At 37.2% G+C, this 214,699-nt stretch overlaps 1 protein-coding gene across 11 annotated transcripts; it reads right to left on the bottom strand.

The window, feature by feature from the left end:
• Positions 1–7,201: 7,201 nt before the first annotated feature.
• On the bottom strand, positions 7,202–212,013 carry NCOA1 (nuclear receptor coactivator 1). Of its 11 annotated transcripts, XM_043917315.1 has the most exons (24): positions 211,673–212,013; positions 163,170–163,314; positions 142,789–142,872; positions 129,785–129,839; positions 109,223–109,384; positions 99,721–99,826; positions 92,883–93,049; positions 86,643–86,740; positions 78,645–78,822; positions 76,561–76,740; positions 75,074–75,169; positions 70,693–70,833; positions 61,998–62,145; positions 59,373–60,693; positions 55,524–55,704; positions 44,261–44,378; positions 42,822–42,990; positions 41,505–41,819; positions 35,545–35,646; positions 33,209–33,611; positions 23,668–23,839; positions 17,976–18,159; positions 13,326–13,415; positions 7,202–9,573 (listed from the first exon to the last, which is right to left on the bottom strand). In XM_043917315.1, the coding sequence occupies exons 6-24, from the start codon at positions 99,807–99,809 to the stop codon at positions 9,403–9,405; spliced, it is 4,323 nt and encodes a 1,440-aa protein (XP_043773250.1). In that variant the 5' UTR covers positions 99,810–99,826; positions 109,223–109,384; positions 129,785–129,839; positions 142,789–142,872; positions 163,170–163,314; positions 211,673–212,013; the 3' UTR covers positions 7,202–9,402. The 11 variants fall into 11 exon arrangements, with proteins under 11 accessions (XP_043773250.1, XP_043773252.1, XP_043773246.1 ...); XM_043917317.1 differs by lacking the exon at positions 129,785–129,839; XM_043917311.1 differs by lacking the exon at positions 142,789–142,872.
• Between the last annotated feature and the right edge of the window lie 2,686 nt (positions 212,014–214,699).

Below are 214,699 nucleotides of genomic sequence, written 5' to 3'. Positions count from 1 at the left end.
GTCTCATGGCTTTAAAAACTAATCATTTGATGACTTCCAAATTTGTATCTTCAGCCCCAGCTACTCCCTTGAATTTCAGCGCCCTCTATATCCTATAGGTTTCACAGCTCCTCTGGGATGTCTAATAGGAATCTCAAACTTATCATGATAGAAAATAAACTTGCCTCTTTTCCCCCATCCCTGTTAATGGAAATTCCATCCTTCCAGTTGCTCAGGCCAGAAACCCTGGAGTTGTTTTTGATTCTTCTGTCATTTCACATCTGATATGTTGGCAAATACTGGTTCTCTACATCCAGAACCTGACCACTTCTCACAATTTCCACTGCTACGATTCATCTTAGCAGATGGAGAAAATGGTCCAAGCCATCTTCTCTCACCTGTACTATTGCAGTAGGCTCCTACAGGTCTACCTGCTTCTGCATTTACCTTCACCACTACTATTCTCAACACAAAATCCCGAGTGATCCTTCCAAGACCCAAGTAAGATCATGTCATTCCCCTGCTTACGATCCTCCAATGGCTGGTCATCTCAGAGTAAAAGCCAAAGTTCTTCTATTGGTCTTCAAGGCTCTACCTCCTGGCCCTCATTACTTCTTTGACTTCATCTCCTACTATTCCCCACATTCACTCTGCTCCTGCCTCAAGACTTTTGCACCTCTGCCCAGAAAGCTTTCTCCATACCATCACACAAATGCCCCCTTCTCTGAAGACCTGACTTTCCTGTTTTAAACTGCAAATGCTTTCCTCCAGGAGTATTCTCTATCCTTCCTTTACTACTTAATTTTTCTTCACAGCACTTATCACCTGGCACACCATGTATTTTGTTAATTTGTCAAATCAACCTTCATTAGAAGACAAGCTCTGAGAAGGCAGCAGGGATTTTCATTTTCTTCATGGATGTAGCCCCAGTGCCTGGAATAGTATCTGGGAAATGAATAGTAGGTACTAAATGAATGCCTGTTAGCTGAAAATATATATTATCATCATTAAGAATATTCATTCTTTAAAACAGTTATTGTGCAATGTTTCAAAAGACAAACCCTAAAAATTCCCAAGACTAACTACAACCTGCTTTTTAAAATTGACAGTGACTCTTTATTTGGGGTTATAAAAATTACATATCAAAGACTGACTTAAAAACCTAGAACCAGCCCATTATACTAACCTTTCTACTTTCATATAAACATGAAAAGTTCTTAATAAAAAGCTTTAATAAAGCTTTCAAGAGATGGTAGGATGAAATTTTAAACCTTAGGCTTAGATGTACATAAGTCTTTAAATAGAGTACTTTCTATGTAAAGTCTTTTCCCCAGTTGGTTTTGGGTGAACTTTGAAAGTCTAGCTTACTAATTATCATTTAAAACACAATTGCCAACATCAGAATAATATTAAAAATAAAAGCTAATTAAAAATTAATGCCTATTTTATAAAAGTTTGCAAGTTAAAAAAAATGAACAGGAAATATGCAGCCTAAAATTTAGTACAGGCAGGTGTATAATAGATTACTATAGATTTGAAAACAAACAAAGCAGAACTAAGCAGGGCTGGCTCTTCAGGTATGAGGAAAATTCCAGGTAAGACATTTGTTCTGTTACAGGGAGCTCTTGCTGTTCATTACCTGTCCCATCTGTCCACTTTCCAAGTTGATTAAGTCACTCAGCTTCCAGAGGCACTGGTTTTAAAGGCCAATCTAATTTCTCATAAAAATTTCACAAAAAGCCATCTTACTCTTGTTCAATTTCATCATGAATCACTTCTCAGTGGTATTATCTTGTAGGTGAACAACTTGTAGGGCACTCTATATACTCACTTTGGGAGAGAAAACCAGAAGGGATTCTCTCTCCTGATCTGCCTTTTTCTATTTTCTCATTAAGTGTAGTCAGTCATATCAGCTGATCTTCAGTGGGGAAGTAATTTCTGAGAAAAGTAAAGGATGTAATAGTAGCATGTGTCATCAATAAATATAAAGCTTGATCAGTCAGTAATGAAGTACTACTTTTGAGTAACTTATATGTGCATTAATTTTTTTTAGACACCACCTTTACAAAAATGGAAGTATTAAAGATATCTGCTGGGATTTCCCTGGTTGGTCCAGTGGATAAGAGTCTGCTTTGCAATGCAGGGGACATGTGTTTGATCCCTGGTCACGGAACTAAAACCCCACACTGCAACTCCTGAGCCCACGTGCTGCAAACCACGGAGCCTGTGCCCCACAATGAAAGACCCTGCATGTGACAACAGAGATCCCTTGTGCCACAACTGAGACCCAGTATATATAAAACTGCTAATGTTCCGTAAATTCTCCAGATGTGTGGAGGCTCACATTTCATGAAAAAAGGGAACAATCAACAGGATAGAATCATGATCTTTTCTTGAACTCTTGGACACTCTGCAATCTTCCATTAGCTTAACAACCCAGACTCTAGGCAGAAAACTCAGCCCCTGGTCTATCAGCTTGTTTCCCTTATTTAAAACACTACTTCTGAATCTTTTTCTTCAATTGGCAGTTGGATCAATTAGCTGACTATGTAGAAGGCAGTGAGTGGGGGGTAAAGGAGAGATGTGAACCTCTTTAATAAGCTTACAATTTGGTGGAGGAGAGAAACACATATCTATACCCAAGTGCCAAATGGAGGCCCCAACACTGCACAAGGCAGTACAGAATCTAATCTAAGTGTAGGGTCCAAGGAGGGCTTCATGGAGAGGGCATCTAAATTGAAGCCATGAAGGATGAGCAGTAGGGAGAAAGGAGGAACATTACAGGCTGGGGAAAGAGAATGAATATGGCAGTGGACGTGGGAACACAGCAAATCCAAGAATAAAGGCCAGATCAGTGTGGCAGGATCATTTGCTTCGGGACAGTGTAGAGGGTCATCAAGCTTAAATGGCAGATTTCAGATCAGTTATAGGCAAGAATTAGTCACTAACAGATTTTGAAGATTGTGTTAAAAGAGACTTCTGTGATGACTGTGAAGGATGACTGTCAAAGGCATGAAGGTAGTTACTACGGTCACCCCCACCAAAAACAGTCCAGAATTCAACCTCTGACCAATAGGCTTAGAAAGAAGATAGCTATGAGGCATTACAAGACAACTTTTTTACAATTCAGTTAATATGAGTAGGATGAAGTTGTTGAAAATGACCACTAACAGAATGATGATGCAATTAACTGAGGTAGGGGATAAAGAAGCTATTTATCAGGAGATAAGTTATTTGGTTTAGGGCTTAAGTTTGAAGTGCGGGTGGGGGCGGGGGTGGAGGGGAGGCAAAGTTGAGGTGGGATCCATCTACATGGTCATGTTCACCAGTTGGAAATTAGGGACTGAATCTTAAAGAGAGATCTTGGCTAGAAAAGTGGACTTAAGATGCACTTTAATGTAAGCAGCACAGTGTTCAAGAGAAAAGATGAAATTGTTCAGAGAATACAGGGACTTGCTTGAGAACTATTTCCCTTGCACAAATTTAAAATACAAAAAATCAAAGACCAGTATTTTAACACATTCAAAATTAGTGCCCAGATTTTATTTTCAAAACAGAAACTCCAGCAAGCTTTGAAGGAACTTGAGTTCCTGAGAAAAACTTCTAATTCATCAGGATTCTCTGTCTTTATATGTCAGTCTAAAGATGCTTTTAATAGTTGAATTGGGCAGTGGAAACAATGGCTGGTTTCATCACAAAGCCCAAGGATGGACTCTTGGGTCTAGCACTTATCAGCCACCTGACCATTTATCTGAGATTCAGTTTCACCATTTGTAAGATGGTACTATGACCTACTCTCATTGCTTTGTAGGATTTTGAAGATCAAATGACATATTGTATGTGAATGTGCTATACAAAGAAATTGTTAGCACAAGAGTATTAGCGTAGCATATTGCCTGGCAGAGCAGAAGTGAAAGTATTTAACTCATTATAATCATCTCCATTACTAGGAAGGAGGGAACTTCAGGCAAATGTCTGTGCTTCCCACACTTCCTATCAGAGTGTCTGTACTGCAGCTGCTGCTGCTAAGTCACTTCAGTCGTGTCCGACTCTGTGCGACCCCAAGCTCATATAAAATGGTATTAATCCTAAAAACTCCTTCCAAGGTTTGTTTTATTCTGTACCTTAGGACCTCCGGGCACTGGAGTGGGAGGAAAACCTGATGGAATATGGAAATTATTCCTTTAGCATTTTAAGTCTTCTTTCCTCAAGCCAATGTCTCAGGTTGGCCACAGATACCTCTAGGCGTTGCTTAGTTCTGCTGGTGGCACAAACGACCAAAGTTCTAAGATAAGCGCCAATGATGAGACCAGAGCTGTCCTCCAGCATAGAAAGATTGGTTGTCTGCAGAAGGATCAAGAGTGAAGAAAAAGTGAATGCTCCGTGATCTGCTCCAAGAAGCCAAATTTCTTGGCTCACAAAAGGGATCTTCTGGCCAGTCCTTTTTACACCTGCCCCACAAGGGACCCACATTTTCCCAAGTTCTCTCACACTAAGGGAATGACACTGCCATTTCATGGAGCCTTCACTTCCTGTTAAGATACACAGGGACAGAATGCCTCTCCCAAACTGTGTCGGGACTCCTGCTGACTTCATGCTAAAGCTCACCCCCATTCAGACTTCCAAAGGGCAGGCTCTCTGCCTGCCTCCAGAGAAGGGGCCTTATTTGCAAAGCCTGTTTTTAAAAGTCATAAAGTCTGCAGACTCCATATGAAGTCCTAAATCATATAGTCCAGAACAGTTCATCCAGAACTTGGAATTAAGAGTTGGTTTCAAGTCCCAGTTCCAGTGTGTGTGTGTCTGTGTGTTAGTTGTTGACTCTTTGTGACCCCATGGACTGAAGCCTGCCAGGCTCCTGTGTCCACCATCCAGAACTTAGAATTAAAAGAGTTGATTTCAAGTCCCAGTTCCAGTGTGTGTGTTACTCAGTTGTGTCCAACTCTGCAATCCCAGGCACTGAAGCCTGCTAGGCTTCTCTGTCCATGGAATCTCCAGGCAAGAATACTGGAGTGGGTTACCATGTTCTTCTCAGGGCATCTTCCCAACCCAGGGATCAAACCCACGTCTCCTGTATTGCAGTCAGATTCTTTTATGACCTTTCTCTTTACAACTTTCTCAGAGGACTGCAGAGGTTTAAATGAGATAATGTACCTATAAAGTGCCTTAGAAATTGTTGCAATGCAAATTTATTTTCCCTAAAATTTTAGAATTATCATCAGCTCCAAAAGATGGTGTAAAAGCTATAAAAGCCTTAACTTCTGGCAGGATAGGGCTGTTATGGAAGAGACCTCAGCTACTGGCTGGCAGAGTTTCCAAGAGAGGATCCCAAAGCCTAGTTCATATTCCTCCTGGAGCCAAAGGCTGATTTAAATTACTTTTCATTCCACTGGCTGACATAACTCTAATAACATGTTTGAGAACTCAGAACACTGGTTACCAATTGAAAAGAGCAGCTCTCTGGGGTTCTTTCCTGCCTCCAGGCCTTCCTTCACATACGCTATTTCTCAGAACTCTCAGGGTGCTCTGCACTGAGCTTCTTCCTCTGCATCCTGCAAACCTCACTTCAAATACAATTTCTTCCTCAAGGAAACCTTCTTTGCGTCACCAGACAAGGTCTCACGCACAGAGCAACTTCTAACTCTCCTTTACGCCATGTGTGCTCAGTTGCTCCAGTCATGCCCGACTCTTTGCGACCCCGTCGACTGTAGCCTGCCAGAATTCTCTGTCCAGGGGATTCTCCAGGCAAGGATACTGGAGTGGGTTGCCATGCTCTCCAGGGGACTCTTCCTGACCCAGGGATTGAACCTGTGTCTCTTATGTCTCATGCATTAGGAGGTGCGTTCTTTACCACTGGTGCCATCTGGGAAGCCCTTCCTTTATACCACTTTATCCAATTGTGATTGTAACTATGCAAGTCCTGCAATGTGTATATATGGTCTGAGAGGGCAAGGTTCACATCTCTCTGACTCCTTCCATATCCTGTGCCCTGGATAAAGACAGTAAAATGTGCTGAATGAGGACAGAGCTTTGTGCTTCTTCAATCTTGTTAAGAGCTCTTGTGGCAATGAACATAAAGCATATAAAGAAAACTAATTTAGTGCTGCAGAAAGGGTTCTGGATGGAGGAATGCTTCCTTTGGCAGATTTCTCCAATAAAAAAGAATTTATGGGCTTAATTAAATCATCAAGATTCTTTTCAGAGGAGCAGGAATGGTCAAGGATTGAGCTTGCCCTGAATTATTCACTGTATTCAAGTGGAGCAGCTCTTCTGGGAAGAGCAGTTAACATCAACAAGGAAATCAGCACAACTTCCTATGTAAACGGACAACGGTCCTTTCTTTCTCTTTGATTGGGAAGGCCCAGGAGACAGCTTCCAAGTGTGGAAACTACCTTAGGCAAAACCATACTTTGCTTAGGCAAGACGAAATTCTATATCAACCGTACTTTTTCCTCAGTTGTTACTATTTGCTTTTCCAATGCCTTCCCACCCCTACCTTAAGATAAATTTAAATCAATGTTCAGCTTCATCTAAGAGAAATATCCTTTTTTCCCCCCCACCTTATCCTGACTTTTGGAAAAAAGGCTTTGCTCCCCCAAAAGTATGACTTCAGACAACAGCTACAAAATCGGTGTGTGGTTATGTCTGAGAGTATGTGTGTGACAGACCCCCTCTCTTCCCTCTAAAATCACATTTGCTCACCCTCCTTACCCCACTGGCTCTGGGTGGCCAAGTGCTGGTAGATCTGGTTGCCTTAAAAACACACAAACAAGAAATAGGGCCTGATTTTCATAAAATGCATTGCCAAGAAGGAGCCTCAAGTAAGCTTCAACATCTGTGTAATAAAAAATGTCTGTCTGTAAACACCAATGACTGTGAGAAGGAGATTATCTCGTGGCCAAGCAGTGCTGCCTGGACCTGATTTCCTGGGTCAAGAAACAGCAGGACCACAGCGTTTAATCATCAGACAAGTGGCCAGAGTTAGAACTTCCTCACAGCCTCCTATCACTGAGACCTTCTCAAATTTCCTTGGGCTGGTTCGTATTAGGGTGACTCTGAGGAGCTTTGGCTTCAGGGATCCTTTGTTATTATCCTTTAATTATCATTAGTCATTTGGGTTTTGACAATTTCTGCACGATGTAGGCTTCTTTTCCTCCCTGTAAAAGAAGAGGCAACTCATCGATTCAGTACCTGGAAAAGTGAATTTCCTGTGGAATGACAGGAATTACATAGAAGCAAGCAATTTTATTTTCCTCAAATGTAGCAATAATTTTAATCTGTACATACATAAAACAAACAGTGCAATTATAAAACCTTGAAGGTGACATGCATACTTTAAGGTGCAGTTGGGATGGGGGAGGATGTTAGCATCTCCAATTTTCCTTACCGTTTTTTTTTTTTTAAAGTTCCTTATGCAAAAAGCACTGAGTCAGGAAACTTCATCTGGAATGCTGAAGTTAAAGGTGAACTTCCTGAAGTCTGCACGTCTAAGTATCACAAACAAAACAGAAATGACCTCCTAGAACAGTTTGAGAGGGAATAGAGTAATATGGCTGGGCTTTCAAGCTGGGAATGAATGAAATCAGGGATGCATTTTTCTGAAAAACTAAAAGAATGTTTGTAACTGAGTGTCCTGTTTCTGTTTCACAGTTGCTACCCACTTGAGCCCTTCCATCAATCTTTTTATTCGGTATAGGTTCTAAATAGATGCTGTTCAATGTTACTTGTAACTAAGGGTGATGAGATGCAGAAAAGAGGACCTGGGAAAATGGCTTCTTCCTTGATGTCTGAGTCCGTGCTCCTCTTCCATTGTTAGTTCTTATGGCCTTTTCTCTGCCATGGAAGCAGAGGTAGCTGGTGCACAATGTCAGATGTTGTCATCGTTCACAGGCCCGGGGCGGGCAGTAAAGGCGAGGGACAGGGGGTCTACCTTTGCTTCTTCCACAATCCCTTTCTCAGGCTTTCCTGGCCTTTCAGTTGGAACTTCGAGAACTAGAAAGTCAGTTCACTGGGTCCTTGACTCTGAGGCCAGGATGAGACAAGACATGGTAGAGTGACAAGACACAAAGGGAAGATGTGGTACCAATTAGCCTCGGAGCAGGATAGAGAGATTTATATTTGCACTGATGAGAATTCAAATTCCCAAAGTCAATCTAAAAAAAAAAAAAAGAAGATTTTTCCTTTGAGTATTACTTTTTTCTCTGTACAAGTGGTCTGTGCACTTCTGGTGAGAATTCCTTGCACCACTCTCAAGTCAGCTGATCCCAGGGACACGCCGGGGCAGGAGGCGCTAGTCTCGTCTGGAACAGCTCTTTCTGGCAGTGACATTTTGATTTGAAACCCAAAGTAAATCCATACGTGGTGTCATGGTTATTAAAATAATGAAATATTACTAGCCAAAGGTAACTGCAAGTCAATCAATGTTATATTTCCACACACAGAAGTTTAGAAAAATCAAGAGTATGATAATAAAAACCATAAAATTAAACAGAAGAAAATCAATTTCTACAGGAAATCAAATATATTTACAGTGAGATTTAAAGGGAAAAATAAGCTACTTGAATCATAAATTTAATTTTATTTTAAATAACTTTAGCTAACCTCAGCTGTTAATACAATAAAAGCAGAAAGAACAGGCTGCCTTTTTTTTCTTCCAGATTTAAATCAGAGAATTGTATCTACAATAACTGACATAACTCACTTCTTGTCCTTCACCCATCTCATCAAAAAATTATTGCATTTTCCCCCAAAATTGTATTTTTTTTTTTTTTTGGATTCCTCTGTGAATACACTCATTTCGTCCTCATTCCTGGAGGCATCTTGGTTTAAATCCATCTTTAAAAAAAGGAGAAGGGGTACATATGTGGAGGCAAAATATTCTCTCGAAGCCAACAGATACAGAGTTGCTAGAAGAAGCTGATTGTACACACAAGCTGCCTGGTTGGGAAGGGTAGGGCTGTTGATTCAGAGACGTGTGACAGCCTTTGGTGGACGGACGCAGGCCAAGCCCCACTGGGCCCTTCTTCCCTGGCAGGGTTGGGACTGAGCCAGCTGAAGTGGAGCTGCATCTTCCCCTTAGAACTCGTCCTTCTGGTTCTCCTCCAAAAGTCTTCATCCAGATAAGAAGCCAATGACTGATTACAAAAATAAGAATAATTAAATTTGGCTCAAGAGAGAGATTGTCCAACTGTTCTGCCTTGTTATTTTATCAATATCCAAGGCCTTTACAAAAAAGAAACAAAAACATCTCTCAATCTCCCAACAAAAGTGAACTTTTTTCTTTTTTTTCTTTTTTTTTTTTGCTCCAAATGCTAGGACCTGAAGAATGGCTGCAGATTGAGATATCAAAAATCTCAGAAAAATATATAATATATTTGTATATCTCTGTAGGTCTATTATTTAAATTTCACATTCCTTTAAAAGTGGTTATTCAGTCAGTAGCTGCTGAAGGAGGCTCTTCTGCTGGGCCTGGGGGGTCTGTGGTCCTGCCGTGGGTTTTTGAGTTCCCAGTGGACCAGGCTGGTTCAGGTAAGGGTCCCCGCCTACCAGATTCACTGTACACTGGACGTCAGCAAACACCTGAACCTGTTGCACCTGCTGGAACACAAATAAAAGATGTGTTTAGACAGAAGGGTCTGCCCCCCCGGCTTATGAGTGGGTACTACTTGAAGTGGAAACTCACTAGAGCATTCCTCTAGTCTGTAGTCACCACAGAGAAGAACTCTTCTGTCTTCTTGTCCTACAAAAAGAAAATCGCTGCACTCATTTTGCTCAGGGTTCTGGAAAGTTCACACTTTAAAGATAAAATCAAAATTGGAATGGTCAAGCCTCCTACAGGGTTGCCATCAATACTGAAAATGAGCATCATTGCTAATATTGCCAAGATTGGGAAAAGCCCAGTTTCAGTCTGGGTATCCAGTGGTGGGTTTAAAAAACAGGTATATTATTTGGAAAACTGGTTATAAAAGTATTCTATGGATGACTTTAGGAGGGTAAAAAAAATCTTTATGATGTTAGAAAATTAAAGGCTTTAACTCAGTATTAGCAAAATAAAAACCACCACAACTCAGTAACAGGACATGAGTATTACTAAAATTAATGTCCAGAGGATTTGTGTAGTATCTAATATACTATTACATAGCTCCTTTACATATTACCTTTAGAATTACAGCAAAATATTAGTAGAACAATTTTATACTTAACTTATTTTTTCCTGATAGTCCATCCAAACGCATGAGCTGAAAATAACACTAAACTACTAGCTGAGAACAGTGTGAATTTTCCCTTTAACTATCAGGTTGGCCAAAAAGTTCATTCCGGTTTTTCCATAAGCGCTTAGTACTTTCAGTAATAATGCATGTATTCCTTTAAAAAGTCTAAGGTTACACAGTTTTAACATTTTCTATCAGAGAAACAAAGCCAGAGTTAGTCTTTACCAACCAGCCTTATTATTAGAAAGTCGTTTGTAGAACTGATGAGGCCAGTATCACACTTGTGAATGTTCTAGACCAACAGTGGGGATGGCTTCTAAGGCATCCAATGCATCTATCTGTCTCCGCAGTTGGCAAACTTGTGTGTATTTAATAGGTTCAGGGAGTATTTTAGATTAGTGATAGATTTTTTGGAGGTCTTTCATCACTAACTTCATGCCAATCATACTTAGCATTTTTGAAAACTTTTCTATCCTAATTGAATAAAAGCTGCTTTCTATCAACCTTAACAGACCAACTGTCAAATCTCCCGACTATCCAATGTCTTCATCAGCCTAATGCCTGCTGTTTTCTCCTCTCGATTCACTTGAGTCACTTTCACCTCTCCTCCACTCTCCCGGATAACGCTGATGATTCCTGAGCCGAGTGTCTTTAGTGTCTGATGAATTAAATCTCTATTTACATTAGTGTCGTTTCTCTCCTCATCCTCCTCTTTCCCCCAGTTTCCCAAACTTCGCTTCTTGTTCCCACAGGTTCCCATTTGGCTCTTCTTTTTCGGGGCTCTCCCTTGCGTACCTAACATACACCAGCTCTCTGTCTGAGTCTATTCTGTGGCTGCCTCTGTGCCCTCCACCCACCTTTGTTCTCTGTAGAACTTCTCATTCCTACTCTTTTCCCTCTAAAGCTCCAGCCTTGGCCTTCATCTCTCTCTGTGTTAACAATTCCCCTGTGTTCCCGTTCTCTCCTTTTCCCCATCCCAGCTCTCCGAATGCAGAGAGCCTTGAATCCTCCCCTAGTCCTTCTCTCCTTTCTCCTTTTGTGTACAACTACCTTTATACTTCTACCTAACTCACTCCCCAGCTTTCATCTGGCAAGTACAAAAACATTAGAGCAAAGAGATTTCACGATGAGCCACTATAGAAAGATGATTTTGCTACTGAGACTCAACATAAACACAAACTACAGTGCGTTTAGGCAATGGCTGGTTTAAAAATAAAATAACACAGAATCTTGTTTATGTTTCAACGTATGAAATACATAAGGTGTTTGTGCCTCTAAACTCAAAAAAAAATTACTAATAAGGGCATGATAAAGCAAAGGTGAGAAAATTCTGCTCCTTTAAAAAGAATGCTATATTAAAAAAAGATCACCTATTTAGAACTTTTAAAAATTGAAAAGATTAAACCAAACTCCCAGAAGACTTCTGATACTGCTATACCTTCACAGACAGGCAAGGCAATACGAAAACAAAGCTTATGATTTGCCAGGTGAGAGGGGTAATGTGAGAGCTGAGTCCCAACCTCTTGAGATCTTCTGATGCAGTTTCTACTTCAATTCAAATACTGTCCCAGGACTTAGGAACTTTGAAACTCAGTTGTTTTGTCTTAAGTAATTTGTTGAGTTACTCCAGTATATGTCTCTGTAAGTATGAGACTTTTAAAAAACTTCTAGTGAATGAAGACCTCAATTCCCCCAGCACAAAAGCCTCTCTTCACACAGCACACAGGACTCAGATCCTATTTCCTGAGGCTCCAACTATGAACACAGTTCCCTAACTGGTTTTCCTCTTTCAGAGCTGGTTGCCCAGTGCTCTTCCTCTCTCCTTCTCCCCCTTAAGATGAAGTCTAAACTAGGTCTTCCATCACTGTTCCCCTTCAGGAATGAAGCTCCATTCGCAGGACTGAATTTGAATCCCTTAGAGTTTAGCATTCAAGGCCCTTGGAAATTTGCCCCAACCTACTTTCCCACTTTCAGTTCCTATGAATTCTTGTCACAAACCCTTTCTTCTCAGTGGATGTGGGTTCCCAGGACTATGCTGATATCGCTGTTTCCCTGTCTCTGTGCCCTCTAACTTCCAATCCCCTGGACTTTCACGCTCAAGCTTTCCTTCCCCAGCCTCCAAAACCCACAATACCTTTCTATTCACTAGCCCTGCTGACTGTCCTTCAAGGCCCAGTTCAGTCCCATCTCCTATATAAATGCTCTTCTGACCATCTCCACAATGTCTCCTTTCTTTGAATGCTTATGGGTTTTGTTACTTGTAACCAATTTGTGTTCGCCTTCTTTGGTTATGTAATAATTCATGTGCATATGTCTGTATGTTTTATCAGGCCCTAAGTGGTATGGCAGAAAGAGCACGAACTTTGGTGTTAGAAAGACCTGGGTTTGAACCTCAGCTCTGCCACTTTCTTTTCTGTAAATTACACAGTCAAATCTCCTCAGGTTCTGTTTCTTCATCTGTGTGAGAAAAAAGGGAAACTGACCCCTTCATAGGGTTATAGTGATGCTTACATGAGATGAAGCACACAGTGCCTAACACAATGCCTGGCAAATCATAAGCTTTCTTTCCTCACGTCTTACCACAGTTCACCTAAAGAGCAAACATGTCTCATGTTTCTTTGTTCATGTTTCCTCCACCTTCGCATAAGGCCTATATACTTTTTAAAAATCTTAATTTATGTTAATATAGGAAAGTGGCCACCCCTGTTATTTGTATTGTTCTGAAACAAACTTCTAAGAGGAGGCAGAGTACACAATATGCATTTCGTTTTGTCTGAATTTATTGAGCTCTTTTGAGGTATTTTGATTACACACAAGTTTTAGCACTGTGTTTACTTACAAATAGCAATTAGTGGTCACCATTTGTGATCCCTTATCCTGACATTTAATGTTGATTAAACATTCTGAAAGCTTAACTCATTTAACCCTCTCATAATCCTATGAGCAGGTTAGTTCTGCTGGTTACACAGCAACTCAGGCAAGTTCCCTAACCCGCCCAGGATGACATGACTAAGAGCAGAGCCAGGACTCACAGCCAGCTCTGACTCTCAAGGTCATGCTCTCAACCATGATGCTATACAGTTCCCTGTGTATCTAGACAAAATTTGACAGCTGTGGGCTTAGAACTGTCTTACTGACCTGGGTTCCATCTGCTTCTGTTTTGAGAAGGTCAGTGGATGAGAGCTGGTTGCAGTAGAGGCCTGTGTGTCTCAGTGCTGGATCATTTATCTATTAAAGAAAGTACAAGACCAAATTACAATCTAGTTGTTTAAGTTGAAGACCAAATTCCTCAATGAGGAACAATCCCCCTACAGAAAAGTAATGGGAAGAGAGCAGGAATAACAAGCTTTGCAATTTACTGTGCAGTAAGAAGTCAGGACAGTGGTTCCCTTCGTAGGAGTAGAGAGAGATGTAAGGGAGTGTGTAAGGGGAGAACCTGTGGGGTGCTGCTGGTAATGTTCTGCTTCTTGATGTAGGTGATAGTTATAAAGGTGTGTTCAGTGTATGAAAATTCATCTAGTTGTATACTCTTCTTTATATTCTTATATATGATAACTTTAATAAAAAGTTAATTCAACACTCACAAAAGTTAATTAGCAAAACACTTCCATTGCCAGGCAAGATTCAGTAACAGGGATCAGATTTATCCTCTGCCTGAATTGACTAAAAAATTGGACAAAAATGTATGAAATGAACACATTTAAGACCTTGGACAAAGGCAATGAAGGAAAGTTGCTCCTAAGGATTGGGAAACAATTGAGGTGAGTCCTACCACGACCCTTGCCTACTGCCTAAAGAGAATTTGAAGACAGTATGAGAACAAAGAACCAGACAATGCCTGGCAGTCTCACTGAGATGAGAAGATATAGCTAGAATTCATAGGGCAGAATGTCAGATGAGAGAGAACTACACAGAGAGAAAACCCCAAAGATCTGCAGAGAGTCCCCTCAAGTCTGCAGCTTAGTACTGATCAGTTGATTAATGGATCCATTAATGATTAATGGATCTTAGGGAACTACCCAAAGCAGAGGAAAGATTCATCTGAAAAGATGTACATGGAATAATTCTCAAAGATCACACAGAGTCGGGAACAGGTCCAGATCCCACCAGTTAGAGTGAAAAACATCATAATTCAGGTAGTATCAGGTAGTTTACTAGAATGGTTTTGCTGCAGTGGTAGGGTAAAATTAACCCTATACTAAATATTGTTCTAGTTCTACTAAACAAAAGAGCAAGACCTGAAAAAATTCAAACTGTTTATTTCCAGGTAATTTAACCACTTTCCAAAACAAATCTCAATATTTATAGAAACATAAACAAGGTAAAATTCGCATGTCTGGCATCCAATAAAAAATTACCAGGTGTGCAAAGTAGCAGACTCTGACATAATCATATCAATGTTTTCTTAGGTCAGTCTTCCAAGGTAATAGAAATAAAAGCAAAAATAAACAAACAGGAGTTAATCAAATTATAAGCTTTTGTACAGTAAAGGAAACTATAAACAAAATTAAAAGACAATCTATAGACTGGAAGAAAAATGTCTGCCAATGATGTAACTGATAAAGTCTTAATTTCCAGAATATACAAACAGCTTATACAAGTCAATAACAAAAAACCAAACAACCAAATCGAAAAATGGGCAGAAGACCTAAACAGACATTTCTCCAAAGAAGACATACAGATGGTCAACAGCTACATGAAAAGATGTTCATCAATACTGATGATTAGAAAAATGCAAATCAAAACTACAATGAGCGGACTTCCCTGGCAGTCCAGTGGTTAAGATTCTGTTCTTCCACTGCAGAGGGCACAAGTTTGATTCCTGATCAGGGAACTAAGATTCTACATGCCACATACCACAGCCAAACCCCCCCCAAAAAACAACAAAAAAAACACAACTACAACGAAGTACCATCTCACACTGGTCCGAATGGCCATCATTAAGAAGTCTACAGATAATAAATGATGAAGAGGGTGTGCACAGGAAAGAGAACCCTCTTGCACTGTTGGTGGGAACATAAATTGGTAGAGAATAGATTTGTGGTTGCTAAGGGGGTGAGGGGGTAGGGGAGAGAAGGAATGGGAGTTTGGGATTAGCAGATGCAAATTATTATACATAGGATGGATAGACAACAAGGTCTTACTGTATAGCATAGGAAATTATATTAAATAAACTGTGATAAACCATAATGGAAAAAAAAAAAGAAAGTAGCAAGAAAATGATCCACAATTTAGCGGAAAAAAATCAGTCAGCTGAAATCAACTCCCAAATAATGTAGATGCTAGAAATGACAAGCAAGACTATTAACAGTTATAATAACCATATTCCACATATTCAAGAAAACAGCAGAAAGACTGAACATGTTAGAGATATGGAAGATATGAAAGGGGTTCAAAGTGAACTTCCAGAGAGGAAAATAGCAATGTCTGAGATAAAAAATACACTAGATACAATTGACAGATCAGGTATTGCAAAAGAAAAAAATAGTTAATCTGACATTACAGCAATACAAATTATCCAAAATGAAACACATAGAAAAAAAAAATGACTGGTCTCATACTCCCTTAAAATCTCCAAAGCCAGAGAATCAGTGAGCTGTGGGGTAACTTCAGATGGCCTACAATATGTGTAATTAAAGTCTCTGAAGGAGAGGAGGGGGGTGGTGACAGAAAAAAAAAATAGCTGAAGAAATAATGGCCAATACTTTTCCAGATTTAATGAAAATTATATACCTGTGAATCAAGAAGATTACTGAACCCCAACCCAAGCATAGAACTATGACTAAAATCACACTAAGGCATATCATAATCCAATTATCTAAAACCAGTGATGAAGAGAGTAACTCTTAGAAGCACCTAGAAAGGGAAAAACATCAATCATGTCCAAAGGAACAAAGATAAAAGTGATAGCAGATACCTCATCAGAAATAAAGTAGAGCAATGTCTTTAAAGTATTGAAAACTACCAACCTAGAATTCAGGGAAAAGAATTTTCAAAGATGAAGGTGAAACAACATCTTTTCAGACACATGAAAGCTGAAAGAATTCTCCACCAGCAGACCTGTACTATAAAAAATGTTAAATGAAGATCTTCTGGTAGAAGGAAAACAATACCAGATGGAAATTTGGATCTACAGCAAGAAATGAAGAACACTGGAAATAACCACATGAGGAAATATAAAAATTACCTACTTAAACCTTAAAAAATATAATTGTTTAAAAGTTTTTAAGTAAAAAAGTACTAACAACATATTGTGGGGTATATAACATATATATGGTAATGTTCTGACATGACAGACACGATATGTATGACAACAATAGCATAGGAAGGGAGAAATGGAAATAAACTGTTGTGAGATTTTTGTATTTATATGAGGTGATACAACTGCATTTGAAGGCAGATGATGACAAAGATGTACACTATAAACTCTAAAGCAACTACTAAAACAACAGGAATTATTTATAGCAATAAAGCAACAAAGGAGTTACACTAAAAAAGGCAAGATGGGAGAAAGAAAACAAATAAGATGAGAAATTTAAATCTTCAATATCAACATCAATAATCACATTAAATATAAATGGTCTAGCTACTCCAGTTAAAAGGCAAAGATTGTCAAAATGAATAAAAAAGCAAGACCCAACTATACAAGAAATACATTTTATTTTTTACCAGGGTAGTCTAAGAAATACATTTTAAATGTAATATTCCTTTCCCTAATTCATTATATTTTTTATTACTTTGTCTTAATATACGAGAGACAATAAATAATTCTAAAAACCAAACTACAACAACATAACAAGGACAAGAAACAATACTATTTAATTCTTATATTCTGTTACAACATCACTAGGTTGTTGGGTTTTTTTTCCCTGCTAACTTCTCTGGACAATGGGAACTTTTTTAAAAAAAATTCAAATCAAAAAGGAATTCTAAAGAAAAGGTAATTAGTGTTTACATGTTTTTATGACTTGCTATAAATTATGGCTATATGATTACAGCATAGTCACCATAGTCTACTTTGTGGTTGCTGATAGAATAGTAATTACAGAGAGTTACCCAAAGATCTTCTTAAATATCACTTTGCATTTAGTCATTCACTCCTTAAAAATCTTTAGGAGGCTCCAAGATTAACTGGACGTTTAGATGGCTTGCAACACCTCCTAAAAAGTTTACTACATAAATCTGCTCTAAATATAATATAAACATCCCCTTAACATTCATTAGATTTTTCATCTTGAATATTCTTTTCTATTTCTTCCTTTAGGCAAATTTTCCATGAAGACTTTCCTAACCAGACCCTTTTTCTTTTAAACCCTCTGTGGTTAATTGTATATACTCCTAATCTGACAAAAATAAATCTCCTACAAAACTGTTTTATCCTATTATTCAACTAACCTTTCGCTCAGGTTGTACCTTCCCAACTTGTTAATACTGTCTTCCCACAGAGCTAACTTTGTATATAGTAAGTACAGAGTTTGTTGAATTGAAAGGCAAAAATGAAGAAAATATGTTCAGAATAGAAAGGATAAGTTCCGATCAATGTATTATACATATATTATTTTATAATAAACCTAAAACAATAAAATCTCATGAGACTTGAATTTTACATGACCTGTCAAAATTATCTTAATAAATAGTAATTATCAAAAGATAGGGAAAGAAAAAGAAGTTTGGTTACTTTGGGCAAGTATGAACATACCTGATTTTCTCTGGAATAATGAATTGCAGGGTGGTGTGATACAGAGCTGGGTGTGTGTGGGTAGCAAGTGTGCCAGCTGTGCCACTTACCTGCTCAGGGCACACGGTGTTCATTCCTGGCATCTGCAAAGAGCTCATCTGCATCTGACCCATCATTGGGCTCATGTTCTGAACATTTGCGTTTCCACCTGCCATGGACACGGTGATGCTCATATTGTTGTACACTCCTGGCTGTGCAGGCGTGGGCTGGTTCTGTATAGCTTGACTGAATACACTGTTAACTCAAAAAGAATCTCAATTACATCCACCGATCATGAAGATGGGGATAATATGACTGGACTCTATCTAAATTATCAGATACAGGATTCCAAAGGAAATATTTTACATTCTTAACTTATATGTAAGACTTTATATTATTACAATATATAAAAACTAAGAACCATTCAGATGCACTCTGAACTCTACCCAAGGGGTTTAATAACTAAAAAGACCTCATTTTGATACAATTATCTGGCCCAGTATCAAAGCTGTTAAGCTTCAATTATCTGAATAACCAAGAGAGTTTTCCACTTAAGTAAATCTTGAGGATAATTGAAGTTTACCAATTTAATCATCAAAATCATTCTAAAATTTATTACATTATTTTATCTTCTTAAACAGAGAACATCCTTTTTCAGCAAAGTCCCTTGCATATGTATTAATCTTCAATAACTATTCACTGAATAAATTAACAAAGGAATGAATGATTCAAAGGTAGCATTCTTATACTGTGATTGGGTATATATCCTTAGACTTAAAACTTGAGGGGAGTAATGGTATTTTGTTTCATTTATTCCTTGTCTCTAGTTAACAAGTGACACACAGCAGCAGGCACTCAGTAAATATCTCATGAATGAATAATTGGGGACATGGGCTATTAGTGCTGTCAACTGGTAAAAGTTCAGATTGCTTTTATTGGTAGATTTTACTGTATTTATGGGGCTTCCCAGGTGACACCAGTGGTAAAGGGCCTGTCAATGCAGGAGACAGAGAGACAAGGGTTTGATCCCTGGGTCAGGAAGAGTCCCTGGAGAAGGCCACGGCAACCTATTCTGGTATTCTTGCCTGAGAATCCCACAGACAGAGGAGACTGGCAGGCTACAGTCCATAGGGTTGCAAAGAGTCAGATGTGACTGAAGCGACTTGACACGCACGCATTCCGTCTATACCAATGTTTTTTGAAGTGTAGTCCAGAGACCATCTGCAAGAGAATTCCCTGGTCTTCATTGAAAATTGAGACTCTCAGGCCTTACCCCATCCTAGTGAATTATATTTTCTGGGGGTAGGTATGGAAAAGCATTTCTAACAACTTAAATGCACATTAAAATTCGAAAGCCTTTATTCAGTGTCCTACTGCTTACTGTCACTTCTCAAGGTTTCAGCTTCTGGCCTCTTTCAATATGCTATAAACTAAGAGGAAATCAGAAGTGTATAACCAGATATTTTTATTTGGAAAACAAAATGCTTTTGAAGACTTCAATGGTCTTCTCAGGTCTGAAGATAGCTTCATGTCTTTTCTAGGAAACAAGATACAAGGGCAATAATTATGGTTTTCAGAGTGCCTGTTTTACAGACTTCCTTCTTTACCACCAAGGTCTGGACTGTTGTTACAACAAGGATCTCAATGTTAAACTAGTTTCTGTTAGTAGGCATAAGAGTACGGAATAAACTCCAAGTAAGCAGAATTTGAAACTTTATATCTGAATGATATAGTGATACAGATAAACACATCTAAAGGAAAATAATATGAATTTGCATTTTTATGTGTGTCTTTGCTAAGTTCTACAAAACACCAAATGTTTTATGATTATCTATCAATTTTTAAACAATAAGCTGCTTGCAAAATTCCACCTGTTGTAACGTTAATTCTAAAGAATTTGATTTCAAAAATTATTGATTCCATCAATGGCTTTTCTATTCCTTGCTAGCTCTTTGGAGGAAAGCAGGATGTACTGACATTTATAGCTTCCGGTAAATTAAGGTAATCATACTGAAATTCACAGGCTGAGAAACAGCCTATTCATCATGTCTGAAGAAAAGAAGTGAATTTTCCCTAAGTAATTATAAAACACAAATGCTCAAAGAAAATTATATGCCTAGGAAATGGTCAATAATGCATCTGTGGACCATTAGTGTCTGCAGTGTGTATGCTTGTCAGACAGTGTCCCCACAGCTAAAGGTGAGAAAAAAAAAACCTATTAGTCTACTGCCCATTTTCTAATGAGAACATTTCTGCCTTAGACAGTGCTCATTTGTCAACTGATACATAAATCACCACTGTGGAGGCGCAGAGCTATGTAAGTTAATGCATGCAGAAGCTTCAAGGACTGCAATGATGTCATACTTAGTGAAAAAGGTTTAGGACTTAATTTCTTTTCAAATTTCTATTTGGGACTATATATTAGCTTAAGTTCTTTCAAACCAAGCCTGCTAATAGTTCCATTTTGGGTTCTTCCCTCATAGAAAGAAGACCAAGCCCTTTCGCAGCATTAATCACTGTTACATGGCCTGGAATGGATTGTGGGGTTCACTGGCATCTTAGGCCCAATGCATGGAGGACCCCTTCCCCTCACCTAATCCCTGACTGGCCTCATGGCAGTTACCACAGTTTCCTTAAGCTAGCACCAGGTATTTGGTAGCCCCTAAATCGTGGGGGGCGGGGGGGGGGGTGGCGGTGAGGGGAGAGATGACAAAGTCAGGCTAAAGTAAGTGCCATAGATATTACAGGTGTTAACAAACAGGGAGGAGTGTTCCGGGTCAAATAAGTTTGAGAAACAAAGGGTTAAACCACAGGCCTTTGCCTTTAAAATGCTAATAAGGCCTGAGACTCTCCTTTATAACTAGAGTTACAGGGAAACACTGCCCTAGTGCCTGGACAAATAGGTTTGTTTAACCCTTTGTTTCTCTTGACACCAGAGATAAAAAGACTCATGTTAGTTATACTCTCTCCAAACTGTATCACATCATTCTGCTTAGTGAGTTTTTGTTTCATGTTTTATTTCTCTCTGACCTACTCCCGTTACTACACTCTAGGTAAACTGACAACAAGGGCAGTTTTCCCCAGTTTCTTGTGGTATCTTGTACTATGCAAAAGAGACAGTGAGTGATCACAAACTATATGCTGCCTGTGTTGACTAATAAGCTTTTATACATGAACTAAATAAGCAAGTATGAATGTTTGAAAAGTGTTAACTATTTTCTTTCTCAAATGATTTGAGAAAGTCAAAGTTCACAGAAACAGCTAAAGTACAACAAAAACTCAAGTCTGTATTTGAATGTGAACCCAAAATATGATTGAGGAACAGGGAATCTCTGCACTCATTTCTTCAATGGATGTATATTAAGTGCTCATGTGTCTTAAAGGATGGGCATACAGAAGTAAACAGAAACAAAGTCCTTGCTCTTCTGAGATTTATAGTTCAGTTGGAGGAGACATACCATAAAGAGACTAATACACAATATGTCAGATGTTAAGCATAATAAAGAGATATAAAGAAGGAAATGGAGGGACCAAAGAGTGGGAAATGGCGTTTAGAAATGATGGTAAGGGAAGTCTAAAATGGTGACATTCAGTATCTATGTCTAATAAGGTGAGACTTGAAGCACGAGAGAGAAAACCATGTGGCTACTGAGAGAAGAAGATTCCAGCAGAGGGATTTAAAAATGCAAAGGCCTGAGTATGCAATGTACTTGGCATATCTGAGGAACAGAAGAATAAATAGAAGCCACTACAGCAGAGTAATGATGAGAATACAGATGAGGCCAGAGAGGTACCCAGGAGCAAGATTATGCAGGGTGTCACAGGCCCTGTGTTGTATTTTGAATAAGCTGGCATGTTTTGAGTAAAGGACTCTTATCTTGCCTCATGTTTTAAAAGCATCACAATGTGCAGACGAAACTGTAGTGGAGCAAGGGTGGAAGCAGGAAGACAGGAGGTCACTGCACTGGTCCAGAAAAAGGATGATGCTGGCTTGCGCTAAAGTGTACAAGTGGGACAGGTAAAGAGTGAGAGCTGCTAAGAAGCTGATGTGATTTGCTGATGGATGTGGAATGTGAGAGAAAGAAAAAAGGTTATCTTCTAAATATCTGGAAGAATGGAGCTGTTTACTGAGATGTGAAAAAAGTATGAGTCGAGCAGGTTTGGAGAAGAATATTACTTTAGTTATTGTCACATTAAGTTTGAGATGTCTATTAGACTTGTAAGTGGAGCTGTCCATTAGGCTGCTGTATATATGGTATGGTGTTTAGGACAGAAATCTGGGCTAGAGTCCTAAATCTTGGAATCATAAACATAGAGATAGGTATGCATTATCAGTAAGATTGGAAGATATAATCAAGGGAGGAAGTAGATATGAGGAAGAGGTCCTAGAATGAGCTCTGAAGCCCTAAAACGGAGGTCCGAGAGATGAGGAAGAGCCAGCAGAAGAGACTGAGAGTTAGGAGGAGAGTCACCTTTCTCAAGAGAGAAAGCTGTTTCACAAACCAAATGAAGAAAGAGCTTCAAGATAAAGTAAGTGTGTGAATATGTCAAGTGCTATCAATGCTCATTGCATTTGGCACTGTAAAGGACAGTAGGGACTTTGATAAGAATACTTTGGGTGGAATGATTGGGATGAAAGCCTGACAGATTCAATAAGGAATTTAACTGCGAAGGTGAGCAGATCTGTCACCATTACTGCATTTTTTTTCCTCAAGGCACATTTAAACAATCAGGCGTAGGTATGGAGCAAGCGTTTAGTTAGATTCCGTTAGGGAACATTTTGCTAGGCATAACTGCAACGGAGGGAGAGCTGGGCAAGAGGGCTGAGAATGCCTGTTAGGGAGTAATTATAATGATGGGCCATGGAACCTAAAGTGAGTTCAAGAAGCTGGGATTAGAATACCCTAGGAGACTAAGTTCTTGCACATCACACAGACAGTTCTATTTCTACCTAGCTGACACCAGTCCTCACCGAGAGCTACACAGTTCTCTAACAGGAAGTTTCCTCCCTCACCTTTTAATGAACTTTGAGAGAATATGGTCTTAAGTTTTCAACATTAATTACCTTACTTATTATGTTGTCAGATCAAACAGCTTCCCTGTCATTTAGAACCAAGACACACCCAAATTAAAACCCTTATAAAACTCAAGTGATGTGTGAAAAGTTTAGCAGACACAATTTGGGAGGAAAATGACTTTAGTAAGATAATTCTAAGTAAAATGGGTAAAATGAGGCCACTGAAAATCTAGAGATTCAAAAAGCCAGATAAGGCAGAATGACCTTAGAAGACTTAAAACCTTTGCTGTTGCTATGAAATCTTTCAAACATACCAAGAGTGAAACTCACGTGCCCACTATTCAGCTCTAGTGAACTCTAACATCTTGCCATTCTTGCTTTAGATTTTAAGGGTTTTTACAAAGACTGATTTTTTAAAAAGTACTCACTCCTACCTCTGTCCCAGGGAAGCTCTGTTTCTCACAGGAGTTGAGTGCATTCTTTAGATGCACTGGAAAGTGGGACAAAAAGGTCTGGGGCCACTACAGTAGTTTTCTGTACTAAAAACATACGTATTTGCTTAAAATTTACTTTAAACTTAAAGGACTTAAAAGATGCTATTTTTCAACATAAAATTCAGTTCTTTGAAACTGCAAATGGAAAGAAACTTATTAGCTTATTATATCTTCTATTTGGATTTTGAAGGCGTATCTGTTCTTACGTGCTGTGAGTATCAGGATGCTCATATACAAAAGCTGCCCCCTTACTTGTTTCCCATTGCTCCTTGCTGCCAGGCCTTCATGTCTGGTGACTGGTAGCCAGAAGTGGGCGGAGTCTGCTGAAGCAGGGAGCTCTGAGGAGGAGGGATTGGCATCGGCACCATGGAGCTCCCAGGGCTTAGAGATGGAGCAAAGTTGGCCTCACCTTGGGGAACCATTCCTACAAATTGACACAAATTAATTTACGTGAATACACTATACATTTATCAACATCATAAAAAACAATCCAGAAGGATCTGTCATAACATAGGTAGAAACAGCCTGTTCAACAAAGTATGGGAAAGATTTTAGTCTCTCAAGAACAAAACAGGAAATTTTAGCACAAATAAGATAAATACACACGTAAAAGAGACTTGGAAGAACATTTCCATTCACTAAGATATTGATCTGGGTACCATGATTACACATGATTTTCTTTTCTGTTCTTTTCTGACTACATGAATTTTTAAGTATCAGAAACAAATCTGAGCACACATAAAAGATTTCTTTTGTAATAAAAAGTAAGTAGAAAGGCTATGGCAGATGTTCACTAAATTTTGATAAACATCTCATGACATATGTAAGTCAAATCATTACGCTGTACACCTTAAACTCACAGTGTTCTGTTATCACTTATATCTCGAACTGGAAGAAAAAAATGACTAAGTCCTGGGGATGTAACGTATAGTATAGTGACTATAGTTAATAATACTGTAATGTATATCTGAAAGTAGCTAGGAGAGTGGATCTTGGAAGTTTTCATCATGAGAAAAAAATCTGTAACTATGTACAGTAATGGATGTTAACTGGACTTAGTGTGGTGATCATTTTGCAACACACATAAATATCAAATCATCATGTTGTACACCTGAAACTAATACAATGCTATGTCAATTATATATCAATAAAAAATATTTTAAAAGCTTAAAAAATAAGTTGAAGAGGAAAAAGGTAAGAAAAACCCATGTATGAAATGAAAAGTGAGAAAGTTTTGTTATCTCCTTCTCCTCAGTTGTCTTTATGGGCTCTTCTTCCCTTCCCTCTTTTTGTTTTTCCCCAAGCTTTACTGAGATGTAATCTATTTAGTGGGCTTTCCTGGTAGCTCAGCTGGTAAAGAATCTGCCTGCAATGCAGGAGACCCCGGTTCGATTCCTGGGTTGGGATGATCCCCTGGAGAAGGGATAGGCTACCCACTCCAGTCTTCTTGGGCCTCCCTGGTGGCTCAGTTGGTAAAGAATCCACCTGCAATGTGGGAGACCTGGGTTCGATCCCTGGGTTGGGAAGATCCCCTGAAGGAAGGCATGGCAACCCATTCTAGTATTCTTGCTTAGAGAATCCCCATAGACAGAGGAGCCTGGCAGGTTACAGTCCATGGGGTTGCAAAGAGTTGGACAAGACTGAGCGGCTAAGCACACACATACACAATCTATATAGCATCAAATTCACCTATTGAATTGCATAAGTCAATGAGTTTTAGTAAAATTATAGAGTTGTACAACTATCACCACCATCCAGCTTAGACATTTTTATCACATCTTAAGTTTCCCTGTGCTTGTTTGTGGTGAATGCCCATACCCACCTCTAGCCTCAGGCAACTACTGATCTGCTTTCTGTCCCTACAGATTTGCCTTTCACTGGAAACCATTCATATACCTGAGGTCTTTTATACCTGGCATCTTTCACTCAGTATTAATGTTTCTGAGGTTCAACCATTCTGTGGCATCAAGCAGTAGTTTGTTCCTTTTTATTCAGGATAGTGTTCATTAGCAGCCATTGATATAACTGTTGAAAATCAACTGACCATAAAAGTAAAGGTTTATAACTGGACTTTTTATTCTGTTATAGTAATCTATATGTTTCTTGTTGTTCAGTCGCTAAGTCGTGTACAGCTCTTTGTGACCCCATGGACTGCAGCACACCAGGCTTCCCTGTCCTTCACTAACTCCTGAAGTGTTCTCAAATTCATGTCCATTGAGTCAGTAATGTGATCTAACCATCTCACCCTCTGCAGCCCTCTTCTTCTTCTGATCTGTATGTCTATACTCGTTCTAATACTACACTGTCTTGATTGTTGTATCTTTATAATAACTTTTGAAACTGGTAGTCATCCAACTTTGTTCTGAATTTGCAAAACTGTCTTGGCTACTCTAGGTCCTTTACATTTCCACATAAATTTTAGCAGAAGCTTGTCAGTTTCTCAAAAAAACATGTTGATATTCAGATAAAGACAGTGTAATTATAAGATCAATTTAGAGCAAATTATTATCTTTTCAATTTTTTTTCCTCTCTGATTTCACTATGTATAGTTTTCCATTGTTATACCTTCAAGTTCACTAACTTTTTCTTTTATAATGTCTATCTGCTGCTATCCTGTCCAGTATATTTTTCATCTCACACACTGTAGTTTTTATCTCTAGAAGTTTGATTTTGGTTTTAATTATATGTTTCATACCTTTAGTTAACACGTTTAAGACTTCCTCTAGATTCATGAACATACAGAATGTATAATTTATAACTTTTAATTCTGTCACCTGTGTAATTTCTGGGTTGGTTTTGATGACTAATTTTTCTTCTTGTTATTGGTTTTATTTTCCTGTATCTTTGCACGCCTGATAATTTAAAAAAAAATCAGCTTCCAGGGTTTGTGAATTTTGCCTTGTTAGGTGCTAGATTTAAAAAAATCCTTTAAACTTAAATTTTTTAACTTTGTCTGGGCCATGGGTAGGTTACATGGTAACAGTTTTAATTCTTTTGGGTACTGGGCCTAAAGCGATAAGAGCAAAGTTTAGTCTGGTGCTTATTTTGCCCTGCTACTGAGGTACAAACATTTCTGAGCATTTTATTTGACAGTCATGAATTTTGAGGTTTTCTATTCTGGTTGGTGGAAAGAGGAACTGGCCCTGTGTGAACTCTGAAGATGTTCCTTCAGTTCTTTTTGGGTGGTCTTCCCTGGCCTTGATTTGTGTACACACACACCAACACTGATCAGTTCTCAACTTAAGACCTGAGCAGGATCATCTGTACATCCCCATGGTTCTCTCTCTTTGTGGCTCTCTTCTCTGGGGTACTGTTTTACTCTAGCTGCCTTGGCTTTCCCAGACTCTAAATGCCACTACCTCAACTATGGGAAACGACTGGCTTCTGTTGGATCTCCCCTTCCTACAGCAGAGCCTGGACAATTTCTACAACTATTGTTAAATTTTTGGTTTGTTTCAGAGGGAAGAGTAAATCTCGTCCCTATTACTCCATGACCAAAAGTGGAAGCTGACAACAATTTAAAAAAGAAAAAACGAGCTGCTTCTTATGTTTTCTGTTACATTAGCACTTTGTGCTTTTTTCTTTTTTTCCTGACCAAATATTTCATAGTTAAATACTAATGAGGTAGAGAAAGTTATAAAGGTGCAGGAAAAAAGAATATCATAATGTGATTACCCATAATTTAGTATAATTCAATCAAATCTTCCTCTATGAAGTCTTGCATAACTTTGTGGACTGCTTCTTTCCCTTATCATTATACCATAAGTATGTTTCTATGCCCTTAAATGTCTCCTTGTAAACATAATTATAGGTTCCTGTATAATATTTTGTGTTCTGTCATTATTAATACAAAGACTTCTCTCTTTGTTTGGTTAATCTGGCCAGAGATGTAGTTACTTTATTCACTGTTGCTTTTTAGAGGCTACAATTAAAAAAAAGTTTTAAATTTTCTGTGAAAGTTTAGTCAACTTTGGACTTTCTGAATTTTTTCTTTCACTAAATGTTTAGCTACTTGTCTTCTTGGTAAAATTTATATAAATAAAGCTACATATTTTTTCCTTGTTGCTTCTTCTAGATATAATTTAATCTCTGGTAAATAATTCTTGACTTAGAATATATAGAGAATTATTCTTTTCATTTATGACTCTAGAGGGTGGGTTTTTCACACCCATCATCTTCATCTTTATATTGACTGTCTGATTAATTCTACATTTTAAATTTTAACTATTCTAGTTATGATCCTTAAAAAATATTTATCTGTTCCTGATGCATTTTTAATTTTATTTATGATAAAATAATTTCAGGAAAAATATATATGTGAGGGGAGAGATGCTTAACATATTGTGAATATTATTCTGTGGGATCAAAGATAAACAATAAATAAGACTAAGTACATTAGCAAGCTTTTTGACATTTTTTTTTTTTCTGGCCTCATTTCACATTCTAACTGCCCATGTTTTCCTTATCAGATGACCTAGTTTTAGTAGAAAGAACCAGTCCAGTGAATAATAAAATTGGAGGGGTAGAGTTCTGGTCCCAGTTCTGTTACTACACTGGACTGTGGATTTCCTGGACCAGACATCTTGTTCCTTCTAGTTTAAAAATTCTACAATTCTATCTTTGATTGTGTTAAGTCTCCCTGCTGGAGCGTAAACAGCACCACAGCCATCTGGCAGCAGCAACTAGAATTAGGATTTATTTTTCCCTTGAAAGACTCACTGAGCATCTGCTTTCCCTACCAGACCACTGTGCTAAGCACCTGAGAAACCAAGATTTCAAAGGTCACACTTAGCTCACTCAAGGAAGTGTGAGCTGTTTAAAAACAAAGGCAGCTGATAAACAAGTGGCTATAAGACAGGGTGGTGAAAGCTTATGATTGGGAGTGTCAGGGAGGGTTTCCTAGAGGAGATACCTCTGAGGGGAGGGAGGAACAGGAGTGAGCCAGGTGAGGGAAGGATGTTTTACAGAGAGGATACACAAAAGTCTAGAAGAGAGAGCAAGGTATGTATTCTTTCTTGAAACTTGAGAGGTTTGTTAAGGTGGAACATGGGGACATGGAGTGAAGGGGAAATGGAGCTGATGCATCTAGCTCTGGTCAAGTTTGGGTCCTGGTGGAAATTTCAAGTATGTCTGTCCAGCAGGCAGCAGTACACATGAGCTGAGGGATTTGGTTTAGAGATACAGTCATTGGCATAAAGAAGTCACTGAAGTCACAGGAGTAGATGAGGTCACTAGGAGTGAGTGCAAGTAGCACGTTTACTATAGTTCACAGAAAAGGGAGCTCTGGATTGGCTCTAAAGAATCCATGAAATAGGTACAAAAGTTTCTTTTTAAATTTCCCTTATATTCCCTTTGGATATTACCACAGTAGATAATAAATTTTAAATTTCTAATCCTGTTCTTATGTACTCATCCTTATGGCACAATAGTCTAGAAAAATTTTCTGTTTTCAGAAATAAAAGAAAGTATGCTCTGTCATTATTATCACCTGCGTTCCTTCATTTACGCTGGGCCTATATTAGGCTATGGGATTCCCTTGTGGCTCAGTTGTAAAGAACGTGCCTGTCAATGCAGGAGACATGGGTTTGTCCCTGGGTCAGGAAGATTCCCTGGAGAAGGAAACGGCAACCCATTCTTGCCTGGGAAATCCCATGGACGGAGGAGCCTGGCAGGCTACAATTCATGGGGTCGCAAAAGAGTCAGGCATGACTTAGCAACTAAACAACAATAAACATTAAGTTGAAAGATGCCAAGACAAAGGACTAAAGCAAAACTAATTTATTCATCCTTTGGTTTTACTATCATTGATTAACACAGGGGTCTGCAAACTTTTTCTGCAAAGGGCTCAGATAGTAAAGATTTTCAGTTTTGCAGGTCATAACATTTCTGTAAGAACTACTTAACTCTAATGTGTGAAGTCAGCTACAGACAATATGTAAACTAATGAGCATGGCTGTGTTCCAATAAAACTTTATTTAGAAAAACGTGGTTTTTGTTTTTCTGTTTTTGGAGAAGGCTTGATTTGAAAGGGTTAAAATTTCTCCAGAACTTGAACTTATACCAACATAAAACCTGGTCTTGAAGCTTTCTACCAGCTTGCTAATCACCTTAGAGAAAGTTTATAACTTAGAGCAATAGAAAATATTTAAAATATTGTACCTTTAAATGTTTTTATGCTCTCCAGAAAAATAAAAAAACTTTTCCTCTGTGCTTTTGTTTTTTCTATGGAAGACCTGAAAGCTCTGCCATTTCATTTCAAAATGCAAATGGATCAAACAAACTGTTCCTCTCTCCACTGTACCTAGCTTCTGGGGTTTGTTTGTAGTACAAATACTAACTATTTTTGTTTTAAATCTTATTTTGTGAAAAGCATTTTTTGTCAATCAAAAGTCGACTGGAAGAAAAATCCAGGTACCAGATAGAGCACTTACAATGGGTAGACCACCTCTGGTTACACTGCCTGGAGAAGAAGGAAGTTCACCCACTCATTATCTCGATCACTGTGTTCTATATACAATTTGCAAGAGATCAAAGACACAATCCACAACCCTGAGGGAAATCGTGTCAGCTTCAAAGGAAAAGGGGTTTTGGATCACCACCTTTCCAGGTGGCTTTGTCAAGAAATAGGAGCAGGGGACTTCCCTGGTGGCCCGGCAGCTAAGACTCTGTGCACCCACTTCAGGGGCCCTGGGTTTGATCCCTGGCCAGGGAACTAGATCCTGCATGCTGTAACTAAGACCCAGTGCAGCCAAATAAATATTTAAAAAAAAAAAGAAACAGGAGCAGGATAGAAGTCCTCCTTTCTTGGCTTTCCAGAGATGAAGCATTAAAGAGCATAACTGAAAATTTACAGAACTACTGTTTTGTTTAATTAGTTAATTTTTAATTGAAGTATAGTTGTATAATACTACATAAGTTTCAGGTGTACAACACAGGATTCACAATTTTAAAAGGTTATATATTTATAATCATGATAAAATATTGACTAAATTCCCTGTGATGTACAAGATGTCCTTGTCTTATTTTATACATAGTAGCTTTTGCCTTGCCCCTAACTTGCCCCTTCCTCCTTCCTTCTCCCCACTGGTAACCACTAATGGTTTCTACATATATATCTGGTTTTGTCATTGTTGTTCTTATTATATTCACTAATTTGTTTTATTTTTTTAGATTCCACATGTAATTGATATATCACACAATATTTGTCTTTCTCTGTCTGACTTACTTCACTTAGCAAAATATCCTCCCAAACCCATTCATGTTGCAAATGGTAAAATTTCATTATATTTTTTATGGCCTAGTAGTATTCCACTGTATACATATACCATGTCCTCTTCATCCATTCATTTATTGATGGAAATTTAGGTTGTTTCAATATCTTGGCTATTGAAAATAAAGTTGCTATGAACATTGGAGTGCATGTATCTTTTCAAATTAGTGTTTTCTTTTTTTCCAGATAATAGATACCCAGTAGTGGAACTGCTGGGTCACATGGTATTTTTATTTTTAGTTTCTTGAGAAGTACAGTTAAATACCTTATTTTTTAAAAAGAGTTTACTGGGGAATTTATTAATGTTTGGCTTATCTGTAGTTATTTTTTCCCCAATGAATAAAATACATCTTTTAATTTAAAGCTCTACAATCAGTATCAAAAATGCTACTAAGAATCTATTTGCTGTTTTGGCTAAGTTGTCATTTTGGAAGAGCAATGGGGAAACTACATAAGACTTAACTACATAAGACTTCTAATGCTGGAGGAAGTACTTCTGTAGGCTAGAATTAGGTGAAGGATCCGCGTCAAATTCTTTGCATAGAGAAATCAAAAGATACAAGAAAAGAAAAAAAAAGACACAGGAAAATACAACTCTTCTGAAAGCCACTCCTGTTCAGACAGACAATCTTATAATTAAGATACAGATTTATAATCCTTTTCTTGCCCACACATATAGTGTAAGTGATATAAACCAGCCAAAGATGACTTCATTGTCTTGAGGACAAAGAAACTGATGTAGCTTAATTTTGATTAAAACGTCTTAAGAGAATTCTGATGCTCTTTGACACATGTCTCCCCAGATACTTAATTTAACAGTCAAAAGAATTTCAGCACTTGTTGCCACCAGAATAAAAAGTCTAAATTGATTTGGCTGTCAAAGTTGATAAGCATATTGCCATGTGAAAAAAATCTCTATATAGCTTCAACATTTTATTCAAGTCAAATAGCAGACTTCTCACTGAAATTCATTTTGAAGCAGGATGAAAATTTACTTTTTCTTTCATCTTTAAAATATATGGATTTATTTCAACTTATATCTTTTACAGAAACTTGCCATTAATTTAGCATCAAAGTTTAGTTAAACCTGATCGATTAATCAAATGTGTTTTAATGGCACTACTTATTAGAATCTCCAAGTGATAGAAAAATCAAAAAAGATATCACAACCTAGGACAAAGGAGTGCTTTTGAATTGTGGTGTTGGAGAAGAGTCTTGAGAGTCCCCTGGACTGAAAGGAGAGCAAATTAAGTCAATCCTAAAGAAAATCAATCCTGAATATTCACTGGAAGGACTGATTCTGAAGCTGAAACTCCAGTACTTTGGCCACTGATGCGAAGAGCTGACTCGTTTGAAAAGACCCTGATGCTGGGAAAGATTGAAGGCAGGAGGAGAAGGGGATGACAGAGGATGAGATGGTTAGATGGCATCTCCGACTCAATGGACATAAGTCTGAGTAGGCTCTGGGAGATGAAGGACAGGGAGACCTGGCATGCTGCAGTCCATGAGTCGCAAAGAGTCGGACACGACTGAGCAACTGAACAACAACAGGACAAAGGAAACAGGAGAGAGACAGTGCAAATAAAAAAATTAAAAAAAGAACAAAGCTTTTGGAAGCCAAAAAGTTGCTTGATATTTCAGAGGAATAGCTTACAACCTAAGCAGCTAAAAGTGGCGACACCAATGAGAGGTCTGAGATAATCTGTGAAGACTGACAATCCCTATGTAAACTATCAAAAACAAAATTCCAAGATAATAAAAAATCTGTATGTAAATTTTGAGCCTATGTATTTACACCCACTGTCTGACATGGACTTTCCTTACATTCTTACAGGGATCCATGAGAGAAAGTAAGACAGTAAAAATGTGCTTTGCAGACAAAATGTTAAAAATTTTAGTGTCAGACAGTCCTTAGTTATGGAAGAGAGAAGCCTCAAACCACTCAACCACTCTTAGCAAGGGCTAAGCCTAGAGCTTGGATTTCCTGACCTCTGTGTCAGTGCCTTGTGGGATCTCAGGTCATCCAGGCCATGCCAGTGAAAGCCCCAATCCTAACCTCTAGGCCACCAGGGAACTCCCTCAGCATCTTTCCTCTTCAGCACTGCCTCAATGTCAGTGAACTGAAAACACATGTGAAGAGAGAGACCTGAGTCTGATGTGGTACAGTCTTCCTTTCATATCCCTGGGGGATTGGTTCCAGGACCCTCATAGATACCAAAATCCATGGACGCTCAAGTACCTTAGATAAAATGGGGAAATAGAACCCATGCACATCCCTCCATAAATCATCTCTAGATCACTTTTGATACCTAATAAAATGTAAATGCTATGTAAATATGATGTAAGTAGTTCCTGGGGTGCAGGGAATTCAAGTTTTGCTTTGAGGAGCTTTCTGCAATTTTTTTTTTTTGGTGGGGGTGGATATTTTCTGCTGGGGTTGGTTGAATCCACAGATACGAAATCCATGGCTACCGAGGGCCAACTGTATGTACAAAAACAACATAAAGGTGTAAATCCTCATACCTGATCCTGGGTACTGGAAGACGTTCTGCTGCATCTGAGGATTGATTCCAGTGCCAAACTGCCCACCCATGTTTCCTGTCATGCCTCTGTTCACCATGCTGCTGCGGTTGGCCAAGGGCGCCTCGGGATTTGCTGCCAGTTGTGAAAAAGGGCTGGTAGAGGCAGGTGGGGTTCCTGGATTTGTACCATAGTTTGGTGGGTAGGGGAATTGCTGCGGAGCACCCTGAGGAAGACGGGGGTTCCCCATTTGAACTGGCAGTCCAGATGAGGGAGGGAGGTTGTTCCCAAAGCTTTGTTGCCTCATGAGCATGGCTCTTTGCTGCTGTATTAGCTGCCTCTGTCGGTGCTGTTGACTATACAACTCCCGCTGGCGCTGTGCCAACATCTGGGCATTCAGGGGTGGCTAAAGAAGAGAGAAAAAAAAATCTTCCCGTATTAGTATTAGTATTATTACTCCTGCCTTGGAAAGCTTACAGGATAAAGCCTACTAGCTTGGAGCAACAGGATTGTAGCAATTATCAGTGTACAAGGCAAACTAAAACAGAAAAGGAAGAAAACCTCTTAAATAACATCCACAGGACAGAAAATGAATTAAGTACATTTTACATATTAAAGTCAAACAGGACTGAGAAAAGTCAAAGAAAACATATATTGATTAGTACTATAATATAGGCCATGAAACCTGTTAAGAGAAACATGAAAACCATAAAGGAGAGAAAATGTGCTTGATGATTTATATCTTATCTGGCATTAGGTTACTAGGGTACTTCTTTTCATTTCCACAAAATTCACCACATCTCAAGTATGGAGAATATTAGTTTTCTCTTTTCTCATGGAGATCATTTATTCCACTTTACTTAAGTGAATAAAATGTGATTATAGGTGATTTCAATTTTCTTCATTATACTTTTATGTATTTTCCAAATTATCCATAATGAATGTACATTATCTTTACAATTAGACAAACCTACAAGTACCATTAGAAAAGGAAGAATCTGAAATCTAGGCTCCAAGGCCAAACAAATGATCACTTAAAAGAAAATCATTAATTAGAAACAAAATAATACACAGAAATAAATGAACCCTGGTATTTTATAGCATTGTTGTAGTATGAGACTGCTCCAGGCATTAGAGTAAGTGTTTTAATAGCTATAATACTATGAATGATGAAAGAAGTGGTAAAATTAGTTTGAAGTCTCCTTTTCGGCTAACTTGCAAAGCAACATGGCACATCAACAAAGCCTTCCTCAGAAAATGTCCATTCAGGTCGAGGAGCTGATTAAAGCATACTGCTTCATAAAAATGAAACTTGCCAACCAGAAGTAGCCCAATATGGAAGAAACTGACATATGACTTCTTAACAGAAGTTGTCTTTATGTGAATTACAACAGTGGGGTCTTGTTTCCTTATAACCGATTTCCCCTTGCATGAACTAACCACTGAGACTTTTAAGGCAGAGAAACCCAAGTCTGGATCCATGGAGATGCCAATATCTGCTGCTTAACAGGAGCTTCTATCAATATTTATCCTTTTGGTTAGTATTTGCCCTCAATCCAACTAGGTCCATTTTATGGAGAAAAGTTTGTCTGAATCCTTTCTAAAATACCTCATTTCCCCAATTTTTGCATTGTTGGTTGGGGGAAAAAAAAAAGTGGTTGAGGGAATTCCCTGGTGGTCCAGTGGCTGGGACTAAGTGTTTTCACTACTGTGGGCCCAAGTTCAATCCCTAGAGAACTAAGATCTCACAAGCCGCATGGTGCAGCCAAAAAAAAAAAAAAAAAAAAATAAGTGGTTGAAGCAAAAATATTAAAGTATGTGCAGAAGTAAGAATGAAAGTCTGTATCACACTTAGAAGGCTACCTGGTTCTTTTTATGTTTACTTTCAATGGCTATGAGCTCAAACACAGGATTGTTAAAACAAAAATTGGAAAATGCTGATGCTCAGACTGAACAGAGAACACAAGGCAGTTAAGATAACTAAGCAATGTGACTGGGTTTTGATCAGGTTTCAGGTACTGCGCACACAGTTTCATATCCTTGGCTTCTTATTACTGATACGATTCAGGACAGCAATAAGAGTTTTCTACTTAGTCACCTGATACCTAATAGCAATGACAACAATAACAATAAAATGAAACAAAGAACCCTCAGCTTTAGATCAAATATCAGTAGGGGGTATCACAAGCTGATTATAAATTCATTCTAAAAGAAAGCTACAGTACAAACATCATTAAGAGATGAGTTCACAGACCATTTCAAAAACACCTAAGTCAACACTCTAAGAAACACAACTTGGGTTAGAGAAGTACTAACAATGCCTGGTTTTCTCACATTACCTGAGGTGTAATTTGCTGCTGCATGCCTGATCTCATATTGATGCCAACAGGAGCATTTGCTGCAAATTGGTTCAAGATAGCTTGCCGATTTTGGTGTATCAACTAGAGAAAAATAGAACAATGAGATAAACTTCTACACACAAACATATAGCATGGCCCTTTAGGGAAACATAAACTTCTTATTGATTATTAAGAGGTTTTAGTATTGCAGATTTAGTAAGATTATTTCCCACGTTTATTTGCCAAAAGGTGGCAATTCCTAACATTTATCAAATACTTTCTGCCTACAGAACTCTAAATATGGCAGAGCATTTAAAAGTAGAATACACACACAATGTAAATATATATACAAGTACATACATGTATGTACATGCACACATGCCTATATGCATTTATTACAGGTGCATGTATTCTATTTTTATGCTCTGCCATATTTAGTGTTCTGCAGTGTTATATACATATATATGCACACAAATATGTTTATCATGCTTTTTGTAATTTTTAAAACTCTTTATCTTATATTGGGGTATAGTCAATTTTGGGGGGGCTCCAAAATCACTGCAGATGGTGACTGGAGTCATGAAATTAAAAGACACTCGCTCCTTGGAAGAAAAGCTATGACCAACCTAGACACCATAGTAAAAAGCAGAGACATTACTTTACCAAAAAAGGTCCATCTAGTCAAAGCTATGGTTTTTCCAGTAGTCAAGCATGGATGTGACAGCTGGACTTATAAAAGAAAGCAGAGCACAGAAGAATTGATGCTTTTGAACTGTGGTGTTGGAGAAGACTCTTGAGAGTCCCTTGGACTAAAAGGAGATCCAACCAGTCCATCCTAAAGGAAATCAGTCCTAAATATTCATTGGTAGGACTGATGCTGAAGCTGAAACTCCAATACTTTGGTCACCTGATGTGAAGAACCGACTCACTGGAAAACACCCTTATGCTGGGAAAGATTGAAGGTGGGAGGAGAAGGGGACAACAGAGGATGTGATGGTTGGATGGCATCACCAACACGGTGGACATGAGTTTGAGTAGGCTCCGGGAGTTGGCGATGGACAAGAAGGCCTGGCGTGCTGCAGTCCATGGGATTGCAAAGAGTCAGACACGACTGAGTGACCAAACTGAACTGACAGTCAATTAACAATGCTGTGATAGTTTTACGTGAACAGTAAAGGGATTCAGCCATACCAATATATCCCCCAAACTCCCCTCACATCCAGGCTGCCACATAACAAGTTCCATGTGCTATACACTAGGTCCTTGTTGGTTATCTATTTTATATCATGCTTTTAAAAACTCATTAATATTTAATTATTTCAGACACGTGCAATAATGGAGAAAAAAGAAACATCAGCCTTGGTCTTAAAGGGTTGTGAGTAAAAAAAGTACATATACATAGGGAACACTCTGTAAAGGTCTGGAAGATGAATGGAAAAGTTGAGGTACTTCTGACTTGGAGGGTACCTGTCTGATGGGCACGTATTTGGGAAAAATCCAATGTGATTTCATTAGCTGGAGAGAATTATGTAAGAAACAAATGGTCTGAGAAAATGGACTATTTATTTAACTAGAAGAAGTAATTATACTTTAGACCAGCATTTCCCAAATTGGTGTTCTAAAGAACATTGTTCTGCAGGATATTAATAGATGTGCCAGGAAAATAGCATGCTGTGCTGTATTAAGCATTGGAAATAATGGGTTACACAAGGTGAAACAGATTTCTTTAGTGTAGTAATTCTATGAGCCTTCAATTGGCTAAAGCACATTGTGGAGCTCCAAGAAGGGGATAAACTATGCAATTCATTTATCGTGAACCTTTTTTTCTGACATAAAGCCATTTATTATTATTTCCTAGAACAATCTTCTATGGTACACTAGTTTGAAAGACACTGTCTATATCAGGCTCAGGATTCCGTATCAGAGGTATGCCTTAACTTTAGCAGGTAACAAAACAAGAATCCTTAGAAAGGGTATTTCCTGATAAACAATCTACTGCTTCAAGGATTACTTGCTCAATAATTTGATATGAATAAACTGGTTAGGGAGATAACAGTAACAATAATATCAACCTTGTTTTGTGTTGAAATAGTACTTTATGATTTATAAATTTCTTATAAAATAGTCAACCTATCAATATATTTTAATATCTTCATATTTAATACATTTAATAAATTTTAATATACTATTTATAAACTAGAAAGTCTCTCAAAGTTTTATAAGAGAATCCAAAGAGTTGTGAATAGTGATTAAATCTCTCATCTCTAACAAGCTCAATTCTTAACTCTAGTTTCATTCATTTTTTGATTCCAATTAGATTAGAAAACAAAATGACTTGGAGGGAGAAGCCCGATATAATATAAATATTACAATTATAACTTTCAGGCACTGTGGAATAGGATAAAACATTCAGAATCACGTCAAAAATAAAGATAACCAATATTATGGCTCTAAAAGTCAAAGAGGCTCTTAAAAGTATGACAATCTACATACTTCTTAAACTCAAACTTATGTCAGATCTTGGACATAAGTTTAAATTAACCATTAGTTTTACAAAGATTTGTCATAAAACTTGGTAAATGCAAGATACTAAATAAAGTTTGAAGCCTACAAAAGTGAGTAAATTTCTATTTTCTTGGAATTCTCTGTTGAGTGGCAGAGGTCAATACAGAACAGTGCAATGCACAAGTTATAGCCTGAATATATAAAGAGATGTAAGCAGCATGGGGCAGCAACTAACTTAGCCTAGGACATGAAGGCAGGGACCAAGAGCATGAGTGAGCTCAATGGGACCTTGAAAGATGAGAATGCCAGGTGGCAAAGAGGGTAGTAAACTCAAGGCAGAAGGAACAGCAAGTCTAAAAACAGAAGACGCAGGGAATGAAAACAGGTGAAGAAAAGGAACACTGCCAGGAATGTGGGAGTTGGGATTCCAACCTGACAGCTTTATATATTCTGGGCATTGTGAGATAATGTGCAAATGAAAATGAGAAGTGACAAAAATGAAAAAACAACCTTAGAAAAATAAATCAAAATCCTATAAAATAAACAGGTAATTTTTAGAAGTAGAAGAAATTGTTCTAAAAGCAGCAATCTACGAGCACTTTCTGTTAAAGAAAAATGATGTATTCCTACCCTCAGAAATACTGTTATTCCCCACCCCCCTTGACTATCTGTGTGTACAACCTAACGCTGTGTACGACAATTTCACTCTAATCTGCCTCTTCTTTCTGATTACTAAAATTTTACCCATTTTCCAGCAACTTCCTCCAAAGAAGTTCTCCTAAAAGGATCACCTTAATCTCTTCTGAAATCTTAATTTTTGTTAGTTAGGGAGTTGGGAGGAGAGAGGTTGATAATCGTTAGAGCTGGTAACACAACTTCAAAAGCCTATAAAGGTCTCGTTGACAGGCTTGTTGTATTACTAAAGGAGATGTATGTGGGGCTTGTGGCCACTGAAAAAGCACAAACCCAGCCTATGGGTATAAAATGCACACATGTACATGCATACACACACAATTCAGGCTTGCTTTCACTTTGTCTGAATGGAGTTTTTTTTCCAACGCCTCAGTAAGAAGTCCTCCTACAGTAAACCTAAAAGATGATTATCTTGTCAAGAGGTTCTCAACTGGGGGTTTTCTGCCTCGTAAAGGAGAGTTGGCAATACATGAAGACATTTTCAGTTATCACAACTTGGGGAGGGGCTGCTCTTAGTATCTGGTGGGTACAGGCAAGGGATGCTGCTAAATATCCCCCAGAGCACCAGAAGCACCCCCTTAACAAGAATTATCCAGTTTCAAAACACTAACAATGATGAGGCTGAGAATCCTGATTCAGTCACCATGTAAATTATTGACAAAACAAAGATTTCCTTAAGGAAGCTTATTCTTTTATCAAGCAGTTTTTATTGCCACAAAGTTTTGCTTCTCATCTAGAATTAAAACAAAAACAAAAACAAAAAACCTCTTTCTGAACCACAGTTGGTTTAATCTGCAGATGCGGAACCTGAAGATACAGAGGGCTGACTAAATTTTGAATACCCCAGGCTGACGATAAGCTCTGAAAATTGCCTCTATCTCTTTATTCTTTGCATTTCTCTCAGAACCTGGTACAGTCATCATAAACATGTTCTGTGAAAAATTAAATACAGGGGAGCTAGTAAGTATTTCTTATTCTTGTGCTGTCTAATGATGATTGACAAGTTGTAACAAGAAGCAGTTTATTTTAAAATAATATTCAGAACATATTATTAATACTATACCCTCGCTTTGTTTCTCTTTTTTTCCTTCTCTTCCCTTAATTTCCCTTTGTGTCTTTTACTTCACACTAGCATTTAAAAATTACTCCTTATTAGTCTACCATTAAAAGTTTTTCACTTTTATGCCATCTCTTTCTCCCTTTCATCATCTTCCTCTTTTTAAGTGGCATGGAAGCACATTTTATATTATTTGTTATATTTATTGGATATAAATTCATAATAATAGTGAGTAGGTACTAAATGGGACTACATTAAATTAAATGTGCACTATTTTTTTAAACACCATCCTTGTAGAGAAGGGGGACAAAAAGAAGCAAATGTAGCAAAATATGGGAAACCTACTGAAAATGTGTTCATTTCCCCAGTACCCCTCGACTCCCCCATTCTGCAGCACAAAATTAGTGCAGCTCACGTTTTCATCAAAATTCCACTGTAACTCAAAAAGTAATATGGCTGGAAGTCTCCTGGCCCCTACATGGGAGTGTAGTTTTTATAGATATTAAACAAAAATCTCTAAAAATTAAATTTGCCTTTATATATTCTTTTAATATATCAGGCACTCTGTTAAGAGCTTTATATCCAAGCTCTACATCTATTAATGGCTTCCCTGGTGGCTCAGAGATAAAGAATCCACCTGCTGCCTGTGATGCAGGGGACGTGAGTTCGACCCTTGGGTTGGGAAAGATACCCTGGAGGAGGAAATGGCAACCCACTCCAGTATTCTTGCCTGGAAAATCCCAAGGACAGAGGAGCCTGGCGGGCTATGATCCATGGGGTCGCAAAAGAGTGGGACATGACTTACGAGAATAAACAGCATCTATTAATGTTATCTCATTTAATCCACAAACTAAGAGGTAAAGGAATTAGATTCTTTTTAAAGAGAAGTCATAGGCTTTAATAGGGTAAATAATTTTACTACTGACCCACCTCACGTAAGGTTAGAACTAGGACTTGAAACCAAGGCTAACTCTATCAGGCTGCCTAATAAATTTACCTACCTCCTTCTTCCTCTTCCTTCCTCTATTAGTAAGGCTCCAGAGACCTTTTTTAAATGCTTTTTTAAAAATCCAAAGCAAAACAGACATATGGATAAAGAAATACAAAACAGTAATAACAACAAAAGCAACAACCTACATTCCTGGTCCCATTTCCCAGAGGATAGTTTTAACCATTTGGGTTTCTAATTCTTAATGATTACCCCTGTAACTGCTGCTTAAACAGTCCTAAATATTTATGTCATTACACCTGCATATTATTTGTCATGAGAGAAAATATTTATCAGCAGTATCTCTTTATGCTCTACTTTAGAAATTAAGCTGTGCTTCAATTTTATTAATTTAATAATTATATGGGATGTTCATCCTAAATATTTTTTATCTTAAAAAATGTAAGTAAATTGTTTTTAAAGTCTTGGTGTTAAAGGACTTTGTTATGAGCCAGCAGTCTTTAATTGAATGAGTCTCCCTTATTCTTATCAGAGCAGACTAAGGATGACTTTTTGTGTCATAAAGGGTCTGGGAGTAGACTTAACACCTTTAGTGCACTGGGTTGGCCAAAAAGTTCATTTGAGTTTTTCTAAAACATCCCATGGAAAACCCACACCAACCTTTTGGTCAATCCAATAGCATTTTGGCTGTCTTGTTACATAGAGCTATTAGCACATACCTTTAAAAAGGATCACCAGTTGAACAAGGGTACTCACCTGCTGTTGTCCTTGCAATCGTTGTTGAAGTTGAAGTCTAAGTTGGTTGGGTGCAGCTGGAGGTCTGTTTAGTGTTTGCCTGGGCTGCATGCCCATGCCAGGTGAAAAAGCACCTCGAGGAGGTGTTACTTGAACAGGCATAGTCCCCAGTGAAGGTTTTTGCCTGACCATGCCCTGGAAAGGACTAGAGAGATTGGCAGTAGGCGAAGGAGAAGAGTAAGGCTGGGAATAAAGGTTGGGTCTTTCTTCCATCATCAGTGGTGGTGTTGCTTGCTGTGGTGGAAATCTCTCTGATAATACATCTAATCCACCTCCCTGTTGGAAAATAAGCCAAAACATTTTACAAATACATTTCTGCCAATGAATGACATGCTTCTCTATACAATTTTGGATATGAGATCATACAAAGAACTCCAGAAGTTTGCTATTAATACTTAAAGGAATCACTTATGAAAGTTGCTTCTGAAATGGAGTAATAGATTAACTGGGATGTTTAAAATCTCAGTAAAGAGATGAAAATATGGTTAAAATGAAGACCCTAAATCAATGAAATAGAGCTAAATAGTTTGAAAAGAACCTCACTGCAAAGCCTAATAATCAACAAATGTTAAATTTAATAATTATCATGAGAAGTAGATTCCTAAAGGAGAGATTAATTTTTCTATGTCAAATATAGAATTCATGCTTTTATCTTGTTTGAAAAAAAAATTCATAGCTGACCTAACAGAATGCCATAGAGCTATGGCTTTCAAACTTTTTGATTGCTACTTATTGAAAGAAATACAATTTAAATTGTGACCTACTGTTTGTTTATGTAACTGCAAACAGAGTTTCATAAAACATAAAACATGAAACTTTCCCTTTTTCTGCATTCTGACAGTCTTTATTCTACATTATTCTATCCATTAAAAAAAAAGCTGGTCATGATGCACTAAATTGATTTTTCAACTCCAAAGTCTCAAAAATACTAACCTGGAAGTTGGAATGTCATGGAACATATAGGCTGAAGTCTAGCATGAATGAAGGATAAATTAAGTCCTAAAATAAGAAGTAATAATATAAAATCTGGATTCTATTCTAGGGAGAGCTTCTAAGATTATGTTCCATAGTAAAAGGCTACAACTTGGTAATTATTATGACAGGCTTTTTGTTTAAAAAGCCCATTATTTAACTATTATATATTTGGATAACTTTCACAAGGGTAAATTATAAAATAGCTACCATACAGTGAGAGTCATACGGAAAAGTCTTGCTTAAAAATAATTTTCTAGCTTTTTAGGGCTGCATCATCTAAAAAGTGCCAACTATAGTAAATACCTGAACAAGTTTGTCAATTCCCAAAGCTCTGTCTAGTTCAGCTAGCTCAGTTTCATCTTTTCCACTGAGGAAGGATACCAGCTGTTCAAGAAGGGCCTTCTCATCATTTCTTCCTTCGACTGTTGTTGGTGGACAGAGAAGTTCATCTAATTGTGAACTAATACACTGGCTGACGAATCAAAAGATAAGAAAGATAAAGACTGATATAGCAAGTAAGTATTCAACCTTAAGAATACAAATATACATACACATATATGCAAATCTAGTTCTAGGAAATTGCCAAGATTTTTTTAAAACCAATTCTTATGCAATGAAATTTTCTATACTTAATGTGCAGAAATTTATGAACATTCGGTATGCAGCTTGAATATATTTTTCATTATTTTGTCAATCACTGAACTTTGTTCCCACATTCTTCATGTTAGCTTACAGAAATACCCTGAAAAATTAACCAAACATAGTTAAGAGAAAATAATTTTTAACACAAGTAGAAAATAAAAATTAACCAAAAACTAAAAAAAGAAAAAAATCATTTAATCTAAATCAAAATTTATACCACTTATTGTTTATATTCTATACGTGCAATTAATTATTGATAATTGAACCATAATGAAAACAGTAAATATTATATATATTACTTAACTTTCAAAGATGATCAAATCATGCTGATAACATGACAAAAGAAATCAAACCAGAAAAATGCTCAGTGTTAACCAACGCTCAGTGTTAACCAACAAATTGTTGATTACATGTAGGAAATACATAGTCTAATCCAATTGCTATCAGTTGATGCATAAAACTTAAAGATATATAGAAAATTACACTAGTAATAATACTACTTCTATAAGGATTCTTTGGGGAAGGTAAACGAGGCTAGAGGTCATAATTAAGGCTTCACACTCAATGCTACCTAGTCATCCTTTGGTTGCTATATATGAGATGCACTATATGTGTTGAAATAGAGCTACCTGTGTGGATTAAGAAATCAAATTCTACTCAAGTGGGGATACTAAGCAGATGCAGAAAGTACCTTCTCTTCTTATGCATTCTTGCTCCAAACGAAGAGAAAAGCTGGACAAAATAATTATACAACTAAGAACTCAAGAGCAATAGAGTTGTTGTGCTGAGGCCAATTCATCTACCAGTCCCAGAAATTTTATGGCAATCAATCAATGCAAAGTAAGAGATGAAAAATAAAGCTGCATACTATATCAATCTCTTGGTAATTAAAATATACACTAGTCTTGCAGTCATGCAGTAAATAAATCTGTTTGATTTGGTGTCCTCCCCCATCCTTTTCTTTTCATTAAACCGTCACCTTCTATTAATATCTACAAAACAAAACACCAACACAAACTGGAATCTAGTTTGGGAAAAGCAGTTCTTTGCTGTAGAAGATAGTATCTGTTACTTGATAATATACAAAAGGTACTACTCACTCTTCTGGCTTATTCTGATTTACCGCTGTCACTGTATTATTTGCCCATGGAATCTGATCACCAGTTCCTGGTTGTCCAAACTGGTTATCAATTGCTTCTAATTCCAGTTCAGGTAATCCTGGTTAAAGAAGGAAAGATAAGAAGTCAGGATATATTAAAACAGAAGGTAAGATGATAATATTTTTCAGAAGTAATATATTATATAGTAGAGTGAGATTTCCCCTATAAAATAATACCTCAATGTTACAAAGGTCACTTATTCAGAAACTTATACTATCTAGAATGTGACCACATAATAACAAGTAAATGGGAAAGTGAGAAAAGTTCTTTGAGTCAAAGAGAATCTGGACTTCCCTGGTTGTCCAGTGGCTAAGACTCCATGCTCCTAATGTGGGGAGCCCAAGTTCGATCCCTGGTTGAGGAACTAGATCCCACATGCCACAACTAAGACCCAGCACAACCAAATAAATAAATAAGTCAATAAAATAAATACAAAGAAAATGTGATGTTAAAGGTTTTTATACATTACCATAAGAGAATCACTTAGAACTCCTTCAGAAATTACTAATTTTAAAGATAATCATAACAATTTCAGTTAACTGCTTTTTCAGTCTATATGCTATTACAATATGCTGTAAGTAGGGACAGTTGCTACTGTCATGAAATGTTTGAGAGACGCAAGTAAAAGACAAAATATGTTCTATAAAAGGCAGAATCAGAAGCTAAAGTGCACTGCAAACTGGGGCCATTTAGTAAATGGACAAAACTCTACAGTGGTTAACTGAGAATATAGCTGTACAATAATGGTATGATAACTGTTGTCTATAATGATGACAAATGAAAAAAAGAGGATGAATTATGCTTTATGGTGTAGTGGTAAAGTATTCGCCTGCCAACATAAGAGACACAGGAGATGCAGGTTTGATCCTTGGGGTGGGAAGATCTTCTGGAGTAGAAATGGCAACCCACTTTAGTATTCTTGCCTGGAGAATGCCATGGACAGAAGGGCCTGGTGGGCTACAGTCCCTGCGGTTGCGGAGAGTCGGGCACAATTGAGCAGAGCACTACAGTACAATGGAAGGTGGTAGGATGCACAGTTTTTTTGAAGGCTTTGATTATTTCTGTACTACTTATATTAGGGAAAAAACTGTAAAGAACCTAAATTCCAGAAATTTATTGATTAATGGATTATGGTACAGATATTTATAACATGCTGATAAATGAAAAAGGAAAAAAGTATAATCCAAGACATTATATTCAGGATGAGTCTATTCTTATAACAGAATATTATAAAATTTCTATATATTAATCAAAAAAATCTGGTAAGCTATATATTCTTGGTAGATTTTAGGTTGTGAGACTAAGGATTACTTTATTTTCTTTTAGTGTTTCTGATGGCTATTTGTAATCTTGAAAAGGAATAAAATTTATATGTTGAAACCCTAACCTCTAGTATGTCAGAATGTCATTATATTTGGGGACAAGGCTTTGAGTGAAATAAGAGTTGTCAGGGTGGCTCCACTTCAAACACTTCAATATAACTGGTGTTATAAGAAGAGGTGATTAGGACACAGATGGCGCAGAGAGATGACCATGAGGACACAGCAAGAAGGAAGCCATCTGCAAGCTAGTGAGAGAGGCAGCAGAAGACAGCAAACCTGCTGACCCTCCTCAACCTGAACTTCCAGCCTTCAGCTTCTGAGAAAATAAATGTCTATTGTTTAAGTCACTGGTCTGTGGTATTTTTTTATTATGGCAGCCCTAGCAAACTAACAAAAACTAAAAATGCCTTAGTGGCTTAAGAAAATATACAATTAGGTAGAATTCCTCATTTTAATGAATGGAGATAAATAGATTTAAGGATGCCCCTCAAACTTATTTAATGCTACATACTGATCATTATTAACTGCATAAAACATGTTAGGCTCACTTAATCTAACTTGACTACATATTGAAATATACTCAATATTTAGTATGAATGAAATACAGGAGTGCACATAAAAGTACATTCACTTCTAAATACAAAAAATTATAGCTTGTAATTAAACTTGTCTTCTTTAGCATGACAAATGATATAGAAATCAAATTCTGTATGATTTGGGGGGGAAAAAAAAGCAAAAAAACACCAAACAACAACCATAAAAGGTGAAGGGAAAGTAATCACTTAATTCTTCTCATTATTTCAATCAGAAAGTTGGTCAGAGAAGATTATCTCAAGTTGTCCCTTTGCTCTGCTCCATACAATAATTCCTGTCTTATTCCATTTTAGAAACCTAACATAAACAAAATCATTATATTTAAAAGCCAAAGAAAATTTACATGGCTGTCTATTATCAAGACTTAGTATCACAGAATAGCTTATTTGACTCAGTAACAGGACATAGTATCTCACAGCAGTCTTGATGGGAAAAAAGGTTAAGAAAACAAGCTGGATAAAATATTTTCAAAATAAAGTAAGATTATTGTGCTAAATTTGGTGACTAGGAGAAAAAACCCAATCAATCACTGATTTAATTAAAAGTTTTGTTTGCATAGGCTATATACTTAAAAGAAGCTGGTTTTTATTCTAAAAGTCACTTTAACATTTTAGGACTTCCTTTAGAAACTGACTTCTTTTAAAAAAAATTCGATTTGCTGGAATGTTTTACAAAATACACAATTTATCTCTCTTTATCCAGGGAATAAACCTACTACTTTTGGTCATGTTTGTGTCTCTGTTACAAACATGAGTAAGTATGTATATATGTTACACAAGATAGGCATAGTGATTTTTAAAGGGACACATTACTGTGTTTACTAGTCTCTGCTGGAGAGAGGCAGCTGACATGGGGGTAGAAAAAAAGCTATTAGGGACTCCTGATCAAGCTATTAATTTTTTAAATAATCTGTGCAAAGGGCTCAGCATTTTATTTTCTCCATTTTAAATATGGTTAAAAGAAAATCTTATATCCTCATTAGCCACAGTGATTTCATGTAAAAAAAAAAACTGAATAACCCAGTAGATAACAGGTCACAAAAAAGCACTGAAAAGTGATCATCCTAATTTCACAATAAAAGAAATACATATTAAAACTACATTGAGATACTTAAAAAACTCATCAGATTGGCAAAGATGAGAAAGTGCATAATTCACTATTAGAAAGGATGTATAGAAAGAAGAACATTATCACGGTGTAAACTGGCATAAGAAAGGCCATTTGGCAAAATCCATCTATGCTTTGACCCAGCAATTCCATTCAGAATTTACAGTTCAGATATACTCTTAGATGTGGTCAACTATCTGTACTATGTAAGATTAATTATAGTCCCACAGTAGCAAAACATGCCTACCAATAGTCACAACACACTAAACACAACCTCAAAAACAGGGAACTAAAAATGGATTTTTAAAAATACTGAAAATGTTTTATGTGAAACATTTATTTTTAGAGTTATGCAACACTCAGTGTATCACAGATTAATAAAATTTTAAAAATAATCACCTCAGAATGTGTATGTTCACAGAACAAAAAAATGAGCAGGAGGTCATTCATTTACTTCAGTAGTGTTGCCAGTGTTCAAATATTTTTGGAATTCTAGAACTGTCTTCTCTAGTATACAAGCCCTTCAAAAAAATACTTCTAATTATATCTAACTTTGATTCTGATTTTTTAAAAAGTATTATTCTTTTTGGATCAACAAATTTGGCTCCAAATTATTTCACAAAACTTTAAAAGTCAAATCCACCTTTAAAATATAGGAATTTGAAGACGGACAAAAAAGACATGGCAGAGGTTTTGAAGGTACTGGTAAGAGAGCACATTATACATGTTTTGATCAAGATCTTCCTAAATTCTTTTAATGTGCTCTTACAGTACATTTCTAACAAAATTATTTAAGTCACGCAGTCACACTGCATGGGAGTTTGTGTGTGCCTATAAACAACATGTTTTGAAACCAGGCATGCTGAAATTTAAATTCTGGTTCTACGTACGTTAACTGGATGACTTTGGGCAAGTTTTTGTCTGTGTGTGTGTGTTTTCTTTCTTTGGACCTCAGTTTTCTTGTACGTAAGTAGATCTACAGAAAATTTTTGGTTCAATGTGACAGATTTACCATCTCTATTTTATTCTACACCCAAAGTTTTCATGGAAATAAAGGAAATTAAAAGTGGACAATAAATCTACAGCTGAAGGAGAGGTAAAAGAAGTAACATGGCAGCTGACTAGAACAATGAAAACAAAACAGAATGAAAAATAAAACTGATGGAGAAGTTCACCTAAACTAAAAAACTTACATTAGGACAAAAGTGGAGATTTTCCAAAAGAGGGAGTTCACTCAGAGGGACACCAGAACAACTCCAGGCTCAGTGGTCATTTGAGCAAGTAAAGGAACAGGCCACGGGTGATTGCCGGGATAATTAAAGGACAACTGAACAGCTGTCACCAGGCCCTGCTCTGAGTGCAGCTGACTCTGGCGTCTGCCCATGGGATTAAAGTGGTGAGGACATGACTCAGTGTGGGAGTTCTGCCCAGGGAATCTCCCAAAGTGGGTGCGAGGGCTGCCACGAGGGATTTCCCTCTCACCAGCCCCCACTCCTTCACAACAACAACTGAGCATCAGGGCTTCTATAATCAGAAGCTACATTCACTGCCAGAGCAAAAGGGCCTCTCACTTTAGCTGAAGAGTCACTCTAGCTACCACGGCGTTTCATTCTAGGTCTTTTTCAGTCAGTATATGTGCACAGACAGACCTGGTTCACCAAAACATTCAAGAAAAGTCAACAGCAGGAAGGAAAGATGGCAAATTTAACAAAGAAACAAACTTTGAAGAAAAAAGGATTGTTATAGAAAATGGACAAACCCTAAAGGACGCCAAATTTATCAATACACAGATTTAAAGTCTATCATATATATAAAAGGCAATAGACTTCTATGAAAAAAATTTCCACACACATGATCGCTACAATTTAAAGAACTCAACAGATTGACTGAGGAGCAGAATGGATATGGTTGAAGATTCAGTTTTGATCTGGAAAATCTAGCACAGAGACACTCTCAGAATACAGTGCAAATGGGCAAGGGCAAGGAGAGTGTGACAGAAAAGATAAGTGACATGGCAGATAGATCCAGGAGTTCTAATAGGTGGTGAATAGTTCAACTGTCCTATGAGAGAGCTTTGGGCACAAAGTTAAGATGTGGAATCAGCCATTTGATAATGGAGCCTGGCTCGGGTGAAAGGTAGTGGTGGACGGTGCAGAGGCTAGAGGTGGCAGAGTCTCAGAGGCTATTCTCTTCCCTTTATGAGTTATTATATTTTTGTCCTCTTCTTTTTTCTTTCTTCAGTTCTTTGTCCTCTTTTCCTTTTTCTTCCCCATGTTTCTTTCTTGTTTGTATGGAAACAAGTTCTGCAGCGATCACCCTCTCTTCATTTACCTCATTACACCCCTCTATTTCTGGTTTCCAGCAACTACAGCACAAGGTTTAACAGATTCTGGCCTCAGTTCAGTCAGTTCAGTCGCTCAGTCTGAACCGACTGACAATCTACTCAGTTCAGTTCAGTTGCTCAGTCTTGTCTTACTCTGCAACACACCAGGCTTTCCTGTCCATCACAACTTCCCAGAGCTTACTCAAACTCATGTCCATCAAGTCGGTGATGCCATTCAACCATCTCATCCTCTGTTGTCCCCTTCTCCTCCTGCCTTCAATCTTTCCCAGCATCAGGGTCTTTTCCAATGAGTCAGTTCTTCACATCAGGTGGCCAAACTATTGGAGCTTCAGCTTCAGCATCAGTCCTTCAAATGAATATTCAGGACTGATTTCCTTTAGGATGGACTGGTTGGATCTCCTCGCAGTCCAAGAGACTCTCAAGGGTCTTCTCCAACACCAGAGTTCAAAAGCATCAATTCTTCAGAGCTCAGCTTTCTTTATAGTCCAACTCTCACATCCATACATGACTACTGGAAAAACCATGGCTTTGACTAGACAGACCTTTGTTGGCAAAGTAATGTCTCTGCCTTTTAATATGCTATTTAGGTTTGTCATAGCTTTTCTTCCAAGAGCAAGTGTCTGGCCTATTTACAAACTTTTCCAGGTGGTGCTAGTGGTAAAGAATCTGCCTAACAATGCAGGAGAGGCAAGAGACGCAGGTTCAATCCCTGGGTTGAGAAGATCCCCTAGAGGAGAAAATGACAACCTACTCCAGTATCTTGCCCAGAAAATCCCATAGACAGAGGAGCCTGGTGGGCCACAGTTCATGGGGTCTCAAAGAGTTGGACATGACTGACTGACTGAGCACATGTACATAAAGCTGTATTCAGGCGAGGAAATCTCAAGAGAGAAAAAAGAGCTATTTGAGTCAAGAGGGATTATGAATGAAAAACATTCTACTTTCAGAGACTGGAGAGCAAGAAGACACGTTCTATTTTTATTAACTTTAATTTTCATCAAATTAACACATATACAAAACTTTAAAAGTCAGAACCAAAAGGTCTATGAATAAGAGTAGTTTTCTGTCTTGCCCCTTCTGACCCTTTGATTACTCCCCTTTCAACAGAGACAACCATTCACAACTTGTTTGTTTTCTTTGGCATCTGCCTCATTATTTCTAAAATATCTCCATTTTAAGTTTCTGATGCCCCATCATGATAGATGGGGTTTCAGTTCTCTCACATCTACCACTCTTACTACCTCCTATGCTCCCAATTCCCTAACAGAGATCACTGCTTTTTTTAAAAAAAAAAAAACAAAATGTTAATATTTAGATTCTTCAGTTCAGTTTAGATTCTTAGGACTATGCAAATATTACTTACTGCTAAGTCATATTGTGTACAAACATCACTCTTTATATCATGCTTTCATTTTTCTTAACAATTAGTTTATTTTTTTCATTTTCCTGCTTTTCTAAGAGACTTTTTCAGATGCTTCAACATTTTTGACATAAATCTATCAATAATCTTTTCTATAAACTCAGACAGAGAGTTCATTTCTTCCCTGGAGGCTATCTTTTCAGAAGACTTGGGCCTGCTACTCCAATTTACATGTGTTGTTCTCTAATCTGGCTGATCACCTATCATTCCTGGACTTCTTTTCAGATTCTCTGTTTCCCTGGACCCTGTAAGCCTCTCTTTTTTGGTTTTCTCCCTGTTTGCTGAAGTATGGGTTGGCAAAAAAGTTTGTCAGAAAATCCGAATGAACTTTTTGCCAACCCAATATATCCTCAAGGGCCTTAACTAGAGAAGGTAAACATACTATGCAAGTATTTGTGCCCTTTTATATCCAAAAATGTCTTTATTTCACCTTCACAACTACTGGAAGTTGAATGCCTGATTACAGGTCAGAAATCATTCTAACCTCTGGTATTTCTAAAGTAAATTTTATTAATATAGAGTTTGTATAAAACAATATGCACTGATTTTCAGTGTACAGTTTAATAAATTTGGCCAAAGTATAAACCCATATATAATCTTCCATCTCAATCAGGAATACAGAATATTTCTATCACCTTTAAAAATTTTCTCAAGCTCTTTGGCTGTCAATCTTCCCTACTTTTAACCCACCACTGGCAACCAATGATCTTTACTTTTTTCACTCATCATATTTTTGAGACTAATTCATGCCCCGTACTAACAGTCCCTTCCTTTTCACTGCTGAGCAGTACTTCATTTTATAAATAAGCCATTTCCTTGTTGATGAACATTCAAATTGTTTCCAGTTTGAGACTATCATGAATAAAGCTCTGTGAATTTTTGTGGTCAAGTTTTTGATGAACATATGCTTTCATCTGGCTCTGTCTCCAGTAACTAACAGTTGAATTGTTGGGTCACATGGTAAAAGCGTGTTTAAGAGAAATGGTTGAACAATTTTGCAAATCTGTTTTACCCTTTTACATTGCTACCAGCAACACCAAAGTTCAAGTTGCCCCACATCTTTGCCATCATTTTGTCAGTTTTTAAAATGTTGGATACTTCAATGAGTATGTAGCAGTACTGCATTATAGTTTTAATTCACACTTCCTTGATGGTTAAAAACACTGGCCATCTTCTTATGTGCTTACTTGCAACTTTCATATTTTTTTTAGAAGTATATTTTAAAATTCTTTGCCCATTTTTTAGATTGGGCTATTTCCCCTATTATTAACATCTTACATTAGTGTGGTATATTTGTTAGAATTGATGAATACTGGCACATTTTCATTAAATAAAGCCCACAGTTTACATTAGGGTTCATGCTTTGTGTTGCTCATTCTAGCAGTTTTGATAAATGTAAAATAACATGTATCCACCATTACAGTATCACACAGAATAGTTTCACTGCTCTAAAAATTACCCATGTTCCACCAATTTATCCCTTTCCCTGGCAATCACTAATCTTTTTACTGTCTCTAGTTTTGCCTTTTTCAAAATGCCATATAATTGGAATCATAAAGTACGTAACCTTTTCAGGTTGGCCTCTTTCACTCAACAATATTCATTTAAGGTTTCTCCATGTCTTTCTGTGGCTTGATAGCTTCCAAGTTTTGGTCATTACAATTCATTGTATACAATTCACATCTCTCTGCAAGCTTTTAGAATCTTTATCTCTGATGTTTTAAAATTACATGATAATAAGTTTTGGTAGAGGTCTTTTGTGTGTGTGTGTGTGTGTTGAACACTTGTTGAATCATTTCACTCTGAAGAATTATGTCCTTCAGTTCTAGAAAATTCTTTTTTTTTTTTTTTTGGTTTGAAAATATCTTCTTTTCCATTCCCCCCCTTATACATGCTGGATGCTAAGTCACTTCAGTCGTGTCTGACTCTGTGCAACCCTATGGTCTACAGCCCTTCAGGCTCCTCTGTCCGTGGGATTCTCCAGGGATTGAACCCGCGTCTCTTGTGTCTCCTGCACTAGCAGGCAGGTTCTTTACCATTAGTGCCACCTGGAAAGCTCTTTCCCCCCGCTCACTGTTTCTGAAATTTTTATCAATCGCTATTGGCCCTCGTAGGTCAACCTAACTTTTTCTTGCCTACTTTCTATTTGTCTTTTGCTTTCTCTGAAAGATTTTCTCAGCCTTATTTTCTAATATTTCTCTTGAAATTTAAAAATTTTAGATATCTAATTTCCAAAAGTCCTTTCTTGCTTTTGTCCTTTTTTTCTTCTGATGCTACTCATGGATGATGTATCTTTTCAAAAATTGTTAGTCTATACACTCATTATATATTTCCACTGTATACTCTTTTTGTCTGGTTAGTTTGCTCTCTTTTATGTTACAGGCTTCAAGTCTTGATGGTCTTTGGCTGTGTTTGTTCTGAACAGATACACTGTTCTAAAACATTGACTGGTTGGGTTCTCTGTAAGGCTTGTGCCTGCTTATTACTTATTACTTATTCACCGTTGGACGCTTATTACTGTTATATTTATTTATTTTTATTTTTTCGTCATGTCATTTGGCATGTGGGATCTTAGTTCTCTGAGCAGGGGTCAAACCTGTGCCCCCTGCATTGGAGGCATGGAGTCTTAACTATGGGACCACCAGATAAGTCCCACTATTGGATATTTAAGATGGCAGCATGACCTTTGCACTTTAGGGATTTCCCCATAAATACCCACATCCCAACATCTTCTTTTGGCCATGTGGTATCTCTCAAGATAACTCCTCCAGTTTCCCACATCAGAAGGGGAAGGACCAGGATCGAACCAATCAGTTCACAAACTCTTATTTTATCTCCTTTTAGCCTTATACCTCACTGTTTCCCCACCTGTCCCTGATATCCCAGGGTCTGGAGTCTAATTTCAATTAAAAGACTTCTGAAATCATTTCATCTAATTCTTATTTTATAATAATAAAAGAGCTGACTCATTGGAAAAGACCCCGATGCTAGGAAAAATTGAAGGCAGGAGGTGAAGAGGATGACAGAGGACGAGACAGTTGGATGGCATCACTGACTCAACGGACATGAGTTTGAGCAAGCTCCAGGAGATAGTGAAGGACAGGGAAGCCTGGCATGCTGCAGTTTGTGGGGTCACAAAGAGTCGGGCACGACTTAAGCAACTGAACAACAACAAATCCTTGTTTTGTAGATAAAGAGAATGAGGCTCAGAAAATTCATTTGCTGAAGGTGTAACTGTTATTAATAATAAATGGAAAATGTGAGACTTGAACCTAGGCTCCTGCTCTCATCTAGTGTTCTGCTCAGCTGAAAAACTGCTTCCCAAAATGTCAGAGATGATTTGAGATTTTTCTTTCCAAATGCCTAGCTTTCCAAAGCTTTCAGGAATTGTGTCATGATAGCTAAAAGCTGAAGTATGATTGAAATAAACAAGCCCCACATCTGGTCCCATGAGATGAGGGATAGGCAAAATTTGAAAGTGAGCTGGTTCGTTTCCCTTACTTTCAAGGTCACACAATGGAATTATCACGACTGTTTTTTTCAACTTCAAATCTGACAGGTGAAAATAATCTGATAGCTCTATCTTCATGAACTAGAAATATACTATTCAAAGTGTCTCTTAAGTAGGAAAGTAACATGGGCGAGAGCAGTCATGACCTATTTCAACACAGTTGTCTCCATGAAAAACTCATTCTGTGGGGTAACACATACTACTTACAAAAGGAATTCCATAATCAAGAAAAGTTTGGTAAATGTTGGGTTAAAGAAATATTTAATTTAAATTTAAATCGTAAGATAGGCAACAAGGATGTATTATACACCATGGGGAATATAGCCAATATTCTATAATAATTGCAAATGGAATGTAAACTTTAAAAAATGTGTAATTTTTTAAGAATTAAAAAAGAAACTGGCATGAAGACAAAGCAAAAAAATTAAAAAGCTAAACTGGTTTCTCTAACACAGGACTTCATAAAACCTCTAATATACACTAAGGAATGGTATATGTGTCATGAAGCATTTGCCCAGTGTATGTCAGCACAAAATCCTTTTCTTCACAATTTATGGAACTAGTGTTCAAGAAAGACACTCTGGAAACATAATCTGACCCAACATTATACTTCTGAAAGTCCTACTATGGAAGGGTTGGGTAAGAACATAAAATTACTCTTCTTAATATCAACTGCTCACCTTAAGATTACCTATCAGAAAGTAGAAGCTATACTGTAACTTAAAATACACAAGATGAGTGACATTCATATATATAAAATCAACTATATACTCCTAACTGTGGTATTAATGAAAAGATACTTCAATCCCAATAAACAAAAGGTCTGTGCAATAATTAGGAGAGACAAAGCTCTAATCCACATCATCACTAAACATTTAAAATGAAGTTCTGTCCCCAACACATACTGTTCAGCCTGGAAGTGGGCCTGGCAGTGGTGGACTGAAGTGCAGATGGCAGGGTCTCCGATTTGATGGCCACACTGGTGACTGCACCATCCACCCTCTCCGTCTCGCATAAGCCTGGCAACTGCGGTGCCTTCTCCAGTGTGGGCAGTAACTGATCAAACTGGTCAAGGTCAGCTGTAAACTAAGAACGGAAACCAAAGTTAGAGGAAACACAGTCTACACTTTCACCTGAAAGAAAGTAGAAAACAAGTTGTTCCTTTAGAATACATGAATTGAGTGTGACTATGAGAGAATGAAGAAAGAAGAAATCATTAGAAAGACTGGGGCCTCAATGAAATAGCATGACCTAACACTGGAACAAAATGTGGAAGTTTATGGTACTGATATACTGCAAGATGTAAGACAACACACATATGGGGCTTATCTATTATATTTGGTATAAAATGTACACACTGGAAAAAGATTTAACTGGAAAGAGATATCCAGAGTACTGTGTTATGACAATAACATCATGAGTGATTTTTACCGGTCATATTTTTCAAAATTTTATAAAATGGCTTACTTTATGAAGGAGCAAAAATATATTTACATTGACATACTTTTTAAAAATAATTTCTTAAAGTTTGTGAAATTTTTTTTTAATGAATATTAGCTTCAAATACGGAGAAGGCAATGGCACCCCACTCCAGTACTCTTGCCTGGAAAATCCCATGGATGGAGGAGCCTGGTAGGCTGTGGTCCATGGGGTTGCTAAGAGTAGGACACGACTAAGGCGACTTCACTTTCACTTTTCACTTTCATGCATTGGAGAAGGAAATGGCAACCCACTCCAGTATTCTTGCCTGCAGAATCCCAGGGATTGGGGAGCCTGGTGGGCTGCCGTCTATGGGGTCTCACAGAGTCGGACATGACTGAAGCGACTTAGCAGCAGCAGCTTCAAATATCCCAGAAAGGTCACTTTCCATTTAAAGACTTAACAGAGTAGGAAACGTATTTTCTGTCATAAGTAGGGAGTTCCTACATCTGTCTGTGGCTAGGCACAGGAGAAAACTGACCTTTATTTCACAACATTATTCCACGACGGTTACCTTAAGATAATTCATAAACATAAAATGTCTAGCTGTTTGGGTTTTATTACTTAATTCAACTAAAATTTCTTCCTAGACTGTAGAATTATATGTGCATATTTTTTTAAATGTCTGGCTTCTTTCACATTACATTTCTGAAGTTTAGACATGCCGTTCCAGGTAGTAATAGTGCATTTTGTTTCTGTTGCTGAATAGCATCCCATTATATGAATATGCTACAATATATATTTACCAATTCTAGTGATGGATTTGGGAATTTTTCTGGTTTGGGACTAATATAAATAAAACTACTATGACTATTTTTAAACACATCTTTTGTGGCATGTGCAAAAAGTACTAATCAAAAAGGAAAAAACTGACAGTTTGGAGTCTACATTAAAATGGAGAACTTCACTTCATCAAAAAGCACCACTAACAGAGAGAAAAGGCAAGGCACAGTATAGAGAAGACATCTGTAAATATATAACCAATAAATTACTCACCCAAAATGTGTAAAGAACTCTCACACGTCAATAGGAAAAGTACAACATATTGGGAAAATGGGCAAGACACTTCGACAAACTATTTACAAAAGAAAACATCCAAATGACCAAGAAATATTTATAGTGTGCTAAGTCGCTTCAATAGTGTACAACCCTTTGCAACCCCATGGACTGTAGCCGACCAGGCTCCACTGTCCATGGGATTCTCCAGGCAAGAATACTGGAGTGGGTTGCTATGCCCTCCTCCAGGGGATCTTCCCGACCCAGGGATTGAACCTGCATCTCTATGTCTCCTGCATTGGCAAGAGGGTTCTTTACTACTAGCACCACCTGGGAAGCCCAGATATTTATTAGGGAAAGGCAGATTAAAACTATGAAATATCACTACACAGATCCCAGAATGGCTAGAAGTTAAAAAGATACACAACACCAAGTATTAATAAGGACATGGAACAACTAGAAGGAATTCTCATACCCTGGAAAAACTGGCATTATCTGCTAAAGATGAACACACACATATTTTATGATCTTGTAATTCCATCCCCAGGTATAAACTCAGCAGAAGTGCATGTATGTAAACCAAAACAGATGTGCCAAGAGAGTATACAATGGCATTTTCTTATAAAGCTGTTATTTGTGAAGTCAATTTTAAAGACTGAGAATTTTAATGTAGTTATTTAAAGCTATTATTCAGCTTAGAAACACGACATTAGTTTAGCTGTACCGAGAAACATAGGACAACCTTCTCAAAGAGTACATGTGTAAAGAAATAACCAAAACAGCGTTATTACAAACAGTAAATAGAGACAATACAGAGACTCTGAGCATTCGAGGAAAAGAATGTCTAACTAGAGTGGCTGGGGGAAGCTTTACAGAAATGATTGTGTATTGTGTGTGAACGACTGTGAACTGTGTTTAAAGGATGAGTAGAAGTTCAGCAGACATAGAAAGGAGAGCAAGGCAGAAGATGCTTAGAAGAGACATGGCTTATCCCAAGAATAGGAAGGGCTTCCATGTACCTAGAATGTAGTATGCCTGAGAGAAGAGAGAGGCTTCTGGGAGATGAGGGCAGAAAATAAAGCTCACTTAAGAAACTCTAGGATCTATACATACTAAGTGTGAATTTGGTTTCATAAGGAAGAATCTTATTTTTTTTTTTTTTTAGGAAGAATCTTATTAATAAACTGCTTTGTAAATACATATTCAGCTATTTCATGGATGTCTATATTCTGTCTAAATAATGCATAAGCTTCTAGTGGGGAGGAATCACATTTTCTGCTTTTCTTAAATTCCTTCAGAATCCACAGCAATTATTTAATAAATGAAGCTGCCTATTATTTTTCACCACCTGCTACCCCAGCCTAAACACAGAGGTTCCTGATCCATAACAATTTACACAAAGGTTTATTTGTATTTACTTCTGTTTCAGAGCATGTTATATACCCTACTATCCGGAATACTCCAAGTCGCTATCTGATGGGGGCTGGGGGTTGAGAGTGGTTAGAGTGAGAAGGAAAATGACTTTAGAAAATGTTTCAAAGAAAATTAAATAGCAAAGCAAGCCAGAGTAGGCAGCCGTGTCCACCTCCTCACATTTCTCTCTCATTTCATTTACATTGGAGGTTCCCAAACTTAGTTACCTATCAGAGTTCTCCGGGAAGTCTTTAAAATACCAGTTTCTGGGCTTTATTCTGAAAGAGCCGGATTTAATAGGTGGAGAGATGAGAGGAGGGGGCAGGGAGGGTATTTTTTCTAAAATCTTCAAAGACGTGAACTCTGACTTTATCGAAAGAAACATCTACTTTCTTAGAATGCCACACTAAATACTGCAGCCCTCCAAGGTCCCAAAGAGAATTTTTGAGGGCATCCTGTGGGTTTTCAACCATTGATACTAATCTTTTAATATGTGCCCAGTGGATAGGGCAAAACATACTGCTACTGCCAAGTCACTTCAGTCGTGTCCGACTCTGCGCGACCCCATCCCTGGGATTCTCCAGGCAAGGACACTAGAGTGGGTTGACATTTCCTTCTCCAATGCATAAAAGTGAAAAGTGAAAGTGAAGTCGCTCAGTCATGTCTGACTCTTCTCGACCCCATGGACTGCAGCATACCAGGCTCCTCCATCCATGGGATTTTCCAGGCAAGAGTACTGGAGTGGGGTGCCATTGCCTTCTCCAAGGGCAAAACATAGCCTGAATCCAAATATAGTCTATGCATGGAACAAAACAAAAGAAAAAATAACTAGGAATGTTCATTCTATGAAGTAAAGCATTACCTACCTGGCTTTGTGACTCCAGTTTAATTTCCTCAGGAGCAGGTTTGGTCATGGGGGCTGGGTTTGTGTTACAAGGATCCATCTGTTCTTTCTTTTCCACCTTCACCTTTACATCATCCAGGCTCAGGTTCGGAGTGGATCTTAAATCTTTCTCATCTTTATCTAAAAGGTAGCGTAGGAGCTGATGGTCTTTTGATTCTTTTTTCTTGGAAGTATCCAGTTCCAGTTTTACACTGGAATTTCCCTGGACCTGTCCAGTCACTGACACAGATGTAGATGCACTGTCCTTCTTATCAGGCTCCACCGACAAAGTTGTGATATCCGAGGGGCTACCCTCCTGTAACAGACGGTGTAGGATTTTGTGCCGCTCGGTCAGTGAGCTATGAGAGGAGGGGCAAGAACCGCTTGAAGAGTTAGTAGAGGCAGAGGTGGAAGTGCCTGTGCAAGACAGTACCTCTTTGCAACTTGTGTCTATATCAGCATGCCGTAACTGCTGCTCTGCAGTCGTTGTCAAAAGCTGCACTAGTTTGTGACTGGTTTGAGAGTATTTATTGTCTCCATCTGAGAGTCTGTCATTGTTATGTAGAAGCCCAGAATCCAGAGGTTTGCTGTCATTAGAGCTATTGTCAGACTGAATCATTTCATTTAAAATGGATGCAATCTCTTTATTATCTTTGGATTCAGCTTTTGCTGGTTGTATATTTAATCTGCTAGGTGAATTCTGTGAGCTCATCTGCCTGAGGACTGGAGAACTGGCAGAGAAGCCAACAGAGTTATTGGGTCCTTCATTCATACTCTGTAAAGGTGTTACTGGGATGTTTGAATAGGATCGGTTACTATTATTACAGGCAGTATTTGTCATGCTAACCGGGGAGCTTAATGTTGGAATATTAGGAGGAAATGAATTGTTTGGCATCCTGGGCCTTGTTGCCAATCCAGAACTAACTTGTCTCCTTGGAGACATGAACTGTGCAAGGGATATTCCTGTACCTTCCATAGGGGAATTATTGAGGTTTAAAGGGGGATTAGTGCTCTGGGAACTGGCCTGTCCCTGGTTTAAGGCAACACTGGCTACAATCTGATTTCCAGGTGAGCATCCAAAACTCCCTTGGCTGTTGCTAGAATTGCTATGACTGCTGCTATGAAGGTCTGAGCTCTGTTGGCGATTTACTCTGGTGGGTACCATGTTGCTGTTGGATGGTGGCAATGTAGATGAACGGGCCACACCGTGAGCTGGAGAGATACTGGGATTGACGGAAGGGTTTACCCGGGACACTGACATTCCAGGATTAGTGTCATCTTGAGGAGAAAGACCACTGTGTTCCCTAGAGAGGGGAAAAGACATTCAGACATCTTCATTAGTTTCCGTTATAATATTTTATGAAGCATATTATAAAACAAGACCATTAACCTCAATAATGTTGCAAACTATCATGTAAAAAGCTTTTGTATTACTTTAAACTAAAGAAAACAGTGGACTGTTAGTACCACAGTGAAATGTTAGAACATAGAACACTTCATGGGAAAATAGTGTTTGAGATACTATACATTTGATAATGGTTAAATGCGCAAGAAATCTTTCCTGGCCCTAGAAAACTTCCAATATATATACTTTAAAACTTTACAAAACTTAATCCAAATAATTAACACTACATCAGACTTTTGGTGGAAAGAGAAACTTCCCACACTTCTGGTTACAAAGTATTTACTCATGACTCCCTTCATTATAGCTTTTAAGTATTTCAACTCCAAAGAGGAAGACTGGGTAAGGAAAATACTGTGTCACTGATGTAAAAATTAAAAAGGGTGACATGCAGACATAGCAGATGTTTTGAAAGAGAAATCACAATATGAAAAAAAGAACTGTGCTAATTCCACTCACAAGCATAAATTAAACTAAAATTAGAAAAAGCAGAATACTGAATTCAGATTTTCATCAAGTTCTTTTACTCAAATCCATAATTACGACAACAGATTTGTGACTGGTATTACCATGTTCCAATAAGCAAATATATCAGATGAGGGAAAGATGAAGTGAGGGAAAATGTTTTTGTTTAATGCTAAATTTTAAATAGTTGTAAATGTAGAGTTTTGAATAATTCATAGGATAAAAGAATGGTCTCATGAATTTACCATATATAATAGTGTAAAACACATTTTGAGAGGAGAACAAATTAGAGGCAGTGACATTCAAATATCTCAAGTTGATAGTTAAATAATTTGTAGCTTGAGAAACTGTCAACTTGAACTCAGGAGTCACTGAGTTTTGCCTTAATGAAAATAAAGCACTTTTAAAATTAAAAATAACAATACTGATAAACTTGAATCTTTTATAAGACCATAAGTTTATATACGGAAAGCTGGAAATTTTTAGCCACGTTTTTGGTTTTTACCCCTAAAGCATATATTCAGTCACACCTTTTCTTTCTCCCTTTTTGAACAACAAAGCTATAGTCAGGCAACAAAACTATAAAACTCAGTATGGATATACTGATTATATTCTCATCATGCTAGTTAAATGCCTAATGAAAAACTGGTTTTCTAGCCATCAAGAGTATAAAACTTTCTTCTCTAAGAAGAGATATGTGAACTGACTTATTTCATATGAAACTCTCCAAATAAGTAGTACCTGTCGATGATATGAATTCCCATGATGAAAGGTTGCATGTCTGGACTTTGAGGGTAGCAAAGTTTACACTTGGTGTGGGCGCTAAGCATTGTCCCATCATTCAATATGAATCTATAGGATGGGCTGGAGGCAGTGCCACGAGTCATCACTGTTTCAAACAAAAGAGAAACCTAGTTAAAATGCTGACACTTATACTTTGGGCAGAGGAGAGTTACTAAGCCTTATTTCTACCTAGAACCTCATTTAAACGTCCTTCCAATTGCTACCTGCTCAGACTCAAAGTGTGGTTCAGATAAAGCAGATATCTGAGGGGGAAAAATGATTCAGGGTGAAATATACAGTCTGAGGATAAGTTTTAATTCAGTTCTACTTAAATGGTTGCCTCCTCACAGAAGTTGTGATTATGAAGAAACCACAAACCACAAAAAAGTCAACCTAATCTTTCCCTGTAATGGGGCAGCTCCTTAAATTTATTAAGTGTTCATTAAAAAGACCAAGAAGTAACTTCCTCCCCTCTCCTTTTCAGTATTATCTAACAAGCTTTTCCACCCCTTTAGCTGGCTGATTTTTAAAAACAGCTTTATTGAGATATCAACAAAGCACAAAATTCTCCAAGTTTTGATTAGTTTGCAGAACTCTTTAACTGAAATTCAAATTTAATTTTTCACTCAGGAATGTGAATAAGATCCACCCCGACAAATTATTATAGTCATATATATTATTTTTGATGTTTGAATTTAGTTTACTAATAAGCAAATTAATAATAAAGCCTCTGATTACTAATACAGAATAAAACCTAGGTTGAGGCAATTGAATCACTATATACACAACATGAGTTACTTTTGTCTTAAGCTTTATTAACAACAGATGAAACTCTTAACTCTACTGGTAAATATTTATGAAATATGTAAAGGCTACACCAGACTACTAAATAATAAAATGCCATCAATGTTTAAGTAATACAATAGAATTCTTTTTTAAGGAAGATTTAATAGGTAGATTCAGCTATACTAAGGTTAAAAATCATATCCACTTAAATACAATAATTACTACCACAAATGACTACTATAATTTAGTCCGTAATAAATGTTAGTCCTATTTTTCAAAGACATTTTAGAAAGAGCTTCAATCACACTTTAAAGACATATGAAAAAGACAAAATGACCAATTGGTAATTTTTGAAGCTACATATTACTTTAAGCAACAAGAAGACAGGCTCTATTTTATTGTCTTGGGTACACCATGTAAACCGAAGAGGGCATAATCTGCTAGAAATCTATGCCATGCATAAATCTCCCTCAGTACCAAAACTAGGATATAAACTTAATAGTAAGAATTTCTTACCCATCTGGCAGTTTCAGCTAAATCCTGGCACATTTACCAAATAAAATATGGAAAAATTTAGTATCTAGTGAAATAATAAGTGATACATAAGTCTTTAATGAAAACCAGTAATTTCTGTATAAGGATATAAGTTAAATGTTTGTTATGACAAAACCCTAAAAAATATTAACAATTCCCATATGTCAATATCTTTTGACAATATATTTTGGAAAACATAGTTACAACAAAAAGGTGGTATTTTATGATAAATTATTAGCGTGGGACAATGAGAAAGTTATAAAGGGTGAGAAAAGACACAATATACATTTCATGTTATTTTGCTTATGCCATTCGGTCTATTTCTTCATCAGTATTTATTTCTCATTAGGATCATTCTGCTGAAACATTCATTGGCTCTTCACCATTGAGCTCACTGTAAAATATGGTAGTCGTCAGTCACTATCATAATGTGGAAAATTAAATTTAGAATTAAATAAAATTTAAAATTCAGTCCCTTACTCACACTAGCCACATGTCAGGTACCCAATAAATGCATGTGGCTAGTGACTACAATATTGGACAGTATAGCTCCATACATACATTATTTCCTAAACATCTCTTCTATAGCTCTTTGAGTAGGAGTAGATAACCTTTTATACACTTATTTTTCTTCTTCAGGTAGAATAAACATGAGTTAATACTATGTCCCATTCTTGTTTTCCACTCTCCATTGAAACTGTATGATGCTTTGCATATATAGTCATCTAGTATGTACTTGCTAATTGATCTTCAACTTGAATTTAATCTCAATAGGTTAATATTGATTTGTTAATACTGATCAACTACTACAATTTTTCTTTAAAGGACAGATTTTAAATCTTACCTATCTTCTCAAATGCTTATATTGTATCTTAACTTATATTTTTGCCTGTGTAGAAATCCAGATTTACTTTTACAATGAAAATTATTGGAGAGAAATTTCTTGACTTATTGACATGCCCTGTAAAGTGAGAAAGAACTAGAATCTCAGAGAACATTGACATTAACATGGGAACATTAAGATACTTGGGCTTCCCAGGTGTGCCAGTGGTAAAAAACCTCCTGCCAATGCAGGAGATATAAGAGATGTTGGTTTGACCCCTGGGTCCGGAAGATTCCCTGGTGAAGGTCACAGCAAGCCACTCCATTATTCTTGTCTGGAGAATCCCATGGACAGAGAAGCCTGGTAGACTGCAAAGAGTCACCAGGGTTGCAAAGAGTCAGACATGACCGAACTGACTGAAGCATGCATTAAGATGCTTTATGTGGATGACAAAAACATCAAGAGTCCTTTGGTAATTATGCTGCCTTAATTTGGAAGACGCTAAATTAATGAAAATTCCAAAATTGAGGAATCTCTACTAACTTAATACAGGAAAATTATTACAAGTTTTTTTTTTCTTTTTACAGTTTAAGTTTTGAAGTTAAATGATTTATTTTGGATAATAATGTACAGGATAAGACTCAGCAAAAGGAAAGCAGCACAGATCAATGAAAAGAATAAAAGCCTAGAAATCAGATTTAGGTATGAACTCTGACTCTCTCATTTACAAGTTTAGGACTTAATAATACAAATTAACCTTTGCTCAGTACCACTAAAATGGAGCCAGTTTATTGTGAGATAATACCTAGCATGGAGCCTGATACATAGCAGGTACTGAATGAATACTTCCTGAATAAATACTAAAGAAAAAACAAACAACAAATATGTAGCTTCCAAAGTGCTTGTGTCCTTTGTCACACTCACATTCGACCAATACCAAGATACCTCTTATACTAGTAACTTCAACTCTGCATAACAATCTAAAATTTTGAATTAAGATGTGAGTACTGGAGCTACAGGGCTTCCCTGGTGGCTCACACAGTAACGAATCTCCTGCAGTGCAGGAGACCTGGGCTTGACCCCTGGGTAGGGAAGATCCCCTGGGGAAGGAAGAGATTAAGAAGAGGTGGCAAGAATACACAGAAGAACTATACAAAAAAGGTTTTAATGACCCAGATAACCACGGTGGTGTGGTCACTCACCTAGAGCCAGACATCCTGGAGTGTGACGTCAAGTGGGCCTTAGGAACCATTACCTCAAACAAAGCTAGTGGAGGTGATGGAATTCCAGCTGAGCTATTTCAAACCCTAAAAGTTGGTGCTGTAAAAGTGCTGCACTCAATATGTCAGCAAATTTGGAAAACTCAGCAGTGGCCACCAGGCTGGAAAAGTTTAGTTTTCATTTCAATCCCAAAGAAGGGCAATGCCAAAGAGTGTTCAAACTACCGCACAATTGCACTTATTTCACATGCCAGAGAGGTAATGCTCAAAATCCTTCAAGCTAGACTTCAATAGTACATAAACTAAGAACTTCCAAATGTACAAGCTGGATTTAGAAAAAGCAGAGGAACCAGAGATCAACTTACTAACATTTGCTGGATCATACAGAAAGCAACCAAATTCCAGAAAAACATCTATTTCTGCTTCATTGATGACACCAAACCTCTGACTATGTGTATTACAACAAACTGTGGAAAATTCTTAAAGATATGGGAATACCTGCCTCCTAAGACCTGTATGAAGGTCAAGAAGCAACAGTAAGGACTGGATATGGAACAACAGACTGGTTCAAAATTGAGAAAGGAATTTCCAAGGCTGCATATTGTGACCCCACATATTTAACTTATATGCAGAATATATCATGCAAAATGTTGGGCTGGATGAATCACAAGCAGGAATCAAGATTGCCAGGAGAAATATCAACAACCTCAGATATACCACATATACCTCAGATGATACCACTCATTAGGCAGAAGAGGAACTAAAGAGCCTCTTGATTAGAGTGAAAGAGGAGAATGAAAAAACTGGCTTAAAACTCAACATTCAAAAGAGCATAAGATCACAGCATCCAGTCTCATCACTTCATGGCAAACAGAAGGTGACAAAGTGGAAACAGTGACAGATTTTATTTTCCTGGTTTCCAAAATTACTGCAAATGGTGACTGCACCCATGAAATTAAAAGAGGCTTGCTTCTTGGAAGGAAAGCTATGACCAACATAGAGAGCATATTAAAAAGCAGAGACATCACTTTGCCGACAAAGGTCCATATAAGTCAAAGTTATGGTTTTTCTAGTAGTCATGTACAGATGTGAGCTGAACCATAAAGAAGGCTGAGTGCAGAATAATTGATGCTTTTGAATTGTAGTGCTGGAGAAGAGTCTTGGGAGTCCCTTGGGCAGCAAGGAGATCAAACCAGTCAATCCTAAAGGAAATCAACCCTGAATATGCACTGGAAGGACTAATGCTGAAGCTGAAGCTCCAATAATACTTTGGCCACCTGATGTGAAGAGCCAACTCACTGCAAAAGACTCGGTTTCTGGGAAAGATTGAGGGCAAGAGAAGAAGGGATGACCGAGGATGAGATGGTTGGATGGCATATCGATACAAAGGACATAAGTTTGAGCAAACTCCAGGAAAGAGTGAAGGACTTGGAGTCCTGGTGTTTTGTAGTCCATGGGGTCACAAAGAGTCGAACATGTCTTAGCAGCTGAACAACAATGAGAGCCGTAATTCTTTACAGGACTGATTGTTTAAAGGATTGCTCTACATGCCAAATTTTCTCCATAAGCAAGACTGAGGCATGGACAAAACTATTTGGAATTTCATCTGATCACAGATTCTGAGCTTGTTTTCTGATTTAGCTTTGTCAGGTTTTGATCCTTGACCCCTGCGTCTATTTCTAAAAGTTTTAGAATTCTTAGTGAGGAGGGATGTTACTGATGTGGTTATTACTGACACCCCAGAAACTCTTCAAAGAACCTAGAAATCTGGTTTAACAACTGTCCCAAATGAATGTTATCAGGCACCTTAGGGAAGCATTTAACCTAGACTTTTTTCTAAAAGAATGATTCTGAATTGAACTGAACTTAGGAAGCTTTTCGAAACTATATAGCTATATGAACTTCCTCCCTAATAGGAAGTTCCTCAGGTGATCCTGATACCCACACCGCACCCCCTCACCTCCCAGTCTCAATGGTAAACCGCTCCTTTGATATAGTTTATGCTGCAAGCTCCCACATACTGTTCCGCTGAAATGTGTTTTCAATTTTTGATTCTAGAAAATAAAATGGTCAGCACTCTTTAAAAGCAGTCTGCGAGCTGTCTCTGTCAAAAGCAGCTGAAAAACTAAGGTTTTTAATGCATATTAGGATTTTATACCAGCTGCTGCCTATAAAAATTAAGTTAAAGGCAGGAAAAAAGACAGATGGAGGACAAATTTTCTTGCCTAAATATCAGATATGCAGATGACAGCACCATTATGGCAGAAAGTGAAGAAGAACTAAAGAGCCTCCTGATGAAATTGAAAGAGGAGAGTGAAAAAGCTGACTTAAAGCTCAACATTCAGAAAACTAAGATCATGGCATCCGGTCCCATCACTTCATGGCAAATAGATGGGGAAACAGTGGACACAGTGGTTGACTTTATTTTTTAGGGCTCCAAAATCACTGCAGATGGTGACTGATTGCAGCCATGAAATTAAAAGACACTTACTCCTTGGAAGGAAAGTTATGACCAACCTAGACAGCATATTAGAAAGCAGAGACATTACTTTGTCAACAAAGGTCCATCTAGTCAAGGCTATGGTTTTTCCAGTAGTCATGTATGGATGTGAGAGTTGGACTATAAAGAAAGCTAAGCGCCGAAGAATTGATGCTTTTGAACTGTGGTGTGAAGAAGACTCTTGAGAGTCCCTTGGACTGCAAGGAGATGCAACCAGTGCATCCTAAAGGAAATCAGTCCTGGGTGTTCACTGGAAGGACTGATGCTGAAGCTGAAACTCCAATACCTTGGCCACATGATGCGAAGAACTGACTCATCTGAAAAGACCCTGACGTTGGGAAAGATTGAGGGCAGGAGGAGAAGGGGACAACAGAGGATGAGATGGTTAGATGGCATCACCAACTCAATGGACATGAGTTTGGGTAAACTCCGGGAGTTGGTGATGGACAGGGAGGCCTGGCGTGCTGCGGTTCATGGGGTCGCAAAGAGTCGGACACGACTGGGCAGATGAACTGAACTGATAAGAGGTTTTACATTTTAAAAGTTTTACAGAAAATCAAGAATACAGTGGCATAAATATTATGCCATTAAAGAGCTATTAGTGATAGTTCTTTCCACTATCCCTACTGGAAAGGCAGCAAGGAAACTGCAAAGGCTATTTACATCTCTCTCCATTCTTAGTAGACCAGTAGTTCTCCAACTTGATGTACTTAAGCATCACCTTCAGAGCTTGTTAAAAATACGTGGGCTCTCACCTGAGATTTTAATTCAGTAGGTCAACATCTTTAACAGGTGATTCCCATGTAACTGTTTCATGGACCACATTTTTCTTACCAGGTTAGATACTGCTGAATACAACATATAAGAAAAAGATGCACTCAATTCATAAATGCTATTTGGCAAGTTGTCCAGAATCTCCACAACACTAGAGTCAGAGTCATGTGAATTCTGGGCAATTTAACTTTAAGAAAAGAGTTATTTCTATTGAGAAATCTTTCTTTTCTTAAAAAAGTAGAAGCAAAGGACACTAAGACATGACTAATGGAGAAGAGGTATTGAATTACACTTCTTTACATTTCTCTCTAAATTGCTTCACTTCATATGTTAATGATTAGTTACTTATTACACTTTAATCAGTCTATTTTATAGAGAATTCCAATGGTTTAGAAACACATGCTTTAAACCATGGCTCAATCACATGTATGGGAAGCTTAGATATTTGGACAATGAGACAATAATCTAGACCTGCTTTGCCTTGGTCATAATGTATATAAATTATAGGCAAGTAAAACTAAAAGTCTTTTAAGTAAGGCTTGGAAGGTTTAACTTATAAAGTTAAGGTAAAAATCAAACAGAAGAGAACCATATACCTCAGCACTTGAGGGAGTAAGTGGAGGCAGTGCTCTCAATGTCCTACTTACACAAAAGTCAAGTGCTATAGATAGAGGGAGTCACAAAGTTTGCAATCAGTGGATGGCAATAGTTGCTTTCTGTAATTGTTCCCAAACTTGACTGTACTTTAGGACTGCCTGGAGAACTTCTTGGTCATATCCATTGAAACACTATCTTTGGGGATGGTAAAAGTAAGAGGCCCACTGAAGAACCGTTAGTCTGTACAAAGCTGTTCCAGAAGTAGACAGACTAGTGAGACTCATACAGATGGCTTTCTGAAAAAAAAAAAAAAATCAAGCTGCTTCCTTCATATACCATTAGGAAGCAGCTGACCTAAAATGTAATGAATGAAAAATCATTTGTAAACTGAAGAAACCTAATATAACAGGAAAATGTTAAAATTAAGAAAAGTGATGGAATAATGAAAAATATTTTTTTAATTGTTTTTCAGGAATAGCCATACAAAGAGTTTTTTCCCAGAGAAATTATTTACTTAGAGATTAGAGAATAAATTACAATGGGAAAGGTATATTAGGCTCCCATAATTACATGACAATATTTTAAAATATATCAAAACTCCTTATCTTTGAATCTTTATAAATTTTCTGGCCTTAGCTCTCAGCTAATTTTCCCTATCTTTCCTAAAATACTGTTAAGTTCCTTAAGGGTGGGAATATGCTTATTTCACATTCCCATAGTATTTACTATGACACAGAAGTTGTTCAAATATTAATTAATAATTTCATACAACATAATTTTAACTTGAAACTCCCATGTGAGTCAGGAGATACTGGTACTGTAATGGTCAGGAAGTACAGATCTACATGCATGATATAGATCTGTATTATATAAAAGCCCCTTGACATGCCTGTTCTGCTGGGAGTGATTTTCTAAAAGCCAGACAAAAATAGCACTTCCTCTCTAAAGCCATCCCTGATTCTCAAGTCAGAATTAATTTTTTTCTTCTTTGGTTTTATCCTTATTATTATGGCCCAGGCCACATAGATCTTTAAAACAGTCACATATCCTCCCAATACATAAGATTTTGAGCTCCTGGAAGCCAAAACCCTGCTTTGTTATCCTTGTATCCCTGGCACCTTACATAGTGTTCTATGTATGTGAAGAACTTGATACATGTCTGCTGAATGAATGAATGAATGAATGAATGAGTGACCACCACATGATACCCTGTTCTTTAAAATGTGCATCCCAAAATTCAGTATCCACTCATGAATTACTTTGCTTACCCATTTCTTCCTCTCCTAAAACGGATTACTGCAAAAACTAATTTACAATACTTGATAAGAAAATACTTATCAACCCATAGATTGTATATATGTTATTCAATAGTAATAAAGAGCAAGGTTAATGAAAATAGCTGAGAGAAAAAAACCTTACCTTCTTGAAATAGTTGTCTGGCATAAGATGGCTCTCTGCCTTGAGGTTGGAAAAAAGCATAAATGCACTTTCTCACTAAATCTTCCCATCCAGTTCTGCCAGCAGCTCTCAGGGAACTAGTATCAATAGAGATGATTTTACCTACATAAAGAACGAAAGGTTACATGTATGATAGCCTCCAGATATGTCACTTAACATTTCAAGACTAACAAGTGTATCTAAAATATTCTGCTGCCTCTCAAATGCTTAATGGACAAAAGCACTAAAAAGCACTATTAATTTTTATCACATACAGTAACAGAGTATATCAGTGACATGAAAATACAAAATTGCTTTGGCCTTGGAGTGTGTTGTATCATATCATAAAATTCAATACCAGTCAAGTATTAAAGTCATACCATAAAGACCCAAAGCTATGGATACTAATGTAGGTCAAACTTTTCTGGGCTGCTCTTTGGATTCTGCTATCTATATACTAATGACTTATTGTGGATGGAGAGGCAGAGATGAGCTATATTATTTTGGTTCCAGTAATTAAGTGAAGAGACTATGAGAAAGTAAGCAAGTCCTTCCTTTTCTACCTCCTCTTGAGCTGTAGACGATACTGCACTTAAGAGTAAACAAAGACTGAAGACAAAAAAAGCTAAATCAGAAAAAGATAAGTGAGAACATTAAGATCTGCTAGGCTATCATATGCTTTATAAAATTTAGTGGTGATGTGATACTGTTATCACATTTAAACAAGTTTCCTGAATGATTATGGAAGAATTCAGGCAAATTATTCCTTAATTGGGGGCCATTTAATCCAGTTGGTGATTTTTCATATCAGTTTTATTTTCTATAAATATTATATTCATATAATATAGGGGAGATATACACATATATGTGTATGTGTGTTAGATTATTAAGATGAGACCTAAAAAGCCTCATCCAATTTCAGAACTTGAATATTACCAAGATCATCAATATCATTCCATTAAGTGTGTATTCCACACTTGTCACATCCCTCTGTCTTTGTATTCTCCTGTCAATCTAGGCTGTTTCCAGTTTTTTGTCATTACAATCAATACTGCTATGAATATCTTTCACATTTTCCATAGTGCATGAGGTATATAAGTAGGAATAGAACTGTTGAGTCATAGGTTACATGAATGTTCAATTTTATATTAAACTGTCTCCCAGAAACTTTTTTATAAGAGTTAATCCAACATCCTCTCCATCACTTGGTTTTGTTGGGCTTCTTTTTTATAATTAGCAGGTGAAAAATGGTTATGGTCTAACTTTTGTATTTCCCTGATTAATAAGGTTGAATATTTTTCATGTTTATTCACCTCTCAAGTTTCCTCTTCTGTGAACGCCTTGTTGTCTTCTCTTCATCTTCCCTTTTGTCACACAATCAACTCAAACCTATTGTACTGTTTGTGCCTCTTTAATCCCTTCTTTACATATTTCTCTTGGTTTGTTTAGAAATAAAATATTTATTAGACCTCTATAAAGTAGGGTCTAGAATCTAATATACCCAAGTATGTCAGATCAGGTTGTCACCCAAGTCTTGGCATAAATGTAGAAACAAAATAAATCAAAATTTAAACGAGGGAATTCTTGTTATTTTAGAACAGTTTGGGGACAGCCTGGTGAAGACTGTGATTGAAACTACAGATAATTTTGGACTTCCTAAGAGTTTCAGTCATTCAGTTTTTGTCTCATCACATCAGGGACTAAGAACTGGTTATAGCAGAGAATCCAGGGTTATATAATCTTCAAATGCAATAATGCTCCTCATATGCAGTGACAAAGGGAGGCCTGTGTGTTTGTGCAAGTGTGTACAAGTTCAGTATTAGGCCACATGAGAGCAAGGAAGTCTGTAATTGTGGAACTGGAGGGTAAAAAGTAATTAAATTATCAATAACGGTAACAAATGATTAGTAATGTGATGAGTATCTTAGGAGGGAATCATAAATAGGTTGACTTAGAATACTTCTGCTTGCTAGAGCAAAGTTTAACTAACCAACCAACCAAACCACTGTTCAACATTTCCAGGGAGAAAACTTATTTTTTTTAAGGGACCAGAACCACTTCATGTAGAGTTGGAAGTACTGCTAAAATTTAAGGAATTAAATATCTAAAACTTTTTATAACTAGTTTATGATTTTTTATCTAAATCAATCCCATGATATAATGCTAATTTTATATTTTAATAATACTTCATATTATTTTGGTATCTTTATATTCTCTTTATACTTTATATTTTCTCTGGTATTTTTTGTGTGGTAACTGTGTACAGTACGGTAATGCCCTTTTAATAGTGCATTGGTGGAAGAAAACACAATATAAAGTAAGAATCCTATTTTAGGGTCTAAAGATATCTGTTCTCAATAATTAGTTGCCTGGTTTTAGAAAAGTTACCATTCCCTCATGGGTAAAATGGACAGGCTGGATTCTATAATCTCTGAGGTTTCCTCTAGATTTATAATTACTTCATGATTCAGAGCTTTTAAATTTTTACAGATTTATTCTAAAATCAGGCATATTAGGATTTTAATGCTGGGTCCTTGGTCAGAAACAAAACTACCAGTTATATCATTGTTCCTATGGAAAAATACAGTCTTCTTTAAAACAATCTAATTTAGGATTCAGTTTATAGAAATACAATTGAAGAAAAGCTGAACTATATTGTTCCTAAATTATCCTCATAATTTTTAGGACTCCCTTGTCTTCCACATTTATTCTGTGGACTAACCATCACCCCTTTCCAATAGGTTTTTATTCTGCTAACTCTCAAGCCCTCTTTGGTCTTACTGACACAAAAGACCAGCTATATTTTTTAACAGACCCTATTTTTCCTTCACGCAATATTTTTGGTTTTTCAGTAAGGGTTTATTAAATTTTTCCAGTGTTGTTCACTGGTAGAGTGTAACACATACATGCTAGACTCAAAAAGGGAAAGGAAAGGTATGCAAATTGACCATTACTACACTTAGATGGTGTATATCTGAGCTCCCAGGTGCTCTCTTTGCTGTATTCTATTGTCTGTGCCAATGTATCCCAACCTACTACTCTTTAGTGAGAGCTGTTGGGAGTTTATCTTTAAAATCCAAGAATAAAGCATACAACATAGGAATATTAGATTTCTGGGGCTAAAACATTAATAAATATTGTAAGAGGATCTTATAAACAATGGTAAAGTAAAAAAGTAAACGCTCACAAAGAATAAAATTTAGTAGAAATGATTTTTAAAATCTTGGTCTGCTATAAAAACCTATCTATAGTATCTGTCTCTATTTTAAAACTAGAGTGGTGAGTGATACATATACAATTCTCATTGATGAAAACCTAAGTGAAGATAGGATTAAACAATATAGGGGAATTCCCCGATGGTCCTGTGGTTAAGACTCCATGCTTCCACTGCAGGGGGTGCAGGCTTGATCAGAACTAAGATCCTGAGCATGCCACAGGCACAGCCAAAAAAAATTTTTTAATTAAAAATTTAAAAAAATATATTAAACAACATATGAGAAATTCTTTATATTAAACAACAATAACTATTTGTTTTTGCTAAAAATCAAACCTGAAGTAGGCCTTTAAAAAGAAGGGCTTACTTTCAGGCCCTCACTCACTCTGTGGCTGCCTCCTGTCCTCCTTTCAGTTCTAACAGATGTCTCTGTTAGAACTCTCTGCAGCTCTGTTTCCTCGATCAGGAGCACTCATTCTGCACATGACCCTTCCTCAGCGCACCCTTCCAACACTCTTACTGGCAGAGTTGGCACAATCTCATTCTTTGGGGCTTAATTGTGTGGTATCAGTTTGGCAAGCTTTCTGTTAACCAGCTGATTTTTAAAACAGGACCTCCCTATTAGCTTCTCTTATACCACTTACACCTTTCCATCAAAAAAGTACTAATCTGTAATCATATCATTGCTTTTTGCTCAACCATGTATACCCAGAGCAATCATACATATGACAGGCACTTTCAGGTATTCGATTAGTATGTGCTGAATCCATTTAAAGGAAAAGAATAAAGGATAAAAGAAATAGTCAGATACATTTATGCACAATATTAAAACCACCCTTTTGTATCTACTTGTAAGCAAATATATTAATATCAACACTGCCAATTTCTTTTCATGAATTTGAAGAAATAATTTATAATCAACAAATAGAGATATGTGAATAATTATAAAATAATTTCTTCTCTAGCACCCTCCCAACAATGATGACAGTATCTAAAATGCACAATATCAAGACCACATCTGAAACGTTTTCTGTAGAGGACTAGTGAACAGCAGCTGAACAGCAAGAGAAGAGAGGGACACAATTAGTTTTAAGGGGATAGTCACATTCATTAATGCTGAAAGAACATTCAGAACTTTGCAGCTAGTACCTGTAGTATCTTGCTTGGTCATAAAGGATTCTACACCCGTAATGGCTGGAGGCCGAGGTAACCGCCGTGCAATACAAATCAAACATGACTGGAAATCTGCCCAAAACAAGAAGGGCAAATTGAAGGAAAAGAGGACAGAAAGTGGTTCACATCTATTACCTGCCATTAACAGTTTTTATAAAAACAATACATGTTGTAAGATCTGACACAATGTTGGAGTGACTCTGATCTAACAGTATAACATTAGAATTAAAATTGCTTGCAACCAAACACTAGCAGCTCCAGAAAGAGGTCTAGTTGGGTAAGATCTGACACAATGTTGGAGTGACTCTGATTTAACAGTATAACATTAGAATTAAAATTGCTTGCAACCAAACACTAGCAGCTCCAGAAAGAGGTCTAGTTGGAATCAATTATCCCTTCCCACTGAATGCTCCTACGTAAACTAGAGGAGACCGAAGCATCTCAAGTACTTGGGGGATAACAATCTGAAGAAGTAGTTTGGGCTAGATTCAAGCAACACAGTGGTTTTTAAAATACAGGTTCATAATTTCCTATACTCATTAATGGCTACAAAGATTATTCCTATAACCACTGAGCAGATTACAAACTATCGTATGAAAAAAAAACAACATTTAACTGTTTCTGAAGAAGCATTATTTTGCCCTTGACAGAAGACTTTTATGTTCCTAGGACCTATAATTTTTTTGAATGTCCCATTTCCATTTTTGTGAGAGTCTGCACAGAGTATCATACAGCTAAACATGAATTTGAATCATATAAGACAGGCCTGCATGTATATTCTGTAAGAAGTCCCCAGCTGACTGCTGTACCCTTTCCCTGGTAGGAGCCACTACAGACAAGCCTTTTTGCATCTGACTGACTTCTCCACAGCTTCCTTCCCTGTTCTTTACTCCACCAATTTGTGGTATTCTTAACTTAGTTCAGTTTAAGCATGCATGGAAAACTCATCCACTGAAACGTATTTAACTAATACCATGTTCATAGCCTGTTCCCATTAGAGCTTCAGCTGTGTTTTCATCTGCTCCTAAGCTTTATCCTTATAAATTACCTTGTATGGCCTCAAAAGTGCTAGCTCTATTCTCCAGTGTTCCATACACGCTAAGCTTGAAACTTTCTAAAAATCAGAGCTGTTCAACAGCCTGCTGCATCTGGTACATTTCCAACTGGCAGCAGTGAGTTACAGCTCTTATTTCTAGGCAGCAAGTTGGTTTGAATGTGACATTTTAGTGGGAATGTCAGCTACAACTGAGAATTTGGGGGTATTTTAAAGGGGGGTAGTTCTAGGTGTTAACAATTTTTTTCATAAGTATTAAGAAATATATAGCAAATTGAAGAGCCACTAAGATATACAATATCATAACCAAAAATATTATCCGAAGAAGGCAGTTTACAATCAATTTCCTCTCTGTTTCTAAAACCACGGGAAAAGCGATCGAACACCTTAAAACCACCCTCTGTTTTACCTTCTCCATCCTCCTGAATCGATTTCGGCTGTGACACAGTGAAACACTGCATCACTTCATACCGCTGGCAAGCTTCCTGGTTCTCGGGGCCAGGCTCATCTGGACGGTGAATTAGCATCCTGCAGTTAAAGGTATGGCTGTTTCGGCGTGTTGCCTCTTGAGGCCAAGGAACTCCATTCACTGTGAAAGAAAAATTGATTATATGCCTGTGAAGGAGAGGAAAAGGTACAAACTCTGAAGATACAAATGACACACCTTTACTTATTTGCTTAATTAGATACTCAGATTAAAAGACAGACCCCTTCAGATCTAACACTATCCTGAGGCAAAAAGAGACTTAACTTTCCTTTGCAAATCTAATCCTTTTACCAATTAGAGAAATGTAAAATTTGCAAGAAACTGTATAGGATTTCCTCCCTCAAAGATAAGGCCTTACAAATACCCTAATTCGTTAACAGATAAAGAAAATTAAAAATTAATAGCTTCTTGCTTTTTTGCTCAGAATTTTATAGCAGTTAGTTAATAAGCTTTTCCACTTGCTTCCTGCTATACCCTGGCATTGGAAAAAAAAAAGGATTGATAATCATAGGTCTGTTACTAAGCAAGAATTTTAACCTGGAAGGCAAGGCTGCTTAAGGGATGGCTTGAAAGTATGTTGTATGTTCCTCCTTCTGGTTGGAGGAATCAAAGTTTTTCAAATGAGCCTGTCACTCAAAAAAAAAAAAAAATTTTAGACTAGACAAGAGACCAACCTTGGTTTTTTAAATCATTTTTTCCTGCTCTTTATTTTATTTGCACAATCTGCATGCTACAATGCCTTAAATATAGCAGATAATCATTTTACTTCATTAAAATGATTGCTAAAACACAAATGTTACTGGATTCAGTGTAAGAAAACGGAATTCCATTGTAGAGCAGATATCTATACATGTCAAGTGAAAATCCCTGTGTAGCGAGTCACTACTTCCCAGTTACAATATTATATTCAAGCCATGGTGACAGACAGGGTTTTTCAGGCTGTTCTCTCACCATTCCCAACAGTTTTCTTACCATAGCCTCGCTGTTGAATCTCTTTCCTTTTTATGATCTCATCACTCTACAACAGTTAGAGGAAATCACGGAAACAAACCTATACTGGAGTAAGAAGTCTTGGTTCTTCTAACTAGTTGTGAGGTTTGGGTTAATAACTTAATCTTTGCCTCATCTCTAAAATAAAGGAATCCACTATATTATGTCTCAAGTCACTCACACTCCACATTAAGACCCCTTGATAATTCAAGTGTCAAACTAGTGATTTTAATAGTAACAATCATTTCAGGCTGCCAGTAAACACATATTATCTTTTCAAAGAAGAAATAACACTTCCATTTCATCAAGTGAACAACATAGAAAACAAAGAGCTATGGATAACATTTTATTTTCATGTTTGATTTAGTTATACAGGATTTCTAGCCAAGACTCTCCCCCCAACTTCTGGAGTGCCTACAGGTTAAGGAGCAGGTATATGGCTTAGTGAATAGAACACAGGCTGGAAGTCAGCCCTATCTATCCTCTCGCTAGCCGCCTCTGGCAGTGAACTGCCCATCCAACCACTGGATGGAACTCCAACCATGCTTGGAACTCCTGAGTTGAAACCACTTACATCAAAAAAATGTTCATTTTAATAAGTATGTAATATGAACAGTATTCCTTCCACCCTCCTTCCTTTTTTCTTTTCTCTGAGCAAGGTGGTAGGATAAATTACACACATTTGTCTCTTCCTTAGACATAATTAAAATTCAAAACAAAAGGAATTCCAAGCGGAAGCTTCTTGTGGCAAGACGACTAACTGTTCTGCTTCCTAACTCTGTCACAGAATTATGGCAAAATCTAGAGGAAGAGGATAAAAAGAATGTTCTCTATCAGCTATTTGATGATGTTCCTCCTTCATATTTAATCTCAGGCTGAAATTAAATTTTAAAATATTTTAAATATGTATAACATAGAATAATACCATATATTATAAACATAATAATAATTATACTTTATTGAGGGGAAGTGACAGAGAGCTCATATTCTTTTAAAAAAAAACACATTCCTTTTACCTAGTGATTTTGGTAGCAGATTCTTCACAAATTCTGCATGATCACCCACATGCAGTATGCTGTAGACACTGGTATTCATTAATTCCTCCTGATTATAACCCAAGTAGCTGGTCACATTTTCTGACACAAATACAATCCTCCCTTCACAGTTCACAACAAAGAAAAATCCATCCAAAGCCTGTAAAGAAAAAAAAAAAAGGATGAAGAGGTTATGGGGTTAAAAGAGAGAAGAAAAATACACAAATATGTTTCTCTATTGAAAAAGAGATTGGAAAAAAAGAAAAAGAGATTGGAAATATGTGTCACGTTAAAAAAAAAAGGGTACTGAATAGAAGATTTAATATTGCATGTTCTCTGTGGAGGGAACAGGATTTAAAAACAGACTGTACACTTATGTTTCATGTAGGCATGAATAAATATGCCAAACTTCTTCCTTAGAAGAAATTTTATGGCAGTAATGTGAAGTAAGTGACTGACCGATTCAGTCATAAACATCTCTAAACTGTGGGTTAAGACCTGGTGTCTACCCTCAAGGAACATGTGGTATAGTGGAGAGACATAAGCCTAATAAAATGCCAGTGAGAAACGCAGTATGAAAGACAAACACAGACTATTCTGTGAGTATAAAGAAGGATGCTTATTTGGGGTCAAGGTGGGAGGCAGAAAAAGGATCTTTACAGGCCCTGATCTGAGTTATAAAAGGCACAGTGGAGGAGGGGAAGAGGAATGAGGGAAGAACATTCTAGGCAGAGGAGAGGGCATGGCACATAATGGAACAGAAAAGCAGTCTGGAGCTGCTGGAGCACATGGCACAAGACAGGCAGTGAGTCTGGAGAGGTGGACAGGAGCCAAGTCACACAGGGCTTCTATGCACGGAGATGGAGCCCAGGAGCTCCAAAAGAAGATGTATATGCCCCAAGGGGAACATAATATCCACAGAGGTGCGGCAAAAAAGTCAGAATCTCTACTTATAGTAAAATCTAAAACATAAGGAGGAAATTAAGCTTTATTAACATATCGACACCCTGGTGCCTCACTCAGTCCATATCAGAATCTGAGAGAGGATCCAGAACGGAAAAGATGACAGAGGTACCTTATTTATAATCCTTCTGTTTATTGCAACATGTTTTGCAGTTTACTTGTTATAGAATGTACAAAAGCAACAAAAACAAGTCCTTTAAAAAAGCAGGACATATACAGAATTTTGTAACAAGACGTAACCACCCTTGGTATTACACATGATTTGCTGGTTACTTGTGGCAAAACACTTAACAAAGCTGTCTAACAATGTTGATGAGCTACTCAGGGTAGAGAGGGAGGTGGGAGGGGGGATGGGGATGGGGAATACATGTAAATCCATGGCTGATTCATGTCAATGTATGACAAAAACCACTACAATACTGTAAAGTAATTAGCCTCCAACTAATAAAAATAAATGGGGAAAAAAAAAAAAAAAGGTAAGTGTCCCAAGTTTGCTGACCTTTTCTATGATGATGCATGGTAATGATAATACCCTACCCAGCAGGTATTTTCCAAATAATAGACACACTTAATTTTGTTCCTTCAGGGTAAAGATGAAATTTTAACAATGAAAATAAACTGCTTTCAATAAGACACGTTATAGAGACAGTACGTGAAAATGGATGTTTTGAAATGTTACCACAGTTATCATTTTGTTGCTGAAAATGATGTAAATCACTTATAAAAATTATCTTCTCAGTTTAAACATTTAGAAACAAAACATTTTCACTGCTCAAAAGTCTTCCAGGTTTGGTGGGCTTTAAAAACCCATTTTTAAAAAAAGGAAAATGCAACACCTTCTGATTAATTTGGAGAATCACTATTTGAGATTAAAAAAAAAAAAAGGAATTTAGAGAATTCCTTGCTGGTCCAGAGGTTAGGACTCAGCACTTTCACTGCTGGGGCCTGGGTTCAAGCCTCGATGAAGACGCCTCAAGCTGCACAGTTTGGCCAAAAAAAAAAGGTGAAATTTGAAGAAAAACTTACATAATTGGTAGGTAGGATTTCAAAATGAGTAACGTGACTCAGAAACTCATCCAATGACACATTTTTCCATTTGTATCTACCTTATTTTTATGAGGTGTCTTGAATTTTCAGGTGATTATTTAAGCCAAATATTCAAATAAACTGAACTTGAAACTACATCTTAAAATCACTGCATTCCAAAGCATTCAATCAAGATTTTAAAAAATAAAGAAGTACAGCATAGTTCTCAAGAAAAATACTGCTAATATCTTCTTTAACAAGAACAAAAAGAAATAAAACTATTTTTACGCCACCTGACTGTTGTGACTATTTTTCACTTAGTTCATAATGTGAAGAGGAAAGGGATGTGATTAATAATCTAAAAACCTCAACACTAGACAAACCTTTCACTAATCTATTTTGGATTTAGATGAGCACAAGAAGGTACTCTCATATCCAATTGTTTTCTAAAAGAGTAGCTATAGATTAGATCTATAAATTAAGATGAGAGTAGATCATAACAGGTGATCAATATATGTATTTTTTCTAAAAGTTAATGTGAAAATAGGGATAACTGAAATACAAACATATTATTTTCTTAGAAGATCTAAAAGATTTTTTAAAATGTTCATAGCTATTAACTGAATCAGTATAAATACAATTTAACTTTTTTTTTTTCCTTTTTGGTCTCTTAGAAGAGTTTAATAAAAAACAGTTTGGCCTTCCCAGGATGCACAGTGATAAAGAACCTGCCTGCCAATGCGGGAAGTGCAGAAGTTGCAGGTTTGATACCTGGGTCAAAGGGATCAAAGAAAGATCCTCTGGAGGAGGAAATGCCAACCCACTCCAGAATTCTTGCCTGAAAAATTCCATGAAGAGAGGAGCTTGGCGGCCTATGGTACAAGCGGTCACAAAGAATCTGACACGACTGAGCACACACGCATGCACAAGTACAACAAAGTATCTCAGAGCAAGAAATAGGATTTATATACAAAGCAGGCAAGTAAAAAAAACTTGGCTATTTCATGGTGAATCACTTCCAAGGGGCATACTACCCAGCTTCCAAATCACTACCTTTTTATTTTTCTATCTAGCTTCCAGGGTGTCCTTCTAGGACACTGCCTCCCTAGCGACCCTGTCTAACTTCAAAGTCAGTCAGCTTCTCCCTTGCTTTTTACACTCTCCATATCTGTCTCTAGGTCTGGAAGTTATTACCCTTTGTCTGCAGCAGGGCTGGGAGAGACTGAGACCCACTCCTAGGGTCATCTCTGCCCACTCTGAAGATTGGCCAGTTGTGGGCACAGGGGTGGTGGCAGACAAACCTCAAGCACTAGCAAGGTCCAGAGAGATTCACCTGAACTACACAGTGCAATTATTTTTAAGACATGTGTGAAACCCAAAGGACTTAAAAGCCCTCCTTCCTTGCAATAGGTCTGCAGTCCCTGCAGGCTCCTGTTTTCACACTTTCTGGGACTTCTCCAGGCTCTCCCATTGACTGCACCTGACCTCACTGCCAAGCTGGGAAGTCATTCTAGTAGCTGGCCTCTGGAATATGCAGTTGGTCAGCCTTGCAGAGAATACAGAACTTTCACCAGGTCCCTGCTTGGCCTCAATTACATGGAATCATCATTTCCTCTAAGAAGTCTGGGGCATCATGTTTCTTTTGAGCTTCCCCAGAAAAGACTGGCTTGGAAAACCAGTTGACAAAGGCTACCCCATGGCTGCAGAGATGTTCTGCTGACCTCCTGAGATGCAGACAGCCTATCCTGGGCTGGATATGTGTATTTTTTTCTGTTTTGTTTTCTGAATTAAAATAAAATATGTACTTGAAATTTTAAAAAATATGACAATTAAGTAGATAGTATAAGATCTGCCAAAATCCTATTCCCAAGAGATTGGTAACATTTCAAGGAATCCTTTGAAACTATTCCTCTGAATATATAAACATTTTTAATTTCTAAAAGTGTATCTAATTAATATAACCTGCTAATACTTGTTCTTATTCTACAAGTTTCCCTCATGTGTTGTGCATATAATTAATTTCCAAGTGTGCTGCTGGGAAGGAATCTTCCTATTTCTCCAAGTTCTCACAGCTGGGCTCACTGAGCTACACACAGGAGATGACAACAAATGACAACAACAGTTGGAAGGGTTTTTCTCTCTTCCCAGGATATCAGCCTTTGAAGAGGACCACCCTGGGTCTCAACGCAGGGCTCGCACTGGCCAGGGCTTCTCACAGGGCCCTTGCTTTAAGTGATTACACAAGCTTCCCTGAGTATCACTAAGTGTCAGTCACTAGACAAAGTTCTGGGAATAAAACACACATTCTCAACAATTTTATAGTCTCTGAGGGAAAAAGACAAGTACACATAGTCACAGTGTAGTACAATAGAGGCGTTCACAAAGGTTACACACAGATGCCAAATGGGCAAAGGAATGGCTGTTGTGGGTAAAGTTTCCTGGGAGGAGGCTCAATGACACCAGAGCCGAGGCCTGAAGGACACAGAGCAATAACTCGGGGGGACGAGGGGTGGAAAGAACATTCCAACAGAGGAAACAGCTCAGAGGTTAAAAAAAATCACCTTGTACACACTTGTCACATTTGTTATACTTAACAATAAAAAGTTATTTTTTTTTAAAGCTTCAAAGTAAGGCACCATTACCCCCACCCCCACCCCCAAAAAGCCATGGGGATTATTTTGAAAGTAGTGTTTTTAAGCAGGAGAGTGACATGATCTACTTTAACAAAGATCTTTCTGGCAGTGGGTGTGGCATGTGGACTGGAAGTAGGCAAACAAACTGCAATGCTATTGTGATACTCCAGCTCAAACGTGAGCCTGGATCAAGGCAATGGCAGTGGAAGTGACAGAAGAGAAATCTACAGATGCAGAACAAACAGCATCTGGGGACCTCTAGCAGCCATGGAAACAAGCACAAGGGGTGATCCTTCATTAGTGACTTCAGGGTTCTAGTAGATATGTGCCTTTTCTAGACAAAGGGGACTCAAGCGGGAGAAAAAAACAAGTTTTTAATTTTTTGACTTTTTTTTAAAAATAGGAGATAAGGGGATCAATTATAAATTTAGCTTTAGGAAAGTTATATTTTGAAATGACTGAGGAACTTTCTGATGGAGATGCTGAAAAGGCAATAGGATACAATGAAAGGGAAGCTGTGAAGAGAGATCTGGGCTAATAAAAACATACCTGTGTGACTTACAGGTACATATTGTATCATTTGGTTTTTGCTTATTTGTTTTTAACTATAATTACCTTTTCCCCTTTCAGAGAATATCTGATTTCCTTTGAGGAGTTACTTCTTCCCCATTTAATAAAGTCTCATGGGATTCTTAATCAGGCCACTGGGAAACTTCCTCCCTAAATGTGAACCTTGAGAAGAATTACAATCAGAATGTACATGGCTGGATCAAATTCATTCTGGCAGCAAGGCACTGTCCAGAGGGGTCTTTCAAAGAGACTATTTGTATAGTTTCTGTTTTCTAGCCTCCTTAAGATGCCTTGATGATTTAGTTGCTAGGTTGTGTCCAAATCTTTTGTGAACCCATTAGACTGTAGTTCACCAGGCTCCTCTGACCATGGGATTTTTCCAGGCAAGAATACTGGAGTGGGATGCCATTTCCTTCCCCAGGGGAATCTTCCCAACCCAGGGATTGAACCTGGGTCTCTTGCATGGCATGTGGAATCTTTACCAACTGAGCTACCAAGGAAGACCAAGATGCCTTGGTTTCACCTTATTTCTAAGCATGGTTCTATGTATCGAAATAGCATCCCAATGAATTCATATTTGGTTAAGTGAAAGTGAAAGTTGCTTAGTTGTGTTGGACTCTTTGCAACCCCATGGACTATACAGTCCTTGGAATTCTCCAGGCCAGAATACTGGAGTGGGTAGCCTTTCCCTTCTCAAGGGGATATTCCCAACCTAGGGATCGAACCCGAGGTCTCCCACATTGCAGGCAGATTCTTTACAAGCTGAACTATGAGGAGAGCCCACATTTGCTTAACTTAGTCAGACTTGATGTCTGCTGTTTCAAATCAGAAAGCCCTCATTGGTATTTTAACAGACACACACACATATGAAAACATCATATAGACAAAGATATAGATGTTGATAAAACGGTCCAGGAAATGTGCACAGAATAAAAAACAAAAGGAAAAGAGCCAAAAGAACCTGGGGGAAGCTAACATTGAAGAGGCAGATAAAGAAAGAGTCAAAGCTATGGTTTTTCCAGTAGTCATGCATGGATGTGAGAGTTGGACCATAAAGAAAACTGAGCTTTTGAACAACGGTGTTGGAGAAGACTCTTGAGAGTCCCTTGGACTACAAAGAGATCAAACCAGTCAATCCTAAAGGAAATCAGTCCTGAGTATTCGTTGGAAGGACTGATGCTGAAGCTGAAGCTCCAATACTTTGGCTACCTGATGTGACAAACTGATTCATAAGAAAAGACCTTGATGCTGGGAAAGACTGAAGGCAGGAGAAGAATGGGACAACAGAGGACGAGATGGTTGGATGGCATCACTGACTCAATGGACATGAGTTTGAGCAAGCTCTGGCAGTTGGTAATGGACAGGGAAGCCTGGTGTGCTGCAGTCCATGGGGTCTCAAATAGTCAGACATGACTGAGTGACTGAACTGAACTGAACTACAAGAGAGAGAAACCTGAGAAAATAAGGCTAACGAGCAGCCAGAGAGAAGAATAGATAGTGTCATAAAAGAGGATTATGAAGAAGTTTGACAAAAGAGGGAATGCTGAGAATATGCTCAAATTAGTATTGTTGGTAGAGCGAATTCTATTTAATACAAAAACAGAGGATTAGTTTGGGTAATAGGAAAAAATGTATAAAGGAGTTAGAAAATCAAGAGACCTATATAAGTCTGAGTGTTAGCAAGACTTCACCAGAAAGAAGGACCTTGAGGTGGGACAGGAAAGAAGAATTTATCTTATATATATATATTTTTATATATATATATATATATATATATAAATAAATACATGTATGATTTAAATACACATATTTATAGCTATGTACATGTGTGTATATAATAAATATATATATAAAATAAAATTAGGCCGAGAGATAGAAAAGCCTAATTTGTGGGGAATAAATGTATATATACACACATATGTATGTTTTTAAACATTCATGCATGGTAGGGAGCACTTAAGGTGATGAACCTGCTTGGAAACAAAACATCTGTGTTGAGAACAGAGGGGATAAAGATTAGAAAGGAAAAAACAGGTGAAAATTACACAGTAACTACAAAGTAATTCAAGATTAAAAGTTCTTCATTTTTAAAAGTGTGACAGAGAGTTGTTAAAATAGTAAGTTCCCTTACAATGGTCACATAAATAGTTAAAAATTCTTAGTCAGAAAACACCTACTGTAACAAAGTGAGGCATCCCTTACTCAAAAGTAAAATCCTACAGCAGAACTGGACTTCCCTGGTGGCTCAGGCGGTAAAGAATCTGCCTGCAATCCGGGAGACTTGAGTTCAATTCCTGGGTTGGGAAGACCCCCTGGAAGAGGGCATGGCAACCCACTCCAGTATTCTTGCCTGGAGAATCCCCATGGACAGAGAAGCCTGGCGGGCAACAGTCCATGGAGTTGCAAAGAGTCAGACACAACTGAGCAACTAAGCACACAGCACAGTAGAATTAGCACTAGCTAGCTAAATAATTCCAAAAGTTTTATTTTCTCAACTAGTCCTAACTACCATAAAGAAAGAGCAAGGCCAGACAGTTTTCTTTAGTTTTCCATGTGACCATTAGAATGTCTTTATGAAAATTTCTCACGTCCGTTCCTCGAATTTGATTCTGAAATAATAACAACTGTCAAAATAGTTTCTGAGATAAAATAATCACTAAAAGTTATTTACAATTTTACTTTGTTTTATAATTTATTAACTGGATGTAAAATGTAAGGGGATAAAGAAAAAAATCAGATTGGCTAGAACAAGGATTTGATCACTTTCTGAGTCAATGAGAATACCCACTTCTAAAAGAAGAGGCCCCAGGGATTCCTTTTCTATCACTCCTTGACTGCTCGATGAGATGTCTGACTTCTGTACTTCATCATCAGTTGTTGATTTCTCTGTAACAAAGAAACAAAAAGTCACACATCTGAAAGGAGCTCATTTCCACAATGTCAAGTTTATGAAGACAAAAATTCATCTAGTTTCAGATTCAAGTAACATTTACTCATTATCTAGGCACTTTCACATTTAATTGTAATTATATTCATTTTGTAGATGATAAAATGGAGGTTCACAAAGGTGAAGTAATCTTACAACTAATAAGTGGCAGCAGGAAGATTTGAATTTTCTGTTAGAAAATTTGAATTTTCTAACAAGTACAGTGTTCCAACAAATGGAAAAAAATGATATAAATACATAACCTTTTTTTAAAAAGTCTACACCAAAAGTTTTTTTAAAAATGGGCAAATTGTAAATGAATAATTATTCCTATATTTTTCTTTTTCGTTTTCTGAGCTAATCAATTGCCACTGAAGAGAGAGTGAAGATATGACTCTTGTGAGCCTTCGTGAGCTTTCACCTTCATGTCATGATGATCTGATTGATAAAACAACAGCTGCTAAATAATTTGCAATTCTTTTGTGGGGAGATGTTGAAAAGTCCAACCATTGTCTTAAGTAGCAACAATACTTTATATAAAGGTTTCCAATCTGTCAGACTGGTTAGCTGACAAAAAAACCAAATATGGTATTACTGACTACAGAGATTCATATTTTTCACTTTAAAATATGAAATATTTCAAATACTACAAAAAATACATAAAGTGACATAGCTACATGCACACAGCCATCATTCATTTTTCACAGATGTAAACGTTATCTGCTTCAGGTCTTTCTTTTTTAAATAAATAAAATGCTACAAACAGAACTACAGCTCTGCCACCTTTCCACCTCTGTCCCTTTCCAGAAGTAACCTGTTCTGAAGGTAGTACAACCATTCTAAGCATGTTTGCATATTTCAACTACATATATATGATCTTACAAATGCAGTACTGTTTTGTGTCTAATGTTTACATAAAAACATACAGACTTTTTCAAATTATTTTTCCACTCAATATTATGTTTGAGATTTAACTATACTGATACTTATAAATTTGATATATTCATTTGAACTGCTGCATGAATAACCCACAGTTGACTTCCTTGTCCCCTACTGTCAGGCCTTTTGACTACTATGAACAGTGCTGTAATAAACTATTTTCCGTATTTTCTCTTTGGCATATTTGTGACAGCTTCTTTAGGGTAAATACTAGAAGTGAAATTGCTGGATCACAGGTCCTGTATATTTTCAACATTACCTAAGTTTGACAAATTACTCTCCAAAGAGGCTGTACTACCAGTAACATACAAGTGTTATCGTTTTTCTTTATGTTGATACTTGATACCAACACAGTTTTTAATTTTTGGGAACCTAATGGGTGTAAAACATTATCTCATTTAGTATTTATAATATGTCTTTATTATGCTATGATTCACTCAACACACTACTCAGGCATTTAAAACATACAATTCAATGGTTTTTAGTATATTCACAGAGTTGTGTAACCACCATTACAATAAATTTTAAAACACTTCATCACCTCCAAAAGAAATCCCACACCCTTCAGCAGTTACTCCCCATTTCCCAACATTCCCAAGCCCAAGACATCCACCAATCTACTTTTTATTTCTACAGATTTGCCTAGTTTGGACATTTTATATAAATGGGATCGTATAATATGTAGTCCTTTGTGACTGGCTTCTTTTGCTTAGCATAATGTTTTTAAGATTCATCGATGTTGAAGCATTTGTCAGTACTTCACTCTTTTTACTGCTAAATAATATTCCAATGTATAGGTTACCTTATTTTATTTACCCATTGATCAGCTGATAGATATACAATTTGCTTCCACTTACTGGTTATTTATGAATAATGCTGTTATGAACATTTCTGTGTAAGTTTTCAATTCTCTTTGTTATATACCTACAAGTGGACTTGCTGGGCTATATGAGAAACTACTAGACTGTTTTTCAAAGTAGATGCACAATTTTACACTCTCACCATCACTGTTTGAGGGTTCCAACTTCTCTCATCCTTACCAACACTTGCTGCTATATGTCTTTTTGACTGTAGCCACCCTAGCAATGTAAAGTGGTATTTGTATTGTGGTTTGGATTTGTGTTTTTCTGATGGCTAATAATATTGAGTATGTTTTTCCAGTGCTTACTGGTCATTTGTATGTTTTCTTTAGAGAAATTTCTATCCAGAGCCTTTGCCCATTTATTAATTGGGCTTCCCTGGTGGCTCAGAGCGTAAAGCGTCTGCCTGCAATGCGGGAGACCCGGGTTCGATCCCTCGGTCGGGAAGAATCCCTGGAGAAGGAAATGGCAACCCACTCCAGTATTCTTGCCTGGAGAATCCCATGGACGGAGGAGCCTGGTAGACTACAGTCCAAGGGGTTGCAAAGAGTCAGACACAACTGAGCAACTTCACTTAATTGGGTTATTTATTTTGAAATTATTATAGCATGGGAGTTTCTCACCTAGTTCTAAGATACACTTCCTTCATCATTTTGTCTATTTGTAACCTTAAGACAGGTTTTTGTTGTTTTTTGTTTTTGTAAAAAGAAACAGTTCCAAAAGAACATAAACTTTCAAGGCCAAGTACATTAAGTAACAATGCATGAAAAGTAAAACATAAAATTTTAGGCAAAACTTAAGGCAGGAGTGGCTAGAAGTGGCTATATCGACTAGCCTAAGGCATGTGAAGAGAAGTGACACACAGTTTCTGAGTCTTGTCCTTAAAGAGAAAGAAGCATACCTTCCGGTTTTCTTTTCCCTTCTTGTCGTCTAGGACGTGCACAGGTGAGCCATGTTTGACATGGGTAAGGGCAATACCCTAGGAGTGGCACAGCCCAAGAGATGGAACACACACCTCTGACACACACCTAGACTATCCTGTTAAAGCCACTGTACACTGGGTCTCTTGAAATAATAGCCTTGCCTGTATCCTAATACATTCTTTATTTTTCAATAACATGATTATTTGCTATATCCTGACTGTGTCCACGTTAGACAATCTATTAACATGCTATCATAAAAACCAAGAACTTAATTTACTTACATCAACCATCTAGACACACACTTCCCCTCTTTCCATCCTCCTAGTATAGTTACAATAATTTTTAGAGCAGTCAGTATTTAATATATGTTACTATGGCTACATACAGTCCACAAATGAGTCAAGGTATGTACTATAATTTACAATTCTCATGTTTTATGTTCTAGTTTTTCTGTGAAGTCTGACTCATCTCTAAACTCTCCACCAGACTGAAAAGTCCCTCTCAATCTGCTCAGTCATCATATAATTCTATGAGCCCCATTTTTTTTTCCCAAGGAAACATTCCTCCTGGAATCTTCTATTTGCCTCCTCCAGTCGGGACTGGCTACTTTAGTCTGCTGCTCAACTGTAACCCTTGGTTTCCTTTTACCTTTCTTCTGTTACGATTCCATGGTTTCCCTGGGTTAAGAGCTAATGCCTTTCTTTCTTGGTTTACTACCTTGGTCTTGATAGATATTTCTTTTTAATTTTTATTTTTTGGCTGCACCATGCAGCATGTGGGATCTTAGTTTCCTGACCAGGGATTGAGCCCACACTCCCTGCATTGGAAGTAGAGCCTTAACCACTGAACTGCCAGGGAAGCCCTTGACAGATATTTCTGAAAAAAGTACATAGGAGATAACATTTTTGAGGCTTTAAATATCTGAAAATTGCCTTTATTTTGTACCCATACTTCATTTGGATGAATGCATAATTCTAGGTCCAGGAATCCCATTTCCAGTGTTGTTATTTAGAAGTCTGGATCCTTCTGAAAGTAATCCAGTATATGTCTGTTTTTTTTTTCCTTTCTCTTGTTTTTTCTCTCTGGTGTCTAGAAATTGTGTATTGGTGTGAAGTCTTCTTCTTTCCTTTTTAGTCATTGTGCTGCACATGACATGTATGCTTTCCATCTGGAAACCCATATCCTCTAATTCTGAGAATTTTTTTGGTTTTGTATTACTTCTTATAATTTCTTCCCCTCTAGTTGGCCTGTTTTTTTCTTCCCCTGGGACTAATGATATGTTCTACCTCTTACCTTTCTCTTGCTTTCCTTTGCTTGCCTTTTTATCTTACTTTCTAAGGGATTTCTTCAAATTGTCTTTCAACACTTTATCCTTTTATTCAACAAATACTCACTGAAAGCCCAGTGAGTACCCAGGAACTATGTACCCAGGAACTGCGTTAGGTATTAAGGACACAGTGGTGAACAAACAAAAACCTCTGCTCTCATGAAGCTCCAGTGAGGGTAGGCAGACAATAAACAAACAAAATGTATAATATGTTAGATGTAACAAATACTGTGGGGAAAATAAATCAAGGAAGATGTAAAAAGGTGTTTGTGTGTGTATACACACATGTGTATGTGTGTTAGATAGGTTAGTGAGGGACAAGTTCGCTTAGAAAAAATATTTGAACCATGACATAAAATGGATACGGGAGTAAGCTTTATGAACATCCAGGGAAGAGCATTCCAGACAGAGAGAACAGCAAGTACAAAGACCTGAAGCAAACATGTGCCTGGAATGGCTGCAGGCGACACAATGAGGAGGCAAGAAGTAGAAAACAAGGTAATAGGGTAAAGTTTTTTTTTCAGCAATCCTGATTTTAAGTTCCAAAAGTTATTTGTTTTGAATGTTTCATTTTATAGATGATATATCCTCCTTTTTGTCGGTGAAAGACTGTCGAATGGCTTTACATTTTTCTTTCGCTCCCTGTATCATCTCTGCTTCCTCTGAGTTCCTTTCTTTCCCTTTTGTTTGCTTGATTTATTCTCTTTTATATTACAGACTTTCCTCAAATACCTGGACTTTTATTCATATTAAAGAGTAAGGCACTAAAATCCTGACTGGCAGCTGTGTGAAGGGTGTGGACAAAGCAAGGAGCTGACTTTTTCATTTGGGGACCTATACCAGTGTCAGTGTCTGTGTGTCCTTCCCTTTGGACTACTCCATTTCCCCATCTTCAGAATCCTCCCATCTTCGGCTGAGGGAGGATGAGCAGCCTGTCAGGGTGTCCAGATCCAGCAGGGAAGGGGCCATACAGCCTCTGGGTGGCTCTCCTCTCTGAAGACCTAGAATACCAGTGTCTCTTGTCTGCTGAATCAGTGGTCACTAGACTACCCAGCTCCTAAAATCGTAAAATCCTATCACTTTAACCATTTTAAAACAGACTATTTGTTCAGTCTTTTCACATTGCTGCTGCTAGTGTGAAGTTCTTCAGGGTCTATTGCTTCTGTTTGTTTTTTGTGTTCTTACTCACTGTAGATGATTTCTTGTGTTATATAAGTTTATAGCATACAATCTCCCTCGGGAGCACTTTTTCCTCTGGGGATCTGATGGGGTGCAGTATGGTGATGTTCCTTCAAAACACTTTGCCTTTGTTTCTGGTGAGCAACTCAGGGGTTGTGTGGTATGGGGTCCCCAGTAAATACGAATAGTATAAACATGAGCCATAAAAATAAATCAGGGTTTTCTCAGAGCTTCCCTTGTGGCTCAGACAGTAAAGAGTCTGCCTGCAGTGTGGGAGACCTGGGTTCGATCCCTGGGTTGGGAAGATCCCCTGGAGAAGGAAATGGCAACCCACTCCAGTATTCTTGCCTGGAAAATCCCATGGATGGAGAGTCTGGCAGTCTGCAATCCCTGGGGTTGCAAAGAGTTGGACACGACTGAGCGACTTCACTTCATTTCTTCTTCACTTTCTCAGAGAAGGCTATTCCCCCCAGCCACAGTCCAGGCAGAGATAAGCTTAAATTCAGGTGGAGGGACTCTCCTACCTCTGAGCTGCTGTCTTTCAACGCTATGCAGAGCCTCAGGTCCGACACCACAACGTGTATCTCCTGACTTAATCCTATATGATTGCTATTGTTGATTCGCTAAGTTTTATCTGACTCTACTGGATTTCAAAAGTTTCAAGGCAACCAGTTCTCAAGATAACAAGCCACTTTGTGGTAAAAGAAGGGTCTCAGATTCACATTCTAAAATAAACAGCATCTACCCAAAACTGCTTCTTTAATAAAATTACAAAATTAATTCCATTTCTTAATAATAAAAAGTAAAATCACATATTGTAAATGTCTTAATAACAAAGACCACAGCCAGAGGGATTTTCTGTTTATTTTCCTACCTTGTTCCATTCTCTTCATTAGTTGTATCTGATCGACTGTCTTCTTCAATATCTTGCATTTGTCTGGCTTTACACTTAAGCTGTCAATGTCACTGATGTTGGCAGACAGTAACTCAGCTAGCTCTTCCAAATATTTATTTTCTTGCTCCCTGCGCCTCTTTTCAGTGCTGTTACACAAAGAAAATCCAGTTACTGTACATTTCTACCACCATATTTCCTTCTCTGATCAAGTATTTGATACTTATTTACAGTGATTCCTATTTTCATCTAGAATATAAAGCCAGATTTAGAAAAAATCTAAATTTGTATTTGAAAAACATACTACAAAATACCAAAGAGCAGAAAACAATTCTGGCTAAAATACATAAAGAGAATGACTGCTATCACAGATGTATTCCTCAATGATATATATACACTGAATCTTTCAAATAACCAGTAAATACTAGATAGTAAAAGAAGCAGACAGTATATATACTAGTTGCATTTGAAATTATTAGGCATCCTAAATAATAATTCCCTAAAAATAGAAAATCTGAATTTTTAAATAAGTTTGTTGTAAATTAAGCAGGCTGACTACCCAGATTTCAAAGAAATTATAATTGGAAATCTGATAAAATCTTGATTCCTATAATAATCAGACCATTACTTGGTCCCTATCAAAAGGAAAAAAAAATTTCTTCCAAAAAGTAAAATAAAAAGAATAGTAAATCATTAATTAGAGACAGAGGTGCAAAGAACAATGTATCTCATGTACTGCTTTGTTATAAAGAAATAGAAAAAAAAATTTGCTTATAAGCTCTCATTATACAGTAAATAAAATCAAACTCAATTTATCTTAAAGGAAAATAATGAGAATAAAGATAACAGTGCAAACAACTAGCATTTTACATACACTCAAATGTTGTAACTGAATATTGTTCATTTTTGTTTTCTCGTTCTTACCCCTTGTTTATTTAACCAAATCATCAGACACTTAATTTTATTAAAACATACAAAGACAATAAAGCACTACTTTAAGTGAATTTTTCTATTATCAAACTAATATAGAAATAAAATTTGCTCACAAGTAGCTCTCAGTTTTATAAGCATCAATCAAAATCATTTGACTCCATATAAAAATGGTATTAAAAAAAGAGGTGAAAGAGGGAAAAACCAGTTGCTAAACAATTCTTAACTGGCAACAATTAAACTATCACTTACTTTTCATAATTAAAAAAAAACTATAAAAGCAAATAGCATTTATATAACAGCATGGTTAAGTTGAAAAGAATCAAGTTAACAAAGGTCAAATGTATTTAATCTACATAAGACAAAATACTACAAAATGGTACACATCCCAAAATAAAACCAAATTTTAAAACTATAACAATCACACATTCTATCTTTAACTTTTAAATCTTTCATTAAGGAATTAATCTCATTTTACTCAGTAAGACTTTATCTTACAATGTTCACAGGCAAGTATGTACAGTGAGATATTTTGACAAATTTCACAACAAGGTATTGAAAATGAGGCATGAAGAAAATGCATCACACACACACACACACACACACACACAGGGTTTTAGAGAATCCAGCTCTGTAAACTGATAATATTTTGGAGGACATTTGATTTTACCTTAGAGAAATTAATTGACACTAGGTTTACTTAGTAGACTCAGTCTAAAGTATGACTTGCTTAAATCTCTTGGTCTAAATACTAACTGGAATAAATTGGATTCATTTCGTGGAACTCCTAAATCTGTTTTTAACATTAAGTTTTATGTAAAACTAAAGTTCTGGAAACCACTGTTGAGTAAAGGAAAAATAAAAAGTAATAGAATTGGAGGAGGATCAGACAGAGAGGTGATAAAGGAAGCAAGAAGCTAAAAGTAATGAGATCGTAAGGTGTCTATAAAATGACCTAAGAAAGAGACTAGGAAAATCACCATGAAATGAAATAACTGATAAGCAAGAAGAGAAAATGAGAAAGATTTTTTTCAAATAAAGTTAAAAACTGAAGGAATGGTGGAGATGACAAAAAGAAATTCTACCTTAACAGAAAAGACATCTTCATTACTTTGGGCCATCTACATTTCTCCTCTCACTAACCCACTTTACTTCCACTGATACTATGTACATGATAGTTAATGCTACTACAAGTTAACTTCTCAAGTATCCTATCTTTTTTTTTTTTTTAACCTCATTAGCTTTTTCAACAAATGCTCCCACACTTTTATCATGTGCCAGATAACCAGATACTATGTCCTGACAACCCAGGAGTAAATCAGATGTAGCCTCCAATAAGTGGGAGAACAAAGAAGCTACTATGTGACAAATTTACAATACTATAGAAGCACACAGAGATGGCACCTAGATCTAGAGAATGAGATGTCTAAACCTAATGGTAGGGAGAGACTAGTTTTCTAAAAGGAAAAAAACAGCTTTTTCAAAGGTAAAAGTGAGAGCAAAAATAAGTAGCTCAAGATAGTTGAACTATAGATGATTAGAAACAAAAGGGCAGGAGATGAGGTCCAATCAGATCACCAGGGCTCTTGTATACACCATAATAAAGAGCATAGGAAACTGCTTACAAACACAAGTTCAAACTTCCTCTGTCATTTACTAGCTAAGTAACCCTGGATAGGTTACTTAACAGCAATTTAACTTCTCTAAGCTTCCATTTCTTTATCTGTAAAATAGGGATAATGACATTAATTACCTCCTAGGGATTTGTGAGGATTAATAAAGATGATATTATACATAGAAATGTTTTGCAGAGTTACTGCCACATACCATTAGCTCAACAAATATTATCTATTATCATCCCTTTGATGACGATTACTTATTTTCAGGGCAAAGGAGAGCCCAGAAGGGTTTAAGAAAGAGAATGAATGGCATGACTAGATTTGTAAGCTCCTTGAAGACAGGAAACATATTTCACACTTATATCCTTCAAACATCAAGCATATGGTGCTGGCTGAATAGTAGGTATTTAGTAAAGCACTTGTTGAATTGTTAATGTTAAATAAGCACTGCCCACAGCTACCCACTATTTAAAGACTGGCATTTTAATTCTTATTTCTCCTAGAAGAGTTAAGAAATGGAGAGGTAACAGGAAGGAGATTTGAGATGTCTCACTCCACCAAACAATTACTGAGAAACTGCCCTAGCTAGAACTCCTGTACACAGGGCTGGCTATTCCCTGAGGTCTAACATATGCTCTTTATGATTAATTAGTTTGCAATCTGTTTGGAGTGACAGTGTACAATAACAAAATCAAAAGAAATATTATAAGGTGGTAATCATGTACAAACTCATCAATTTCAAACTCACAAAATTTTAGTAAAATAAATTTTTAAAAAAATTACTCAATTAAAATTGAAGTCCATACTTATAAACCTGACAAAGACTATGTTTTCAAATATTTTTAAAGCAAATGTGCAAGGATAATAATTTTTAAGACAATTAAGAAGAGAAATAAATGCATATATATAAAAATTTTGATATTCATCATGATGTGATTACAGAGACACACACACACACACAAATCAAAGATGATCTGCAGATAAAAGCCATTAAAACAAATAAGAAAGTTGAGAACAATGGATGAATATGTGATCAAAACTCCCAAATCATTAGCATTCCTATACACAAATAACTGCCAAATAGAAAATGCAATACACAAAATTATATTCCTAAAAGCAATAAAAATCCTACGGTACCCTGGAATATATCTAACTAAGATAGGCTAGACATTCAAAAGGGGAAATTATACACTATTATTTAAGAACAATGAAGAACTGAATAAAGGAGAAACCTTTACATTCATAAATAACAACACTCTAGAATTTACAAAATAAAGCTGTCAGTTGTCTCCAATTTAATCTATAAAAGCAAATGGAATTCTAATTAAAACCCAGCAAGAAAAAAAAATCAAGGGAAACAAAAAACTGACTCTAAAATCTGTACAGGAGAGTAAAGGACCAAGAACAGGAACAACAATTTTGAAAAATAACAAGGAAGAGTGACTTGCCCCATCAGAGAGCATGGCAACTATCATATGAAGGCTCAGATCAGATCTTTATCTATGCAGGAACTTGGCTTCTGATGAAGGTAAGAGCTCAAAAGCAGGGAATGGATATGGTTATAGCCCCTGACATTCCATATAGGAAAAAAAATTTAGGTTGTTACATTTTTATCCCACAAAAGTAAATGCTTGTTTACTTAAAATTCTAAATGCATATTAGAAGAAAATGTATAAAAATACATTTTAGGCCTTGAAATAGAGGGAAAATTCTTGACAAGACCCTAAAAATCTTGACATATGAAAATCCTAGGTTCTAAGGGATGTCAACAGTTTGGGAGAAGATATTTGCATCAAATGTAAGCAAAAAAAGAGTAAAAATTTAACTAGAAAATTAAAAATAACTCTTACAAATAAAAAAAGGAAAGCACAAACTACACAGAAGAAATATGGGCAAGAGATACAACCAGGTAATTCACAGAAGGGGAAAATATAAGAAGCAATAAAAACAAAAATCATGATCTACTTATCAGGGAAATGTACTTAAAATGATAATCCCATACCCATCAGGATGGCAAAAACTTAAAGTGAGGGAAAAATAGTGACATAAAGATGCAAGAAAAAAAGGAACTCTCAATGACTGTCATTTGAAGAATAATCTGGTAAGTACACAGCTAACATAAAAATGTACACAGATTCTAATGAAAGTTTTATGTATAGAATAGTAGGTATGTACAAGAATGTTCATGTTTGCTATAGTGCTGGCTCTAAGAATGAAAATTTGTAACAAAAAGGCTATTTACCCATAGGGAATGTCTAGCTATTGGGAAACAGATTCTTCAAATATGGTATTTCATGTAATGTAATATTTATCAAAAGTTAACAGAACTGAATAAATCTATGTATCTTTATGTCTAAAGAAAAATATATACAGTATTATATAATACATAAATTTAACAAATATTCTATATTGTTCATGGATACTTATAAATATACATTATCATTAAAAAACAGACTGAAAGAATTAGAGACCAATCAGTTTAATCATTAACCATTTTACTATTTTTACTTAAAACTGCAAATACAATCATATATTAACAAAATACTAAGAATATGACAAAATATTATCAATTACATGTGGTGGGTAGTTTCCTAGCCTCTAAATTTTTTTATAGATTAAAAATTTCCCCCCAAATAAAAATTTCAAGTAAAACACAAAAGTGTAAGTCACTCAGTCATGTCCGACTCTTTGCGGCCCCATGGACTCGACAGTCCATGGAATTCTCCAAGCTACAATACTGGAGTGGGTAGCCGTTCTCTTCTCCAGGGGAATCTTCCCAACCCAGGGATTGAACCCAGGTCTCCTGCATTGCAGGCAGATTCTTTACCAGCTAAGCCACCAGGGAAGCCCCAAAATACTGGAGTGGGTAGCATATCCCTTCTCCAGGGGATGTTCCCGACCCAGTAATCGAACCAGGGTCTCCTGCATTGCAGGCTGATTCTTTACCAGCTGAGCTACTAGGGAAATCCTAAAACACAATAGTTTTATTTATTTATTCTTAAATTAAGAAGGACTGACTTATAAGAAATAAACAGGAACATTAACTCTGACAACACAGGCTTGATTATGAGTACTGAGGTTACCATCGCTCTGTAACAGTTCTCTGTAATCATTAACATAAGTAGTCACTTTTCTTTCCCCAGCCTGAAACCCTGGCACTCTCCTGTAAAAATTCTTTCTTGGTTGCCCCATGAGAAAAACGCATGTAATCCAATGAGAGAAGAGTCTTCTGCTGCTTTATACTCTGATCAATGATTATCAACTGGGGGCCATATTGCTTTCTCTGTCCCCAGGAGTATTTGAAAATGTTTGGATTATCATTTTTGGTTATCAAAACTGGAAGGACATTTTGGTATCATAACTGATATAAAAATTCTATTGGCATCTAATCGTGTAGAAGCCAGGGATACTGTTAAACACACTACAACATACAGGATAGCTTCCCACAACAAAGAATTATCTTGTCCACAATGTCAATAGTGTGGAGGTTGAGAGACTTTGCTCCAGATCCTTGGAGGTGAGTGGAATAAAATCCCCACTCTTCTCTCTGGTAGGAAGCTGCTGTTTTGATCTGACTGAAGTTCTATCTCTATCTGGCATTTATTAGAGCCTTCTTAGCAATAACTCTCTTTTGCCTATTTCAGATGACCATGTTCTGTTAAAACAGAGATATTTAATTCCAAAAATACTCATTCTTTAAAATCCTGATATTATCAATTTATTTCTTTGTTCCACTAATACCATAATGTACTGAGATGGCAGTTTAAAAATGTACAGTGGATTTATTCATTCCTTTGCCAAATACTTTCTGTGGCCTTACTATATATAAGCTACACATTGTGCTGGGAAGTAGGGATAAAATGGTGAGCGAGGACAAAGTTCTTGCAGCAGCACAGCATGCAGCAGAGAAGCCACGGAACTCATTAAATAAGTATACAAGCGAGTAAAATGCTGAAATTATGGATCATAGCTCTAAAAATACATGTGAAATACATACACGAATAGGGGAGGTCTGACCTAGTAGTTATGGAAGGAAGAGAAGGCTCCCTTTTAAAAAATAATGACTAAACTGATATTTGGAGAACACACAGGTGTTGAATACAGGAAATCTAGAGGGAGCAAACCAGCCCTGGGGAAAGAAGAGGAACACGGTGAGTACGAGCGACTCAGAGAAGGCCGGTAAACTTACAGATGAAGCAAGCTCTAAAGTGACAATGAAAATGGTAAAGCAGCTCTGCCAGAAATAAGACTAAGAAAAAGAGTGTTCCTACCTTGATGCCAGTGTGTCACATGGCGACCCTTTTCTCTTATGTGAGTCTGGGTTAGCAGGGTCAGATGAACTGTCCCCAAGGCCACTCATGTTGACAAACTTCACACCTAAAAAGGAAGGAAAATGATAAGAAATCTGCCCTAATGAACTTTTCAACTGTAAGGGGATAGAAAGCTCCCTTTATGTCAGAATATATCTAAACATTGCACTTTCTCAGTGGATAATTACAGTCACCATAAAAGCATCCACATTTATATAAAAGCACAGGAGCAATCAGCTATTAATGTTTCTGCACTTTCTTCTCCATACCTGTAAAATAAAATTAGTCACCCTTTATAAGACCATAGAGATCAATTAGGATGAAAATATTGCTAGAATAATTAAATAGCCAATGAGATGTTTTTAAGAGAAAAATCACTTCATATGTAAATGCAAAAAAATGACTCTATGAGAATCAGAAATTATTTATTTATTTTAGACTATTTTGAAAAGGACTTAAAGCAACTTTTTACTCATAAGGTTTGAGGTTTTATATTGAGAGAAAAAGAAATAACACATATATAATTAAAAGTTAAAGTGATTAACTAGATTTGGATTTTGAATTGTACTTACCAACTTTGAATTCTATATTTCTAACTTTGTGTTTATGCAGTCAGGCGACAAAGATCAAGTGTTTAGTCTATGTTAGGATCTTGGTATAGATGCCAGAGAACACAGAGACATTTCCCCTAGCATGCCAGCCAGGTCTCTCTCTTACATGCTATGCCGGCTAGTGATTGCACTTAAGATCCCTTCTGATCTGTCCCTATCAACACTATTCTCTATAGAATCTCTAATGAAACTCGGATTCCTGCCTCTGGCCTTATGTTCATCACTGCCCTTAGACTTTACTAGTGCTAAACAATACACTGCTCATTCTTTTCCACTCCATCTACCCTTGAGAAAGGAGAGGAAACTCTTGTTAAATGGGAAAAATCTTTAACTCTTCCTTAAATTCTAAAATTATTAAATAGCTACAGTGCTGTATGTTAGCAGTCATGCTTGTAAAGTTGAGATCCCTAAGAATTTCTCACATGGCTTTAATTAATGTCTGAGTAAATCCTTTTTCCTCTCTCTAGTCCTAAAACTTACTTTGTCTCTAGCTCTTTCTCAACACTAAAGATTTTCATATCCCCTTTTCAGTATAAAAATACCTAGAATTCTAATCATGAATTTATTATTCCATGTAACCAAAGAGACACATTTTTAATTTCTCCATATTAGATGTAAAGGTCATGAAAATCTCCAGCTTCTAGGATTGCAATCTTGTAGTTATTCCTTACTTTTCTTTTTCACTCCTCATTTTGTATCAGTATCAATGTCCTGTCAAGTCTTTATTAACAAAGATCCTACAACATCCCCTCTTTCTTCATTCTCAAATACAGTTTTGATTCTTGCTTAGAAGCTAATACCTCATTCTAAATTCATGCAAGATCCTTCTATCTTATTTCTCATTTCCAGTCATTCTCACTTCTAATGTGTCCTATAAACAGCAGCAAAACCAATCCTACTCAAATGGCACTTTCAAGGTATCACTTCCGTGATGAAGAATCAGCCTGATTCTCCTACTGGAACATGGTAAAAGCATGTGCATTAGGGTCAGAAAGGCCCTGTTTAATCACTACCTGCCTATTTGTGGGCAAAACGCTTAATCTTAAACCTATTTCCTCATCGGTAACTTAAGAATACTAACTATACTTTGTTGCTGTTTGTTCAGTCGCTCAGTTGTGTTAGATTCTTTGAGACCCCATGGACTGCGGCACGCCAGGCTTCCCGGTCCTTCACCATCTCCCGGAGCTTGCTCAAGCTCACATCCATTGAGACAGTGATGCCATCCAACCATCTTGTCCTCTGTCATCCCCTTCTCCTGCCTTCCATCTTTCCCAGCATCAGGATCTTTTCTAAAGATCTGGCTATTTGTATCAGGTGGTCAAAGTACTGAAGCTTCAGCTTCAGCATCAGACCTTCTAATGAATATTCACAGTTGATTTACTTGAGGATTGACTGTTTTGATCTCCTTGCAGTCCAAGGGACTCTCAAGAGTCTTCTCCAACACCACAGTTCAAAAGCATCAGCATTCATCCTTCTTTATGGTCCAACTCTCCCATCCATACATGACTACGGGAAAAACCATAGCTTGGACTATACGGACTTCTGTCGGCAAAGTAATGTCTCTGCTTTTTAATATGCTGTCTAGATTTGTCATAGCTTTTCTTCCAAGGAACAAGTGTCTTTAGATCTGTAGTGAGGGCTGAATGAAAAGTGCATGAAAAGGGTGCACTAAGTAACTCTTGGTTATTGTAATTATCTCCCCTTTAGACCAAGGGCTCCGTGAGGGGTAGTGTTCATTAGTGGATAACTCATTCTATACTTCCTCATTGAAAAATACAATGGACACTTTTCATTTCTTCATTTACTGACACTAACTATTATCACTAATACTTTACTGGGCTGCACTGAGCAGCATCTGAAACTGTTTCCTTCTGGAAACATTGTCACCCATTGACTTCTGTGATCCCACACTTTCATCACTTACTTAATAAATAAATCAAGCATCTATCATATCTCAGGCACTGTGCTAGGAGTTGAGTAAACTGTGGATAGGAAAATAAAGGTTTCTGCCCTCATGAAGTGGGAAACACAAACAAGGAAAACACAAAACAATATGTAATTTTCTACAATGATAAAAGTCATAAAGAAAAAGAATAGGGTTCATAGAGAAAAACAATAGAGGAGAACCTATTTTTAACTGGGTGATCAACTGAGGCTTCTCTGACAAACTTATGTTTAAGCCATGACCTGAGAGATCAACAGAAGTAGTGTGGTTTTCTACTTACCTTATTCTCAGTGCTTTTTGCCCAATTGGATTAGATTGTGTTAGATTTCCTCGAGGCTCTAATGTCCTAGTCCTCTTTTCCCCCATATTATACATTATTTTGGGGGGATATCACTCACTGCATAATGGCTTCAAAAAACATTTCTAAACCAATTATTCCCAAATCTCTATCTCCCAAGCAGATCTCCTGGGTCTCAGACTCACAACCCACTCCTTGCTGGATAACTCTATCCAGATGTCACATAGACACTTCAAACTCAACTTTCCAAAACGAACTTAACATCTCCTCCTCATGTACTTCTTTTCCTCACAGTTGGTACACTGGAGTCATTCCAGTCTCTTCTCTCACCCCACATGCAATCAAACATTAAGGTGTGTCCATTTTTATTTCCATCCTGTACTTACAGTCTCCTCCCACCTCTTGTGGAACTATCAAAATAACTTCCCAGGCGGTCTTCATGAGCCACCAAAGCAGGCTATCAAAAACATAAGTCTGGTCAGGTCAATCTCTTGCTTAAAACTCTTCCCTTAATCTTCACTGTCCACAGGATAACTCTAAAGCCCCAACATAATACACAGAGATTGCACCAGCTCCCATCTATTCTGTGTCCATTATGGAATTTGGTGAATGAGTGATGAAATATTTGTCCAATCAACATTAGCCCAACCAATATAACCCATGTATAAACAGATTATAATATATATAAAATACTACATAGAGTTCCTATAGACACATATATAGATTATATATGCTAATTTTAGTTTCAATGCTAACGAAAGGCTTTAAAATCCTTGGTAATATCCCATCCTCCCTGCAGAGGTAAACATTAGTCAGAAACTTTACAATGACGTCAGTGTGGAGAGCCTAACAACCCAGCAACGAGTATTTATTGAGCTCCTATGCTGTGTAGTAAGTCACTTCAGTCATGTCTGTGTTTGTGACCCTATGGATTATAGCCTGCCAGGCTCCTCTGTCCATGGGATTCTCCAGGCAAGAACACTGTAGTGGGTTGTCATGCCCTCCTCCAGGGGATCTTCCTGACCCAGGGATTGAACCTGCGTCTCCTGCATTGGCACGACATTACCATTACCACGACTCTTTAACATTAGCGTGACCTGGGAAGACCCACTGAGTGCCTACTATTTGCCAGCTTCTGTTCTAGGAGGTGGGAATACAATTGTGCAGGAAACTTATAAAAATTCACTGTCTTCATAAAGTTTCATTCTACTGTGAAGGAGAGAGAGAAAGTGAAAAAGTTAATTACAGAGTATATGAAAAGGTGGTAAAATGGAAAAAAGTAAGGTAAAAACAGAGGTTTAGGTTTATGGAAGGAGAAGGGCAGCAATTTAAAGTACAGTAGTTAGGAAGCGCCTTACTGAGAAAGTATTGAATTGTGTGCGCTCAGTCATGTCCAACTCTGCAACCCCATGGACTGTAGTCTGCCAGGCTCCTTTGTCCCTGGAATTCTCCAGGCAAGAATACTGGAGTGAGTTTCCATTTCCTTCTCCAGAGGATCTTCCCAAACCAGGGATGAAACCTGGGTCTCCTGCACTGCAGACTTTTTTACTGTCTGAGCCACCAGGGAAGCCCTAAGAAGGTGAGATGTGAGCAAAGACTTCAAGGAAGTTTGGAAGAGAGAATGACATCTGGAGGAACAGTGCTCCTGGCAGGGGAAAGGCTGTACAGCCCTAAGGTTGGAATGTAACTATACTTTTTGAAAAATATGAAAGAGATCAGTGTGGGTAAAACTGGGGAGTGAGGAGCAGGAGACAAGGCTGCATCATGTAAGGTCTTGGCTGAAACCATTTTAAAGACTTTAGTTTTACTCTGAGTGAATTAGCCAATCATTGGAGGGTTAAGAATAGAGGAGTAACAAGGTCTGATTTTCATTCTAAGACTTCCTGTACGAAGGGCAAGCATAATCCTCCTGATCTCAGGGATCTGCTATCTAAATAAGTTTCTAGCTGCTAAATGGACATTTCCACTTGGATATTCCACTGTCACCTCAAATTCAACATGTATAAACATAATGGACTTTTAAGTTCCGGGTTTCTATTAACAATAAATAAATGAGATGAACTGCATTATGGATTAATGTCATCAGAGGAAAACGTTTATTAAACCTCCCGTGGTGGGGGAGAGGAAGGATCTATAGGACAAGGAAAATAACTACAATTGAAGGTAGATAACCTCAATGCAAAGATAAATATACCAGACTTGAAACCACAACCACAACAAAAAAAGATGTTGAAAGACCTGACAATGGTTTTGGTAGCATCCATTCTTAAACACAAAACAAGAATAATCAGTTAAGTGACATATTATTATAATGAATAAGATGGCTAACATCTTTTCCTGTGAAAAGTCACAGAAACATTAATGAGGTTAACCAGATATCACAGAAGTAAAGAAGTCACTGAATTTTATTTTTACATAGAAATAAAATATATTTCAAAATTAAAACAAAAAAGAGAAATCATGTGACAAATTAATAATAATGAAGAATTATCAACTCTAAACTTTTCAACAAAATTAGAAATACAAGAGAGAAGACAAAGATGAACAAGAAAGAAAAATGAAAGAATTTAGAGCCGCTAACAATCCCAGAGTTTCCTCACTCTTACTTAAAGCCCAGTTTTACTCAGCTGCTCATCTTCTCTGTTACTTAAGGCATTAGGTTCCACCTGTCTAAGAATCAACCTATCTGAATTCTGCTGGCTCTCAAAATACTCCTGGACATATATTTCTTATGCTTATATGCTGTAAAATTACAATTATCTTGCTTGTCTCCTCTTCTAGATTGTGAACTCAAAAAAAATTACTAGATCTTTTTATTGTATATCCAACATGCAACATAATGTCTAAAAGTTACAGAAGCCAAAACAGGTGATAAATTAAAAGTGAGTTATTTTACTAATATGACATTTAAATTTTTTAAAGAATGTTTAAGGTTTTTTTATAATATTTTCTGAAATCTTTCCTAATGCTTTGGAATTCTTTTCTATAATTGAGAAATTGAGCTTTCTTGAAATCCTCTTTCCCCTGTTTTCAGTGGGGGAAAAAAGAAACTATCTTTTTGATCTAGAAATTTGAGAACATCTTTTCTAATTCTGAAAAGGTTAATAAGGTCTATTTTGAAGAAACCTTCTACAATATTTCACAGTACAATAGAGACACAAAGACATGTTGTATTTACACAAAAGTAAACATAAGCAATACGGTCTCATAGTTTGGACAATTTTGAGCAACAAATAAATCTAGATTTAAAACAAATTTCCCATACCATGCTACTACCGGCTGGAGACTGACATCTGCTAAATTTATCTGAAATTCTGGGGCTGAGGAAACATTAGACAACAATTCAACAGCAATTCAATATCTGGCCTACCAAAATAAGAGCCAACAGTAAGAAGCTATGAGAAAGTCACCAACAATTTGCTGATGATATGATTCTGGTATTAACTACTTTCTATTTACAAAACACAATAAACAGATAGTGGAATGCAAAACCTCTGATGAGTGAAAACTTTTATAGCTGTTCTATTTGTGGAATGGCTTTATATCTGGCAGTAGGGAACTTAAACAAGGTTCATTAAGAAAAGAAATGATGGTTTCAGGAAGCCAATTTACATATCACCTTTTAAAAAAAGAGGTATGGTTTCTAACTAAAAGTACCCTGTTGATTTAAAAAGAGTTGCTAAGTTATACACAATCTCATGCACTTTCTAGAGAGCATTTTTAGAAACCAGAAACCACATCTACCTCTGTTCAAGTAGACCAGACTAAACCAAATAGGTGAGGCTGAAGAAATAGGTCAGTGCTTTATATTTCAGGTGAATTATAGATTTCTACATATGAAATTTGTCACTCATCTCCCAGATGAAGCTGAGGATTACATAATCTGAAAAATAACAATTAATTAATAAACAACGCTAACAATGTACTTTAAAATGCTAGCAAGCAATTAGCACAGAGCACAAACATGAAGGGACACCGAGTTAAACCTCTCCCAGATGTTAAAAATCTGCCTACAACGCAGGGGACCTTCAATTTGGGGTTGGAAAGATCCCCTGTGGAGAAAGGAATGGCTGCCCCCTCCAGTATTCTTGCCTGGAGAATTCCATGGACAGAGGAGCCTGGTGGGCTACAGTTCATGGGGTCGAAGAGTCAAACACAACTGAGCAACTAACGCTTTCATTTTCCTTCAGCTGATAATATCACACAGGAAAAATCATGATAAATAGAGTTCCTGCATTGGGTAACTGCCATAAGGAATGTTTCTCAAACTGCAGTCGTCAAATACCTAAGATTCTCTTGAAAAAAGTTTTCATTTTTGTCTTCTCATTTCAATGACAATTGAATTCTTTCTCATGTGATAAAAAATGGATGGGGACTTCAGGATTTCTATTGCCCTTTTTATGGCTGAGTAATTTCACATGTTTGGATATAGCACATTTTGTGTACCTATTCATCAGATGGTGGCCACTGAGGTTTTCCATTATTGGGGCTATTAAACAACAATGCTACTATGAACATTTATGTGCAAATTTTTATGTGAACATGGTTTCAATTCTCTCAGATATGAAACTACTAGGTCATATTTTATTGATAACTCTAACTTTTTGAGGAACTGTCAAACTGTCTTCCACAGTGGCTGTACCACATTAAATTCTCACCAGCAATGAGCAAGTGTCCAGTTTTTCCACATCCTCACCAAAAATTGTTATTTTCTGTTTTTTAAATTTTATTTTAATTATAGCCACCCTAGTGTGTGTGAAATGGTATTTCAATGTAGTTTTATTTTACATTTCCCTAATTACTAATGGGGGCTTTCCTGGTGGCTAAGTGGTAAAGAATCTACCTGCCAATTTAAGATCCCTGGGTTCGATTCCTGGGTCAATCCCCTGAAGAAGGAAATGGCAACCCACTCCAATATTCTTGCCTAGAAAATTCCACTGATAGAGGAGCCTGGTGGGCTACAGTCCATGGGGCTGAAAAGTCAGACATGTCTTAGCAACTAGACGACAACAACTATTAATGACTAACCATCTCATGTGCTTACTTTCCATCTGCATACCTTTGGAGAAACTTTTATTCAAGTCCTTTGCCTATTTTTAAAATTGGTTGTGTTTTTATTGTTTGTGTTTTTTTTAAGTCATAAGAGTTCTTTATATTCATGTCTAGATCCTAAACTGATATATGATTTGCAAATATTTTCTTCCATCTGTGAATTATCTTTTCATTTTCTTTACAGTAACTTTTTAAAAAATTAAATTTATTTTTAATTGAAGGATAACTGCTTTACAATATTGCACTGGTTTCTGCCAAACTATGGTAACTTTTGATGACCTAAAGTTTTCAGTTTTGATGAAATCTGACTTATCTACTTTTACTTCTTTGTTTAATAAATACAATGTCTGGGCTTCCTCTACTAATGGCTATTTTTCCTGTGTGTAGGTCATACTTTTTTATTTCCTGGTATGTTTACTTTTTTGTTAAAAAAAAAAAAGAAAAGATATTTTAAAGCTAATGACTGGACAGTGATGTCCTGAAACATCTGGAAACAAAAATTCTCTCTGAACCCACAAATCAGGAACCAAAACTCAGATGGTGGTTATCCCTGGCCCAAAAAAGAGTCCTGGCTTCTTAAGCCTCTGCCATAAACAACGTGCCCATATCTTAATCTTTATGGCCAGGAATAAACAGCAAAGGCAAAGAAACAGATTCAAAGAAACAGAGTCTTTGAATCAGACTCATCTTGTTTCATTTATTCTATAAACTATCAGACTTTTTAAATTGCTTTAAAAGAAAATTCTGTACACATTCTTTTCAATTTATTATACTAATAATAAAGACATTACCAAGGACTTGCAACTTAACTTCTAAAAGTATATAATGTTTGAAACAAAGTATTTAACAAATTTATGTTTACCACTAAAAGTTTATTCTACAAATCAAGAAACAATGTTTCCAACCTTTGCATTTTTTTCCTAGATGGAAAAGAGTAAGTTTGGGGAAAGGGTAAAAAAGTATTTTTTTGTTTTCTATTAGCAAATAGATAAGAAGAAAACAAAATAAGTTTTAAACCCAATATTTTAAATTCCTCATACTTAATTTAAAATTTAATTTTTTAACATAAGAAATAAATACAAATGCATTTGCCTTGTGAAAATACTCTAGGAAAAATAGTCAGCACATGAAACACATTTATAGTAGCTATCTTATTAAAACAATTTGGCAAAAATACCCTCAAATACCCTCAACATTTCCTTGTAGATCTGTAAAACTAGATGATTCCAGTTATCTTAAAAGGACATGGGGTAACTGTAGATACACTGTACATGTCTTCCAAAAATCAGTTTCACATTGTTCTAACTTGTGAAAAATACACTGGCACTAAAAAAAATAAAGGTTACAATCAGTCTTGCTGAGGACAGCTGTCCTTAAGCAACAAATAAGCATCTGATATTTACTTGCATGTGCACAGCTTATAGTAAGCTAGCAAAAAGGCAACAGCTTTTAAAAAATTAAGTTATAGTCATACAGACAAAAATTAAGTGACAAAAATGGCAATGTCTGTCTCGTTCCACGAAACAAAGTTCTTTAAAACAGAGTTACAGTTCCTACCTGGGAGACTTCTTTGTTCATAATGAGTCCTCAAAACAGATATGGTCAAATATGGTGCTCCGTGGGGTAGTTTCCAGTGGAATGGGGGAATACTCTTTTCCAGAGATGGCTCTAGGTAAGTCTCTTCACTCTTACCTCATTTAAGGCCAGTTATGCAAACAACTAAAGCAAAGGAGAAGCAAAAAAACAAAAGCAGAAGGGAGGTTAGATCATTATTTTATTTTCTATGAAATAATAAAAGTCAGAATGCAAAGTTGAAAAAAAAAAGACACAACTTTTCAGGCCAAATGGAAAAATACTTCCAAAAGACAATGGATGAATATCTGATTTCACAACTGAAATCCTTCTGGTAACTAAATATATATTCCTATTTAAGACTGCTGCTTAAGTAATACATAATTGCATTCTGCCCTTACTGTTCTGAGAGGCCCATTTATATGTCTTTTAAAAAATTTTTTTCTGGCTGCATTTGCAAGTTTATCTTTCTTTCTACCTATAAATTCTGATTTTTAATGTTTTCAGTTTGCATTTAATTCTTTCATTTCTGTAACACTTCCCATTATATATTAAAGTTACTATGGTATTTTACTTTCAAATTTTTTTATTGAAAAAGTGTACAAACTTTTTATATTCGTAATACCTAAAAATAAATTTCATTGACTTGTTTCCATTAAGGATGAATGATCCTGTATTGGACTAACTTGCCTACAGATAACAATGGACAAAAAACTCTGGACAAAATAAAATTTACTCAAAGACACAGAAAAGTGACCAAAAGCAGGCAGAAATGCAGGAAATCTGATAAGTGAAAGTAAGGAATCGCACTGAATAAGATCTATACTCATAGAGAACTCTTCCCAGTATACCCCTAAGTACTACAGGGAGGCTAGGCCTAAGGGCCACTGTCTCTTGGCTTGAAGCATTGGAGAATGTAGTTCAGAGCTGACAGAATGCAAGATAACAACAGGAGAAAATCATGGTAAGAAGGCAGCAGAGCAAGGGGGCGGGGTACCTTAAATCTGTATACAAATGTTCCTCAAATCCTTGGTTGAGCCTTTGAATTAATTGCTCATGCACAGGGAGACTCCAAGTAGCTCCATATAACCATACCACAACTGAGATTCCCTTTTGCTGTTTATAATCACACACTCCTCACTCCCTTTTTCTTAACTCCTGAGTAACCACTTATCTGCCTCCATTTCTATAATTTTGTCACTTTGAGAATATTACAAAAATTGAATCAAGTATGGAAATATTTTGTAATGCCTTTTTCACTCAGTATAATGCCCTTGAGATCCATCCAACTTGTTGCATATAAAAACTGATTGTTGCTTTTTATTGCTCCATGGTTTGAAGGTACCACAGTTTCTTTTTCACCATTCACTGTTGAGGTACATTTGGACTGTTTTCAATTTGGGGCTGTTATGAATAAAGCTGCTGTAAATATTTGTGTACAGGTTTTTGTGTGAATATAGGTTTTCATTCTTCTAGGATAAACATCCAGAATTGCAACTGGATTGTTCAGTAAGTGTGCATTTACTAGCCAGTAATTTAGTTGTCAACTAGAACAAAAATCAATACTCTTCAGAAAAAAATAACAATCCACAATAGTATCCACAACATCCAGTACAGAATAAAAATTTACTAAACATGCAAAGAAGCTAGAAATTGAAATTCAAAATCAGGGTAACAAAAGGGGGGGATCAATAGAAATCTGTCATAAAATAATCAGTTGAAATTAGCTGATAAGGATGTTAAAGCAGTTATTATGAGTATGTTCAAGATGTTATAATAAGTTAACAGATGGGAAATACTGGAAGCAAATGGAAACTATAAAACAGAAGTAAATGGACATTGAAGAACTAGCTCAACATTGAAAATTTTCAATTCATTGGACAAGCTTAACAGTAGATTTGTGATGGCACAAAAATATGTTGGTGAACTTGAAGTCAAAACAATACCAAATATGAAGACTGGACAACTGAAAAAAATTTAAAACCAAAAGCTGATGTTTTGAAAAGATAAAAAAAATTATTAATACCTGAGGTGAGACTAGAAAGGGAGGCCTGGCATGCTGCGATTCGTGGGGTCGCAAAGAGTCGGACATGACTGAGCGACTGAACTGAACTGAGGTAAAACTGAGTATGTCCTTTTTCGGGGGTTCACTAAGACTCAATAGCATTAAGATGTAAATTCTCCTCCAAATTAATTCATATACTCAAAAATAAAATTAGTTGCTTACTTTTTGCATATCTAGTGCATTTTATGATCAAAGAATATAAATCTATTTTTGTTTTATTATATATTTATAATGTGGGTTTTAAATGCTTGAGGCTTTTGCTCTTTAAATAAAGACTATATTTTCTCTTAATCACGATTTCCCCCAATGATGAATTCCAGATTAAAGTGGAATGTCTATCTAATGTTTGAAAATTGGATGATTCTATGACTGGATCCAAAAGTGCTTACCTCTTATAGTCCCTCTAAATTAAACTAAGTGCTTTTCATATTTTCAAGAATTTTTTCCTTCTTTCCTTGATTTAGACGCACAATTTGAAAATGCAAAGAAACCTGGACTGGCTCTTCACACTGACATAGGTTAAACTATTAAAGAAAGGAATTTATAGTTAGGTTAGTTGAATTTACATTATAGTTAGTTGCATTCTTCTCACTGTATATATCTGGCTTATTTGTAATTGTAATCGGCACTGCTATAAAATATTTCCTGGATGATAAGATTCCTCATGATTACTACTTTGTGTTCTTTCATCTTTGAAGCAATGTATCTTTGAATTTCCCTAGGTAAATCTGCGTAAAGTAGTAATCGAATATAGCAAGACGGCATTTTTTCATCTAGTCAACCACAAACCCAGGTTCTGTCATTTTCTGCCTTTCAAAGAAGAGCACTTCTCAAAAATCATTTGTGTAGTTAACACTGCAGATAAAATCTTTGTGAAATAATGCCACTGTCTTTCATAAAACCTGCGAGTTTTTACAGGTACTTTTTTAAAACCAGGCAGGAACTGAAGCCAGATGGATCCTGCTAATGACTGAGGGTACTGATGACTCATGGCCAAACATGTGAGGGAATACAGAAACAATGCTGAGAAGGGAGGCTGAGCATACTCACTCAGCGACTGCATGAAGACAGAAAAGCACGCGATAAATCCATACTCCAAAAAGATATGTAGACAATGAGAAGCAAAAAATATGAAAACCAAGAGATAGGTAATACACTGAGAACTAAAAAAGACAGGCGGAATATGAATGAATAGGGAGAAAAAGAGTAGTGCTGGTGATCTGATGTTTGTTATTATGAAATTAATAAGCTTACTGTTCTTAAAACATCTCTCTCTAGTATTCATTATGTATTATCTGTGCTATGCAGAGCTCAGTATTTTAAGTCTTTTCTCACCCCCAGGAGCCCAAAACAGGAGATCTGATATAGATGGTACAAATTCCTTATAGACCCTCATGCCTGGAGGCTTCCCATTACTTGTTCCAATTCTCTCCTTACGGGTAAGCCCTTTCTGTCTTCATTATCTGCTTCTGCCACAAGTACTGGCTAGTGCAGCACCACAATTCCTTTAATTTCGTTTAATAAATTATTCAGTTTAACCTGTTAAATTCAATCCGATTTAATAACCACATGAGGAAACAAAGGTGACAGAAAAGTACCTATAATGCACTTAATATATAGAAAGAGTAAAAAAGGAAATCTATAAAACAGCCTTCCTTTGTTACTCTGGAGTTAGGCAGAGGTACAGGGCCAGAATTTTTAAATACAGAGAGAAACAGAACAAAGGAGTATCTATGGATCTACCACCGAGAAGTAATGACAGTAAACATTTTTGATGTATCTTTCTTTTAAAAAAAATGAAGTATTATCAATAAATCAGAAGTCCCCACACTCATACAGACTACTTCCCTTCCTTTTGATAGAGATAATCACTGGCATAAATTTAATATATATGTTCTGGTCAAACTTTTTCTATCCATCCATAAACAATATACACTGATGTTTTATGCTTTAAAATATACATGCTTAAACTGTACACTATATATATTAAAATTACAATGTTTATAAGGTACTTTAAAAAAATTAGTGCAGATTGAAGGTTGTCGTTATCATAAAGTTACTTTTCTTCCTTATGATATACTTTTTGATGAGGAGAGAAAGGGATAATGTTAGCCAAAACTCCCAGTGTACTGGGATTAATAGCTTAGTTTAGCTATGCTGTCATCCAATAATAGGTTGTTATAAATAAACCATTAACATTAGTGGCAATTATAAATTATTTTGGTTACATGTAGTCAAGATTCCAAAGTTACTTCTGTTTTCTTATTAATTCTACCCGGAATAAATTTTAAGAAGTAAAATGGCACCTAAAAAACTGTGTGAAGAAATAAGTTTTTTTCCTTGGGATGGATCTAAAGATTTTTGTGAAAGAATGAAGAAAAAAATGATGCCACCAACTTTCCTATTAGTGATGACACAAAAGTCATACTCTCCAAACCAAAAACAATCTAAATGAAATGTGAAATCAAGTCATCCATAATAGTTTTAAAATGTCTATAAAGTTTATTTATTTGACTTCTCTACAGTATATAGTTGTCATTTCTTATTAACACTGTGAAGAGAAGGTCTAAAAGAAAATCAAGACTTTAAAAATAGAACTGTTCTTCTTAATAGAATGATAATATTTGCTTATTTTTTCTTGTTAATCTTCAATTTTTAGAAGAGTGACTTCATTGTTCTTATGATTACAAAATGCTTTTATGAAAATCTTGCCATTTCTCTCCAGAAAAGTACTTATTTCTTCACACAATTTTTGGGGTGTCTTAAAAATCTGGGTAAATTCATAAGTATTGTTAGAAGATAAAATTGCATTATGTTGGAAAGATAGTTAAAATGTCGTTTTTTGATAAACAAGAGTTCCAAAGGGACAGAGCTGGGAAACAAATCTTGGTAAATGGCAAGTATTCTACAGTGAATCAGCACTACAGAGAATGACCTCAGGGAAATTTTTCATACACATGTGCAACAGAGACGTGAAGAAAAATATTCATGTTAGCAATGTTTATGAGAGCAAAAAATAAGAATAACCCAGGCGCACATAAATAACAGCATGGGTTAGCAAAGCCTAGTATATTGACACACTAAAACCTAACACTAGTGAAATAAATTGACCAAGATCTAGCTATTCACATCTGCCTACAGGCAACCACAGTCCTTTCTGAAAATTCAGGTAGTTCAGTTCAGTCCAGTTCAGTTGCTCAGTCATGTTTGACTCTTTGCAACCCCATGGACTGCAGCACACCAGGCCTCCCTGTCCATCACTAACTCATGGAGTTTACCCAAACTCATGTCCATTGAGTCAGTGATGCCATCCAACCATCTCATCTCTGTCATTCCCTTCTCCTCCCACCCTCAATCTTTCCCAGCATCAGGGTCACTTCCAATGAGTCAGTTCTTCACATCAGGTGGACAAAGTATTGGAGTTTCAGCTTCAACATCAGTCCTTCCAATGAACACTCAGGACTGATTTCCTTTAGGACGGACTGGTTGGATCTTCTTGCAGTCCATGGTACTCTCCAGAGTCTTCTCCAACACCACAGTTCAAAAGCATCAATTCTTCTGCGCTCAGCTTTCTTTATAGTACAACTCTCACATCCATACATGACTACTGGAAACACTATAGCTTTGACCAGCCAGACCTTTGTCGGCAAAGTAATATCTCTACATTTTAATATGCTGTCTAGATTGGTCATAACTTTCCTTCCAAGGAGTAAGCATCTTTAAATTTCATGGCTGAAGTCACCATCTGCAGTGATTTAGGAGCCCCCCAAAAAATAAAGTCTGCCACTGTTTCCCCATCTATTTGCCATGAAGTGATTGGACCAGATGCCATGATCTTAGTTTTCTGAATGTTGAGCTTTAAGCCAACTTTTTCACTCTCCTCTTTCACTTTCATCAAGAGGCTCTTTAGTTCTTCTTCACTTTCTGCCATAAGGGTGGTGTCATCTGGTGTCATTGTCATTTTCCCGGCAATCTTGATTCCAGCTTCTGCTTCCTCCAGCCCAGCGTTTCTCATAATGTACTCTGCATAGAAGTTAAATAAGCAGGGTGACAATATATAGCCTTGACATACTCCTTTTCCTATTTGGAACCAGTCTGATGTTCCATGTCCGGTTCTAACGGTTGCTTCCTGACCTGCATACAGATTTATCAAGAGGCAGGTCAGGTGGTCTGGTATTCCCATCTCTTTAAGAATTTTCTACAGTTTATTTTGATCCACACAATCAAAGGCTTTGGCATAGTCAATAAAGCAGAAGTAGATGTTTTTCTGGAACTCTCTTGCTTTTTCGATGATCCAGCGGATGTTGGCAATTTGATCTCTGGTTCCTCTGCCTTTTGTAAATCCAGCTTGAACATCTGGAAATTCTCAGTTCACATATTGCTGAAGCCTGGCTTAAAGAATTTTGAGCATTACTAATTTACTAGCATGTGAGTTGAGAGCAACTGTGGGATAGTTTGAGCATTCTTTGGCATTCCTTTTCTTATGGACTGGAATGAAAACTGACCTTTTCCAGTCCTGTGGCCACTGCTGAGTTTTCCAAATTTGCTGACATATTGAGTGCAGCACTTTCACAGCATCATCTTTCAGGATTTGAAATAGCTTAACTGGAATTCCATCACCTCCACTAGCTTTGTTTTTAGTGATGCTTCCTAAGGTCCATTTGACTTCACATTCCAGGATGTCTGGCTCTAGGTAAGTGATCACACCATCGTGATTATCTGGATCATGAAGATCTTTTTTGTACAGTTCTTCTGTGTATTCTTGCCACCTCTTCTTAATATCTTCTGCTTCTGTTAGGTCCATACCATTTCTGTCCTTTATTGAGCCCATCTTTGCATGAAATGTTGCCTTGGTATCTCTAATTTTCTAGAAGAGATCTCTAGGCTTTCCTATTCAATTGTTTTCCTCTATTCCTTTGCATTGATCACTGAGGAAGTCTCTTATCTCTCCTTGCTATTCTGTGGAACTCTGCATTCAAATGGGCATATCTTTCCTTTTTGCTTCTCTTCTTTTCTCAGCTTTTTGTAAGGGCTCCTCAGACAACCATTTTGCTTTTTTGCATTTCTTTTTTTGGGGATGGGCTTGCTCCCTGTCTCCTGTACAATGTCACAAACCTCTGTCCATAGTTCATCAGGCACTCTTTCAGATCTAGTCCTTTAAATCTATTTCTCACTTCCAATATATAATCGTAATAGATTTGATTTAGGTCATACCTGGATGGTCGAGTGGTTTTCCCTACTTTGGTCAATTTAAGTCTGAATTTGGCAATAAGGAGTTCATGATCTGAGCCACAGTCAGCTCCCTGTCCTGTTTTTTGCTGACTGTACAGAGCTTCTCCATCTTTGGCTGCAAAGAAGATAATCAATCTGATTTTGGTGTTGATTATCTGGTGATGTCTATGTGTAGAGTCTTCTCTTGTGTTGTTGGAAAAGGGTGTTTGCTATGACCAGTGTGTTCTCTTGGCAAAACTCTATTAGCCTTTGCCCTGCTTCATTCTGTACTCCAAGGCCAAATTTGCCTGTTACACCAGGTATTTCTTGACTTCCTACTTTTGCATTCCAGTCCCCTATGTAATGAAAAGGGCATCTTTTTTAGGTGTTAGTTCTAAAAGGTCTTGTAGGTCTTCATAGAACTGTTCAACTTCAACTTCTTCAGCATTACTGGCTGGGGCATAGACCTGGATTACCGTGATGTTGAATGGTTTGCCTTGGAAACGAACAGTAACAGTGAAGCATCATCACGTATGGGCTCTGGCGCCCACTCCACTGTCACCAGCTTTGAGACCTTGACCTCTCCACGCATCAGTTTCCTCAACTACAGAAACCGGGACGACATCTGTACCTGCTCAACAGTTGTTCGGAGACTAAACATTCAATGTTGCTGTTGTTTAGTCGTTAAGTCTTGTTCAACTCTTTCTGTGATCCCATGGACTGTGGCCCACCAGGCTCTTCTGTCCGTGATCTCCAGGCAATAATACTGGAGTGGCTTGCCATTTCCTTCTCCCCAGGGATCATATCTTAACATATGTTAATTTTGATTACTTGCTCCCCTTAAAAAAGGCCGAAAACACCTTAAAACCAAAACTGTGCATTTAAACAGTCTGCATATCAACTACTAAATCTAAAATATTAACAACTTTTACATCTACTTTTATACTCACATTAAAGAGATAAATACTGAAAAGCCTATACCAGTGGATTTTAATACTAATAATTCTTATAAATACATGTTTTCGATACACGCTATTTTCAAAAGAATTGCTACCAGAATCTCATTTTTCATCCTTGAAATCTTTTTCACTCTCATACCCTATGTATGTTACTCATCAAGCTCCATCTAGTCTATTTCAAAAATAAATCATCAAGCAACAGACATACAAATCTGACACCCTATTCCTGCTTAGACTCTTTCCATGAAGTTTTATCTCACATATGACAAAACCCAAAACTCATAACACATAGCACGCTACACTAGAGCCACACTAATCTGTCCTTCACTTCCTCTCCATTCCCCAGTCTTTTTTCCCCATTCCACGGCCTTTACTACAATACAATCTCTGCTGTGAATAATCCCTCCTGTTTTCTTCACCTGCTCAATTCCTTATGCATTGTTCAAGCTTTAACTCCAATTCATCTTACCCCAGTAATCAAAATCAGCCCTCCATGACAGTTTCAACTTTTTCTTCAAAGAATTAAAAAAATACATTTTTTACATATTTGTTTGTGTAATTATGTATACCATTTACCTTCCTCACTAGACTGTAAAACACCAGGTGTACATTTTTAAACTGGCACAGAGTAGGTATACAACATTTTAGAAGTTTAATTTGTGGAATTAATGAATCTGTTCTAATTCAAGAATGGCAGTGAAGTTGAAAGCTCAAAGAGAATGAGGATCATTAAACTGATCAAAGGACATTACAAATCTTTCTAAACAAATTCAAGAGGAGTATGAATGGCATAAGGGGGACAAACTAGATTATTAACCTAAGGGATTAGGCAAAGGTTTGGTGGTGAGAACACAGGGAGGCAAGAATGATGAAAGTAGTAAAACTGTTAGATTAGTCTCTACTAATTGGAGAATGCCTATTTCCGTGGCATCATTCTGCAACATAATTTGCAACCTCTCTGTTTTGGTCATACTGCAAGAGAAAACACCAGGGTTTGGAGAGAGTCCATATTCAAAGAGCTAAAAATGAAATGTAACACCTAAACTACAACAGTTTAGTTCTTTCCTAAAGAGCAACTCTACTAAAATGGAAGCATTTGGGAGAGAGATCAAGAAGAGAGGAAGATGTAGTAACTTAATGATAAACAGGAAAGTCTGAGAAGGAACAAAGATATTTAAAAACAACTGAGAGGAAGTTAAGTCTCTCTGGATGATAGAGAGTAAACTATCCCTTTCACTCAAATAAAATCTTTAGGAATGGCTTGGTTTTATTCATCACCAAAAAAATAATGTTGGCATTACATTTTTTATGTTTCTTGTTTTCTACTTTGCAAGAACTCTTGAAAAGAGCTCCAAAGACAGAGAATGGTAGTCTAAGGAAGAACAATTTGTTCCCCCACCACACAACAATTATATTATGAAAACATAGGCAGTTAAACTGAATGACAGAGTAATCTATTTCTTATTAAAAAAACAACATATTTCTTCAGGTCATCTAACCAGTTAGCAAACTGGTTAATGTAAGGCCATAATGAAGTCAAGGATTATGGGTCTGGATCCCTACGATCCATCAATATTTCTATTCCAAAATCAAAGGCTATATGCCTAATCTTTGGTAAACTGCCTTTCAAATGAGAGAAGCTAGATAGTACATTAATGGCAGACAAGAGAGTATGAACAGACAAATGAAAGTCATCACTATCATTATTGGCAAAATTTAAGTATATGTCACAAATGACTCCGAATCCAGGGTCATATTAGTTTGTGAAAAAGGTCAAAGAACCTTTGAAAGTTTGGAAAATAATTCTATTTCGGTCTCATGTAAATTCTTTAAAGAAAGTTCACCATGTAATTTTAAGTCTAAAACAAACCCAAGTGAATGCTTTCCAAGAATAAATTAAGGATTACATTCAAAAAGAAATGACTACTTATAATGTAATTATCTCATTTTAATGATGCTTAAATTAATTAAACAATTTAATGAGGGAAAAGAATCTATGAAAGGTCCTGTTAACTGTTGACCACAGTAGAAGAGTTTTTAAAAAAAACACATTTTGTTTAAATTCCTCTCATGTTTAGATCTAACAAAAGCAATAATGCAATATAAGTAGTAAGTAACATCAAATTCCTAATCATAATTGAAAAGACAGTACAAAATGTCTACTCTTTCCTATTTAACCATCTGGAACATGTTAGAGACTCCCTGAAAGCCAGAAAAATCTGCAAGTATAATTACACTCTGGGACTATTAGCATGACATGCTTCAATAAATACTCCTAATAGGATTTGCTGATATAATAATTGGCACTAAAATGGATGGATTTTCTTTATTTGGCTATTTGTTCTTACTGACTAAATACTCAAGAAAACCAATAAATTGTCCCTCCAATAGAAAACAAACAAACAAACAAAAGTCCACCAAGCAAGGAAAAAGTGCGACAGGTTGCAGAGGCAGAACGTAAGGGGTGAGCAAAGAGCAAAGATTTCCAAACACCTGAGTTCAATTTTTATTTTCCCTCCCACTGTTTCCCTTTCTTTCTCTCTTCCTCCAACCCCAATCTGGCATGACTATCTGCTCTCTGGTCAGAAGTGACTTGGTTAGGGTTAAAAGAAAATGTTATATGCCATCTTGGAGTTGGTCAAATTCCAGTAGGCTGAAGGCCTTCAGACAATAACATGGGAAAACATTCAAAACTCACTCTACTCCTGATGGGTTTGGAGATGTAACATTTAGTTACCTAAACTGGAAAGGTTAAGCAAAGGAAGAACCCAACCAACTAAGATGTCCAGGAAGGCAGTTCTGGCAGCTGAGCAACAGAGTGAATGGGGCTGTTGTGATAGACTAGCTCTGATACATTTGAGCAGTTGAACCAATGCAGCAACAGTGGGGTTGAATGAGACATTGGACTAAACCAACAAGAGGAAATGAAAAAGAGAGCCCCAATTGTCAGCATGTACGAATTATGAAAATAATTCATGTTTTCTGTACAAGTCCAGAAAATATAAATAAAAAGAATAAAATAAAAACCACCCACAACTGTTTCATCTAGAATTAATGCAAACATTTGTATATATAGTCTTCTACAAATACAGACTACACATGTAATTCTTTATAGTTTTGTTTTTAATGATCAGTGCACATATTAAGAGCATCTTTATTCACTAAATTGACATAATTTTCTTTATTATTAATTTTATTTATTTTCGGCCGTGCTGGATCTTGGTTACTGCATGCAGGCTTTCTCTAGTTGCAGCAGCAGGGGCTACTCTAGTTGTGGTAATCAGATTTCTCATTGTGATGGCATCTCTTGTTGCAGAGCAAGGACTTATAGACTTCAGTAGTTGAGGCACACAGGCTTAGTTGCCCCATGGCATGTGGAATCTTCCCTGAGCAGGAATCAAACCTGTGCACCCTGTGTTGGCAGGCAGATTCTTAACCACTGGACTAACATGGAAGTCCACTGAATTTTTATACACACAACTTCTCATGTTATTAAATATTCTTCTACACTGTCTGTAAAATATTCTTGTGTGTGTGTGTGTATGTGTGTGAGTTTTTAAGCAGAGGGTGGGACTTTAGATTAGTTCCAACTTTTTGCTATTAAAAACAATGCTATGATGAGGCATCTCTCCGGCTAAAACTTTACTTTCATTCAGGATTATATTCTCTAAATAAGTCCTACAAACACCAAGTGTCCTATAATGGGAGTCTAAGTGTATATTAAAGACATTTAGCCAAGACTGAGTTTACAGGAGATAACAGACGTCTGAGAGAGAAGCTAATGAATTTTCAGTTATGTACACATTAATTATGAATATGACATCCAAGTAGATCTGTCTAGCTGACTTCCAAAGTAGTGGGATATAAAGATCTTCAGAATTAATGACATATTGATAATAATAGAATAGATGAGACAACCAAGAAAAAGTATTAAGAGAAGAGAATGGATTACTCTGGAAACATTCCCATATTTAAAGAAGGGGGCAGTTACAGCCAGAAGATCAAGTAACAGAAAAGGAAAAGAAAGAAAAGAAAGAAAGAAAATGAATAAAGATAAGAGGAAAACCAGAAGTTGAGAGCAGAGAGACCATAATGTCCAGTTTCAAGAATTATTTTGAACCTGACAAAACAATCACAAGCCCTTTGAGGGTAACAGCAACACACATCTGTCAGATATCACATATTGTTTCACAGTTGCAACAGTAAATCACACTGCATTCCTTCTGACGACCTCTTTTTGTTGTGAATCTGAGTTTATGGTACGTGCTGTGATAAAAAGCAAGCACCATGTGGAAATCAACATGGAACAGGAAATGAGGGTCACAGTGCCCAAGCTAAGCCCAAGATGTGAGAAGTTATGCAGTACTCTCAGATGCACACGTCCTATTAGTAAGCAACTGTGGTTATTTAAGGATAAAATTAAAATATTACTTCTTTGAATCATGTGTATTTTCAAACAGCTGCTAAGTTGCTAGCACATACATACTTATTAAGTTTTTTGACCTAACTACTTAATAAATGTAGGTAACAAGTATTCCTTGGATCGAAGGACACTATGAACTCAGAAACAGTCGTTACATCCTTACCAGACCCTTAGTTACAGCCATTATACCCTTACTATGAATATATTCAAACTAAGAATCCAAAAAAACATAGATAGTGAAAGAAAACTTTTATTAACAAATGAATGGAAGATTTATCAATATGAGTTTATGCTAGAAATAGAAGTATGGAATAGGAATATTCCAAAGATATAATAAATATTATTATAAACATTATTCATAAATAATTAATAAATATTATTCACAAAATTAACATATCAAATGAGAAAAGCCAAGTGATGATTCCAAAAGTTATGGGTAAAACACCTAAGTTCAACATTTCTGATAAAATTTTTAGAAAAATCATTAAGATTTTTAAGAAACACTTTATAAAGGGTATCGAGAGAACACAGAAAATACTGTAGATAACTGTGAAATATATGAAGCATACACTTTAAAAATAGAAACAAGTCAAGGACATTCACTAATCACCACCTGTATTCCACTTGTACAGGGAATACTTAGTCTTTCTAGCATAGTATATATAACGGGAGGTTAAAGAATTAGTATGAAAGAAAACTTGGCCAGAAAATGGGAAAGGAGAAACTAGATTATCACATATGGCATAATTTTGAGGACTAAGCCTGAAGGTGACATACATTACTTCTACTCACATTCTAGAGACAAGAACTCATTTAAGTGGACTTTCCTAATGCAAGGGAGGTGGAAAATACAACCTAACTCTGTGCCTAGGAAGAAGAGGGAATTTTTAGTGTACATCTAGCCACCCTGTGCAACAAACCAAGTTGGAAAACAATTTAGCACTAAAACTGAATGTGCACATATATACTCTATGACCTAGCAATTCTATTCCTAGATGGAAATGCCTGTACATGTATATACCACTAGACACTGTAAGAAACTCACTAAAGTATTGTTCATAATAGTAGAAACAAAAACAAGGATAAAACAATTCATCACATATTCATAACTAGCTATGAAAATAAACGTGCTACAGAGCAATGCAAATGAATCTTAAAAGTAGATCTTAAGAAGAACACATAAAATATACTGCTTTTATACTGTTCAAAAATAAATAAATAGAGTATGTGGGTGTGTGTGTTGTCACTTCAGTCATGTTCAACATTTTGCAACCCTGTGGACTATAGCCTGCCAGGTTCCTCTGTCCATAGGATTCTCCAGGCAAGAATACTGGAGTGGGTTACCATGCCCTCCTTCAGATTATCTTCCCAATCCAAGGATCGAACCTGCCTCCCTTATGTCTCCTGCATTGGCAGATGGGTTCTTTACCCCTAGTGCCACCTGGGAAGCCCCAATAGAGTATATTACTTAAGTATAGATATATATGTAAAATGTATTTTAAATTAAAAAATAACAGTCACAAAATTCAGTATAGTGTTTACATTTAGAAGGTGACAAAATGAGGGATGTGCTGAGAAAGGTTTATTTACACTGGGAGTTTCCACTATATTGGTAAAATTTTATTTCTTGGGCTGGTATTTATACCACTGTTTGGTCCATATAACAATATTTTATGTCTACTCTCTAATGGAAGACAATAAATTTTTATTAAATGGATTAAGGAGATTACAGAACAGTATTTTATGGAGAATAACTTCAATGTTTTCAAATATTCAAATAACCCTATTTCTTTCCTTATTTATTAACCAAAATACATTGTCTTGATTACCTAGAGAACTATTCAAGAAACTACTGGTCATCACATAAACATGGTGAAGAATTCAGAGTTTATTTTAAAACTTTTAGCAGTTAACCATCCAATTACTTCCCCAATTATATGACCATTCAGTAAATTCTAACTGACAGCCGCGTGGAAGTCTCAATGCTCTTCCTGAATTGTGATCACAGTGGTTATTTTTTGAAACTACAGAAGTAGTAACAATGAACAATTAAGCGGGGAAGACATATAGCTCTAAGCAAGATTAAAGTACATGCAAAGGAAGAAATACTTGTATTCTGCGCTCCTGAGTAAAAGTGGGAGAAAGGAGGAGTTGTTTTCCACAGAATGATATCCAGAGGAATTCCAATGAATTCTGTCAGGGCAAGAAGTGGGATTAGGATGTTAAGAAGCTATTAAATCCTTTTCTCCCAGCATTGTTTAAAGTGTAGCTTCACTGTCTGATTATAAATCAACAGTATATTTTTTTTAAATATTGATGCTACAGAATTATGGAAAATTTTCCATGTATACTGCACATTTTAAATATTCTATCTCTGACTAACTTTGTGACAAACCTTAACAATATCAGGTATCATTTTTGTACTGCAAGATGATAACTTATACTGAAACCTTGAAAACACTGACTACTTGTAAAGAAAATTCATCTGACTAGATGAAAACTGAGATACCCAATATTAACTGAGGTAATGGAAAACAGTTTTATTTCAGTAATTCAAATTCTATGCATATCATAAAAAATGCTATAAATTCAATCCAAAGAAGAGATTTACCGTGGGAGTAATAACAGTAAGAGGCAATGAGGTTTGGAGAAGAGAAATTAGATGGGGCTTAAGAAGCAGGCACAAGAAGAAATACCATCATTTAAAGAAGCTCCTATCTGGAAAGAAAGCAAGAGAAGATAGGCTCAAGCACAATGATAACAGTAGGAATATTTGGCTCTGGACCAAGAAATATCCCAATTAATGCCACTTGGGACTAGGGGCAAATCAAACTCATGAAAACAAAGGCACGTACAGTGTAACGACAAAATAAAGAATGACCAAAAGGAAATAACAGATAATCTCAATGCTACCTCAAGAAGTGACCAGTATTTTCATGAATTTTTGACACTGACAGATTAAAGTAGAGAATGGGAATTGAGAGGGAAAAAAAGGTAAATTATACAACTGATGATGCTACAGTTGCAGGTCAAATGATTAATCATATATAATAAACAGATAAAAGCTGTGTGTAAGTTACAAGATATACAAATTAACAAAGTCTTATTTAAAATATGTAGTACCTTTTAGTCATCACTAAGCCTCCAACTTGTGGGGCTTTCCATTTGCCCTATTACCCCCACTATGTAAAGCATTTCAAATCTTATATATAAGAGCTTAAATCTGATACCTGCCATAAATTCTTCCCAGACAATAGTCTTAAATACCCTCTCACTTTGAAATTCTACAGTTTTCATTGTCTTTGTTACAATACATACTAACTATACATATGTGATGGTTAGAGATGATTAACCAGTAATTTCATGTCTGATATCTTCAAATATTAAACTTCACACTATAACGTTTATAATAAAAGTATGCTGGTTTCACCAAGTAGAATAAAATTCCTTAATAAGAAAGTACTGTATTTTATGCCTCAGAGTAAAATATTAGAATATTATAGTACAGTATATAGTAACTTTTATCCTATTGAATACCTCTTGAGACTTATCTACATATCATTCATCATATTCTACCTGTCCACTTTCTGTATTTCTACATCACTGTCAAAATTAACAACATTATTCTCATGGCACCAGACTGCCAATTCAGACAAAATTAGTGTATCTCTCTTAAATGTGTCTCCAACATTAAATCACAAAGTTCTGTCAATTCTCTCATCAGTTGCTAAGAGATCTGGGGATTCTCTATGTACAAATCTTTGCCAAAGTTCTCACATAATGTACATGGGCTTATAAACCACTTTAGTCCATTATACACACAGAACAGTACCTTAAGAAATGTTTTTTATTTACTTACTTTCCTCTTAATTATTCCTCACAGTTTTTTGTAATTTCCCAGCTAAAAAATATAAAATGTATATTCAAGGCTTTGCCCCCATCTTTTCTTCTCTCAGCTTCTCATAAGGCTTTAATATTCTACTCACTGGGATTATCCCCCAACTCTATACATATGCATAGCCATACACTTTCTTCAAAATTTGATCAAAATTTCTATTCTTTAAGAATACTTGCCTTCAACCCCATTCTGATCATTGTTTCTTGAAAATTTTCTATTATGTATTATGTTATACTTGTTCATATGCTTTGTTTTCCCATGCTGCACTGACATAAAAATTCTATTATACAAATATATTCCTAGCCACAATCATGGATGTTTCTTTTTAATTTTAACTTGATATTTCTTACACTAATTTCAATTTTTATAGCTAATTTATGAAAATACTAAGGAATCTTTTTCCCCCACTAAAACTAATTACTTACGTGGTACCTATATGGTAAATTTTATGTGTCAACTTGGCTAAGCCACAGTGTCCAGATATACAAACACCAGTCTAGATGTCGCTGTGAAGGGTTTGTTTGTGTGGGTTTTTTTCCATGACATTAACATTTAAATCAGGAGACTGAATAAAGCAAGTGACCCTCTGTAACATGGGTAGTTCCTCAATCAATTTATTCATTTAAAAACATATACTGTCTGCTGCGTGCTATCATACATTCTGAAGATACAAAGTTGATCTAGCTTCCTCTCCTCAAGGACTTGGGAGTTGGGGCAGTCTAGTTGAAGAAACAAATAATTAAAATAACATAACAAATATTATAAGGTTATGAGCTCAAGATACTATTAATGGGAGCACAGGGAAGGGACTCATATATTAACTGAAGCTCCTGCATCAATTGAATCTTAACTGCCTATTAATGAAAATATCATTCATCATAGAGTCACCCTTGGAAACCAATTATATACCTTAAAAATACAGAAATAAAGTAAAAACATTTTAAAAGAACAGAATGTGAAAACAAGCACAATATAAATACAACATTGTTACTATTCCTTTGGAGTGATTACTTTATAAGAACTGGCTAAGGAATCTTAAAAGAGTAAGATTTAGAATGTTGAAGAATCTTGATCTCCAGTTTAAAAGGCCAAACTGATTAACTCGAATTGGAAAGACACACCAATCTCACAGTTCATAAATCTCAAGCATACTATGTAAAATAAACATTGTAAAATGGGATTAGTCTTTCAATCTTTGAAATGCATATTAAATCATAAAATCCTTATTTTGAAAGCACCTTAAGTATACATGAAGAGTGACTGAAATTTAAGTTCATTTAAGGATACTTCCAATTAATTTGCCACACACTTGCCATACACTTTTTCCCACACTTACAACTATGCTACCATATATTACCAAGTAATACAAAAATTCAGGATCTATGTTCATAATGTAAAATATGACCACTAAATTTAAACATTAAAAAATTAACTTAAGAATAATAGTTAAATCTTTATCAGACAGTGTAAAATGGTAAACGAAACAAAATCTTTTCTCTCCCCCTGCGTTGGTCTTATATTTAAACAAGGAGATCTCCTTAACTACCAGTAGTCTGAGAATTTATAATATTTCACTACTCTATCAGATTGGTGTTCTAGTGACCATTACATAAAATGGCTATCAATGTTATTGTACAATATTTTTTTCTTTGAGTTAGTAATTAGAAAGGAAAGCATCTTCCAACATTAATTAAACTGGTGGTATTATTAAATGAACACAATCTCATATTTTATCACAAGTATTCTTTATCAACTAGTTAAACCTATATTCCCACAGTGAGCACATAATAAACATCTGTAAAATGAATGAACAAAATGTTCACAGGCCTGAGATTTCTTGGTCTGAAGTCTCACGATCTTGCGCCTATATTTTCATACGAACACTGCTTTTTTATGAAGACTCAGAGATTTTCCTTTGGGACTTTAGGGGCCCTCCATATATAGCTCCTCTAAGAAACTACATAAAGAGTATCATACTAATGTTTCATGAAACAACCGGAGCAAATTATGAGAGAGCTCTATTGCACCTATAAAAGGTTTGTATTCGAATATCTTGCTGCCAAGTTGAAAGTTCAACAACCTTTCTGCATAGGCTGGAAGGTTAAAAAAAGTCCTAAGAAATCTATCAGGATGTCACAAGAGCCCTAGGGGAACCCACGTTAATTAAACAAGGATTTAACTACAATATCTTTGAGTAAGCCACTTAACTTCTAGGAGCTTCCATTTCCTCACCTATGAAAAATAGCCAAGATTCTACAGAAAGCGAAGCAAATTTACCTTCACTATTCCTTTGGAAGGCAAGAAGCTTCTAGAAGCCTTATTAAAAAATGCTTTTTGACTTTGGGTGATAGATAGCTTTGAGACTTCAATAAAAAGACAGACACTTTACCTCAAAATAATTTTCACAAGGACAAAACTTTGTATATAGTATCAGAAAGTTTAATGACCCTCTGAAGTTGTCCAAGGAACACGTTATAAATTTCTGTTCTGTAAATTTATACAGAATTCAATAAACTGGGGACATGTTAATAAGTTTGGAGGGGAAAAAAAGCACTTTGTACCTAAATCTTTTGGTTTTTTTTAAACAAATGAAATTTACTTTAAATTTCAAGTAACAGCAAAGAGGAATCAACTACTTCTATGACTATCAAAGAGAAACCTGGTTTTGAAGAACTGAAAACTACTAGCTTAGATAATTAAGCTATGCTAATAAGTCAAGAGTTCCAGATTAACTGACACCCAAAACCATTATGATTATATCTCAATCTCAATTCTAATGAACCAACTATAATAAAAATATTTACTTAGGAATTCCAAATTTAAACATAGCTGTTCCTTTTGATTTTTTATTTGGACAACCCATTTGGAGATAGGCCTTCACAATGGCTTAAATTTCTGAAAGATTAAATAGCAATCAAGTATTTTGAGTTTAATGGTTTCATCACATCCTAATTTAGAATTAAAATAGGTTAAGTCTATTAAGCTGCAACTTAAATTTGCTCATTATTTTACATTGCTAAGAAAAAAAATTAACTTTTCCAATGTAAAAAGAAAGAAAGTAGAGAGGCCTGACTTAGCACACAGAGGGAAAAAAGAAACAATTATACAGTTCTGTAGAGATTAATTAAATACATGCATCTAATACTGGTGTTAAGGTTTTACAAATCATCTTCAGAATAAGCCAAAAGGATACTAATATCTGCTCTTACAGCAGAGGTTCCAATGTAGTTTTGTGTGTGTGTGCATGCTGCTGTTAGGATTTCTCCTGTCTAAAATGGGTCCCTGGGGAACTAGCAAGGAGAAATTCTATTATTATTTTCTGATGCAATAAAGGGAGAGGCCTTTCTAGTACTGAATTTAAGGAAAATACGTAATGACTCTGCCCCAGTTGTTATGGCAATATCCCTATCAGGAATATAAAAGTAAAATGGCTACAATTTCTGGCCTATTCCTTTTTTGTATTTTTAGTTAAACAATATTTAATTTTCTTAAAGGAAGATTTTTTCATTAGATCATGAAGTCATAAATTAAACTGTTTTATTATAAATTACAGTTTGTACAATTCACAAAAGAAAAATATTTAAACTCAATTACATACTCCACTTATAGCAACAGGGATTCTTGCTTCTACAATGTTTTACTTACAAATTACTGAGGAATTAACTGTGTTTACTTGAATAACTTGCATATTTCCCAGCAAATATCTGGAACTTAATTTACAGTCATCTTTACAAGCCTAATTTATCTTCTAGAGTCTTCTGTTTATCAAAAATTGGTACACTTACTAAAAATGATAACCAGTAGCAAAGTTAAATTAGAATCTAGATTTAGCACTTCTCTCCTCTTTGGTTGTTTCTTTAGATTTCTAAAAAGATTTCTTAGAGCTGCAGATATATGGGTGAGGGTAGTCTTCATATGTAAATGCCTCTATGCAAGACAGCAGGAAATTAGTCAAAAAATCAGAGCTTTATTCCCAGGATTTGCAACTAACCTGCTTTTGTGACATCAGATACAGGAAAACTTCTTAGGAACTCGATTTCTGGAGTCTGTAAAATAAGGATATTGGAGCAGATGATCTCCAAGTTCATTTCCAATTAACATGTGTTAAGTTTACATTTATGGAAGTGTAGGAAACAGAATTGGAGTTAAGTCCATTTGAGACTACAGACACGGCTGTGTATGTAGGAACAGAAGATGGCAAAGAAATGTCGAAAACAAAATACAAAGATCACATTTAATGTTTCCTCTCACAAGTTAGGTTTGGGCTTATGACTGAAAATGGCCAGAGAGCCCACCACTTTTATCCAAATCTTCAGCATCGTCCCTTCAAGATGCCACTATTCTAATATCCACAGGAGTGCAGCCTATGAGTGTGTTTCCTCTCAATATAACCCTTCCCATACCTGGTCCAAGAACTGATCCAGCTCATCTAGATCAGGGGTTAGCAGATTTTTCTGTAAAAGGCCAGACAGCAAATACATCAGGTTTTAAGGCTATCCAGTCTCTGTACAGGATTCTGTACTCAATTCTGCCTTCAACATGCAGAAGCAATCACAGACTACACAAAACTGAATGGGCATGGTGGCTATGTTCTAATAAAACTTTACTGAAAACAGACTGTAGGTAGGATCTGGCTCACAGACTGTAGTCTGCCAACTCCTGGTCTAGATCACACCAAGAAATAAGATGGTATAAATCAGCTATTCTAAATTTTTCAGAGTCCTTTCACAGTCTAGAGTAAGAAACAGCATAATACAGTAGAAACTACTAATGCAGATACTTCGTGTGTGTGTGTAACTCAGTTGTGTTTGACTCTTTGCAATCCCATGGACTGTAGCCTGCCAGGCTCCTCTTCCATGAGACTGCCAGGTAAGAATACTGGAATTGGTTGCCATTTCCTCAGTTCAGTTCCTACTCCAGGGGATCTTCCCAGTTCAGGGACTGAACCCATGTCTCTTGGGTCTCCAGCATTGGCAAGTGGTTTCTTTACTACTGTGCCACCTGGGAAGCTTCAGATGTACACACTAGATGCTTAATAAATATAGATTTCCTTTCTCTTCTCAACACCACCATCCCTCAAAATTTACTTCTAGAAATCACGTATTTTGGCCCTCTCACAAGAGGTGGTCCTTGGTCCTGACAAATATGCTCCTGGTACTCCTATACCACTGGAGAAGGGATAGGCTACCCACTTCAATATTCTTGAGCTTTCCTTGCGGGTCAGCTGGTAAAGAATCCGCCTGCAGTGCAGGAGACCTGGGTTTTATCTCTGGGTTGGGAAGATCCCCTGGAGAAGGGAAAGGCTACCCACTCCAGTATTCTGGCCCAGAGAATTCCATGGACTGTGTAGTCCATGGGGTGGCAAAAAGTCGGACACAACTGAGAGACTTTCACTTCACCATTGTACCAAGATTTTGGTACTCCTTCACTCCTCCCCTTACCCACCCTGTTAATCCAAAGCTGCAACTTCATAACCTTACCCATCTGGGCCTCAAATGTCAGTATTACTTCACTCACTACTGGCCCTGGGGAGGTGTAAAGAAATAGAGGAGAGAAGAGGGTAGAGAGGGAGGAGATTCAGGTGGAGGGCAGGTGAGTGGTAGCATTACCTCCCTTTCCTGACTCTAAAAAGGAGCCAGGTGCTAGCCTACTGTTAATTTAAATGAAAACATGGTCTACTTTGGTGGGAATAAAGAACATTTCACTTTATGTGAAGTGCTCCCCACTGAAAGAAATCAGTTCCAACAGAAGGAAAAAACCACAGTCAGCTTTTTTCTTTTGCTTTTATCTAGATCACTCTACCTCCAGCTGTGAAACTGACTAATGTTTTCAAAGCTCCAAGGAGCTTACTAGTAACCATGGTTACTGCTTCAAAACAGTACAAAAAAAGTAGGAGGGGATAGCAATTTGAGGAGAAAAACAGTTTTCCTGATTTTCATCAAATGAAGCTAGGTAAAGTAACAAGAGATAGATAGACTGATGGCTGGACAACAGCCTCAAGACTGTTATTGAGGTGCTTAATCGCTTAGCCCCACAGATCGAGTCCTCAATGGATCAATTTATCTTATCCAAGAGTGGTCCCCAAAAGCTAATTCAGTCCTTTACAATGAACAGTATCTTATAAACTCAACTAATATCCTTGCCAGGAAGTCAGTGAATTTGCTTTCCAGCAGAGCAGTTTACTTGGGAAAAACAAATTAAAAGCATAAGCTTCCTTAGAAGTATTTGATTTGAGACTAAGAAGGTACCTATAGCTTTAATATAAAGCTGCCCAACTTATTCTTCTTAACCTTTGCTAGTCAAAAGGTTTTCATCAAATGTTTCTCTTTTCAAACTTCTTAGCAACCTTCTCAAGTTAATTAATTCATACATATACAGTGTCTATCATGTTTCAGGCACTGTATAAGACAACTGGATACATCACAACAAAGATGCCTTTATGAAACTTACAACCTAACAGAGAAAAGAGACATTAAATACACAATTGTAAATTCTGTTAATGTGCTATGAAGGAAAAAATAAAACCTAAATGGTATTTACTGGGATATCAAGAAAAATATTCCAAATAGTAATAATGGGAGCCACCTTCACTGAGCCTTCACCAAGTGCCAGGCAGTGTGCATTCTTAAGTTAATATGCTTTGTCTCATACATGTCTCAGAATGATCTATAAGAAAGGTAGAATTATTCTTCTTGTGCAGAGGAAGAAGCTGATGCCTGGGAGATCAGGTCACTTGCCTACATATACCTAATTTCTGATTCCCTTTTCTTACCCATAATCACACATCTTTCCTACCACATATCCAAATATCAATATTAACTATTAAATTTTACTCAGGAGTTCTCACCTCTTGTTCCATCTCTACAAATAACTGACCCTGGGCTTAAATCAAGTCATTTCACCTTTTGGTCATTTCCCAAAATAAGACAGAATTAGATGATACTAAGGTTTTCCTAGCTTTTGAACTCTACAGTTTTATGATTACATAAATTTTTTCCATATCAGCAGTTATACCTATCATATTTTATGGATCATATGGTATAATTTAGGCAAGTATCTAAATATGAACAATTCATTAGTTAATCATTCCACAAATAATCACTGGTCACCTCTGTTCCAGGTACTCTTCTAGGTGTTAGAAATACAGTAGTAGGCAAAACAGTTAAAAATCCCTGCCATGGTGGCACTTACAATTTAGTGAGAGGAGAGAGATGATAAATAAAACAAGTAAATAATGTAGTCTGTTAGAATACGGTAAGTACTATGGAGAAAAATAAATCAGGGAAGGAGTATAGGAAGTGCTAATTTCCCCAAGCCTCTTAGGAGCAGGAATTTGTTAGGCACTAAGGCAAATAAAGATAAGCACTACCTGAGTCCCTGCCCTTGACCTGATCCACCCAAGTAAATACAAATATGAGGAATTTTAGAAAAAACAAATAAACAAAGTACCATGGGAACACACAGGAAAGAGCCACAAAGCACAAGCAACCGAGTTGCAAACTGGATTTTGCTTTCTTACACAGACACAAAAACAGAAAGAAAAAAAATCATGTAAAAAAGAATATTAGCTCTATATTTTAAAATCATGTTTCAAATTTTTACAAAACCTTACTAATAAATGTTTTTTAAAGATAGGAAAAAATACAGACAGATTATTTTCCTGTTTGGGAAAACTATTATTAAGATACAAACTGATCCAAAAATCACAGGCTTAATATAAATCAAATAAAAACTAAAGTATGTTTTAGTATGTTTTAGAAATATAATCATATACCAGAATAAAAGGGTAAGAGTAAATGTATAAGGAAAAACAAGGAAATTTTTAAAAAGAAGAGTAATGAGGGTAGATATACCTTAATGATTAGGAAAACAGTTATATTTTCTCCCATTTGCATTTCCTTCTACTAACTTTTCTACTGCTCTACAAGTAGCAACCACTTCCTTAGAGAAGTTTAGATACATAAAAAAATAATATTTAACATTTGCCTTTTGAGTTAAAGAAAGGATTCTGCAGCAAGGTAAGTCTTGAAAGTCTGGTTTTCCCAAAGAAAGATTTTTTTTTTACACTAATGTTTTCTGACCAAGCTTGAAAGACTCAGAGTGCAGTTTCTTTCACTTTGGAGAGCAGATATCTCTTTTGCTCATGATAGCTAGAACATAATGCCTACTACCTAGGGTAGAAGGAGGATAAAACCGAGAGACTGCAAATTAAAGCCTCAAATTCCTGATTCTGGGGCTTCCCTGGTGGCTCAGTGTAGAATCTACCTGCCAATGGAGGAGACATGGGTTCGATCACAGGAAGACCCCACATGCTGCAGAGTAACTAAGCCCATGGGCCACAATTGTTGAGCCTGTGCTCTTGAGCCCCAGAGCTGAAACTACTGAGCCCACGTGTCAGAACTACTAAAGCCCGCATGCCCTAGGGTCTGTGCGCCCCAACAAGAGAACCACTGCAATGAGAAGCCCGTGCATTGCAGCTAGAGAATAGCCCCCGACTCAAGGCAACTAGAGAAAGCCTCCACAGCAACGAAGATTCAGCACAGCCAAAAAAAAAAAATAAAATAAAAAATCCTGATTCTGGCCAAAGGACTGTGGGATAAAGACATTAAAAGACTGAGACAGGAGAAGCAAGTGATCAGACCAGGACTTCCTTTACCCAGTCCAGGTTGAGGCTGCAAAAGAAAAAGAATGTCTGAAAGATCAAGGAAATCTGGGAGTTAGAATGGTTTCTGCTCTGCTTCTTGTTGAGTAAGTGCAAAGTCACAGCCTTCCAGAAACATCTTGTGTACCCCCACTGCCCACCTCCACCAAGCCATTATCTCCCCTCATACACACCCTGGGCTCCCCAGGGGGCACTAGCGGTAAACAACCTGTCAGCACATGCAGGAGACACAAGAGAACTTGATCCCTGGGTGGGGAAGATCCCCTGGAGAAGGAAATGGCAACCCTCTCCAGTATTCTTGCCTGGGAAATTCCGCAGTCAGAAGAGACTGAAGGCTATAGTCCAAGGGGGCAGGGGGGAGGGGCCAAAGAGTCGAACACAACTGAGCTACTGAGCACATACACACCCAGCACAAGCTGAAGAACGCCACACCAGAGCACATGCATAGCAGCCCGATCCGACAGAGGAAGGGTGTGAGACCTGCTCTGGGTCTCCTTTTTCTCCTATGTGCCATAAAAGGCTCTGGGAAATTCCTAAGTGCTCTAAACTAGTGCAGAAAGGTAACTTAAGATGCTGATTTTAAGTTTGCCGAAAGAGGTCCCTGTAACAGGGGCAAAGCGGCTCCACAACAGAGGCCTGGCAAAAGAGACCACCTGGCTAGTGAGTCGATGGGAATCCCAAACCAGACCTCAGGTTATCCATGCTGCTGCTGCTGCTAAGTCACTTCAGTCGTATCCGACTCTGTGTGACCGCACAGACGGCAGTCCACCAGGCTCCCCCGTCCCTGGGATTCTCCAGGCAAGAACACTGGAGTGGGTTGCCATTTCCTTCTCCAATGCATGAAAATGAAAAGTGAAAGTGAAGTCGCTCAGTCGTGTCCGACTCTTAGCAACCCCATGGACCACAGCCTACCAGGCTCCTCCATCCATGGGATTTTCCAGGCAAGAGTACTGGAGTGGGGTGCCATTGCCTTCTCCAGTTATCCATGACACCTGGGCAAATGGCAATAGATCCTGGGAACCAAGAGAACAGATCTAGAGTAACATTAGCTGTAAACTTCAGCTTCAGACATCTGAAGAATACTCTAGGACAGTGCTGGTAGCACCACAGTAGTCACAGTTCCAGGAAATAGCCTGACCAGTTACCTTAAAGGAGAGACCAGTAAGAAACCAGAGAAAACAGCACATGGACTTGATGGTTCTGGTACCCTACCATGACTACAAGGTCACACAAGCATCCATAAACCCAGATTTCATTGTGGGAAAGCGAGAGAAAAGAGATGATACCTAACTGACTAGTATTCAAACAGAGACTGAAATATCCGAAGAGATCAATTCAAATTACTAGACATGACTTAGTTTACCAGCTTGGAATAACACGGGTACTCTTCCTCCAGTTACCCAGTAGCCAGGGTTCATCAAAAGGAAGACAGGACTTTTAGAAAAATAGAGAAGCTATATTTTCTTCATATACCTGAGTCAGCAAGAATAAGTTATGATCCTGCTACCGACTTTATGATGTTTGTTTTATGTAAGAATTCAAAAGAAACACTTCTTGGCATACTAGAAATCAACATCACTTTAAAAGTAATGATGGATTTCCAGTTCAAGATGGCAGACTGAGTATCCACTTCTTCTCCTCAAACACCTCATGTCAAGCCACAGAATAACTAAGTGAAAAATCACCGAAGATAACCAATAAAAACTCTGATGATAAACGGTAAATGCTGACCACAGCATTTACTGTGAGTCTAAAGTCTTTGTTAGAGGACTTATAGTATGAACTTTGAGTTGGAGATAATAGGTTAGGGACAATCTCAATAGACTGTGATCGAGGGAGACAACGCAGAACTAATCAGAACTCTCCCTGTAGATAAATCCCTTCCTTATAGCAGAGGCTTCCCTCATAGCTCAGTTGGTAAAGAATCCACCTACAAAGAATCCACAGGAGACCCTGGTTCAATTCCTGGGTTGGGAAGATCCCCTGGAGAAGGGATAGGCTACCCACTCCAGTATTCTTGGCTTCCCTTGTGGCTCAGCTGGTAAACAATTTTCCTGCAATGTGGGAGACCTGGGTTCAATCCCTGGGTTAGGAAGATGCCCTGGAGAAGGGAAAGGCTACCCACTCCAGTATTCTGACCTGGAGAATTCCATGGACTGTATAGGCCATGGGGTTGCAAAGAGTCGGACATGACTGAGCGACTTTCACTTTCACTTACGGCAGAAGTTTGTTAGCCTTGTCTTTGCAATTGCAGAAAAAAGAAAAAAGGAACTCTACATCCCATTTACCACAGCAAGTGGGAAACCAACTGGCAGAGTCATGTGGTCAGTGATAATATTCAGTGGAGAATACAATTTTCTGGAGAGGAGAACTGACCTTTATAGAATTACACCAGTTACCAAGATGTTACCAGCATCAGAATTATCTAAACTGTTTAAATGCTCCACCCAGACATACTGAATCAGATGTTTTGAGAATAAGGCTAGGAATCTGCATTTAAACTTGGTCCCCAAGTGACCGTTACATATACGGAAGTGGGACAAACACTGGTTTAGACCTTCATTTAAAAATACTATAAAGAAGAATAGCCAAGAACTGATGCTTTCAAACTGTGGTGGTGGTGAAGACTCTTGAGAGTACCCTGGACTGCAGGGAGACCTAACCAGTCAATCGCAAAGGAAATCAACCCTGAATATTCACTGGAAGAACTGATGCTGAAGCTGAAGCTCCAATACTTTGGCCACCTGATGTGAAGAGCAGACACACTAGAAAAGACCCTGGTGCTGGGAAAGATTGAAGGCGGGAGAAGTGGGTGACAGAGGATAGGATGGTTGGATGACATCATCAACTCAATGGAGATGAGTTTGAGCAAACCCTGGGAGACAGTGACGGACAAGGAAACCTGGTGTCCTGCAGTCCTTGGTGTCGCAAAGAGTCAGACACGACTGAGCAACTGAACAAGAGCAAGCCAAGAATCATCAGCTACTTGATAAAAACTAAAAGAGGCACTAAGGTGAAAAAGCAAAGGCACAAAGACCCATAAAAAAGAAAGTAAGGCAACAAAAAGAAATCAAATGTTCTTTAACTGGTATCTTCAGAGAGATTCAGGACAATATATCCATAAAATAAGAAAACTGTCGTAAAATGTAGTAACCAAGGAAAAAGAAAGAATTTTTAGAAAAACAAAAATTATTTTCAAAATGAAATATCTTGACTTTCAGTGAAGGCCAAGATGGAGTAAAAGCCCATTATAACTCTCCCACTGATTACAATTAGTAAAAAACTCTGGAGAGAATCCTAAAAGCAGCTACCTGAGAACTCTGAAAAATAAACAATGGCAGGCAAACTGGGGAGGGAAGTCAAAACGTGAAGAACAATCAATCTTGCAGTGAGTTCATGCTATTTTAAAAATCCTTTCTTGTTTATCACTTTGACATGAGGGTGGGTCGAGTCCCAGAATTACACAGCAGGTGCACACAGCAACAACTGTAAAAGAAACTCCCTCTTTCTCACTGGAATAAAAGGGGCTTCTGCAAGCTGGGAAGTGTAAATGTTTGGGATGGGGAGTTCCCAGCTCCTTTTCTTTTTTTTCTCTGCTCACCTGCTCTGAAGCCAGTACAAGTCATAAAGCTGTACAAGTGAGGCAGGAAACCTAAAGGCCTAAGAGAAAACTGGCTCCAATCTCCTGAGAAACTAGAAAAAGGAAGCAGGGTGGCATGAAGAGTATTGTGGTTGGGGAAGGCAGCCTCATTTCTCCTTTTTACCCCCTTATTCCTTCAACCGAGGAGGGCTCTGGGGGGTGTAACTGTGCAACACTGAAGCGTGGCGGGCTGGAGGGGTGCGGGTGGGCACCACTACCGAGAGAAAGAAAACTCTGAGTTCTAGTGAGAAAGCCAGGGAAAGACTCCTGGGAGCCAGAGAACATAAGGAAAGTCCCCAGGAGTACAGAGACAGAAGATTCCACTAAGGTGCATAAGTATAGATAATAAAGAGATATTAGTTTCTGCTCAAATCAAGACAAACATTTTTAAAAGTCTAGGAAGAGAAAACTTAAAAGTTACTTTAAATAATATAACATTAAAAGAGTATGATAAACACATAGCAATACAGAATAAGATCAAATGAACATTTTACAGACAAATACATATATAAATATATGGGAATTTTTTATATGATAAAGGTAGACTTCAAACAGTGGGTAACCAAAGAAACATTCAATAAATGCTACCCAAATGAATTACCTAATTTAGAAGAAAAAAGTTAGATTTCTATATAGCATCATTAAAAAAATTCTGAAAGATTAAACAAAAAATATTTATGCAGATGATCAACAGGCACAAGAAAAGATGCTCAATACTGCTAATTATTAGAGAAATGCAAATTAAAACTACAGTGAGGTATCACCTCACACCAGTCAGAATGGCCATCATCAAAACATCTACAAATAACAAATGCTGGAGGGGGTGTGGAGACAAGGGAAACTTCCTACACTATTGCTGAAAATGTAAACTGGTGTAGCATCTATGGAGAAGAGTATAGAGGTTCTCTAAAGCACTAAAAGGGCTTCCCTCATAGCTCAGTTGGTAAAGAATCTGCCTGCAATGCAGCAGACTTGTGTTCAATTCCTGGGTTGGGAAGATCCCCTGGAGAAGGAAATGGCAACCCACTCCAGTATTCTTGCCTGGAGAATCCCATGGACAGAGGAGCCTGGTTGGCTACAGTCCCTGGGGTCGCAAGAGTCAGACACGACTGAGTGACTTTCACTACTACTACTAAAGAACTAAAAATAGAATTACCATAAGTTCAGTTCAGTCACTCAGTCGTGTCCCACTCTCTGTGACCCCATGGACTGCAGCACGCCAGGCCTCTCTGTCCGTCACCAACTCCCAGAGCTTACTCAAACTCATGTCCACTGAGTTGGTGATGCATCTCATCCTCTGTTGTCCCCTTCTCATCCCGCCTTCAATCTTTCTCAGCATCAGGGTCTTTTCAAATGAGTTGGTTCTTGCAACCAGGTGGCCAAAGTATTGGGAATTTCAGCTTCAGCATCAGTCCTTCCAATGAAGGTACAGGACTGATTTCCTTTAGGATGGACTGGATGGATCTCCTTGCTGTCCAAGGGACTCTCAAGAGTCTTCTAAAACACCATAGGTCAAAAACATCAATTCTTCAGATCTCAGCTTTCTTTACAGTACAACTCTCACATCCATACATGACTACCAGAAAAACCATAGCTTTGACTAGATGGACCTTTGTGGGCAAAGTAATGTCTCTGCTTTTTAATATGCTGTCTAGATTGGTCATAACTTTCCTTCCAAGGAGTAAAGTGTCTTTTAATTTCATGGCTGCAGTCATCATCTGCAGTGATTTTGGAGCTCAAAGAAATAGTCTGTCACTGTTTCCCCATCTATTTGCCATGAAGTGATGGGACCGGATGCAATGATCTTAGTTTTCTGAATGTTGAGTTTTAAGTCAACTTTTTCACTCTCCTCTTTCACTTTCATCAACAGGCTCTTTAGTTCTTCTTCGCTTTCTGTCATAAGTGTGGTATCATCTGCATATCTGACATTATTGATATTTCTCCCTGCAATCTTGATTCCAGCTTGTGCTTCATCCAGTCCAGCATTTCTCATGTACTCTGCATATAAGTTAAATAAGCAGGGTGACGATATACAACTTTGACATACTACTTTCCCAATATGGAACCAGTCTGTTGTTCCACGTCTGTTCTTAACTCTTGCTTCTTGACCTGCATACAGATTACTCAGGAGGCAGGTCAGGTGATCTGGTATTCCCATCTCTTTAAGAATTTTCCACAATTTGTTGCAATCCACAGAGTCAAATGCTTCGGCATAGTCAGTAAAGCAGAAATAGATATTTTTCTGGAACTCTCTTGCTTTTTTGATGACCCAACAGATATTGGCAATTTGATCTCTGGTTCCTCTGCCTTTTCTAAATCCAGCTTGAACAACTGGAAGTTCACGGTTCACGTACTGTTGAAGCCTGGCTTGGAGAATTTTGAGCATTACTTTGATAGCATGTGAGATGAGTGCAATTGTGCGGTAGTTTGAACATTCTTTAGCATTGCCTTTCTTTGGGATTGGAATGAAAACTGACCTTTTCCAGTCCAATGCACTAAACAGCAATATTGCATAGGAACCTGGAATGTTAGGTTCATGAATCAAGGCAAACTGGAAGTGGTCAAACAGGAGATGGCAAGTGTGAACATTGACATTTTAGGAATCAGTGAACTAAAATGGACTGGAATGGGTAAATTTAACTCAGATTACCATTATATCTACTACTGTGGGCAAGAATCCCTTAGAAGAAATGGAGTAGCCCTTATAGTCAACAAAACTGTCTGAAATGCAGTACTTGGATGCAATCTCAAAAACGAAAGAATGATCTCTGTTCGTTTCCAAGGCAAACCATTCAATATCACAGTAACTCAAGTCTATGCCCTGACCAGTAATGCTGAAGAAGCTGAAGTTGAACAGTTCTATAAAAACCTACAAGACCTTCTAGAACTAACACCCAAAAAAGATGCCCTTTTCATTATAGGGGACTGGAATGCAAAAGTAGGAAGTCAAGCAATACCTGGAGTAACAGGCAAATTTGGCCTTGGAGTACAGAATGAATGCCCTTAGCAGGGCAAAGGCTAATAGAGTTTTGCCAAGAGAACATAACGGTCATAGCAAACACACTCTTCCAACAACACAAGAGAAGACACTACACATGGACATCACCCGATGGTCAATACCGAAATCAGATTGATTATATTCTTTGCAGCCAAAGATGGAGAAGCTCTATACAGTCAGCAAAAACAAGACCGGGAGCTGACTGTGGCTCAGATCATGAACTCCTTATTGCCAAATTCAGACTTAAATTGAAGAAAGTAGGGAAAACCACTAGACTATTCAGGTATGACCTAAATCAAATCCCTTATGATTATACAGTGGAAGTGACAAATAGATTCAAGGTATTAGATCTGATAGACAGAGTGCCTGAAGAACTATGGATGGAGGTTTGTGACACTGTACAGAAGGCAGGGATCAAGACCATCCCCCAAAAAAAGAAATGCAAAAAGGCAAAATGGTTCCATATGGTAATGGTTGTATATTACCATATGATCCTGCAATTCCATTTCTGGACAAAACTAATTCAAAAAGATACATGCACCCCAGTGTTCACTGCAGCACCTTTTACAACAGCCAAGACATGAAAGCAACCTAAATGTCCATCAAAAGAGGAATGGATAAAGAAGATGTGGTACACAGATACAATGGAATACTATTCAGCCATAAAAAGAATAAAATAATGCCATTTGCAGCAACATGGATGAACCTAGAGATTATCATACTAAGTGAAGTCAGAGAAAGATGAATAGCATCTTATATCAATGTAAAAAAAATTATACGAGCTTATTTAAAAACAGAATAATAAACGAGCTTATTATTGAAACATAGAAACAGATTTGCAGACACAGAAAACAAATTTATGGTTACTAGAGGGTATAGCATGGTGGGGGACATGGATAAATTAGGAGTCTGGGATTAACAGATGCACATTACTATATATAAAATAAAAACCAAGGACCTACTATATAGCACAGGAAACTATAATATTCAATGTCTTGTAATAACCTATAATGGAAAAGAATCTGAAAATAAATGTATATACCCATATACATATCAGTTTAAGAAACAATGGTGTGGGGGAAAACTCAATGTGATAACATGGTGAAAAGGCATGCTCATTTCCTGACAGTGAGGAAAAGACAACTCTACCTTATAAGGAAGCAATTTGACAGTAAGTACCAAGAACCTTAGAGAATGCTGATGCCCCCTGAAACACTGTCACAATTTAGAAAGCCGTCAGTTCTACACTTGCATTTCATAGCTACACGACTGGATAAGCCACACACCACTTTGAGCACCGGTTTCTTCATTATTAAATATGAATACAAGCCACTAATTCTCAGGGCTCTTGTGATATTTATTAATAAAAGAGCAACAAAGCAAGTAAAAGTGTCTTAAAAACTATAGAGCAGACACTTGACCCAAGGCCTGTGAACTCTGGGGGATTTCAGAAGGTCCTCAAACTCTCTGAATATCTATGAATGTTTGTGAAAAGTGACAACAGCTTTATGCAAACCTTCCAAGGGGCTCCCGATCCAAAAGAAAACTGAGAAGCTCCATAAGCAAAGAGCAAAATCAAAGTTGAGAACATGCTCTCCATTCAATGTGTCCAGCTTGATGCAGGGCGCATAACAGGTCCAAATCAGGAATTCACTAGAAAAATCCAGGTAGTATTTAAGATGATATTAAACTTACCCAACTTATTTCTAAACCCCTCAGAGCAGGATTTAGTGATTTCTTAGCATATTAATTCAATCTCTGATGTAGCTGTAAGAGAACCTGAAATCAGGAGAATAATTAAACAGTCAGTTGGAGCTATCTGGATCAACTGCATGAAGTTAATGTAATCTACTAAGAAAACTCGAAGTGGGGGTGGTAGTGGCAGTAAATAAATTTAATATATTTAAAGTACTATCCTTTATTTATTAAGATATACATAATTAATACATAAGCCTTCTTGGGACTTCATCTTTAAGCAAACAAAAACCAGAGATTTTATGTATATACTTTTAATAAAATGGGATATAGAAAATTGTTGCTCTTCCTCCAAAATAATTAAGACTAAAAGATTAATTCTAAAACTTCTATTTCTAGATGGTAAGTCATACTTTCATTAAAAAAAATTTAAAGCCCTAAAAGTGAGGCACACTGATAAAATTCTACTCAATCAACAGATGGCAAACAGACTAAAAGGTACTTTAATTATATTGAAAATTAAACAATTAAGAATTTAAAGTACTTAAGGTCTTCCAGAATAGATAATATTTTTCCCTGTTCTTCCCACTAAGTAAAACTAAAAAGTCTGGACAACAAATATTGATATAACAAACATAAGTAGACTCTAAAGGTGGAGAGAAGGTGGATCAGTTAGAAATCACCAGATCTAAGGAAAACAACACGGTGGTGAGTTCTATGGGTTTTCTTTTGTGCCACATATGCTCTAGACTTGGAGCTGAGGAAGCTTGAAACCTAGAAATATCAACAGGCCCAGACCCTTCAAAACAATCAACCAAATAAAAAAAATCCTGTTCTCCCCAGCCAAAAGATCAGGAAAGAACCAATCTAGACAAAAAGCTGTTATACCCAGACAAACCTCACAGAACAAAACTGTGGACCAAGCTCTACCAGCAAAGGTCAAGTGGAGAACCTAGCCTTCTAAGGACCTTTTCCAAGCTGTAACAAGGTAACCCACACTCCCTACCACAGTGGTGTCAGAGAAGGCCATTTGGGAGTTGGTCCTTACCAAGTGACAATGAGACCTTCTTCCTGCTGGTGTCAGTGAAGACCACATGGAGAGCCAGGGTGTCCACCTGGCAGTAAGAAGGTGTACTTCCCTCTCCTTGGTACAGGCTAGTGTCAGAAGAGGCCCAGTGGAGTCGGGCCTTTTGCCACTGTCCAACAGTAAAAAGGCCCCTGTGGAGGACATGTGGGGAGCAGGGCTGAGGCAAACCAGCCCCTCCCAGCTGGGGAAGTCAGTGGAGGCCAGACTTCCCATCTCTGAGCAGCAGTAGTGAGGAATCTCCCACAAACTTGAGAGTCAACAAAGGCAGAGTGAGGCACTTGGACTTTTATTCCCACTAGGCAGTAAAGTGGCAAAGCACTCCCCTCCTTCCCATGCCGGAGTAGTGCCAGAAGAAGCCAGCTAAATCAGAATGCTTAAATAAGATCCAGTGTCTCAGAACATAATATCCAAAATGTCCAGGTATCAAATAAAAATCACTCATCACAACGAGAAATCTCATAACTCTCATCACAACAAGAAGCATGTCAAACTGAATGAAAAAAGACAGTTCACAGGCACCAGTTACCTGATAACGGAAGCCCTGGCGTCACAGTGGTAAAGAATCCGCCTGCCAACGCAGGAGACCCGAGTTTGATCCCTGGGTCAGGAAGATCGCCTGGAAAAGGAAACGGCAACCCACTCCAGTATTGTTGCCTGGGAAATCCTATGGACAGAGGAGCCTGGCAGGCTACAGTCCATGGGTTCACAAAGAGTTGGACATGACTTTGCAACTACACACACACACAATATTTATTGAACATTATTAATACTATGTGCTTAGCTAATGCTATAAACATATTATACATATTAACTGTACCCTTACCATAATTCTATGAAGCAGTTACTAATTACTGTTATTAGTCCCATTTTACACAGATGAAAAGCAAGGAATATAGAGATTAGATTAGAGATTAAAACCCCTGAGGTTGCCCAGCTTCATAAAGTTACTGAGAAGCAGATTCTGGATTAAAATCCTGATGGCCCCACTACTGACATAATGTTTGAAGTGACATTATAAAAATATCTCCGAGAGCAACTATGCACATGAGTGAAACAAATAAAAAACAGGGAGTCTCAATTAAGAAAAAAAATACACCAAAAAAAAAAAAATGTCAGAACTGAAAACATGCAATAACTGAAATGAAAAACTCAACAGGTGAGAACAACAGTAGAATGGAGAGGACAGAGGGAAGAATCACTGAACTGGATGATAGAACAGAAGAAACTACCCAACCCAAACAATAGAGGGAAAACACTGAAAAATAAAACAAAATAAAACAGAGCCTTGGGGACCTGTGGAACTACAACAAAAGACTTATATCCCATGTCTTCTGAGCCCCAAAAAGAGAGAAAAAAGGGTAAGACTGAAAAAGTTCACTAAGAAACAAAAGCTTGTAACTTCTCAAGCTTAGAAAAACACACAAGTTTATAGAAACTAAGTGAATCCTAAACAAGGTAAGTTCAAAATAATCCACACCAAGAGAGTTTACAGTTAAGCTTCTGAAAACTAAGGACAAAGAAAATATAATGAAAATAGCCAGAGAGAAACAATGCTTTACCTATAGGAAAAAAAAAATTCAAATGACAGATTTCTCATCTGAAAAAAAAAGGGATGAAGGAAGTGGCACTGAAGTCCACATCTGATCATCTGTGGTTACATATGTGTTTTTCTCTCGTTCATAACTCTTGGCATGCCTGGAATTTGGAGACTGAATGTCAGATATTGCATAATAAAAATTGTAGAGGTTGTGTCTGATATCTTTTTCAATAGATCTTCTTTAGTTCCTGGTTGGTAATGGGACCTAATTCCATTTAATCAGACATTAAGCTAATCTGAAGACAATTTTCAATCATATTGAGACCGATGAACATGCACCCAATGGTCACAGCAGCATTATTTACAATAGCCAAGATATGGAAACAACCTCAGTGTCTATCAACAGAAGAATGAACAAAGAAGATGTGATGCATATATATATACACACATACACACAACACACTATGGAATACTACTCAGCCATAAAAAAGAATGAAATTTTGCCATTTGTAACATGGATGGACTTGGAGTGCATTATGCTAAGTGAAATAAGTCAAGACACAGGAAGACAAATACTGTATGACATCACTTTTATGTGGAATTTAAAAAATAAAACTGCTGAATATAACAAAAAAAGTAGATACATATATAGAGAACAAATTAGTGGTTATAAGTAGAGACAGGGAAGTGGGGAGGGGCAGAGACTTAAGAGGCACAAGTTATTACAGCTGGGACTTTCCTAATGGTACAGTGGATAAGAATCCACCTGCCAATTCAGGGGACATAGGTTCAATCTCTAGTCTAGGAGGATTCCACATTATGCAGAGCAACTATGCCCGTGTGCCACCACTACTGAGCCCAAGCTCTAGAATCCAAGAGTCACAACTACTGAGCCTGAATGTTGCAACTACTGAAGTCTGCACACCTACAGCCTGTGCTCTGCAACAAGACAAGCTACTGCACTGAGAAGTCCACACACTGTCACAAAGGGCAGCCCTCGCTCGCTGCAATTAGAGAAAACCCATGTGCAGCAACAAAGACCCAGGGCAACCAAGAATGAAATGAAATAAATAAATAATTGTTTTAAAAACTACAAATATTGGGACTTTACTGGTAGCCTAATGGTTAAGATTCTGTGCTCCCAACGCAGGGGTCACGGGTTCAATCCCTGGTCAGGAAACCAGATCCCACATGCTGCAGCGAAGACCCGGCACACCCAAATAAATAAGACCCGGCACACCCAAATAAATAAATAAATATTTTTTAAATGTACAACACAGGGAATATAGCTGTTATAATAACTATAAAGGGAGTATAACCTTTAAAAATTGTGAATCACTATATTATACTGTATAATATAATGTACATGAACTACATACAATTCAATTAAAAAAATAAAAAGACCTGGTCTTCTCTGGTTTAGACTTACTGTTACAATATAGTTATTTATAGATCTCAACTGTAAGCCTAGGATATCTACCAGGATTCTTCTATTTCTTTAGTACCATGAAACTGCTGAAAATTCTGCTTAGCTTCTCAACTTCTTAGTAGCCACCAGTGGTTCAACTTTTCTGCCTATTGGCTTGTGCAGTTTAGCAATCTGCAAAAACTTCTGGTGGAAACATGGTTCAGACTTTTGGCTCTCCTTCTCTGTGTTTATATTCTCTTTAGGATCTTGGTCATTCAAGCCCTAGATGTCTTGTAATCCTGAAGTCCAACAGTCTCTCCACCCTTTAAGACTGCCAAAAGTTCCCCTAAATTTCTGTTTCTTAGCAACCACTATATGTTCAACTCCTCGCTCTTGGTGGTATCATCTACAAAATGGTGATAACTTTCATAAATATAGATTATTTATGTGTCTTTTCCATTGATAAAATTCAAAATCCCAAAATAAAAACTTTTAGCAACATAGGAACAAAAAATGAACTTCCCTACTTTGTTAAAATCTATCAGAAGTCAAGAGTAAACATTGTATCAATACTTAGGAATAAAGTAACAAATGAATTTTCATGTATGTTAAAAACAAATACTGAGGGAAATCACATGAACTATTCAACACAGTATTAGAAGACTTAGTCAATGCAACAAACCAAGGAAAAGTTATATTAATTCTAGAAAGGAACAGACTCCCCAAAAGTCATTATTTGCATATAACATGAAAACTTCTCCTTATAAAACTCAAAAGAGAATATAAAACTCATAGAATTCATATCAGTTCTCAGTATGATGCCAAGAAATAAAAAGATAGATCCCTATCCTTGTAAAAATTACATTCCAGATTTGGAGAGACAGTAAGGAACACAGGTAGTAACAATACACATAATAAATAGGTAAATTATCAAGTCTGTGAAAAGGTGACAAATGCTGTGAAAATGTAAAGTAAAATAAAGGAGGGAACGGGGAAATCAGAACCAGAAACAGGTAGACTATGATTTGTTTTAAAGAAATCAGAACCACTCCATTCCAGAAAAGACAAAAATAAAAATCACCTAGAAATAAAAAAAAAAATCTGTGGAATATGAGTAAGGTCTTCAAGTAGAAAACAAAGTTTTCAAAAGTGAACCTTATCTGGATCATAATTCAAACAAGTAAATAATAAAAAAAAAATGGAAGAAATGTTTCTCACATTAAATGTTTCTGACATTAAAACAATTTAAATTTTGAATACTGACTCAATATTCAAAGATATTAAAGAATTATTGTTAATTTTCAAGTGTGATTTGTTGTTCACTCACTCAGTTGTGTCCAACCATTTGCAATCCCATGAACTGCAGCACACCAGGCTTCCCTGTCCCTTACTATCTCCCAGAGTTTGCCCAAACTCATGTCCATTGAGTGGATGATGCCATCCAACCATCTGATCCTCTGTCACCCCATTCTCCTCATGCCTTCAATCTTTCCCAATCAGGTCTTTTCCAATGAGATGGCTCTTTGCATCACATGGCCAAAGTATTGGTGCTTCAGCTTCAGCTTCAGTCCTTCCAACGAATATTCAGGGAATGGTATTACAATTCCATTTTTCTTAAAAAAACAAAAACACCTTATATTTTTCCAGGAACACATGGAATATTTACAGCTCAAATGACTCAGTATCTGGATTTGTTTCAAAATGTGAGAGGAGATAAAGTGAATGAAAGTACAGATAAAACAAGACTAATAACTCTTGAAGGTGAGTAGTTCATTCTTCTATTTTGTCTACTTTGGCATTAAGTTTGAAATTTTCCTTAGGAAACATTTAAAGTTCATATACCATATGGTTCTGCAATTCCACTTCTTTTTATCTTAAAGCAACTATCATGCAGGTACATGAGAAAGTACATACAAGATACTCCTGACTCCACTGTTTGTAGTTTTAAAAACTTATAAACAATCTGCAGTAAAAACCTTGAGGCTCCAAATAAGACTGATACAGCCACAGTATAAAACACAATGCAGAAAAATAAAACAACAACAAAACACAGACCTAAATATGCTGCAGAGTTAAAAAAAAAAATCAAACTGCCAAACTATATAAATATACCACTTACAGAAAATAAATACATTTCCAAAAATGTGTGTACATATGTTTATGTGTGTATATATAAATCAGTTTGTATATGTGTGTATATATAAATCATATATGGATCACCATTTACTAAAAAGAAAGGTTATTCTCTCTAGAACTGCTTTTGCAACTTTATCAAAAATCAACTGGCCATATTTCTAGGGGTCCCGTTTCTAGCCTGTCTGCCTGCCTGCCAGCCAGATAAGTCACTTCAGTCATGTTCAACTCTCTGTGACTGTCTACTCTGTCCCAATGATCTAAGTGTCTATCCCTTTGCCAATACCACATCATCTTTATTTCTGTACTGACATTCTTTGGGTACCTCCAATATGCTATATGCTCCTTCCTTACCTCAAGAACTTCAGATAAGCTGGTTCTGTCTGCCACCACATTCTTCCTTTCTCACTTAGTATTAATAACTCCTAACTCAACTTTCAGAATTTAGCTTAAATATTGCTTTCTCAGGAAAAACTTCCCATCATGAAAGTCAAAGTGGTTTCAAGAGAAAAGAGAAAAAAGTCAAAATGCATCAGTCCAATAGGGCATCCAATTACCAACTCAGCAAGAGTCAGAGACTACCTATGGCTTTAAGAAGTTGCTAACCCACTCCAGTGTTCTTGCCTGGAGAATCCCAGGGACAGGGGAGCCTGGTGGGCTACCGTCTATGGGGTCGCACAGAGTCGGACACGACTGAAGTGACTTAGCAGCGGCAGCAGCAAGATTTCGTGAGCTTTGTCACACTGTGTTTACTTCTGTCGTGACCAGCACTCCTTCTCTACCACTTCCTCCTTCTACCTTTCCCCTAGCTTAGCTGTAAAGCCCTAAAAGAAAAAAGGGAAGATGAACTTGTCATCCTGCTGGCAAGCAAGGTGGAGCTGCCAATCCATCATTCCACTTCTGCTCTGGATAACTGTTAGAGAAGATTCTCTAAGAAACAGAAGAAAGTGGATGAATTCCCTCGGACGTAGAACAAGGTGAAAACTAATCTAGGTTTAACAACAAAAAGGTCCATCCCCCAACCAAAAAGATAACACAGTACAGAGGAACAAGCTGATCTTTGTATTAATATTAAGTAATCACAACTTAGAGAACTAGTTAAGGAAGGAAAGTTAAGACCTCTTTTAAAGAGTCTCTTCCCTTAAAATGCCAAGTAGATGACAGTAATGATTTAGATTTTTCAAAATTATAATCAGAAAAAAGAAAAGCAAAGGTAACTAATATTTTCTGAGCACTGTTACATGCCAGGGACTGTGTTGGGTATTTTAGATATGTGTTCTCATGTAGTCTTTGTAAAGAATCTGTGGAGTAGATATTATTATTTCTACTTTATACAGAAAGAAATTCAGTTTACACAGATAGACTGATTCTATTTCCTCTTTATTCTCATTCCCTAAATTCATTTTTATCATAACTATACTCATGAAAAAAATAAAGCAATATATGAAAAACTGCAACTTAAATGAGACAAGACAATTAACAGACACCAGTACTGACATGACAAACATATTTGAATTATCGAACGATGATTTTAGGGCAGCTATCAGTAAAACAAACCAAAATGCAACTGTGAACACTACTGAAACAAATGGGAAAACAGAAAGTCACAGCAAAGATACAAAAAATACAGAGAATCAAATGGAAATTTTAGAATTAAAAAATACAACAGCCAAAATTAAATTCAATGGATGGATTCAACAGCAGGATGGCAATAACAAAGAAAAAATTGATATTAAAGCAAGTGAACTTAAAGATTGATCAACAGAAATCATCCAACCTGAACAAGAGAAAAGGAATAGACTGAAAAAAATAAATGGAGCCTCAGAGACCACTGGAACAATTACATAACATCTAACATTCATGTCATCAAAGTCCTAGAAAAAGGGGAGAAAAAGCATGGGCTGAAAAATTATTTGAAGAAATAACTGCTGACAATTTTTAAAATTTGGTTAAAATCATAAGCTAACCAAATTCAAGAAGAGCTGAGCAAACTGTAAATGGGTTAAACCCAAAAAAAATCCAAACACACTCACATTTTTAAAAAGTTTTTGAAACAAAACACAAAGAACTAAATAGTGTATGCAGGCAGAGAAAAACAATGCATTATCTACAGGCGAATTTCTCATCAGAAAACCAGAGGCCAACTGTACCAATTCCAAAACAATGCACGAGTACTTGATTCCCTATGGACTACTTTATTATAGTTATTAAATAAGTAAAAAAAGATTATTCACTATTGTTTCAGTTACCCAGGAGGATAAACTCTTTTCCTTATGTTTGTTTATTCTAATAACTCTACACTGACCTAATAGACATAATTTTATCAATGTACTTACTGGAATCTTCGTGTTATAATTATTTTTAAATATTTATTAGGTAGTTAGAATAGGGAAAAGGAGTCCAAAATGGCGGTGGCTAAAAGACCTGGAAGGGGAAAGCCCACGAAAATAGAACAAAGGAAGGTCCGAGGACTGGAGTGAGAACCTCAGGTAAAACAAACAACGCTCCTGCCTAAGCCCAATTTGCATAGGACAGGCCTGGGGGAACAAAAAAAAACATATAAAAAGAGGAGCCAAAGCCCTCTTCTCTCTCTCTCTCTAGCACGACGGGGCGCTCTTCTGTTCCCATCTTTGGATCGACGTGCCCTCACACCTCGAAGATGGGTTTTCCTGCTATTATCTAAATAAATAGAGCTGTAACACTGAGCTGTAACACTGATTTATTTAAGAGCTGTAACACGGTCTGTCCTCCAAGAGCTGTGACCCACCGAGGGGGCTTCAATGTCCGTCACTCCAAATTTTTGTTGTGATGAGACAAACGAGGAGCATACACTCGCCTGACATATTCATGATTACTTTAGATAGTATTTAAGGTCAAATTTGTAAATATCTTCCATTTTGTTATTTTCCTTTTTAATTTTGCGGTGGTTTTTTCATTTAGATGTACTTAATTTTTTAGTCTTCTCACTTTGGGTTACTATTTGCATAGCTTCACTAGTTTTTCAGTTTTTAAAAAGTTAACCACATATTTGCATATGGACAGGCTCAACACTAATTTTTATAACTGCTACCTGATCAGATCAAAACTTATAATTCTACCACTTGGCAGACATCAGGATTATTGTGTACTTATTTCCTGTCATATTTTCTCAATTCTAAAGATGTTTGTTTCCCTTAAAATAATATTTTTAGGTTTCTGAAAACAGAAGTATCTGAATTAATGTTCAGAAAAACGTACCAGTAGTTAAGCAAGAGTAAGTTGTGATGTATGTAACTGCTTTGCCCAGGTGTAAAACTGTGAGAAATACCTTCCCATAGGAAGTATCTGTTTACCCAAATATCACCACAGCTGAATTAGCTACATGGGTAAACTCACAAGCTATAGAATGTTAAGTTAAATCCCAAAGCCTGACTGTTGCTTGAGAACGTTCTCAGAAAGCACTGAAATAAAAAGCTACTGTGATGCAAATACTGTCTGTCACAAGACAAGCAAGGGCAATTAAAGGCAACAGAAATGGTCCAGTCCTTCAAAATAGATCACAGAATTATCAGAGCTGGGAGACACCAGTGAGACCACTTTACATTTTATAAAGTACTATTACCCAAGTGCTGGATATCTGTCAGAAGTTTCCAGCTGACTCAAAAGAGAAGTTATTTAATTCAGTTTATCTATAGAAAAACTGAAACTATGAATTTAGCCAAAAAAGAAAAGCAGTTAAATTCCAAACATTTCCCATATGACTCAAAACTACACTGATAATCATAATGTGTAAAAAGGCAATAACAGGTGAGGAAAATCAGCATGTCAGAATGAAAAAGGATTAGACTCACTCTTGTATTATGATTCCAAAGAAGACGGTATAGAACTGTATGGATAAATGTATGCTTCTGTCAGTTAATTTCTAAGAAGTATTTTCAAAATAAATTTAATGCTTCTTCTTTCTTTAAAGTATATTAAAGAGTACATATCACAATAATTAATCTCAGAATAGAGAAAATGCACTCTGTGTATATGTGTGTATATATTTACATACATCAATGGCACCCCACTCCAGTACTCTTGCCTGGAAAATCCCATGGACGGAGGAGCCTGGTAGGCTACAGTCCATGGGGTAGCGAAGAGTTGGACACAACTGCTCGACTTCACTTTCACTTTTCACTTTCATGCACTGGAGAAGGAAATGGCAACCCACTCCAGTGTTCTTGCCTGGAGAATCCCAGGGACGGAGGAGCCTGGTGGGCTGCCATCTCTGGGATGGCGCAGTCGGACACGACTGAAGCGACTTAGCAGCAGCATTCAGTTACTAGGGCTTCCCTTACAGCTCAGTTGGTAAAGAATCCGCCTGCAATGCAGGAGACTCCAGTTTGATTCCTGGGTCGGGAAAATCCACTAGAAAAGGAACAGGCTACCCACTCCAGTATCCCTGGGCTTCCCTTGTGGCTCAGCTGGCAAAGAATCTGCCCCCAGGGCGGGAGACCTGGGTTCAATACCTGTACTGGGAAGATCCCCTGGAGAAGGGAAAGGCTACCAACTTCAGTATTCTGGCCTGGAGAAGTTCATGGACTGTATAGGCCATGGGGTCGCAAAGAGTTGGACACGACTGATCAACTTTCACTCACATTCAGTTACTTATCTGCTCATTCATTTCTAGGTAAAGAAAAGCAAGAACAGAGAAGCAGGACCAAAACTAAAGATAATAATGCATAAAAATCAAACCCTTCAAAGATCCTAAACATTACTGTGATGCAGAAGAACACATGATGAAGTAAATACAATCCAGTGAAAAATGACAACCATCTAGACAACTATCTAGCCAATAACGTAACCAAAATAACCTGATACAATTAAACGTAATGGCAAAATGAAACAGCTGCGAAAAAGTAAGTAAAAGTAGGTCTCAATCCAGTTGAAAGTAAGAGTATTAAGACCTTAAACTAACCAGGGCTTCCCAGGTGGCTCAGTGGTAAAGAATCTGCCTGCTAATGAAGGAGATGTGGGTTCAATCCCTGGGGTCAGGAAGATACCCTGGAGAAGGAAATGGCAACCCACTGCAGTATTCTTACCTGGGAAATCCAATGGACAGAGGAGCCTGGTGGGCTACAGTTCATGGGGTTGCAAAGAGAGAGACGCGATTTAGGGACTAAACAACAATAGTACCCAACCAAGATTCAGAATACCATAATTCTTGACCAACCACCCTACCACCACAATAGGTTCCAGAAAATGAAAATGAGAAGGAATGTACCAAGTGAAACTGAATGTTTATTATTATCAAAGGGTTTGGACCACAGGCAACTAGGAACCCCTCTGCCTCAGTTCAGTTCAGTTCAGTCGCTCAGTCGTGTCTGACTCTTTGCGACCCCGGGGACTGCAGCATGCCAGGCCTCCCTGTCCATCACCAATTCCCTGAGTCTACTCAAACTCATGTCCATTCAGTTGGTGATGCCATCCAACTCTCATCCTCTGTCGTCCCCTTCTCCTCCTGCCTTCAATCTTTCCCAGCATTGGGGTCTTTTCAAATGAGTCACTTCTTCACATCAGGTGGCCAAAGTACTGGAGTTTCAGCTTCAGCATCAGTCCTTCCAATGAATATTCAGGACTGATTTCCTACAGGATGGACTGGTTGGATCTTCTTGCAGTCCAAGGGACTCTCCAGAGTCTTCTCCAACACCACAGTTCAAAAGCATCAATTCTTAGGCGCTCAGCTTTCTTTATAGTCCAACTCTCACATCCATACATGACTACTGAAAAAACCATAGCCTTGACTAGATGGACTTTTGTTGGCAAAGTAATGTCTCTGCCTTTTAATATGCTGTCTAGGCTGGTCTTAACTTTTCTTCCAAGGAGCAAGCGTCTTTAAATTTCATGGCTGCAGTCACCATCTGCACTGATTTGGGAACCCCAAAAAATAAAGTCTGCCACTGTTTCCACTGTTTCCCCATCTATTTGCCGTGCAGTGATGGGACCGGATGCCATGATCTTAGTTTTCTGAATGTTTAGCTTTAAGTCAACTTTTTCACCTCCTCTATCACTTTCATCAAGAGGCTCTTTAGTTCTTCGCTTTCTGCCATAAGGGTGGTGTCATCTGCATATCTGACGTTATTGATATTTCTCCCGGCAATCTTAATTCCAGCTTGTGCTTCATCCAGTCCAGCGTTTCTCATGATGTACTCTGTATCTAAGTTAAATAAGCACGGTGACAATATACAGCCTTGATGTACTCCTTTCCCTACTTGGAACCAGTCTGTTATTCCACGTCCAGTTCTAACTCTTGCTTCCTGACCTGCATACAGATTTCTCAAGAGGCACACAGTTAGTTAAGCCTAATACCTGAAATACTCAGCTCAAGCCAATGGTTTCTTGGTTTCTTTTTTTATACTTAGGTCCACATCTTAACACAGAGAAAAGAAGGAAGAGAAAATCAAATATTTCTACAAAAAACTAACAGGGATCTGATTAATCCTTCTGGATATACAACCAGAAAACTGGGATAAAATAAACAATAGCTTTCAGATATTGGATAACAGTCAAAGCAGGAGTGGGATACCTGTGAAAAGGGGGAAAAATTAGGTGAGCCCTACAATGCTTCACCTCACACACCCTGGAAGCAGTTTCCAGGATGCAGGGTAGAGAGGGAGAACTTCAGCAGAGCCTGGCAGTCTCAGAGAACTGAGGAGACAAGAGACTGGCAATCTTCAGGGAGGCCACGGCGGCCAGAACTTGTGTTAAAGCCTACCAAAGAGAAGGGACCTGCATACACAGAACTCTGGAGATCTACAGAGGCCTCCTCTCAAGCCTTTGGCCAGTCATCTATGACAGGAAACTACCAGAGGTTGGGGAAAGGACCCATGTAGAGGTTGGGGAAAGGACCCATGAAAAACAGATAGGTCAAAGAATTCCTGAAACTCATACAAGGGTAGAGAGAATTTTTATTCCCACCAAGCAGAGTGAAAAGACCTCATAATACATGAGACATTAAGTAAAGTACTACAACAATATCAACTCTAAATTAGCTCAAATAAGGTTGCTTGGGACCCATCCAACCAAAGCTTCCTCAAGGTACATTTTCCCCTAAACTGTTCCCATCACCTCATTCCCTACTAGAAAAGTATTATTTTGGTATCCAACTCTCTCAGTAATCTTTCTTAAACTCAGAGACTATTATAAAAAAAGTGTCTTATGGAGAACAGAGATTACTCATTAAACCACCACAGCACATTATCAACAGTTTTTCCCATATGTCCCAGGCCTAGGGCTTCTTAAACTAACTAAACCATATTCACTTCTCCTCATTTAAAAAATTAATTAAAGAAATAACAATTTTTAAACAAAATTATGAAGGAGTTTTCTCTTAAACATGTGCTAATAAATGCTTTGCCTAATTTTATCTCAGGTAACCTATGTAAAGTCCAATGAGAAGTAACTGTATAATAGGTGTGGAGGTTGGGGGAAGAAAGAAGTAATTTTATCAGAGAGTCACAAAAAAATTCAGGAAATCGAACCAATAGAATCAACAAGTAATTCAAAGTAAAATGAACCATGAATAAGATACTTACTGATCAAGAGATAAAAGTAACTGTGAAAAAAGACTAGAAGCTGTTACTATACACTTCGCTCCTTTTTTTAAATTGAATATAATTGCAACATTGTGTTAGTCTCAGGTGTACAGCAAAGTGATTCAGAAATATATATATCTTATATGTATTCTGAATGTAAAAAATATATACATGTTTTATATAGAGTCGTGTGCTATCTGTTAATCCCTAATTCCTAATTTCTCCCCCACAACTGCCTTTCCTCTTTGGTAACCATAAGTTTACTTTCTATGTCTGTGAGTTTATTTCTGTTTTTTAAATAAGTTGATTTATATCATTTTTTGAGATTCCACATATAAGTGGCATCATATGACATTTGTCTTTGTCTGACTTACTTCACGATGATAATCTCTAGTTACATCCATGTTGCTGCAAATATGATTATTTCATTCTTTTTTATGGCTGAGTAGTATTCCATTGCATATATGTACCACATCTTTATCCATTCATCTGTTGATGGACATTTAGGTTGCTTCCAAATCTTGGCAACTGTAAACAGTGATACATTCATTCTTTGGCTTCTGGCTACATACTAAGTCAATTCTTAGTCTCTTAGTGAGTACCGTGTATTGACACAGGAATAAACTTGACTCTGGATTCACTAAATATTAAGACAGCTTCCAAAATCAAAATTGAAATGAAAACTGCTATCTAAAAGTTTAAATTCGAAAAAAAGAAAAAAAATAATAAATAAAAGTTTAAATTCTAGACAGCACAGTAAAACAAAAGAAATAAACAGTACGAGGATTGGAGTGGAGGGATTAAAAATAAAACTTATAAGGAGAGACATAAAAACTAGAAAAGTACAGACTCTAGGGCTAGAATGCCTGGGTTCAGGTGTACCACATACCAGCTAGGCAATCTTGGGCAAGTTAATGTCTACTTCACTGGGGCTTTTATAAGAACCTAATGGATTAATGCTTCCTTGGTAACTCAGACAGTAAAGCGTCTGCCTACAATGTGGGAGACCCGGGTTCAATCCCTGGGTCGGGAAGATCCCCTAGAGAAGGAAATGGCAACCCACTCCAGTATTCTTGCCTGGAAAATCCCATGGACTGAGGATCCTGGTAGGCTACAGTCCATCGGGTTGCAAACAGTCGGACACGACTGAGCGGCTTCACTTCAATGGATTAATATGTGCAGTGCTTAAAATAGAGCTTGGTAAACAGTAAGCACTATACAGTAAAACTGTCCTTTGTAGACAATATGATTTTGTATATAGAAAACCCAACAACTCAAGAAATTATCAGAAATAAAAATCTGGCAGGTTACTAAATACACATAGTTTAACTGCATTCTTACAAGCCAACAAAGAGAAAATGTAAATTTCTGGACATTTTTCTTATGGGAAATCTTCCAAAAAACTTAGAGAATAATATCAAGAATTATACCACCACCACCCTCCAACACCACAAGTGCCTAGTATAAACAATGATCAACTCATGGCCAATCTTGATTCATCCCCACCCACAGCCTCCTCTCCACTCAAGATAATAATAAAGTAGACCTCACACATATCCTTGCATCCATCAACATTTTAATATGTACCTCTAAAAGATAGTGACTCTTTTTCAATATAACTACATGCTGTTATCTATCATATCTAAAAATTAATAATTTAATGTAAAATATTCAGTGTTCAAATTTCCCTGATTATTTTACATTTACTTATTAAAATCTGGACCCAAATAAAGTCCAACATCACTATTAATTCCAGTTTTCTTCTTTCTTTTCTCTTCTTTTGTTCCTCACAATTTGGTTTAAAAAAAAAAAAAAAAGTTGATGTCCCGAGGACTTCCCCATAGCTTAGATCCTGTTGACTCCATCTCCATGGTATCATTTCACTGTTTCCCTGTAAATCAGTAGTTGGAGCTAGAGGCTTGATCAGATTCAGACTCAAATTTAGTTTTTTTGGCAAGGATATTTCACAGGTAGGATTACGAACTTTCATTAAGAGAAACCTAATGTCTAACTGTCTTTATTCTTGTGATGTTAGCAGCCACTGATGATCTTTGCTTAAGTCCAGGAATTCATTAAGAAATGGTGATGTTCTATTTATCATCTCTTAACTGTAAATAGAATACTAGTACTGAGAAAAGAAACTTCCTCTCTTCAACTATTTGGTTACCTTCAAGTATAGTTGGTTTCTTAGCATACTCCAAAGAAAACAAATGAGTTTTTTAAAGTATCACCATGAACTCATGAGTTTAAACATATTTGATGTGATTATGTTACAGTTTTACATACTAATGCTCAAACTGTCTCATCTTTGGTCAGACAGAGCACGTTTGTTGTTCTGTCACACCCTATTACTGTTTGATAACTTCCTTGCAAGATGTTCAACGCCCCCAGTCTGAAGCAGCTTTAGCCATACTATGTTTTCCCTTTCAACTAGCTCTTCACTTATTCTTTATTTCTACTAAATTAAAAATGCCTAATTCCTGGGACTTCCGTGGTGGTTCAGTGGCTAAACTCTGTGCTCCCAGTGCCAGTGGCCCAGGAACAAACCCTGGTCAGGGAACTAGAACCCAAATGGGGCAGCTAAAGATACTGCATGCCACAGCTAAGACCCACTGCAGTAAGATAAATAAATAAATCTTAATTTTTAATTATAAATCAACTGTGTTTGTATTCTGGATATTATGATTGACTATGGACCTAGAAATTTTAGAAATATTTCCTTCTCAGGTCTACTTTCAGGATTCCATTGACTGTCCCCACCAAAAAGCATACCTGACTCAAAATTAAGATGTTAAGTGCTTCAGTTTGACAGACTGGAGCAAAAAGAGTCCTAATATATTCTCTGCTGGTATTTTAGCTCTGCAAAGTATGTCTTCATGTTCTATTTCAAAATTCAGATATGGTTTTTAAACATGTATAATAAAAATTCATTCCTTTGATAAATTAGTAAAATCATCAAGTGTGGGGAAATGGTCAAGCTCCTGGAGAATTATTCTATATTATAATTCAAACTTTTATAAAATCCTTATGCTTTATCCTTAACATTGAAACTCATGATATGTGAATATGAAAGTTTTAAGTTCTGACTATTTCAAAAAGCAAATGTAAGTTTATGCCTCCTTAAAATCACAGAAATGGCAATATAAGTAGTAAAGAAACATTCATCTTATTTTACTAAAAAACAAACTAATAAACATGTAAAGCCCTGTCATAGTACACAGTACATCAAATACATCACTGTGGAAAAGCAGAATCCTACACTTGCTGACCATTTCTTCACCAAAATCCTAAAAAAACACAGCGTCAGTGGCCAAAAATTGCTTACATCCACAATTTTTACTATTTTTTTCCAACATTAAATCACAACCAGAAATCACATTACTAAATGCCGATTTTCCTCTCTGAAAAAAAGGATATAAATTTATACCTTGGTGCAATATCTTTTATTCACAGACCAAGTGTACCCTCTCCTACAGCTAAGTTGTTGGGGTCTGATCAGAGGAACCAGTGCAACTTTTCCAGGCAACAATGGCTTAAAAAAAACCTCAACCAATCACTACCACCACCACCAACAAAAACAAAAACAACAAAACAAAGTAACAGTAACAACAGAAAGCTTTCTGCTGGTGCAAACTTCTCAGTGACTAAACAGTAACACATCTCTATGAAGTGCTGGTATGTCCTCAGCACATCAGTGCTTTCATCCAACTGAAAAACAAAAAATTCTGCTAGCATGCACATGACAGTAATTGCTTTTCCAGATGGTATGCCTTTGATAAGGGATTTTTGCCAAAAGCTCGTTTTACTTTCTCTCCAAGCATAATATTTGTCATTAAGTTTGAAACTGGTTTGACAAGCTTCTCAATAGTAGTGTGAGCTGACCTGTTTTTGGCTAAGAGGATAACTGTGACTGATCCTTCAGCAGTGTGGTCTTCTCTGTCTTTAGCAACAACGTGCTATAACACTGAAAAGCATTATTTTATAAAACTTTATACATTTGTTTCATTTTTATCACAAGTCTAAACAGTAATTATTATAGAAAAGGAAACTAAGACAGAAATATTAATTCAGTTCCTCAGGGTGGCATGAAAGTCGAAGAGCCAATGCTTGTGCTCTTTCCATCCCACCACAGAGAAAATCATGGCAAGGGAATACCTATTTCCTCAGTATACCTGCTGAAATGTTTTTGTGAGTCCAAACAAAGTATTTTTAAAAGGCATCATTTTAATTTAATGTAAACTATAATCCAAGATGGGCTTCCCAGGTGACACCAGTGGTAAAGAAAACAAACAAACAAAAAAAAACCTGGCTGCCAATGCAGGAGACATAAGAAACATGGGTTTGATGCCTAGGTTGGGAGGATCCCCTGCAGGAGGAAATGGCAACCCACTCCACGACTCTTGCCTGGAGAATCCCATGGACACAGGAACCTGGAGGACTACGGCCTACAGGGTTGCAAAGAGTTGGAGACAGTTGAAGCAACTTAGCGCACATGCGCGCGCACGCACACACACACACACACACACACACACACACACGTGTGCATGCATAATCCAAGACATAACCTTACAAATGTTCTAGGGCCTTAAATCATGCACTGACTTTATTTTGTACAATAAAAATACAAAAAAGAAAAAAAGGAAAAAAAAAACTCCCACAATCTCAAAATCTTAAAAACCTCTCAAAAATTTTTTGAAAAATCTTTAAAAAATATTTTCAAAACGTATTATATAAAACTTCTGAGTGCAAGTTTGTGAAATTTCTACATCATTTTTGAAAGGGGAAATGACAAGTATCAACAGGAGTATCACTCTTTGTAAGCCTGCAAATAAGTGGGGCAACGTAAGAAACTAATGAATTAGAAATCCCTAATTTAAGGATTTAAGCAACTTAATTTGGTTATACGGCACTTTCACAAGTAGCACCATAAACAGCCAACAACCACAACCAGTCAGTCACAAAATTCAATTGATGAGAATTTCCAACTTTCTGATCTTTTTGTTGACATCTGAATATGGAACTTAACTATACTACTCAGAAAAGAATACCAAACTAGGATTTTATGTGCTCATTTCATAATTGCTTTTAAATGGTTTTTAGATGACAGTGTTTAGCCTCCCTAGCCCCAGAGTAAATATTCTGAATGAAAGAGGTCTTCAACTTCACTCATAATGAAGTTATAGAATAACCTATATCCTTCCACACATTTAGAATTACTCTCTACAAAGCTTAACAATTCAACTAATGCTGTTAAATGAAAGCAAGAAGGAAAGGTATCTTTAAAAAATAAATCAGGGCTTTCCCTGGCAATCCAGTGGTTAAGACTTGACTTTCTAATGCAGGGGGTATGGGTTCAATCCCTGGTCAGGGAGCTAAGATCCACATGCCTCCTGGCCAAAAACCCAGAACACAAACATAACCAATACTGTAACAAATTCAAAATGGCCACATCAAAAAAAAAAAATCTTAAAAAACAATAAGGGAAATGGTTATGGTAATAAGTTAAATTACATATTTAATCATCATTGCCATTTGATTCAAAGTGACACCAAAAAGTTTTCTAAAAGTTCAATGCATCTGCTAGCTGCCAGAGAACTTTTAAAACTTCTAATCAAAACAACCTCTTTTTCATCTGCTATTTGATTCAAGGTAATTTTTCTTTGATAAGAATTGCTCAATTACACCACCCCCTTTTAGAAAGTAATCCATCTATTTTAACTGAAGCAGTCTTAGGTGTTCTATTATGGATTCTTATATTTTAGAATTTACTGCTTTACAAGTTCTTCTTTGGAAACAGAACAAAATGAAATTTAAAATCCAAGTAATAAGTGATACATTTTTCTTAGATTTTTCATCTACTCTATATCCTAGTAAATACAGAGAAGCAACCAACTCTGTCACTGAAAATAATTATCTTTCCATAATTTCTGCCTATTTGGAAACATACAATTAAAAAAAATATTTTATTTTAAATAAATACCAAACTAACTGTATTCTCTTTGGATTTTATACGTATTTTAGAAAAATAGAGAGCGCTGTGTTTTCTGTTGATACTATGTTTCCTTTGATTGTTTTCAATTGTCTTATGTAGTCTTTAAAGTGGACAGCCACCCCCTGATTTGGAAGTACCATTTGACTCTTTAATTACATATCTGGCTTTTCTGATCCAAGTGAAACTAACCCATCAGATCCCAAAGGTCCTAAAGGGAGTCTATGGGGAGTATAAGTGACACTTCTTGGTGAATAGAAAATCCTTCACAGTAAGCTTAGGAGAATAGGAAAGAGAGGTTTTTGAATCAAACCAAAGGACAAGGTCTCTGGTATCATGGAAGCACATGATGAATTCAACTGTTTATCTCAGAGCGTCATGACATAAATAAAATAATAATTAAACTTTCGGCATTTATTTTATTCCAGTTCTTCTATACTGAGTCATAACCTGCACTCAGTATATTTCTAATAATTGACATGCTTTTCTAATTATAAGGATTATCTCCTTTTAAAATCTGAATCTTGTCTCAGATTATGGGGAGGGGAGTGGATGCGTCCCTAAAAGCTAGCCATTCTAACATAGAAATTTTTAAACTTATAAAATCTATATAGATAGAAATCAACATTATACACTGACTGTCAAGGAGTCAAATTAAAGTAAAGCTGTACCTTGAATACCTTAGAGTAAGTAGAAGTTATAAATGTCGGTGTCTTCATTTGGAAGCAAAAATTCTTATTGCCTGATCTTGTCTGATGGTCCGTGATTTTTATCATCAGAGTCGGTTCCAGTCACATCCCATTAGTATGGATGGATCTAAAGTAGAAAAGACATTAGATTTTAGATACTGTGACACATCATTGTTTCCCTGTAAGAATACAAAGATTCTCACACAAATGCTTTAGTTTTTCAAGAAATTCTAATTCCCATTCTTGTCCCTACCACAGATTTGAAAAACTGAAAATAAAGAATAAAGATTAAATAAATAAACAGATAAAGTTATCAGTGGTAATTAGTTACTGGCTTTAAAAAGGTTCAGATACCCAAAGGAGGTATGCCGCAAATTAGGCTTCATATGGGTAATTTAAGGAGGTAAGGGTAACTCTGACTCACTCATCAGAGTTGCTGAAGTCACCCCAGCAGCAATGGCTTCAGGACCCAGTTTCAGGTAAAATGAAACAGTAGGAAGAAACAGGATTTCCAGCAGAAGATACCTCTATGACAAAGAAGCGTCTGATATGGCTATCATTCATTCCTAGATCACTGGCAGTGGGAACGTGACAAATGGTCCCCCTTACTAAATTAATGGTAGTACTCTTTATCTTCCCATTCTACCTCAAAGTTAACTCCAAACAGTGGGACTCTGCAGACATCAGAGAATACTTGAGAAATGTGAGCCCTACTGGCTTTCATTATTTAAAGCCTAACTGCTTTAAGTTTTACCACCCAGGGTTAAGCTTTTCACTAATACTCCCTTTAGACCACAAAGACACGGTGGATCAGGATCCAGCGATGATCTTTATACCACAGATCAACTCAGGAATCTCGCTAGTTACTTCTACCTGTGGCTCCCATCCCTGTCACTCTTGGGCTTTATTCAAAACATAAACTATTGTGACTGACTACCGTCTCTCCTGTTTTCATGTCCACAGTGTTCTCTTTGCTCTCTCACCCACTGCATGTGTTCCCCAAATGCTGTCCTTCCTTCCAACCTTTTCCACAGGGACCTCTGGAAACCCCTTTTACATAGTAAAACAAATGACCTCTGTATCTTCAGCCTTATCACTGAACTTAGTTTCAACCACTGGGCTAAATCCTCCTCTTGAAACAAACCCTCGGGAGTGAAGACTAATAAGGTCATAGGAATCATCTCTGTCCACAGTGACATTTCCAGACCCTAACTCATAAGCAACCCCAACCCTTCCCTCAGAGTCATACCATCTGGCTGTCCTACTCTCGTCTTGTCTTTGTCACTGAATATTCCACTCTTTCATTCCTAACCAGGGTCCAGACTCAATCCCTCAGACACTCTACCTACACTCATCTCTCCAGTTGTGTGTTGTCACCAATCTCAAAATCTGGGTTGTCACCACCCAGGCTATCAGTCCACCAAGTATGTTAGTTTCTTTCTTCCACTTCACCACTCTCAAATTCCTAATCCTGGGTCAATTTAACCACCTGCTAATGAAAAAACACACAAGCATGTGGACTAATCCTGCTATAACATTAAGGTCTTCAAAGTTAGTCAGACACTGAATGCCATCCATGTCATTAATCAGATCCTTCTTCCACAACCACACTGCCTCTGTTGGCAAATGTGCAGCTCTCACTCTCCCAGTCCCACAGGGGGTAGAATGGGAAAGGGGTTTCATGTCTTCTTCAGCCATGTGTGTAGGTTATTTATATTGTGAAAACACCATTACTTTCATCTACTCTTAACATTTTTCTCAGTCTACCGCTGGCTTTTAATACAAAAGTTTCTATTTTCATGTGGCCAGATTTACCCATGAGTACATTTTTCATTTCTCTTATTTCTTTGCTTAGAAATTTCTTCCCATTCAACAATAACAGATAGATACTCTGATTTTCACTTTTCTGTGGGCTGTTTTTGAATACTTCATTGCAAATGATGAATGGAAAGAGATTTAATTCTAAACTGACCTGTATTTCAAATTGCCAGTTTTCCTAACAACTTTAAGTAATTAAGTAAACTTCTTTTTGATTTATAAATTTCTTCTTATAAATTTCATTTGTCTACAACAAAGTTGATTTCCAGGCTATCATCCATTTCTGTAATGTAATTATTGTTTCTTTTTATGCTTTAATTTGTGATAAGAATATTCTTTGGTATTCTCATGTTCTATTCTTGACAACAGTTAGATACATTTTACCAGTTTCCAAGGAGATGCCGAGTAGCTTCATGAGTAAGAAATGGTTTGCCAGTCCACTCTGAGTGGTGTATTTCTGTTACAGTTGCTATCTGTACACAGTGCTCCTTTGTACTTTGAAGGATCATCCTTTTGGGTTTAGACCCAAAACCTCCCTAATCATGTTAGAAAACCAGCCTTTTTATGTATTTATCTATCTAGAGCCAGATTCATAAAACCATGATCTCTGCAATTCTCCATGCTTTGTATTTACCTTTTCATTTCTAAAATCTACTTTATGTAAAAACAGAAGTATCTCACACACAATTTGTATTTCACAGGCAAACATTTTTTTTATCAGTTCCAATGGATTTTTCAAATCTTTCTGTTATCTTTTAAGGTTCACATAGTTATGTTTACTAATTTTAATTTTTCTGAATATATACCACATTCACATGAATCAAAAAATTAAAATGATGTAAAAAGAAACATATTTGAGAAGTCTCATTTCTCTATCATCCACATGTGGTTTCATGCTGTCCTTGCTTACTATACATCACCACTTTTATTAAAGTGCTATACAAATAAATGTATATTTATTATACATTCTTATATGTATATGCTTCCAGTGATTCTTTACGCAAATACACTTAACTGCAAATATAGTCTTATTATTCCTGCCTTCTTACATAAAATATTTAATTTTGCACATTATCTTTTTTCGATCATTATATCCTGCAGATTTTCCATGTTAGGATATGCTTCCATGATATTTCATTGTGTGAACATACACTAGCTTGCATAACTAAGCTCACAGTTATAAGAAATTAGATTCTACAAATTTAAGTCTTATTTCTGAAAATAACTTAGTTCAAGAGCAACAACTGAACAAACCAAACAGCACAAGAAACTATGTGATGTGATTTCACAAAATTTTATTCCATTAATAAATATAAGTTCTCTTGTATATTTATCTTTTAATCTCAAGTTTACTTTATGATCCTATCTAAAATCTATCAACCATAATAGTCATAAACTTTGAAAGCAGAAGGACAGTTCTCAGGTTGAAAGGCCTCAAATTCTGAAAGCTGCCTAACCTCAAAGAGGGTTTCAATGGGTCTACAAAAATGAAATACAGTTACACAAGAATCAAAACAGCTGTAGGAGCAAAAAAATGTTCCATTCTACTCAGTAAGATCAGGGAAAGACTCACGGAAGAAATAGCCCCTTGGGTTCAATCCGAAATGACCAAGTGCTCAAGAGACAAAGAGAAAACAAGGAAGACCAGAATAAGCAGCAGTTTGAAAGAGCAAACTCTGTCAAGACCTCTAAGCAGTTCTACTTCCACTTAGAATGCAGAAAGCCGCAAAAGAGTGTTTTCCCACCCTAGTGAGAAAAAGCCAGATACATAAAATCAAAACTGTTCTTGAATCTAATAAAGAATTGAAGTCAGAAGGCAACCAAGTAATTCAATTCCAAAAAGGGAAAGTTCCTCCAGGGAGAGACTGTACAAACTGTTTTACCTTTGGCAGGTTCCCAGAAAAAGAAGTGGCCCTCAATCAAGTATACAGGGGAAAAAAATCAGTTAAGTCTTAACAAATTCTAAGTGACCAAATATGAACTACTATATCAATTAGGAATGGTTGGAAACCCCAAACACAAGGGGAGTTTACACTCAGTTGCAAGTTCTTCTACATGCCTCAACTAGACTCTCACAAGAAAGATCAGAGGTAGGACAGGAAATCAGAGAAAGCCCCTCATCACTGAAGCGAGTGTGTATGAGGTGACAAGAACAGGTCTGAAGCCTTGCCTGATTCCCCAACCTATCCCCAACACAGACCAAAAGCCTAGAGCCACTGGGGGAATGACAGAAAATTCTCTCACACCAGGATCCAGGCAATAATCTACTGCTTCAGTGAACAAAAGCAAATGCCTCATCCAGACAGGGAGAAAACACTCTTAAGCTCTCAGACACAGGCAAAGATACACTGGTGCTATGAGAATATAGAGGCAAAAAAACAACCCTCTGCCATTATGGGGGAAGAGGGAAGGAAAAGTCCTGGGTCAGGATCCTGCACTAATAACAAAAGAAATGTACTACTACAAGGGAGGAAAAGGATATTCCTGCCCAAGACCAATCACAAATGTATGACGGTGTTTGACCATCACAGGGAAGAGAAAGCAGGAAAGCTAAGAAAGTTCTACCACTGATTCCTGTAGGGTCTAATCAGGATTGAGTTTGGACCAGAACAAAAGAGAACCCTGCCCTGTCCCACAAGCACAGCTCTGGGTAACAAGCAACAATAATCACCGGCAGAAAGACAGTAACATGAAACCTCTCTGCAAACAGATGTGCAAAGAGTGAAAGATGGGGGTAATATAGCATCACAGAAAAATTCTGTAGTACCACACACCACACTCAAAACACAAGGCAACACCAGCCAGTCACTTGTGAACTTTGAAGCCTACTGAAGGTAAAATGGCCACAAATTCCAAACCCAGCTCATTTCAGGATTAGGTTGACTCAATCTCTGACACAAACAACCTGACAGGAGAGAATCACTTCAATCTCTCCTATTCGTCTATACATGATGATGAGCATTAAATCACAAATTATGAAGTATCCACAAAAGCAAGAAAAAACAACTCTTTGTTAAGAGATAAAGAAATCAGCAGAATCTGGACTGATTCATTCATTTAAATTATCAACCATTCTAAAATAAGTATGCTAAATGATCTAGTAGAAAAGATGGAGAGCATACATAAAAAGATGGAAAATTTCAACAGTGAGATGAAAACTTTAAAAAAGTAAAATAGAAAAGCTAGAAACAAAAAAAAAATTATTTTACATTAGAGAAGAAAAATTTCTTTGGCAGCCTCAAGAACAGCCTGGACACAGATGAGGAAAGAATCAGTGAACTTAAAGACAATAGAAATAATACAAAGTGAAACTACAGTTAGAAAAACTAAAGGAAAAAACACAGCTCAGGGCATCCAAGAGGTGTAGTACTATATCAAAACAAATTACATCCATTTAATTGGAGCCCCAAGAGAAAAAACCAAAAATAATGAGGTACAAGAAATACATGAATATGATAATGGCCAAGAATTTTCCCAGAAAAATCCAAGACAACAAACCAGAGAGCAAAAAATCCCAGAGAACCCCAATCAAGATAAATACCAAAGCACACACACACAAACAAACATACATGGGTATATCATAGTCAAACTGTAGAAAAATAAAAATAAAAATCTCAAAGAGAAAAAAAACAAACACTACATACAAACAACAAAGATTAAAATTTTCTTCAGAAAATTATACAAGTCAAAAGACAATACTGAATATAATACCTTTTAGGTACTGAAAGAAAACAAAAAGAGCTGAACACAGATTTCTATAATCAGCAAAAAAAATTTTTTTTAATTGAAGGAAGACATAAAGAATTTTTTACAAATAAAATGAGAGAATTCACTGCCTAAAGACATCAGAAATGCTAATGGAAGTTGTTTAGGCAGCAGTGAAAATTACCAGGTGAAAATCTGGACCTACAAAAAGGAAATGAAAAGCACTGGAAAGAGAAGGTAAATATAAAAGACTATTTTTTTATATTTTATTCATTTTAGAAGGTTGCACATGAACTAAAGTAAAAAATGATAATGTAGGGTTAATAACATACAAGGAAATAAAATTTATGACAACAGAGTATAAAGATGGTAGATAGAAAGTTGAATCATATTGTGTATAAGGTATTACATGATACATGAAGTAGTATAGTATTAATTAAAGAAAAAATGTGATATTAAAAATGTGGAAAAAAGGATATGATAAGATTTTTAACTTATATATCTTTTTAAAAGATATACCTTTTAAACCTGAGAGTAGTGGTTCTCAACCAGGAGCATTTGGACCCCTCGGAGACATAGAGCAAAGTCTAGAAACATTGCTGGCTGTCAGAACTGGGGCAGGAAGTGGGCGCTACTGTCATCTAGAGCACAGAGACCAGGAATGCTAAAACTCCTGCAGTGCACACAGGATATCCCCGCCATGACCCGCAACAATCACCCAACCAAAAAGACCAACAGCGCCGAAGTTAAGAAACCATGACCTACAGCAACCACTAAAATGTGTGTGTGTGTACCTACAGAATACGCCAAAAGTTAGATAAAGTGAAATTATGAAAAATGATTAATTCAATAGAAGGCAGAAAAAGAGGGAAAAATAAACAAAAAGGATTCAAATAGAAAATAACTAGAAGGATGGAAGGTTTAAATCCAAACTTTCCAAATGACTACATTAAATAGAAATTATCTAAACACCCAATTAAAAGAGATTATCAAATCAAATTTTTAAAACATAATCCAATCATATGCTATCCACAAGATACTTTCTGTACAAAGACATAGGTAAAAGTAAAAGGTTGGAAAGGAAAGAAAAGATAGCATGACTGCATTAATATCTGACAAAGCAGACTTCAGAATAAGGAATATTACCAATGATAAAGAGGAACATTAATGATAAAGGATCAATTCATGATAAAACTCTAAGGAGATGAGACAAATCCATAATTACAGTTGTAGACATTAATACGCCTCTGCTATTAATCAAAACAACAAGAAAACAGGAAGTCACTAAGATATAGAAGACTTGAAAACACTATCAACTGACATGACCTAATCGAACATTTATAGAACATTATACACAACAAGAACAGAAAATGCATTATTTTCAATGCTACATAGAGCATTCACCAAGAAAGACCACATTCTGGGCCATAAAACAAACCTCAAAATATTTAAAAGAATTAAAATAATGCATTTTTTCTGACCAAAACAGTATTAGATTAGAATCAATAACTGAAAAATACACTAAGAATTATTAAAGGTTAGAGATTAAACAATATATTTCTAAAGAACTCAAAGATTAAAAATTAAAGGAAATTAGAAAAAAATTTTAGTTGAACTAAAAGTAAAACAGAACATACCAAAATTTGTGGAATACCACTAAAGCAGTTCTTAGAAAAACTTATAGCATAAAACATAAACTGCTTATAATAGAAAACATAAGTTTTGCCTCAATAATCTAAGCCTCCACCTTAATAGAAAATTAAACACAAAGGAATTAGAAGGAAGAAATGAAACTGAAAACACAACACAGAAAATTTATGAAACTGAAATCTAGTTCTTTGAAAATTTCAATAACACTGAATAAACTTCCGGCCAGAAAAAGAGAGAAGCCACAAATTAACTATATCAACAATAAAAAGAGGACAGCACTAGAAACTGTACAGACATTAAAAGAATAACAAGAGACTATTACAAACAACTTTATGGCAATAAAATTCTGTAATTTTGTTAAAATGTACCAATTCCTTGAAAGTTTGGAAGACAAACTACCAAGTTTACTCAACAAATTAAATAACATAACTCTTAGTAAGTATTAAGAAAATTTTAGTTCATAATTTAAAATCTTCCCATGAAGAGAGGTCCATGACAAATGGCTTCCTTGGTCAATTCTACTAACATCTAAGGAAGAAATCATAATAACATTACACAAATTTTCCAGAAGTAAGAGTAAACATTTCCCAATTCATTTTATAAGGATACCATAACTGATACAAAAATCAGACCAAAAAAAAAAAAAAAGGTTTAAGAAATACAAATTATAGACCAATCTTCTTTCATGAAGTCACAAAATATCTTAACCAAATATTATAAAAATGAATCTAGCAATATACAGAAAGGAATATATGTAATGACCAAATAACATTAATACCAAGAATACAATATTAGTTCAATATAGAAAAAAAAATGAATCAATGTAATCGAACATATCAATATAAGCAATCACCTAAAAAAAAATTCAGGAAAAACCCACAACCATTCATGATTCAAAACTCAGAAAACTAGGAACAGAAGGGAATGTCCTCAGCCTAAGACATGAATTTACAACAAATCTACAGCTAATGTCATACATAATCATAAAAGGCTAAATGCTTCCCCTCTAAGATCAGGAACAAGGCAAGAACATCTACTCTCATAACTCCTATTCAGCACTGTACTGTCAGTACAATAATGTAAGAAAATGAAATAAAAGCACAGAGGTGGGGAAAAAGAAAAAAAAAAAACTATCTTTTTTTTCACAAGTGCTAGAGTCTATACAGAAAATCCCAGTGAATCTATTACCAAAACTAAATTTGCTTTGAATCCGGCAAAACTTCAGGATACAAGGTTAACAAACAAAATTCAACTGTATTTTTATATGGCAGCAATTAATTAGAAATAAATTAACCAAACAGTAGCAATTATACTGGCATCAAAAAAGAAAGATTTAGGATAAATATAACAAAATAAACAGAAGAGTCCTGTGCTCAAAAATACAAAACACGAAGCGAGAAATCAAAGACCTCAATAAATAGAGGTATACTGTTTTCAAAAATCAGATTAATCAACATTAAGGTATCAATTCTCCTCCAACTAGTATACAGATTTAACAAAAATCCCAATTAAAACCCCACCTAGCTTTTTTGGTAAAAACTGGCTAGCTGATTCTAAAATTTATATGGAAATGCACAGAACATTATTGGAAATTTTATACAAACTAATTTCAGTACTTTATTTTTCTTGTTTAAATAAGGTCTTTTTATTCTCAACCTGCATTGGGGGGAGGAGAGGGGAGGGAGGGGCACCACTCTGCATCCTATAAGTACTTGGTTTCCAGACCAGGGATGGAACCCATGCCCCCTGCAGTGGGAATACAGTCTTAACCACTGGACTGCCAGGGAAGTCCTTCAATACTTTATATAAAGCTATAGTCATCAGGATATTGTAATTCTGACATAAGGATAAACACACAGATCAGTGGAATAAAGATGATGTCCAGAAACAGATCTACATATTAACAGTCAATTGATCTGATCTTCAACAAAAGTACCAGGGTAATTCAATGGAAGAAGAATTGTCTATGTAACAACTAATGCTAGAACAAATGACAATCCATATGGGGAAGGAAAAAAAAAGAACCTCAACCCATACCTCATATCTTCTATAAAAATTAATAGACTTAAATATTTAAAATATAAAACTATAAAATTTCTAAAGGAAAACATAGGAGAAAATGTGGGGGACACTAGGTTAACCCAGAGAACCTAGTGAGAAACCCTGAGAAATCGGTATGCAGGTCAAGAAGCAACAGTTAGAAATGGACATGGAACAACAGACTGGTTCCAAAATGGGAAAGGAGTACATCAAGGCTGTATAGTGTCACCCTGTTTCTTTAATTTATATGTAGAGTACATCATTCGAAATGCCAGGCTGGATGAAGTTCAAACCGGACTCAAGATTGCCAGGAGAAATATCAACAACCTCACATACACAGATGACACCACCCTTATGGCAGAAAGCAAAGCGGAACTAAAGAGTCTCTTGATGAAAGTGGAGAGTAAAAAGGCTGGCTTAAAACTCAACATTCAGAAAACGAAGATCATGACATTCGGTTCCACCACTTCACAGCAAATAGATGGGGAAACAATGGAAACAGTGATAGACTTTATTTTCTTGGGCTCCAAAATCACTGCAGATAGTGACTGCAGCCATAAAATTAAAAGACGCTTGCTCCTTGGAAGAAAAGCTATGACCAATCTAGACAGCATACTAAAAAACAGAGACATTACTTTGCCAACAAAGGTCCGTCTAGTCAAAGCTATGGTGTTTCCAGTAGTCATGTATGGATGTGAGAGTTGGACTATAAAGAAAGCTGAGCACTGAAAAATTGATGCTTTTGAACTGTGGTGTTGGAGAAGACTCTTGAGAGTCCCTTGGACTGCAAGAAGATCAAACCAGTCAATCCTAAAGGAAATCAGTCCTGAATATTCACTAGAAGGACTGATGTTGAAGCTGAAACTCCAATATTTTGGCCACCTAATGCGAAGAACTGACCCACTAGAAAAGACCTTGATGCTGGGCAAGATTGAAGGCAGGAGGAGAAGGGAACGACAGAGGATGAGACAGTTGGATGGATGGTTGGATGCCATCACCAACTCGATGAGTTTGAGCAAGTTCTGGGAGATGGTGATGGACAGGGAGGCCTGGCATGCTACAGTCCATGGGATTGCAAAGAGTTGGACACAACTGAGTGACTGAACTGAGCTGAGATTAACCCAGAGGCTGGCAAACTTTTCCTGTAAAGGGTCAGACATTAAATATTTTAGGCTTTGTGGGCTTAACTCTGTCCTGCAGCAAGAAAGGAGCTATAGAGAACATGGAAATAAACAGGCATAGCTACACTCCAATAAAACTTTAATCATAAAAACAAGCAGCAGACTGAACTAGGTGTAGTTTGCCAACCCATGAGTTAGGCAGAATTTTTTGATATGATACAAAAAGCAGGGACCATAAAAGAAGAAACATGAGATATTGCACTAAATTCTGCTCTTCCATAGACAGTGTTACGAAAATGTAAAGACAACACAAACTTGGAGAAAATATCCACAAGACGATTATCTCGTAAAGAACTTGTTTCTGGAATATAAAGAACTCTTAGACACAATAAAACAATAAACAGTTCAGTAAAAACAATGGCAAAGTATTTGGACAATGCAAAAATGACAACTTTAACAAGCAGCCTGCTGACATGGTACATGTGTTTATTAACCTTTCCCACCGGCCTTCAGGCTCCTATCTGAATGGCACACCCAACATTCTGCAAGAAGATAATCAACAATGAAATAAAGCTATCAGAGGATTATTTAAGCTGATTTTTAGAGTAGTGTATTAACTGTTATAAAAAGTAAACTGTACTAACAGGTTATGATGAACAGAAAGTCTCCCTTAGTCATTCAGCTCCTTTCCCTTGCTTACTGTGTATTCACTGGTGTTCTATATATTAAAAAGCATTTATAAGTATTTTTAATGAAAATGATGGCATATTATACAGCTTCTCATCGTGATTTTTTTTAACTTAATGCATCTTAGAACTTACTTCATATCATTCCTTAAAGAATTCTCTCATGCTCTTTTTTTTCTTAGCAACTTCATTATATTATATGTGAATACATCATAATTGTCTAACCAGTTTCTCATGGACAAACTCATATTATTTCCAATATTTTTCCATTATTCACAATGCTCTAAAGAATGTCTGTGTACTCATGAACTGGAATTACTTTCTGAGTCAAAGAGAATCTGAATTTAAATTATGATACTTATGGATACCCTTCACTAGAATTTTGTTTCACAAAGTTTATCAAGGCTTAAAAAATATATATATGGATATGTGTCAGTAAACCTTCCAGGTCAGAGAAACTAAGATTTTCAATTCTAAGTAATCCAAGATACTTGCTAAGTCAAGATAAATTCAGAGTGAGTGATAACAAGAGTGAGACTTAGCATGGCCCCTCACTACCCCAAGTTTTTTCTACTTAATTAAGGTAATACTTTTTATTTAATATGTATAATCTAATCTCTAAGAGGACTTGAACTGGTTACAAGTTAAAATACAATGTAGAGAGGATTAATCACAATAAAACTTTGTAAATAAAGTTAAAAATTAAGATACTGTGGTAGTTGGTTGATATGGCCACAAACTATCCTCCAAAGAGGGCAGCCATCAAGTCCTTACCAGTCTGTGTGCATGTCATTCCACCCATGATGGTATGATGCTTATATCCCAGTTCCTTGAATCTTGGCTGGCCTACTGACTTGCTTTGACCAACAGTGACCAAAAGTGACATCCTGAAGCTTCAAAGATCTGCAGGATTGACAATTTGCCCTTTCTCTTTCTTGGAAGCTAGAAGCCCTAAGAAATCAGAACACCCTGAAACTATTATGCTGTGAAGAGGTCCTGTGGAGGCACACCAAAGTGCCAGACCTGTATGGAAGTCTCCTTAGACTATTCAGTCCAGCCCAAGCTACCAGCTAAGTGAATGAAGCCAGCTGATGCCACACAGAAAAGAAGAATCCCCTAGCCAAGCCGTAACCAAATTCCTGGCCCACAGAACTGTAAAAAATAATAAATCAATGTGGTTTTAAGTCACTAAGTTTGGGAGTGATTTGTTAAACGACAACAGACAACTGAAACAGACGCTATCAAGCTCATAATATCAGCAAGACAGTGATGTTATGTGTCACTATTGGGTCCTGAGTGTCAAAATTGGGTCCATGGTCCCAGGGTTTTAAGTTCTCAGTTTTGATAAGAAGGAAATATGTAAATTTTGTATCTGAACAGTATGTACTTGTAAATAGAACAATGCACCTAGTAGACTATAGTTTCAAACATAATTTTAGAAAATGCACATCATTCAAAATGATATATCTATAGACAGATGGCACATCATTAAATCAGAATATGGTATAGGCATTTTCATATTAGGGGAGACTGAGGAGACATGATCTTACTATTTTTATTCTCTGAAGACCTGATACAAGAAATCAGATGACTACATAATTAAAATATTCATTAAACTATCCTCTCATATCTGATACTTTCAGTGAGCTTTGGATAGACACTAAATAACTGTCAGTCTGTGATTAAATCTTCTAATCAGAACATATAGAACATTCTATAAGACTGCTTAAGATTAGAGTCATACACATTTAATAGCCCCAAAATCTACGATTCCCCTACAACAGCTCCCACTTAAGACTACCAATATTCTTTAATGTTATATCCTATGAAAATACCTTAGTCTTTAACTTATTTAACCTTAAACAGCTATCAGGGAAGCCCTAAACAGCATCTACCAATACATAAATAACCATTCCCTTCAGTTACTATGTGAAGCACATACTCAAAGGTTAGGGAGTTATATTCTACCTCCTTGAAGGAAAGAAATGTATGCATAAACTATCTGGAGTTCTTCTGTATGAGATAAATAATTGGGGGGTGGGAATACCTTTTTATTCAATCATTTAATCAGTATGGATGGAGGGATATTCACTTTATACTTCGGATTATAAACTGATCCAGTTTTGGTGTCTGGATGCTCTTTCAGGTTGTTTCCTATATTTTTTTGCCAAGCCCCATCCTTTGGCTTTTGAGTATGTTTACTTACTTTCTGGCTCTACAAAACGTTCCAGGTTCATCTTCCATATTCCCTACTCCAGTCCTAGAATCAGCCATTTTCTAAGAAGTTTTGTTCTTGTTATTGGAGAGAAATCAAGATCTGAGTGTTAGGTTTAGCCAGTGCTAATGGGGTGTCACTGCTTCTAGGCTCTTTTATCAAAAGAAGATAGAAATAAATGTCTATCTAGGAAATAAATGTCTGTATTTTTGGCCACATATATTTACATATCTATAATTATTTCTGTATCCATATCTACATTAACTTAAACATGAGTTCATCCTGACTTCTCTAAGCCTAATCTAGTACCACATGGTTTGTTCTAGCCTTCCCCTTGCCATGGTTATCTGTAACCTCACTCACCAAAGAAAGAAACCTGGTTCCCACAATTCACCATCCATTTACTTATTTAATATGAGTGTACATGTATAATAGTTTCAGATTTGTTAACCTGCACTCCTGAATTTTTTAAAATCATTATATAAGTCTTTGGTGTATCACCTGAATTTTTGTCCTCCTTTTTTAGCCATTCCTTCCAAAAGTCTTATTAGAAGAATCCTCATTTTAGAGGTGTGTGTTCAAAGATCTTTCATCTAAATCTCTTTCTGTACCTTCTACCAGGGTGATCTTTCGTGTCCATGCAGTCTTGCACTGTAACACTCAGGAAGCTGTAAGAGCATTTTTTATTATGAGGCTTTAACACTGCTAAGATGAGGCTATAAAGAAATCTGATATATAAGAAATGCCCACAAGACGTTGGTTGCATAGCAATCAATCCCTTTTAAAAGATATCCTCTATTTAAAACATTCTTTTTTTTTTTTTCCTTTCTACTTCAAGACATTTCTCAGTCCCTCCTTTTTCCTACCAGTGTTGAAAAGATCTGCAAAGGTCCTGTACATCCAAATCTAAGCACACATGGACTCTGGACTTTGAACATTTCAAAAGAAGTACTGAACAAAGTAAAAGGAAAGTATAAAGTAACCTGAGACAGTGATTGGAATGTGGCTGCAGGTTGTTAGGTTTAATTTGCACAGAGATAATAAACTAGTGGGAAGTAGCTATGTGAAAACAAAAACTAGATTAAGAATAATGAGCCTCAGTAGGGAAAAGAAATCACTAAATCACCTGAAAAACAAAATGGACAAAAGCCAAAAATCTGAAACACAGACACCGAACCATATTACTACTGAAGTTTAAAAAACAGGTTTTTCTGCTCATCAGATGAGTCCTTAATTCCCAAAATAAATAACTCTTATAAGCCAGAAATTTCAGTGTTAGTCACAATAAAGATTCTCACGACAATGTCATTACATAAATAGTAAGGTGAATGCAATTATTAAAACAATTATCCTTCTCTAGCTCTTAATGGTGAGCACATTGATCATTTTTGTTTAAATCAAAACTGTATTCAGTTTAAATCAAAACTTCTTCAGATAGTTCTTCTGACCACTAGAAGGCTCGCAAGTGTGGCACCAGAAAAATAAACTACTGTTAATTCTAAAACTGAAAATCTTTGGTTGCAACTCTAATGAACTTTGCAATCTTTAGTGAGAACTATTAAATAAACTATCGAATAAAATTCTATTTCTAAGAAATAGTAGAGAAATTCTTAGTTTGTGTTGAATTACACTAAGGACTAGAAAAAGAAAATCTGAGAAATCTAAAACCAATTTTAAAAATATATAATATGCTATTTTACCACTAGCTAAAATATCTAAATAGGAAAAGGAGTACATCAAGGCTGTATATTGTCACCTTGCTTATTTAACTTATATGCAGAGTACATCATGAGAAACTGGGCTGGAAGAAGCACAAGCTGGAATCAAGATTGCCGGGAGATCAATAACCTCAGATATGCAGATGACACCACCCTTATGGCAGAGAGTGAAGAGGAACTAAAAAGCCTCTTGATGAAAGTGAAAGAGGAGAGTGAAAAAGTTGGCTTAAACATTCAGAAAACTTAGCTTAACATTCAGAAAACTAAGATCATGGCATATGGTCCCGTCACCTCATGGGAAATAGATGGGGAGACAGTGGAAACAGTGTCTGACTTTATTTTTTGGGGCTCCAAAATCACTGCAGATGATGACTGCAGCCATGAAATTAAAAGACACTTACTCCTTGGAAGGAAAGTTATGACCAACCTAGAGAGCATATTAAATAAGGCAGAGACATTACTTGGCCAACAAAGGTCCATCTGGTCAAGGCTATGGTTTTTCCAGTGGTCATGTATGGATGTGCGAGTTGGATTGTGAAGAAAGCAGAGCGCCGAAGAATTGATGCTTTTGAACTGTGATGTTGGAGAAGACTCTTGAGAGTCCCTTGGACTGCAAGGAGATCCAACCAGTCCATCCTAAAGGAGATCAGTCCTGGGTGTTCATTGGAAGGACTGATGCTGAAGCTGAAACTCCAATACTTTGGCCACCTGATGCGAAGAATTGACTCATTGGAAAAGACCCTGATGCTGGGAGGGATAGGGGGCAGGAGGAGAAGGGGACAACGGAGGATGAGATGGCTGGATGGCATCACTGACTCGATGGGCATGAGTGTGAGTAAACTCCGGGAGTTTGTGATGGACAGGGAGGCCTGGCGTGCTGCGATTCATGGGGTCACAAAGAGTCAGACACGACGGAGCGACTGAACTGACTGACTGACTGAAGTGAAAATATCTAAGAGTTTGTTATATCATTATCCTAAATATGACTGATTTTTTTTTTCAAAAAATTAGCAAATAATTTTCATAGCATAACAATAAAAAATTAGGTAGGTAAATTAGAAAATTTAGTATTATGCAATATTCACTGGAAGGACTCATGCTAAAGGTGAAGCTCCAATACTTTGGCCACCTGATGCTAAGAGCTGACTCATTGGAAAAGACTCCGATGCTGGGAAAGACTGAAGGCAAAAGAAGAGGGCCACAGAGGAGGGAGAGAGAGATAGCATCACTGACTCAATGGACATGAATTTGAGCAAACTCCAGGAGAGAGTGGAGGACAGGGAAGCTGGGCGTGCTGCAGTCCATGGTGTCACAAACAGTCGGACACGACTTAGCTACTGAACAACAACAAAAGAGAACATGTATCTGATAATGATCTTGTAAATATCTTTGAAGAGAAAAAAGGATAGAAAGTTAAGTGGTAAATGTACTTCCAGGCAGAAGAGAAGCTAACTATAAAACCTCCACCCCAGAAAATCCCAATTAAGCACCAACAATGAGGGCTTGGCGATAAAGAAAAAAAAAGAAAAAGAAAAAATCCGCATGCCAAAGCAGGAGATGCAGGCTCGATCTCTGGGCAGGGAAGATCCCCTAGAGAAGGAAATGGAAACCCACTCCAGTATTCTTGTGTGGAAAATCCCATGGACAGAGGAGCCTGCTGGGCTACAAATCTTGGGGCCGCCAAAGAGTTGACACAACTTAGCAACTAAACAACAACAACATCCACCAATGAACAGGGCTGTGGTGGCCTGTCTCAGTGCTCAGCTTCCAGCTGCCCTGTTAAATTTTTTTTTCAATGTCTTACTCCAATAATTCAAAAACTTTTTCATCGTATCTGTTGATAACACAAAGCTGAATATGCTACAGAATGCAATAAATGAAGATTAAAAGTGGTAAATGGTCTAAAGGGTAGAACACTGGGTTAAAAACAAACTAGATAAAAATTTAGGGTGATAAGCACATGAGAGGTTGCTGTATAGTATTCTTTACCAGGTATGTACTTTTAATATAAATTATTTTGCATCTATTAAATGTTTATTTAAAATTTAAGAGTAAATAAAGCACTAGGATAAAGCATATTAAAGTCCCTTCCCTGGATTATTTCATGTAATCCTCACAACAATCCTACTAATGAGGTATTAGTATTCTCATTACATTTTTTTTTTTAAGTCAAATTAATCCAAGGACCCTTTACTAATAAATGGCAAAACCCAATCTTCTTGCCCCTAGAGTTCATGGCTTGATTTGCTATACCAATCTCTTCCTTATTTCTCAGTTAAAATGAAGATAGGAAGACTCTGCGTAATAGCCAATTATAAAAATAAATAAATATACAAGCAAACAAATCTACAGGCTTACATGACCAAAGTTGTTAATGGGAACAAAAAGAGGGATATACCATCATTTAAAAAAAAACTAATTGAAAACTTGAACTATCTTAATCACACTGCTAAAATAGACCCATTCTAATCTGAGTTGTTCAGAATCACACTTAAGCCATCATATGAGGTTTTAAATACTACGATTTGAAAGATTTAAGGTTAGAGAACATCTAAGGTTTCCAAGAGTCTGAATATAATGGCACAGAAGAAACAATTAGGTTACCAAAATTATTCTGGAAAAGAGAAGCATCTGAAAAGACAGACAGCTATCATCAAATAAAGACATCAAAGTAGTCATGAAATATCCGAACCCTTGATGTATCAAAATGGAGAGCGATTTGTTATACACAGCTTCGAAGAGTAGAGCTGGGACTGCTAAGTAGATAATATAAAGAAGTAAACCTCGGATCACTATTACTAAAGATAATCAAGCAGAAGAGAGACAGACTAAAAAACCAAAGATCCCTTACAAACCTCAGATTCTATTTACCTAATCCTTATCCTTCATATGAAGTCTTTGATCTCTACAACAAATTACAGCCTTGATTTTAACTGTATGTTAGTCATTTCACATTTTATATGCATTTTCCCATAAAATAAATGTCACAAATTATGGCCCAACTGACAGGTCCAAAAACTTATTTTACAAAGCTGTACTACAACATTAATTAGAGTGGAGTCACGTTTTGTTTGCTTTTATCTTTCTCAAACTAGTCTCCCAAATATGAAAATTAGACTACACTGAAGAATCAACTTGAGTTCTGAGTAAGTGAGCAGGAGATCATCAGAACGAGGCAGACTTAAAGAAAAAAGTCCTTTTCCCCCTAAAAGGGTCACTCCCTAAACTGCCAACCTTAGCGATTTTTCTAATAAAACAATTTGTCCTCTGTAAATCCCACCATTCTGCACAGCTTTTTCCACTCTCCTCATTCCTAACTCCAGTATGTACAAATTACCCCACGCCACAGCATCCTACTCTAGCCCTACTCTGGCCGCTTCACCTGACCATGTACTGACAATTGACCAACTCTAATGTACAAAATTACGTTTCTCCCTTTTAATCACAACTAGGGATGGAGAGATAATCTGATTAGAACAATTTATAAAAATGATTGTAAACTCTTAACCTATCCAGAAGTATCTAAAAAACAAGTATTTGTCCATCCAAATTAATGCTTAATAGAACTTCAGACAAAATAATAATGAAATTAAAAAATCATTTGACAGTATGGGTGAAGATACTTTCCATCATTAGCCTTGTCTGAAATCCCATAAATGGATTCTGTTCCACAACTTTTCTCCTCTAGCATGGAAACCTTCAAATTATTTAAAAGGCAATGGTTTCCAAGAATTATAGCCCTGGTTAACAGGGAGAAGGGAGACCATTTAACAGTAAGTAGGACTGGAGAAAACAGTACTCAGTACTTGCATAGACAATTAAATGGTAATTGGAGAAAAACCTTAAAAAGAAAATGAAATAATAAGCAGGGAGTTATAAAAATTTTAAGACTGAAGAAAATGTGTCTTACATACTTGTCTCAGGTTTAATGACATCTGCTGTCTCATTATGACCCACCAAATGTCAACAAATATGTTAGAAAGAAAAAAAATCTACTTAACAGCTTTAAAAAAAAATAGATATAAATGTGGTACACTGGGAAGACCCAGAGGAATCGGATGGAGAGGGAGGGGGGGAGGGGGGATCGGGATGGGGAATACGTGTAAATCTATTGCTGATTCATGTCAATGTATGACAAAACCCACTGAAAAAATTAATTAATTTAAAAAAAATAGATATAAATGATGATTAAAAAGAAAGCTAGTCAGATGCAGTAAAAACAACTGGGAGAAGGATAGTAAGAAGATGGAAGGATACAGTCAAAGAAGAGATATTTTGGAATAGATGAATAATCCAAATGCAAATGATCTACCTACAGATCATCATGACTTGACTATATATATATATAGCCAAATGTAAAATATATTATTCTGAATCAACACGTGTAAAATGTTTACAGTGCTGCCTAGTATATGATAAGCTCTCAAAAAGTGTTCATTTCTACAACTATTGTTTATAATACCCACTGTTTGCAGCTTAAAAGAATTCTAAATACTCAATCCTACCCTCTCCTAAGAGTATGAGTACTATGTGTTTTAAGACAATTAATGGTAAATGCATTTATTCCTTTCAGATCTTTAAAAGCAAGAATCTTATTCCAATGATACATTAAATTACAAATTACTGCAGAATATTATTATATTGCTAATGATTAAGGTTTTATTTCACCCTTTTCATCTTTAGCAATCTTAAGCCCTCTTCCAATCTACTTTAATACCTGGGAAAACCATCCCTCATGATTACTGCATCTTATTCAAGTATCCTTCCTCTTCCTGTTTCTATACCATCCCCAAATCAGAACCCAACTTCAAGCTCCCACAGAGTTGTGTACTACATCTTGTATACTCTTCTTGTACCTTCAAAATGCTTCTCATGTGTGCCCTTACCAGGTATCATTATAATAACCGTTGATGGTTATTATAGACTGTGACTATAGTCTGAGAACAATGTCCATGTTTTCTTCATCATTATGAGCCTGGCACAGAATACTTAACACTAAAGGCTGCTAAATGTTTGCTGAATGAATGATTCCATCCTTCAGAAATAAACTAGATGAGAAGAAATAGCTTAATAAATTACAGCACAATTCAGTTACTGAGTTATAAAACAAAAACAAGTCATTATTAAAACTCAGTAATAAATGTTAGAGAGACTATGTATCACAATGATTAAGAACATAAGATTTGAAGTTTCTCAGGCTTGTGTTCATTCATTCAACAAATATTTAAAGAGAGGCAACTTTAAGCCAGTCATCCTTCTATCCTGCCTGCATAGAATTTACATTCCAGTGGGGAGAAGCAAACTATAATCACAATGAAATAGGTAAATAACGCAGTATGTTAGAAGGTAATACATTTGGGAGTGGGGGAAGAGGAGGGGAAGGAGAAATTTGTGATACTAAATAGGATGATACAGGTATACACACACTCCCCACCCCCTGCTTTACTGGAAACAAGATTTGAGCAAGACTTGAAGGAGTTGAGAGGGATATCCAAGAAATGGCCAGAATGTTTTCAAAAGTAGCTGTACCATTTTACATTCTTACCAGTAGTGTATGAAACTCCTGATTTCTTCCAAGTTCCCATCAACACTTGTTATTATCTTTTTAATTCTAATCATCACAATGGGTATGAAGTGTGGTATTTCATTGTGGTTTATATTTACTTCTCTGATGACTGTTTTTCCATGCTCTTCTAAGTGCCGGCCACTCAGTCATGTCTGACTCTTTGTGACCCCGTGAACTGTAGCCCGCCAGGCTCCTCTGTCCGTGGAATTCACCAGGCAAGAATACTGAAGTGGGTTGCCATTCCCTTCTCCAAGTTTCATGCTCTTAATGGTTCTTAATTTTGATGAAGCTCAATTTATCAGTTTTTTCTGTTACAGCTCATGCCTTTTGTGTTGAATCTAAGAAATCTTCACCTAACCTGTAGTCACAAAGATTTTATACTGTGCTTTTTCTAGAAGTGTTAAAAGTTTTAGGTTTTACATTTAATTCTATGATCCATTGGGAGTTAATTTTTTTTTTTTAATGTGGTACAATGGATCAAAGTCCAGTTTTCTGCATGTGGATATCCAACTGTTCCAGCACCACTGGTTGAAAAGACTGCCCTTTTGCCACAGAATTGCTTTGGTACCTTTGTTAAAAAACAATTTAACACATGTGTATGGATCTCTTTCTGGACTGTCACAGAGAGTATACTATAAAAAATATAAAGTCAAATCCCTACAATAACCAAAGAATTAATAACAAAAGCATGTAAATGGGGCAAGTTTAAACCAACAGGAGGAAGTGTGACCTGTATCTTACTGGACAGAACACAGGTTACCCTTAAACATTCAAACTTAACAGATGGTAAAACACTGTAGCCCCAACAAAATGGTATGAATATATAGTTGAGAGGAGTGCGTAGGGAAAAACACTGTGTTAAAGATATATTTTTATTTTTTATTTTTTTTAAATGTTTATTTGGCTGTACCAGGTCTTAGTCACAGGATGTAGGGTCTTTGATCTGGCATGTGGGATCTTTAGTTGCATCATGCAAACTCTATGTTGTGTCATGTGGGATCTAGTTCCCTGACCAGGAATCGAACCCAGGCCTCCTGCATTGGGAGTGCAGAATCTTAGCCACTTTACCACCAGGTAAGTCCCCTAAAGATTTATTTTTCAATGAAAAAAGCTGGACTGAAATAGGAGAGTAAACTGGGGGGAAAAGGTTAGAGAGGCAGTTTTTATACCAATAGATAAAACAAAGGGAGTAACAGAGAAAAGGAGAAAGAGAGCACTAACAGGTGGGAGAGAGAAAAAGGTCAGATACCAGACTGAGAATTAAAGGGAGTTACGTCAAGTTTTTTTTTAAGTTTATCTCTACTATTATAATGACTAATATCATTTCACAAGGGTAGCCATTAGTGTGGCTCAGTTAACAACAGTGATATATAACTATTTGCATTCACAGCTTAATGAACTTTTGTTTTTGCTCCCCCTCAATTAAAAAAAAAGCAAAACCTATTCATAATCATAAATAATAAAAAAATATATTTCCTAGGTCAGGATCCATGTCATTGCTCCTTTATAACATGCAGAGCAAGACTCAGCCTATTCACCACGAAGGGGCTGGCACACAGGAGGTCACACTTAAGCAGCTCAGAGAGGGGCTGGTTACCTGCTGGCTGAGTGGCTCTGGCTACTCAGTGACAGAACTAAGAATTACACTTTCTTTCCAGAAGGAGATTCACTGAAGGTTTCTGTTTGCTGTTTGTTTTGTGTATGTGTGTGTTTAACTCTTCAGCCAATGAATGAAAGAACAGTTACCTGCTTTGGAAAAGACACCCCAGAAATCTGAATAAAAATATAAATCTATAATTTTAAATCTATAACTTGCAAAAGTTTACCAAACTATTAACAGCTTTTGTCTAAAGACAGGGCTATATATGGTTAGTTACTTGCTTACTTTACTTGCTCTGTGCTTCCCGCCCCCCCTCTCCTTTTACTTTTTAATTCTTTCCCTATGTTCCTCAATAGTCCATTTTCCTTTTCTAACATAAGGGGACAAAAACAAGCAATATGTAAATCCATGGCTGATTCATGTCAATGTATGACAAAACCCACTACAATATTGTAAAGTAATTAGCCTCCAACTAATAAAAATAAATGAAAAAAAAAAAGAAAGAAACCAAGAGAGCAAGACAGCCTTCCTCTAAGTCATATAATATGAATCACCTCTAATCTCTCAAAATACCAAGGAGAAATAAATTTTAAAAAGGGTGCCAAAATAAATGTCCCCCAAATAAATTATTTCTAAATGCACCTTCAAATAATTCAGAAATTTCACGAAAAACATGTTTTTAATACTAAGTATTTAAAAATAAAAGATAAGCTCTTTCTCAATGCTAAATTAAATTTGACAGCTATAACTTATTCTGACGCCCAGAGTTCAAGCAAGGGTCAAGATGTGATAAGCACTCTTACTTCCGGCTTGCACACTTGACTCAACCCAATGAATCTGTCCTATCCCTGTCTTTAAACTGTAACAGTTAATGTAACTACTCTGCAGATTCATGTGACACTCATACTATTTATATATATTAATGCATGTACTATACTTAGTCATATTTACTTTGTATTAAATACCATAGATGTCTTTCAATGTCAGAATCCTAACTCATTAAGATTTAACTATATCTACATTTTATTATCAAATATCTTATACTAATTTTATTAATCTATTTATATTATTCATTTGAAGTCGCAATTGCCAAAGACTAGAATCTTGCTTACCTTACTTGCTCCACATGGAGTTTAATCAAGTAAAATATAGGCAATGAAGACTATGGGATTCCCTGGCAGAAGGTAGAGTCTGCTTGCAATGTGGGAGATCTGGGCTCGATCCCTTGGTCAGGAAGATCCCCTGGAGAAGCAAATGGCAACCCACTCCAGTCTTCTTGCCTGGAGAATCCCACGGATGGAGGAGCCTGGCAGGCTACAGTCCACGGGATTGCAAAGAGTCAGACATGACTGAGCAACTTCACTTTCACTTTCAGTGAAGATTATTACCAATGCTTATGTGATAGTGTCATTGTTTTAAAAAAATTAAGTCTGATATTTTTCAACTAAACTGGTCAAATGAACTACAACTGGGCTTATAAGAATCAGTTAGCCACAGATCCTGAGTCACACGATTTCTGGAGCCTTTTCATTTGACAGTATGTATAAATGTTTCTTTACCCATACCAAGTGCTTCTAGAGTTGGCCAGAGAAATTGCTGAACCCAGTAACTGCTCACCATGTAGAATCTGATGAATTCCATTTTCAGTTCAGTTCAGTTCAGTCACTCAGTCGTGTCCGACTCTTTGCAACCCCATGAATCGCAGCATGCCAGGCCTCCCTGTCCATCACAAACTCCCGGAGTTTACTCAAACTCATGTCCATCGAGTCAGTGATGCCATCCAGCCATCTCATCCTCTGTTGTCCCCTTCTCCTCCTGCCCCTAATCCTTCCCAGCATCAGGGTCTTTTCCAATGAATCAACTCTTCACATGAGGTAGCCAAAGTATTAACAGTTTCAGCTTCAGCATCAGTCCTTCCAATGAACACCCAGGACTGATTTCCTTTATCATGCACTGGTTGGATCTCCTTGCAGTCCAAGGGACTCTCAAGAGTCTTCTCCAACACCACAGTTCAAAAGCATCAATTCTTCGGCGCTCAGCTTTCTTCACAGTCCAACTCTCACATCCATACGTGACCACTGGAAAAACAATAGCCTTGACTAGACGGACCTTTGTTGGCAAACTAATGTCTCTGCTCTTTCATATGCTGTCTAGGTTAGTCATAACTTTCCTTCCAAGGAGTAAGCGTCTTTTAATTTTATGGCTGCAATCACCATCTGCAGTGATTTTGGAGCCCCAAAAAATAAAGTCTGACACTGTTTCCCAATTAGATAAAGCTAAACTTGGTGGAAGAAAGGTAGGGACAGTAAAACTCTTGTACTCTTAACAGTAATGTCTAAATTGGTATTCTTTAGTAAGTAATGTCATATTACTTTTCTAAGTTGAAAGCCATATACTATTCAACCAGTGATTCTAATCCTATACAAACACACACACACCCTACATTCTCTCTACACAATCTCACACATGTTCACGAGAAACATGTTCAAGAAAGTTCATTGCAGGATCGGCTAATGATAAAAAAAAAAAAAAAAAATTGAAAACTACCTAATAATCAACCAAAGGAGAAAAGGTAAATAAACTATGGTGTAGCCATGCAACAGAAAAATGTTGAGGAAAAAAAATCATACTGCAAGAGTGCACTGCAGTATAGTGTGTATTGAAAGTTTAAAAATATGCAAAACAATTACATTATTTATGGAAACAAATATATTCAAGTCAGTGTTTACCTCTGAGGAATGAAGGGGGGTGGGAAAGAAAAGGGTACACAGAAGGTTCAACTCCACAGTGTTTTACTTCTATCAAAAAAAAAAAAATCTAAGGCAAATAGAGGAAAACGTTAAGATCCAAGAACCAGTTAAGTTATAAGTTGGATGGGTAGTACATGGAATGATTTTTCTACTATTCTTTAGTCTTTTCTGAATATTTCAAATACTTCTTATCTATTCAGAATATAGAGAGATCTGAACTGGGTGGACTCTATTTAACAGAGTTAATACCTGACCAAGAGTAGGTAAAGCCAGTAAAGCCTGTGACAGAAGACTGTTTTCACAAGACCTATTTCCATCAGGGAATGTGAGAGCCATATGCACAAACCATCTAATTATATCCCTAATAACACTGCAAAAATGGAGGCATTATTCCCATTTGGCAGATTTTAAAAATTAAAGTCAAAGAAATTGGGTGACTTGGCTATGGTCACAGAGCCAAGAAGAGAAGAGCACACATAATCTGCAGCTGTAAAGCAATGTTTATAACAACTCTGGTGTTTCAAAGAAATGGGACATGCAGCCTAGTAACTCTTGTTAAACAGGGGTTTCACCTGATCACAAGCTCAACAGGAGCTCCAAAGAGGCTATGGTTACCAAAAACAGCTTAATTATGGGTTATATTAAATAAAAGGGAAAACAAAAAATTATCAGTCGATTATACTTTGTACTACTACACACATAAGTGAAGTACTGAGTTTAATTTTAGGCTCCAGGTTTTTAAGAGGACATTGATAAAATGAGGACTTGTTACCAAGGGCAACATTCCAGATGAATAAAGAATAAACGTTGTACCCATTAGAGCTTTTTAAAGCTAAACTGAACTGCTTTAGGAATGTAAGTATTTTCCTACTATGCTGGTGGATACAACGCTCCCATTTAACCATAAACACTGTGGGCTATGATGTGCCTAAGATAACTCAGGCTGCTGTAACAATATACCATGAACTGGGTGGCTTTACCAACAAACTGGCAAGTCCATGTGAAGGTTCCAGCAGATCTGATATCTCAAAAGGGCCCTTTTTTCTGGTTCATGGACATCTGCCTTCTTGCTATATCCCTACATGCTAGAAACAAGAAGGCAAGCTTTCAGTTCTTTTCTTATAAGGACATAATCCCATGAGGACTCCACCTTCATGGCCCCACCTTCTCATACCAAAAGGCCCCACCTTCTAATACCAACACATGGGGGTTAGGGCTTTAACATAAGAATTTTGATGACAGACAAAAATTCAGTCCTTAACATGATGTAATCACCAACACCTTTTAACTTAAAACTTCTACAGGAAAAACAACTCTTTAAAACAGTCAAGGCTCTAACTGCCTTTTCCCTCTGGAACATATTTATAAAATTACTTTTGATTAGGTAAGATTTCTTAATGTAACGACTTCTCTATAGTACAACACACTCATGAACTAACCAACTCTGAAAGTGTCGAAGAGGAAACTGAAAGCTCTTCTTTCACAAACACTGAGGGATCTACTCTGATAAGAGGTTGGACTATACAATCAATAAGCCTCCCCCTAATTCTCACAGTCTATGATTAGTGCAAAGATTAATATAGCTTTGTTTAAAAAAAAAAAAAAAAAGAACTACATTTAAAACCAACAAAGTACTCATTACCAAGGAGTCAGAGGTGAAACTAATGAAGAGGCAGAAAATCATATACTAATTAAAATATTACCCAGTGAGGTGAACCAGAAGGTCCCGCTGATGTGTGTGTGTGTGTGTGTGTGTGTGTGTGTGTGTGTGTGTGTGTGTGTGTGTGCGTGTGCGTGTGCGTGTGTGTGTGTGTGTGTGTGAAAGATAATGAGCTTTATCTCTACTGCAAAAAAGAAAAAAAAACAAAAACCACCTTGGACCTATATCAAACCATACAGAAAAATTAGCTCAAAATGGATGAAAGGCCCAAATGTCACTGCTAAAACTATAAAACTCTCAGGAAAAAAACAGCATAAATGTTAATGACCTTGGATTAGGCAAGGATTTCTTAGCTATGACATCAAAGTACAAGAAGAAAAACTAAACAAATTGGGAGTTCATCAAAATTAAAATTTTTTGTGTTTCAAAGGAAACCACAGAGAAAACGAAAATACAATACACATGATGGGAGAATATATTTGCAAACTGTTTATCTGATATAAGACTTGTATCCTGAACATATAGTAGTCCCCTCATCTGAAGCGGATGTGTTCCAAGATCCCCAGTGATGCCTAAAACTACAGACAATACCAAACCCTATATATATTGGATTGGACAAAAAGCTGCTTGCTTCGATTTTTAAATAAAAATTAAAGACACATTTTTCACTTTTCACCAAGAACTTTATTGAACAACATATTCATAGTTCGCCATTTTGTTCCACTACCTTCTGTCATTTTCCAGGCAACTTCATAATTCCATCTTCCCAAAACTTTTTATCTTTTTGAGCAAAGAACTGTTCCAGGTGCCTTTTACAGCCTTTCAGGAAATTAAAATTTTTTCCATTAAGAGAATTCTGTAAAGACCACAATAAATGGAAATCCAAAGGTGCAATGTCTGGTGAATCTGGCAGATGAATCAGAACTTCCCAGCTAAGCTGTAAGTTTTCGCCTGGTCATCAAAGAAACATGCAGCCTTGCTAACAGTCTTCCTGAGAGAAGATTATGTGTTTTCTGTTAACTAATTCTGGACACTTTTCATCGAGTGCTGCTTTCAGCTGGTCTGTACTGGAGGCAGTACTTATTGGAATTAATCATTCAGTTTTCTGGAAGGAATTCATAATAGAGGACTCCCTTCCAATCCCACTGTAAACACAACATCACCTTATTTGGATGAAGACTGGCCTCTTATGTGGTGGGAGGCGGTTCATTTCGCCTGCCCCACAATCTTCTCCAATCTACATTACTGTACAGAATCCACTTTTCATGGCCTGTCACAAGTTGCTTTTTTTGTTTTGTTTTGTTTTTGTTTTTGACAAGTTGCTTTAAAAACAGAACAGTTTTGTTACACTTACTTAGAGAACCACATTTGGAAATACCATCAAGAAGGGTTGTTTTGGTGGGGTTTTTTTGTGTGTTTTTTTTTTTGCATAATTTATGTGGAACCCAAACATCAAAGCTATGAACATAACCACAAATTATTTTCAGTGTTTGATTTGGATATTTTGAGTATGTCCGGCTCTCTCTCGTGTGGTATAACGTTGATTGTTCTCAATGTCTCCATTTGATCGCTATCAACTTCAACTGGTCTACTTGACTGTGGAAGGTCCTGACCGTGGAAGGTCTCATCCAGTGAGAAATCTCCAGCATGAAACTGCAAACCACTTCTGAAATGTTCAATCAGTCACAGCATCTTCTCCATACACCGCACAAATCTTTTCTTGCATTTCAGTTGATAAAATAAAGCAAAATATGTCAGAAAATGTAGTTTTCTCTTATCTACACTATTAAAATGGCTACACAGAAATTCACCAATTTTGCTAAGTTTTTTTTTTTTTAATGCACACTGTTATGACAGCTGTCACAATACAATCTAACAAAACTGTTTCAAATGAAGTTAAAGACAACTAAAGGTTATTAGACCCATCTTACCAGAAAAACCAAATGAACCTTTTGGCCAACTCAACACTATGTTTTCTCCTGTGCCTACATGCCCATGATACATACCCAAGATAGAGTTTTAATTTATAAATTAGACACAGTAAGAGACTAATAATAACAAATAATAAATTATAACAACATACTAGAATAAAAGTTATGTGAATGTGGTCTCTAGATCTCAAAATATCTTACTATACAAATGTAATGCCTTTTCTACTTTTACGAAGCTCTTATCATCTACTGTGGCTGCAACTTTCGCAATAAGAGGTGTGACCCCAAAACCAGCAAGAATTTCTTTTTCCTTCTTTACAGTTTCACAGATAGGAGATTTATTCTTATCGTATATCTTCACAACATCGGCATTTTCTTTTTCTTTCCTCATTAGGTGAAGAACTTGCATGTTTCCACTTAAAGGAAGCGTCTCTCTGGCATGTCCAAATTGCCAGCATCCCTACTCTTGCACTTTGGGGCCATTATTGAGTAAAATAAAGGTTACTTAAACACAAGCAACAGTCAATCTGATAACCAAGAGAGCTACCAAGTGACTAATGGGCGGGATAATCTGGACAAAGGAATGATTCACGTCCTGGGCAGGACAGAGTGGGACAGCACGAGATTTCATCACACTACTCTGAATGGTGTGTAACTTAAAACTTATATGTTATTTCTAGAATTTTTCATTTAGTATTTTCAGACCAGTTAACCAAAGGTAACTGAAATTGCTGAAAGCAAAACCACGATTAGGAGGACCACTATGTAAAGAACTCTTAAAATTCAATTATAAAAAAAAAAAACAAGTTTTTAAACAGGCAAAAGATGTAGCAGACATTTCTCTGAGAAAGATGTGCAAATGGCCAATAAGCACATGACACAATGCTCAACACCTTGTCTTTAGGGAAATGCAAATCCAAATGATGAGATGCCACTTCACATTTGCTAGGATGACTAGAATCAAAAAGGCATATAATAACAAGTATTTGCAAGGATGTGGAGAAATCAGAACCATCATACACTGCTGATAGGAATGTAAATGATGCAGCTACTTTGGAAACCAGTTTTGTAGTTCCTAAAGGTTAAACATAGTTACTATATGACCGAGCAATTCCACTCCTGGGTATATAAACAAAAGAAAAGGAAACATATTCCATTAAAAAACTTGCACATAAAAGTTAATAACAGCACTATTCACACTAGTCAAAAAGTAGAAATAACTCAAATATATATCAGTAGCCTAACAAGTAAATAAAATGTGGTACATCCATACATGAGAATAATATTTGGCCATAAAATAGAATGAAGTAATGATACATGCCACAATATGAATGAATCTTGAAAATATGCAAAGTGAAGGAAGCCACACACCAAAACCTTATATATTATGATCCTATGATATGTGGGAGGGGGTGGTGGGGGAAGAAGTAAGGAGGAGTGACATGGTCTGCTATTAGCTATGAGAGTTACATAACTTTTCAAACATATAACAAGCCACTGAACTGTATACTTTAAATGAGTAACTTCACAGTATGTGAATCACATTTCAAAAATAATAATAATAATAAATAAATGGGAAATCTTTATTGAGAATATCACAATGAAATCCTAGATATTTCACCATAATAAATATACTATGATAATATGATTTCCAAAGAAACAGAAGAAATGCAAGAAGCACAATAATAAGAAAATGATTCCAGGTCAAGGCCTGGGGATTTCTGAAAAACACATTACAAACATGTAGCAAAAAACAAGCATGTATGCCTACACTCTGCATCTCTGGCCCAGGCAGATGTCAGTCATCAATTCACCCTCTGCCATGGAGCTGGAAATGGCCATAAATCTCTTCTCAACACAGTTCTCCAAGTACTCAATACCTACTTACTGTAATTGACAATGAATTACTGAAGGTAAGACCCAAAGGAACTAACTTCACACCTATTTCTCTCTCAGTCTATTACACAAGCAATTATTACTGTTCAGCACTTTAGTGGTGTTATTAATTATAAAATACTTCAGACATACAAAAAAGGCATTCTGCATAAAATAAGTTTAACATACATAACACCCTCACTATCCAAGTAAAGAAATATAACATTACAAATTCAGTTAATGCTTCCTCCACTTTCAGTAAGCATTTAACCTCAGAAAAAGAACTGTGACTACACTCTTGTCTCTCAGTTAAAAATATCTGTATGAAGCCTATACATGTAGCCCTTGGAGTAAAATCAAAACATCACTATTCACCCAAAGACTCTCAAGTGACCTCTGACATGTGACATTTACCACATATGAAACCTCTATCACTGTCAATTTTAAAAGAGAAGGAAACTCTCCCACATGTCAACAGCCATAGTAATGGAAACAGAAAATGACCAGAGGGTTCTTTCCGTCCAAACTTCTCACTATTACTTCTTGTTGAGTCACTAAGTCATGTCTGACTCTTCACTACTACCTTTCCAAAGGCAAAGGCCTCCACTGTCCACCTCTCCCTGTGTATTGTCAGGCCAGCACACGTCTCATTTTTACATCTATATTTCATGACACTTTCACACACAATATCTCGTTAGTCCTACAAGATAGATAAGGCAGCTATATTTATACCCCAATTTATAGATATGGAAGAACAAAGCAATTAAGAGCACAAGACTGGAGTCACTCAGGGCTTGAATCCCTGCTTCGTTACTTTTCTCACAAAGTGAACTGCAAAATAAAGATACCTGGCTTACTGGGTACTTATGAGAATCAGATTACATGACACATATAAAGCACCAAGCACAGAACCTGGTGTAAAATAAGCAATAAATGAATGATAGTTGCTGCTAGTATTATTGCTGCTATTAATTATGCAAGATCAAACAGCTCCTAAACAAGGAACTCAAGACTGAAACCTAGGTCTTCTTTGAGTCTTCACAACAACTGCTTCATTCTCAAATGATCACCAGGAGTCCTATCTGTACAGAGAAGATGGCACTATTTCCAGGCAATGCTTCCTCTTTCTCATTGAGACACCGTGGTGACTGCTTTAGGATTTTAAGAACAGAAAGCCAATAGCAATACTCACAGTTGATAACTTCACAAAAAGACAACTAGACATTATGTGTGTCTCATAATACAATCTATAAAGTCATCTGGCCTTCTCCCCAGATGAAAACTTTATCAGCCTTCTATATCAAATAATCAATTTACAGGATGGAAAGAGGATAGAAAAACATGTTAAACTGAATAGAAATTCAGATTGTAAGAAATTCTAACAGGACAAACCTTCAACAGACAAAAAAGAGAGTGGGGAAGACAGAAAAGGAGACAGAGAGAAGGAATCTACAAATTAAAAAAAAAAAAAAAAAGGACTTAAGACATTTTAATCAATCCTGATGTCAAAAAAACTTTTAAAAATTCTCTCTCCAAAAAGGCAATAGCATTGGCCCCATTATACATCTCTGCTTGAGGAAGAGAACATGCTAGTGATATCACCAGAATATATGTGAATATTTTAGGCTTTGAGACATTTTTTTTTTTTTTTGTAAATCAATAAACCTGGCATTCTGTTTTTTTAAAAAAGATCAAAACAACACATATAGCCTTTACTCTTCCTACACTACATGTATGATAAAAGTATCATTCTGACGTGTATTTTTAAAGACTAGGTCTACAAGTTCTTAAAATGATCCTCCCCCCTCAACCCCAACCCCCAAATCTACAAGAGAAGACTGGAGCAAAGGTCAAGGGAAAAAACAAACAAGAAAAGTCAGGAAGGAACACTTCTGTGACTGAAGCTTAAAAGAAAACCCACACCATCAACAGGATTAGCTGTCAATAGGGACCTTCCCAGAAGTAACCCTACGATGTGACTGGAGATACCTTAATGAGAATTAGAGCACCTCCCTGTCATCAAGAAGCAGCCCTGCTTAAGGTAAATGAAATGAAAATTTGTCTGAAGTTTCAACATGGGCACATGCTGAATGAAGATTTCTTGTTTATTTCCATATTATTCTAAAAAAGATTTGAGACAGCTCAAAGAATGCATTAGAATTAAAAAGAAAGAAGTGGACAAGAAGGGGGCAAAGAGAAAATGAGGGAGGAAAACGGACCATGCCAGAGGCAAGGTGGCCACACACACTGTGCGCCACAAGGTCTTCTATGCGGGAAGGGCCGCACACCTGACCGGGCTACCTCGCAGAGAGAGAGATATCAAGGGTCAGAAGAGTCACGATGACCATGTAACACAGGCAAACTGGCTGGTCAAAGGAAACGCGGCTATTCCTGGTACCCAGACCTGAGGGGAAAAATTACTACACATTTTTACATGGGTTCTAATGATGATGATAAAAATGATAGCAACTTAAGCGATACATTTAAAAATGGTTAAGATGGCAAATTTTATGTTATGTACATCTTACACAATAAAAAAAGGGGGGGTACAACAGCACCTCGCTTTCTCTTCATGTGTCCTGGACCAGGCATGTTCTAAGCATTTTATATGCTTAAAGTCACAAAATTCTCACAACCACCTTGTGGAGATAGGTACAATCATTATCCCCATTTTATAGATGAGGCCTCAGAACACGGAGGCAGCAAGAGGCTAAATAACACACAACTAGGAAGTTGCAAAGCCAGGATTCAAGCCCAGTAAATCTAGCTCCAGGGCCATAACCATGACATCACCCCTCATCCATAAAGTTGCCTCCCTCTGGGGAAAGGAGAGGCAATTGCCATCAGCCAAGAGCAGTATCTGTCCATTAACTATCAGTTCAGTTTGTGTTCAGTCTTTGTCCTCCGGATCAGCAGCTAACATTAACAGTAGTAGCAATAGTTACAATAACATCAACAACGACACTGAAACAGAGGAGATAATATCCTCACAAGAATTCTACAAGAGGAGTACTTGTAGATTATAAATTTCATGAAACTGTTTTAACGGCTCTCAATAAAGGCTGACTGCATCACACCAATAATAATTCTGTAAAAGTTATTCTACCCCAGTCTAAAACAATGCAATCAATATATGTGGCTCTCTGGTATTCTGGCTTGATTCAAGTAAAGACTGATTGTTTCTAAAGCAATGGATTGAATGTATGTTATTTAAGCAATTTTCAGAGTCCTGTTTCTGACTACTAGGTGTTTGGTAAGAATTAGGCAGCAACGTAAGTGAATTCATATTTGCTGGAGTGAAGCTATTCTATACTGCCAATTACAGGTAGACTATATACTTTCGTAGCCAGTCAAGTACAGAATTAGGTTAATATGCTCTTCGGAAAATTAAGGAACCTAATCACTAAAGACACCTACGTTGCAGCTAACCCAACTCTCCATGGAGATGAGCCAAGACAATAGTTCCTCATAGGGTCAAAATTTTCCTCTGAAAGTGGTTCTGATTCAGCACCAATGTATAATGGGTGAGTGCCCAAATTCCACGCAATCACAAATCACAAACGCATGATTTGGATCTGGAAAATTCTCCAAATAAGAGTTTCTCAACTTTTTATTTCAGCCATAAAATTACCTCAATTAAGTACCCACAGACCATCTACTTGAGATGTGTACCCCGAAGCTCCACAAATGAACTGGGCAGCTATCCAAAGTCATCACATATAAACCAATTAAATATCCAGGGATATCTGTAAATAAATAAGACATAGGTTTTGGAGTAGTAGATATCCCACATCTTTCTTTTTGAAATAACTAGGAAGCAGAATCAACAGTTTACCAAGGCCATCCCTCGTTAGTATAAAATGACTACATCATGAGTATACTAGGGTTAGGAAGCGATTTTAAAAGACAAGCAGCCCAATAGAACATGAAAAAATATGAAAAAAGAAAGTCTTGGGGGAAAATCCAATAAATAAACATCAGAGAGATGATCAACTTTATCAATAGGGAACTTCAAATACAACAATGCTTTATACCATTTTCACCCATCAGACAGGGCCAAAATAGAAATGACCATTAATATCCAAATTGGTAGAGCCTTTGGAGAAATGTTTTGAAAGGACATCAATTTTTTAAATATGCATAACCATTAATTCCATAGGTATGTTCTCATACATATACAAAAACAAGTTCAAACTAGGATGTTTACCAAAACATATCTTGAAACAGAAAAAACTAGTTATTTAAATGTCTATCAAAAGAGGGATGGTTAAATAAACTATGGAAAATATATCTAATGCAAACTATGCAGAATTTCATGTAAAGTAAAATGGCTCCTTCATATTCTAACACAGAAAGATTTTCATGATATTAAGTTTTTAAAAGCCTGTAACAATTCAAAAAGCTTGATCCTGTGGGTAGAGGGGAGGGAAGGAGAGGGAAGCTGACAACAGGGGTCTGAACTGGTCAGGACTCTTTCAGTTCCAAGAGACAGAAATTCAATATTCAAACTCACACAAGTTAGGCAGTTGAGTAGCTCGTTTAACCGGAAAATACAAAGTGGATCTACTTTAAGGTTCAAGTGGAGCCAGAGGCTCCAACGACTCCATGCTTACACATGCAAGTGTGTGAGACTGTATGACTGTACATCTGTGAGTGTGTCTGTGGTCACTCAGCTTCAGTCTGTATGTTGGTATTCTTTCCTCTGGCACACAGGTTTCTTTACTTGGCCAAGCACACGATATCTCACCTTAGCAACTCCAAAGGAATGAACCTGTCCCATGTCCAATATCTGCTTTTCAATCTCAAGGAAGGGGGTCTGAACCTGCTTTGGTCATATGGACATCCTGTAGCAATCACTATTTCCAGAGAAATGGAGTGTTAATAGACCAAGTCTAAGTCACATGCTCACCTCCTGGCCAAGGGGTAGGATACAGCTACACCTGGAAAGGGGGGAAAGGGAACACTACACAGCCTAAATTACCAGCTATCATAAGTTCATTATGGAGACTTTCACCTTTTAATTCTACATACTCCCATTTCCTTGAATTTATTATTTGAATATAGTCATGTATTACATATATGATTTATTTTTTAATTTAAAAATGGAAAAAATACTAGAATGCAGTCAGAAAGAAAGCCTCAGGTCTAAAAAGTTCAGGGTTGGTGATTTTAGAATTAAGTCATAGGGAAAATAAGCCTCATGTATAAATAACAATCTGCACTTCCGAATCCTGGACACTTGGCCAACATTTTAGCCACCAGCCAGTCCTTATCATACCAAGCATTGAAAGACAAACAGAAAATAGAGAAAACATATTTTAATTAATTAGCAATAATATGTTGATAAGAGGATGAGAAAAGACCTCCAGGACCTGTAAAGAGAAATGTTAAGAAATCCTCAGACAGTACCTGGCTTCCAATAGAATCTGAAAGCTCTTTATGTCCTCTCTCACTTTTCTCACCTTATAATCTTAACAGTACATGCAGAAAAATTCTGAATCAGTTTTACTGAAGCCAAATAATCACTTTCTATCTATTTCAAATACCTACTCTAAAGGTGGTAGCAAACCATCTAAACTAAAACAACTTATAGTATCTACTCGTAGAGACATTAGTAAAAATTTCTCCTTTAACTGTCCCAAGAGCTACCATTCAAAACTACAAGTTCTTTTCACAAATAAATTTAATAATAAAATCCCCATTTAAACTGACACACAAAAACAATTCTTCTTCATTTCAATGACTCCAAGCAGGACCCTACCAATTCTAGTATTCATGGCTCTGAAGAAAGCCAGTTTTGCTATACTGTAGTGGGGCAAAGATATTTACTGTCACTGAATATTCATTTCTTGCCCACGTTGCCTAGCTCCACCAAGTAGTGCCCTGTGACTACTTCTGGCCAATGGGTTATAAGAGGAAGTGACATGGGTCACTTCGGTGCCAAAGGCATAGTAACCAAAGAGATTCCATGTTCAGATATTGCACCAAACATTGTACTTCATTATTTTAACTACAGGACCCCCAGACTTCTGAACACAGCCCTTGACAGCGACTTCTTGCGCTATAGGACTTACAAGCCCTCTGAGCAATATGTGATTTCCAATTCAATTTCCCAAATACCCTGAAACCAGTAAAGAGGATTCCTAGATATGTTGTATGAGTATTCCAGTGTTAGTCACTCAGTCATGCCCGACTCTTTGCGACCCCATGGACTGCAGCCCACCAGGCTCCTCTGTCCATGAGATTTTCCAGGCAAGGATGCTGGAGTGGGTTGCCATTTCCTTCTCCAGGGGATCTTCCCAACCCAGGGATCGAACCCAGGTTTCCTGTACTGCAGGCAGATTCTTTACTGACTGAGCTACAAGGGCACACATACAAAACAGGCCTATTTCTCTAAGTACATTAATAAGTACTTAGTAAGTACTATCATGATTTAATCAATGTAATTTGTCAAATATTTTAATATCTACAAGTACAAGACACTGCAGAGGACAGAATATAAAACATGATCCCCTTTGCCATTCTCATACCCTAATTTGGGAGACAGGACGCATGAAAACAAAAAACTCCAGAGTATAAATGCAGTATAAAGTGTCAAGTTAATAATAAAGAAAATAAATATTAAAAGAGCTCTTTGAAGGAAGGGATTATTTTCAAATTTTACAGTCTGAACACTTAACAAGCAACTTGAAAACTGAGCTGAGCTTTAAAGAATATGCAGAATTTCACAGGATAAGGGAGAACATTCCAGGGAAAGGAAAAATAAAGGGTGGCAAACAGAGAAGCCCAAGGGATGTATAAGGGACAGTGTGCTGACGATTTTACTTTGAGCAGTTCATTAGGGGAGACTAGTGGGAAATGAGACCAGAAAAGCAAGTTGGTGCCAGACACTGGAAAGCTTTAAATGCCAGACTAAGGAACTTTATCTTGACAGTAATGAGGAGCCACTGAAGGGTTTAAACAAAGTAATGCAATGAAAATAAAAATTAGGATGATTGCTCCAAAACAAAATTTAGGACAGACTGAAGAAGCAACTCACAGGGGACAGTGAGACCATTCTGGGGTACTTTCACAAATATCAGGCCTAGATTAGAATGACGACAGTGAGGAAAAAAGGAACAGATCTAAAGAGCTGATAGGACTTGGAAAGTGTTTTTAGCATATGTCAAATCAAACCTTAAGGACTCTGAAGAGCTGAGATTCAGATGCTACAAAGAGGTTAAAAACCACAGCAACTGCAAAGTCCAGCCTACCCAGCAGGGTGTCCCTATACATGAATTGATACTGGGCTCTTCTATACATTCATGCATTGCCATCTCCACAATCATACATAAGATCCACTCTTTTTCACTGGGATTTTGAGGAAAAAAGTGGGAAATGATATCTAAAAGCCGCTAAGTGATAAAGGCCAGGTAGTTGTACAACAAACAGATAGGAGCTCAAACATCTGTAAAGGCCAAAGGCACTGCAATCACATCTATTGCAAAATGGAAAAACAGACTGCAAATCCAGTCATACTGCGGGCCTGAGTAATGACATCAGATATATCCATTAAACTTGGCAAAAGGCTAAGACTGGATGAATGGAGTTATTGAGGTCCCAATCCTTAACAAAAGAGGTTCTTAACCTTTGGGGAGGTCACGGACCCTTTTGGGATCTGATGAATTTCTCTCCAGAGAAAGACTCAGAATTTTGCATATACATAATTTCAGAATGTTCACAGACACCACTCACCCAAAGCCTATCTAAAGACTCTTAGTCCATGAATTCCAATGGTTCTTAAGAACTCTTCCTAAAATTGGTGATTAAGAATTATCTATTATAATAAGCATATTGACTAAAAATGATCTGACTTAATAGGGCATGTATAATTAATAGTGTGTCCTATGTAATATTAATTACATATGTTGTACAATAGATATTTAGTGACAAAAAATACTATGTATGCCAAAATAAATTACAGCAATAATAAGGTCCCCAAAGAGATATACAAAAATGTAATAAATGTAACTTAAAAACACTATTAAAAAAAATGGTATGTATGGTAAATCATTTTACAAGTTATGCAACACTTTTAGTTTAATGGATGTGCTTATAAGCATGGGGCAGATAATGTATGATTAGGGCTTCCCTTGTGGCTCAGCTGGTAAAGAATCCGCCTGCAATGCGGGAGACCTGGGTTCGATCCCTGAGTTGGGAAGATCCCCTGAAGAATGGAAAGGCTACCCACTCCAGTATTCTGGCCTGGAGAATTCCACGGACTGTAAAGTCCATGGGGTCGCAAAGAGTCGGACAGGACTGAGCGATTTTGACTTTCACTTTCATACATAGTACATATTATGTAAGATAAAATGCATGTATGAATACATTTTGATTAGGTAGATCATCGAATGCACAAAATACATGGCAGTGGGATTATTTAGAATATACTTATGTGAAGTACTAGTACAGCATATGATAATAATGTTTCACTGTTCACGTGTAATTTTTCAAGAAACAGTTTAAGTAGAGTTTCAGCTTTGGATGCTGGTGGTGGAGTTGGGAGTCTTAGGAAGAACGTTATCCTCCTTTACTGATTTACAAGGCCTGAGTAATCAGTACTTATACTACAAAGGAAAAAAAAAAGAACCCCTCCTATATAACTGTGGTAAGTATTTTTACCATATATCCCACAGTTAAAAAGGTTTTGAATGAGAAGCCATATATATATATATAAATTATTTATAATTTATATACATTGTCCACTAGACCAATAAATTATGTGCTTTATAAAGCATACATAAAAATGGGAATATAAAAGAATGATGATTATAATATAATTTACCATTTTTAAACATTTACCTATTGATGACACAGCTTGTGCTATCCCTAACAAATATTATTAACACTACCACCATTTTTGTTAAGAAAAACATGTGAAAAGTCAAAGTCGCTCAATCGTGTCCCACTCTTTATGACCCCATGGACTATACAGTTCATGGAATTCTCCAGGCCAGAATACTGGAGTGGGTAGCCTTTCCCTTTTCCAGGGGATCTTCCCAACCCAGGAACTGAAATCAGATCTCCCACACTGCAGGCAGATTCTTTACCTGTTGAACCACAAAGGAAGTCCAATAAGAGAGCAGCCCATATGAGGAATAACATAATGAACACTAAATTACTTTTTAATTTTGCTTTCACATTTTGTAATATAGCAACTTAAAAGTCTGGTTCTAAATTCAGTTCATTATCATAATAGGTAATTGTTTTATTTGGTTTTAATGGTAATCATAGCCCAAAAACATACTTCACAAAGACGAGTAAGACAAAGGGAAGAACTGCATCACACTTGCTGCACTGAGTAAACCACCACATGATATTCAATCTTCAATCCTGTTCACCATTTATGCAAAAGTCTTTGCTAAAATTCAGATAGTGCATTTCCATATTTCCTGATGACAATCAGTTGTTCTTGCTAACTAATCAGATGGTAATGCCTTTTTAATTAATATATTCTCAGTTTTTACTAGATTTTTATACAGGTCAGAAAATTCTGTTTTCAAGTTTAAGTGTACATATAAAAATATTCTTAAAGTTTTAAGATCATATCATCTTCAGCAATTAAATCCAATAATGATGGAAATAATTCCAAATATCCATTTTGGATGTTTGGAAATGGAAATATCCAAATATCCATTCCAAATAATCTCTCTTCATAACACTGGATTTCACCTTGAAAGGTAGTTACTTTTTGGGTCACTGTTATGAATTTACCAATCATCCTAAAGTGACAGATTAAGTGTGTTAATTTTCATAAATATCAGCTAGGTAGTATATAATTCACAGACACCTGTGAGAGGAAAATGTCAGTAAATTTCAGACATTTGTATCTGAAATTGTGTTTTTGTGAAAGAGAAATTAGTAAGTCATCTTCAGATTAGACAATGCTTAAGTCCTTTGCCTCAAGATGACCAGTTAAACTGGATGAAATATTTTATAAAAGATCTGCATGGTGACTTCCTATTGCAATAATACATGTTAAGAGTCTACTATTTAAATCTAAAAATCTAATTACCCAGGCTCCTATGAACTAAAAAACATCACAGCTGACTGAAAATAAAGAATCTTTCAAACAGACTTCTAGTATTTCTCCCATTTCCCAGATAATTCTATATAAACCCTACTGTAGAGGCCACTGCTCTAAATGTGCCTGGGCTCCCAAGGGTCAAAGCCCTCCATGAGTCCCTTTCAACCAATTTTCCTTACATGCTCTCAAAGTTCAAAGGACTTATCCTTAAAGGTAGTCTAATTATCTTGTATCCATCTCTGAATCACTACCAGTTGGCAAAAGACACAACTGCAGCACATTCTGTGACACCAGTTGTCTTCAACACTGTTCCCTCAGTGTAATGTTGGCTAGCGATTCAGTCAAATAATAGACAGGGCTCGAACAAGGTCCAAGACTTTTCATGACATATCCTGCCTTAAATCCTTTCTGGAACATGGCAGGGCATAAATAAATCAGTAAAATAAATCATGAACTATATTGAGAGCCAGGGGCTTTCAACTTGCATGACCAACCTAACTTATACAGTGACATATATTTACATAAGGAGATGACATTTTTACACTTCAAAAACAAGTCTGCTGCATCATCTTAAGAATGCCAAATGATAACACACTGTTTAAAGAAATAGCTACTGGAAAAAAAAAAAAGCACAAGCCAACGAAAAAGATTTTGTACTAACTTCTACCAAGAAAAGGGAAAAAAAAGTCTGTTCTCAAATATACATAAAAATGAGTAAGTTCCCAGTGTGGTAAGCCTTACATATGGAATCATTTCAAAAACTATGAAAATATAAAATTTGGGGTGTAAAACCTGCCAAAAAAAGATCCACGTAGATTTGGAAAACTGGCACTTTTCATTTTCTTCCAGATCTACAAATTTCACTGTTCCTCACCACCTCCCTCCATTAAAATCCTTTAATGTCTTACAACTGCACCTAGAACATCTGGTTCCTTCTTCCACTTCAGCTGGTGCCACCTTCCTGCTTACACTTTCCCCCTTCATTACTCCCAAAATAACCCCAAGCTTTTCTGTCCTTTCATCTTTGCTATTTAATCTTCCTGAATATACTGCTCTCCTCCTCACTCACACAGAAATCATCCCCTGCCTTCAATGTTCCTGTCCAACAACAAGCCCTCCACGAAACTTGCTCTGATCTCTCTTAAATGAAAATAATTGCTTGCTCTCCAGATTCCTCAAAGTATACTATTTCAGTACTTCTCTCATCGCACTCATCACATTTAATTAGTACTACAGGTATTTGTGTGTCATCTTATCACCTCTCTTAGGTCATAATCTCTGTAAAAACAGGATCTGTATCTTATCATTTAACTTCTCTATGTTTTCACAACACAGCACCTTGAACAAAGTAAGTACTCTTATAACTATGTCTTGAATGAATGATTGAGTACACCCTTAGAAATTCTAAAACAGATTTCCTGTACCATCTGGAATGGAGAGGGAGGTAGGACTTAAGACTCTACAGAACGAGTATCTTTTCCCTAGCTTCCTCCAAACAAACTCAGCACAGTAAAGCCAGTATTACACATACAGGTATTTTCAAAGGCAAGGACACTTCATCCTTCAACTATTTGGTCAAATATGGTGTGATTATCTGTATATATACAAACACACTCACAACAGAATATCTACTGTTAAACAATTGAATCTGTGCTTGATAATAAAAATAAGTAAATATTTTAACCATATAGGCAAACTAACAATGCAATATATTAAAGCTATCAGATTAAGACCAACCATTCAAAATACACGTGGAAACACAGAGAATGACCAAGCAATTTATTTCAAATGAAAAAAATACCCTAAGCTCTAGCTATTCAAATACTAACAAAACTTGAGAGGCAGAACTGTATTGCTAAGACTCCAAACCAACTATTCAAAGATAAGCTTACCTAGACCAGAAGCACCAAAGAATCAACATTACTAAGTACAAAGGTGAGATCAGAAACAGCATGAAAATCTTAAAGTGATACTTTCATTAAGTAACTACTTCATGGCTCCTGGGTCATCAGAAAGCAATGGAGACTACAGCTGTCTCTACTGCACAGGGAGACAACAGAAAGGAGTCCAGACGAGAACAGAGGGGTACAATGTGGGCAAATGTGGCTAACACGCCTGGAGAGAAGCCAATTTAGAGGTATGTTGGAGATTTCAGGTCTGAAGACCTGGACTCAAATGTCAGCCCTAATACCTACAAGCTGTGCAATCTTATAACAGCCACTTAACCTTCCTTATAAAATGTAACATGCAGAGCATCCATGATACCTGGGTACAGTGTGTCTCAATGTGTCTCAGAGACAGTCCTCAATAAATATTTACTGGCTTTAAAGGGTGAGGGCCATACAAGAAAAGCATATATTTCTCTCCAGGCACTTCTGTGCTTTTTGAGAGCGCAGCCTGAATTAATTTCTGATTAATACCTTATTATAATATCTGATAGCCAACTTTTGGCCAAAAAACAAAAATATTCCTTTCTTCCTAGCTTACACATTATTCAAAATCTTACTAAAATTCTTAAAATTTTAAATCTCTTTGTAATAACTTTAAACACAAAGGGTAACTCTCATTAAGAAGACTGGGAGCCGAATACCTGGGTTCCTGCCCAGGTAAAGACATTATATTACCCATGAAAATTAACATATTTGTCTGGCCTTTGTCTTCTCATCTATAATATTATTAACAAGGTTATTCCAAATTACCATTAAAGCCTCTTTGCTCTAAATCTCGTGGTTCATGCTATCTCAAGGATTTTCTAATCTAATTAGGAAAACCCATTCAACATACACTAATAAGAGAAACTTTTTCAAAAAAATAAATAAATAAAGGAGGAAAGGAAGAAAGGAATTTATTTATAGAACAAACTGAGTAATTGATGCTAAAGGAGTGTGATAAAAATCAAGCTTTCGAGAGAACATACCGGCTTTGACTGTTTTTGAAGATCAAAAGATAAAGATAAAGGAAACACTTTAAATAAAGAAACGAAACATGTAAAATCAAAGCAGCAAGATATCTACAAGCGATTATAATACTTTCTTGTACAGCACTTTACAGTTTACACAGCATTTCTGCATACACCATCTGCAATAAATTTACTGGAATGAGAAATACAAGAACAGTTTAAATGATTTACATTTGATAAATCTGTCCACAGAGTGTCCATTAAAAATAATATCAAAAAATATTTCAGAAAATAATTTTTTCATCATTTATACGTAGGATGAATCAGTCAGGCAAACGCATGCAGGCAAACAGCTATAAACCTACAAATCACAGAATTTCAATTCAGCACAAGAAATGTGAACTCAAACCAATGTGCTGATTTAACGATGAAGAAATTCCTTTAATGATAAAGGCCCACAGAGTTTATGCAACGCTAATTACTCTATATACAAAATGACAGACCAGACTGTATAGGCAGAAATAAACAGAGAAATCCAAGAAATTGTAAAGAAAAGAATCAAATAATCTGATGATGGATTGGATAGTGATGTGTTTAGGATATGGAATGTAGAATAAAGTCTTAGTACATTCCAATGTTATCTTCTTATTTAACATAAGTTAATTTAAAGATCACAATAATATGAGCTTAAGTACATTATTCCAATTTTAAGCATGAAAATCTGAGGTTTACAGTGGTTAAATAACTAGTGCAAGGTTACATCCACTAAGTAGAAGAGCCAGGACATCATCCCCTGTCTGAAGTCAAACATTCATTCACAAAAGAAGCTTAAAAATTGCCTCAAAGTTACAAGCCAGGCAAAATTACAAGGCAAAAATGAAGCACCATTCTGGAAACATCGGATAATTCAGTGTTATTAGAATTCTGGTCCTGTTAATAGGTGTATTTCACCTCTGTACTGGCACCTAGTGTTACTGATCTGGCCTGTGCTTTCCTGATGTGCAGGTCCAGTACTTAACAATAAAGCCCAAATTCCCCACCCTCCACACTGAAACATATCCATGGGGAGAGACTGCTGTTTAGTCACTGAGTCGTGTCTGACTCTTTACGACCCCATGAACTGTAGTCCTCCAGGTTCCTCTGTCCATGGGGTTTCCCAAGGCAGGAATACTGGAGTGGGTTGCTATTTCCTTCTCTACGGGATCTTCCCAACCCTGGGATTGAATTGGTGTCTCCTGCATTGCAGGCAGATTCTTTACCATTCAGAGCCACCTGGAAAGACTGGGGAGAGACTAGATCAACCATATCTAAGATGAGGGTGACTAGACTGATTAATCTGAAGTCTTCTACAACTCCTCCAGTGATTGCAGCTTCACCTTCTAAGTATGACAACTATACTAAGCTTTTCTAAAAGTCTGTCATTTCAAGGAGCCTCAGCAGTACTGTGTTGCAGATGGGGAAATGGAGGAGGACACACAGATAGAACAACCCACTCTACTTGCATTTCAAGAACTGGACTTAAATGTTGGAATCAGTGTTTTGTAATAATTCTTCTTTTTCAACCAAGTATCTTGCAGAAATAAAAAATAATCATTGGTACATTAATCCAAATATGGTGCACCCACAAAACATCACCTAGAATTAAAGGAAAAAAATCTGCACCTCTTCCTTAAACTAAGCAACCAAGAATGGCACACAGTTGCTACTAGGCTATTTTATGACCTCTGACCCCATATGTTGAGAGGCACAAAATCTGACTAAAACAAAAAAGAGAGAAAGGAAGGTTTGAATTGACTAGACCTCATCTCCGATGTTAAGAAAAAAGGTCAGAGACCACATGGTCCATCCTTACTGACCAACAGCCAAGAGCTAAGCTACTGGTTAACCTGGGAGAAAAGCACTAAAGAAGTCCTTTCCTAGTCTGTCCAACTTTTAGGAAAGCTATATGAGGTGGGGAGAAATCTGTATGGTTCTGCAGCCCAAACTAAATACAGTGCTCTGGCTATTCAACTGCTGAAACACACGTACTTCACCCAGTCCCACACTCTTTTGCACCGATACTTGGAGGTAATGTAAAAAGGAGGCCACCACATGTTTTCAGACCTCTGCAAGAAAAGCAGTTGATGGCCCCCTAAGAAACCCTAGTTATCATACATAGAAAGTGAAAATCACAGCCAAGGGAATAATGAGCACCTTGGGATTTCCTCTACCCCATGACTTAGAAGATTCTATTCAGTGGTGTGTGCCTGTGTTGACCTCCCATACTTGCCCTAAAATGAAAGCTATTTTAGGCCATATGGTTTAAGACCAACCAACCCCAAAAGATATGTAACATATTCAAACAATGTGGAGTCCCTGGGGGATAGGGCAATAAAGACAAGTTAAAGTGAGGAATGAAGGTAATATCTAGGAGAAGGTATGTGAAATTGATGACAACAGAGATGTTCTTTAAAAAGAATTATAAATCATACTGTGATATATAGTCCAAAAGAGAAAAGATTTTCAAAGAATGTCCAGTATCCTTTCTTCCCCTCTCCAGCTTTCAGCACCTCTACGCCACCCTCATCACTTACTCAACATTTAGTCCTGATAAAGACTGATCAGTGGATTAGCAGGATCAAGAGTACATGAAGAGGACATTCCATCCTGGGAACATCTTTGAATTATTTAAGCGTGTTTACCACCCTTTCCTATAGAGGAAAAGCATGAAAATTTGTGAGTGCTTTCACAATATGTACCAGTCAGCACCAGAGCAACCCAATCCTCTGCCCACCAAAAGATTAACACATACAAAGAAAACAGGAAATTCAACAAAAATTAAAGTTTGACCCTAGACTCCCTCAACAGTTACACTGTCTTAAATATTGGCAGTATCTTTGTACCACACCCACTTCATGCTACCCTTATAGCTTCCTGGCATAAGCAAGTTCTTGGGATTATACAAACTGCTGCTTCTGTTTCCAGCCCAGATTTCTAGAAATGAAACCCTGGAATTGAAGGAGAAAGAAAAACAAATGTTGGCAGAAAGAGGGAGGAAAATGCATTGTCTATATAATCCCAGTTTAAATGGAACAATCACCATTAGTCCCATCAAGCACTTTTTTTCAATAAAACCACTTACCCAAAAATGCAGATCTAAAATACTCCCTTGGTTTAAACCACACAAAAAGCAATTTAAAAGATACAATCTTACAGATTTTGTCAGAAAGAAATGAAAAGATTAACTATAAACTATATAAAATTTCAAATTTTGCACCTTAAAAACCAAACTTCATCGTGAGTTAACCAAATGAAATAAATCATCAGTGCAAAACGTCTACAAAAATCAAATGGAACGCCTGTTCTTATAAGCAGCACCCCTGCTTTTTCTCTCCAAACTATATATTCCCTATTCAGGCCTCCTTTTTGATCCATTGTTTCCAAAGCATAAATTCTGAATAAGAAATAGAGGGAAACCATTTCCAAACCTAGTTCACAAAACCAAATTAGACCCACAAAGTACAGGAGATATAAAAGAAACATTTGCAGTTGCATGTAGTTTACAACAAATAGTTCAAGGAATGCCCATTTATTAAGCTAAATCAAATCCCACTGCTACCTTTAACCCAAAACTATTTCTAGTTCAGGAGCCAAAAGACCCAAGCAAATACTTTCTTTTCACATTATTCTCAACATGAAGAAATCTGACCCCCTTCCTACTACATCACAGCTTCTGTGAAACAAGCTGAGAGGCCCCTTTGGCCAACTTTTTTTTTTTTTTTTTGAGACTAACCTTCAACCAATTCCAGAATTGAAGACAAACCTCAAATTTAACCCCTGAAATCCATCCCTTTAGCTGTAGAGTATAATCTAGGCTGCTCCGCAGCAATGTTTTACAGATACTTGAAGATTTCTTAATCACTGAAGTGTAAGCCTCAGCCCTCACAAATCATCGCCACAGAGATTACTCTTGGCATCAACAGAGGGTGCCGGGACTGCAATTCACTCAAGAACCCTTCATTCACCACCATCATACTCGACATTAAAAATTCACCATCTCAAAAAAAAAAGAAAAAAATTTAAAAGTCACCTTCTCCACAAGGACACCTGCCTCTTCAACGCCTACAGTGAACGAAGAGAGTCAAGTCTGAAAAGCTAAAAGATCCTCCAGCTTAAAGTTTTCCTCGCCACCAAACTCTGCAGCCACAGCAGCACGGACTGTCCTTGTCACACACACAGGCTTTATTGTCAAACCCTCCGTCTCCCTCTAACACCGTCAACTGAGGCAGTGTCTACAGTCCATGGGAGTGACTGCTTTAAAAACAAACAAACCAAAAAAACATAGCTGGGTAGTAAGAGCGGGGACCCTGGTGTCCGGTTTCTCCCATTGCTCTTCCAAGCGACTAGAGAAAGGTTCGAGTTCGGTCGAGCTAACCATTAAGCCATCCCACCCCTCAGTCGTCCAGCCGACGTGTTTGCCACCCCCCCCCCGCCCCACTCCCCACTTCCTACGTCCTTTCAGCGGAATCCGACGATGGGGACCAAACCCTAGACACAACAGAAAAAAAGAATCTCTTATCCATCCCATTTCTGCCTTCGAAATCCCTCTGTCTGGAGACGGGGAAAGCAAGTGCGCGGGGGGTAAAACAGAAGCGCCGTCGAAGGCTGAGGCTTACGGGAAGGCTCGCCACGGTCATCCCCATTTCGCAGTCCCGGCAAGCGAAGACTCGGAGAGGTTACCGGCTTGCCAAGGTCACCGCGCTCGCCCGGGCCGAGGGGCGCCCGCGCCGACTTCCGGCTCCCCCTCTCGGCGGCGGCGGCGGCGGGGAGCGCCCGCGGGCTCGGGGCGTCGCTCCCCACGCCGGGCCGGCCGCCGCGAACCTCGCGCACCCTCCGCGGATGCTCGCCCGGTCCGCGCTAACTAGGGCAACTGGGAAACCCGGACAAGCCAAAGTCGCTGCTGCAGCAGTTTCCCTCCGCGGCGCAGCCCCCAGCTGGTGCCCGTGACAGCTGCGACCTCCGCCCCCTCCAGCCGCGCGAGGCCGAGGGAGAACTCGGGGAAAGTGGGAGGGGGGACGGCGGAGAGAAAGGAGAGCGGGGGGCGGAGGGGGCGCCAGCTGCTCCCGCCCCCTAGGGCCTCGGCGGCCGCGCGGCTCGTGACAGCTGCACCCACCGGGAGGCTCGGCGCCCGCCGCCCGCCACTCACCTGCCGCCGCCGCCGCCGCCTCTGGGCCGCGCTGACGGGCTCCGCGCTCGCCCGCGACCGTGGCGGCGTCGCCGCGGCCTCCGACGCTGCTCGGGCCGGGAGCCCGCCGCCGCCGCCGCCGCCGCGGCTCTCCGGCCCCCTCCTCCGGAGCCAGGGGGTCCCCCCTCAGGGGGGATGCAGAACGGACCCGACACAGGCTCCGCTGGACGGAGCAACAGGGAACAGGGCGGCCGAGGCGCTGGAGGCCGCGGTCCGGCCGTCTAAGGAGAAGGCTTCGAGAATCGCGTCAGACTCCCGCTCTCCTGGCCTGAAGAACAGGCATTTCAGCCGCTCTCCGCGGCCGCCATGTTCTCCTCCTCCTCCTCCTCCTCCTCCTCCTCCTCGGCTGCCGCCGCCACCGCCGCCGCCGCCGCCCCCCGCTCGCGGCCCCGCCCCCTTCGCGCCCCGCCCCGCCCCGCCCCGCCGGCTCCCGGCCGCCCCGCCCCGCCCCGCCGCCCGCCGCCCCGCCCGGCGCGCTGCCCCTGAACCCTCAACCCGGCCCGGCCGCCGCGACCCGGTGCCCGCGAGCTCCGACGGTGCGCCCGGGACAGTCAGTTCCCCCGCCCGCTGGGCGGCCGACCGAGGAGCCGCCCCGCGCCCCCTGCTGGCCGCAGGCCCGAGGGAGGGCTGCCGCGGTCCCGCCCCGGCCCGCGTCCTAACGAAGTGTGGGAAAGGAGGCCCTAACTCTTCCCCCTCCCCTCGGGGCGTTCCTCTGACTGCTGCCGGGAAGCCGCCTCGAACCCCAGGGCGCTTTCAGCTAGGCCGCCTGGCCTGCAGCCTCCCGCTGGCCCAGTCCCGCCGGGAAGGTGCGGAGCGGCGAGGGGCGCGCGATAGACCCGGGAGGAGTCGGGTCTGGCCTGTCCCTCCGCTGATTTCTTGTATTACTTAGAGCGAGGCATCTCCGAGGGCCTCGTTTTTTATTCCGAAAAAATGGGAGTTGGTTGCCTGGATGATTTCACAGGCTATTAGATAAGGGAAAAGAAAGATCATCTGCCCCCTTCGTTTTACAGATGGAAAAAAAAAATGTGACTGGCGCGTCTGGCTGTGCAATTCCGTGAATTACCCAAAATGTCTGTCATTGACAGAGCTTTCCCCGCAAAGGAGGTCTACACATTTCTTCTTTTCGACTCGCTTTTAAAAATTTTTATAATAGAAGTGCTACTTCCCAAAGTAGAGTGCTCCTTGTCACTGGAGGAATCAAACAGCGGCTGAACAGGCTTTATGAGCCGTGATCGCCTTATCACGTGAAAGCACCCCTCACTTCCAGAGGCTGGCAATGTAATACCTATCTCTGTCCTCGGGTTGTCCCTAGGATGAATGAGTCTCTGGCTGCGGAGGTGCTTTATAAAGCAGCTATCCTTTCCTGCACTCCTCTTTCCAGGTAGCTGTCGGCACCTCCCTCAATCCAGTCCTGCTGTTGCTGTCTCCCAGCGTTTTCTGCTGTTTCTCCCTCAGTGTTTTCTACCCTAAAGCAACCTCTAGAAATCCTTAAGACCTTCACACCCCTTCTCCTAACTGAAATCTGACTTTGCATTGAAAACACCAACCTCCTCGACACCTCTCTGAGTTAGTGAGCCGTTGCTTCCAGAAGCAGGTACTCCATCCTGCGATCATTCACTGCCGTGCCCTCGATCGGATCCTGCTCGTAAAGGAACCTTTAGCCGACACCCCACATTCATCTTAGACTCATTTCATTCTTATTCCTGGAGCTCTAGGTGCATTTCCTTAGTTCTTGCCCTCACCGGTTTTACAGAACATCTCGCCTCCTGCAGTGTCCGCAATAATCGCTGAAAATACCCAAAGCTGTATGTATATCTTATTCGCCAGGTTAATCTGCTTGTGTAGGACATACCTCCCAGTCTGGTCCAATCCAAACTGTGTGAAGTCTACAAACGCACCACTTGTGTAGGTAATCCTGTCTTCTGGCGGGGCTACCCTTTGCTCACTGCACACTGCCAGATCCAGATTCAGTGACCCTGCCCACCCACCCCCACCCACCCCCACCCACCCCCCATTATAGGGCCTTTCTTGATACTGCAAAGTCCTCCTTTTTGGAACTCTTCTCCTCCCCTCCATATCTTCTACACTATTCTCCTCTCTCTTTGCCTGTTTTCTGAATGTCCCTTCACTAGCACTTTTCTTTGCTGCTTCTTTTCCACAGAGCCATATAATGTTGGTATCTTTAAGGTTTGAATTTTTTCCCCCAGCTCTCCTCTCACTTAGATTGACTTGGTTTTGTTTCCACTTCTTTAATTGTTAAAAACACCTGCATCTCCTTCTCCCAGCCCCTGCCCGCCCCCCCATCCCACCCACTCTGCAGTCCAGTCTCTTAACTTTTAAACATCCTCAGGGAAGGCAGTGCTGAGATTTTGTTGGATGATGAATGAAACTTAACGTATTATTTATCTTGCCGTCCATGGACACTAAAGAAAGGACTTTCCTAGGGTGACATTCCTTCATAAGTAAGATCCTTTGACTTTCTTCTCTTTCCTCTACATTCTTAATCACTTGCCAAAACAGTTATAACCCACTTTTTCTTTTTTATTGTGTTGAAGATCACATAACATAAAATTTACTACCTTAACCATTATTAAATATGTTGTTCAGTATGTTAAATATATTCACATTGTTGGGCAGCCATCAGCACCATCCCCATAACATTTTTCATCTTGTAAAACTGAATATCTTTGCTTATCAAACACCAACTCCCCATTCTCCCTTTCTCCTGTCCCTAGCCACCACCATTCCGTTGGGCTGGCCAGAAAGTTCGTCCAGGTTTTCCATCACATCTTACAGAAAAACCTAAAGGAACTTTTTGGCCAAGTCAGTATTTTGTCTTTATGATTTTAACTACTCTATGTACCTCAAATAAGTGAATAAGACAGTATTTTTCCTTTGGGGACTGGCTTATTTCACTCAGTATATGCTAGGTCGCTTCAGTCGTGTTCGACTCTGCATACCTATGGACTGTTGCCCTCCAGGCTCCTG

Source organism: Cervus elaphus, chromosome 11 (genome assembly GCF_910594005.1).
Source record: "Cervus elaphus chromosome 11, mCerEla1.1, whole genome shotgun sequence".
NCBI classification, from domain to species: domain Eukaryota; kingdom Metazoa; phylum Chordata; class Mammalia; order Artiodactyla; family Cervidae; genus Cervus; species Cervus elaphus.
This window is presented reverse-complemented; position numbering and strand designations above follow the sequence as displayed.

What these genes read in the sequence shown, in the direction of transcription:
- NCOA1 (XM_043917315.1), bottom strand. Translation starts at nt 99,809, where the DNA reads ATGAGTGGCCTTGGGGACAGTTCATCTGACCCTGCTAACCCAGACTCA. An exon ending in TGTGACACACTGGCATCAAG is followed by an intron (nt 93,050 to 99,720) that starts GTAGGAACACTC and finishes TTTGTGTAACAG; the next exon opens with CACTGAAAAGAGGCGCAGGG. An exon ending in CAGAAGCAGATGGAACCCAG is followed by an intron (nt 9,574 to 13,325) that starts GTCAGTAAGACA and finishes TTTGTGTTCCAG; the next exon opens with CAGGTGCAACAGGTTCAGGT.